The 285,389-nt window shown below is 53.9% G+C and overlaps 4 protein-coding genes across 4 annotated transcripts in view; 3 read left to right on the top strand and 1 right to left on the bottom strand.

Moving 5' to 3' along the window:
- LOC147086698 (uncharacterized) overlaps positions 1 to 4,517 on the top strand; it is a 24,277-nt gene extending 19,760 nt beyond the window's left edge. Inside the window, exon 6 of the mRNA XM_085978845.1 lies at positions 2,607 to 4,517. Within this exon, the coding sequence (XP_085834971.1) occupies positions 2,607 to 2,915 (309 nt within the window). The 3' untranslated portion in view covers positions 2,916 to 4,517. The remainder of the gene's footprint in view (positions 1 to 2,606) is intronic.
- A 5,835-nt stretch (positions 4,518 to 10,352) lies between these two features.
- Positions 10,353 to 18,895, bottom strand: tsr2 (TSR2 ribosome maturation factor). The gene is given in 6 exon segments (XM_085978303.1): positions 10,353 to 12,155; positions 13,240 to 13,482; positions 16,693 to 16,705; positions 16,747 to 16,836; positions 18,117 to 18,211; positions 18,726 to 18,895. Coding segments are annotated over 6 exon segments (732 nt in total). The 5' UTR covers positions 18,873 to 18,895; the 3' UTR covers positions 10,353 to 12,011.
- A 37,037-nt stretch (positions 18,896 to 55,932) lies between these two features.
- Positions 55,933 to 229,628, top strand: LOC147086696 (serine/threonine-protein kinase WNK3-like). The gene is given in 24 exon segments (XM_085978844.1): positions 55,933 to 57,315; positions 75,057 to 75,836; positions 145,440 to 145,612; positions 147,180 to 147,400; positions 149,713 to 149,870; positions 153,132 to 153,220; positions 158,709 to 158,928; positions 159,756 to 160,050; positions 161,079 to 161,278; positions 164,602 to 165,948; positions 165,951 to 166,625; positions 172,506 to 172,570; positions 173,463 to 173,613; positions 178,873 to 178,989; positions 179,691 to 179,867; positions 184,649 to 184,700; positions 185,418 to 185,543; positions 190,458 to 191,239; positions 192,915 to 193,167; positions 216,789 to 216,907; positions 221,756 to 222,315; positions 225,410 to 225,609; positions 226,777 to 226,976; positions 228,013 to 229,628. Coding segments are annotated over 23 exon segments (7,029 nt in total). The 5' UTR covers positions 55,933 to 57,315; positions 75,057 to 75,317; the 3' UTR covers positions 228,343 to 229,628.
- Positions 229,629 to 245,386: 15,758 nt separating this feature from the next.
- The window catches only part of LOC147086695 (constitutive coactivator of PPAR-gamma-like protein 2), a 44,117-nt gene continuing 4,114 nt past the window's right edge, over positions 245,387 to 285,389 (top strand). Inside the window, exons 1-11 of the mRNA XM_085978302.1 lie at positions 245,387 to 246,117; positions 259,628 to 259,874; positions 260,284 to 260,366; positions 262,056 to 262,184; positions 266,576 to 266,678; positions 269,820 to 269,896; positions 279,766 to 280,079; positions 281,649 to 281,745; positions 282,868 to 283,107; positions 284,395 to 284,566; positions 285,367 to 285,389. The exon at positions 285,367 to 285,389 is cut by the window's right edge and continues 227 nt beyond it. Of these exons, the coding sequence (XP_085834428.1) occupies positions 245,593 to 246,117; positions 259,628 to 259,874; positions 260,284 to 260,366; positions 262,056 to 262,184; positions 266,576 to 266,678; positions 269,820 to 269,896; positions 279,766 to 280,079; positions 281,649 to 281,745; positions 282,868 to 283,107; positions 284,395 to 284,566; positions 285,367 to 285,389 (2,010 nt within the window). The 5' untranslated portion in view covers positions 245,387 to 245,592. The remainder of the gene's footprint in view (positions 246,118 to 259,627; positions 259,875 to 260,283; positions 260,367 to 262,055; positions 262,185 to 266,575; positions 266,679 to 269,819; positions 269,897 to 279,765; positions 280,080 to 281,648; positions 281,746 to 282,867; positions 283,108 to 284,394; positions 284,567 to 285,366) is intronic.

Here is a 285,389-nt window from a genome sequence, read left to right as displayed (position 1 = left end):
ATGGGACAGTGTAGAGGGAGCTTTACTCTGTATCTAACCCGTGATGTACCTGCCCTGTGAGTGTTTGATGGGGACAGTGTAGAGGGAGCTTTACTCTGTATCTAACCCGTGCTGTACCTGCCCTGGGAGTGTTTGATGGGGACAGTGTAGAGGGAGCTTTACTCTGTATCTAACCCGTGCTGTACCTGCCCTGAGAGTGTTTGATGGGGACAGTGTAGAGAGAGCTTTACTCTGTATCTAACCCGTGCTGTACCTGCCCGGGGAGTGTTTGATGGGACAGTGTAGAGGGAGCTTTACTCTGTATCTAACTCGTGCTGTACCTGCCCTGGGAGTGTTTGATGGGACAGTGTAGGGGGAGCTTTAGGTCTGTCCCCGGGAGTGTGTCACTGTTTACAGGGGGATCCCCGGGGAGTGTGTCAGTATTTACAGGGGGTTCCCGGGGAGTGTGTCAGTATTTACAGGGGGTTCCCGGGGAGTGTGTCAGTATTTACAGGGGGTCCCCGGGAGTGTGTCAGTATTTACAGGAGGTCCCCGGAAGTGTGTCAGTATTTACAGGGGCCCCCGGGAGTGTCAGTATTTACAGGGGGTCCCCGGGAGTGTGTCAGTATTTACAGGGGGTCCCAGGAGTGTGTCAGTATTTACAGGAGGTCCCGGGGAGTGTGTCAGTATTTACAGGGGGTCCCCGGGAGTGTGTCAGTATTTACAGGGGATCCCGGCAGTGTGTCAGTATTTACAGGAGAGTGTGTCAGTATTTACAGGGATCCCCGGGAGCGTGTCTGTATTTACAGGGGGTCCCCGGGAGTGTGTCAGTACTTACAGGGGGTCCCTGGGAGTGTGTCAGTATTTACAGGGGGTCCCCGGGAGTGTGTCAGTATTTACAGGGGGTCCCGGGAGTGTGTCAGTATTTACAGGAGGTCCCCGGGAGTGTGTCAGTATTTACAGGAGGTCCCCGGGAGTGTGTCAGTATTTGCAGGGGGTCCCCGGGAGTGTGTCAGTATTTACAGGGGGTCCCCGGGGAGTGTGTCAGTATTTACAGGTGGGTCCCCGGGAGTGTGTCAGTATTTACAGGGGGTCCCCGGGGAGTGTGTCACTATTTACAGGGGGTCCCCGGGAGTGTGTCAGTATTTACAGGGGGTCCCCGGGAGTGTGTCAGTATTTACCGGGAGTCCCCGGGAGTGTGTCAGTATTTACAGGGGGTCCCCGGGAGTGTGTCAGTATTTACAGGGGATCCCCGGGGAGTGTGTCAGTATTTACAGGGGATCCCCGGGGAGTGTGTCAGTATTTACAGGGGAGTCCCAGGGAGTGTGTCAGTATTTACAGGGGAGTCCCAGGGAGTGTGTCATTATTTACAGGGGGTCCCCAGGAGTGTGTCAGTATTTACAGGGGGTCCCCGGGGAGTGTGTCATTATTTACAGGGGGTCCCCGGGAGTGTGTCAGTATTTACAGGGGGTCCCCGGGAGTGTGTCAGTATTTACAGGGGAGTCCCAGGGAATGTGTCAGTATTTACAGGAGGTCCCCAGGGAGTGTGTCAGTATTTACAGGGGGTCCCCGGGAGTGTGTCAGTATTTACAGGGGGTCCCCAGGGCGTGTGTCAGTATTTACAGGGGGTCCCGGGGTGTGTGTCAGTATTTACAGGGGATCCCCGGGGAGTGTGTCAGTATTTACAGGGGAGCCCCAGGGAGTGTGTCAGTGTTTACAGGGGAGCCCCAGGGAGTGTGTCAGTATTTACAGGGGGTCCCCAGGGAGTGTGTCAGTATTTACAGGGGAGCCCCGGGGAGTGTGTCAGTATTTACAGGGGAGTCCCAGGGAGTGTGTCAGTATTTACAGGGGAGTCCCAGGGAGTGTGTCAGTATTTACAGGGGGTCCCCAGGGAGTGTGTCAGTATTTACAGGGGGTCCCCAGGGAGTGTGTCAGTATTTACAGGGGGTCCCCAGGGAGTGTGTCAGTATTTACAGGGGAGTCCCAGGGAGTGTGTCAGTATTTACAGGAGGTCCCCGGGGAGTGTGTCACTATTTACAGGGGGTCCCCAGGAGTGTGTCAGTATTTACAGGGGAGTCCCAGGGAGTGTGTCAGTATTTACAGGGGGTCCCCGGGAGTGTGTCAGTATTTACAGGGGAGTCCCAGGGAGTGTGTCAGTATTTACAGGGGGTCCCCGGGAGTGTGTCAGTATTTACAGGGGGTCCCCAGGAGTGTGTCAGTATTTACAGGGGAGTCCCAGGGAGTGTGTCAGTATTTACAGGGGGTCCCCGGGAGTGTGTCAGTATTTACAGGGGGTCCCCGGGGAGTGTGCCAGTATTTACAGGGGATCCCCGGGAGTGTGTCAGTATTTACAGGGGATCCCGGGAGTGTGCCTGTATTTACAGGGGGTCCCCGGGAGTGTGTCAGTATTTACAAGGGGTCCCCGGGGAGTGTGTCAGTATTTACAGGGGATCCCGGGAGTGTGTCAGTATTTACAGGGGGTCCCCGAGGAGTGTGCCAGTATTTACAGGGGATCCCCGGGAGTGTGTCAGTATTTACAGGGGGTCCCGGGGAGTGTGTCAGTATGTATTATCATTTATTCACAACCCTTTTCTCACGCTCTCTATTTTCTGTTGGCCCTCACCCAGCGACAAGTCTGTTACGCTAAACTCCAGCTCCCCGCCTCCCGGGACCAGCGCGGCAGGAAGTTCACCAAGACGCAATACTCCGAGGTCCTCAACGCGCTGAAGAACAGCGGCGTGGAGGAGAAGGGCAACCCGGGGGCCCCAGAGACCCGAGAGGACGTCGCCCTGAGCCGGACCTCGCCCCAGTCCCTGGACGCCCAAAGCGTGGACCTGGAGCACTCTGAGCTCTATGCCTCGGTCCGTTTGGGGAGACGAGCGGACAAGCCGCAGAGCGAGGAGTACGCCAACAAGGAAAGCCTGAAGATCCAGTGAGGAAGGGCACCGCGCTGCATCGCGGGCCTGCACCGAGGCGATTTACTATCGCACGCACCATCTGTAGGACCTCGTTCTCCAAAATGCTAATTTTCTAATCAATGCTTCTTTACTGACGGATGATCAAGGGACAGCAAAACGAATCCGATGACTCGAGGACAAGGACCTGCTCGCAGGAGGTCCGAAGATGATTCTGGACGCTGGAGGACATTTCTGGAACGGGTCTAGACCGGAGATGACCCATAACCGCTCTGGACACAAGTCACTCCAGGACAACTCAGGGATCTGAACTCTAGTCAGGTGTTCCAGGACTGCCCTTCCCTCTAATTTAGAAGAATGAGAAGCGATCTCATTGAAACATATCAGATTCTGAGGGGGATTGACAGGGTAGATGCTGAGAGGCTGTTTCCCCCCTGGCTGGAGAGTCTAGAACCAGGGGTCACAGTCTCAGGATAAGGGGTCGGCCATTTCGGACTGAGATGAGGAGGAATTTCTTCACTCAGAGGGCGGTGAATCTTTGGAATTCTCTGCCCCAGAGGGCTGTGGAGGCTCAGTCGTTGAGTCTATTCAAGGCTGAGATCGAGAGATTGTTGGACTCGAGGGGAATCGAGGGATCGGGCGGGAAAGTGGAGTTGAGGTCGAAGATCAGCCCTGATCTTATTGAATGGCGGAGCAGGCTCGAGGGGCCGAATGGCCGACTCCTGCTCCTAATTCTTGTGTGGTGTCCTGCAGATTCTGCCTTTTACATCAGGTACTTGGGATTAAATCTACCTCCACCTGCAGGGATGCCCAGTGAAGTGATTGACTGAAGGAGCTTTACTCTGTCTCTAACCCTGTGCTGTACCTGCCCTGGGAGTGTTTGATGGGGACAGTGTAGAGGGAGCTTTACTCTGTCTCTAACCCCGTGCTGTACCTGCCCTGGGAGTGTTTGATGGGGACAGTGTAGAGGGAGCTTTACTCTGTCTCTAACCCCGTGCTGTACCTGACCTGGGAGTGTTTGATGGGACAGTGTAGAGGGAGCTTTACCCTGTATCTAACCCTGTGCTGTACCTGCCCTGGGAGTGTTTGATGGGACAGTGTAGAGTGAGCTTTACTCTGTATCTAACCCGTGCTGTCCCTGCCCTGGGAGTGTTTGATGGGACAGTGTAGAGGGAGCTTTACTCTGTACCTAACCCGTGCTGTACCTGCCCTGGGAGTGTTTGATGGGACAGTGTAGAGTGAGCTTTACTCTGTATCTAACCCGTGCTGTACCTGCCTTGGGAGTGTTTGATGGGGACAGTGTAGAGGGAGCTTTACTCTGTATCTAACCCGTGCTGTACCTGTCCTGGGAGTGTTTGATGGGACAGTGTAGAGGGAGCTTTACTCTGTATCTAACCCGTGCTGTCCCTGTCCTGGGAGTGTTTGATGGGACAGTGTAGAGGGAGCTTTACTCTGTATCTAACCCGTGCTGTACCTGCCCTGGGAGTGTTTGATGGGGACAGTGTAGAGGGAGCTTTACTCTGTATCTAACCCGTGCTGTACCTGCCCTGGGAGTGTTTGATGGGGACAGTGTAGAGGGAGCTTTACTCTGTATCTAACCCGTGCTGTACCTGCCTTGGGAGTGTTTGATGGGGACAGTGTAGAGGGAGCTTTACTCTGTATCTAACCCGTGCTGTACCTGCCTTGGGAGTGTTTGATGGGGACAGTGTAGAGGGAGCTTTACTCTGTATCTAACCCGTGCTGTACCTGTCCTGGGAGTGTTTGATGGGACAGTGTAGAGGGAGCTTTACTCTGTATCTAACCCGTGCTGTACCTGCCTTGGGAGTGTTTGATGGGGACAGTGTAGAGGGAGCTTTACTCTGTATCTAACCCGTGCTGTACCTGTCCTGGGAGTGTTTGATGGGACAGTGTAGGGGGAGCTTTACTCTGTATCTAACCCGTGCTGTACCTGCCCTGGGAGTGTTTGATGGGGACAGTGTAGAGGGAGCTTTACTCTGTATCTAACCCGTGCTGTACCTGCCCTGGGAGCGTTTGATGGGACAGTGTAGAGGGAGCTTTACTCTGTATCTAACCCGTGCTGTACCTGCCCTGGGAGTGTTTGATGGGGACAGTGTAGAGGGAGCTTTACTCTGTATCTAACCCGTGCTGTACCTGCCCTGGGAGCGTTTGATGGGACAGTGTAGAGGGAGCTTTACTCTGTATCTAACCCGTGCTGTACCTGCCCTGGGAGTGTTTGATGGGGACAGTGTAGAGGGAGCTTTACTCTGTATCTAACCCGTGCTGTACCTGTCCTGGGAGTGTTTGATGGGACAGTGTATAGGGAGCTTTACTCTGTATCTAACCCGTGCTGTACCTGCCCTGGGAGTGTTTGATGGGGACAGTGTAGAGGGAGCTTTACTCTGTATCTAACCCGTGCTGTACCTGCCCTGGGAGTGTTTGATGGGACAGTGTAGAGGGAGCTTTACTCTGTATCTAACCCGTGCTGTACCTGCCCTGGGAGTGTTTGATGGGGACAGTGTAGAGGGAGCTTTACTCTGTATCTAACCTGTGCTGTACCTGCCCTGGGAGTGTTTGATGGGGACAGTGTAGAGGGAGCTTTACTCTGTATCTAACCCGTGCTGTACCTGCCCTGGGAGTGTTTGATGGGGACAGTGTAGAGGGAGCTTTACTCTGTATCTAACCCGTGCTGTACCTGCCCTGGGAGTGTTTGATGGGACAGTGTAGAGGGAGCTTTACTCTGTATCTAACCCCGTGCTGTACCTGCCTTGGGAGTGTTTGATGGGGACAGTGTAGAGCGAGCTTTACTCTGTATCTAACCCATGCTGTACCTGCCCTGGGAGTGTTTGATGGGACAGTGTAGAGGGAGCTTTACTCTGTATCTAACCCTGAGCTGTACCTGCCCTGGGAGTGTTTGATGGGACAGTGTAGAGTGAGCTTTACTCTCTATCTAACCCGTGCTGTACCTGCCCTGGGAGTGTTTGACAGGACAGTGTAGAGGGAGCTTTACTCTGTATCTAACCCCATGCTGTACCTGCCCTGGGAGTGTTTGATGGGGCAGTGTAGAGGGAGCTTTACTCTGTATCTAACCCGTGCTGTACCTGCCCTGGGAGTGTTTGATGGGACAGTGTAGAGGGAGCTTTACTCAGTATCTAACCCGTGCTGTACCTGCCCTGGGAGTGTTTGATGGGACAGTGTAGAGGGAGCTTTACTCTGTATCTAACCCGTGCTGTACCTGCCCTGGGAGAGTTTGACGGGACAGTGTAGAGGGAGCTTTACTCTGTATCTAACCCTGTGCTGTACCTGACCTGGGAGAGTTTGACGGGACAGTGTAGAGGGAGCTTTACTCTGTATCTAACCCGTGCTGTACCTGCCCTGGGAGAGTTTGACGGGACAGTGTAGAGGGAGCTTTACTCTGTATCTAACCCTGTGCTGTACCTGACCTGGGAGAGTTTGACGGGACAGTGTAGAGGGAGCTTTATTCTGTATCTAACCTGTGCTGTACCTGACCTGGGAGAGTTTGACGGGACAGTGTAGAGGGAGCTTTACTCTGTATCTAACCCGTGCTGTACCTGCCCTGGGAGTGTTTGATGGGACAGTGTAGAGGGAGCTTTACTCTGTATCTAACCCGTGCTGTACCTGCCCTGGGAGTGTTTGATGGGACAGTGTAGAGGGAGCTTTACTCTGCATTTGACACTGTGTTAAGCATTGGGATTCCTCAACTGAATGTATTGAAATTTTTTACAAATGAATTGAAGTTAATCAAAGATTTAATTCGCAGTTTCAACTGTATATAGGTGTGCTTTTTACTTTGTATGGCCAGAATTTTCCCAGTGCATTGTGGCTTTGTGATGAGTTACATTTTCATATCAATGAATAAGATTTTAATTTTTAATAAAACGATTTAAAAAAATTAATTGTTGGCGTGTGAGCTTCGACCTTGCCGGCCGACTATTCGACTGCAGCGGCAACACAGGCAAGTGTGCTTCAGGCCTCAGCGGAGACTCACACCCGCACCCCCATCATCCGAGGTCACTGGACTGCGGCCAGGAGCGAGACCTCACCACCTGCCCGCCCAGCTGATTCGCTCAGCTATACGAGGAACGCTGCGGCCGATCGGAGCTCCGGGAATTTGGATTGTGCCAACGCCCTCCTGACCAGCCTCCGCTCGCTCTACCCTCCCTAAACTTGAGGTCGTCCTAACTCGCAGCAAGTCCCGTTCGCCCCATCACACCCGCCCCACCACCTATGCTCGCTGACCTACATTGGCTCCCGGCTTTCAAAATTCTCATCCTTGTTTTCAAATCCCTCCGCGGCCCTCCTCCCATAGAAGATAGGAGCAGGAGTAGGCCATTCGGCCCCTCGAGCCTGCTCCGCCATTCAATGCGATCATGGCTGATCATCCAAATTCAGTACCCTGTCCCTGCTTTCTCCCCATATCCCTTGATCCCCTTAGCCTTAAGAAATAGATCCAACTCCTTCTTATATCTCTCTCTCTCTCTCCCGCTCTCTGTAACCTCCTCCAGCCCCGACAACCCTCCGAGATCTCTGCCTTCCTCCGATTTTGGCCTCTTGCGCATCCCCCGATTTTCAGCCGCTGCTGCATTCACCAGGGGGAAGACTCTGCCCCTAACGACAAATGCGGGGTAGGACATTTAGGACAGAGATGAGGAGAAATTTCTTCACTCAGACTGGGGGGTGAACCTGTGGAATTCTCTACCACAGAAGTGCGGGGGGCGGATCCTGTCTGGGAAGGGTCCCCGAGCAGATTTGGAACCCCACGATCTCCGAGACTCTCTAATGAATCTCGTGGCTTCTACCTATGTCATTAATCTCTTTTACACTGTTGGGGCGGGCAGGGGTAATTATTGATAACACAGACATAGAAAAATAGGAGCAGGAGTCGGCCCTTCGAGCCTGCTCCGCCATTCAATATGATCAGGGCTGATCCTCTATCTCAATGCCATATTCCCGCTCTCTCCCCATACCCCTGGATGCCTTTTGTGTCTAGAAATCTATCTCCTTCTTAAATAAATTCAGTGACTTGGCCTCCACAGCCTTCTGTGGTAGAGAATTCCACAGGTTCACCACCCTCTGAGTGAAGAAATTTCTCCTCATCTCAGTCCTAAATGTCCTACCCCATATCCTGAGACTGTGACCCCCTCGTTCTAGACACCCCCAGCCAGGGGAAACATCCTCCCTGCATCCAGTCTGTCTAGCCCTGTCAGAATTTTATACCTTTCAATGAGATCCCCTCATTCTTCTAAACTCGAGTGAATACAGGCCTAGTCGACCCAATCTCTCCTCATACGACAGTCCTGCCATCCCAGGAATCAGTCTGGTGAACCTTCGCTGCACTCCCTCCATGGCAAGTATATCCTTTCTTAGGTAAGACCAAAACTGCACACCGTACTCCAGGTGTGGTCTCACCAAGGCCCTGTATAACTGTAGTAAGACATCCTTGCTCCTGTACTCAAATCCTCTTGCAATGAAGGCCAACATACCATTTGCCTTCCTAACTGCTTGCTGCACCTGCATGTTTGCTTTCAGTGACTGGTGTACAAGGACGCCCAGGTCCCTTTGTACATCAGCATTTCCCAATCTATCACCATTTAAATAATACTCTGCCTTTCTGTTTAATAATACTCTACCTCATAGGACAATCTCCCCGCCTCCAATGAATCGTTTGTGTTTAAAAACAAATATTGACACAGAAAGATAATTCAACGGCGACCAAGTTAATTGTGAGTGACCAACTTGATACTCAGAAGGGAGTCTGAAAATGAAGGCTCCCTCTTTAAGGGATCCCAATGGGAAGAACCTTGTCACTGAACGAGAATTCCGAAGGTGCGGCTCCCGCTTTGCAAGAGCTCACCGCCAGAGGGTTTTCCCCGGGAAAGGGAGTCCGGATGGAGACACTCCCTCAGCCCGAAGGTGGGACTTCCACTTTAAAAAGTCCTTTACTGCGAGACTGCTGTAATACAGGCAATCTGTGCACAGCAAGCTCCCACAAACAGCAATGGGATAATGACCGGATCAGGTGTTTTTAGTGATGTTGGTTGAGGGATAAAGATTGGCCCCGGGACACCGGGGAGAACTCGCCCCTGCTCTTCTTCCAATAGTGGCCGTGGGATCTTTTACATCCACCTGAGAGAGCAGACGGGGCCTCGGTTTAACGTCTCATCCAAATAACGGCCCCTCCGACAGTGCGGCGCTCCCTCAGCACCGCCCCTCCGACAGTGCGGCGCTCCCTCAGTACCGCCCCTCCGACAGTGCGGCGCTCCCTCAGTACCGCCCCTCCGACAGTGCGGCGCTCCCTCAGTACCGCCCCTCCGACAGTGCGGCGCTCCCTCAGTACTGCCCCTCCGACAGTGCGGCGCTCCCTCAGTACTGCTCCTCCGACAGTGCGGCGCTCCCTCAGTACCGCCCCTCCGACAGTGCGGCGCTCCCGCAGTACTGCTCCTCCGACAGTGCGGCGCTCCCTCAGTACCGCCCCTCCGACAGTGCGGCGCTCCCTCAGCACCGACCCTCCAACAGTGCGGCGCTCCCTCAGTACCGCCCCTCCGACAGTGCGGCACTCCCTCAGTACCGCCCCTCCGACAGCGCGGTGCTCCCTTGGTACCGCCCCTCCGACAGTGCGGCGCTCCCTCAGTACCGCCCCTCCGACAGTGCGGCACTCCCTCAGTATTGCTCCTCCGACAGTGCGGCGCTCCCTCAGTACTGCCCCTCCCACAGTGCGGCGCTCCCTCAGTACCGCACCTCCGACAGTGCGGCGCTCCCTCAGTACCGCCCCTCCAACAGTGCAGCGTTCCCTGGGTACCGTCCCCTCCGACAGTGCGGCGCTCCCTCAGTACCGCCCTTCCGACACTGCGGCGCTCCCTCAGTACTGCTCCTCCGACAGTGCGGCGCTCCCTCAGTACTGCCCCTCCCACAGTGCGGCGCTCCCTCAGTACCGCACCTCCGACAGTGCGGCGCTCCCTCAGTACCGCCCCTCCGACAGTGCGGCGCTCCCTCAGTACCGCCCTTCCGACACTGCGGCGCTCTCTCAGTACCGCCCCTCCGACAGTACTGCTCCTCCGACAGTGCGGCGCTCCCTCAGTACTGCCCCTCCCACAGTGCGGCGCTCCCTCAGTGCCGCCCCTCCGACAGTGCGGTGCTCCCTCAGTACTGCCCCTCCGACAGTGCGGCGCTCCCTCAGTACCGCCCCTCCGACAGTGCGGCGCTCCCTCAGCTCTGCACTGGAGTGTCAGACTGGATTTTTGTGCTCGAGTCTCTGGAGCGGGACTTGAACCAACAACCTTCTGACTCCGAGGCGAGTGCGAGACCCCCCATGAGCCCCAGCTGACACCTTGATGGAGAGGCAACTTCTGAAAATTGGTCCTCGTGGTGAGATCCCCGCAATAAACCGGATGCCGGCGGTGACTTACTTAAACAGATAAACGTGAAAGACAGAAACCTACGTCAGTTTTGATTTTTAATAGGCGTCTATATCAACTGAAATCCGATCAGGTTGCTGTGCTTGTTGTCCGACTCTCAGTCTATCAAAGAGCAGGTAGATTCACAGAGTCGCTTCTTGGAGAGGCGTGGAGATTACCCAGAGTGAGTCGCACTGGCTTGACCTGGACTGGCTTCTACCTGTTTACCAATCTTAAAAGTAATACCAGGTTTGTTCGGGAGCCAGCTGGGGTAGATACAGGTAAACAGACGGAATCTTTCCTCCAGCTCTCAGTCCATCTGTTATTCAACCTTTGTCCATCTGCTGTCCATTCAGCTTCTACTCGTTGCCACGGGTAGTTGATGAATATAATTTTTTTTTTAAATATACACAAAGGGTTTGGGAAACTTCAGAAACTCGCTCCACGCCGCCACCTACTGGCCAGAGCACGCAACTACACCGTTACTGGCAACTGTTTACATATTTTTATATTGTTATGGCTCGGGATTGCTCTGGCAAAGAGCTGGCGCGTTTGTGATGGGCTGAATGGCCTCCTCCCGTGCTGCTAGCTTCTCTGGTTCTGCCTCTGGTTGTCCGTCCGTCCGCCGGTGCTGCAAAATAAATGACTCGAGTGCTTGGGTGAGGTGATGGAGTGCGTCAGCTCCTGAACCACAGCAAGATACCAGAACTGAGAGGTTCAACCCATCAGGATAGATTGAACAGACTGGGGTGCTTTTTTGGGGGAAAAAGACTGAGGGGGTGACCTGATCGAGGTCTTTAATTGAAACGTATAAGATTCTGAGGGGGGATTGACAGGGTCGATGCTGAGAGGCTGTTTCCCTCCTGGCTGGAGAGTCTAGAACCAGGGGTCACAGTCTCAGGATAAGGGGTCGGCCATTTCGGACTGAGATGAGGAGGAATTTCTTCACTCAGAGGGCGGTGAATCTTTGGAATTCTCTGCCCCAGAGGGCTGTAGAGGCTCAGTCGTTGAGTCTATTCAAGGCTGAGATCGAGAGATTTTTGGACTCTAGGGGAATCAAGGGATCGGGCGGGTGAGTGGAGTTGAGGTCGAAGATCAGCCGTGATGTTACTGAATGGCGGAGCAGGCTCGAGGGGCCAAATGGCCGACTCCCGCTCCTCATTTTTAGGTTCTTATGTACCTGCACATAATTCCCCTCGCCATACACCAATTGAACTCTGACTGACCCTGGACCATCACTGCTTACAGCAATCACACTTTGCGGTCTTAAAAAGGGACAAGCCCGGTTCAAACGCAATTCCACAATAGCAGGAATGCACAGTACATTCTGCGGTTAACGGTGTAACACTCCCGTCAGTGTAAAACAGCGGGTTATCCGGATTATCTTAAGGCAGGTAACATGGGGAAGCGCACAGCAGCAGCATCGGTGCGTGACAGAGAAAAGTCAGTGCCGGTGTGCCGGGCTCAGAGGAAAGGCGCCCCACCCGAAATGTTAACCGGCCTCTTCTGCGCGAGAGGCCGCGTGTTGCCGACACTTTTTGCCATTGTATTGCAGAGTCCCGGCACACGTCGTTTGTCCTGTTGATCTCCGCGTCGGTGCATTTCTCCCTCCGCTAAGTTTCTCGGGGAGGCTGGGGCCCCCGCGCCAGGCGGAGGGGGGTACGGCGTACAGCGGCGGGACACGGCCACCCGCCGTCCGAAGCCGCTACTTCCTTTTCCGCCGTACGACCGTCCAACCGTCCTGCGGCTCCTCCGGCGCCTCGTGGGCGTCCGCGCCCGCGTCCGATTGCTGCCGGGGGCTCGGGTTACCACCGGGCGAGGCGGCAGCGTGGCCGTCGCAGTCCATGGCCTGATGAGGAGAGAGAAAGAGAAAAAGAGGTGTCGCCGAGTGGGAAGAGATGCCGCCTGTTTTGACCGATTTGCCTTCCTGGGAGGGCATTCCAGCGCGCGGGGGCGCCACAACCGCGCCCCGACCTGTCCGTGCACGACACCCTCGCGCGCACGTACATCGCTGGACAGGATTGGGACACCCCCCCCCCCCCACCGGCTGATTCAACCCACCCCCCCCGCCGTAGCAGCACACTTCCGCTATCCCCCGTAAGCCGCATTGCCTCCCCCAAAGCGCAGCCCGTTCAAATTTCTGCGCAGTCGCGGCATCTGCGGTGTAAAAGCCGGCGAGCGGCCGGCGCAGGGGAGCTCAGCGGGAACGTTGCACCCCCACCCCCCATCCCCACCCACCCAGCGTCCTCCGCCAACGTGAGCTCAGCTAACTCAGCACATCCCGGGAGACGGAGCCTGTGTGTGGGGGGGGGCTCGGTGCCACGCCGCGCGAGATCAGCGAACTCCGGCCGGGGACGGAGCCTGTGTGTGGGGGGGGCTCTGTGCCACGCCGCGCGAGATCAGCGAACTCCGGCCGGGGACGGAGCCTGTGTGTGGGGGGGGGCTCGGTGCCACGCCGCGCGAGATCAGCGAACTCCGGCCGGGGACGGAGCCTGGGTGTGGGGGGGCTCGGTGCCACGCCGCGCGAGATCAGCGAACTCCAGCCGGGGACGGAGCCTGTGTGTGCGGGGTTCAGTGCCACCCTGCGCGAGATCAGCGAACTCTGGCCGGGGACGGAGCCTGTGTGTGGGGGGGCTCGGTGCCACACTGCGCAAGATCAGCGAACTCCGGCCGGGGACGAAGCCTGTGTGTGGGGGGGCTCGGTGCCACACTGTGCGAGATCAGCGAACTCCGGTCGGGGACAGAGCCTGGGCTCAGACTCTCGCGGCCTGCGTGACTCGCTGGGCCGGGCAGTTAGCCGCTGAGCTCCCCCCACCGCCCCCCCCAACCGCTCAATCCCCAATTAACATTTTCGATCGAGACTTCCGACACATGTTGAGCGGAACGGATGTCAAGCTAAAGGTTCTCTGATTTTAAAAGGACCTGGCACGTACTTCCGTTCCGTCCTCCTCCTCCTCCTCGTCGCTGTCCTCGTCCTCCTCGCTCTTCCCCTGCACCGCGTTCACCCTGACGCTGCTCTTCCTCTGGACCAGCTGCTGGATCTGATCCCTGACCTCCGACTCCTGGCCCCTCTTACACAGGCCGAAGAAAGTCCAGATCTGCCGTGCCACCTGAGGAGGAGAGGCGAGGGTTAGGGCACCGGGGCTGGCGAACGGGCCGGTGATGGAGCCTGGAATCTTTCAGGCCTCTCTTCAAATCATGGGGGGAACTGCAGAAGCTGGGATTGTTCTCTTTAGAGCAGAGAAGGTTAAGGGGAGATTGACCAGAATGGTACCAGGGATGAGGGACTTCAGTGATGCGGAGAGACTGGAGAAACTGGGGTTGTTCTCCTTAGAGCAGAGAAGGTTAAGGGGAGATTGACCAGAATGGTACCAGGGATGAGGGACTTCAGTGACGTGGAGAGACTGGAGAAGCTGGGGTTGTTCTCCTTAGAGCAGAGAAGGTTAAGGGGAGATTGACCAGAATGGTACCAGGGATGAGGGACTTCAGTGATGTGGAGAGACTGGAGAAGCTGGGGTTGTTCTCCTTAGAGCAGAGAAGGTTAAGGGGAGATTTAATAGAGGTGTTCAAAATCCTGAAGGGTTTTGATGGAGTAAATAAGGAGAAACTGTTTCCAGTGACAGGAGGGTCGGCAACCAGAGGACACAGATTGAAGATAATCGGTAAAAGAACCAGAGGGGAGATGAGGAGAATGTTTTTTACGCAGCGAGTTGTTGTGATCTAGAACATGCTGCCTGAAAGGGCGGTGGGAGCAGATTCAATAGTAACTTTCAAAAAGGAGAATTGGAGAAATACTGGAAGGGGAAAAATGTGCCGGGCTGTGGGGAAAGAGCAGGGGGGAGTGGGACTAATTGGAGAGCTCGTTCAAAGAGCCAGCACAGGCACGATGGGCCGAATGGCCTCCTCCTGTGCGAGCTGGAGCTGGAACAGGTCGGCCAAGATGGGAGGTTGGGACCAGGGCACTGGGATTCATTTAAGAATCAGCTGGGAGGAGAGAGAGGCGGAGAGGTTTAGGGAGGGAATTCCAGGGCTCGGGGCTCTGGCGCGGTCGCCAATGGTGGAGTGATGGAAATCGGGGGATGTGCAAGAGGCCAGAATTGGAGGAGCCGAGGAGGCCACGGAGGGATTTGAAGACGAGGATGAGAATTTTAAAATCGAGGCGTTGCCAGACCGGGAGCCAGTGTAGGTCAGTGAGCACAGTGGGTGATGGGTGAACGGGACTGGGTGTGAGTTAGGACACGGGGCAGTGAGCACAGTGGGTGATGGGTGAACGGGACTGGGTGTGAGTTAGGACACGGGGCAGTGAGCACAGGGGGTGATGGGTGAACGGGACTCGGTGCGAATTAGGACACGGGGCAGTGAGCACAGGGGGTGATGGGTGAACGGGACTGGGTGTGAGTTAGGACACGGGGTAGTGAGCACAGGGGGTGACGGGTGAACGGGACTCGGCGCGAGTTAGGACACGGGGCAGTGAGCACAGGGGATGATGGGTGAACGGGACTGGGTGTAAGTTAGGACACGGGGCAGTGAGCACAGGGGGTGATGGGTGAACGGGACTGGGTGTGAGTTAGGACACGGGGCAGTGAGCACAGGGGGTGATGGGTGAACGGGACTGGGTGTGAGTTAGGACACGGGGCAGTGAGCACAGGGGGTGATGGGCGAACGGGACTGGGTGTGAGTTAGGACACGGGGCAGTGAGCACAGGGGGTGATGGGTGAACGGGACTGGGTGTGAGTTAGGACACGGGGCAGTGAGCACATGGGTGATGGGTGAACGGGACTGGGTGCGAGTTAGGACACGGGGCAGTGAGCACAGGGGGTGATGGGTGAACGGGACTGGGTGTGAGTTAGGACACGGGGCAGTGAGCACAGGGGGTGATGGGTGAACGGGACTGGGTGTGAGTTAGGACACGGGGCAGTGAGCACAGGGGGTGATGGGTGAACGGGACTGGGTGTGAGTTAGGACACGGGGCAGCGAGCACAGGGGGTGATGGGTGAACGGGACTGGGTGCGAGTTAGGACACGGGGCAGTGAGCACAGGGGGTGATGGGTGAACGGGACTGGGTGTGAGTTAGGACACGGGGCAGTGGGCACAGGGGGTGATGGGTGAACGGGACTGGGTGTGAGTTAGGACACGGGGCAGCGAGCACAGTGGGTGATGGGTGAACGGGACTGGGTGTGAGTTAGGACACGGGGCAGTGAGCACAGGGGGTGATGGGTGAACGGGACTGGGTGTGAGTTAGGACACGGGGCAGTGAGCACAGGGGGTGATGGGCGAACGGGACTGGGTGTGAGTTAGGACACGGGGCAGTGAGCACAGGGGGTGATGGGTGAACGGGACTTGGTGTGAGTTAGGACACGGGGCAGTGAGCACAGGGGGTGATGGGTGAACGGGACTGGGTGTGAGTTAGGACACGGGGGCAGTGAGCACAGGGGGGGTGATGGGTGAACGGGACTGGGTGTGAGTTAGGACACGGGGCAGTGAGCACAGGGGGTGATGGGTGAACGGGACTGGGTGTGAGTTAGGACACGGGGCAGTGAGCACAGGGGGTGATGGGTGAACGGGACTGGGTGCGAGTTAGGACACGGGGCAGTGAGCACAGGGGTGGTGGGTGAACGGGACTGGGTGTGAGTTAGGACACGGGGCAGTGAGCACAGTGGGTGATGGGTGAACGGGACTGGGTGTGAGTTAGGACACGGGTCAGTGAGCACAGAGGGTGATGGGTGAACGGGACTGGGTGTGAGTTAGGACACGGGGCAGTGAGCACAGGGGGTGATGGGTGAACTGGACTGGGTGCGAGTTAGGACACGGGGCAGTGAGCACAGGGGGTGATGGGTGAACGGGACTGGGTGTGAGTTAGGACACAGGGCAGTGAGCACAGGTGGTGATGGGTGAACGGGACTGGGTGTGAGTTAGGACACGGGGCAGTGAGCACAGGGGGTGATGGGTGAACGGGACTGGGTGCGAGTTAGGACACGGGGCAGTGAGCACAGGGGGTGATGGGTGAACGGGACTGGGTGTGAGTTAGGACACGGGGCAGTGAGCAAAGGGGGTGATGGGTGAACGGGACTGGGTGTGAGTTAGGACACGGGGCAGTGAGCACAGGGGGTGATGGGTGAACGGGGACTGGGTGTGAGTTAGGACACGGGGCAGTGAGCACAGGTGGTGATGGGTGAACGGGACTGGGTGTGAGTTAGGACACGGGGCAGTGAGCACAGGGGGTGATGGGTGAACGGGACTGGGTGCGAGTTAGGGACACGGGGCAGTGAGCACAGGTGGTGATGGGTGAACGGGACTGGGTGTGAGTTAGGACACGGGGCAGCAGATGAGCTCAAGGCTAAGATGGGAATCACTGACACTCTCTTAAAAGGCTCGGATGCACCTACAACCTTCTTGGAGCTGAGAATCTACCGGGGTGAGCTGAGCCAACGTCTCTTTACCTCAGACAAGCTGCGTCTTCTACAACTGTGTCAAATTCATTGAACATGATGTCAGCCATGAGATCCTCCACCTCCTCGATCCCAGGTCAACTGTGGTGCAGGGAACACAAGCAACAACGATAAATACAATAAGTTAAGTAATCGCGAAGGTCCCGCGAAGGCCTCTCGCCAGCATTTACATTACAAAGGGACGTCACATGAAAAGAAACAGGGAGCGCCACACTGTCGGAGGGGCGGTCCTGAGGGAGCGCCGCACTGTCGGAGGGGCGGTACTGAGGGAGCGCCGCACTGTCGGAGGGGGCGGTACTGAGGGAGCGCCGCACTGTCGGAGGGGCAGTACTGAGGGAGCGCCGCACTGTCGGAGGGGCGGTACTGAGGGAGCGCCGCACTGTCGGAGGGGCGGTACTGAGGGAGCGCCGCACTGTCGGAGGGGCGGTACTGAGGGAGCGGTGCACTGTCGGAGGGGCGGTACTGAGGGAGCGCCACACTGTCGGAGGGGCGGTACTGAGGGAGCGCCGCACTGTCGGAGGGGCAGTACTGAGGGAGCGCCGCACTGTCGGAGGGGCAGTACTGAGGGAGCGCCGCACTGTCGGAGGGGCAGTACTGAGGGAGCGCCGCACTGTCGGAGGGGTGGTACTGAGGGAGCGCCGCACTGTCGGAGGGGCGGTACTGAGGGAGCGCCGCACTGTCGGAGGGGCGGTACTGAGGGAGCGCCACACTGTCGGAGGGGCGGTACTGAGGGAGCGCCGCACTGTCGGAGGGGCGGTACTGAGGGAGCGCCGCACTGTCGGAGGGGCGGTACTGAGGGAGCGCCGCACTGTCGGAGGGGCGGTACTGAGGGAGCGCCGCACTGTCGGAGGGGCGGTACTGAGGGAGCGCCGCACTGTCGGAGGGGCGGTACTGAGGGAGCGCCGCACTGTCGGAGGGGCGGTACTGAGGGAGCGCCGCACTGTCGGAGGGGCGGTACTGAGGGAGCGCCGCACTGTCGGAGGGGCGGTACTGAGGGAGCGCCGCACTGTCGGAGGGGTAGGGATCTTTTGGATGAGACGTTAATCCGAGGCCCCGTCTGCTCTCACAGGTGGATGTAAAAGATCCCACGGCCACTATTGGAAGAAGAGCAGGGGGGAGTTCTCCCCGGTGTCCTGGGGCCAATATTTATCCCTCAACCAACATCACTAAAACAGATGATCTGGTCATTATCACATTGCTGTTTGTGGGAGCTTGCTGTGCGCAAATTGGCTGCCGCGTTTCCCACATTACAACAGTGACCACACTTCAAAAAAAGTCCTTCATTGGCTGTGAAGCGCTTTGGGACGTCCTGAGGTGGTGAAAGGCGCTGGAGAAACACGAGCCTTTTCTTCCCCCTTTACTCACCATTGTCGTGTAAATACTGTGCCATGGCAGTAACCATCCAGTCTGCTTTCTGCTGGCTGTTAGCTCCGCCGAATCCGTTCTCCACTGCTACCTGCAATTCAGCAACAGTGAAACATGTCAGTCTCCAGCCAGGGAGTAGCTTCTCCCTGCCCCCTTCGCCCCATCTTTCCTGAAAGTGTCGACTCTCAGGGGGAACGTGGGTTCCAGTCTTTCTATGTCAGCTCAGGCAATGAAGCTGTTCGACCACAGGGGAATCACAGCTCAGCCTGATCCTGCCCTCAACTGTCAGTCAGACTTTCGAGTCGGGGTCAAGAACAGGAATGTTAACAAAAAAAATTTTCAAACATTTTTAATCAAAATTGAAAAAAAATGATAAAAAGTCTGTAATGGCCAATCGCAGACGTCACTTCCGTGTAAAAGCGGCGCGGTGACGTCACTGGCGAGCCGGCGTCATGCCGTCAGTTCCTGTCAGCGACCGAGCCCCCTGCCGCCATCTTGTCCGCCTCTGCCGTCATTGATCGTCCGCCGCCCGCGACTCTTTGTAATTCGGTCTCTCGCCGCCGCCGCTGTTGTTGTTGTCTTTTTATCTTTTTTTCGGATCTTACCTGCAAGGCGGGCCAGGCCTCCAGGGCGCTGCCGACGCTCTGGGCGAAGAGGAGCCGCCGGTCGGCCCGCTCCCGCTCCCTCAGCGCCGCCATGACCGGCTCCTCCACGCGAGGGTGGGCGGGGCCTGCGGCGGCCGGCTCGAGCATGCGCAGTGGCGTCGTTGACAGCCTCTGGCGGCGGGGAGGAGGAACTTCGGCTCGCCCACACCGCTCCCCTCTAGCGGAGAGGAGGAGGAACTGCGGTTCGCCCACACCGCTCCCCTCTAGCGGAGGGGAGGAGGAACTGCAGCTCGCCCACACCGCTCCCCTCTAGCGGCGGGGAGGAGGACCTGCAGGCGTTCCTCCCCCCAATTTTAACCTTTTTTCCCCCCCTCAAGGCCTGAAGCCCTTTTTCTTTCCCCCCCCCCCCAGGGGTCAGGGTTCACTGGGGCCAGGCCGCCCTCCGGTCAATCTTAGAACGGTTACGGCACAGAAGGAGGCAATTCGGCCCGCGGAGCCCGTGCCGGCTCTCTGCAAGAGCACGTCAGCCAGTCCCGCTCCCCCGCCCTTTCCCCGTAGCCCTGCATGTTTTTTTCCCCTCGGGTACTTCTCCAATTCCCTTTTGAAAGCCACAATTGAAAAGATTTTCCTTGTGTCGCCTTTGGATCTTCTGCCAATCACCTTAAATCTGTGTCCTCTGGTTCTCGACCCTTCCGCCAATGGGAACAGTTTCCCTCTATCTACTCTGTCCAGACCCCTCGTGATTTTGAACGCCTCTATCAAATCTCCTCTTAACCTTCTCTGCTCCAAGGAGAACAACCCCAGCTTCTCCAGTCTCTCTACATCACTGAAGTCCCTCATCCCTGGTCCCATTCTGGTCAATCTCCCCTTAACCTTCTCTGCTCCAAGGAGAACAATCCCAGCTTCTCCAGTCTCTCCACATCACTGAAGTCCCTCATCCCTGGTACCATTCTGGTCAATCTCCCCTTAACCTTCTCTGCTCTAAGGAGAACAACCCCAGCTTCTCCAGTCTCTCCACATCACTGAAGTCCCTCATCCCTGGTACCATTCTGGTCAATCTCCCTTCAACCTTCTTCCAGTCTCACCCCCTGTCGTGTTTTCACTATCCCCTCTGACCTTCCCCTCCCTGACCCCGAACGTTCAGTCCTCGACAAAGGCCTGAGCTTCATCCCCTTACGCCCCCACCTGAATGAATTTCGAGCTCGACACGATGCTGAGCTCTTCTTCCGTCGCCTTCGTCTCCGCGCCCACTTCTTTGGCCAGGAGTCTTCCCCCCGCACAGCTGATCGTTTCTCCCGCTTTCTAAATTCTCGTTCTCTTTGGACCCCTCCCCCTGGCCTTCTACCCTCTCTAGATCTTTTCATCGCTAACTGCCGACGTGACATCGGCCGTCTCCATTTCTCTGCTACCCTCACTCACTCCAACCTACCTCCCCCTGAACTTGCAGCACTCCATTCTCTTGGATCCAACTTTAACATTACCATTAAACCTGCTGATAAGGGTGGTGCTGTTGTTGTTTGGCGAACCGACCTCTACCGTGCGGAAGCTGAACGCCAACTCTCCGACACCTCCTCCTACCTCCGCCTGGACCATGACCCCACTACCGAACATCAAGCCATTGTTTCCAAGACTGTCACTGACCTCATCTCCTCTGGAGATCTTCCCCCCGCGGCCGCCAAACTCATAGTTCCCCAACCCCGCAAAGCCCGCTTCTACCTCCTTCCCAAGATCCACAAACAGGACTGCCCTGGTAGACCCATCGTTTCAGCCTGTTCTTGCCCCACAGAACTTATCTCTTCCTATCTCGACTCTATTTTTTCTCCCCTTGTCCAGTCTCTTCCCACCTACATTCACGACTCTTCGGACGCCCTCCGCCACTTTAACAGTTTCCAGTTTCCTGGCCCCAACCGTCTCCTTTTCACCATGGACGTCCAATCCCTCTACACCTCCATCCCCCACCAGGACGGCCTTCGGGCGCTCTGTTTCTTCCTTGAACAGAGGCCCAACCAGTCCCCATCCACCACCACCCTCCTCCGCCTGGCTGAACTTGTTCTCACATTGAACAACTTCTCCTTTGACTCCACTCACTTCCTCCAAATTAAAGGTGTTGCTATGGGAACCCGCATGGGCCCTAGCTATGCCTGCCTGTTCATGGGACATGTGGAACATTCTTTGTTCCAGTCCTACTCAGGTCCCCTCCCTCACCTCTTTTTCCAGTACATCGATGACTGTATTGGTGCCGTTTACTGCTCTCACCCCGGACTAGACAATTTCATTCACTTTACTTCCAATTTCCACCCTGCCCTCACCTTCACATGGTCCACCTCCGACTCTTCCCTTCCCTTCCTTGACTTCTCCGTCTCCATTTCTGGCGATCGGCTTTCAACAAACATCCACTACAAGCCCACCCACTGCCACAGCTACCTGGACTACACTTCCTCCCACCCCGCTTCCTGTAAGGACTCTATTCCATTCTCCCAGTTTCTCCGTCTCCGCCGCGTCTGCTCTGACGATGCCACCTTCCACACCAGTGCTTCAGGCACGTCTTCCTTTTTCCTCAACTGAGGATTCCCCTCCATCGTGGTTGACACGGCCCTTGACCGTGTCCGTTCCATTTCCCGCACTTCTGCTCTCACCCCTTCCCCTCCCTCCCAGAACCACGATAGGGTTCCCCTTGTCCTCACCTTTCACCCCACCAGCCTCCACATTCAACGGATCATCCTCGCATTTCCGCCACCTCCAGCGTGATCCCACCACCAAATGCATCTTCCCCTTGTGGTAAACCACTGTTTGTATTCCACTGTGTACATGCCTCGGCTGACTCCTCCCACGAATCCAGGTATAAAGGTGACTGCTCCACAGCCCCTTTGTATTCTGGACCGGTCGACCACTCGAGGCACACCTTCATTCTCTTGTTAATAAAAGCCTGTTAATTACTCGCTTAATCTCAGTCTTTTGAGTTATTGATAGCGCATCACCCCTCACCTCCCCTTTCAGCATTCCGAAGTGACCGCTCCCTCCGCGACACCCTGGTCCACTCCTCAATCACCCCCAACAGCCCTGCTCCTTCACCTGGCACCTTCCCGTGCAAGCGCAGGAGATGCAACACCTGCCCTTTTACCTCCTCCCTTCCCACTGTCCAGGGCCCCAAACACCCCTTCCAGGTGAAACAGCGATTTACTTGTACTTCTTGCAATCTAGTATACTGTATTCGCTGCTCACGATGCGGTCTCCTCTACATTGGGGGAGACCAAACGCAGATTGGGCGACCGCTTTGCGGAACACCTCCGTTCAGTCCGTACGGGTGACCCCGAGCTTCCGGTCGCCTGTCACTTTAATTCACCGCTTCACTCCCGCTCTGATCTCTCTGTCCTCGGGCTATTGCATTGTTCTGATAAAGCTCAACGTAAGCTCGAGGAACAGCACCTCATCTTTCGATTGGGCACTTTGCAGCCTGCCGGACTGAACATTGAGTTCAACAATTTCAGATAATTATCCCTGCCCCCAGTTTTCATGCAGTATGATTTTTGCCATTCCCATTTGCAACATTTTATCTTTCCTGCCTCTTACAAAAGTACAGGATGTTCTTTCTATTCCTTCCTCCCCTCCTAACCGCTCCCCCCCCTGTCTCTGCACCTGCTTAATATCTGTTACATCTCCAGCTTTTTCCAGTTCTGATGAAGGGTCCCAGACCTGAACCGTTAACTCTGTTTCTCTCTCCACGGATGCTGCCTGGCCTGCTGAGTGTTTCCAGCATTGTCTGTTGTTATTTCCCTTCAACCTTCTCTGCTCTAAGGAGAACAATCCCAGCTTCTCCAGTCTCTCCACATCACTGAAGTCCCTCATCCCCGGTACCATTCTGGTCAATCTCCCCTTAACCTTCTCTGCTCTAAGGAGAACAATCCCAGCTTCTCCAGTCTCTCCACATCACTGAAGTCCCTCATCCCTGGTACCATTCTGGTCAATCTCCCCTTAACCTTCTCTGCTCTAAGGAGAACAACCCCAGCTTCTCCAGTCTCTCCACATCACTGAAGTCCCTCATCCCTGGGACCATTCTGGTCAATCTCCCCTTAACCTTCTCTGCTCTAAGGAGAACAATCCCAGCTTCTCCAGTCTCTCCACATCACTGAAGTCCCTCATCCCAGGTACCATTCTGGTCAATCTCCCCTTAACCTTCTCTGCTCTAAGGAGAACAACCCCAGCTTCTCCAGTCTCTCCACGTCACTGAAGTCCCTCATCCCTGGTACCATTCTGGTCAATCTCCCCTTAACCTTCTGTGCTCTAAGGAGAACAACCCCAGCTTCTCCAGTCTCCCAACATCACTGAAGTCCCTCATCCCAGGTACCATTCTGGTCAATCTCCCCTTAACCTTCTCTGCTCTAAGGAGAACAACTCCAGCTTCTCCAGTCTCTCCACATCACTGAAGTCCCTCATCCCTGGTACCATTCTGGTCAATCTCCCCTTAACCTTCTCTGCTCTAAGGAGAACAACTCCAGCTTCTCCAGTCTCTCCACATCACTGAAGTCCCTCATCCCTGGGACCATTCTGGTCAATCTCCCCTTAACCTTCTCTGCTCTAAGGAGAACAACCCCAGCTTCTCCAGTCTCTCCACGTAACTGAAGCCCCTCATCCCTGGAACCATTCACCTAGATCTTTTCCGCACCCTTCACACGCGAGCCCTGACGATGAATCCTAGAATGATACGGTGCAGAAGGAGGCCATTCGGCCCGTCATGCCACTGCCGGCTCTTTGAAAGAGCTGCCCGATTAGTCCCACATTTCCCCCTGCTCTTTCCCCACAGCCAACGTCCCCATTAAGCCGCGCAGCTGACTGGAGATCCTGCGCATGCCGCTTGTCAGCGTCACACTGGAAGAACCGCGCGTGTGCGGAAATTGTAATCGGGCCGCTCGCCTAAAAAAGAAAATTAGAGGGAACATTGCCCATAGCCCAGTAATTTTTTGCCCTTCAGTGTTCAAATCCCTCCGTGGCCTCCTCGCCCCCCCCCCATCTCTGTAACCTCCTCCAGCCCCTACAACCCTCCCTATCTCTGTAACCTCCTCCAGCCCCCTACAACCCTCCCTATCACTGTAACCTCCTCCAGCCCCTACAACCCTCCCTATCTCTGTAACCTTCTCCAGCCCCTACAACCCTCCCTATCTCTGTAACCTCCTCCAGCCCCTACAACCCTCCCTCTCTCTGTAACCTCCTCCAGCCCCTACAACCCTCCCTATCTCTGTAACCTCCTCCAGCCCCTACAACCCTCCCTATCTCTGTAACCTCCTCCAGCCCCTACAACCCTCCCTATCTCTGTAACCTCCTCCAGCCCCTACAACCCTCCCTATCTCTGTAACCTCCTCCAGCCTCTACAACCCTCCCTATCTCTGTAACCTCCTCCAGCCCCTACAACCCTCCCTATCTCTGTAACCTCCTCCAGCCTCTACAACCCTCCCTATCTCTGTAACCTCCTCCAGCCCCTACAACCCTCCCTATCTCTGTAACCTCCTCCAGCCCCGACAACCCTCCCTATCTCTGTAACCTCCTCCAGCCCCTACAACCCTCCCTATCTCTGTAACCTCCTCCAGCCCCTACAACCCTCCCTATCTCTGTAACCTCCTCCAGCCTCTACAACCCTCCCTATCTCTGTAACCTCCTCCAGCCCCTACAACCCTCCCTATCTCTGTAACCTCCTCCAGCCTCTACAACCCTCCCTATCTCTGTAACCTCCTCCAGCCCCTACAACCCTCCCTATCTCTGTAACCTCCTCCAGTCCCTACAACCCTCCCTATCTCTGTAACCTCCTCCAGCCCCTACAACCCTCCCTATCGCTGTAACCTCCTCCAGCCCCTACAACCCTCCCTATCTCTGTAACCTCCTCCAGCCCTACAACCCTCCCTATCTCTGTAACCTCCTCCAGCCCCTACAACCATCACTATCTCTGTAACCTCCTCCAGCCCCTACAGCCCTCCCTATCTCTGTAACCTCCTCCAGCCCCCTACCACCCTCCCTATCTCTGTAACCTTCTCCAGCCCCCTACCACCCTCCCTATCTCTGTAACCTCCTCCAGCCCCTACAATCCTCCCTATCTCTGTAACCTCCTCCAGCCCCCTACAACCCTCCCTATCTCTGTAACCCCCTCCAGCCCCTACAACCCTCCCTATCTCTGTAACCTCCTCCAGCCCCCTACAACCCTCCCTATCTCTGTAACCTCCTCCAGCCTCTACAACCCTCCCTATCTCTGTAACCTCCTCCAGCCCCTACAACCCTCCCTATCTCTGTAACCTCCTCCAGCCCCAACACTGCTCCCTATCTCTGTAACCCCCTCCAGCCCCTACAACCCTCCCCATCTCTGTAACCTCCTCCAGCCCCGACAACCCTCCCTATCTCTGTAACCTCCTCCAGCCCCTACAACCCTCCCTATCTCTGTAACCTCCTCCAGCCCCTACAACCCTCCCTATCTCTGTAACCTCCTCCAGCCCCTACAACCATCACTATCTCTGTAACCTCCTCCAGCCCCTACAACCCTCCCTAACTCTGTAACCTCCTCCAGCCCCCACAACCCTCCCTATCTCTGTAACCTCCTCCAGACCCCTACAACCCTCCCTATCTCTGTAACCTCCTCCAGCCCCTACAACCCTCCCTATCTCTGTAACCTCCTCCAGCCCCGACAACCCTCCCTATCTCTGTAACCTCCTCCAGCCCCTACAACCCTCCCTATCTCTGTAACCTCCTCCAGCCCCCTACAACCCTCCCTATCTCTGTAACCTCCTCCAGCCCCTACAACCCTCCCTATCTCTGTAACCTCCTCCAGCCCCTACAACCCTCCCTATCTCTGTAACCTCCTCCAGCCCCACAACCCTCCGAGATCTCTGCGCTCCTCCAATTCTGACCTCTCGCGCATCCCCTGATTTCCATCGCTCCGCCATTGGCGGCCGTGCCTTCAGCCGCCTGGGCCCTGAGCTCTGGAATTCCCTCCCTAAACCTCTCCGCCTCTCTCTCTCCTCCTTTAAGACGCTCCTTAAAACTGACCTCTCTGACCGAGCTTTTGGTCGCCGGTCCCTGATACCTCCTTATGTGGCTCGGTGTCAAATTCGGTCTCATTAACGCACCTGTGAAGCGCCTTGGGACGTTTTAGGTTTCCCAACACCGAATAATGGAAATGGGGCCTTTTGTCTCTTATTTCAGGCCAGTTCCATCGGTTAGACATAAGACAGAGCAGCAGGAGTCGGTCTCGGCCCCTCGAGCCGGCTCCGCCATTCAGTAAGATCATGGCTGATCTGATCTTGGCCTCAGCTGCACTTCCCTGCCCGCTCCCCATAACCCTCGACTCCCTTATCGTTCAAACATCTGTCCATCTCCACCTTAAACATATTCAATGACCCAGCCTCCACAGCTCCCTGGGGAAGAGAATTCCAGAGTGGGTTGTGTTGTATCCAAAGGTGAGACCTCTTCTCCCTCACGCTTCATCCTTTACTTGAGAGATCCACTGAGGGTCGGTGCACAGCCCTTCACCCAGTGTGATTTGGACAGGTTGGGTGATTGGGCAGATGCAGTATAATGTGGATAAATGCGAGGTTGTCCACTTTGGTGACAAAAACAGGAAGGCAGATTATTATCTGAACGGCAATAGATTGGGAGAAGGGGGAGTGCAACGAGACCTGGGTGTCCTTGTGCACCAGTCGCTGAAGGTAAGCATTCAGGTGCAGCAGGCAGTTAAGAAGGCAAATGGTATGTTGGCCTTCGTAGCGAGAGGGTTCGAGTACAGGAACAAGGATGTCTTGCTGCAGTTGTACAGGGCTTTGGTGAGACCACACCTTGAGTATTGTGTGCAGTTTTGGTCGCCTTATCTGAGGAAGGATGTTCTTGCCATGGAGGGAGTGCAGCGAAGATTCACCAGACTGATACCTGGGGTGGCAGGAATGACGTATGAGGAGAGATTGGGTCGATTGGGCTTATACTCGCTGGAGTTCAGAAGAATGAGAGGGGATCTCATTGAAACTTATAAAATTCTAACAGGACTAGACAGACTAGATGCAGGAAGGATGTTCCCGATGGTCAGGGGAGTCCAGAACCAGGGGTCACAGTCTAAGGATAAGGGGTAAGCCATTTAGGACAGAGATGAGGAGGAATTTCTTCACCCAGAGAGTGGTGAACCTGTGGAATTCTCTACCACAGAAGGCAGTTGAGGTCAATTCATTAAATATATTCAAGAAGGAGTTGGATATATTTCTTAAGGCTAAAGGGATCAAGGGATATGGAGAGAAAGCAGGGACAGGGCACTGAATTTGGATGATCAGCCATGATCTCATTGAATGGCGGAGCAGGCTCGAGGGGCTGAACGGCCTCCTCCTGTTCCTAATGTAACAGGCTCGAGGGGATGAACGGCCTCCTCCTGTTCCTAATGTAACAGGCTCGAGGGGATGAACGGCCTCCTCCTGTTCCTAATGTAACAAGCTCGAGGGGCTGAACGGCCTCCTCCTGTTCCTAATGTAACAGGCTCGAGGGGGCTGAACGGCCTCCTCCTGTTCCTGTGTAACAGGCTCGAGGGGCTGAATGGCCTCCTCCTGTTCCTAATGTAACAGGCTCGAGAGGCTGAATGGCCTCCTCCTGTTCCTAATGTAACAGGCTCGAGGGGCTGAATGGCCTCCTCCAGTTCCTAATGTAACAGGCTCGAGGGGCTGAATGGCCTCCTCCTGTTCCTAATGTAACAGGCTCGAGGGGCTGAATGGCCTCCTCCTGTTCCTAATGTAACAGGCTCGAGGGGCTGAACGGCCTCCTCCTGTTCCTAATGTAACAGGCTCGAGGGGGCTGAACGGCCTCCTCCTGTTCCTAATGTAACAGGCTCGAGGGGCTGAACGGCCTCCTCCCATTCCGATGTTCCTGTCAATAATCTCTTGGATGAGATGTCAAATCTCATCCGATATTAAGGGAATCGAGGGATATGGGGATCGGGTGGGAGAGTGGAGTTGAGGTCGATGATCAGCCATGATCTTATTGAATGGCGGAGCAGGCTCGAGGGGCCGAATGGCCGACTCCTGCTCTTAATTCTCATGTTCTTTTCGAGGCCCCCCTCTGCCCTCTCGGGTGGATGTAAAAGATCCCACGGCCACTATTGGAGGAAGAGCAGGGGGGAGTTCTCCCCGGTGTCCTGGGGCCAATATTTATCCCTCAACCAACATCACTAAAAACAGATGATCTGGGTCATTATCACATTGCTGTTTGTGGGAGCTTGCTGTGCGCAAATTGGCTGCCGCGTTTCCTACATTACAACAGTGACAACACTTCAGAAAAGGTCCTTCATTGGCTGTGAAGGGCTTTGGGACGTCCTGAGGTGGGGAAAGACGCTCTATTCCCTTTTTCCCCTCACCTTATCTGGTTTCCCCTTCAATGCGTCTCTGCTATTCGCCTCAGTCACAGATAACGACCCACCATTTTTTGCTTGGGAGGCATCGCCCCCCCCCCCTGCACCACCCCCCCCCCCACCCCCACCACACCCCCCCCCCGCACCACCCCCCACCCCCCGCACCACCCCACCACCCCCGCACCACCCCCCCCCCCCACCCCCACCACCCCCCCCCCCCCCGCACCACCCCCCACCCCCCGCACCACCCCACCACCCCCGCACCACCCACCCCCCCCACCCCCACCACCCCCCCCCCCCCGCACCACCCCCCACCCCCCGCACCACCCCACCACCCCCGCACCACCCCCCCCCCCCCACCCCCACCACCCCCCCCCCCCCGCACCACCCCCCACCCCCCGCACCACCCCACCACCCCCGCACCCCCCCCCCGCACCACCCCACCACCCCCGCACCACCCCCCCCCCCCCCGCACCACCAATAAAACAAACATTTAGCGGCAGAATTTCAAAAACGAACCCCTTTCAAACCGGGTTCTGTTACGTCACAAATATATGACATCACGGCCACAGGCTCTTGTGTTTCATTGTATTGTACGCAAGATAACGGATACCCGGGAGTGAGTTACAGGCTGGAATCTAATCGAGGGGTTCGGGGGGTTTATATATAGAATAACAGATACCCGGGAGTGAGTTACAGGATGGAATCTAATCGAGGGGTTCGGGGGGTTTATATATAGAATAACGGATACCCGGGAGTGAGTTACAGGCTGGAATCTAATCGAGAGGTTCGGGGGGTTTATATATAGAATAACGGATACCCGGGAGTGAGTTACAGGCTGGAATCTAATCTAGGGGTTCGGGGGGTTTATATATAGAATAACAGATACCCGGGAGTGAGTTACAGGCTGGAATCTAATCGAGGGGTTCGGGGGGTTTATATATAGAATAACAGATACCCGGGAGTGAGTTACAGGCTGGAATCTAATCGAGAGGTTCGGGGGGTTTATATATAGAATAACGGATACCCGGGAGTGAGTTACAGGCTGGAATCTAATCTAGGGGTTCGGGGGGTTTATATATAGAATAACAGATACCCGGGAGTGAGTTACAGGCTGGAATCTAATCGAGGGGTTCGGGGGGTTTATATATAGAATAACAGATACCCGGGAGTGAGTTACAGGCTGGAATCTAATCGAGGGGTTCGGGGGGTTTATATATAGAGTAACAGATACCCGGGAGTGAGTTACAGGCTGGAATCTAATCGAGGGGTTCGGGGGGTTTATATATAGAATAACAGATACCCGGGAGTGAGTTACAGGCTGGAATCTAATCGAGGGGTTCGGGGGGTTTATATATAGAATAACAGATACCCGGGAGTGAGTTACAGGCTGGAATCTAATCGAGGGGTTCGGGGGGTTTATATATAGAATAACAGATACCCGGGAGTGAGTTACAGGCTGGAATCTAATCGAGGGGTTCGGGGGGTTTATATATAGAATAACAGATACCCGGGAGTGAGTTACAGGCTGGAATCTAATCGAGGGGTTCGGGGGGTTTATATATAGAATAACAGATACCCGGGAGTGAGTTACAGGCTGGAATCTAATCGAGGGGTCCGGGGGGTTTATATATAGAATAACAGATACCTGGGAGTGAGTTACAGGCTGGAATCGAATCGAGGGGTTCGGGGGGGTTTATATATAGAATAACAGATACCCGGGAGTGAGTTACAGGCTGGAATCTAATCGAGGGGTTCGGGGGGTTTATATATAGAATAACAGGTACCCGGGAGTGAGTTACAGGCTGGAATCTAATCGAGGGGTTCGGGGGGGTTATATATAGAATAACAGATACCCGGGAGTGAGTTACAGGCTGGAATCTAATCGAGGGGTTCGGGGGTTTATATATAGAATAACAGGTACCCGGGAGTGAGTTACAGGCTGGAATCTAATCGAGGGGTTCGGGGGGTTTATATACAGAATAACAGATACCCGGGAGTGAGTTACAGGCTGGAATCTAATCGAGGGGTTCAGGGGGTTTATATATAGAATAACAGATACCCGGGAGTGAGTTACAGGCTGGAATCTAATCGAGGGGTTCAGGGGGTTTATATATAGAATAACAGATACCCAGGAGTGAGTTACAGGCTGGAATCTAATCGAGGGGTTCCGGGGGGGTTTATATATAGAATAACAGATACCTGGGAGTGAGTTACAGGCTGGAATCTAATCGAGGGGTTCGGGGGGGTTTATATATAGAATAACAGATACCCGGGAGTGAGTTACAGGCTGGAATCTAATCGAGGGGTTCGGGGGGGTTTATATATAGAATAACAGATACCCGGGAGTGAGTTACAGGCTGGAATCTAATCGAGGGGTTCGGGGGGTTTATATATAGAATAACAGATACCCGGGAGTGAGTTACAGGCTGGAATCTAATCGAGGGGTTCGGGGGGTTTATATATAGAATAACAGGTACCCGGGAGTGAGTTACAGGCTGGAATCGAATCGAGGAGTTCGGGGGGGTTTATATATAGAATAACAGATACCCAGGAATGAGTTACAGGCTGGAATCTAATCGAGGGGTTCGGGGGGTTTATATATAGAATAACAGGTACCCGGGAGTGAGTTACAGGCTGGAATCGAATCGAGGAGTTCGGGGGGGTTTATATATAGAATAACAGATACCCGGGAGTGAGTTACAGGCTGGAATCTAATCGAGGGGTTCGGGGGGTTTATATATAGAATAACAGATACCCGGGAGTGAGTTACAGGCTGGAATCTAATTGAGGGGTTCGGGGGGGTTTATATATAGAATAACAGATACCCGGGAGTGAGTTACAGGCTGGAATCTAATCGAGGGGTTCGGGGGGTTTATATATAGAATACCAGATACCCGGGAGTGAGTTACAGGCTGGAATCTAATCGAGGGGTCCGGGGGGTTTATATATAGAATAACTGATACCTGGGAGTGAGTTACAGGCTGGAATCTAATCGAGGGGTTCGGGGGGTTTATATATAGAATAACAGATACCTGGGAGTGAGTTACAGGCTGGAATCTAATCGAGGGGTTCGGGGGGGTTTATATATAGAATAACAGATACCCGGGAGTGAGTTACAGGCTGGAATCGAATCGAGGGGTCCGGGGGGTTCATATATAGAATAACGGATACCCGGGAGTGAGTTACAGGCTGGAATCTAATCGAGGTGTTCGGGGGGTTTATATATAGAATAACAGATACCCGGGAGTGAGTTACAGGTTGGAATCTAATCGAGGGGTTCGGGGGGTTTATATATAGAATAACAGATACCCAGGAGTGAGTTACAGGCTGGAATCGAATCGAGGGGTCCGGGGGGTTCATATATAGAATAACGGATACCCGGGAGTGAGTTACAGGCTGGAATCGAATCGAGGGGTTCGGGGGGTTTATATATAGAATAACAGATACCCGGGAGTGAGTTACAGGCTGGAATCTAATCGAGGGGTTCAGGGGGGTTTATATATAGAATAACAGATACCCGGGAGTGAGTTACAGGTTGGAATCTAATCGAGGGGTTCAGGGGGGTTTATATATAGAATAACGGATACCCGGGAGTGAGTTACAGGCTGGAATCAAATCGAGGGGTTCGGGGGGTTTATATATAGAATAACAGATACCCGGGAGTGAGTTACAGGCTGGAATCTAATCGAGGGGTTCAGGGGGTTTATATATAGAATAACAGATACCCGGGAGTGAGTTACAGGCTGGAATCTAATCGAGGGGTTCGGGGGGGTTTATATATAGAATAACGGATACCCGGGAGTGAGTTACAGGCTGGAATCTAATCGAGGGGTTCAGCGGGGTTTATATATAGAATAACAGATACCCGGGAGTGAGTTACAGGCTGGAATCTAATCGAGGGGTTCAGCGGGGTTTATATATAGAATAACAGATACCCGGGAGTGAGTTACAGGCTGGAATCGAATCGAGGGGTTCGGGGGGTTTATATATAGAATAACAGATACCCGGGAGTGAGTTACAGGCTGGAATCTAATCGAGGGGTTCCGGGGGGGTTTATATATAGAATAACAGATACCCGGGAGTGAGTTACAGGCTGGAATCTAATCGAGGGGTTCGGGGGTGTTTATATATAGAATAACAGATACCCGGGAGTGAGTTACAGGCTGGAATCTAATCGAGGGGTTCGCGGGGGGGGGGTCATATATAGAATAACAGAAAGCCGGGAGTGAGTTACAGGCTGGAATCTAATCGAGGGGTTCGGGGGGTTTATATATAGAATAACAGATACCCGAGAGTGAGTTACAGGCTGGAATCTAATCGAGAAGTTCGGGGGGGGTTTATATATAGAATAACAGATACCCGGGAGTGAGTTACAGGCTGGAATCTAATCGAGGGGTTCAGGGGGTTTATATATAGAATAACAGATACCCGGGAGTGAGTTACAGGCTGGAATCTAATCGAGGGGTTCAGGGGGTTTATATATAGAATAACAGATACCCGGGAGTGAGTTACAGGCTGGAATCTAATCGAGGGGTTCGGGGGGTTTATATATAGAATAACAGATACCCGAGAGTGAGTTACAGGCTGGAATCTAATCGAGGAGTTCGGGGGGGTTTATATATAGAATAACGGATACCCGGGAGTGAGTTACAGGCTGGAATCGAATCGAGGGGTTCGGGGGGTTTATATATAGAATAACAGATACCCGGGAGTGAGTTACAGGCTGGAATCTAATCGAGGGGTTCAGGGGGGTTTATATATAGAATAACAGATACCCGGGAGTGAGTTACAGGTTGGAATCTAATCGAGGGGTTCGGGGGGTTTATATATAGAATAACGGATACCCGGGAGTGAGTTACAGGCTGGAATCGAATCGAGGGGTTCAGGTGGGTTTATATATAGAATAACAGATACCCGGGAGTGAGTTACAGGCTGGAATCAAATCGAGGGGTTCGGGGGGTTTATATATAGAATAACAGATACCTGGGAGTGAGTTACAGGCTGGAATCTAATCGAGGGGTTCGGGGGGTTTATATATAGAATAACAGATACCCGGGAGTGAGTTACAGGCTGGAATCAAATCGAGGGGTTCGGGGGGTTTATATATAGAATAACAGATACCTGGGAGTGAGTTACAGGCTGGAATCAAATCGAGGGGTTCGGGGGGTTTATATATAGAATAACAGATACCTGGGAGTGAGTTACAGGCTGGAATCGAATCGAGGGGTTCGGGGGGTTTATATATAGAATAACAGATACCCGGGAGTGAGTTACAGACTGTAATCTGATCAAGGTGATCGGGGGGTTTATATATAGAATAACAGATACCCGGGAGTGAGGTACAGGCTGGAATCTAATCGAGGAGTTCAGGGGGTTTATATATAGAATAACAGATACCCGGGAGTGAGTTACAGGCTGGAATCTAATCGAGGAGTTCAGGGGGTTTATATATAGAATAACAGATACCCGGGAGTGAGTTACAGACTGGAATCTGAACAAGGTGATCGGGGGGTTTATATATAGAATAACAGATACCCGGGAGTGAGGTACAGGCTGGAATCTAATCGAGGAGTTCAGGGGGTTTATATATAGAATAACAGATACCCGGGAGTGAGTTACAGGCTGGAATCTGAACAAGGTGATCGGGTGGTTTATATATAGAATAACAGATACCCGGGAGTGAGTTACAGGCTGGAATCTGAACAAGGTGATCGGGGGTTTTATATATAGAATAACAGATACCCGGGAGTGAGTTACAGGCTGGAATCTGAACAAGGTGATCGGGGGGTTTATATATAGAATAACAGATACCCGGGAGTGAGTTACAGGCTGGAATCTAATCGAGAGGTTCGGGGGGTTTATATATAGAATAACAGATACCCGGGAGTGAGTTACAGGCTGGAATCTGAACAAGGTGATCGGGGGGTTTATATATAGAATAACAGATACCCGGGAGTGAGTTACAGGCTGGAATCTAATCGAGGGGTTCGGGGGGTTTATATATAGAATAACAGATACCCGGGAGTGAGTTACAGGCTGGAATCTAATCGAGGGGTTCGGGGGGTTCATATATAGAATAACAGGTACCCGGGAGTGAGTTACAGGCTGGAATCTAATCGAGGGGTTCGGGGGGTTTATATATAGAATAACAGATACCCGGGAGTGAGTTACAGGCTGGAATCTGAACAAGGTGATCGGGTGGTTTATATATAGAATAACAGATACCCGGGAGTGAGTTACAGGCTGGAATCTGAACAAGGTGATCGGGGGGTTTATATATAGAATAACAGATACCCGGGAGTGAGTTACAGGCTGGAATCTGAACAAGGTGATCGGGGGGTTTATATATAGAATAACAGATACCCGGGAGTGAGTTACAGGCTGGAATCTAATCGAGAGGTTCGGGGGGTTTATATATAGAATAACAGATACCCGGGAGTGAGTTGCAGGCTGGAATCTGAACAAGGTGATCGGGGGGTTTATATGTAGAATAACAGATACCCGGGAGTGAGTTACAGGCTGGAATCTAATCGAGGGGTTTGGGGGGGTTTATATATAGAATAACAGATACCCAGGAGTGAGTCACAGGCTGGAATCTAATCGAGGGGTTCGGGGGGTTTATATATAGAATAACAGATACCCGGGAGTGAGTTACAGGCTGGAATCTGAACAAGGTGATCGGGGGGTTTATATATACAATAACAGATACCCGGGAGTGAGTTACAGGCTGGAATCTGAACAAGGTGATCGGGGGGTTTATATATAGAATAACAGATACCCGGGAGTGAGTTACAGGCTGGAATCTAATCGAGGGGTTCGGGGGGTTTATATATAGAATAACAGATACCCGGGAGTGAGTTACAGGCTGGAATCTAATCGAGGGGTTCGGGGGGTTTATATATAGAATAACAGATACCCGGGAGTGAGTTACAGGCTGGAATCTAATCGAGAGGTTCGGGGGGTTTATATGTAGAATAACAGATACCCGGGAGTGAGTTACAGGCTGGAACCTGAACAAGGTGATCGGGGGATTTATATATAGAATAACAGATACCCAGGAGTGAGTTACAGGCTGGAATCTAATCGAGGGGTTCGGGGGGTTTATATATAGAATAACAGATACCCGGGAGTGAGTTACAGGCTGGAACCTGAACAAGGTGATCGGGGGATTTATATATAGAATAACAGATACCCAGGAGTGAGTTACAGGCTGGAATCTAATCGAGGGGTTCGGGGGGTTTATATATAGAATAACAGATACCCGGGAGTGAGTTACAGGCTGGAATCTAATCGAGGGGTTCGGGGGGTTTATATATAGAATAACAGATAACCAGGAGTGAGTTACAGGCTGGAATCTAATCGAGGGGTTCGGGGGGTTCATATATAGAATAACAGGTACCCGGGAGTGAGTTACAGGCTGGAATCTAATCGAGGGGTTCGGGGGGTTTATATATAGAATAACAGATACCCGGGAGTGAGTTACAGGCTGGAATCTGAACAAGGTGATCGGGTGGTTTATATATAGAATAACAGATACCCGGGAGTGAGTTACAGGCTGGAATCTGAACAAGGTGATCGGGGGGTTTATATATAGAATAACAGATACCCGGGAGTGAGTTACAGGCTGGAATCTGAACAAGGTGATCGGGGGGTTTATATATAGAATAACAGATACCCGGGAGTGAGTTACAGGCTGGAATCTAATCGAGAGGTTCGGGGGGTTTATATATAGAATAACAGATACCCGGGAGTGAGTTGCAGGCTGGAATCTGAACAAGGTGATCGGGGGGTTTATATATAGAATAACAGATACCCGGGAGTGAGTTACAGGCTGGAATCTAATCGAGGGGTTTGGGGGGGTTTATATATAGAATAACAGATACCCAGGAGTGAGTCACAGGCTGGAATCTAATCGAGGGGTTCGGGGGGTTTATATATAGAATAACAGATACCTGGGAGTGAGTTACAGGCTGGAATCTGAACAAGGTCATCGGGGGGTTTATATATAGAATAACAGATACCCGGGAGTGAGTTACAGGCTGGAATCTAATCGAGGGGTTCGGGGGGTTTATATATAGAATAACAGATACCCGGGAGTGAGTTACAGGCTGGAATCTAATCGAGGGGTTCGGGGGGTTTATATATAGAATAACAGATACCCAGGAGTGAGTCACAGGCTGGAATCTAATCGAGGGGTTCGGGGGGTTTATATATAGAATAACAGATACCCGGGAGTGAGTTACAGGCTGGAATCTAATCGAGAGGTTCGGGGGATTTATATGTAGAATAACGGATACCCGGGAGTGAGTTACAGGCTGGAATCTAATCGAGGTGTTCGGGGGGTTTATATATAGAATAACAGATACCCGGGAGTGAGTTACAGGCTGGAATCTAATCGAGGGGTTCGGGGGGTTTATATATAGAATAACAGATACCCGGGAGTGAGTTACAGGCTGGAATCTAATCGAGGGGTTCGGGGGGTTTATATATAGAATAACAGATACCCGGGAGTGAGTTACAGGCTGGAATCTAATCGAGAGGTTCGGGGGGTTTATATGTAGAATAACGGATACCCAGGAGTGAGTTACAGGCTGGAATCTAATCGAGAGGTTCGGGGGGTTTATATGTAGAATAACGGATACCCGGGAGTGAGTTACAGGCTGGAACCTGAACAAGGTGATCGGGGGATTTATATATAGAATAACAGATACCCGGGAGTGAGTTACAGACTGGAGTCTAATCGAGGGGTTCGGGGGGTTTATATATAGAATAACGGATACCCGGGAGTGAGTTACAGGCTGGAATCTAATCGAGAGGTTCGGGGGATTTATATATAGAATAACAGATACCCGGGAGTGAGTTACAGACTGGAGTCTAATCGAGGGGTTCGGGGGGTTTATATATAGAATAACAGATACCCGGGAGTGAGTTACAGGCTGGAATCTAATCGAGGGGTTCAGGGGGTTTATATATAGAATAACAGATACCCGGGAGTGAGTTACAGGCTGGAATCTAATCGAGGGGTTCAGGGGGTTTATATTTAGAATAACAGATACCCGGGAGTGAGTTACAGACTGGAGTCTAATCTAGGGGTTCGGGGGGTTTATATATAGAATAACGGATACCCGGGAGTGAGTTACAGGGTGGAGTCTAATCGAGGGGTTCGGGGGGGTTTATATATAGAATAACAGATACCCGGGAGTGAGTTACAGGCTGGAATCTAATCGAGGGGTTCGGGGGGTTTATATATAGAATAACAGATACCCGGGAGTGAGTTACAGGCTGGAATCTAATCGAGAGGTTCGGGGGGTTTATATATAGAATAACAGATACCCGGGAGTGAGTTACAGGCTGGAATCTGAACAAGGTGATCGGGGTTTTTTTTCTAGGGAACAGCAATGTGATAATGACCAGATCATCTGTTATTTACTGATGTTGATTGAGGGGTATATATTGGCCCCGGGACACCGGTGAGAACTCCCCCCTGCACTTCTTCCAGTAGTGGCCGTGGGATTTTTTACATCCACCTGAGAGGGCAGACGGGGCCTCTGGTTTAACGCCTCATTCGAAAGACGGCACCTCTGTCTGGGGCAGTTCCCCTTATAGCAGAGAAGGTTAAGAGGAAATTGACCAGAATGGTCCCAGGGATGAGGGACTTCAGTGATGTGGAGAGACTGGAGAAGCTGGGATTGTTCTCCTTGGAGCAGAGAAGGTTAAGGGGAGATTGACCAGAATGGTACCAGGGATGAGGGACTTCAGTGATGCGGAGAGACTGGAGAAGCTGGGGTTGTTCTCCTTGGAGCAGAGAAGGTTAAGGGGAGATTGACCAGAATGGTACCAGGGATGAGGGACTTCAGTTACGTGGAGAGACTGGAGAAGCTGGGGTTGTTCTCCTTAGAGCAGAGAAGGTTAAGGGGAGATTGACCAGAATGGTCCCAGGGATGAGGGACTTCAGTGATGTGGAGAGACTGGAGAAGCTGGGATTGTTCTCCTTAGAGCAGAGAAGGTTAAGGGGAGATTGACCAGAATGGTACCAGGGATGAGGGACTTCAGTGATGTGGAGAGACTGGAGAAGCTGGGATTGTTCTCCTTGGAGCAGAGAAGGTTAAGGGGAGATTGACCAGAATGGTACCAGGGATGAGGGACTTCAGTGATGCGGAGAGACTGGAGAAGCTGGGATTGTTCTCCTTGGAGCAGAGAAGGTTAAGGGGAGATTGACCAGAATGGTACCAGGGATGAGGGACTTCAGTTACGTGGAGAGACTGGAGAAGCTGGGGTTGTTCTCCTTAGAGCAGAGAAGGTTAAGGGGAGATTGACCAGAATGGTACCAGGGATGAGGGACTTCAGTGATGTGGAGAGACTGGAGAAGCTGGGATTGTTCTCCTTAGAGCAGAGAAGGTTAAGGGGAGATTGACCAGAATGGTCCCAGGGATAAGGGACTTCAGTGACGTGCAGAGACTGGAGAAGCTGGGGTTGTTCTCCATGGAGCAGAGAAGGTTAAGGGGAGATTGACCAGAATGGTCCCAGGGATGAGGGACTTCAGTGATGTGGAGAGACTGGAGAAGCTGGGATTGTTCTCCTTAGAGCAGAGAAGGTTAAGGGGAGATTGACCAGAATGATCCCAGGGATAAGGGACTTCAGTTACATGGAGAGACTGGAGAAGCTGGGATTGTTCTCCTTGGAGCAGAGAAGGTTAAGGGGAGATTGACCAGAATGGTCCCAGGGATGAGGGACTTTAGTGATGTGGAGAGACTGGAGAAGCTGGGGTTGTTCTCCTTAGAGCAGAGAAGGTTAAGGGGAGATTGACCAGAATGGTACCAGGGATGAGGGACTTCAGTGATGTGGAGAGACTGGAGAAGCTGGGGTTGTTCTTGTAATGAAATCTGTTTGTCTTGATCCTGTATTCGTTTTGCACTCATGTATATTACCCTCCCCCACTGTGTATAGTTTCACTTCCTCTTTCCCGACTAACCTGGGAGGTTCCAGGTCTTGGCTCTTGGCTCCGCCCCTGACTTCTCTTACATAAAGATCCCAGGATCTGTATGACTCATTCCTGTGAACCAGTCGGCGTGTTGAGATGTTAGCTCTGATCTTAGTGATTAAAAGCCAACTTGTTTAAGTCTATAACTTCTAGTTTTGTGGTTATTGAAGGCCCATCAATTTTAATCACTAAAGAATACTAGGATGGATCGACTCCTAAAACCAGAGCGTCTGGACTTGGATCCACATTCTGCTGAAGCATCAAATCAATTTGGACACTGGCTCAAATGCTTCGAACTCTTCGCGGGGGCCTCATCCGCTAGCGAGGTAGATAAACTGAGTCTACTGACTACTCGCGTAAGTCATCGGATTTATTCGTTCATCCGGGACGCCACCTCTTACACGGAGGCCATCACTATCCTGAAGGCCCAATACCAGTGGCTGGTAAACGAAGTGTACGCCAGACATCTGCTGGCTACACGCAGGCAGCGACCAGAGGAATCAATGGACGATTTCTTACAGGGCCTAAAGGACCTGGTCCGGGACTGTAACTGCAAGGCCGTGACGGCCAACTCGTACTCTGACGAATTGGTCCGCGATTCCTTCATCACGGGTCTCAAATCGAATTATATCCGGCAGAGACTGCTGGAGAAGGAGGTCCTGGACTTAAAAAAGGCAGTGGCCACTGCGCGATCACTGGACGTGGCCCAGAAAAACTCTGACTCTTATTCTTCCGGCCATGCGGCCCTCACCGCCTCGTGCGCGCCGAGGGGGCCGCCATCTTGGAATCAGCCATCTTCCCCATCCAGGTCTCAGACCAGCTCTACGCCGCTGGAGTCCCCACACAGAAGTTCACCCAGGAGTCCTACTACAGCGGCAATGTCTCGAGGACCGAAATGCTACTTCTGTGGCCAGGCCAAGCACCCCAGACAACGATGCCCAGCGAAGGACGCTACATGCTTCAAATGTAAGAAAAAGGGGCATTTTAGCAAAGTCTGCAGGGGGAATCCGATTTCCAACTCCGTCACCGCCTCGTGCGTGCCGTGCGTGCCGCCATCTTGGGATCTGCCATCTTTTCCCGACTCAACGGCCGCCCAGGGCCCAACAGTGGCTTCGATCACGGTGGATCAATCCAGGTCACACCCATTGACAAAATCCATGATGGACATACAGGTAAACGGGAATTTAACAAAATGTTTAATTGACTGTGGGAGTACCGAGAGTTTTATCCACCCTAGCCTGGTACGGCGGCACTCATTAACGGTAACCCCTACACGGAGCAGAATTGCTATGGCTGCTAAGCCCCACACTTCGGACATTTTGGGCTGCTGTGTGGTAACACTGACTGTAAAAGGCACGGACTACAAGGATTTTAAACTCCTCGTGATGCCAGAACTCTGTGTTAATGTAATCTTGGGCCTGGACTTCCAGTGCCACCACGAAAGTGTCACGCTAGCATATGGCGGGTCCCAGCCGCCACTCAGTCTGTGGCCTATCAACCTTAAAAATCAGCCCGCCCTCTTTATTCGCTAATCTCGCTCCGAACTGTAGGCCCATAGCGACCAAAAGTAGACAGTACAGTCTGGAAGACAGACACTTTATCAAGGCGGAAGTGGACAGACTCCTGCGGGAAGGCATTATTGAATGCAGTGCCAGCCCGTGGCGTGCCCAAGTAGTCATAGTTAAAAATAGCGAAAAGAAACGGATGGTAATTGACTACAGCCAGACTGTTAATATTTATACCCAGCTGGACGCCTACCCTTTACCCCGCATATCAGAAATGGTCAACCAGATTGCGCAATACCGAGTCTTCTCGACTATCGACCTCAAATCCACATATCACCAGCTCCCCATTAGAACGGAGGACCGCTCATACACCGCCTTCGAGGCGAACGGGCGCCTCTACCATTTTCTCAGAGTGCCCTTCGGGGTAACAAATGGGGTCTCGGTCTTCCAACGTGAGATGGACCGCATGGTTGACGAGAATAAACTATCAGCTACCTACCCCTATCTGGACAATGTCACTATCTGCGGGCACAACCAGCAAGACCACGATCTAAATCTTGCGAGATTTTTAAAAACTGCCCTAAAGCTGAATCTAACCTACAACGAAGACAAATGTGTCTTCAACACAACCCGTCTCTGTATCCTCGGCTGTGTGGTGGAAGATGGGGTAATTGGACCGGACCCTGACCGATTACGCCCCCTAAAGGAACTGCCCCTGCCACACAATCCCAAAGCTTTAAAAAGGTGCCTGGGATTTTTTTCGTATTATGCCCAATGGGTGCCCAATTACTCTGATAAGGCCCGACCCCTCATTAAATCGACGTCCTTCCCACTATCAGCTGAAGCTCGGGAGGCTTTCACCAGTATTAAACAGGACATTGAAAGGGCTGCAGTGTGTGCAGTGGATGAAAGCATTCCCTTTCAAGTCGAAAGCGATGCGTCAGACTTTGCCTTAGCTGCGACCCTCAATCAGGCTGGGAGACCTGTGGCCTTCTTCTCCCGAACCCTTCAGGGACCTGAAATCAGGCACTCTTCTGTCGAGAAGGAGGCACAGGCTATAGTGGAGGCAGTGCGGCACTGGAGACACTACCTAGCCAGCAAACGTTTCACCCTGCTCACCGACCAGCGGTCGGTGGCTTTCATGTTTAATAACAAACAAAGGGGGAAAATCAAGAATGACAAAATACTCAGGTGGAGGATCGAACTATCCACGTTCGACTATGATATTATGTACAGGCCGGGAGCCCTTAATGAACCCCCAGACACCCTATCGCGGGGAATGTGTGCCAGCATTCATATGGACAAATTATAGGGTCTCCACAACGACCTCTGTCACCCAGGGGTCACCCGACTATACCATTTTATAAAGTCCCGCAATCTGCCCCACTCCATCGAGGAGGTCAGGGCAATGACCAGAGCCTGTCGCATCTGTGCGGAATGCAAGCCTCGTTTCTACAGGCCTGACCGTGCACACCTTATCAAAGCCACACGGCCATTCGAGCGCCTAAGTCTGGACTTCAAGGGACCCCTTCCCTCTGCCGACCGTAACGTATACTTCCTCAATATCATTGATGAATATTCCCGCTTCCCCTTCACCATTCCCTGCCCAGACATGACCAGTGCCACGGTCATCAAGTGTCTCTGTAATCTATTCTGCATGTTTGGCATGCCGAACTACATACACAGCGATAGGGGGACATCATTCATGAGTGACGAGCTGCGCCAGTTCTTGCTCTCGAAGGGGATAGCCACTAGCAGAACCACTAGCTACAACCCCCGGGGTAATGGGCAAGTGGAAAGGGAGAATGCTACTGTTTGGAAGGCTGTCACGTTAGCCTTCAAGTCAAAAGGCCTTCCGACCTCCCGCTGGCAGGAAGTCCTCCCAGACGTGCTCCACTCCATAAGGTCTCTGTTATGTACTGCCACTAACGCTACCCCTCACGAAAAGATGTTCGTTTTCCCCCGGAAATCCACCTCGGGCATATCTCTACCCGCGTGGCTGACGTCTCCGGGGACAGTACTATTGCGGAAGCACGTGAGAGGCCATAAAACGGACCCCCTTGTGGAAAAGGTACAGCTCCTCCATGCAAACCCTCAGTACGCCTATATCGAATACTCTGACGGGCGAGAGGACACTGTTTCCATAAAAGACCTCGCTCTCTCGGGGAGCGGAGAGAACAATGGGAGACTACCCGATGAAGACCTACACTACAAAGAGACAGGACGCCCAGAGGTATCAATACCCAACTTTAACCTGGAGGGCACTGCAGATAACCTGGAAGACACTGCGGAGGCCCGGACAGCGGAGGAACCAGAATCCACTCCCCTAGAGGCACCCCAACCGGCTTTGCGCCGATCACTGAGAACTGCAAAACCTCCTGACAGACTCACTTATACCAACTTTTAAGAAACATCACCCCGATGGACTAAATCTATAGAAGGGGTGAATGTAATGAAATCTGTTTGTCTTGATCCTGTATTCATTTTGCACTCATGTATATTACCCTCCCCCACTGTGTATAGTTTCACTTCCTCTTTCCCGACTAACCTGGGAGGTTCCAGGTCTTGGCTCTTGGCTCCGCCCCTGACTTCTCTTACATAAAGATCCCAGGATCTGTATGACTCATTCCTGTGAACCAGTCGGCGTGTTGAGATGTTAGCTCTGATCTTAGTGATTAAAAGCCAACTTGTTTAAGTCTATAACTTCTAGTTTTGTGGTTATTGAAGGCCCATCAGTTCTCCTTAGAGCAGAGAAGGTTAAGGGGAGATTGACCAGAATGGTACCAAGGATGAGGGATTTCAGTGACGTGGAGAGACTGGAGAAGCTGGGATTGTTCTTGTTGTGTCTGTGTGTTGATAGAGACACTGAAGACAGGAGTTGGTTTGATAGGTGTTTACTAAACAAAGTCTGGAGGGGAACTAACAGATACAACACAATACTCAGGCTTATATAGCCGAGTGGCCATTACCGGCATTACAGTACACATGGGGCTCTTAAAGGCACATACGCTACAGTTCTCCTTAGAGCAGAGAAGGTTAAGGGGAGATTGACCAGAATGGTACCAGGGATGAGGGACTTCAGTGATGTGGAGAGACTGGAGAAGCTGGGATTGTTCTCCTTGGAGCAGAGAAGGTTAAGGGGAGATTGACCAGAATGGTTCCAGGGATGAGGGACTTCAGTGATGTGGAGAGACTGGAGAAGCTGGGATTGTTCTCCTTAGAGCAGAGAAGGTTAAGGGGAGATTGACCAGAATGGTACCAGGGATGAGGGACTTCAGTGATGTGGAGAGACTGGAGAAGCTGGGGTTGTTCTCCTTAGAGCAGAGAAGGTTAAGGGGAGATTGACCAGAATGGTACCAGGGATGAGGGACTTCAGTGATGTGGAGAGACTGGAGAAGCTGGGGTTGTTCTCCTTGGAGCAGAGAAGGTTAAGGGGAGATTGACCAGAATGGTACCGGGGATGAGGGACTTCAGTGATGTGGAGAGACTGGAGATGCTGGGGTTGTTCTCCTTGGAGCAGAGAAGGTTAAGGGGAGATTGACCAGAATGGTACCAGGGATGAGGGACTTCAGTGACGTGGAGAGACTGGAGAAGCTGGGATTGTTCTCCTTAGAGCAGAGAAGGTTAAGGGGAGATTGACCAGAATGGTACCGGGGATGATGGACTTCAGTGATGTGGAGAGACTGGAGAAGCTGGGATTGTTCTCCTTAGAGCAGAGAAGGTTAAGGGGAGATTGACCAGAATGGTACCAGGGATGAGGGACTTCAGTGACGTGGAGAGACTGGAGAAGCTGGGATTGTTCTCCTCAGAGCAGAGAAGGTTAAGGGGAGATTGACCAGAATGGTACCAGGGATGAGGGACTTCAGTGACGTGGAGAGACTGGAGAAGCTGGGATTGTTCTCCTTGGAGCAGAGAAGGTTAAGGGGAGATTGACCAGAATGGTACCAGGGATGAGGGACTTCAGTGATGTGGAGAGACTGGAGAAGCTGGGGTTGTTCTCCTTGGAGCAGAGAAGGTTAAGGGGAGATTGACCAGAATGGTACCGGGGATGAGGGACTTCAGTGATGTGGAGAGACTGGAGATGCTGGGGTTGTTCTCCTTGGAGCAGAGAAGGTTAAGGGGAGATTGACCAGAATGGTACCAGGGATGAGGGACTTCAGTGACGTGGAGAGACTGGAGAAGCTGGGATTGTTCTCCTTAGAGCAGAGAAGGTTAAGGGGAGATTGACCAGAATGGTACCAGGGATGAGGGACTTCAGTGACGTGGAGAGACTGGAGAAGCTGGGATTGTTCTCCTCAGAGCAGAGAAGGTTAAGGGGAGATTGACCAGAATGGTACCAGGGATGAGGGACTTCAGTGACGTGGAGAGACTGGAGAAGCTGGGATTGTTCTCCTTAGAGCAGAGAAGGTTAAGGGGAGATTGACCAGAATGGTACCAGGGATGAGGGACTTCAGTGACGTGGAGAGACTGGAGAAGCTGGGATTGTTCTCCTCAGAGCAGAGAAGGTTAAGGGGAGATTGACCAGAATGGTACCAGGGATGAGGGACTTCAGTGACGTGGAGAGACTGGAGAAGCTGGGATTGTTCTCCTTGGAGCAGAGAAGGTTAAGGGGAGATTGACCAGAATGGTCCCAGGGATGAGGGACTTCAGAGATCTGGAGAAGCTGGGGTTGTTCTCCTTGAGCGGGTGGTGGAGGCAGACTCAATCATGTTTTTTTTTTAGAGGGATAGAATTGAAAAGTAGGGAATTTATACTAAACCTGTATCGAACCTTGGTTAGACCACACTTGGAGCACTGCGTGCAGTTCTGGTCTCCATATTATGAAAAGCATATAGAGGCACTGGAGAGGGTGCAGAGAAGATTTACAAGGATGATACCAGAAATGCGAGGGTATACATATCAGGAAAGGATGAACAGGCTGGGTCTCTTTTTCTCTTGAAAAGAGAAGGCTGAGGGGGGGACCTAATAGAGGTCTATTAAAATGATGAAAGGTTTTGATCGAGTGGATACAGAGAGAGTGTTTCCACTTGTGGGGAAGAGCATAACTAGGGGCCGTCAATATAAGATAGCCACCAATAAATCCAATCGGGAATTCAGGAGAAACTTCTTTCCCCAGAGAGTGGTGAGAATGTGGAACTCGCTACCACAGGGCGTGGTTGAGGCGAATAGTATCGATGCATTTAAGGGGAGGCTGGACAAGCATCTGAGGGAGAAGGGAATAGAGGGTTATTCTGATTGAGGTTTTTTTGATTCATTCCTGGGATGTGGGCGTCGCTGGCAAGGCCAATATTTATTGCCCGTCCCTAGTCGCCCTTGAGAAGGTGGTGGCGAGCCGCCTTCTTGAACCGCTGCAGTCCCGTGTGGTGAAGGTGCTCCCACAGCGCTGTTAGGGAGGGAGTTCCAGGATTTTGACCCAGCGATGATGAAGGATCGGCAATACACTTGGAGGGGAACTTGGAGGAGGTGGTGTCCCCATGCACCTGCTGCCCTTGTCCTTCTAGGTGGAAGAGGTCGCGGGTTTGGGAGGTGCTGCCGAAGAAGCCTTGGCGAGTTGCTGCAGTGCATCTTGTAGATGGTCCACACTGCAGCCACGGTGCGCCGGTGGTGGAGGGAGTGAATGTTTAAGGTGGTGGACGGGGTGCCGATCAAGCGGGGCTGCTTTGTCCTGGATGGTGTCGAGCTTCTCGAGTGTTGTTGGAGCTGCAACTCATCCAGGCAAGTGGAGAGTATTCCATCACAGTCCCGACTTGTGCCTTGTAGATGGTGGAAAGGCTTTGGGGAGTCAGGAGGTGAGACACTCGCCGCAGAATACCCAGCCTCTGACCTGCTCTTGTAGTCACAGTATTTATGTGGCTGGTCCAGTTAAGTTTCTGGTCAATGGTGACCCCCAGGATGTTGATGGTGGGGGATTCGGCGATGGTAATGTCGTCGAATGTCAAGGTGAGGTGGTTAGACTCTCTCATGTTGGAGATGGTCATTGCCTGGCACTTCTGTGGCGCGAATGTTAGACGGGGAAAGACGGGAGGAGGCTCGAGTGGAGCACAAACCCCGGGCATGGGCCTGTTTCTGTGCCGTGTATCCCGTGTGGCTTTCAAAAGGGGAGTTGGATAAGTAGCTGAAGGGGGAACATTTTTTGCAGGGCTACAGGGGTCGGGGGGGCGGTGGTGGGGGGAGAACGCTCTTGCAGAGAGCCAGCATGGGCTCGAGGGGCTGAACGGCCTCCCCTTCCTGGGCCGTAACCGTTCTAGAATTCCAGGAACATGGGTATAGTGACTAGTGGGGTACCGCAGGGATCGGTCCTAGGACCCCAGCTATTCACAATATATATTAATGATCTAGACGAGGGAACTAGATGTCATATCTCCAAGTTTGCAGACGACACAAAGCTGGGTGGGCGTGTGTGCTGTGAGGAGGATGCCCAGAAACTCCAGTATGATTTGGACAGGTTGGGTGATTGGGCAGAAGCATGGCAGATGCAGTGTAATGTGGATAAATGCGAGGTTATCCACTTTGGTGGCAAAAACAGGAAGGCAGATTATTATCTGAACGGCAATAGATTGGGAGAAGGGGAAGTGCAATGAGACCTGGGTGTCCTTGTGCACCAGTCGCTGAAGGTGTAGGAGTCTACGTACTCCTAGCAAAAAATACTGAACTCGGAGAGGTTCAACAGAAAAGGTTTAATTGTTGAGGCTGCATGCTGAACACAAAATGGAGTCTGAGACTACACCAAGTACAACTGTCTTTCATCAGTGCACAGCTTTGACTGCTCCTCCCCTGCTCTGGGCTTAACTATGTTGCAGATCGAGTTTCTTAAAGGTGTGATCCTTCTTAAAGGCATGACGCCTGATTTATAGTCTACGGACCGGAAAGCGGATTGTGTCCGTTCTGTGCTCAGTACGCCACACAGCTCACCCCAGAATCCGCTAGTAGGGAGTGTACGAACCGGCGTGGCGGCTTGATGGTACGGCCGGAACGGCTCTTGGCGGTTGGTGTCGGGAGCGGGGCGGTCGGACGCGTCGGGCTCTTAGGCGGTCTGCCCCGCGGTGGGGGTTGGCCCACTTGAACGGGTTCGTCGGGCTCTAGGTGCGCCAGCTTGAGCCGGTCGACCGACACCTTGTCAGTTCTGCCGCCCACTTCGAGGAGGAAGAACTTGTTCCCCGTCTGGAGTACCTTGTAGGGTCCGTCGTATGGGGGCCGTAGAGGTCCTCGGTGGGCGTCATGGTGCACGAAAACAAATTTGGCCATGTGCAGGCTAGGTGGTACGCGGGTTGCTGGTTCGCCGTGCCGGCCGGTGGGTACCGGAGCAAACTGTTGTGCTCGGTTGGCGGTGGGCAGGAACTCTCCGGGTACGCGCAGCGGCTGGCCGTACACGAGTTCCGCCGCCGAGGCTTGCAGGTCTTCCTTGACCGCGGAGCGTAGGCCGAGTAGCACCCACAGGAGGCGGTCAATCCAAGCCTCGTCCTCGAGGCTGGCGCGGAGGGACGCCTTCATGGACCTGTGGAAACGCTCGCACAGTCCGTTGGCTTGGGGGTGGTAAGCCGTGGTGCGGTGAACGGCCACCCCAAGGTTTCGGGCGATGGCGGCCCACAGATCAGAGGTGAACTGTGGGCCTCTATCTGACGTCATGTCGGAGGGGACGCCGAACCAAGCGACCCAGGGACCGATGAACGCCCTCGCGATGTCGGCGGTGGTGGTGGACGTCAGTGGAATGGCCTCGGGCCAGCGGGTGGTATGGTCCACGATTGTCAGCAGGTGCGTGTGACCTTGTGATGGCGGCAGGAGCCCGACGAGGTCGATGTGGACGTGGTCGAACCTTTTTTCTGGCACGGTGAACTCCTCGAGTGGGGCTTTGACGTGCTGGTGGATTTTGGCACACTGGCAAGCTATGCAGGATCTGGCCCAGACGCGCACATCTTTGCGCAGGCCGCGCCAGACAAATCGGTTGGCCACCAGTCTAATGGACGCGCAGGTGCCGGGGTGTGAGAGGCCGTGGACGATGTCGGACACCCGTTTTCGCCAGGACGCCGGGACTACGGGGCGGGGTTGCGCCAAGGAGGTGTCGCATTTGACTGTGATGGCGGACGGGCTGCAGGCGACGTCGGTTAGTTGCAGCCCTGGGAGGGTAGTGGGCACGGAGAGCAGATCGGGGTCGGTGCATTGCTCCGCTGCCAGTTGAGCATAGTCCACTGCCAGGTGGGCGCCGTGGATGGCGTGCACCTTGGCGGGCAGGGGAATGGCTCCGTCCTGCGTGATGTGGTGGCCGAGGAATTCGATCCTGCTGAGGCCGAATTGGCACTTGGCTGGGCTGATGATGAGCCCGTGCTCACTGAGCCACTGGAACAGGGTGCGGAGGTGCTCGATGTGTTCCTGCTTGGAGGAACTAGCTACCAGGATGTCATCCAGGTAGACAAAGAGGAACTTCAGGTCCCGGAGGACCGAGTCCATGAGCCGCTGGAAGGCCTGGGCCGTGTTTTTGAGGCCGAAGGGCATTCGGAGGAACTCGAATAGCCCAAAAGGGGTGATTATGGCCGTCTTGGGAACGTCCGTGGGGTGGACTGGCACCTGATGATAACCGCGCACCAGGTCGACTTTGGAGAAGACTGAGCGGCTGGCCAGTCTAGCCAAGAAGTCTTGAATGTGCGGTATGGGGTACTGATCCGGCGTGGTGGCGTTGTTTAGGCGCCGGTAGTCCCCGCAGGGGCGCCATCCCCCGTCGGGATTGGTGACGATGTGGAGTGGGGAGGCCCAGGGGCTGTTGGAGCGGCGGATGATGCCGAGCTGTTCCATTGTGGCGAACTCGGCCCGCGCGATCTGCAGCTTGGCCGGGTCCAGCCTGCGGGCGTGGGCATACACCGGTGGGCCTGTGGTGGGGATGAAGTGTTCTACCCCGTGCTTAGCAACCTTCGCGGAGAAGGTCGGGTTGGTGAGGGCTGGGAACTCAGCCAGGAGTGCTGAGTAGTCGTCCGTTGAGCGGGCGCGGCACTGCCACGCCATTTCGGCGGGTTGCGGGGGGGCCATGGCGCCCGGGACAGGTGACATGGTGTTCATGTCCACGAGGCGGCGCCGAGGCATGTCTACCAACAGGCCGTGGGCGCACAGGAAATCCGCACCGAGGAGCGGGGAGAGCACCTTGGCGGTGATAAACTCCCAGTGGTAGCGGCGGCCTGCGAGGTCGATGGTGACAGTGCAGGTGCCGTACATCAGGATGTCGGTGCCGTTGGCGGCAGCCAGCGCAGGGCCGCGGCCGCCTCGCTGGATCTCGAGGGTGGACGCGGGGATGATGCTGCGCTGCGCGCCCGTGTCGCATAGGAAACGGCGTCCGGAGGCGCTGTCCGTAACGTACAGCAGCGCGCCTGCTTGCCCCACGGCCATCGTGTAGGCCGGTGTGGGGGCGGTTGGAAACGTGCAGGGATGGCTGCAGCGGCGTGCCCGTGCGCCGAACCGGGTATGGAAGTAGCAGTAGCCCTGGGTCGGAGGGCTTGGGGGACGTGGGGGCCTCGTGGCCGAGCTGTGTGGCCGCGCGATAGAGGGTGGAGCACGCGCCGACGCTGCGGAGGCCAGGTCGGGGGTGACAGCGTGGTTGGAGCTGGCGGACAGGAGCTTATCGGCTTCGTCGGCCAGGGCCTCGAGGTCCGTGAGGCTGGACGCCACGATCGCCGGGCGGCTGCTGGGAGGTAGTTGGCGGATAAAGAGCGTGCAGAAGAGGGAGCCGGGCGGTTTCTCATCGGTCAGAGCAAGCATGTGTGAGAGCAAGTCTGACGGCGTGGAGTCACCGAGGCCCGGGAGGTCGAGGAGGTGGCAGTTGTGCACGAATTGGGAGGCTGTGAATTTTTTAATGAGCGCGGCCTTGAGATGTGCATACTTGCCTTCCTCCGGAGGGTTTTGTAGTGTTGTCCAGACTTTCGTGATTGTGTCAGCCATGGTTACGCTTAGGAGTCGTCCTGAGCATCGGGGTCACCAATGTAGGAATCTACGTACTCCTAGCAAAAAATACTGAACTCGGAGAGGTTCAACAGAAAAGGTTTAATTGTTGAGGCTGCATGCTGAACACAAAATGGAGTCAGAGACTACACCAAGTACAACTGCCTTTCATCAGTGCACAGCTTCGACTGCTCCTCCCCCGCTCTGGGCTTAACTATGTTGCAGATCGAGTTTCTTAAAGGTGTGATCCTTCTTAAAGGCATGACGACTGATTTATAGTCTACGGACCGGAAAGCGGATTGTGTCCGTTCTGTGCTCGGTACGCCACAAAGGTAAGCATGCAGGTGCAGCAGGCAGGTAAGAAGGCAAATGGTGTGTTGGCCTTCGTAGCGAGAGGGTTCGAGTACAGGAACAAGGATGTCTTGCTGCAGTTGTACAGGGCCTTGGTGAGACCACACCTTGAGTATTGTGTGCAGTTTTGGTCGCCTTATCTGAGGAACATAAGAACATAAGAAATAGGAGCAGGAGTAGGCCAATCGGCCCCTTGAGCCTGCTCCGCCATTCAATAAGATCATGGCTGATCTGATCCTAACCGCCAATCCACTATCACAGGGCTATCTCCTGAATCTAACAGAATTAGAGACACGAAACAGGAGCAGGATCAGGCTACACGGCCCCTGGGCCTGCTCCGCTACCCACAGGGCCATGACCGATCCGAACCTAGACTCATGTCCAAATTCCTGCCCGCTCCCCGTAACCCTTAATTCCCTTTTCTTCTAGGAAACTGTCTATTTCTGTTTTAAATGTATGTAATGATGTAGCTTCGACAGCTTTTTGGGGCAGCATATTCCATGGACCTACCACCCTCTGAGTGAAGTAGTTCCTCCTCATCTCAGTTTTGAAAGAGCAGCCCCTAGTTCTAGTTTCACCCATCATCGGGAACATCCTCCCCGCATCCACCCGATCCAACCCCTTCACAATCTTATATGTTTCAATAAGATCGCCTCTCATTCTTCTGAACTCCAATGAGTAGAGTCCCAATCTACTCAACCTCTCCTCATATGTCCATCCCCTCATCCCCGGGATTAACCGAGTGAACCACCTTTGTACTGACTCGAGAGCAAGTATGTCTTTTCTTAAATATGGACACCAAAACTGTATGCAGTATTCCAGGTGCGGTCTCACCAATACCTTGTACAACTGAAGCAATACCTCCCTATTTTTATATTCTATCCTCCTAGCAATGAAAGCCAACATTCCATTGGCCTTCTTAATCGGTTGCTGCACCTGCATACTAACCTTTTGAGTTTCGTGCACCAGGTCCCCCAGATCCCTTTGTACTTCAGTACTTTCCAGTTTCTTGCCATCAAGATAATAACTTGCTCTACGATTTTTCCTGCGAAAGTGCATAACCTCACACTTTCCAGTATTGTATTCCATCTGCCAAATCTCTGCCCACTTACTTAGCCTGTCGATGTCCCCTTGCAGGTTTTTTATGTCCTCCTCACTCACTACTTTCCCTCCCATCTTAGTATCATCTGCAAACTTTGATATGTTACACTCGGTCCCCTCCTCCAAATCGTTAATATAGATTGTAAAGAGTTGGGGACCCAGCACTGACCCCTGCGGAACGCCACTGGTTACTGATTGCCAGTCTGAGAATGAACCATTTATCCCAACTCTCTGCCTTCTGTTAGATAGCCAATCCTCTATCCATGCCAGAATATTACCCCCAATCCCGTGATTTTTTATCTTAAGCAATAATCTTTTGTGTGGCACCTTGTCAAATGCCTATTGGAAGTCTAAATACACTACGTCCACTGGTTCACCTTTATCCACCCTATATGTTACTTCCTCAAAGAACTCCAGCAAATTTGTCAAACATGACTTCCCCTTCATAAAACCATGCTGACTTTGTCTTATTAAATTATGATTATCCAAATGTCCTGTTACTGTCTCCTTAATAATGGACTCCAAAATTTTACCTACCACAGATGTTAGGCTAACCGGTCTATAGTTTCCAGCCTTCTGTCTACTGCCCTTTTTAAATAAGGGTGTTACATTAGCAGTTTTCCAGTCTGCCGGGACCTTTGCTGAGTCCAGGGAGTTTTGGAAGATTATTACCAATGCATCCACAATCCCTACCGCCACTTCCCTCAAGACCCTAGGATGTAAGCCATCAGGTCCAGGTGATTTATCCGCCTTGAGTCCCATTATTTTACCGAGTACCACTTCCTTAGTGATTTTGATCGTGTTTATCTCCTCCCCCCCTATAGCCCCCTGCTTGTCCAGTGTTGGGATATTCTTAGTGTCCTCTACTGTAAAGACTGATACAAAATATTCATTCAGTGTTTTTGCCATCACCATATTTCCCACCATTAATTTCCCGGTCTCATCCTCTAAGGGACCAACATTTACTTTAGCCACCCTTTTTCTTTTTATATAACTATAAAAACTCTTACTATCTGTTTTTATATTTTTTGCTAATTTACTTTCATAATCTATCTTCCCTTTCTTAATCAATCTTTTTGTTATTTTTTGCTGTCTTTTAAAGTTTTCCCAATCCTCTATCCTCCCACTAGATTTGGCTACCTTATATGCCCTTGTTTTTAGTCGAATACTATCCTTAATTTCTTTACTTAGCCACGGATGGCTGTCTTTTCTTTTACACCCTTTTCTTCTCAGTGGAATATATTTTTTTTGGAAGTTGTAAAATAACTCCTTAAATGTACACCACTGATCATGTATCGTCTTACTCTTTAATCTATTTTCCCAATCCACTTTACTCAATTCCGCTCTCATACCTTCATAGTCTCCTTTATTCAAGCTTAGCACGCTTGTTTGAGATCCAACCTCCTCACCCTCTAATTGAATATGGAATTCAACCATGTTATGGTCACTCATTCCAAGGGGATCCTTTACTGGGACATTTTCAATTAATCCTGTCTCGTTACACAGGACCAGATCTAAGGTTGCTTGCCCCCTGGTCGGTTCAGTTACATACTGCTCAAGAAACCCATCCCTAATACACTCAATGAACTCATCCTCAAGGCAGCCCTGCCCAATTTGATTTGTCCAATTAATATGATAGTTAAAATCCCCCATAATTATAGATGTTCCCTTATTACAAGCCTCAACTATTTCCTGATTGATACTCCGTCCAACCGAGTTGCAACTTTTCGGAGGCCTATAGACTACGCCCACTAGTGTTTTTTTCCCCTTATTATTCCTTACCTCCACCCAAACTGTTTCATTATCCTGATCTTTTGACCCAATATCATTTCTCTGTATTACAGTGATTCCTTCCTTTATTAACATAGCCACCCCACCTCCCCTTCCTTCCTGCCTGTCCTTCCTGATCGTTAAATAACCTGGTATGTTTAATTCCCAGGCATTGTCACCCTGCAGCCATGTTTCTGTAATGGCCACAAGATCATACCCATATGTAGCTATTTGTGCCATTAACTCATCTATTTTGTTACGAATGCTACGTGCATTCAGATAGAGAACTTTCAAATGTGTTTTGTGACACTTAGTTCCTGCTTTTGCCCTTTTTATTACTTTACCTTTTACTCCATACCTTCTGCGCCTTCCTGACACGCTCTGGTTTTTAATTTCCCCACTGCTACCTAAGTCTATGACCTTCTCTGTTGTCATTTTTATTATTTGCTCTCTAGGAACCTCCCCCCCACTAGGATGTTCTTGCCATGGAGGGAGTGCAGCGAAGATTCACCAGACTGATACCTGGGATGGCAGGAATGACGTATGAGGAGAGATTGGGTCGAATGGGCTTATACTCGCTGGAGTTTAGAAGAATGAGAGGGGATCTCAGTGAAACTTATAAAATTCTAACAGGACTAGACAGACTAGATGCAGGAAGGATGTTCCCGATGGCCGGGGAGTCCAGAACCAGGGGTCGCAGTCTAAGGATAAGGGGTAAGCCATTTAGGACTGAGATGAGGAATTTCTTCACCCAGAGAGTGGTGAACCTGTGGAATTCTCTACCACAGAGGGCGGTGGAGGCCAATTCATAAAATATATTCAAGAAGGAGTTAGATATATTTCTTAAGGCTAAAGGGATCAAGGGATATGGGGAGAAAGCAGGGACCGGGTACTGAATTTGGATGATCAGCCATGATCTCATTGAATGGCGGAACAGGCTCAAGGGGCCGAATGGCCGACTCCTGCTCCTATCTTCTATGTTTCTATGTATAATTGCAAGCTGTTGAAAATGAAAACGGTGTCGCCCCAAGCATGTGTTTTTTAATTAAATGTTTTTATATTTGCTCAAGTGTAGGAATTGCTGGCAAATGATGGACTTGGCCACAATGGCTTTGGCTTTGGGGCCTGGCTGCAGGATTCAGGCCTCTGTTGCTAGGCAGACGTGAGGGGGGCGGGGCCGTGGGCCTCGTTGCGCGGTGACGTCACCGCGTCGGCAGTGGGGGGGGCGGTGGCGTGGGGAACTCATTGCGCGGTGACGTCACCGCGTCGGCAGTGGGGGGGGCGGTGGCGTGGGGAACTCATTGCGCGGTGACGTCACCTCGTCGGCAGTTGGGTGCACAAGGCCGGAGCACGATGGGAAATGTAGTCTTTTACTGACAGAAAAAATATATAAAAAGGCAGAATTTTTGTACTGGTTTTTTTTTCATTGGCGTTTAAAAATGGGAGACGAAAATAAAATTAATAACCCGATTAAGGCGGAAAATGACGGTTGGGTTTAATTTTGTGTTTTTGAACCCTGGAGGTTTCTTCCGGGAGGTCGCGACCTCGCCCGATCACGTGATTATTTAAAAACATTGAAAAAAAATTCCCCTTTCAATTTTTAATTTCATTTCTATTCCCTGTCTAAAGAACCTTTCTACTGACAGCCTAAGTCAGGTCAAACCCCTTTAAAAACATTAAATAGAATTTTTTAAAAAGCTGACGGTTGGTTTTCAAAAGGAGAGTCAGGAACTGCAACTCCCAGCGGGCCCGGCGGCTGACTTCCGGCTGTACTTCCGGCAGTTTCCCCCCCCTCTTCAGAATTTTTAAAAAAATCGAGTTAATTATAATTTTCAAAGGGCATTTTTTTGGAATGATTTGTCGGAGGAAAACCTTCCCCTTTGAAGATTTCCAAAAAAAAAGAAATCGGAACGATAAAATTAAAGATGGGAGACTACGACTCCCAGCAGGCTTGGGGGCGACTGCCGGCCGGTCTGTGGGAATAAAAAATTTAAAGGTTGTAATTAAAAAATGGATCGAATTCTCAATTTGAAATTACTGGTTGGGTATGATCGGTGAGAGAAACTCGATTTAACGGAAGCCAATTCTAAAATAAAATCAAATAAGTTCGGGTTAAAAAAGAACTACAGCTCCCGGCAGGCTCGGCGCGAGGGACTTCCGGCCAGGGGTGAACTTCCGGCCGGAGACGGGCTGCGCGCGCACCCACCGCCGGCCCCGCTTTAGCGGGTTTTGAAAAAATTATCTTCCGCTGAGGGCGGGCGGCGCGGCCGAGGACGGTGGATCGATTTCCCCCCCCTTCTCCCACCGTCAATTCTCAAAGATTTCCCCCACCCCACACCCACTTTACCTCAGCTTTTCCCCCGCCCGACCCCCCTCCTGCAATCCTGGAAGGAAAGATTTGAAGAAAATAATTTTTTTTCGAAGAAAAATTCTTAAAATTACTCATTTCTTAACCCCCTCCCCAGTTTGCTGAGATAATTCCCTGGGGGATTTTTATTTTAATGGGAGGAGGTTGTGTGAGGGGTTAAAATGGGTTAGGTTTTTATTTTTGGGGAGTGGGGGGTTGAGGGGGGGGGCGGAAAGTGGTCTAAAATTTCTGTGTGTAAAAATCTGATCTAATAATTCATTATTTTTCTCTAGAGGGTGTGTGTTAATATAATTGGGAGTTTGGCTGATATTTTTGGGGTCTGCATGGACGTATTTGGGGTCTAAATAGACTTTTTTGTGATCAATATCTTAATTTTCCTCACTCAATATAATTTGGGTTTTAGCAGATATTTTTGGGTCTCAATAGACCTTTTTGTGATAAATATCTTAATTTTTTTTCTTTCTGTTAATATAATTGGGGTTGATCAGACATTTTTGTGGTCTAACTAGACCTTTTTTGTGGTCTAACTAGACTATTTTCTAATTTAAAAAAAAACTGATCTATAATTAATGTTTCCCTGTTAATATAATTTGGGGTTTAGCAGATTTTTTTGGTGGGGATCTAAACAGACTTGTGATTAAAAAATCTGATCTATAATTAATGTTTCCCTGTTAATATAATTTGGGGTTTAGCAGATTTTTGGGGGTCTAAATAGACTGAGGCTAAATAGATTCTTTTTTGAGTCTAAATAGGCTTGTCTGAGTCTAAATAGGCTTTTTTGAGTCAATCGGCTTTTTGGGGGTATATAATTATTATTCCCTCCAAAACAATATATTTTGGGGGAGAAGCTGTTGGAAGGGTTAAAATCTGCCTTTTATTTATTTTTTACTCCAAAGAAGACGGTAAAATGGTTGCAAAGCTCTGAGGGGTCTTAACGCAAAGTGGGGGTTAAACCCCGCAATAAGCAAGCTTCCTCCGCCCCGCCGTCTGTATTTCTCCCCTCCCCCGGGGTCCCTGCAGGGATGGAGTCTCGCCACTGCTCCTGGGTTGCTCCAGGACCGCCCCGCTGTAATCCTCCGCCCCTAACCCGCTCAAACCTTGCCCTTTTAAAGTCTCTCTCCCCTGGGGCTTAACCCCCCAAAAATTGTTGCGCGCGCTCTTGCGATCAGTCAGATGTTGGGATTCGATCATTTGGATGCGCGCCGGTATAATTTTAATAAATATATATGTGTGTAAGTATCATGTTTGTGCATATATATTGTGCATAAGTATTTTCTGTGTGATATATTAATACAGGTATATAATTGTGGCATATTAATATCTAATTGTGGTATATTCATATATAATTGATTATATATTTTTGAAAATATCTTGCATATATATTGTGCGCAAGTATTTTCTATGGTATATTAATATATAATTGTGGTATATTAATATATAATTCTGTATATATATTTATATTTTTGAAAATATCTTGCATATATATTGCGCGCAAGTATTTTCTATGGTATATTAATATATAATTGTATATTAATATATAATTGTGTATTTGTATATTTTTGAAAATATCTTGCATATATATTGTGCGCAAGTATTTTCTATGGTATATTAATATAATTGTGGTATATTAATATATAATTGTGTATATATATGTATATTTTTGAAAATATCTTGCATATATATTGTGCGCAAGTATTTTCTATGGTGGTATATTAATATAATTGCGTATATATATATATTTTTGAAAATATCTTGCATATATATTGTGCGCAAGTATTTTCTATGGTATATTAATATATAATTGTGGTATATTAATATATAATTGTGTATATATACGTATATTTTTGAAAATATCTTGCATATATATTGTGCGCAAGTATTTTCTATAGTATATATTAATATATAATTGTATATTAATATATAATTGTGGTATATTAATACATATAATATATAATTGTGTATATATGTATATTTTTGAAAATATCTTGCATATATATTGTGTGCAAGTATTTTCTATGTAGTATATATTAATATTTAATTGTGGTATATATTAATATATTGGTATATATAAATATATAATTGTATATACATATATTTTTGAATATATCTTGCATATATATTGTGCATAAGTATTTTCCATGGTATATTAGTATATAATTGTGGTATATTAATATATATTGTGTGTATATATAAGTATATTTCCAATTGTATATATAATAATATCTCCAAGTTTGCAGACGACACAAAGCTGGGTGGGCGTGTGTGCTGTGAGGAGGATGCCGAGAATCTCCAGGATGATTTGGACAGGTTGGGTGATTGGGCAGAAGCATGGCAGATGCAATATAATGTGGATAAATGCGAGGTTAACCACTTTGGTGGCAAAAACAGGAAGGCAGATTATTATCTGTACGGCAATAGATTGGGAGAAGGGGAAGTGCAACGGGACCTGGGTGTCCTTGTGCACCAGTCGCTGAAGGTAAGCATGCAGGTGCAGCAGGCGGTTAAGAAGGCAAATGGGATGTTGGCCTTCGTAGCGAGAGGATTCGAGTACAGGAGCAAGGGTGTCTTGCTGCAGTTGTACAGGGCCTTGGTGAGACCACACCTTGAGTATTGTGTGCAGTTTTGGTCACCTTATCTGAGGAAGGATGTTCTTGCCATGGAGGGAGTGCAGCGAAGATTCACCAGACTGATACCTGGGATGGCAGGAATGACGTATGAGGAGAGATTGGGTCGATTGGGCTTATACTCGCTGGAGTTTAGAAGAATGAGAGGGGATCTCATTGAAACTTACAAAATTCTAACAGGACTAGATGCAGGAAGGATGTTCCCGATGGCCGGGGAGTCCAGAACCAGGGGTCACAGTCTAAGGATAAGGGGTAAGCCATTTAGGACAGAGATGGGGAGGAATTTCTTCACCCAGAGAGTGGTGAACCTGTGGAATTCTCTACCACAGAAGGCAGTTGAGGCCAATTCATTAAATATATTCAAGAAGGAGTTGGATATATTTCTCAAGGCTAAAGGGATCAAGGGATATGGGGAGAAGGCAGGGACCGGGTACTGAATTTGGATGATCAGCCATGATCGCATTAAATGGCGGAGCAGGCTTGAGGGGCCGAATGGCCGACTCCTGCTCCTATCTTCTATGTTTCTAATGTATACTTTTGCACAATTTCTATGCGTTATATTAATTAATTGTATATAAATGTTTTTGAACAGATCGAATATTTTGTGCTTCAGTTTTTTCTAAGGTATAAATATAGTAATTGTGTGTATATATAACTATATTTGTGAATATATCTTGCATTTATATATGTTGTGCATCAGTATTTTCTCCTATGGGTACAGAGGAGATTTACGAGGATGTTGCCGGGACTGGGGAATTTTAGCGATGAGGGAAGATCGGAGAGGCCGGGGTTGTTTTCTCTGGAACAGAGGAGGCTGAGGGGAGATTTAATCGAGGTGTATAAAATGATGAGGGGGCCCTGGATAGAGTGGATAGGAAGGACCTATTTCCCTGAGCAGAGAGGTCAGTAACCAGGGGGGGGGGCAGAGATTTAAAGTCATTGGGAGAAGGATTAGAGGGGAGTTGAGGAGAACTTTCTTCACTCAGAGGGTGGTGGGGGGTCTGGAACTCACTGCCTGAAAGGGGGGTCGAGGCAGAAACTCTCATCACATTTAAAAAGTACTTGGATACGCACTCGAAGTGCCGTAACCTACAGGGCTACGGACCGAGAGCTGGACAGTGGGATTAGGCTGGAGAGCTCTTTGTCGGCCGGCACGGACACGAGGGGCCGAATGGCCTCCCTCCGTGCTGTAAATGTCTGTGATTCTGTGGTATATTTATATATCTTGCATTGTGTGTGTGTGTATATATACATAATAAATGTATGTATATAGCTCACATTTAACACATTGTGTATATATTTCTACATATTTATGGATGTCCTTGGTGGTGTTGTGTTTGCAACTGGTTTTAAGCGATGTATGCCTGTTACTTATAAACATTCCAGGCAGATAAACAAATCTCCCAGTTAAGCAACGCCTCGATTTTAAAATTCTCATCCTTGCTTTTAAATCCCTCCATGGCCCTCGCCCTCCCTCCCTATCTCTGTAACCTCCTCCAGCCCCTACAACCCTCCCTATCTCTGTAACCTCCTCCAGCCCCTACACCCCTCCCTATCTCTGTAACCTCCTCCAGCCCCCTACAACCCTCCCTATCTCTGTAACCTCCTCCAGCCCCCTACAACCCTCCCTATCTCTGTAACCTCCTCCAGCCCCTACACCCCTCCCTATCTCTGTAACCTCCTCCAGCCCCTACAACCCTCCCTATCTCTGTAACCTCCTCCAGCCCCTACAACCCTCCCTATCTCTGTTACCTCCTCCAGCCCCTACAACCCTCCATATCACTGCAACCTCCTCCAGCCCCTACACCCCTCCCTAGCTCTGTAACCTCCTCCAGCCCCTACATCCCTCCCTATCTCTGTAACCTCCTCCAGCCCCTACAACCCTCCCTATCTCTGTAACCTCCTCCAGCCCCTACAACCCTCCCTATCTCTGTAACCTCCTCAAGCCCCCTACACCCCTCCCTATTTCTGTAACCTCCTCCAGCCCTACACCCCTCCCCATCTCTAACCTCCTCCAGCTTAAATAAAGGAAACTACGATGGTCTGAGGAGCGAGTTGGGTAGGATTGATTGGGGAATGGCACTCAAAGGGTTGACGGTGGATAGGCAATGGCAAACATTCAAAGACCGAATGGATGAGCTACAGAAGTTGTTCATCCCAGTTTGGCATAAAAATAAAACAAAAAAGGTGACTCAACCGTGGCTAACAAGGGAAATTAGGGATAGCATAAGATCCAAGGAGAGGACATACAAATTGCCAGAAAAAGCAATAATCCTGAGGATTGGGAGCAGTTCAGGATTCAACAAAGTAGGACAAAGGGATTAATTAAGAAAGGGAAAATAGAATGAGAGTAAGCTATCAGGGAACATAAAAACTAACTGTAAAAGCTTTTATAGATATGTGAAGAGAAAAAGATTGGTGAAGTCAAGCGTAGGTCCCTTGCAGTCAGAATCGGGGGAATTTATAATGGGGAACAAAGAAATGGCAGACCAACTAAATACTTATTTTGGTTCTGTCTTCACAAAGGAGGACACAAATAACCTCCCAGAAATACCGGGGAACATAGGGTCTGATGAAAGGGTGGAACTGAAAGAAATCAGTATTTGTAGGGAAATGGTGTTAGGAAAATTGATGGGACTGAAGGCCGAAAAATCCCCAGGGCCTGATAATCTACATCCCAGGGTACTTAAGGAAGTGGCCCTAGAAATAGTAGATGCATTGCTGGTCATCTTCCAGCATTCGATAGACTCTGGAACAGTACCCATGGATTGGAGGGTAGCTAATGTTACCCCACTATTCAAAAAAGGTGGTAGAGAGAAAACGGGGAATTATAGACCGGTAAGCCTGACATCGGTAGTGGGGAAAATGCTAGAGTCTATTATAAAAGATGTAATAGCAGAGCACTTGGAAAACAGTGACAGGATCGGACAAAGTCAACATAGATTTACAAAAGGTAAATCGTGCTTGACTAATCTACTGGAATTTTTTGAGGATGTAACTGGTAAAATAGATAAGGGAGAACCAGTGGATGTGGTGTATTTGGACTTTCAGAAGGCTTTCGATAAGGTCCCGCATAAGAGATTAGCGTGCAAAATTAATGCACATGGGATTGGGGGCAAGGTATTGACTTGGATAGAGAACTGGTTGGCGGACAGAAAGCAAAGAGTTGAAATAAACGGGTCGTTTCCGAGTGGCAGGCAGTGACTAGTGGGGTACCACAAGGATCGGTCCTTGGACCCCAGCTGTTCACAATATATATTAATGATCTGGATGAGGGAATTGGATGTAGTATCTCCAAATTTGCAGACGACACAAAGCTGGGTGGGAGGGTATGGTGTGAGGAGGATGTCGTGAAACTCCAGTATGATTTGGACAGGTTAGGTGATTGGGCAGAAACATGGCAAATGCAGTATAATGTGGATAAATGTGAGGTTATCCACTTTGGAGGCAAAAACAGGAAGGCAGATTATTATTTGAATGGCAATAGATTGGGTGAAGGGGAAGTGCAAAGAAACCTGGGTGTTCTTGTGCACCAGTCGCTGAAGGTAAGCATGCAGGTGCAGCAGGCGGTTAAGAAGGCAAATGGTATGTTGGCCTTCGTAGCGAGAGGGTTCGAGTACAGGAACAATGATGTCTTGCTGCAGTTGTACAGGGCCTTGGTGAGGCCACACCTTGAGTATTGTGTGCAGTTTTGGTCGCCTTATCTGAGGAAGGATGTTCTTGCCATGGAGGGAGTGCAGCGAAGATTCACCAGACTGATACCTGGGATGGCAGGAATGACGTATGAGGAGAGATTGGGTCGATTAGGCTTATACTCGCTGGAGTTTAGAAGGAGAGGGGATCTCATTGAAACTTATAAAATTCTAACAGGACTAGACAGACTAGATGCAGCAAGGATGTTCCCGATGGCGGGGGAGTCCAGAACCAGGGGTCACAGTCTAAGGATAAGGGGTAAGCCATTTAGGACTGAAATGAGGAGGAATTTCTTCACCCAGAGAGTGGTGAACCTGTGGAATTCTCTGCCACAGAGGGCGGTGGAGGCCAGTTCATTAAATATATTCAAGAAAGAGTTGGATATATTTCTTAAGGCTAAAGGGATCAAGGGATATGGGGAAAAGGCAGGGACAGGGTACTGAATTTGGATGATCAGCCATGATCTCATTGAATGGCGGAGCAGGCTCGAGGGGCCGAATGGCCTACTCCTGCTCCTATCTTCTATGTTTCTAGCCCCTACAACCCTCCCTATCTCTGTAACCTCCTCCAGCCCCTACAACCCTCCCTATCTCTGTAACCTACTCCAGCCCCTACAACCCTCCCGATCTCTGTAACCTCCTCCAGCCCCCTACAACCCTCCCTATCTCTGTAACCTCCTCCAGCCCCTACAACCCTCCCTATCTCTGTAACCTCCTCCAGCCCCACAACCCTCCCTATCTCTGTAACCTCCTCCAGCCCCCTACAACCCTCCCTATCTCTGTAACCTCCTCCAGCCCCCGACAACCCTCCCTATCTCTGTAACCTCCTCCAGCCCCACAACCCTCCCTATCTCTGTAACCTCCTCCAGCCCCTACAACCCTCCCTATCTCTCTAACCTCCTCCAGCCCCTACAACCCTCCCTATCTCTGTAACCTCCTCCAGCCCCTACAACCCTCCCTATCTCTGTAACCTCCTCCAGCCCCTACAACCCTCCCTATCTCTGTAACCTCCTCCAGCCCCTACAACCTTCTGAGATCTCTGCGCTCCTCCTATTCTGGCCCATCCCGATTTCCATCGCTCCACCATTGGCGGCCGTGCCTTCAGCCGACTGGGCCCCAAGCTCTGGAATTCCCTCCCAAACCTCTCCGCCTCTCTCTCCCCTCCTTTAAGACGCTCCTTAAAACCTTCCTCCACCTGCCCCTAATTTCTCCTTCCACCTCCGTATCATCGCCCGTCTCCGCCCCTGCCTCAGCTCATCCGCTGCTGAAAACCTCATCCATGCCTTTGTTACCTCTAGACTTGACTATTCCAACGCACTCCTGGCCGGCCTCCCACATTCCACCCGACGTAAACTTGAGGTCATCCAAAACTCCTGCTGTCCCGTGTCCTAACTCGCACCGAGTCCCGTTCGCCCATCACCCCCTGTGCTCGCTGACCTACACTGGCTCCCAGTTAAGCAACGCCTTGATTTCAAAATTCTCATCCTTGTTTTCAGATCCCTCCGTGGCTTCCTCGTCCACCCTCCCTATCTCTGTAACCTCCTTCAGCCCCACAACCCCCCCGAGATATCTGCGCTCCTCCAATTCTGGCCTCTTGAGCATCCCTGATTATAATCGCTCCACCATTGGTGGCCGTGCCTTCTGTTGCCTGGGCCCTAAGCTCTGGAATTCCCTCCCTAAACCTCTCCGCCTCGCTACCTCTCTCTCCTCCTTTAAGCTATGAAGAGCGACTGGACAGGCTGGGGATGTTTTCCTTGGAGCAGCGAAGGCTGAGGGGGGACCTGATTGAGGTGTACAAAATTATGAGGGGCATAGATAGGGTGGATAGAAAGGAACTTTTCCCCTTAGTAGAGGGGTCAATAACCAGGGGGCATAGTTTCAAGGTAAGGGGCAGGAGGTTTAGAGGGGATTTGAGGAAAAACTTTTTCACCCAGAGGGTGGTTGGAATCTGGAACTCACTGCCTGAAAGGGTGGTAGAGGCAGGAACCCTCACAACATTCAAGAAGCATTTAGATGAGCACTTGAAACGCCACAGCATACAAGGCTACGGACCAAGCGCTGGAAAATGGGATTAGAATAGACAGGGCTTGATGGCCGGCGCGGACACGACGGGCCGAAGGGCCTCTTTCTGTGCTGTATAACTCTGACTTGATGAAAACGGGATTAGAATAGAAGGGGCTTGATGGCCGGCGCGGACATGATGGGCCGAAGGGCCTCTTTCTGTGCTGTATAACTCTGACTTGATGAAAACGGGATTAGAATAGAAGGGGCTTGATGGCCGGCGCGGACACGACGGGCCAAAGGGCCTCTTTCTGTGCTGTATCACTCTGTGACGCTTCTTAAAACCGACCTCTTTGACCAAGCTTTTGGTCACCTGCCCTAATATCTCCTCGGGGGGGGGGGGGGGCGGGGGTCACATTTTGTGTCTTCTAATGCTCCTGTGTAGCGCCTTGGGATGTTTTACTCCGTTAGAGTCGCTAGATAAATGCAGGTGGTTGTTGCTGCTGCTGCTGCCGCCCACGTCATTAAGGTGTATAAGATTTCTGCCTGTGCACACGACGTGCCTTTGAAAGGTGCTTCTCCACAGCCACTGGGTTTTCTCTTCGCAATATACGATTTGTAAACACGACCAGTTCCTTAAGAGCAATTCATGCAAGCGGATGTGGATTTTAATTTGCTGAATGAGTGAGTGCGTGTGGATGTAGCGTAGACGGACGTACAAGTTGCGGAGCAGGGCTGCTCTCCCTCCCCCCCCCCCCCTCCTCCCCTCCACCCCTGCACTTGGAGTTCCCATTCTTAAGAGAAATAGCGGTGTTCATTTGAAAGGGCTGCTTGGACCCGTAAGTAGGTGGCAAAGTGCCGAGGCCGGGCTGTCTCCTTTCCCTGCCGCTCTCTCTCGATCAAAAGCACTAGCTGTCACGTTGTGCTTGAGCCTGGCGCGCCTGTGAATGAATGAGCGAGTGAGTAAAGATCCTCGTACTTTGTACCTCTTGCGCTGGCTGCTATTTAATGACTGGCAGCCCCCTGTAACTTTGAGATATTGATGTAGCGAGGCTTGTTGAGGTAGTGACAGTGTCGGCACTCTTGAACCAGCAAAAATCTATCCCGTGTTGCCCCCTTCTAACATTATTAATTTACACTCTCTTTTTATTTGATGTAAGACCTATTACTGCCGGGCCCTTCCTGTTTTGCTTCCCCCGCACGTGTGAAAGGAAATTGCTTGTTTGACTGAACGGCTTTCTGCGCTGCTTTTTTCCCTTTTTTTTTTTCGGTCGACTCGTTCAGCTGCTCGCACAGTTTGAAATGGTGGTGCGCTGCTGCGGGAGCCTGAAGTGGGAGAGTAAAGCTTTGACCTGCACTGTTGTGCGTAATGCCCTTTGATGGGCCTTTCCATTTGTGACTTTTACAATGGGGGACGGAGGTGGGGGGGAGATGTTCATGGGCCTGCAGTTGGTGCCTCAAATCACGGCGGGGTGTTTATGCACGAGTTAGTAAGTAACTGAAACCAGATAACTAACCTCCAGCGAGTGCTGGAAGTCTGTTTGTCAGCTTGGCTCAGTTGGCAGAAAAACTGTAAGATGATCTCGGCTGAGATTCCCACTATATGGCTTTGGAGCACTGTGCCCAATTTTGGTCTCCTTATCTAAGGAAGGATATGCTTGCCTTAGAAGCGGTTGCAACGAAGGTTCACTAGATTGATTCCTGGGATGAGTGTGATTCCTGGGATGAGAGGGATTGTCCTATGAGGAGAGATTGAGTAGATTGGGCCGATACCCTCTGGAGTTTAGAAGAATGAGAGGTGATCGCATTGAAATATATCAGATTCTGAGGGGGGATTGACAGGGTAGATGCTGAGAGGCTGTTTCCCCCCTGGCTGGAGAGTCTCGAACCAGGGGTCACAGTCTCAGGATAAGGGGTCGGCCATTGAGGACTGAGATGAGGAGGAATTTCTTCACTCAGAGGGCGATGAATCTTTGGAATTCTCTGCCCCAGAGGGCTGTGGAGGCTCAGTCGTTGAGTCTATTCAAGGCCGAGATCGATAGATTTTTGGACTCGAGGGTTCTTGCCATGGAGGGAGTGCAGCGACGATTCACCAGACTGATACCTGGGATGGCAGGAATGACGTATGAGGAGAGATTGGGTCGATTGGGCTTATATTCGCTAGAGTTTAGAAGAATGAGAGGGGATCTCATTGAAACTTACAAAATTCTAACAGGACTAGATAGACTAGATGCAGGAAGGATGTTCCCGATTGTCGGGGAGTCCAGAACCAGGGGTCACAGTCTAAGGATGAGGGGTAAGCCATTTAGGACAGAGATGAGGAGGAATTTCTTCACCCAGAGAGTGGTGAACCTGTGGAATTCTCTGCCACACAAGGCAGTTGAGGCCAACTTATTCAAGAAGGAGTTGGATATATTTCTTAAGGCTAAAGGGATCAAGGGATATGGGGAGAAGGCAGGGACAGGGCACTGAATTTGGATGATCAGCCATGATCTCATTGAATGGCGGAGCGGGCTCGAGGGGCCGAATGGCCGACTCCTGCTCCTAACTCTGACGGATTGCTGAATTGTCTTTGTTAAACCGAGGCCTCGTCTGCTCGCTCCAGTGCCTGAGCTGGACATGAAAGATCCCCGCGCACTGTTTGATGAGAAGTGGGGAGTTGTCCTCGTGTCCTGGCCGACGGACTGCTTTTGGTGTTGGGTGAGGGAGAGATGTTAGCCAGAAATCCCCGCTCTTCATTAGGTAATCCTCTGGGACCTTTATACCATCCGCCTGAAGTGTTCTATTGTGTGCACAGAGTGCTTTGAAATGCACGCGATAGGTGTTGCCTAAAGAAAGCGTTTCTTTTATGCGGTGACACATTTATTATGCTGTGTTTTTTTTCTCGTCAGGTGGCCTCGTTCCCTCCTTTCCCCTGCTGTAGGCCATAACCCGCGCATGACAGGGTTCCTCGGGTACCCATTCTGTATGTCATGAACCTAGATACCGAGTGCCAGCAGGCTGTGTGACTGGCGGGGGCGTCATGGTCGACTCTGATCCAGCTCTCGCCCGATGTCCCTGCACGCCCCATTCATGCAGCTATCAGCCGGGATCAGTGGTGGGAGCCCTGGATGCCTCCCCCGCCCCTTGCCAGTCCAGGGCACACAGAACCATTAGGAAAGCAGGGACAGGGTACTGAGTTTGGATGATCAGCCATGATCTCATTGAATGGTGGAGCAGGCTCGAGGGGCTGAATAGCCGACTCCTGCTCCTATCTTCGATGTTTCTATCCCTGGTACCATTCTGGTCAATCTCCCCTTAACCTTCTCTGCTCTAAGGAGAACAATCCCAGCTTCTCCAGTCTCTCCACATCACTGAAGTCCCTCATCCCTGGTACCATTCTGGCCAATCTCCCCTTAACCTTCTCTGCTCCAAGGAGAACAACCCCAGCTTCTCCAGTCTCTCCACATCACTGAAGTCCCTCATCCCTGGTACCATTCTGGTCAATCTCCCCTTAACCTTCTCTGCTCTAAGGAGAACAATCCCAGCTTCTCCAGTCTCTCCACATCACTGAAGTCCCTCATCCCTGGTACCATTCTGGTCAATCTCCCCTTAACCTTCTCTGCTCTAAGGAGAACAACCCCAGCTTCTCCAGTCTCTCCACATCACTGAAGTCCCTCATCCCTGGTACCATTCTGGTCAATCTCTCCTTAACCTTCTCTGCTCCAAGGAGAACAATCCCAGCTTCTCCAGTCTCTCCACGTCACTGAAGTCCCTCATCCCTGGTACCATTCTGGTCAATCTCCCCTTAACCTTCTCTGCTCTAAGGAGAACAACCACAGCTTCTCCAGTCTCTCCACATCACTGAAGTCCCTCATCCCTGGCACCATTCTGGTCAATCTCCCCTTAACCTTCTCTGCTCCAAGGAGAACAAGCCCAGCTTCTCCAGTCTCTCCACATCACTGAAGTCCCTCATCCCTGGTACCATTCTGGTCAATCTCCCCTTAACCTTCTCTGCTCCAAGGAGAACAAGCCCAGCTTCTCCAGTCTCTCCACATCACTGAAGTCCCTCATCCCTGGTACCATTCTGGTCAATCTCCCCTTAACCTTCTCTGCTCCAAGGAGAACAAGCCCAGCTTCTCCAGTCTCTCCACATCACTGAAGTCCCTCATCCCTGGGACCATTCTGGTCAATCTCCCCTTAACCTTCTCTGCTCTAAGGAGAACAATCCCAGCTTCTCCAGTCTCTCCACATCACTGAAGTCCCTCATCCCTGGTACCATTCTGGTCAATCTCCCCTTAACCTTCTCTGCTCTAAGGAGAACAACCCCAGCTTCTCCAGTCTCTCCACATCACTGAAGTCCCTCATCCCCGGTACCATTCTGGTCAATCTCCCCTTAACCTTCTCTGCTCTAAGGAGAACAACCCCAGCTTCTCCAGTCTCTCCACATCACTGAAGTCCCTCATCCCTGGTACCATTCTGGTCAATCTCCTCTGCACCCTCTCCAAGACCTTGACATCCCTCCTGAAGTGTAGTGCCCAGAATTGAACACAATACTCCAGCTGAGGCCCATCCAGTGATTGGTAAAGGTTTACCATGACTTCCTTGTTTTTTGTATTCAGTGCCCCTACTTACAAAGCCAAGTATCCCATATCTTAACGGCCCTGCCACCTTCAGAGAGTTGTGACGACGCACCCCCAGGTCCCGCTGCTCTTTCAACCCTCTTCTCAGAATAGTACCGTTTAGATGATACTGCCTCTTGCTGTTGAATTGTGCCATGCTGTTTGGCGGTCTGTGAATACCAATGCTGGCACACTCTCTCACATCGGGGGAGGGTGTATGACTCAACTGTTTCTAACAACGAAAGACTCGCGTTTCTCCAGCGCCTTTCACCACCTCAGGACGTCCCGAAGCGCCTCACAGCCAGTGAAGGACTTTAGAAGCGCGGCCACTGTTGTAACGTGGGAAACGCGGCAGCCAATTTGCGCACAGCAAGCTCCCACAGACAGCAATGTGATCATGACCAGATAATCTGTTTTAGCAATATAAACTAAAGGGTACAATCCTAAAGGGGGTGCAGGAACAGAGGGTCCTGGGGGTATATGTGCACCAATCGTTGAAGGTGGCAGGGCAGGTTGAGAAAATGGTTAAAAAAAGCACACGGGATCCTGGGCTTCATAAATAGAGGCATAGAGCACAAAAACAAGGAATTTATGATGAACCTTTATAAAACACTGGTTCGGCCTCAACTGGAGTCTTGTGGCCAATTCTGGGCACCGCACTTTAGGAAGGATGTGAAGGCCTTAGAGAGGGTGCAGAAAAGATTTACAAGAATGGTTCCAGAGATGAGGGACTTCAGTGACGTGGAGAGACTGGAGAAGCTGGGATTGTTCTCCTTGGAGCAGAGAAGGTTAAGGGGAGATTGACCAGAATGGTACCAGGGATCAGGGACTTCAGTGATGTGGAGAGACTGGAGAAGCTGGGGTTGTTCTCCTTAGAGCAGAGAAGGTTGAGAGGAGATTTGATCGAGGCGTTCAAAATCATGAGGGGTGTGGACAGAGTAGATAGAGAGAAACTGTTCCCATTTGCGGAAGGGTCGACATCCAGAGGACACAGATTTAAGGTGATTGGCAGAAGAACCAAAGGCGACATGAGGAAACTCCCTCGGTACCGCCCCTCCGGCAGCGCGGCGCTCCCTCGGTACCGCCCCTCCGGCAGCGCGGCGCTCCTCGGTACCGCCCCTCCGGCAGCGCGGCGCTCCTCGGTACCGCCCCTCCGGCAGCGCGGCGCTCCCTCGGTACCGCCCCTCCGGCAGCGCGGCGCTCCCTCGGTGCCGCCCCTCCGGCAGCGCGGCGCTCCCTCGGTACCGCCCCTCCGGCAGCGCGGCGCTCCCTCGGTACCGCCCCTCCGGCAGCGCGGCGCTCCCTCGGTACCGCCCCTCCGGCAGCGCGGCGCTCCCTCGGTACCGCCCCTCCGGCAGCGCGGCGCTCCCTCGGTACCGCCCCTCCGGCAGCGCGGCGCTCCCTCGGTACCGCCCCTCCGGCAGCGCGGCGCTCCCTCGGTACCGCCCCTCCGGCAGCGCGGCGCTCCCTCGGTACCGCCCCTCCGGCAGCGCGGCGCTCCCTCGGTACCGCCCCTCCGGCAGCGCGGCGCTCCCTCGGTACTGCACTGGGAGTGTCAGCCTGGATTTTCGTGCTCAAGTTTATGGAGTGGGACTCGAACCCACAACATTCTGACTCTCGGAATGAGACCCACTGATCCTCGGCTGACTCATTCGAGGGGGGGGTCGAGACAGCCCGTACACTCTGACGATCTGCATAGAATCGTAGAAACTTGCAGCACAGAAAGGCCATTGGGCCCGCCCTGCCTACGCTGTCTCTTTGAAAGGTACATGAATTAGACTCTGTGGACGGGGCTGGTTGTTTCTCGACATTAAAGGCCCTGTATTGGTGCCAGTCATTGTTGGGTTTTCTGGCAGCTGGTCGCCCGTTACTTGTTTTGGTCGTGCCACAGCGATCGGCGGTGACTTGGAGCGCTTCCCCTGCCTTTGAGAGCGCAGAAAAGCTGTCGGCTCGGACAATTCAAGCCCTCCTCCCTGACTCCGCTCTACGGCCCTCCGTGTTTTAATGTCGGAGGCCCCCAGGTTCCACCGCGCTTTTTTGTTTTGTTTTCAGCCTACATAAATTGAAGAGCCTAAAGCACCGGATATGGTGCAAAATGACTGCTTGTTAAAAGGTTAAACACCTGTATAATTATTCCGCTGATTCATGCCTCCGCCTTAAGGAAATGCTCATCTGCTTAATCATTTAAAAAAAGAAATCGTTCAGCTCACCGCCGCCTTGGCTAATTGTCAGTCTGTGTGAGTCTGGCGCTGCCCAATTTGTTTTTGTCTGCCTGAAGGTGGGCCGATTATCTCCTGCTTACTGCGTGCAGGCAGGCGAAGGCGGTGGCGAGTTCAGGAGCAGGGTAAACTTCACGAGGCACAGGCTGGAGGCGCGGAAATGTTGGATTGGCTGTGCGCCGCTGAGCGGGAGTGTTGGCTGGGCCTCGTACGGAGCGTTCGAGAGACCTGGCTTCGAGGGTTGGCTGCTGGCTTTAGGTGGTGTCGTTCGGCCAATGGTGCGCCAGGGGTGTGTAGCTAAGTCAAAGGGACACCTTGCTGCAGGTGAGCCGTTGCTTATTGCGAGCCCCGGCAGCCTGTTGAGTGCAGGAAATGAGTCATGTGGGTACGAAGCAGTAATTCCTGTCTGGTCCGTCTCCTTGGGTATGTAACAGCAGCAGTGAATCTGCTCTCTCTCGTTCTTGCATAGGCTTGTCTGGCTCCCGCAACCTTTAAAAAATCCCTTTCCTCTCTTTCGCCCCCTCAGTTGTACCACTATGTTGGACATCCTGGAGAGGCCAGACTTTTTCGTACCGGCAGAGACCGCTGCACTCGGGACAGAGCAGGGAGACGCGAGCAGCGGGGGCAGGAGGAAAATGCGCTTGTTTTTAGACAGGAGCGGCGCTGTCGCCCACCCAAAGTGTCTTGGGTGCACTCGACCTGGCCGGAGCGGGGAGAGGGCGGGGGGTGGGGGTGACAGTTGGCGCTGTTCATCCTTGCAGAGAGAACCTGGAACCCTTCACCGCAAGTGGCTGTTGAAACAAGAGACTGTAACATCGTCTAACAAGGATTTACAAAGGGGCAGGGGAATGAGATGAGTGCAGCGACAGCGCTGGCACAGATTTGATGGGCCAAATGGACCTCCTTTGCTGTAACTCTACAATCGGGCTCTGTAAAACGGAAGTCGCTTCCTGTCACTGCAGTTTCCCTTTCGATGTAAAACTCTTCGAAATGGCAGACCTTAACTTGCCCGCTGGTTAAAAATCATTTATACTAAAAAAAGAGTCTCCCGATTGGAGTCAGTCCTTTAGAAATTACCTGTGTTGAGAATGTGTTAATTTAGTATTCAGCAACAAGGCTATTTGTGATTGGATTGTGCCTGTCTTGTCTGTCCACCCCTGAGCAGAGAGGTCAGTAACCGGGGGGGGGGGGGGGGGGGCAGAGATTTAAAGTCATTGGGAGAAGGATTAGAGGGGAGTTGAGGAGAACTTTCTTCACCCAGAGGGTGGTGGGGCTCTGGAACTCACTGCCTGAAAGGGTGGTCGAGGCAGAAACCCTCATCGCATTTAAAAAGTACTTGGATACGCACTCGAAGCGCCGTAGATATATTTCTCAAGGCTAAAGGGATCAAGGGATATGGGGAGAAGGCAGGGACAGGGTACTGAATTTGGATGATCAGCCATGATCGCATTAAATGGCGGAGCAGGCTCGAGGGGCCGAATGACCGACTCCTGCTCCTATCTTCTATGTTTCTATGTGACCCACAGGGCTACGGACCGAGCGCTGGACAGTGGGATTAGGCTGGAGAGCTCTTTGTCGGCCGGCACGGACACGAGGGGCCGAATGGCCCCCTTCTGTGCCGTAAACTTCTATGATTCTGTTCTGAGTCTGCCTGTGCCTGTCTCCCTGTCCCTGTTAAAATAGTCAGGATATCAGGCATGTGTTTCAAAGTATGATGTGAGGCATGAAATTGACAATTTATTTTACAATTGAGAGAGGAAAAGGATGCTGTAACTTGTACTGAAGCCACAGGATATAACTGAACAACCAGCTGAATGCTGCCGGTTATGGAAATCTGATACAAAAAAAAATAGAAGATGCTGGATGTGTTCAGCCGGGTCCGAGGCATCCCTTCTGGATAGAGCAGGGAGTTCAGAGTGCTTCGGGTACGTCCCTTTCATCAGAGAGCTCTCTCCACGAGGGCTGCCTGATCCACTGAGGCTTTGCAGCATCTAAAGCTGGTGTTTTAGCCAGCCCAGATTTCTTTCTAACCCAGACCCCTGGTTCAGTGCTGCATCCGGGAGTAAATTCATTACCAGTCCCTGCAGCTGGGGGCGTGTGGTGCAGTAAAGACCAAATGACAAAGCGGCAAACATTATTATGCCTCAGTTATTTTCTCATCGCAAACGAAAAGCACCTAATGCTGCGTTGATGAGTCGTAAGAGCCTGGAAGAGGTCCCAAGTTCAAACCCTGTACGTTGTCAGCTTGAGAGCTCTCGGCCAAAGCAGCGGGGGCAGTCACTCGGCTAATCAGCCGGGCTCCTGATTTCAGCCCAGCGACTGCTCCTTGGCAAGTTCAGCGCCCGTGAAAACTGGGTGAGTTCAGGACCAAGTGTGGCTGTGATGCTCTCCTCTCCCCAGTGTCAGCCGGGGCCTCGCTCTCACCCGAGTCGGGAGCTTGTGGGTTCAAGTCCCACTCCAGAGACTTGAGTACAAAAGTCTAGGCTGACACTCCCAGTGCAGTTCGGAGGGGCAGTACTGAGGGAGCGTCGCACTGTCGGAGGGGCGGTACTGAGGGAGCGCCGCACTGTCGGAGGGGCGGTACTGAGGGAGCGCCGCACTGTCGGAGGGGCAGTACTGAGGGAGGGCCGCACTGTCGGAGGGGCAGTACTGAGGGAGCGCCGCACTGTCGGAGGGGCGGTACTGAGGGAGCGCTGCACTGTCGGAGGGGGCGGTACTGAGGGAGTGCTGCACTGTCGGAGGGGCGGTACTGAGGGAGTGCTGCACTGTCGGAGGGGGCGGTACTGAGGGAGCGCCGCACTGTGGGAGGGGCAGTACTGAGGGAGCGCCGCACTGTCGGAGGGGCGGTACTGAGGGAGCGCCGCACTGTCGGAGGGGCGGTACTGAGGGAGCGCTGCACTGTCGGAGGGGGCGGTACTGAGGGAGTGCTGCACTGTCGGAGGGGGCGGTACTGAGGGAGCGCCGCACTGTGGGAGGGGCAGTACTGAGGGAGCGCCGCACTGTCGGAGGGGCGGTACTGAGGGAGCGCCGCACTGTCGGAGGGGCAGTACTGAGGGAGCGCCGCACTTTCGGAGGGGCGGTACTGAGGGAGCGCCGCTCTGTCGGAGGGGCGGTACTGAGGGAGCGCCGCTCTGTCGGAGGGGCCGTCTTTCGGATGAGACGTTAAACCGAGGCTCCGTCTGCCCTCTCAAGTGGATGTAAAAGATCCCACGGCCACTATTGGAAGAAGAGCGGGGGGGAGTTCTCCCCGGTGTCCTGGGGCCAATATTTATCCCTCAATCAACATAAGTAAAACAGCTGATCTGATCATTATCACATTGCTGCTTGTGGGAGCTTGCTGTGCGCAAATTGGCTGCCGCGTTTCCTACATTACAACAGTGACCACACTTCAAAGAAAGTCCTTCATTGCCTGTAAAGCGCTTTGGGACGTCCGGTGGTGGTGGTGAAAGGTGCTGGAGAGACGCGAGTCTGTCTTTCATTCCTCCTCCTTGCCCCGTGATAGATGCTGTCACACATCAAGAATGGCTGCTTGGGCGAGGGGATGGCGGGGGGCGACACACTGCCTGTGTAAGTGCAACTACCCCCCAGCATCAGTTACTGGCTTCAGGAAAGGAGGGGAGAGAGAGACGAGCTGGTAAACTTTAAGTAACTTGCTGGCTTCCCTGATTGAGAAGGCAAGCGTACAGAGGCGTGACTATGACGGGCCACTAAACTGGCTAGTTCTCTTTCAATGCACTGCGCTGCTGTCGTTTTTTATGCTTCATTTGTCTAAAGATTTGTTACGACCCATTTCCTTGTTTTCTCTTTCCCCTTAAAATGTATTTTTGTCTTTACAGAGAATTTGGTGTCCTGTGGCTGTCTGTCATATGAATATGATTAAGAACTGAAGAGGAAGGCTGTGCTTTTTTCCTTCTCTTCCCTTCCCCTCCCCAAGGGGCACTGTTTCTGCATGTTCAAAGAGATGCCTGCTTAAAGTGCAGCGGAACCATCCAGTCGCCATGTCCTAAGTTAAACGAGGTGCTTTAAAAGATTGGTTGGTCTGACGAGAGAGAGGGTTTCTCTCTCTTTGCTTTATAAAAATAAACTGCACTTGCAAGATGGCCACGGACCCAGGAGAGCCGACTGGCCCAGGGGACTCCAGCAAACCCGGCGGGGTAACCCCCAGCTCGAGCCAGAGCTCCACCAGCAACGACTCGAGCTCGATCGCGATGCCCGGCCAAGAGGAGACGGACGCCGGCGGGGGCGGCCCCTCGTCTCTCCCGCGGCCGGACACGGGCGCCGAGAACCACCGCTTCGTGCGGCGGAGCGTGGAGCCGGTCGACCGAGAAGCGGCCGCCCGCCACGCGCCCGCCGCCGAGAGCCAGGCCTGCGCCAGCGCGCCGGAGGGCAGGAGCGAGCAGGCGGCGCCCAAAGCCGCTCCGGAAGGACCTAAGGATTCGTCGAAGGAGCGGACCGAGAAAGAGAATGAAGAGGAGGCCGAAATGAAGGCAGTCGCCACCTCTCCGGGAGGCCGGTTCTTGAAGTTTGACATCGAGCTGGGGAGAGGAGCCTTCAAGACCGTGTATAAAGGGCTGGACACAGAGACCTGGGTGGAAGTGGCTTGGTGCGAACTGCAGGTCAGTGCACTGTTCCTCTTTAGTTTTTTGTATTCACGCGTGACCAACACATGCCAGGCACGGGCTGCCTTGCGGGGATAAGTGCAACAAGCTGCACACGGCCGGGGGGCGCGCAGAATAGGAGGATCCCGTATCTGATTTCCAGCCTCTGCTGATTCGGGACGCTGCAATTAACCTTTGCTTGATTGGGCGAGGAAATGCAACAAAAAAAATCAATCAGTCAGGGTTCCCGTTTCTGATTGGTATCCGGTGACCCCTGTGGTATGTGCCCGTGAGGTGGAGAGTGAGGTCATTCAAAACCGTGCTGCCCCGTGTCCGAACTCGCACCAAGTCCCGTTTACCCATCACCCCCTGTGCTCGCTGACCTACATTGGCTCCCGGTCCGGCAACCCCTCGATTTCAAAATTCTCCATCCTCATCTTCAAATCCCTCCGTGGCTCTCGCCCCTCCCTATCTCTGTAACCTCCTCCAGCCCCTACAACCCTCCCTATCTCTGTATCCTCCTCCAGCCCCTACAACCCTCCCTATCTCTGTAACCTCCTCCAGCCCCGACAACCCTCCCTATCTCTGTAACCTCCTCCAGCCCCTACAACCCTCTCTATCTCTGTAACCTCCTCCAGCCCCTACACCCCTCCCTATCTCTGTAACCTCCTCCAGCCCCTACAACCCTCCCTATCTCTGTAACCTCCTCCAGCCCCTACAACCCTCCCTATCTCTGTAACCTCCTCCAGCCCCAACAACCCTCTCTATCTCTGTAACCTCCTCCAGCCCCTACAACCCTCCCTATCTCTGTAACCTCCTCCAGCCCCTACAACCCTCCCTATCTCTGTAACCTCCTCCAGCCCCTACAACCCTCCCTATCTCTGTAACCTCCTCCAGCCCCTACAACCCTCCCTATCTCTGTAACCTCCTCCAGCCCCGACAACCCTCCCTATCTCTGTAACCTCCTCCAGCCCCTACAACCCTCCCGATCTCTGTATCCTCCTCCAGCCCCTACAACCCTCCCTATCTCTGTAACCTCCTCCAGCCCCTACAACCCTCCCTATCTCTGTAACCTCCTCCAGCCCCTACAACCCTCCCTATCTATGTAACCTCCTCCAGCCCCTACAACCCTCCCTATCTCTGTAACCCTCCCTATCTCTGTAACCTCCTCCAGCCCCTACAACCCTCCCTATCTCTGTAACCTACTCCAGCCCCTACAACCCTCCCTATCTCTGTAACCTCCTCCTGCCCCTACACCCCTCCCTATCTCTGCAACCTCCTCCAGCCCCAACAACCCTCCCTATCTCTGTAACCTCCTCCAGCCCCTACAGCCCTCCCTATCTCTGTAACCTCCTCCAGCCCCTACAACCCTCTCTATCTCTGTAACCTCCTCCAGCCCCCTACACCATTCCCTATCTCTGTAACCTCCTCCAGCCCCTACACCCTCCCTATCTCTGTAACCTCCTACAACCCTCCCTATCTCTGTAACCTCCTCCAGCCCCTACAACCCTCCCTGTCTCTGTAACCTCCTCCAGCCCCTCCAACCCTCCTAGGTCTCTCTAACCTCCTCCAGCCTCCACACCCCTCCCTATCTCTGTAACCTACTCCAGCCCCTACAACCCTCCCTATCTCTGTAACCTCCTCCTGCCCCTACACCCCTCCCTATCTCTGCAACCTCCTCCAGCCCCAACAACCCTCCCTATCTCTGTAACCTCCTCCAGCCCCTACAGCCCTCCCTATCTCTGTAACCTCCTCCAGCCCCTACAACCCTCTCTATCTCTGTAACCTCCTCCAGCCCCTACAACCCTCCCTATCTCTGTAACCTCCTCCAGCCCCTACAACCCTCCCTATCTCTGTAACCTCCTCCAGCCTCCCTATCTCTGTAACCTCCTCCAGCCCCTACAACCCTCCCTATATCTGTAACCTCCTGCAGCCCCTACAACCCTCCCTATCTCTGTAACCTCCTCCAGCCCCTACACCTCTCCCTATCTCTGTAACCTCCTCCAGCCCCTACAACCCTCCCTATCTCTGTAACCTCCTCCAGCCCCTACAACCCTCCCTATATCTGTAACCTCCTCCAGCCCCTACAACCCTCCCTATCTCTGTAACCTCCTCCAGCCCCTACAACCCTCCCTATCTCTGTAACCTCCTGCAGCCCCTACAACCCTCCCTATCTCTGTAACCTCCAGCCCCTTCAACCCTCCCTATCTTTGTAACCTCCTCCAGCCCCCACAATCTCTGCGCTCCTCCAATTCTGGCGCCTCGCCCATCCCCCTGATTTCCATCGCTCCACCATTGGCGGCCGTGCCTTCAGCCGCCTGGGCCCCGAGCTCTGGAATTCCCTCCCTAAACCTCTCCGCCTCTCTCTCTCCTCCTTTAAGATGCTCCTTAAAACCAGCCTCCCTGACCCAGCTTTTGGTCACCTGCCCCTAATATCTCCTTATGTGGCTCGGTGTCAAATTGTGTTTGATAATCGCTCATGTGACGCACCTTGGGACGTTTTGCTACGTTAAAGGGATCAATACAAGCTGTTGTTTTTGAGGAAGGAAGGAAGGAATATCTCCAGGCGGGAGTGGGGCCAATAATGTTCATGCCCCATGTGTTTACGCCCATGTGGAACGTTAAACGAGGCATCTCATTCTTTCAGCGCCCTGAATAAGTACAGGGGGAAAGGAGAGGCACAGAATAGAACGCTGCCCGTACACTGGACCAGACACGTTCCCACCAAGCCCATTCGGTGTGATTTCTCACCGGTTATCGGTAAAGGTAAAATCTCACAACTGATACCTCAGTTCAATCGCGACACTGACGTAGAATTTACAGCTCACAACCGACCCAGGCCCACGCCGGCGTTTCTGCTTCACACGAGCCTCCTCCTCCTCCCACCCCTCTTCATCTCACCCCGTCGCCATATCCTTCGATTCCTTCCCCCCCCTTCACGTGTTTACCCAGCTTCCCCTTGAATGCATCTGCGCTACGACCAATGTTCCCTTTCGCTTATTCTTTGGGGCGCGCGGCCCATTCAAAGTACCAGGCGTGCGCGCCGTTTCCCCAACTTGACAGTCGGTGGGAGCTGCCGAGTGCCTCATGGCCGCGTAGCTTGAAGGGAACGTTGACTGCGACTCCACGACGCGATTCTTACAGCCCCCCCTCCCCGCGTTGCCACCTCTCCGGTTGGTTGAGCGGGCTGTTGAGAGAGTTCTAAACATCGATGTGGGGGCTGGTATTTTTTTATTTCTGAAGAAAGAGATGAAAAGCCTCTGGCGGCGTTGGTTATGAAGGATTCAATAAGTTTTCCCCACCGTGCAGGGCAAGCCTCCAGAGCTGGCGCCACCTTGGCGTTGCCTTGGGGGGCGTGCCGAAAATTGCCAACCCCCCCGCCCCGTGTGTAAGATGCCGCACGGCCCTGCGGCGGTGAACTTGATCCTCGGCCTGTTCCTATAGTGACTGGGCATGGTCAGCAGGTGCACACACTCTGCCAGAGGAAGTGGAAAATACGGGATCCGCTTACACTCCCGGTGGGTGCGCGGTGTCGGGTCAACCATGGTGTCGAGCTCAGCTTTTTTTTTTCAGGAAACCTATACGCAAAGTAGATGAGACCTTTGTTAACACACCAGCTAATGATGTAAAACATCAGCCTTGGCATGCGGCAGGACCAGCTTCTGGGCTAATGATTCCGTGCAGCGCAGTGTCTTCAGGTGCTTGAAAGGGGATTGTGCTCCTGTCTTTCCCACTGCTGGGGCGGGGAGGGGAGGGCCAGGTGTTTTACATAGGAACATAGAAGATAGGAGCAGGAGTCGGCCATTCGGCCCCTCGAGCCCTCTCCGCCATTCAATGAGATCATGGCTGATCATCCAAATTCAGTACCCTGTCCCTGCCTTCTCCCCATATCCCTTGATCCCTTTAGCCTTAAGAAATATATCCAACTCTTTCTTGAATATATTTAATGAATTGGCCTCAACTGCCTTGTGTGGTAGAGAATTCCACAGGTTCACCACTCTCTGGGTGAAGAAATTCCTCCTCATCTCAGTCCTAAATGGCTTACCCCTTATCCTTAGACTGTGACCCCTGGTTCTGGACTCACCGGCCATCGGGAACATCCTTCCTGCATCTAGTCTGTCTCGTCCTGTTCGAATTTTATAAGTTTCAATGAGATCCCCCCTAATTCTTCTAAACTCCAGCGAGTACAAGCCTAATCGACCCAATCTCTCCTCATACGTCATTCCTGCCATCCCAGGTATCAGTCTGGTGAATCTTCGCTGCACTCCCTCCATGGCAAGAACATCCTTCCTCAGATAAGGCGACCAAAACTGCACACAATACTCAAGGTGTGGTCTCACCAAGGCCCTGTACAACTGCAGCAAGACATCCTTGCTCCTGTACTCAAACCCTCTCGCTATGAAGGCCAACATACCATTTGCCTTCTTAACCGCCTGCTGCACCTGCATGCTTACCTTCAGCGACTGGTGCACAAGGACACCCAGGTCCCGTTGCACTTCCCCTTCTCCCAATCTATTGCCGTTCAGATAATAATCTGCCTTCCTGTTTTTGCCACCAAAGTGGATAACCTCGCATTTATCCACATTGTACTGCATCTGCCCAATCGCCCAACCTGTCCAAATCATACTGGAGTTTCTCTGCATCCTCCTCACAGCACAGACGCCCACCCAGCTTTGTGTCGTCTGCAAACTGTTCAGTTGTAAGGTTTGGGGGCGTCTTCAGGGTGTGAAAGTTGCCACTTTTTTAGGTACAAGTTTGTTTGTTCTTTATTTTTTATGGGGAGGGGAGGGGGTTTCTTGTGGCGATGTGCTGTTTCTTTCTCGTTGCAAATCTGACACGACTGACCCCCGCGTCGATCAACTAAAAGGCAAAAGACGCTGGAAGTGCACGGGGGTCCTTCAGTGCTGGAAATTGGTCAACAACTTTGTCATAGCCGATGTTCCCTGTAAATTTTCATTTGGGTGCGCGGCCCTTTCAACTTTTTTGCGCAAGCGCGGTTATTTCCACTGTGAAGCTGGTGAGCGGCCTGCGCGGGACCTCCAGACCCATGCGCAGCCCCGCAGCTCAACAGAAACATTGGTCACAGCCCAGTTCCGATGCAGGGTTCCAACCAAAGTTGAAAGCTCTGGCACGCTCTGTCTCTGTCTCTGTCTTGCGCTCGCTCTCTCCCTCTCTCTCTGGTGCTCTCTCTCTCCCTCTCTGGCGCTCTCGCACGCTCCCTCCCTCTCTGGCGCGCGCTCTCCCTCTCTCTGTCTCTGGTGCGCGCTCTCGCTCTCCCTCTCCCTCTCCCTCTCCCTCTGCTGCGCTCTCTCTCTCTCTCTCTCTCTCTCTCTCTCTCTCTCTGGTGCGCGCTCTCTCTCGCTCGCGCTCTCTCTGGTGCGCGCTTTCTCCCTCCCCCTCTCTCTGGCGCTCTCTCTCCCTCCCTCACTCGCGCGCTCGCTCCCTTTCTCGCTCGCTCTCTGACGCTCGCTCTCTCTCTCTCTCTCTCTGGTGCGCGCGCGCTCTCTCTCTCGCTTGCTCTCTGGCGCTCGCTCTCTCTCTCTCTGGTGCGCGCGCGCTCTCTCTCTCTCTCACTCGCTCTCTGGCGCTCTCTCTCTCTCTCTCTCTCTCTCTCTCTCTGGTGTGCGCTCTCTCCCTCCCCCTCTCTCTGGCGCTCTCTCTCCCTCCCTTTCTCTCTGGCGCTCTCCCTCTCTCTCTCTGGCACGCGCTCGCTCTCTCGCTCTCTCTCTGGCGCGCGCTCGCTCTCTCTCGCTCTCTCTCTGGCGCGCGCTCGCTCTCTCTCTGGCTCGCTCTCTCTCTGGCGCGCGCTCTCTCTGGCACGCGTGCTCGCGCTCTCCCTCTCTCTCGCTCTCTGGCGCGCGCTCGCGCTCTCTCTGGCACGCGCTCGCTCTCTGGCGCGTGCTCGCTCTCTCTCTGGCGCGCGCTCGCTCTCTGGCGCGCGCTCGCTCTCTCTCTGGCGCTCGCTCGCTCTCTCTCTGGCGCTCGCTCGCTCTCTGGCGCGCGCTCGCTCTCTCTCTGGCGCGCGCTCGCTCTCTGGCGCGCGCTCGCTCTCTCTCTGGCGCGCGCTCGCTCTCTCTCTGGCGCGCGCTCGCTCTCTCTCTGGCGCGCGCTCGCTCTCTCTGGCGCGCGCTCGCTCTCTCTCTGGCGCGCGCTCGCTCTCTCTCTGGCGCGCGCTCGCTCTCTCTGGCGCGCGCTCGCTCTCTCTCTGGCGCGCGCATCGCTCTCTCTCTGGCGCGCGCCTCGCTCTCTCTCTGGCGCGCGCGTCGCTCTCTCTGGCGCGCGCGCTCGCTCTCTGGCGCGCGCTCGCTCTCTCTCTGGCGCGCGCTCGCTCTCTGGCGCGCGCTCGCTCTCTCTGGCGCGCGCTCGCTCTCTCTCTGGCGCGCGCTCGCTCTCTCTCTGGCGCGCGCTCGCTCTCTCTCTGGCGCGCGCTCGCTCTCTCTCTGGCGCGCGCTCGCTCTCTCTCTGGCGCGCGCTCGCTCTCTCTCTGGCGCGCGCTCGCTCTCTCTCTGGCGCGCGCTCGCTCTCTCTCTGGCGCTCGCTCTCTCTCTGGCGCGCGCTCGCTCTCTCTCTGGCGCGCGCTCGCTCTCTCTCTGGCGCGCGCTCGCTCTCTCTCTGGCGCGCGCTCGCTCTCTCTCTGGCGCGCGCTCGCTCTCTCTCTGGCGCGCGCTCGCTCTCTCTCTGGCGCGCGCTCGCTCTCTCTCTGGCGCGCGCTCGCTCTCTCTCTGGCGCGCGCTCGCTCTCTCTCTGGCGCGCGCTCGCTCTCTCTCTGGCGCGCGCTCGCTCTCTCTCTGGCGCGCGCTCGCTCTCTCTCTGGCGCGCGCTCGCTCTCTCTCTGGCGCGCGCTCGCTCTCTCTCTGGCGCGCGCTCGCTCTCTCTCTGGCGCGCGCTCGCTCTCTCTCTGGCGCGCGCTCGCTCTCTCTCTGGCGCGCGCTCGCTCTCTCTCTGGCGCGCGCTCGCTCTCTCTCTGGCGCGCGCTCGCTCTCTCTCTGGCGCGCGCTCGCTCTCTCTGGCGCGCGCTCGCTCTCTCTCTGGCGCGCGCTCGCTCTCTCTCTGGCGCGCGCTCGCTCTCTCTGGCGCGCGCTCGCTCTCTGGCGCGCGCTCGCTCTCTCTGGCGCGCGCTCGCTCTCTGGCGCGCGCTCGCTCTCTCTGGCGCGCGCTCGCTCTCTCTCTGGCGCGCGCTCGCTCTCTCTCTGGCGCGCGCTCGCTCTCTCTCTGGCGCGCGCTCGCTCTCTCTCTGGCGCGCGCTCGCTCTCTCTCTGGCGCGCGCTCGCTCTCTCTCTGGCGCGCGCTCGCTCTCTCTCTGGCGCGCGCTCGCTCTCTCTCTGGCGCGCGCTCGCTCTCTCTCTGGCGCGCGCTCGCTCTCTCTCTGGCGCGCGCTCGCTCTCTCTCTGGCGCGCGCTCGCTCTCTCTCTGGCGCGCGCTCGCTCTCTCTCTGGCGCGCGCTCGCTCTCTCTCTGGCGCGCGCTCGCTCTCTCTCTGGCGCGCGCTCGCTCGCTTGCTCTCTGGCGCGCGCTCGCGCTCTCTGGCGTGCTTCCTGTTGGATTTCAGATTGCCAACGTTTTGGGTTTTGGCTCCTCCCAAGTTGTCTGGAGTTAGCTTCTTGTCTGCACGAGTTTGAATTTATATGACCTTGTGAGGAGAATTGGAAATTCTGTCCACGATGCCCAGGCAATAAAAACCAGTGACCCGGAACAAAAATTAAGAAAAGATTCCATTTAAGGCTGGTGTTTTTCCCCCTTCTTGGGCAGGCTTCTGCCCATCCTGCTCGTCAGCTGGTTGCAAGGAAGTGTGGGAGAAGGGCCTCGGTAAAAAAGAAAGACTTAGATTTATATAGCGCCTTACACAACCTCCGAATGTCCCAAAACGCTTTAATGCCAATGAAGTACTTTCTAAAGTGTTGTGACATGGGAAACGCGGCAGCCAGTTTGCCCACAGCAGGTTCCCACAAACACATCTCTCTAGGTGTTTGTTGAGAGATAGATTTCAGCCATGACACCAGGGAGAACTCTCCTGCTCCTCTTCAAAATACCCAAGAGGGCAGGTTTAATGTCTCATTTTAAAGATGGCACCACCGACAGTGCGGCGCTCCCTCAGTACCGCCCCTCCGACAGTGCGGCGCTCCCTCAGTACCGCCCCTCCGACAGTGCGGCGCTCCCTCAGTACCGCCCCTCCGACAGTGCGGCGCTCCCTCAGTACCGCCCCTCCGACAGTGCGGCGCTCCCTCAGTACTGCCCCTCCGACAGTGCGGCGCTCCCTCAGTACTGCACAGCGATAGTGCGGCGCTCCCTCAGTACCGCCCCTCCGACAGTGCGGCGCTCCCTCAGTACTGCCCCTCCGACAGTGCGGAGCTCCCTCAGTACTGCCCCTCCGACAGTGCGGCGCTCCCTCAGTACTGCCCCTCCGACAGTGCGGCGCTCCCTCAGTACCGCCCCTCCGACAGTGCGGCGCTCCCTCAGTACTGCACAGCGATAGTGCTGAGAACAGCTCTTTCCAAACCTCCCAACTCACAAAATCCAAATGGGGCAAACCAGCCAATAGGACAAATGGAGGGGAGATGAGAATGTTTTTTATGCAGCGAGTTGTTGTGATCTGGAATGCGCTGCCTGAAAGGGCGGTGGGAGCAGATTCAATAGTAACTTTCGAAAAGAGAAATTGGAGAAATACATGAAGGGGAGAAATGTGCCGGGCTGTGGGGAAAGAGCATGGGGAGTGGGACTAATTGGAGAGCTCGTTCAAAGAGCCAGCACAGGCACGATGGGCCGAATGGCCGCCTTCTGTGCTGTATCTCTCAACCCTGCCTTTGTTACCTCCAGACTTGACTCTTCCAACGCACACCTGGCCGGCCTCCCAGATTGCACCCTCCGTACACTTGAGGTCATTCAAACCTTGGCTGCCCGTGTCCGAACTCGCACCAAGTCCCGGTCACTGCCTGTGATCGCTCACCGGTTGAGCAACGTCTCATTTTAAAAAAAGAATTCTCATCCTCATGGTCAAATCCCTCCGCGGCCTCCTCCGGCCCCCCTCCCTATCTCTGTAACCTCCTCCGGCCCCCCTCCCTATCTCTGTAACCTCCTCCGGCCCCCCTCCCTATCTCTGCAACCTCCTCCGGCCCCCTTCCCTATCTCTGTAACCTCCTCCGGCCCCCCTCCCTATCTCTGTAACCTCCTCCGGCCCCCTTCCCTATCTCTGTAACCTCCTCCGGCCCCCCTCCCTATCTCTGTAACATCCTCCGGCCCCCTTCCCTATCTCTGTAACCTCCTCCGGCCCCCCTCCCTATCTCTGTAACATCCTCCGGCCCCCTTCCCTATCTCTGTAACCTCCTCCGGCCCCCTCCCTATCTCTGTAACCTCCTCCGGCCCCCTTCCCTATCTCTGTAACCTCCTCCGGCCCCCCTCCCTATCTCTGTAACCTCCTCCGGCCCCCTTCCCTATCTCTGTAACCTCCTCCGGCCCCCCTCCCCATCTCTGTAACCTCCTCCGGCCCCCCTCCCTATCTCTGCAACCTCCTCCGGCCCCCTTCCCTATCTCTGCAACCTCCTCCGGCCCCCCTCCCTATCTCTGTAACATCCTCCGGCCCCCTTCCCTATCTCTGTAACCTCCTCCGGCCCCCTTCCCTATCTCTGCAACCTCCTCCGGCCCCCCTCCCTATCTCTGCAACTTCCTCCGGCCCCCCTCCCTATCTCTGTAACCTCCTCCGGCCCCCTTCCCTATCTCTGTAACCTCCTCCAGCCCCCTTCCCTATCTCTGTAACCTCCTCCGGCCCCCTTCCCTATCTCTGGAACCTCCTCCGGCCCCTACAACACTCCCTATCTCTGTAACCTCCTCCAGCCCCTACAACACTCCCTATCTCTGTAACCTCCTCCAGCCCCTACAACCCTCCCTATCTCTGTAACCTCCTCCAGCCCCTACAACCCTCCCTATCTCTGTAACCTCCTCCAGCCCCTACAACCCTCCCTATCTCTTTAACCTCCTCCAGCCCCTACATCCCTCCTATCTCTGTAACCTCCTCCAACCCCATTCCCTATCTCTGTAACCTCCTCCGGCCCCCTTCCCTATCTCTGTAACCTCCTCCAGCCCCTACACCCCTCCCTATCTCTGTAACCTCCTCCAGCCCCAACAACCCTCCCTATCTCTGTAACCTCCTCCAGCCCCGACAACCCTCCCTATCTCTGTAACCTCCTCCAGCCCCTACACCCCTCCCTATCTCTGTAACCTCCTCCGGCCCCCTCCCTATCTCTGTAACCTCCTCCAGCCCCTACAACCCTCCCTATCTCTGTAACCTCCTCCAGCCCCTACAACCCTCCCTATCTCTGTAACCTCCTCCAGCCCCTACACCCCTCCCTATCTCTGTAACCTCCTCCGGCCCCCTCCCTATCTCTGTAACCTCCTCCAGCCCCTACAACCCTCCCTATCTCTGTAACCTCCTCCAGCCCCAACAACCCTCCCTATCTCTGTAACCTCCTCCAGCCCCGACAACCCTCCCTATCTCTGTAACCTCCTCCAGCCCCTACAACCCTCCCTATCTCTGTAACCTCCTCCGGCCCCCTTCCCTATCTCTGTAACCTCCTCCAGCCCCTACACCCCCTCCCTATCTCTGTAACCTCCTCCAGCCCCCTACAACCCTCCCAATCTCTGTAACCTCCTCCAGCCCCTACAACCCTCCCTATCTCTGTAACCTCCTCCGGCCCCTACAACCCTCCCTATCTCTGTAAACTCCTCCAGCCCCTACACCCCTCCCTATCTCTGTAACCTCCTCCAGCCCCTACATCCCTCCCTATCTGTGTAACCTCCTCCAGCCCCTACACCCCTTCCTATCTCTGTAACCTCCTCCAGCCCCCTACAACCCTCCCTATCTCTGTAGCCTCCTCCAGCCCCTACAACCCTCCCTATCTCTGTAACCTCCTCCAGCCCCAACAACCTTCCCTATCTCTGTAACCTCCTCCAGCCCCTACAACCCTCCCTATCACTGTAACCTCCTCCAGCCCCTACAACCCTCCCTATCTCTGTAACCTCCTCCAGCCCCTACAACCCTCCCTATCTCTGTAACCTCCTCCAGCCCCGACAACCCTCCCTATCTCTGTAACATCCTCCAGTCCCTACACACCTCCCTATCTCTGTAACCTCCTCCAGCCCCGACAACCCTCCCTATCTCTGTAACCTCCTCCAGCCCCAACAACCCTCCCTATCTCTGTAACCTCCTCCAGCCCCTACAACACTCCCTATCTCTGTAACCTCCTCCAGCCCCCACAACCCTCCCTATCTCTGTAACCTCCTCCAGCCCCCTTCCCTATCTCTGTAACCTCCTCCGGCCCCCTTCCCTATCTCTGTAACCTCCTCCAGCCCCTACACCCCTCCCTATCTCTGTAACCTCCTCCAGCCCCTACAACCCTCCCTATCTCTGTAACCTCCTCCAGCCCCTACAACCCTCCCTATCTCTGCAACCTCCTCCAGCCCCTACACCCCTCCCTATCTCTGTAACCTCCTCCGGCCCCCTCCCTATCTCTGTAACCTCCTCCAGCCCCGACAACCCTCCCTATCTCTGTAACCTCCTCCAGCCCCTACAACCCTCCCTATCTCTGTAACCTCCTCCAGCCCACACAACCCTCCCTATCTCTGTAACCTCCTCCAGCCCCTACAACCTTCCCTATCTCTGTAACCTCCTCCAGCCCCTACAACCCTCCCTATCTCTGTAACCTCCTCCAGCCCCTACAACCCTCCCTATCTCTGTAACCTCCTCCAGGCCCTACAACCCTCCCTATCTCTGTAACCTCCTCCAGCCCCTACAACCCTCCCTATCTCTGTAACCTCCTCCAGCCCCTACAACCCTCCCTATCACTCTAACCTCCTCCAGCCCCGACAAGCCTCCCTATCTCTGTAACCTCCTCCAGCCCCGACAACCCTCCCTATCACTGTAAACTCCTCCAGCCCCTACAACCCTCCCTATCTCTGTAACCTCCTCCAGCCCCTACAACCCTCCCTTTCTCTGTAACCTCCTCCAGCCCCTACAACCCTCCCTATCTCTGTAACCTCCTCCAGCCCCTACAACCCTCCCTATCTCTGTAACATCCTCCAGTCCCTACACACCTCCCTATCTCTGTAACCTCCTCCAGCCCCAACAACCCTCCCTATCTCTGTAACCTCCTCCAGCCCCTACAACCCTCCCTATCTCTGTAACCTCCTCCAGCCCCTACAACCCTCCCTATCTCTGTAACCTCCAACAGCCCCTACAACCCTCCCTATCTCTGTAACCTCCTCCAGCCCCCTTCCCTATCTCTGTAACCTCCTCCAGCCCCCTTCCCTATCTCTGTAACCTCCTCCAGCCCCTACAACCTTCCCTATCTCTGTAACCTCCTCCAGCCCCCTTCCCTATCTCTGTAACCTCCTCCAGCCCCCTTCCCTATCTCTGTAACCTCCTCCAGCCCCTGCAACCCTCCCTATCTCTGTAACCTCCTCCAGCCCCTACAACCCTCCCTATCTCTGTAACCTCCTCCAGCCCCCTTCCCTATCTCTGTAACCTCCTCCAGCCCCCTTCCCTATCTCTGTAACCTCCTCCAGCCCCTACAACCTTCCCTATCTCTGTAACCTCATCCAGCCCCCATCCCTATCTCTGTAACCTACTCCGGCCCCCTTCCCTATCTCTGTAACCTCCTCCAGCCCCTACAACCCTCCCTATCTCTGTAACCTCCTCCAGCCCCTATACCCCTCCCTATCTCTGTAACCTCCTCCAGCCTCTACACCCCTCCCTATCTCTGTACCCTCCTCCAGCCCCTACAACCCTCCCTATCTCTGTAACCTCCTCCAGCCCCTACAACCCTCCCTATCTCTGTAACCTCCTCCGGCCCCCTCCCTATCTCTGTAACCTCCTCCAGCCCCTACAACCCTCCCTATCTCTGTAACCTCCTCCAGCCCCGACAACCCACCCTATCTCTGTAACCTCCTCCAGCCCCTACATCCCTCCTATCTCTGTAACCTCCTCCAGCCCCCTTCCCTATCTCTGTAACCTCCTCCGGCCCCCTTCCCTATCTCTGTAACCTCCTCCAGCCCCTACACCCCTCCCTATCTCTGTAACCTCCTCCAGCCCCTACAACCCTCCCTATCTCTGTAACCTCCTCCAGCCCCTACAACCCTCCCTATCTCTGTAACCTCCTCCAGCCCCTACACCCCTCCCTGTCTCTGTAACCTCCTCCGGCCCCCTCCCTATCTCTGTAACCTCCTCCAGCCCCTACAACCCTCCCTATCTCTGTAACCTCCTCCGGCCCCCCTCCCTATCTCTGTAACCTCCTCCGGCCCCCTTCCCTATCTCTGTAACCTCCTCCGGCCCCCCTCCCTATCTCTGTAACATCCTCCGGCCCCCTTCCCTATCTCTGTAACCTCCTCCGGCCCCCCTCCCTATCTCTGTAACATCCTCCGGCCCCCTTCCCTATCTCTGTAACCTCCTCCGGCCCCCTCCCTATCTCTGTAACCTCCTCCGGCCCCCTTCCCTATCTCTGTAACCTCCTCCGGCCCCCCTCCCTATCTCTGTAACCTCCTCCGGCCCCCTTCCCTATCTCTGTAACCTCCTCCGGCCCCCCTCCCCATCTCTGTAACCTCCTCCGGCCCCCCTCCCTATCTCTGCAACCTCCTCCGGCCCCCTTCCCTATCTCTGCAACCTCCTCCGGCCCCCCTCCCTATCTCTGTAACATCCTCCGGCCCCCTTCCCTATCTCTGTAACCTCCTCCGGCCCCCTTCCCTATCTCTGCAACCTCCTCCGGCCCCCCTCCCTATCTCTGCAACTTCCTCCGGCCCCCCTCCCTATCTCTGTAACCTCCTCCGGCCCCCTTCCCTATCTCTGTAACCTCCTCCAGCCCCCTTCCCTATCTCTGTAACCTCCTCCGGCCCCCTTCCCTATCTCTGGAACCTCCTCCGGCCCCTACAACACTCCCTATCTCTGTAACCTCCTCCAGCCCCTACAACACTCCCTATCTCTGTAACCTCCTCCAGCCCCTACAACCCTCCCTATCTCTGTAACCTCCTCCAGCCCCTACAACCCTCCCTATCTCTGTAACCTCCTCCAGCCCCTACAACCCTCCCTATCTCTTTAACCTCCTCCAGCCCCTACATCCCTCCTATCTCTGTAACCTCCTCCAACCCCATTCCCTATCTCTGTAACCTCCTCCGGCCCCCTTCCCTATCTCTGTAACCTCCTCCAGCCCCTACACCCCTCCCTATCTCTGTAACCTCCTCCAGCCCCAACAACCCTCCCTATCTCTGTAACCTCCTCCAGCCCCGACAACCCTCCCTATCTCTGTAACCTCCTCCAGCCCCTACACCCCTCCCTATCTCTGTAACCTCCTCCGGCCCCCTCCCTATCTCTGTAACCTCCTCCAGCCCCTACAACCCTCCCTATCTCTGTAACCTCCTCCAGCCCCTACAACCCTCCCTATCTCTGTAACCTCCTCCAGCCCCTACACCCCTCCCTATCTCTGTAACCTCCTCCGGCCCCCTCCCTATCTCTGTAACCTCCTCCAGCCCCTACAACCCTCCCTATCTCTGTAACCTCCTCCAGCCCCAACAACCCTCCCTATCTCTGTAACCTCCTCCAGCCCCGACAACCCTCCCTATCTCTGTAACCTCCTCCAGCCCCTACAACCCTCCCTATCTCTGTAACCTCCTCCGGCCCCCTTCCCTATCTCTGTAACCTCCTCCAGCCCCTACACCCCCTCCCTATCTCTGTAACCTCCTCCAGCCCCCTACAACCCTCCCTATCTCTGTAACCTCCTCCAGCCCCTACAACCCTCCCTATCTCTGTAACCTCCTCCGGCCCCTACAACCCTCCCTATCTCTGTAAACTCCTCCAGCCCCTACACCCCTCCCTATCTCTGTAACCTCCTCCAGCCCCTACATCCCTCCCTATCTGTGTAACCTCCTCCAGCCCCTACACCCCTTCCTATCTCTGTAACCTCCTCCAGCCCCCTACAACCCTCCCTATCTCTGTAGCCTCCTCCAGCCCCTACAACCCTCCCTATCTCTGTAACCTCCTCCAGCCCCAACAACCTTCCCTATCTCTGTAACCTCCTCCAGCCCCTACAACCCTCCCTATCACTGTAACCTCCTCCAGCCCCTACAACCCTCCCTATCTCTGTAACCTCCTCCAGCCCCTACAACCCTCCCTATCTCTGTAACCTCCTCCAGCCCCGACAACCCTCCCTATCTCTGTAACATCCTCCAGTCCCTACACACCTCCCTATCTCTGTAACCTCCTCCAGCCCCGACAACCCTCCCTATCTCTGTAACCTCCTCCAGCCCCAACAACCCTCCCTATCTCTGTAACCTCCTCCAGCCCCTACAACACTCCCTATCTCTGTAACCTCCTCCAGCCCCCACAACCCTCCCTATCTCTGTAACCTCCTCCAGCCCCTACAACCCTCCCTATCTCTGTAACCTCCTCCAGCCCCCTTCCCTATCTCTGTAACCTCCTCCGGCCCCCTTCCCTATCTCTGTAACCTCCTCCAGCCCCTACACCCCTCCCTATCTCTGTAACCTCCTCCAGCCCCTACAACCCTCCCTATCTCTGTAACCTCCTCCAGCCCCTACAACCCTCCCTATCTCTGCAACCTCCTCCAGCCCCTACACCCCTCCCTATCTCTGTAACCTCCTCCGGCCCCCTCCCTATCTCTGTAACCTCCTCCAGCCCCGACAACCCTCCCTATCTCTGTAACCTCCTCCAGCCCCTACAACCCTCCCTATCTCTGTAACCTCCTCCAGCCCACACAACCCTCCCTATCTCTGTAACCTCCTCCAGCCCCTACAACCTTCCCTATCTCTGTAACCTCCTCCAGCCCCTACAACCCTCCCTATCTCTGTAACCTCCTCCAGCCCCTACAACCCTCCCTATCTCTGTAACCTCCTCCAGGCCCTACAACCCTCCCTATCTCTGTAACCTCCTCCAGCCCCTACAACCCTCCCTATCTCTGTAACCTCCTCCAGCCCCTACAACCCTCCCTATCACTGTAACCTCCTCCAGCCCCGACAAGCCTCCCTATCTCTGTAACCTCCTCCAGCCCCGACAACCCTCCCTATCACTGTAAACTCCTCCAGCCCCTACAACCCTCCCTATCTCTGTAACCTCCTCCAGCCCCTACAACCCTCCCTTTCTCTGTAACCTCCTCCAGCCCCTACAACCCTCCCTATCTCTGTAACCTCCTCCAGCCCCTACAACCCTCCCTATCTCTGTAACATCCTCCAGTCCCTACACACCTCCCTATCTCTGTAACCTCCTCCAGCCCCAACAACCCTCCCTATCTCTGTAACCTCCTCCAGCCCCTACAACCCTCCCTATCTCTGTAACCTCCTCCAGCCCCTACAACCCTCCCTATCTCTGTAACCTCCTCCAGCCCCTACAACCCTCCCTATCTCTGTAACCTCCTCCAGCCCCCTTCCCTATCTCTGTAACCTCCTCCAGCCCCCTTCCCTATCTCTGTAACCTCCTCCAGCCCCTACAACCTTCCCTATCTCTGTAACCTCCTCCAGCCCCCTTCCCTATCTCTGTAACCTCCTCCAGCCCCCTTCCCTATCTCTGTAACCTCCTCCAGCCCCTGCAACCCTCCCTATCTCTGTAACCTCCTCCAGCCCCGACAACCCTCCCTATCTCTGTAACCTCCTCCAGCCCCCTTCCCTATCTCTGTAACCTCCTCCAGCCCCCTTCCCTATCTCTGTAACCTCCTCCAGCCCCTACAACCTTCCCTATCTCTGTAACCTCATCCAGCCCCCATCCCTATCTCTGTAACCTACTCCGGCCCCCTTCCCTATCTCTGTAACCTCCTCCAGCCCCTACAACCCTCCCTATCTCTGTAACCTCCTCCAGCCCCTATACCCCTCCCTATCTCTGTAACCTCCTCCAGCCTCTACACCCCTCCCTATCTCTGTACCCTCCTCCAGCCCCTACAACCCTCCCTATCTCTGTAACCTCCTCCAGCCCCTACAACCCTCCCTATCTCTGTAACCTCCTCCGGCCCCCTCCCTATCTCTGTAACCTCCTCCAGCCCCTACAACCCTCCCTATCTCTGTAACCTCCTCCAGCCCCGACAACCCACCCTATCTCTGTAACCTCCTCCAGCCCCTACATCCCTCCTATCTCTGTAACCTCCTCCAGCCCCCTTCCCTATCTCTGTAACCTCCTCCGGCCCCCTTCCCTATCTCTGTAACCTCCTCCAGCCCCTACACCCCTCCCTATCTCTGTAACCTCCTCCAGCCCCTACAACCCTCCCTATCTCTGTAACCTCCTCCAGCCCCTACAACCCTCCCTATCTCTGTAACCTCCTCCAGCCCCTACACCCCTCCCTGTCTCTGTAACCTCCTCCGGCCCCCTCCCTATCTCTGTAACCTCCTCCAGCCCCTACAACCCTCCCTATCTCTGTAACCTCCTCCAGCCCCTAGAACCCTCCCTTTCTCTGTAACCTCCTCCAGCCCCGACAACCCTCCCTATCTCTGTAACCTCCTCCAGCCCCCACAACCCTCCCTATCTCTGTAACCTCCTCCAGCCCCTACAACCCTCCCTATCTCTGTAACCTCCTCCAGCCCCTACAACCCTCCCTATCTCTGTAACCTCCTCCAGCCCCTACATCCCTCCTATCTCTGTAACCTCCTCCAGCCCCTTTCCCTATCTCTGTAACCTCCTCCGGCCCCCTTCCCTATCTCTGTAACCTCCTCCAGCCCCTACACCCCTCCCTATCTCTGTAACCTCCTCCAGCCCCCTACACCCCTCCCTATCTCTGTAACCTCCTCCAGCCCCCTTCCCTATCTCTGTAACCTCCTCCAGCCCCTACAACCTTCCCTATCTCTGTAACCTCCTCCAGCACCCTTCCCTATCTCTGTAACCTCCTCCAGCCCCCACAACCCTCCCTATCTCTGTAACCTCCTCCAGCCCCTACACCCCTCCCTATTTCTGTTACCTCCTCCAGCCCCTACACCCCTCCCTATCTCTGTAACCACCTCCGGCCCCCTTCCCTATCTCTGTAACCTCCTCCAGCCCCTTCACCCCCTCCCTATCTCTGTAACCTCCTCCAGCCCCCTACAACCCTCCCTATCTCTGTAACCTCCTCCAGCCCCTACAATCCTCCCTATCTCTGTAACCTCCTCCAGCCCCTACATCCCTCCCTATCTGTGTAACCTCCTCCAGCCCCTACACCCCTTCCTATCTCTGTAACCTCCTCCAGCCCCCTACAACCCTCCCTATCTCTGTAGCCTCCTCCAGCCCCTACAACCCTCCCTATCTCTGTAACCTCCTCCAGCCCCAACAACCTTCCCTATCTCTGTAACCTCCTCCAGCCCCTACAACCCTCCCTATCACTGTAACCTCCTCCAGCCCCTACAACCCTCCCTATCTCTGTAACCTCCTCCAGCCCCTACAACCCTCCCTATCTCTGTAACCTCCTCCAGCCCCGACAACCCTCCCTATCTCTGTAACATCCTCCAGTCCCTACACACCTCCCTATCTCTGTAACCTCCTCCAGCCCCGACAACCCTCCCTATCTCTGTAACCTCCTCCAGCCCCAACAACCCTCCCTATCTCTGTAACCTCCTCCAGCCCCTACAACACTCCCTATCTCTGTAACCTCCTCCAGCCCCCACAACCCTCCCTATCTCTGTAACCTCCTCCAGCCCCTACAACCCTCCCTATCTCTGTAACCTCCTCCAGCCCCCTTCCCTATCTCTGTAACCTCCTCCGGCCCCCTTCCCTATCTCTGTAACCTCCTCCAGCCCCTACACCCCTCCCTATCTCTGTAACCTCCTCCAGCCCCTACAACCCTCCCTATCTCTGTAACCTCCTCCAGCCCCTACAACCCTCCCTATCTCTGCAACCTCCTCCAGCCCCTACACCCCTCCCTATCTCTGTAACCTCCTCCGGCCCCCTCCCTATCTCTGTAACCTCCTCCAGCCCCGACAACCCTCCCTATCTCTGTAACCTCCTCCAGCCCCTACAACCCTCCCCATCTCTGTAACCTCCTCCAGCCCACACAACCCTCCCTATCTCTGTAACCTCCTCCAGCCCCTACAACCTTCCCTATCTCTGTAACCTCCTCCAGCCCCTACAACCCTCCCTATCTCTGTAACCTCCTCCAGCCCCTACAACCCTCCCTATCTCTGTAACCTCCTCCAGGCCCTACAACCCTCCCTATCTCTGTAACCTCCTCCAGCCCCTACAACCCTCCCTATCTCTGTAACCTCCTCCAGCCCCTACAACCCTCCCTATCACTGTAACCTCCTCCAGCCCCGACAAGCCTCCCTATCTCTGTAACCTCCTCCAGCCCCGACAACCCTCCCTATCACTGTAAACTCCTCCAGCCCCTACAACCCTCCCTATCTCTGTAACCTCCTCCAGCCCCTACAACCCTCCCTTTCTCTGTAACCTCCTCCAGCCCCTACAACCCTCCCTATCTCTGTAACCTCCTCCAGCCCCTACAACCCTCCCTATCTCTGTAACATCCTCCAGTCCCTACACACCTCCCTATCTCTGTAACCTCCTCCAGCCCCAACAACCCTCCCTATCTCTGTAACCTCCTCCAGCCCCTACAACCCTCCCTATCTCTGTAACCTCCTCCAGCCCCTACAACCCTCCCTATCTCTGTAACCTCCTCCAGCCCCTACAACCCTCCCTATCTCTGTAACCTCCTCCAGCCCCCTTCCCTATCTCTGTAACCTCCTCCAGCCCCCTTCCCTATCTCTGTAACCTCCTCCAGCCCCTACAACCTTCCCTATCTCTGTAACCTCCTCCAGCCCCCTTCCCTATCTCTGTAACCTCCTCCAGCCCCCTTCCCTATCTCTGTAACCTCCTCCAGCCCCTGCAACCCTCCCTATCTCTGTAACCTCCTCCAGCCCCTACAACCCTCCCTATCTCTGTAACCTCCTCCAGCCCCCTTCCCTATCTCTGTAACCTCCTCCAGCCCCCTTCCCTATCTCTGTAACCTCCTCCAGCCCCTACAACCTTCCCTATCTCTGTAACCTCATCCAGCCCCCATCCCTATCTCTGTAACCTACTCCGGCCCCCTTCCCTATCTCTGTAACCTCCTCCAGCCCCTACAACCCTCCCTATCTCTGTAACCTCCTCCAGCCCCTATACCCCTCCCTATCTCTGTAACCTCCTCCAGCCTCTACACCCCTCCCTATCTCTGTACCCTCCTCCAGCCCCTACAACCCTCCCTATCTCTGTAACCTCCTCCAGCCCCTACAACCCTCCCTATCTCTGTAACCTCCTCCGGCCCCCTCCCTATCTCTGTAACCTCCTCCAGCCCCTACAACCCTCCCTATCTCTGTAACCTCCTCCAGCCCCGACAACCCACCCTATCTCTGTAACCTCCTCCAGCCCCTACATCCCTCCTATCTCTGTAACCTCCTCCAGCCCCCTTCCCTATCTCTGTAACCTCCTCCGGCCCCCTTCCCTATCTCTGTAACCTCCTCCAGCCCCTACACCCCTCCCTATCTCTGTAACCTCCTCCAGCCCCTACAACCCTCCCTATCTCTGTAACCTCCTCCAGCCCCTACAACCCTCCCTATCTCTGTAACCTCCTCCAGCCCCTACACCCCTCCCTGTCTCTGTAACCTCCTCCGGCCCCCTCCCTATCTCTGTAACCTCCTCCAGCCCCTACAACCCTCCCTATCTCTGTAACCTCCTCCAGCCCCTAGAACCCTCCCTTTCTCTGTAAGCTCCTCCAGCCCCGACAACCCTCCCTATCTCTGTAACCTCCTCCAGCCCCCACAACCCTCCCTATCTCTGTAACCTCCTCCAGCCCCTACAACCCTCCCTATCTCTGTAACCTCCTCCAGCCCCTACAACCCTCCCTATCTCTGTAACCTCCTCCAGCCCCTACATCCCTCCTATCTCTGTAACCTCCTCCAGCCCCCTTCCCTATCTCTGTAACCTCCTCCGGCCCCCTTCCCTATCTCTGTAACCTCCTCCAGCCCCTACACCCCTCCCTATCTCTGTAACCTCCTCCAGCCCCCTACACCCCTCCCTATCTCTGTAACCTCCTCCAGCCCCCTTCCCTATCTCTGTAACCTCCTCCAGCCCCTACAACCTTCCCTATCTCTGTAACCTCCTCCAGCACCCTTCCCTATCTCTGTAACCTCCTCCAGCCCCCACAACCCTCCCTATCTCTGTAACCTCCTCCAGCCCCTACACCCCTCCCTATTTCTGTTACCTCCTCCAGCCCCTACACCCCTCCCTATCTCTGTAACCACCTCCGGCCCCCTTCCCTATCTCTGTAACCTCCTCCAGCCCCTTCACCCCCTCCCTATCTCTGTAACCTCCTCCAGCCCCCTACAACCCTCCCTATCTCTGTAACCTCCTCCAGCCCCTACAACCCTCCCTATCTCTGTAACCTCCTCCGGCCCCTACAACCCTCCCTATCTCTGTAACCTCCTCCAGCCCCTACACCCCTCCCTATCTCTGTAACCTCCTCCAGCCCCTACAACCCTCCCTATCTCTGTAACCTCCTCCAGCCCCTACACCCCTTCCTATCTCTGTAACCTCCTCCAGCCCCTACAACCCTCCCTATCTCTGTAACCTCCTCCAGCCCCGACAACCCTCCCTATCTCTGTAACATCCTCCAGTCCCTACACACCTCCCTATCTCTGTAACCTCCTCCAGCCCCTACAACCCTCCCTATCTCTGTAACCTCCTCCAGCCCCAACAACCCTCCCTATCTCTGTAACCTCCTCCAGCCCCCTTCCCTATCTCTGTAACCTCCTCCAGCCCCCTTCCCTATCTCTGTAACCTCCTCCAGCCCCTACAACCTTCCCTATCTCTGTAACCTCCTCCAGCCCCCTTCCCTATCTCTGTAACCTCCTCCGGCCCCCTTCCCTATCTCTGTAACCTCCTCCAGCCTCTACACCCCTCCCTATCTCTGTAACCTCCTCCAGCCCCTACACCCCTCCCTATCTCTGTAACCTCCTCCGGCCCCCTTCCCTATCTCTGTAACCTCCTCCAGCCCCTACACCCCCTCCCTATCTCTGTAACCTCCTCCAGCCCCTACACCCCTCCCTATCTCTGTAACCTCCTCCGGCCCCCTCCCTATCTCTGTAACCTCCTCCAGCCCCTACAACCCTCCCTATCTCTGTAACCGCCTCCAGCCCCAACACCCCTCCCTATCTCTGGAACCTCCTCCGGCCCCCTCCCTATCTCTGTAACCTCCTCCAGCCCCTACAACCCTCCCTATCTCTGTAACCTCCTCCAGCCCCGACAACCCTCCCTATCTCTGTAACCTCCTCCATCCCCCACAACCCTCCCTATCTCTGTAACCTCCTCCAGCCCCTACAACCCTCCCTATCTCTGTAACCTCCTCCAGCCCCTACATCCCTCCTATCTCTGTAACCTCCTCCAGCCCCCTTCCCTATCTATGTAACCTCCTCCGGCCCCCTTCCCTATCTCTGTAACCTCCTCCAGCCCCTACACCCCTCCCTATCTCTGTAACCTCCTCCGGCCCCTACAACCCTCCCTATCTCTGTAACCTCCTCCAGCCCCTACACCCCTCCCTATCTCTGTAACCTCCTCCAGCCCCTACATCCCTCCCTATCTCTGTAACCTCCTCCAGCCCCGACAACCCTCCCTATCTCTGTAACCTCCTCCAGCCCCCACAACCCTCCCTATCTCTGTAACCTCCTCCAGCCCCTACAACCCTCCCTATCTCTGTAACCTCCTCCAGCCCCTACAACCCTCCCTATCTCTGTAACCTCCTCCAGCCCCTACATCCCTCCTATCTCTGTAACCTCCTCCAGCCCCCTTCCCTATCTCTGTAACCTCCTCCGGCCCCCTTCCCTATCTCTGTAACCTCCTCCAGCCCCTACACCCCTCCCTATCTCTGTAACCTCCTCCAGCCCCCTACACCCCTCCCTATCTCTGTAACCTCCTCCAGCCCCCTTCCCTATCTCTGTAACCTCCTCCAGCCCCTACAACCTTCCCTATCTCTGTAACCTCCTCCAGCACCCTTCCCTATCTCTGTAACCTCCTCCAGCCCCCACAACCCTCCCTATCTCTGTAACCTCCTCCAGCCCCTACACCCCTCCCTATTTCTGTTACCTCCTCCAGCCCCTACACCCCTCCCTATCTCTGTAACCACCTCCGGCCCCCTTCCCTATCTCTGTAACCTCCTCCAGCCCCTTCACCCCCTCCCTATCTCTGTAACCTCCTCCAGCCCCCTACAACCCTCCCTATCTCTGTAACCTCCTCCAGCCCCTACAATCCTCCCTATCTCTGTAACCTCCTCCAGCCCCTACATCCCTCCCTATCTGTGTAACCTCCTCCAGCCCCTACACCCCTTCCTATCTCTGTAACCTCCTCCAGCCCCCTACAACCCTCCCTATCTCTGTAGCCTCCTCCAGCCCCTACAACCCTCCCTATCTCTGTAACCTCCTCCAGCCCCAACAACCTTCCCTATCTCTGTAACCTCCTCCAGCCCCTACAACCCTCCCTATCACTGTAACCTCCTCCAGCCCCTACAACCCTCCCTATCTCTGTAACCTCCTCCAGCCCCTACAACCCTCCCTATCTCTGTAACCTCCTCCAGCCCCGACAACCCTCCCTATCTCTGTAACATCCTCCAGTCCCTACACACCTCCCTATCTCTGTAACCTCCTCCAGCCCCGACAACCCTCCCTATCTCTGTAACCTCCTCCAGCCCCAACAACCCTCCCTATCTCTGTAACCTCCTCCAGCCCCTACAACACTCCCTATCTCTGTAACCTCCTCCAGCCCCCACAACCCTCCCTATCTCTGTAACCTCCTCCAGCCCCTACAACCCTCCCTATCTCTGTAACCTCCTCCAGCCCCCTTCCCTATCTCTGTAACCTCCTCCGGCCCCCTTCCCTATCTCTGTAACCTCCTCCAGCCCCTACACCCCTCCCTATCTCTGTAACCTCCTCCAGCCCCTACAACCCTCCCTATCTCTGTAACCTCCTCCAGCCCCTACAACCCTCCCTATCTCTGCAACCTCCTCCAGCCCCTACACCCCTCCCTATCTCTGTAACCTCCTCCGGCCCCCTCCCTATCTCTGTAACCTCCTCCAGCCCCGACAACCCTCCCTATCTCTGTAACCTCCTCCAGCCCCTACAACCCTCCCCATCTCTGTAACCTCCTCCAGCCCACACAACCCTCCCTATCTCTGTAACCTCCTCCAGCCCCTACAACCTTCCCTATCTCTGTAACCTCCTCCAGCCCCTACAACCCTCCCTATCTCTGTAACCTCCTCCAGCCCCTACAACCCTCCCTATCTCTGTAACCTCCTCCAGGCCCTACAACCCTCCCTATCTCTGTAACCTCCTCCAGCCCCTACAACCCTCCCTATCTCTGTAACCTCCTCCAGCCCCTACAACCCTCCCTATCACTGTAACCTCCTCCAGCCCCGACAAGCCTCCCTATCTCTGTAACCTCCTCCAGCCCCGACAACCCTCCCTATCACTGTAAACTCCTCCAGCCCCTACAACCCTCCCTATCTCTGTAACCTCCTCCAGCCCCTACAACCCTCCCTTTCTCTGTAACCTCCTCCAGCCCCTACAACCCTCCCTATCTCTGTAACCTCCTCCAGCCCCTACAACCCTCCCTATCTCTGTAACATCCTCCAGTCCCTACACACCTCCCTATCTCTGTAACCTCCTCCAGCCCCAACAACCCTCCCTATCTCTGTAACCTCCTCCAGCCCCTACAACCCTCCCTATCTCTGTAACCTCCTCCAGCCCCTACAACCCTCCCTATCTCTGTAACCTCCTCCAGCCCCTACAACCCTCCCTATCTCTGTAACCTCCTCCAGCCCCCTTCCCTATCTCTGTAACCTCCTCCAGCCCCCTTCCCTATCTCTGTAACCTCCTCCAGCCCCTACAACCTTCCCTATCTCTGTAACCTCCTCCAGCCCCCTTCCCTATCTCTGTAACCTCCTCCAGCCCCCTTCCCTATCTCTGTAACCTCCTCCAGCCCCTGCAACCCTCCCTATCTCTGTAACCTCCTCCAGCCCCTACAACCCTCCCTATCTCTGTAACCTCCTCCAGCCCCCTTCCCTATCTCTGTAACCTCCTCCAGCCCCCTTCCCTATCTCTGTAACCTCCTCCAGCCCCTACAACCTTCCCTATCTCTGTAACCTCATCCAGCCCCCATCCCTATCTCTGTAACCTACTCCGGCCCCCTTCCCTATCTCTGTAACCTCCTCCAGCCCCTACAACCCTCCCTATCTCTGTAACCTCCTCCAGCCCCTATACCCCTCCCTATCTCTGTAACCTCCTCCAGCCTCTACACCCCTCCCTATCTCTGTACCCTCCTCCAGCCCCTACAACCCTCCCTATCTCTGTAACCTCCTCCAGCCCCTACAACCCTCCCTATCTCTGTAACCTCCTCCGGCCCCCTCCCTATCTCTGTAACCTCCTCCAGCCCCTACAACCCTCCCTATCTCTGTAACCTCCTCCAGCCCCGACAACCCACCCTATCTCTGTAACCTCCTCCAGCCCCTACATCCCTCCTATCTCTGTAACCTCCTCCAGCCCCCTTCCCTATCTCTGTAACCTCCTCCGGCCCCCTTCCCTATCTCTGTAACCTCCTCCAGCCCCTACACCCCTCCCTATCTCTGTAACCTCCTCCAGCCCCTACAACCCTCCCTATCTCTGTAACCTCCTCCAGCCCCTACAACCCTCCCTATCTCTGTAACCTCCTCCAGCCCCTACACCCCTCCCTGTCTCTGTAACCTCCTCCGGCCCCCTCCCTATCTCTGTAACCTCCTCCAGCCCCTACAACCCTCCCTATCTCTGTAACCTCCTCCAGCCCCTAGAACCCTCCCTTTCTCTGTAAGCTCCTCCAGCCCCGACAACCCTCCCTATCTCTGTAACCTCCTCCAGCCCCCACAACCCTCCCTATCTCTGTAACCTCCTCCAGCCCCTACAACCCTCCCTATCTCTGTAACCTCCTCCAGCCCCTACAACCCTCCCTATCTCTGTAACCTCCTCCAGCCCCTACATCCCTCCTATCTCTGTAACCTCCTCCAGCCCCCTTCCCTATCTCTGTAACCTCCTCCGGCCCCCTTCCCTATCTCTGTAACCTCCTCCAGCCCCTACACCCCTCCCTATCTCTGTAACCTCCTCCAGCACCCTTCCCTATCTCTGTAACCTCCTCCAGCCCCCACAACCCTCCCTATCTCTGTAACCTCCTCCAGCCCCTACACCCCTCCCTATTTCTGTTACCTCCTCCAGCCCCTACACCCCTCCCTATCTCTGTAACCACCTCCGGCCCCCTTCCCTATCTCTGTAACCTCCTCCAGCCCCTTCACCCCCTCCCTATCTCTGTAACCTCCTCCAGCCCCCTACAACCCTCCCTATCTCTGTAACCTCCTCCAGCCCCTACAACCCTCCCTATCTCTGTAACCTCCTCCGGCCCCTACAACCCTCCCTATCTCTGTAACCTCCTCCAGCCCCTACACCCCTCCCTATCTCTGTAACCTCCTCCAGCCCCTACAACCCTCCCTATCTCTGTAACCTCCTCCAGCCCCTACACCCCTTCCTATCTCTGTAACCTCCTCCAGCCCCTACAACCCTCCCTATCTCTGTAACCTCCTCCAGCCCCGACAACCCTCCCTATCTCTGTAACATCCTCCAGTCCCTACACACCTCCCTATCTCTGTAACCTCCTCCAGCCCCTACAACCCTCCCTATCTCTGTAACCTCCTCCAGCCCCAACAACCCTCCCTATCTCTGTAACCTCCTCCAGCCCCCTTCCCTATCTCTGTAACCTCCTCCAGCCCCCTTCCCTATCTCTGTAACCTCCTCCAGCCCCTACAACCTTCCCTATCTCTGTAACCTCCTCCAGCCCCCTTCCCTATCTCTGTAACCTCCTCCGGCCCCCTTCCCTATCTCTGTAACCTCCTCCAGCCTCTACACCCCTCCCTATCTCTGTAACCTCCTCCAGCCCCTACACCCCTCCCTATCTCTGTAACCTCCTCCGGCCCCCTTCCCTATCTCTGTAACCTCCTCCAGCCCCTACACCCCCTCCCTATCTCTGTAACCTCCTCCAGCCCCTACACCCCTCCCTATCTCTGTAACCTCCTCCGGCCCCCTCCCTATCTCTGTAACCTCCTCCAGCCCCTACAACCCTCCCTATCTCTGTAACCGCCTCCAGCCCCAACACCCCTCCCTATCTCTGGAACCTCCTCCGGCCCCCTCCCTATCTCTGTAACCTCCTCCAGCCCCTACAACCCTCCCTATCTCTGTAACCTCCTCCAGCCCCGACAACCCTCCCTATCTCTGTAACCTCCTCCATCCCCCACAACCCTCCCTATCTCTGTAACCTCCTCCAGCCCCTACAACCCTCCCTATCTCTGTAACCTCCTCCAGCCCCTACATCCCTCCTATCTCTGTAACCTCCTCCAGCCCCCTTCCCTATCTATGTAACCTCCTCCGGCCCCCTTCCCTATCTCTGTAACCTCCTCCAGCCCCTACACCCCTCCCTATCTCTGTAACCTCCTCCGGCCCCTACAACCCTCCCTATCTCTGTAACCTCCTCCAGCCCCTACACCCCTCCCTATCTCTGTAACCTCCTCCAGCCCCTACATCCCTCCCTATCTCTGTAACCTCCTCCAGCCCCTACACCCCTTCCTATCTCTGTAACCTCCTCCAGCCCCCTGCAACCCTCCCTATCTCTGTAGCCTCCTCCAGCCCCTACAACCCTCCCTATCTCTGTAACCCCCTCCAGCCCCAACAACCCTCCCTATCTCTGTAACCTCCTCCAGCCCCTACAACCCTCCCTATCTCTGTAACCTCCTCCAGCCCCTACAACCCTCCCTATCTCTGTAACCTCCTCCAGCCCCTACAACCCTCCCTATCACTGTAACCTCCTCCAGCCCCTACAACCCTCCCTATCTCTGTAACCTCCTCCAGCCCCTACAACCCTCCGTGTCACTGTAACCTCCTCCAGCCCCTACAACCCTCCCTATCTCTGTAACCTCCTCCAGCCCCTACAACCCTCCCTATCTCTGTAACCACCTCCAGCCCTACAACCCTCCCTATCTCTGTAACCTCCTCCAGCCCCTACAACCCTCCCTATCTCTGTAACCTCCTCCAGCCCCTGCAAACCTCCCTGTCTCTGTAACCTCCTCCAGCCCCTACATCCCTCCTATGTCTGTAACCTCCTCCAGCCCCCACAACCCTCCCTATCTCTGTAACCTCCTCCAGCCCCTACAACCCTCCCTATCTCTGTAACCTCCTCCAGCCCCTACATCCCTCCTATCTCTGTAACCTCCTCCAGCCCCCTTCCCTATCTCTGTAACCTCCTCCGGCCCCCTTCCCTATCTCTGTAACCTCCTCCAGCCCCTACACCCCTCCCTATCTCTGTAACCTCCTCCAGCCCCCTACACCCCTCCCTATCTCTGTAACCTCCTCCAGCCCCCTTCCCTATCTCTGTAACCTCCTCCAGCCCCTACAACCTTCCCTCTCTCTGTAACCTCCTCCAGCACCCTTCCCTATCTCTGTAACCTCCTCCAGCCCCCACAACCCTCCCTATCTCTGTAACCTCCTCCAGCCCCTACACCCCTCCCTATTTCTGTAACCTCCTCCAGCCCCTACACCCCTCCCTATCTCTGTAACCTCCTCCGGCCCCCTTCCCTATCTCTGTAACCTCCTCCAGCCCCTTCACCCCCTCCCTATCTCTGTAACCTCCTCCAGCCCCCTACAACCCTCCCTATCTCTGTAACCTCCTCCAGCCCCTACAACCCTCCCTATCTCTGTAACCTCCTCCAGCCCCTACAACCCTCCCTATCTCTGTAACCTCCTCCAGCCCCCTACACCCCTCCCTATCTCTGTAACCTCCTCCAGCCCCTACAACCCTCCCTATCTCTGTAACCTCCTCCAGCCCCTACACCCCTCCCTATCTCTGTAACCTCCTCCAGCCCCTACATCCCTCCCTATCACTGTAACCTCCTCCAGCCCCTACACCCCTTCCTATCTCTGTAACCTCCTCCAGCCCCCTGCAACCCTCCCTATCTCTGTAGCCTCCTCCAGCCCCTACAACCCTCCCTATCTCTGTAACCCCCTCCAGCCCCAACAACCCTCCCTATCTCTGTAACCTCCTCCAGCCCCTACAACCCTCCCTATCTCTGTAACCTCCTCCAGCCCCTACAACCCTCCCTATCACTGTAACCTCCTCCAGCCCCTACAACCCTCCCTATCTCTGTAACCTCCTCCAGCCCCTACAACCCTCCGTGTCACTGTAACCTCCTCCAGCCCCTACAACCCTCCCTATCTCTGTAACCTCCTCCAGCCCCTACAACCCTCCCTATCTCTGGAACCACCTCCAGCCCTACAACCCTCCCTATCTCTGTAACCTCCTCCAGCCCCTACAACCCTCCCTATCTCTGTAACCTCCTCCAGCCCCTGCAACCCTCCCTGTCTCTGTAACCTCCTCCAGCCCCTACATCCCTCCTATGTCTGTAACCTCCTCCAGCCCCCACAACCCTCCCTATCTCTGTAACCTCCTCCAGCCCCTACAACCCTCCCTATCTCTGTAACCTCCTCCAGCCCCTACAACCCTCCCTATCTCTGTAACCTCCTCCAGCCCCTACATCCCTCCTATCTCTGTAACCTCCTCCAGCCCCCTTCCCTATCTCTGTAACCTCCTCCGGCCCCCTTCCCTATCTCTGTAACCTCCTCCAGCCCCTACACCCCTCCCTATCTCTGTAACCTCCTCCAGCCCCCTACACCCCTCCCTATCTCTGTAACCTCCTCCAGCCCCCTTCCCTATCTCTGTAACCTCCTCCAGCCCCTACAACCTTCCCTATCTCTGTAACCTCCTCCAGCACCCTTCCCTATCTCTGTAACCTCCTCCAGCCCCCACAACCCTCCCTATCTCTGTAACCTCCTCCAGCCCCTACACCCCTCCCTATTTCTGTAACCTCCTCCAGCCCCTACACCCCTCCCTATCTCTGTAACCTCCTCCGGCCCCCTTCCCTATCTCTGTAACCTCCTCCAGCCCCTTCACCCCCTCCCTATCTCTGTAACCTCCTCCAGCCCCCTACAACCCTCCCTATCTCTGTAACCTCCTCCAGCCCCTACAACCCTCCCTATCTCTGTAACCTCCTCCGGCCCCTACAACCCTCCCTATCTCTGTAACCTCCTCCAGCCCCTACACCCCTCCCTATCTCTGTAACCTCCTCCAGCCCCTACATCCCTCCCTATCTCTGTAACCTCCTCCAGCCCCTACACCCCTTCCTATCTCTGTAACCTCCTCCAGCCCCCTACAACCCTCCCTATCTCTGTAGCCTCCTCCAGCCCCTACAACCCTCCCTATCTCTGTAACCTCCTCCAGCCCCTACAACCCTCCCTATCACTGTAACCTCCTCCAGCCCCTACAACGCTCCCTATCTCTGTAACCTCCTCCAGCCCCTACAACCCTCCCTATCTCTGTAACCTCCTCCAGCCCCTACAACCCTCCCTATCTCTGTAACCTCCTCCAGCCCCGACAACCCTCCCTATCTCTGTAACATCCTCCAGTCCCTACACACCTCCCTATCTCTGTAACCTCATCCAGCCCCTACAACCCTCCCTATCTCTGTAACCTCCTCCAGCCCCAACAACCCTCCCTATCTCTGTAACCTCCTCCAGCCCCCTTCCCTATCTCTGTAACCTCCTCCAGCCCCCTTCCCTATCTCTGTAACCTCCTCCAGCCCCTACAACCTTCCCTATCTCTGTAACCTCCTCCAGCCCCCTTCCCTATCTCTGTAACCTCCTCCGGCCCCCTTCCCTATCTCTGTAACCTCCTCCAGCCTCTACACCCCTCCCTATCTCTGTAACCTCCTCCGGCCCCCTTCCCTATCTCTGTAACCTCCTCCAGCCCCTACACCCCCTCCCTATCTCTGTAACCTCCTCCAGCCCCTACACCCCCTCCCTATCTCTGTAACCTCCTCCAGCCCCTACACCCCTCCCTATCTCTGTAACCTCCTCCGGCCCCCTCCCTATCTCTGTAACCTCCTCCAGCCCCTACAACCCTCCCTATCTCTGTAACCTCCTCCAGCCCCAACACCCCTCCCTATCTCTGGAACCTCCTCCGGCCCCCTCCCTATCTCTGTAACCTCCTCCAGCCCCTACAACCCTCCCTATCTCTGTAACCTCCTCCAGCCCCGACAACCCTCCCTATCTCTGTAACCTCCTCCAGCCCCCACAACCCTCCCTATCTCTGTAACCTCCTCCAGCCCCTACACCCCTCCCTATCTCTGTAACCTCCTCCAGCCCCTACATCCCTCCCTATCTCTGTAACCTCCTCCAGCCCCTACACCCCTTCCTATCTCTGTAACCTCCTCCAGCCCCCTGCAACCCTCCCTATCTCTGTAGCCTCCTCCAGCCCCTACAACCCTCCCTATCTCTGTAACCCCCTCCAGCCCCAACAACCCTCCCTATCTCTGTAACCTCCTCCAGCCCCTACAACCCTCCCTATCTCTGTAACCTCCTCCAGCCCCTACAATCCTCCCTATCTCTGTAACCTCCTCCAGCCCCTACAACCCTCCCTATCACTGTAACCTCCTCCAGCCCCTACAACCCTCCCTATCTCTGTAACCTCCTCCAGCCCCTACAACCCTCCCTGTCACTGTAACCTCCTCCAGCCCCTACAACCCTCCCTATCTCTGTAACCTCCTCCAGCCCCTACAACCCTCCCTATCTCTGTAACCACCTCCAGCCCTACAACCCTCCCTATCTCTGTAACCTCCTCCAGCCCCTACAACCCTCCCTATCTCTGTAACCTCCTCCAGCCCCTGCAACCCTCCCTGTCTCTGTAACCTCCTCCAGCCCCTACATCCCTCCTATGTCTGTAACCCCCTCCAGCCCCCTTCCCTATCTCTGTAACCTCCTCCGGCCCCCTTCCCTATCTCTGTAACCTCCTCCAGCCCCTACACCCCTCCCTATCTCTGTAACCTCCTCCAGCCCCTGCAACCCTCCCTATCTCTGTAGCCTCCTCCAGCCCCTACAACCCTCCCTATCTCTGTAACCTCCTCCAGCCCCTACAACCCTCCCTATCTCTGTAACCTCCTCCAGCCCCCTACACCCCTCCCTATCTCTGTAACCTCCTCCAGCCCCTACAACCCTCCCTATCTCTGTAACCTCCTCTAGCCCCTACACCCCTCCCTATCTCTGTAACCTCCTCCAGCCCCTACACCCCTCCCTATCTCTGTAACCTCCTCCAGCCCCCTACACCCCTCCCTATCTCTGTAACCTCCTCCAGCCCCTGCAACCCTCCCTATCTCTGTAACCTCCTCCAGCCCCTACAACCCTCCCTATCTCTGTAACCTCCTCCAGCCCCTACAACCCTCCCTATCTCTGTAACCTCCTCCAGCCCCTACAACCCTCCCTATCTCTGTAACCTCCTCCAGCCCCCTTCCCTATCTCTGTAACCTCCTCCAGCCCCCTTCCCTGTCTCTGTAACCTCCTCCAGCCCCTACAACCTTCCCTATCTCTGTAACCTCCTCCAGCCCCCTTCCCTATCTCTGTAACCTCCTCCGGCCCCCTTCCCTATCTCTGTAACCTCCTCCAGCCCCTACAACCCTCCCTATCTCTGTAACCTCCTCCAGCCCCTGCACCCCTCCCTATCTCTGTAACCTCCTCCAGCCTCTACACCCCTCCCTATCTCTGTAACCTCCTCCAGCCCCTACACCCCTCCCTATCTCTGTAACCTCCTCCGGCCCCCTTCCCTATCTCTGTAACCTCCTCCAGCCCCTTCACCCCCTCCCTATCTCTGTAACCTCCTCCAGCCCCCTGCAACCCTCCCTATCTCTGTAACCTCCTCCAGCCCCTACAACCCTCCCTATCTCTGTAACCTCCTCCAGCCCCTACAACCCTCCCTATCTCTGTAACCTCCTCCAGCCCCCTACAACCCTCCCTATCTCTGTAACCTCCTCCAGCCCCTACAACCCTCCCTATCTCTGTAACCTCCTCCAGCCCCCTACAACCCTCCCTATCTCTGTAACCTCCTCCAGCCCCTACAACCCTCCCTATCTCTGTAACCTCCTCCAGCCCCTACAACCCTCCCTATCTCTGTAACCTCCTCCGGCCCCTACAACCCTCCCTATCTCTGTAACCTCCTCCAGCCCCTTCACCCCCTCCCTATCTCTGTAACCTCCTCCAGCCCCCTGCAACCCTCCCTATCTCTGTAACCTCCTCCAGCCCCTACAACCCTCCCTATCTCTGTAACCTCCTCCAGCCCCTACAACCCTCCCTATCTCTGTAACCTCCTCCAGCCCCCTACAACCCTCCCTATCTCTGTAACCTCCTCCAGCCCCTACACCCCTCCCTATCTCTGTAACCTCCTCCAGCCCCTACACCCCTTCCTATCTCTGTAACCTCCTCCAGCCCCCTACAACCCTCCCTATCTCTGTAACCTCTTCCAGCCCCTACAACCCTCCCTATCTCTGTAACCTCCTCCAGCCCCTACAACCCTCCCTATCTCTGTAACCTCCTCCAGCCCCTACACCCCTCCCTATCTCTGTAACCTCCTCCAGCCCCCTACAACCCTCCCTATCTCTGTAACCTCTTCCAGCCCCTACAACCCTCCCTATCTCTGTAACCTCCTCCAGCCCCTACAACCCTCCCTATCTCTGTAACCTCCTCCAGCCCCTACAACCCTCCCTATCTCTGTAACCTCCTCCAGCCCCTACAACCCTCCCTATCTCTGTAACCTCCTCCAGCCCCTACAACCCTCCCTATCTCTGTAACCTCCTCCAGCCCCTACACCCCTCCCTATCTCTGTAACCTCCTCCAGGTGAATGTCGGGAATGCGGTGGAGGTGTGCGGGGAATTCCACAGCGGAGTTGCAGAGGAGATGGGTCGATAACGTCAAGCCTTTCAAAGGTGGAATGTGAGAGAGAGAGAGAGGAATTGCTAAATAACAACAGAAAATGCTGGAAAAACTCAGCAGGCCAGGCAACATCCGTGGAGAGAGAAACAGAGACAACGTTTCAGGTCGAAACCTTTCGTCAGGACTGAAAAAACACAGCCAATGAAACATAGAAGATAGGAGCTGGAGTCGGCCATTCGGCCCCTCGAGCCTGCGCCGCCATTTAATGAGATCATGGCTGATCATCCAAATTCAGTACCCTGTCCCTGCCTTCTCCCCATATCCCTTGATCCCTTTAGCCTTAAGAAATAGATCCAACTCTTTCTTGAATATATTTAATGAATTGGCCTCAACTGCCTTCTGTGGTAGAGAATTCCACAGGTTCACCACTCTCTGGGTGAAGAAATTCCTCCTCATTTCTGTCCTAAAAGGCTTACCCCTTATCCTTAAGACTGTGACCCCTGGTTCTGGACTCTCCCGCCATCGGGAACATCCTTCCTGCATCTAGTCTGTCTAGTCCTGTTAGAATTTTATAAGTTTCAATGAGATCCCCTCTCATTCTTCTAAACTCCAGCGAGTATAAGCCCAATCGACCCAATCTCTCCTCATACGTCATTCCTGCCATCCCAGGTATCAGTCTGGTGAATCTTCGCTGCACTCCCTCCATGGCAAGAACATCCTTCCTCAGATAAGGCGACCAAAACTGCACACAATACTCCAGGTGTGGTCTCACCAAGGCCCTGTACAATGAAACCGATTAAAAGGCCAGTTTGGGGACTGGAAAATGGGGATGAAAGAACAAAAGAGTAGTGAAGAGACATTGAGGTATTCAAAACGAGACGAGATGGTGATGGGGCGAGTGGAGAGACAATAGACGGCTCAATGAAGTGTGAAATATGCTGGCAGAATGGGAGACAGCTGCCACGTGGGAGAGAGAAAAAGGGGGGAGGGCCAAAACAAAGGTGTGGATAAAAAATATGTAGAAATGTGATCGGGGCCGAGGTTATGATCTGGAATAGTTGAACTCGATATTGAGTCCAGAGGGCTGTAAAGTGCCTCATCGGAAGATGAGGTGCTGTTCCTCGAGCTTACGCCGAGCTTCTGTGGAACAACGCAAGAGGCCGAGGACGGTGAGGTCCGAGTGGGAATGGGGCGGTGAAGAATTGCCGATGGTTCTCCAGAGATCATCGACACCAAGCTGGCGCAGTCGTCAGGGGCTCCGTGCTCGATTCCACTGCTGGGTTTAGTGGCGCTGTTGTCCCTGGAGGGCCCCGGAACGCAGCCCGTCGTTTCCCAATGAAAGCAGCACCAACGTGAGATCTATATGTTGTACTTGTAGGCACTTGAATGAGGCCTGTCCTTTTATGCTGACACTAGCACACTGGAGTCAGGCCTATTCGATCATAGAATTAGAGAAATTTACAGCACGGAAGGAGGCCATTCGGCCCCTTGTGTCCGTGCCAGCCGACAAAGAGCTCTCCAGCCTAATCCCACTGTCCAGCTCTCGGTCCGTAGCCCTGTAGGTTACGGCGCTTCGAGTGTGTATCCAAGTACTTTTTAAATGTGATGAGGGTTTCTGCCTCGACCCCCCTTTCAGGCAGTGAGTTCCAGACCCCCACCACCCTCTGGGTGAAGAAAGTTCTCCTCAACTCCCCTCTAATCCTTGTCCCAGTGACTTTAAATCTCTGCCCCCTGGTTATTGACCTCTCTGCTCAGGGAAATAGGTCCTTCCTATCCACTCTATCCAGGGCCCCCTCATCATTTTATACACCTCGATTAAATCTCCCCTCAGCCTCCTCTGTTCCAAAGAAAACAACCCCAGCCTCTCCGATCCTTCCTCGTCGCTAAAATTCCCCAGTCCCGGCAACATCCTCGGAAATCTCCTCTGTACCCTCTCTAGTGAACAGGAGGAGGCCGTTCAGCCCCCTCGAGCCTGTTACATTAGGAACAGGAGGAGGCCGTTCAGCCCCTCTCCAGCCTGTTACATTAGGAACAGGAGGAGGCCGTTCAGCCCCTCGAGCCTGTTACATTAGGAACAGGAGGAGGCCGTTCAGCCCCTCGAGCCTGTTACATTAGGAACAGGAGGAGGCCATTCAGCCCCTCGAGCCTGTTACATTAGGAACAGGAGGAGGCCGTTCAGCCCCTCGAGCCTGTTACATTAGGAACAGGAGGAGGCCATTCAGCCCCTCGAGCCTGTTACATTAGGAACAGAAGGAGGTCGTTCAGCCCCCCTCGAGTCTGTTACATTAGGTACGGGAGGAGGCCGTTCAGCCCCCTTGAGCCTGTTACATAGGAACAGGAGGAGGCCATTCAGCCCCTTCGAGCCTGTTGCATTAGGAACAGGAGGAGGCCGCTCAGCCCCTCGAGCCTGTTACATAGGAACAGGAGGAGGCCATTCAGCCCCCTCGAGCCTGTTACATTAGGAACAGGAGGAGGCCCATTCAGCCCCCTTCGAGCCTGTTGCATTAGGAACAGGAGGAGGCCATTCGGCCCCTCGAGCCTGTTGCATTAGGAACAGGAGGAGGCCCATTCAGCCCGTCAAGCCTGTTAGATTAGGAACAGGAGGAGGCCGTTCAGCCCCTCGAGCCTGTTACATTAGGAACAGGAGGAGGCCGTTCAGCCCCCTCGAGCCTGTTACATTAGGAACAGGAGGAGGCCATTCAGCCCCCTCGAGCCTGTTACATTAGGAACAGGAGGAGGCCCATTCAGCCCCCTTCGAGCCTGTTGCATTAGGAACAGGAGGAGGCCCATTCAGCCCGTCAAGCCTGTTAGATTAGGAACAGGAGGAGGCCGTTCAGCCCCTCGAGCCTGTTACATTAGGAACAGGAGGAGGCCATTCGGCCCCTCGAGCCTGTTACATTAGGAACAGGAGGAGGCCATTTGGCCCCTCGAGCCTGTTACATTCGGAACAGGAGGAGGCCATTCGGCCCATCCAGCCTGCTCTGCCATTCAATCAGACCACAGCTGATCTGATCGTGGCCTCAGCTCCACTTTCCCGCCCCGCTCCCCGTAACCCGGCGAAGCCAGACGTTGAAGTGATTTACAATAGTTGACTTGGAATTGGTAGCCTGGACAAGCAGGAGGATGTCGGATTATCGCTGTGCGTCTGTGACTCAGCTGCCTCTGACCGGCGGCCCAAACTGACCACCTCCGATTATCCAGTCTGCCTGAGGCCGCGCCCGTTCGATTTGAATGGAAGGCTGCTGAAAATGGTGTTTTCAACAGTCGCAGGAATTTCGGGTCAGAAAAAGCTTTTTTTTGCTCTGGGGAAACACTTTTTGTTTTGGACGTGGCTTCTTTGTATCGCACAGAATGTTAATGCCGTCCGACCCATATTACATTGCATGCTGTAATCGGATAGGTTTTAAGCGGCCCTCGGGATTTTCAGGGAATATTCAGTGACCTGCAGCCAGGAGGAAAGGGGAACTACATTGCGGTTAGGTCGAGCTGGTAGGGGCTTTCAATGTGGAAGAGTAGGAAGGGTTATTCCAGCCCTTGGTAAATGTCAGAGTCACCGATAGCTACTCGTGGGCGTCTGTTGACTGTGTTAATGGCCCAGAAATTTGGGTCGGAGGCTTCTCGCGGGTGCCAGCTCCCGACCTGCGCTTACCTAGTGCGCCGGCCGTTGAGCTGTGGGGCCCGCGTGGGATGCCGATCCTGGGCCTCCTCCAGCTGCCGGCGCGCAGTGCTCGTGTATCCCAGGGGCGCAGTTAGTTCGAAGCGTCCCCTGGGATCACGTGGGCCATGGAGAGCCAATCGGAGCAGGGAATCTCTATTCATAGATTTGACAGTCAAACCGATGAATACAATTCAGCCCCAAAACATAACAAACTTCAAATACATTTTTAAAAAATCACATCTTTAAAATAACTATTTTAAACAATAATTTAAATTTTTGAAAAAAGTAATTACATTTTCTAACGGGGCTAAAAATGAACTTGCCTTTCTTTAAAGCATTTAAAAATAATAAACCTGTGGAAAAATGTTTTAATTTTAATTAATTCACCACTTACCTTGTTAAAAGCAGGCCTTGCGACTGCTTTTTACAAGCGTCGCTGCTGGAGACTTACCATCCTGGAGAAACCTGCAAAAAAACCGGAAGTTTCAGGCGTATGCGCAGCCTCTCCGGCGCACGCATTCGACCTGTGAACCCCTTCCTTTAAGGGAACGGATGTTCCGGTTTCCCGCGCATGCACGAAACCGGCCCTTCCGTTGGGCCTACGGGTGAGTACCCAGCGCGTACGCACCCCTGGGGACCCGAATTTCTGGGCCATAATGACTTTATTGCAGGTTATTGTGGGCTGGATGAAATGGCGGTGACCTATTCGAAGGTCCCGTGTGGTGTTTCACCGGCTCGTTTCCTTCCCGCGTTCTTCCTGAAGACATTCACTCATAAGGTTCCACCAGTGCTGGCCGTCCATCCGCTGACCGCTCATTGCAGCGGCCATCCTTCACATGTGAGTCGAGACTGGGTGTCCCAAGATGCAGCCTCCTGGGCCAAATGCTCTCCCTACCCAGTCTGCAAAGCCCCCCTAATAACAGCAGAAAACGCTGGGGACAAACTCAGCCGGCCAGGGCAACATCCGTGGAGAGAGAAACCGAGTCAACGTTTCGGGTCGAAACCCTTCGTCAGAACTGAGAAACACAGGAAATGAAACAGATTAAAAGGCCAGTTTGGGGGCTGGGAAATGGGGGAGGGGATGAAAGAAGAGATATTGAAGGCGAGACGAGATGGTAATAGGACAGGTAAAGAAACAAACAATGGCTCTAGATGAAGTGTGAAATGCGCTGGCAGAGTGAGAGACAGTTGCCATGTGGGAGAGAGAGGAAAATACACAAACCAAAAGTGTGGATAAAATATAATAGGGGCCGAGGTTATGATCTGAAGTTGTTAAACTCGATATTGAGTCCGGAAGGCTGTAAAGTGCCTAATCGGAAGATGAGGTACTGTTCCTCGAGCTTCCGTGGAACAATGCAAGAGGCCGAGGACAGTGAGGTCCGAGTGGGAGTGGAGCGATGAATTGAAATGACTGCAAAGCCCCCCTGTTTGTTCCTCCTTTGTGTAGCATCTTCTACCCTGTCCCCCAGCTCTACGTCTCAGCTTCCAACTTCACCCCCTGATGTGACGTTTCCGTTCCTGCCACCAAAACTTCACGCGCTCCCCCCCCACCCCCACCCCCTTTTCCTGGAGATTGACATCCAGTTGTGAGCAGTTTGGCGCGGCACAAAAGCCTAAAGGAAGTTGGGATGAGTCTGCCTCGGGACTCATTCCCACCTGGGACCCTTGAGGGCCCAGGAAACCTCTGTCCCCCCTCAGGCTGAGCAGGTCCCAGAAGCAAGAGGACAATGTGCACCAAAAAAAAAATCCTCAGAACTGAGCGGTTATACCCGTTACTGAGAGGTTACAACTCATCAGGAAAGCAGAACAGGCTTTTCTCTTTCGGTTGTGGAGTGACCTGATGGAGATCTTTAAGATTATGAAAGTGGTTCGATAGGGTCGACGTAGAGAAGATGTTTCCACTTGTGGGGGAGACCAGAACTAGGGGCTGCCGATATAAGAGAGTCACTAATAAATCCACCCTTATCTGAGGAAGGATGTTCTTGCCGTGGAGGGAGTGCAGCGAAGATTCACCAGGCTGATACCTGGGATGGCAGGAATGACGTATGGCGAGAGATTGGGTCGATTGGGCTTATACTCGCTGGAGTTTAGAAAAATGAGAGGGGATCTCATCGAAACTTATAAAATTCTGACAGGACTGGACAGACTAGATGCAGGAAGGATGTTCCCGATGGTGGGGGAGTCCAGAACCAGGGGTCACAGTCTAAGGATAAGGGGTAAGCCATTTAGGACAGAGATGAGGAGGAATTTCTTCACCCAGAGAGTGGTGAACCTGTGGAATTCTCTACCACACAAGGCAGTAGAGGCCAATTCATTAAATATATTCAAGAAGGAGTTGGATATATTTCTTAAGGCTAAAGGGATCAAGGGATATGGGGAGAAGGCAGGGACAGGGTACTGAATTTGGAGGATCAGCCATGATCTCATTGAATGGCGGAGCAGGCTCGAGGGGCCGAATGGCCGACTCCTGCTCCTATCTTCGATGTGAATTCAGGAGAAACCTCTTTCCCCAGAGAGTGGTGAGAATGTGGAACTCGCTACCACAGGGAGTGGTCGAGGTGAATAGCGTCGATGTATTTAAGGGGGAAGCTGGATAAACACATGCGGGAGAAAGGAATAGGAGGAGATGGTGACGGGGTGAGATGAAGAGGGGAGGGAGGAGGCTCGTGTGGAGCAGGAACACCGCACGGAGCAGTGGGGCCGAGCGGCCTGTTTCTGGGCTGGGCACTCGATGGAAATGCTGGCAATACACAGTAGACCGGTCGACGTCTGCAAAGGTACGACCACTGATGCACTGTGCCACGCTGTTCCTCGTCACGCACCTTTACCATTCAATTCAGGAAATCCGTCTGAGTCACCAGGCTTTCTTGTCTGAAGCAGACTCCAGCCAAGATAAAATAGAAGACCTGTTAACTAAGGAAGACATTGATCCTGACTCTTTTGGAAGTGTTTTAATTTATTTTTTAATTAGAAGTGCAGGGCAATTCCCTGATGTACTGTAAATGTAAATACATTGGACACTTTGCGGTTAATTGTAAAATTTCACCAATTCTGCCGCAGCCAGGTTCACACTAGTGAGATATTTCATGTTGAGGGAGCGCTGCACTGTCGGAGGGGCGGTACTGAGGGAGCGCCGCACTGTCGGAGGGGCGGTACCGAGGGAGCGCCGCACTGTCGGAGGGGCGGTACCGAGGGAGCGCCGCACTGTCGGAGGGGCGGTACTGAGGGAGCGCCGCACTGTCGGAGGGGCGGTACTGAGGGAGCGCCGCACTGTCGGAGGGGCGGTACTGAGGGAGCGCCGCACTGTCGGAGGGGCGGTACTGAGGGAGCGCCGCACTGTCGGAGGGGCGGTACTGAGGGAGCCGCACTGTCGGAGGGGCGGTACTGAGGGAGCCGCACTGTCGGAGGGGCGGTACTGAGGGGGCGCCGCACTGTCGGAGGGGCGGTACTGAGGGAGCCGCACTGTCGGAGGGGCGGTACTGAGGGAGCCGCGCTGTCGGAGGGGCGGTACTGAGGGAGCGCCGCACTGTCGGAGGGGCGGTACTGAGGGAGCCGCACTGTCGGAGGGGCGGTACTGAGGGAGCGCCGCACTGTCGGAGGGGCGGTACTGAGGGAGCGCCGCACTGTCGGAGGGATGAGACGGAGACACCATCTGCCCTCTGAGGTGGACATAAAAGCGCTTTGGGCCGCCCTGAGATTGCGGACGGCGCTGTAGAGATGCAAGTCATTTTTTCTGTCTTCAGTGAGAAATGTTTTGGTGAACGGGTTACCAGGGCTCTCGCTCCACTGGCCAGCTTTCTAACACTTCTGAAAGCTTTGCAATCTAACATCAGAAAACTTGGTCGCGAACAAGGTCTGCAAGCCAGGCGTTCAGTTCGGTGAAGTGGCTTATCACGTGGCAGATCAGCGCCGTTGTGAAGAACGCTATCTTGTAACATCAATGCTGGGTAACACTGCTGACCATGGTGGAATTAACCGTCGACAGTATTGTCCGCCTCCCCCCCCCCCCCCCCCCCCCCCCACCCGATTTAAAAAAAAAACCCAAGACAATTGACTGGTCTTGTTGAAGCAAAGCCCGATTGTGTTACGGCAAGAGCTCGTCAGATAATAGCAAAGTGAAGCTATTCAGCTGATCAAAAGGGGCCAAGTAGTTCAAATACACACACAAAAAGAGTCCGCTTGCTTTTGTTTCCAAAAAGATAAAAGCGTGTATAAATTAGGAACGATTGCCATGCCAACAAGCCGGCCCCGGGGGACGAGCACACAGCAACACAATAACCCTTGGCCGTTCTATTGCTGCGGTTGTGATATAATTGCACCAGCGGTGCGCGAGAATACTTGACCTGCCCGAGCGTCTGGCCGCGCTCGAAGCTTCCTCTCGATGTAAGTGCTGTTATTTTCGGCTCGATGTTTTGAAAAATGATTTTTATTTTTTAAAAAAGGGGAAAAAACTCTTGTCTCTCCACCACCTTTCACCTCCTCCGGGACGTCCTAAAGCGCGTCACAGCCCGTGACGTACTTTTTTTTTTGAAGTGTGGTCACTGTTGTAATGTGGGAAACGCAGCAGTCAATTTGCGCACAGCAAGCTCCCACAAACAGCAATGTGATAATGACCAGATCATCTGTTTGTGATGTTGATTGAGGGATAAATATTGGCCCCAGGACACTGGGGACAACTCCCCCCTGCTCTTCTTCCAATAGTGGCCGTGAGATCTCCCTCAGTACTGCCCCTCCGACAGTGCGTCGCTCCCTCAGTACCGCCCCTCCGACAGTGCGGCGCTCCCTCAGTACCGCCCGTCCGACAGTGCGGCGCTCCCTCAGTACCGCCCCTCCGACAGTGCGGCGCTCCCTCAGTACCGCCCCTCCGACAGTGCGGCGCTCCCTCAGTACCGCCCCTCCGACAGTGCGGCGCTCCCTCAGTACCGCCCCTCCGACAGTGCGGCGCTCCCTCAGTACCGCCCCTCCGACAGTGCGGCGCTCCCTCAGTACCGCCCCTCCGACAGTGCGGCGCTCCCTCAGTACCGCCCCTCCGACAGTGCGGCGCTCCCTCAGTACCGCCCCTCCGACAGTGCGGCGCTCCCTCAGTACCGCCCCTCCGACAGTGCGGCGCTCCCTCAGTACCGCCCCTCCGACAGTGCGGCGCTCCCTCAGTACCGCCCCTCCGACAGTGCGGCGCTCCCTCAGTACCGCCCCTCCGACAGTGCGGCGCTCCCTCAGTACCGCCCCTCCGACAGTGCGGCGCTCCCTCAGTACCGCCCCTCCGACAGTGCGGCGCTCCCTCAGTACCGCCCCTCCGACAGTGCGGCGCTCCCTCAGTACCGCCCCTCCGACAGTGCGGCGCTCCCTCAGTACCGCCCCTCCGACAGTGCGGCGCTCCCTCAGTACCGCCCCTCCGACAGTGCGGCGCTCCCTCAGTACCGCCCCTCCGACAGTGCGGCGCTCCCTCAGTACCGCCCCTCCGACAGTGCGGCGCTCCCTCAGTACCGCCCCTCCGACAGTGCGGCGCTCCCTCAGTACCGCCCCTCCGACAGTGCGGCGCTCCCTCAGTACCGCCCCTCCGACAGTGCGGCGCTCCCTCAGTACCGCCCCTCCGACAGTGCGGCGCTCCCTCAGTACCGCCCCTCCGACAGTGCGGCGCTCCCTCAGTACCGCCCCTCCGACAGTGCGGCGCTCCCTCAGTACCGCCCCTCCGACAGTGCGGCGCTCCCTCAGTACCGCCCCTCCGACAGTGCGGCGCTCCCTCAGTACCGCCCCTCCGACAGTGCGGCGCTCCCTCAGTACCGCCCCTCCGACAGTGCGGCGCTCCCTCAGTACCGCCCCTCCGACAGTGCGGCGCTCCCTCAGTACCGCCCCTCCGACAGTGCGGCGCTCCCTCAGTACCGCCCCTCCGACAGTGCGGCGCTCCCTCAGTACCGCCCCTCCGACAGTGCGGCGCTCCCTCAGTACCGCCCCTCCGACAGTGCGGCGCTCCCTCAGTACCGCCCCTCCGACAGTGCGGCGCTCCCTCAGTACCGCCCCTCCGACAGTGCGGCGCTCCCTCAGTACCGCCCCTCCGACAGTGCGGCGCTCCCTCAGTACCGCCCCTCCGACAGTGCGGCGCTCGCTCAGTACTGCAATGGAGTGTATATATGGGTCTGTCTCTAGCTCCTTCCCCCTCTCTGTTAAAATGCTGCATCACACTTATGTGTTTCAGAACAGTGGCAGACTTTGAAATGTGCTTCTTATGTGTTGTGCTTTTAAAATGAGGCCAGGCGACAACGATGCGTATAGCGCAAACTAAATACACTCTTGCTCTGTATGTACAGAGAGCAGAGTCGCTGTGCCTTACGCTTTCATTTCCTGTTTCCATTTACGGTTTCACACTTGCCCATACTAGGCATTAATCTTTTGCGTGCTGCACCGCATGACCTGGAGCTGAGCAGTTCTTCCCCCATTTTCCCGGTGCTTTTGTGCACATTAAACAAAAGGCTCGTGCAATGAACTATTTTTTAAAATCTGTTTCGCTGGGAAGAGGGCGGACTGGCGCCTGGGTGCCAGTGGGCTAAGGGATATCGCCATACTGCGGAGCTGGGTGGGTGGTTAGCTCAGGAGAATGGGCGAGGAGACAAAATACAGCAAAATGGGGATAAACCCTGCCTGTAAATGGACATTAGATTGATTCCTGGGATGAGAGGGTTGCCCTGATGAGAAGAGATTGTGTAGACTGGGCCCAAACTCTCTGGAGTTTAGAAGAATGAGAGGTGATCTCATTGAAACCTATAAGATTCTGAGGGGGATTGACAGGGTAGATGCTGAGAGGCTGTTTCCTCCCTGGCTGGAGAGTCTCAAAGCAGTGGGTCACAGATGAGGAGGAATTTTTTCACTCGGAAAGAAAGACTTGCGTTGCTATAGGACCTTTCACGACCACCGGACGTCTCGAAGCGCTTTATAGCCAATGAAGTATTTTCTGAAGTGCAGTCACGGTCGTAACGTAGGAAGCGCGGCAGCCAATTTGCGCACAGCAAGCTCCCACAAACAGCAATGTGATCAGGACCAGATCACCTGTTTGTGATGTGGGTTGAGGGATAAGTATTGGCCAGGATGCTGGGGAGAACTCCCCACCTGTTCATCTTCGAAATAGTGCCGTGGGTTTTTTTACGTCCACCTGAGAGAGCAGACGGGGCCTCGGTTTAACGTCCCATCCGAAAGATGGCACCTCCGACAGTGCGGCGCTCCCTCAGTACCGCCCCTCCGACAGTGCGGCGCTCCCTCAGTACCGCCCCTCCGACAGTGCGGCGCTCCCTCAGTACCGCCCCTCCGACAGTGCGGCGCTCCCTCAGTACCGCCCCTCCGACAGTGCGGCGCTCCCTCAGTACCGCCCCTCCGACAGTGCGGCGCTCCCTCAGTACCGCCCCTCCGACAGTGCGGCTCTCCCTCAGTACCGCCCCTCCGACAGTGCGGCCCTCCCTCAGTACCGCCCCTCCGACAGTGCGGCGCTCCCTCAGTACCGCCCCTCCGACAGTGCGGCGCTCCCTCAGTACCGCCCCTCCGACAGTGCGGCGCTCCCTCAGTACCGCCCCTCCGACAGTGCGGCGCTCCCTCAGTACCGCCCCTCCGACAGTGCGGCGCTCCCTCAGTACCGCCCCTCCGACAGTGCGGCGCTCCCTCAGTACCGCCCCTCCGACAGTGCGGCGCTCCCTCAGTACCGCCCCTCCGACAGTGCGGCGCTCGCTCAGTACTGCAATGGAGTGTATATATGGGTCTGTCTCTAGCTCCTTTCCCCTCTCTGTTAAAATGCTGCATCACACTTATGTGTTTCAGAACAGTGGCAGACTTTGAAATGTGCTTCTTATGTGTTGTGGTTTTAAAATGAGGCCAGGCGACAACGATGCGTATAGCGCAAACTAAATACACTCTTGCTCTGTATGTACAGAGAGCAGAGTCGCTGTGCCTTACGCTTTCATTTCCTGTTTCCATTTACGGTTTCACACTTGCCCATACTAGGCATTAACCTTTTGCGTGCTGCACCGCATGACCTGGAGCTGAGCAGTTCTTCCCCCATTTTCCCGGTGCTTTTGTGCACGTTAAACAAAAGGCTCGTGCAATGAACTATTTTTTAAAATCTATTTCGCTGGGGAGAGGGCGGACTGGCGCCTGGGTGCCAGTGGGCTAAGGGATATCGCCATACTGCGGAGCTGGGTGGGTGGTTAGCTCAGGAGAATGGGCGAGGAGACAAAATACAGCAAAATGGGGATAAACCCTGCCTGTAAATGGACATTAGATTGATTCCTGGGATGAGAGGGTTGCCCTGATGAGAAGAGATTGTGTAGACTGGGCCCAAACTCTCTGGAGTTTAGAAGAATGAGAGGTGATCTCATTGAAACCTATAAGATTCTGAGGGGGATTGACAGGGTAGATGCTGAGAGGCTGTTTCCTCCCTGGCTGGAGAGTCTCAAAGCAGTGGGTCACAGATGAGGAGGAATTTTTTCACTCGGAAAGAAAGACTTGCGTTGCTATAGGACCTTTCACGACCACCGGACGTCTCGAAGCGCTTTATAGCCAATGAAGTATTTTCTGAAGTGCAGTCACTGTCGTAACGTAGGAAGCGCGGCAGCCAATTTGCGCACAGCAAGCTCCCACAAACAGCAATGTGATCAGGACCAGATCACCTGTTTGTGATGTGGGTTGAGGGATAAGTATTGGCCAGGATGCTGGGGAGAACTCCCCACCTGTTCATCTTCGAAATAGTGCCGTGGGTTTTTTTACGTCCACCTGAGAGAGCAGACGGGGCCTCGGTTTAACGTCCCATCCGAAAGATGGCACCTCCGACAGTGCGGCGCTCCCTCAGTACCGCCCCTCCGACAGTGCGGCGCTCCCTCAGTACCGCCCCTCCGACAGTGCGGCGCTCCCTCAGTACCGCCCCTCCGACAGTGCGGCGCTCCCTCAGTACCGCCCCTCCGACAGTGCGGCGCTCCCTCAGTACCGCCCCTCCGACAGTGCGGCGCTCCCTCAGTACCGCCCCTCCGACAGTGCGGCTCTCCCTCAGTACCGCCCCTCCGACAGTGCGGCGCTCCCTCAGTACCGCCCCTCCGACAGTGCGGCGCTCCCTCAGTGCCGCCCCTCCGACAGTGCGGCTCTCCCTCAGTACCGCCCCTCCGACAGTGCGGCGCTCCCTCAGTACCGCCCCTCCGACAGTGCGGCTCTCCCTCAGTACCGCCCCTCCGACAGTGCGGCGCTCCCTCAGTACTGCCCCTCCGACAGTGCGGTTCTCCCTCAGTACCACCCCTCCGACAGTGTGGCTCTCCCTCAGTACCGCCCCTCCGACAGTGCGGCGCTCCCTCAGTACCGCCCCTCCGACAGTGCGGCGCTCCCTCAGTACTGCCCCTCCGACAGTGCGGTTCTCCCTCAGTACCACCCCTCCGACAGTGCGGCGCTCCCTCAGTACTGCCCCTCCGACAGTGCGGTTCTCCCTCAGTACCACCCCTCCGACAGTGCGGCGCTCCCTCAGTACTGCACTGGGAGTTGTCGGCCTAGATTTTTGTGCTCAAGTCCCTGGAGTGGGGACTTGAACCCACAACCTTCAGACTCCAAGGCGAGCGCACTGCCCGCAGAGCCACAGCTGACACAGAGGGCGGTGAATCTTTGGAATTCTCTACCCCAGAGGGCTGTGGAGGCTCAGTCGTTGAGTATATTCAAGGCTGAGATCAATAGATTTTTGGACTCTTGGGGAATCGAGGGATATGGGAATCGGGCGGGAAAGTAGAGTTGAGGTCGATGATCAGCCGTGATCTCATTGAATGGCGGAGCAGGCTCGAGGGGCCGAATGGCCGACTCCTGCTCCTAATTCTTGTGTTCTTATGACATTTTTGTTTCCTTTTGTAAGTTAGTTCTTGCTACACCACATCGAAAATGAATACTCGCTCAGAATTTTCCCACTCCTTCCAAACGCTGTATTTGAGGAAATCTCCTCTTCCTCTTTGTTATAAACAGTTTGCGACGAGGAGAAATCTTCCGGGACGTCATCTTTGTCAAGCTTCGAAGTTTTTACGCCTGAAGACATTGGCGTAAACTTTTATAAAAAAAAACCTTTAAATCCTCTTGTTTATTGAAGAGCGTGGCTTGCCGGAGTAGCCAGTCATTATAGCAACAGAAACCGCTGGGAAAGCTCAGCAGGCCAGAGAGCAGCATCCGTGGCGAGCGAAACCGAGTCAACGTTTCAGGTCGATGACCTTTCGTCAGAACTGGAAAAAAAAAAGCAGGAAATGGAGCAGATTTCAAAGCAAGTTTAGGGGCTGGGAAAAGGGGGAGGGGATGAAAGAACCAAAGGGAAGGTCAGTGATGGGATAGAAGGCAGGAGACATTGAGATCATGGCCCAGAACTTGGTGTCGGGGGCTTGCCGTGCGTGCAAGCCCCCCCGACGTGCACTTACCCGGCGCGCCGATATCTGAAACCTGGCCCGCAGTGGATTTCCTGTCAGTGGCCCGGTTCAGATGTCGGCGCGCTGTGCTAACCTGACCCAGCGGCGTAGTTAGTGCGATGTGCCGGCTGGGATCAGGTGAGCACTGTTCAGCCAGTCAGGGGAAGGGAAACTTCATTCATAAGTTTGAGAGTAAGAACTGCCAAACTCATGAGAAGTACGGCACCCCAAAACACTACTTAAACTTTAAATAAAATTTAAAAAAACATCCCAATCATTAAATTAACTATGAATAACTTTAAAAAACTATTTTAAACAATTAATAAAATTTTTGAAAGAAATAATTTTTTAATAAATCGGGTCTAAAACTACACTTACCTTACTGTAAAGTCCTTAAAAACAATAAAGCTGTGGAAAAAATGTAATAATTTTAAGTTAAAGACCACTTACCTTCAAGAATGAAGTCCTTGCGTCTCCTTTTTACATTCGTAAAAAGGAGAGGCCCTTGCACACGCGCAAACCTGTCAAAAAACAGGAATTCCATTGCGCACGCGCTGCCTGTCAATCCGTACACGTTCCGCCTCCTAACCCCTTGGGTCAGAGGACAGGAAATGCCGGTTTTCAGCACATGCGCTGTGCATGCTGAAAACCGGCAATTCCTCCGGGCACACGCGTGAGTACCCCGTCCGTACTCGCGCGTTGTGCCCGGAATTACTGGGCCATTGAGAGACATGAAGAGATATTCAAGGCGAGAGGAGGCGGTAATGGGACAGGTTAAGGAACAGAGGATGGCTCGAGATGAAGTGTGAATTGCGCTGGCAGAGTGAAGGACAGCTGCCACGTGGGATGTCTGTCGGGGCGACCCTCAGCCAGCGAAGGGACGACTGTGCTGCTCTTCTGCCTGGCCGCAGAACTAGTCTTGAGCCTCCTCGCCGAGTTCTCTTGGTGCGTGACACTTCCAACGATTACAAGCGCCAAAATCCTGTGAGATGGAGTAAATAAAGAGGAGCTGATCCCCGTGGCTGAAGGGTCGGTAACCTGAGGGCACGGATTCGAGGCGATTGGCAGACGAACTGGAGGCGACGCGAGGAGAAACTTTTTTTTTTACGCAGCAAGTGATGTAAGAAAACTACTAGGCACTTGGTCTAAGCGTTAAACAAAGCTTTAATCAACTGTTTTACAACATGGAGGTCTAGTTGTGTCCTTCACTAGTTCCTGTTAATGTCCTGCGCAAGCTGGGCCCGTGCCCGAGTATTTATACTCACCCTGGACAGCGCCGCCCGCAGGCCGCTCAGTATTATTTCATAAGTCTTTCTTTCATGAATGACATTCATGTCAGCGAGTGGTTAGGATTTGGAATGCGCTGCCTGGTGGGGTGGTGGAGGCAGATTCAATAGTAGCCTTCAAAAGGGAATTGGATAGAGACTCGAAGGAGAAAAAACTGTAGGGCGATGGAGAAGGAGCGGGGGGTGGAGCAGGACTGACTGGATTGCTCTTCGACAGAGCCGGCGCAGACCTGATGGGCCGAATGGCCTCCTGTGCTGTGCAAATGGTATGTTGGCCTTCATAGCGAGAGGGTTCGAGTACAGGAGCAAGGATGTCTTGCTGCAGTTGTACAGGGCCTTGGTGAGACCACACCTTGAGTATTGTGTGCAGTTTTGGTCGCCTTACCTGAGTAAGGATGTTCTTGCCATGGAGGGAGTGCAGCGAAGATTCACCAGACTGATACCTGAGATGGCAGGAATGACGTCTGAGGAGAGATTGGGTCGATTGGGCTTATACTCGCTGGAGTTTAGAAGAATGAGAGGGGATCTCATTGAAACTTATAAAATTCTAACAGGACTGGACAGACTGGATGCAGGAAGGATGTTCCCGATGGCGGGGGAGTCCAGAACCAGGGGTCACAGTCTATGGATAAGGGGTAGGCCATTTAGGACAGAGATGAGGAGGAATTTCTTCACCCAGAGAGTGGTGAACCTGTGGAATTCTCTACCACAGAAGGCAGTTGAGGCCAATTCATTAAATATATTCAAGAAGGAGTTGGATATATTTCTTAAGGCTAAAGGGATCAAGGGATATGGGGAGAAGGCAGGGACAAGGTACTGAATTTGGATGATCAGCCATGATCTCATTGAATGGCGGAGCAGGCTCGAGGGGCCGAATGGATTCCTCCCGTGCTGTCCTATTGGCTGATTCTGTGACGGTGGGGGAACCCCCCGCACTGTGCACCAAGCAGGCTGTTCTGAGCTGTTGAGCCAGGGCCACGTATGCGGTGGCTCTGTTGTGTGGGCGGTGTACTTTTTGCTTCGCTCGGTGGTGTCGTGGCTTGCAATTAGACCGGTGACGGTGAAGGCAGATTCTCTTCCTCAGTGGAATTTTCATTCTCGGCGTGGCGGGTGGGGGAGTTTGTGTGTTTTGCTCGTCGGTGAGAGGAATGGAAACCCATCGATATTTCCCTGCCCTGAAATTAGGGGCCACCGGCTTGATGACTCAGAAGTTGAAAATGACAACGCCGGTTTTGGCAGTATTAGTCTGAACTCATAAAAATGTACTCTCTGTGGCATGTACATTTGAATATGTGTTTGCTGAGAGTGAGCTCACCTGTGGGGCGGAGGGAAACTAGACCTTGGGGGCAGTTGCATTCTGTGTTGGAAGAGATTTGAATTCTCCCTGATCGGCTCCCTTTACCAGCTCATTCTTCCCCCCCCCCCCCCCGACCCCCCCCTCCACATGACACCTTAGCTGCAAGAAAGACAGACTCTCATCTCTCCAGCACCTTTCGCCATCTTCCAGACGTCCCAAAGCACTTCACAGCCAATGAAGTACTTAAGTGTGGTCATTGTTGTAATGTAGGAAAGGCGGCAGCCAATTAGCGCACAGCAAGCTCCCACAAACAGCAATAACTAGATCATCTATTTTTAGTGATGTTGATTGAGGGATAACTATTGGCCCCAGGACACCGGGGAGAACCCCATCCCTCCTCTTCGATCAGCACCATGGGATCTTTTACGTCCACCTGAGGGAAGACAGGGCCTTGGTTTAGTGTCGCCTCCAACAGTGCGACGCTCCCTCAGTACTGCCTCTCCGACAGTGCGGCGTCCCTCAGTACCCGCCCCTCCGACATTACGGCGCTCCCTCAGTACCGCCCCTCCGGCAGTGCGGCGCTCCCTCAGTACCGCCCTTCCGACAGTGCGGCGCACCCTCAGTACCGCCCCTCCGACAGTGCGGCGCTCCCTCAGTACCGCCCCTCCGGCAGTGCGGCGCTCCCTCAGTACCGCCCTTCCGACAGTGCGGCGCACCCTCAGTACCGCCCCTCCGACAGTGCGGCGCTCCCTCAGTACCGCCCCTCCGACAGTGCGGCGCTCCCTCAGTACCGGCCCTCCGACAGTGCGGCGCTCCCTCAGTACCGCCCCTCCGACAGTGCGGCGCTCCCTCAGTACCGCCCCTCCGACAGTGCGGCGCTCCCTCAGTACCGCCCCTCCGACAGTGCGGCGCTCCCTCAGTGCCGCCCCTCCGACAGTGCGGCGCTCCCTCAGTGCCGCCCCTCCGACATTGCGGCGCTCCCTCAGTGCCGCCCCTCCGACAGTGCGGCGCTCCCACAGTGCCGCCCCTCCGACAGTGCGGCGCTCCCTCAGTACCGCACTGGGAGTGTCGGCCTGGATTTTTGTGCTCGAGTCTCTGGAGTGGGGACTTGAACCCACAACCTTCTGACTGACGGGCGAGTGTGAGACCCACTGAGCCCCGGCCGACACTGGATTTAGGTTTTCTTGAATTGTTCGGGACTCTCCCATTGGCCTGCACTCCCTGCCCCCTACGTTCACCTGCTTCACCCAGCTGAAAGTCTGCTAATTGCGGTGGGGCTGGAGCTACCAACCCGACCTCTTTGTCCGAGCTGTAAACGTAACGCTCCGGCACTGGAGACGGCCAAGGGCCAAATAAAGAGGGGTGTTCCTGCTGGCACCACCGGAGGCTGGAGTGGCGGAAGCCCGGCCTCTCGGTGGCACGATGCCATCTTTGCCGGTCACAGTTCCCCTATTGCTAGATTGTTCCAGTTTTTTTGTTTGTTTGTTTTCAGTAAAAGGGGAAGATTGCGCCGTCGGAAAACGGTCCTGCGTAGCTCGCAGAGTTTCATAGCCCTCCCATGACACGGAATCCAGCCCGTAATAGAGCTGGGCCGATTTGCACAGCGCCGGGGGAGGGTGTGTGAGAGCATAGTGACTTCTGCAAACTCCGTTAACAGCTATCCACAACGGTCTTAACTGCACACAGCACCTCAGCGCAGCACAGATAAGAGCTTTAACAGTTTTGCTTCCTGTTGCTTGTAAAAATAGATATTTTTTGGAACGGAAGTCCTGAATGCCCGCTGTAGTTCTTGCTCACCGCAGTTTTGGCCATATGATGTAAGTGTGGCAGCCTTTTTTTTTTACATTGCTTGCCATTTTCAGATATTTTTGCAGCAATGAATCCCAAATCTACCAAATATTGCCCTATTAGGATCTTCTAAAATGGCGGAGTCAATACCTGAGGAAGGATGTTCTTGCCATGGAGGGAGTGCAGCGAAGATTCACCAGACTGATACCTGGGATGGCAGGAATGACATATGAGGAGAGATTGGGTCGATTGGGCTTATACTCGCTGGAGTTTAGAAGAATGAGAGGGGATCTCATTGAAACTTATAAAATTCTAACAGGACTAGACAGACTAGATGCAGGAAGGATGTTCCCGATGGCGGGGGAGTCCAGAACCAGGGGTCACAGTCTAAGGATAAGGGGTAAGCCATTTAGAACTGAGATGAGGAGGAATTTCTTCACTCAGAGGGCGGTGAATCTTTGGAATTCTCTGCCCCAGAGGGCTGTGGAGGCTCAGTCGTTGAGTCTATTCAAGGCTGAGATCGAGAGATTTTTGGCCTCTCGGGGAATCGAGGGATCGGGCGGGAAAGTGGAGTTGAGGTCGAAGATCAGCCGTGATCTTATTGAACGGCGGAGCAGGCTCGAGGGGCCGAATGGCCGACTCCTGCTCCTAATTCTTCGGCTCCAGAAGAGATATCTGAGGGGAGAAGCACATTATTCCACAAGCTGTGGAAACAGAAATAGTAATTATAGAAAGCAATGGCAATTTCCAATTAATTACGTGGCTCACAGGACACGAAATGAAACCAAACTCTCTAAATGTAGAATATTCATTAAACCAATCCAAACTAGTAACAAATTAAACAATTCCCACACTGCACAGACAACATTCTTTGAAGGCAAGGGTGGAACATATTTCGGGCAGTCAGCACCAGTCACTCACTCTACAACTCCCAGGGCAGGTACAGCACGGGTTAGATACAGAGTAAAGCTCCCTCTACACTGTCCCATCAAACACTCCCAGGGCAGGTACAGCATGGGTTAGATACAGAGTAAAGCTCCCTCTACACTGCCCCATCAAACACTCCCAGGGCAGGTACAGCACGGGTTAGATACAGAGTAAAGCTCCCTCTACACTGTCCCATCAAACACTCCCAGGGCAGGTACAGCACGGGTTAGATACAGAGTAAAGCTCCCTCTACACTGTCCCCATCAAACACTCCCAGGGCAGGTACAGCACGGGTTAGATACAGAGTAAAGCTCCCTCTACACTGTCCCATCAAACACTCCCAGGGCAGGTACAGCACGGGTTAGATACAGAGTAAAGCTCCCTCTACACTGTCCCCATCAAACACTCCCAGGGCAGGTACAGCACGGGTTAGATACAGAGTAAAGCTCCCTCTACACTGTCCCATCAAACACTCCCAGGGCAGGTACAGCACGGGTTAGATACAGAGTAAAGCTCCCTCTACACTGTCCCCATCAAACACTCCCAGGGCAGGTACAGCACGGGGTTAGATACGTCGCTTTTAACCGGGTCCATACCCAGACTCCAAGAGGACCCCCCCCCGACCACCAGAGATCAGCGGGGTACATATCAGGAACACTACAAAGACCACCACCACACCAACCGAGACCGGAGAGGATCCCCATGCAAAACAACATTATCAGACCTGCACCACTCCTGTCCCACAGGGGAATAGGACCGCTACCAGCCAGACAGAGGGAGAGATGCACAGGACGTACGCAATACCTCAGACAGAAACAATCCATTAAGAGACAATAAGCAGATGTGCAGCAGCATCTACTTCCGCCTTATGGATCAAGGACTAATTAATAGAAAGAACTGTAACCAAATTGTATTAACTTTTGTAGACAACTGGGGTGATCTTTTTTTTTCCCCACACTTAGACACGACAAACACGTACCACTCTTTAACCTATCATAGAAAAAGATAAAACTTAACATGAAATCCTTATATATTTCGACCTGGAATATCCAAGGTCTACGCTCTTCACTGCGAGAAGTGAAGAGTAGGACCCCAGAGTTCATAGAGGAAACTAAAGATCTAGATATTATCATTTTACAGGAAACTTGGTATAAAGGAAAAGGACACACCGGCTGTCCCCAAGGGTACACTGAGCTAGTGGTCCCCTCCAATAAATTACCAAGTGTAACCCAAGGCAGAGACTCCGGAGGCATACTGATCTGGTTTAAAACAGAACTTAAGAATTACATCAAATTTATAAAAAAGGGCGAAAACCATATGTGGCTCAAACTTGAGAGGGAGATTATCTCAAACACCCAAGATGTTTACATTTGCGCACTTTATATCCCTCCAATTGATTCCCCGTACTACAAAGAGGACACCTTCTCCAACATGGAGGGGGAAATTATCCAATACCAGGCCCAGGGGAACGTGTTGATCTGTGGGGACCTCAATTCAAGAACGGGCGAAGAACCAGACTTCACCAATAATCAGGGAAACAATTACGTATTCGGGAATAACCACTTTGACATCCCTTCCCTTCCATACAGGCATAACTGCGACAAGCAGTCAAATACCAACGGTAAACAGCTACTACAGCTCTGTCGAAACCTGGGTCTGTACATTGTCAATGGTAGGTTCATAGGAGACCTCCTAGGAAGATCGACCTACTGCTCACCTCTTGGCTGCAGCACAGTAGACTATATGATTACAGACTTGGACCCATCCTCTTTCAGAGCATTCACAGTCAAACCACAAACAACACTGTCAGATCACAGTCAAATTACTATGTTTCTCAAAAAGACAGAAACAAACAACATAGAAACACAACCCAGTAAACTGTACAACACCAAAAAATCGTACAGATGGGCCAAAAACGACACGGAAAAATACCAGAAAACAATTAGCAATGCATCAACTCAAGCTCTCTTAGACACCTTTCTGGATAACATATACACTCACAATAAAGAAGGCGTAAACCGGGCAGTTAGTAAACTAAACAATATTTTTGATAATTTGGCAACAAATGCAAACTTGAAAGCTCGCAAGAACAAACCCAAAACAAAAAACTATGAAAAATGGTTTGACCATGATTGCCATAACATGAGGAAAAAACTTAGAAAACTATCAAACCAAAAACACAGACATCCAGAAAACGAGGAATTACGCCTTACTTATTGTCAGACGCTAACACAATACAGAAACACACTCAGGACCAAAAAAGAGCAATTTATTAAGAATACACTCAGCTCCATGGAGGAATCCATTGAGTCGAATTGTTTCTGGGACAACTTGAAAACACTACACAAAAAACAACACGACGATTTGTCCATTCAAAATGGGGACACATGGGTAAACCACTTTGAAAAATTATACCAGAAAAACACACTAGGACCAGAGCAACACCAAATACGCAAAAAACTTGAAAAGCTTGAAATGGCCATAAAAGATAACCAAAACCCGCTAGACGCCATAATAACAGAAAAAGAACTTCTTGAAAAACTCAAGGACCTGCGACCAGGAAAAGCTTGCGGGACAGACGGCATACTAAACGAGATGATTAAACACGCAGACGACAAACTGAAACTGGCTATCCTAAAACTCTTCAACTTGGTTCTGAGTGTCGGTTATTTCCCTGACATCTGGAACAAAGGACTCATAACACCCATATACAAAAGTGGGGACAAAATCGACCCAAACAACTATCGAGGCATCTGTGTAAACAGTAACCTGGGGAAGGTATTCTGTAGCATCATAAACAAAAGACTTATAAACTTCCTTGAAGAGCACAATGTCTTGAGTAAAAGCCAAATTGGATTCCTGCCAAACTATAGAACATCCGATCATATCTTCACCCTACAGACCCTAATTGACAAACACGTTCACCATAACAAAAGCAAAATCTACGCATGCTTTGTAGATTTCCAGAAGGCTTTCGACTCCATCTGGCATGACGGTTTATTCCTGAAACTTATCGAAAGCGGGGTAGGAGGGAAAACATATGATGTAATTAAATCAATGTATACAAACAATAAATGTGCAGTTAAAATTGGAGACAAACAAACAAAATACTTCCCACAGGGGCGGGGGGTGACGCAGGGCTCGCCAATCTCACCGACACTCTTTAATATTTACATTAATGGATTGGCAAAACTACTTGAACAATCTACAGCACCCGGCCTCACCCTATATGAATCCAAGGTTAAATTCCTCCTCTATGCCGACGACCTGGTTCTGCTGTCACCAACTAAGGAGGGTCTACAGCAGAACCTGGACCTGCTGGAGTCGTACTGCCAGACTTGGGCCCTGACAATAAATCCCCAAAAAACCAAAGTCCTTGTGTTCCAGCAAAGATCCAAACAACATGGACCCACAATAAATTTCACAGTAGGAACAACCAAAATTGAACAAACCACTCACTACACATACTTGGGCTTAAAAATCAGTTCTACGGGAAACTTCAAACTGGCTGTGAATGAACTGAAAGAGAAAGCAAGAAGGGCTTTCTATGCCATCAAAAAATCAATCCAAATAGAAATCCCAATTAGCATTTGGCTCAAAATTTTCAAATCAGTAATTGAACCAATTGCACTCTATGGCAGTGAGGTCTGGGGACCACTAACACAACAAGATTTTGCAAAATGGGACAAACACCCAATTGAGATCCTACATGCGGAATTCTGTAAAAGTATCCTCCGGACTCAAAGGAAAACAGTAAACAACGCATGCAGGGCGGAACTAGGCCAATACCCATTAATAATCACGATCCAAAAAAGAGCCACCAAATTTTGGAATCACCTACAAATGAGCAACCCCCAATGCTATCACTACGACGCCCTGAAATGCCAAGAGCTGACCATAAAGAAGAATACCCTCAAGTCAACTAGTCCTGGGACTCAATAAAGTAACTAATAACAATACTAACAATAACCAGCCCCAGGACAGTGACAGGGTAACACAAAGAATTCGACCCAACACAATCGTCGCGAAGCAAAAGGAAAAATATCTGTCATATTGGGCAGAAACAACAAAAACCCAAAGCAAACTCAATTGCTACTTGGCCCTAAACAGACAATACAACATAGCTGATTACCTGACCATGGTAAAGGATAACAAACTGAGAAGAACCTTGACAAGGTACAGACTTAGCGAACATAGCCTAGCGATCGAAAAAGGCAGACACAGGCAGACCAGGCTGCCAAGAGAAGACAGGATATGCTCTCACTGCAGTCAGGGAGTAGTTGAGACAGAGATGCACTTCCTCACAGCCTGTGGAAAATATCAGGGCATCAGAGAGAATTTCTATCAAAAATTCTCACAAATATGCCCTGAATTCAGAAATCTGACTGACAACCAAAAACTCCCATTCCTACTGGGGGAGGAGAGAAGCTGTGTAACACTGGCGGCACACTATGTTACAGCTTGCCATGAACAGAGGGACAACCAGTAAACTAAGACGAGTATATATAAACAAGGCGAAAATATATTTATAAACTCAGGGATATACCTGTTTATACACTGTATGAATGGAACCGCGTTTATGTGTTCAACCATAAATGTATTTTGATGCTTTGGCAACATAAGATGTACCTTATCATGCCAATAAAGCGATTTGTATTGTATTGTAAAGCTCCCTCTACACTGTCCCATCAAACACTCCCAGGGCAGGTACAGCATGGGTTAGATACAGAGTAAAGCTCCCTCTACACTGTCCCATCAAACACCCCCAGGGCAGGGACAGCATAGGTTAGATACAGAGTAAAGCTCCCTCTACACTGTCCCATCAAACACTCCCAGGGCAGGTACAGCACGGGGTTGGATACAGAGTAAAGCTCCCTCTACACTGTCCCATCAAACACTCCCAGGGCAGGTACAGCACGGGTTAGATACAGAGTAAAGCTCCCTCTACGCTGTCCCATCAAACACTCCCAGGGCAGGTACAGCACGGGGTTAGATACAGTGTAAAGCTCCCTCTACGCTGTCCCATCAAGCACTCCCAGGGCAGGGACAGCATGGGTTAGATACAGAGTAAAGCTCCCTCTACACTATCCCATCAAACACTCCCAGGGCAGGTACAGCACGGGGTTGGATACAGAGTAAAGCTCCCTCTACACTATCCCATCAAACACTCCCAGGGCAGGTACAGCACGGGTTAGATACAGAGTAAAGCTCCCTCTACACTGTCCCATCAAACACTCCCAGGGCAGGTACAGCACGGGTTAGATACAGAGTAAAGCTCCCTCTACACTGTCCCATCAAACACCCCCAGGGCAGGGACAGCATGGGTTAGATACAGAGTAAAGCTCCCTCTACACTGTCCCATCAAACACTCCCAGGGCCGGTACAGCATGGGTTAGATACAGAGTAAAGCTCCCTCTACACTATCCCATCAAACACTCCCAGGGCAGGTACAGCACGGGGTTGGATACAGAGTAAAGCTCCCTCTACACTGTCCCAAACACGCCCCAAGTCAGGGACAGCATAGGTTAGCAGATTAAAAGTTGCTCCACTTTACTCTTAACAATTCGAATCATAGAATCCTTGGTTCCGTATCCCTTAATATCCCATACCCAACAAAAATCTATCAATCTCAGTTTTCAAAGCTCCAATTGACCCCCAGCCTCGACAGCTCTTTGTGGGGGAGAGTTCCAGATTTCACAGGAAATCACAGGAACCCCACAGTGCAGATCGAGGCCATTTTGGTCCATCGAGCCTGCACCGACACATATCCCACCCTATCCCCGTAACCCCACGTATTTAATCCCCCTAACACTAAGGGTCAATTTATCATAGCCAATCAACCTAACCCGCACATCTTTGGACTGTGGGTGGAAACCGGAGCACCCGGAGGAAACCCACGCAAACACGGGGAGAATGTGCAAACTCCACACAGACAGTCGCCCGAGGCCGGATTCGAACCCGGGTCCCTGGCGCTGTGAGGCAACAGTGCTAACCACTATGCCACCCTTTGTGTGAAGAAGTGCTTCCTGACATCACCCCTGAACGGCCTGGCTCTAATTTGAAGGTTCTGCCCCCTTGTTCTGGACCCCCCCCCCCACCAGAGGAAATAGTTTCTCTCTCGATCGATCCCATCGAATCCTTTAAATCATCTTAAACACCTCGATCAGATCGCCCCTTAATCTTCTACACTCCAGGGAACCCACGCCCAGTCTGTGCAACCTGTCCTCGGAATTTAACCCTTTTAGCCCCGGTATCAGTCTGGTGAATCTGCGCTGCCCCCCCCTGCCGAGACCAATATATCCTTTCTGAAGTCCAGTGGCCAGACCTGAACGCAGTGCTCTAAAAGGGGTCTGACCAGAGCTTTCTATAACTCAGTGCGTTGATTCAGAGCTCCCTTCATCTCCTGAAAAGGTTTTCTGCTGTGAGCGTGCCAATATTTGCAGTGGATATCCGGGTCTCCCACACGGACACGCTGCTGCAGTAGGGACTGACTAATGAGCTTGTCCACCCTTCCCTCCCCTCCTGCTCCAGGAAAGTATTTCCTAAAACCCAGATAATGGATCACAGCGTCCCCTCAGCTCTATGAAGGAGTGCCTCTTTTTCTTTTTGCTGTCTCCCATCAGTCAATCGTCCGAGGCCGTGTGTTTTGGCAGGAATGTCAGTTATGCAGCACAAGCAGATGTCACGAGGGTTGTGGAATGGCAACCATGCAGCAAAGGCGGGTCTCGATCTCATTACCCGACGGCAGAGGGCAAATTTGACTCTGCTAAAAAGGAAGGCTGGATTACATACAAGATTCTGAGGGGGGGGGATTGACAGGGTAGATGCTGAGATGCTGTTTTCCCCCCTGGCTGGAGAGTCTAGAACCAGGGGTCACAGTCTCAGGATAAGGGATCGGCCATTTAGGACTGAGATGAGGAGGAATTTCTTCACTCAGAGGGCGGTGAATCTTTGGAATTCTCTGCCCCAGAGGGCTGTGGAGGCTCAGTCGTTGAGTCTATTCAAGGCCGAGATTGAGAGATTTTTAGACTCGAGGGGAATTGAGGGATATGGAGATCGGGCGGGAAAGTGGAGTTGAGGTCGAAGATCAGCCCTGATCTTATTGAATGGCGGAGTAGGCTCGAGGGGCCGAATGGCCTCCTCTTGTTCCTATTTCTTGTGTTTTGTCTGAGAATGGGCCATCAACACCAGGGGAATTATCGCAAGCTCTTGCCGCTGGCTCGGTTGTCCGTCTGAGTCGTATTGATCGGAGGAATCACTGCATCTCGGCCAAAGCTACAGCTGACCTTGGGGTTCCACGGGTCCAAGGGAAAGAATAACCAGCTCGGTTATTCCTGCTCCTCCTCACCAAGGATTCCTCCAAGCACGTGGATCCTTGGTGTGGACAGGATCGGCCTGAGCTGTAGCATCTTTCATCATTGACCAGCCTGCCTCAACACTCGCGTCTCGGCACAGGCGCGAGTGGGTGTAAGGTACCAGAGACTATCTAATTCACCATGCCCCTCTGCAAGACAACAATTCCTCTCCAATCTGTCCAGCCCGGTTCTTCGCCAGCTTCCGCACCGCCCAGTGCCAGTAAGGCCAGGAGCAGGTCTGTCTGCGGCCGGCAGGGGAGGTGCACCATTCCCAGGAAGGCCAGGAGCGGGTCTGTCTGCGGCCGGCAGGGCAGGTACACCACTACCAGGAAGGCCAGGAGCAGGTCTGTCTGCGGCCAGCAGGTGAGGTACACCATTACCAGGAAGGCCGGGAGCAGGTCTGTCTGCGGCCGGCAGGGGAGGTACACCATTACCAGGAAGGCCAGCCGCAGGTCTATCTGCGGCCGGTAGGGCAGGTACACCATTACCAGGAAGGCCAGGAGCAGGTCTGTCTGCGGCCAGCAGGTGAGGTACACCATTACCAGGAAGGCCAGCCGCGGGTCTGTCTGCGGCCGGCAGGGGAGGTACACCACTACCAGGAAGGCCAGCTGCGGGTCTGTCTGCGGCCGGCAGGGGAGGTACACCATTACCAGGAAGGCCGGGAGCAGGTCTGTCTGCGGCCGGCAGGGGAGGTACACCATTACCAGGAAGGCCAGCCGCGGGTCTGTCTGCGGCCGGCAGGGGAGGTACACCACTACCAGGAAGGCCAGCCGCAGGTCTATCTGCGGCCGGCAGGGGAGGTACACCACTACCAGGAAGGCCAGGAGCGGGTCTGTCTGCGGCCGGCAGGGCAGGTACACCACTACCAGGAAGGCCAGGAGCAGGTCTATCTGCGGCCGGCAGGTGAGGTACACCATTACCAGGAAGGCCGGGAGCAGGTCTGTCTGCGGCCAGCAGGTGAGGTACACCATTACCAGGAAGGCCGGGAGCAGGTCTGTCTGCGGCCGGCAGGGGAGGTACACCACTACCAGGAAGGCCAGGAGCAGGTCTATCTGCGGCCGAGGAAGGCCAGCCGCAGGTCTGTCTGCGGCCGGCAGGGGAGGTACACCACTACCAGGAAGGCCAGCCGCGGGTCTGTCTGCGGCCGGCAGGGGAGGTACACCATTACCAGTAAGGCCAGGAGCAGGTCTGTCTGCGGCCGGCAGGGGAGGTACACCACTACCAGGAAGGCCAGCCGCAGGTCTATCTGCGGCCGAGGAAGGCCAGCCGCAGGTCTGTCTGCGGCCGGCAGGGGAGGTACACCATTACCAGTAAGGCCAGGAGCAGGTCTGTCTGCGGCCGGCAGGGGAGGTACACCACTACCAGGAAGGCCAGCCGCAGGTCTATCTGCGGCCGAGGAAGGCCAGCCGCAGGTCTGTCTGCGGCCGGCAGGGGAGGTACACCATTACCAGTAAGGCCAGGAGCAGGTCTGTCTGCGGCCGGCAGGGGAGGTACACCACTACCAGGAAGGCCAGCCGCGGGTCTGTCTGCGGCCGGCAGGGGAGGTACACCACTACCAGGAAGGCCAGCCGCGGGTCTGTCTGCGGCCGGCAGGGGAGGTACACCACTACCAGGAAGGCCAGGAGCAGGTCTGTCTGCGGCCGGCAGGGGAGGTACACCATTACCAGGAAGGCCAGGAGCAGGTCTGTCTGCGGCCGGCAGGGGAGGTACACCACTACCAGGAAGGCCAGGAGCAGGTCTGTCTGCGGCCGGCAGGGGAGGTACACCATTACCAGGAAGGCCAGGAGCAGGTCTATCTGCGGCCGGCAGGGGAGGTACACCATTACCAGGAAGGCCAGGAGCAGGTCTGTCTGCGGCCGGCAGGGGAGGTACACCATTACCAGTAAGGCCAGGAGCAGGTCTGTCTGCGGCCGGCAGGGGAGGTACACCACTACCAGGAAGGCCAGGAGCAGGTCTGTCTGCGGCCGGCAGGGGAGGTACACCATTACCAGGAAGGCCAGGAGCAGGTCTATCTGCGGTCGGCAGGGGAGGTACACCATTACCAGTAAGGCCAGGAGCAGGTCTGTCTGCGGCCGGCAGGGGAGGTACACCACTACCAGGAAGGCCAGGAGCAGGTCTGTCTGCGGCCGGCAGGGGAGATACACCACTACCAGGAAGGCCAGGAGCAGGTCTGTCTGCGGCCGGCAGGTGAGGTACACCATTACCAGGAAGGCCAGGAGCAGGTACACCGCTGCCAGCTCTTGCCTTTCTGTGGTAAAGCTCTTCTGTTTACGGGCGCACACTCACGTGCCTGCACACTTGGGCAGAAACCCACCTGCAGCCAAGCAAGCGTGGCTCCAGCTCTTGGCGTGAGCCGAGACGGGCAGCGATCGAGGGGCTGCACTGAGCCAGCTATGGCCTGGGAGCTGGGGAAACGCTATTGTGAAAAGGTTTTAGCGCAGGACTGGGCACTTTCTTGTGGAAAGTTGCAGAAAGCCAAGAGTGCCCTGGCATCAGGCTAGATTTTACTCAGCATGTAAAATTGTACCTGGTTTCCTACTCCTTCTGAAACAGGAAACCGATTTCAACCGTAAATTCGACGCCTTTGGTAAGAACATAGGAAGCAGGAGTAGGCCGTGCGAAATTTCCCCTCTCAGTCCTCAATGGCCGACCCCTTATCCTGTGACTGTGACCCCTGGTTCTAGACTCCCCAGCCAGGGGGGAAACAGCCTCTCAGCATCGACCCTGTCAATCCCCCTCAGAATCTTATACGTTTCAACAAGATCACCTCTCATTCTTCTAAACTCCAGAGAGTATCGGCCCAGTCTACTCAATCTCTCCTCATAGGACAATCCCCCCATCCCAGGAATCAATCTAGTGAACCTTCCGACCTCTCAAAGCAATTTCTCAAAGCGGTTCTGGTAAGGGTACCTCTTTGTGGTACTTACTTTAATTAATTTTGTAGTTTGGGAAGAGATTGGAATCTAATTGTGCCTGCCAGATCTTCACAGGGAGAAGTGTTCAAATTTCAGAGGTTAACGAAAGTAATTGAGACCTCACACCCTTGGTAAATAAAAGTACACGTCTGTCACTAAATCGGATCGATTGTTCCACGCGCCCTTTCTCCCTTCTGAAGGGCACGCCCCCCCCCCCCCCCCCAATACTGCACCCAGGTGCGTGAAGTGTCAGCCGTGGCTCAGTGGACCGCGCACTCGCCTCGGAGTCAGAAGGCTACGGGTTCAAGTCACACTCCAGAGACTCGAGCACAAAAATCCAGGCTGGACCCACCAGGACATCACCCCAGTATCATAGTGACAGACCTGTACCCCCCAGTCAAGGACAGAGGCGAGTCTGCATTTCCAGGTGAATTGTCGCCTCATAAGTATGCAGGTGCAGCAGGCGGTTAAGAAGGCAAATGGTATGTTGGCCTTCGTAGCGAGAGGATTCGAGTACAGGAACAAGGATGTCTTGCTGCAGTTGTACAGGGCCTTGGTGAGACCACACCTTGAGTATTGTGTGCAGTTTTGGTCGCCTTATCTGAGGAAGGATGTTCTTGCCATGGAGGGAGTGCAGCGAAGATTCACCAGGCTGATACCTGGGATGGCAGGAATGACGTATGAGGAGAGATTGGGTCGATTGGGCTTATACTCGCTGGAGTTTAGAAGAATGAGAGGGGATCTCATTGAAACTTATAAAATTCTAACAGGACTGGACAGACTAGATGCAGGAAGGATGTTCCCGATGGCGGGGGAGTCCAGAACCAGGGGTCACAGTCTAAGGATAAGGGGTAAGCCATTTAGGGCAGAGATGGGGAGGAATTTCTTCACCCAGAGAGTGGTGAACCTGTGGAATTCTCTACCACACAAGGCAGTAGAGGCCAATTCATTAAATATATTCAAGAAGGAGTTGGATATATTTCTTAAGGCTAAAGGGATCAAGGGATATGGGGAGAAAGCAGGGACAGGGTACTGAATTTGGATGATCAGCCATGATCTCATTGAATGGCGGAGCAGGCTCGAGGGGCCGAATGGCCGACTCCTGCTCCTATCTTCTATGTTTCTATGTTAACTTTTTAATGGCCTTTTTTTTATCAGCGCAATTAATATTGTGCTTAATTATGTGTACATTGGATGCTTGTGTATGATTACAGTTGATTATTATTTTATTCCGCTGTTAACTACACAAACCCCTCCGCTCATAAAACCTGGCAGCAGTCCAAAGCTCTCGCTGCCAGCCAGTCGCATCTGTGAAGCAGCTCTCCATTTACAGAATCGGCATTTTGTGTGCATGCACAGATCAATGACTGTACATCACGCCCTGTGCTCGCTGACCTACATTGGCTGCCGGTCCAGCAACGCCTCGATTTTAAAATTCTCGTCCCCGTTTTCACATCCCTCCGTGGCCTCCTCCCCCTTCCTATCTCTGTAAACCCCCCCCCCCCCCCCCCAAGATCTCTGCCCTCCTCCAATTCTGGCCTCTTGCCCATCCCTAATTTCCATCACTCCACCATTGGCGACCGCGCCAGGACCCCGAGCTCTGGAATTCCCTCCCTAAACCTCTCCGCCTCTCTCTCTCCTCCTTTAAGACGCTCCTTAAAACCGACCTCTTTGGCCCAGCGTTTGGTCACCTGCCCCTAATATCTCCTCGTGTGGCTCGCGGTCTGATTTACGCTCCCGGGAAGCGCCTTGGGATGTTTTACTATGTCAGAGCTGCGTAAATGCAAGTTTGCGTGCTGTGCAGTTAATGGAATAATGAAGCAAACTCTAGCCCCCCTGAACCAAGAGAGGAGAGACACCGGTCGATAGTAGATGAAGGTACTGCCCAGTGTGGACCAGTTGTAGACCAGATGGTCCAGGTTCAGTCCCCCCTGGTCTGAGTGAGCTGATCTCAGCGGAGCAGGCTCGAGGGGCCAATTGGCCTAGTCCTGCTCCTGTTTCTTAAGTTGGGTGGGATCCCTAATTTGGGCGCTATTGGTCTCTGCAGCCTTGGCTTGGACGGGGAGAAATCTCAGGCATGGTTCCCAGTTCCGATCACTTTCCAGTTACTGCTGCTGCACAGGGTGAACGCTTTGTGGCTGCCTTCTCTGGCCAAATAGCCGGCTGTCACTGGGGGCGGAGTGCTAGATGGCGCCTGTGGAGCTGTAACCCCAGATGAGGCGATGCCCGTCAGAGGAAAGTGAAGAAAATGGTGTGTGTTGGGGGGTGGGGGTGAGGGAAGGAGAGATAGAGAAGGAAGTAAGGTGATGGGGAACTGCAGTGCGTGGCGTCCTATCCAATGCAGCCAGCTGTTTGGAAATGCTTCCTCACAGTGATCGGGATCGCAGTATGGGCAGTGCTGTAGGTTAACACAGCGTGTGTGTAGAGAAACACACAAAGTTAGCCTGCAGGTACAGCAAGTAATGAAAAAGGCAAATGGAATGTTGGCCTTTATTTCGAGGGGGTTGGAGTATAAAAGCAGGGAAGTCCTGCTACAACTGTACAGGGTGTTGGTGAGACCACACCTGGAGTACTGCGTACAGTTTTGGTCTCCTTATTTAAGGAAGGATATACTTGCATTGGAGGCAGTTCAGAGATGGTTCACTAGGTTAATTCCAGAGATGAGGGGGTTGACTTATGAGGAAAGGTTGTGCAGGCTGGGCCTATACTCATTGGAGTTTAGAAGAATGAGAGGGGATCTTATTGAAACATAAGATACTGAGAGGGCTCGACAGGGTAGATGCAGAGAGGATGTTTCCCCTCGTGGGGGAATCTAGAACTCGGAGGCACAGTCTCAGAATAAAGGGTCGCCCTTTTAGAACTGAGATGAGGAGGAATTTCTTCTCTGAGAGGGTCGTAAATCTGTGGAATTCTCTGCCCCAGAGAGCCGTGGAGGCTGGGTCATTAAATACATTTAAGGTGGAGATAGACAGATTTTTGCAAGATAAGGGAGTGAAGGGTTCTGGGGAGCAGGCGGGGAAGTGGCTTTGAGCCCGAGATCAGCCATGATCTTATTGAATGGCGGAGCAGGCTCGAGGGGCCAAGTGGCCTATTCCTGCTCCTATTTCTTACGTTCTTATGGCGTTCACGGTCCTCCCCAACACCAATCTGCATGAGCCACAATAGCCGGACATTCCCAGCAGACCAGCGTCTGCGCTCGAAGCCGTGGCTTCCTTGTGTTTTAGACCCTCCTAACCCTGGGTACAGCAGCTTTGATCACACTGTGTTTGTGCTCGAAGGCATTTTCTTGTTCAAACATATAAGATTCTGAGGGGGGGATTGACAGGGTAGATGCTGAGAGGCAGTTTCCCCTCTGGCGGGGGAGTCTAGAACCAGGGGTCACAGTCTAAGGATAAGGGGTAAGCCATTTAGGACAGAGATGAGGAGGAATTTCTTCACCCAGAGAGTGGTGAACCTGTGGAATTCTCTACCACACAAGGCAGTTGAGGCCAATTCATTAAATATATTCAAGAAGGAGTTGGATATATTTCTTGAGGCTCAAGGGGTATGGGGAGAAGGCAGGGACAGGGTACTGAATTTGGATGATCAGCCATGATCTCATTAAATGGCGGAGCAGGGTCGAGGGGCCGAATGGCCGACTCCTGCTCCTATCTTCTATGTTTCTATGAATTTCTTCACCCAGAGGGCGGTGAATCTTTGGAATTCTCTGCCCCAGAGGGCTGTGGAGGCTCAGTCGTTGAGTAGATTCAAGGCTGAGATCGAGAGATTTTTGGACTCTAGGGGAATCGAGGGATCGGGACGGGAAAGTGGAGTTGAGGTCGATGATCAGCCCTGATCTCATTGAATGGCGGAGCAGGCTCGAGGGGCCGAATGGCCTCCTCCTGCTCCTAATTCTGATGGTCTTATGTACAGCATTGCCCCCTAGTGTCAGCCAGCAATACCGACCCTGACATTTGCAGTTTATTCATACAAGTGGAATGTCCTCTGGTTTTAAAACCATTCTATTATTAAAATGGTGCGTGGCTTTCAATGATTATGAGAGATCAGAACTTACAGCACAGAAACAGGCCATTCGGCCCAACAGGTCCATGTTGGTATTTCTGCTCCGCACCAGTAACATTCGTTATTCACTCATCTGATTCAAAGTTCAGAAACTGCGGGCTGGCATAAAATGGGGCATAGTACTCGTATCTGGCCCTCGCAGTAAAACCGGCCATTCCGAGTTTCCCCTGTTAGTTCATTTCTGTTTTTAATTTCTACATTTTCTGTCTCTGCCTGTCTGTTCAGCCGCCGCTCCTACCATGAACAAAATGGCCCTATTTTCTTGGGGGATGGACAGCAGCGAGAGTCTGTGTGTGTGCGCGCGCACGCTCTCGTGCATAATAGCGATTTTGGGCTCATGCCTCATTCTTGCAGAGGCTGCCTTTGGTGTCCAGTATATAAAATTGGATCCAGAGTGACCAGAAGAAAGACAGACGTGCCTCTCTCCAACGCCTTTCTCCAACGCCTTTCACCACCTCAGGACGTCCCAAAGCGCTTTACAACCAATTTAAGTACTTTTGAAGTGTGGTCACTGTTGTAATGTAGGAAACTCGGCAGCCAATTTGCACACAGCAAGCTCCCACAGACAGCAGTGTGATAATGACCAGATCATCTGTTTTAATGATGTTGATTGTGGGATAAATATTGGCCCCAGGACACCGGGGAGAACTCCCCGCCCCCCGCTCTTCTTCCAGTAGTGCCCGTAGGATCTTTTACGTCCACCTGACAGGGCAGACGGGGCCTCTGTTTAACGTCCCATCCAAAAGATCCCTACCCCTCCGACAGTGCGGCGCTCCCTCAGTACCGCCCCTCCGACAGCGCGGCGCTCCCTCAGTACCACCCCTCCGACAGTGCGGTGCTCCCTCAGTACCGCCCCTCCCACAGTGCGGCGCTCCCTCAGTACCGCCCCTCCCACAGTGCGACGCTCCCTCAGTACCGCCCCTCCGACAGTGCGGCGCTCCCTCAGTACCGCCCCTCCCACAGTGCGGCGCTCCCTCAGTACCGCCCCTCCCACAGTGCGGCGCTCCCTCAGTACCGCCCCTCCCACAGTGCGGCGCTCCCTCAGTACCGCCCCTCCCACAGTGCGGCGCTCCCTCAGTACCGCCCCTCCCACAGTGCGGCGCTCCCTCATTACCGCCCCTCCGACAGTGCGGCGCTCCCTCAGTACCGCCCCTCCGACAGTGCGGCTCTCCCTCAGTACCTCCCCTCCGACAGTGCGGCGCTCCCTCAGTACCGCCCCTCCGACAGTGCGGCGCTCCCTCAGTACCGCCCCTCCGACAGTGCGGCGCTCCCTCAGTACCGCCCCTCCGACAGTGCGGCGCTCCCTCAGTACCGCCCCTCCGACAGTGCGGCGCTCCCTCAGTACCGCCCCTCCGACAGTGCGGCTCTCCCTCAGTACCGCCCCTCCGACAGTGCGGCGCTCCCTCAGTACCGCCCCTCCGACAGTGCGGCGCTCCCTCAGTACCGCCCCTCCGACAGTGCGGCGCTCCCTCAGTACCGCCCCTCCGACAGTGCGGCGCTCCCTCAGTACCGCCCCTCCGACAGTGCGGCGCTCCCTCAGTACCGCCCCTCCGACAGTGCGGCGCTCCCTCAGTACCGCCCCTCCCACAGTGTGGCGCTCCCTCAGTACCGCCCCTCCGACAGTGCGGCGCTCCCTCAGTACTTGAACCCACAACCTTCTGACTCGGAGGCTGGAGAGCTGCCCACTGAGCCACGGCTGACTCTACAGTATTCTAGAGGCGCGTTCAATGATCTATACTGAAGGGGAAGCAGACGAACAAAAGAGTCTGAACACAAATTAATTTCCATAATTTAGCCTTGTTTACACACAACTACTGAGGGTGGATCTTGTAGACCCCAAACTGTTATCTTGGCTGAACATAGGAACAGGAGGAGGCCATTCAGCCCCTCGAGCCTGTTCCGCCATTCAGTTCAATCATGGCTGGTCTGCACCTTAACTCCATTTACCCGCCGTGGTTCCGTAACCCTCGATACCCCTGCCTAAGAAATAGATGTGAGCAGCACAGACCAGAGGTTGCACTGCTTAGTGAATTAACCCCCTGAGGCCCCAGGGGGGATCTGTAACTCACCCGCCCTTGTCGCACCGGTCTATATTTCTGGGCCCCCTGTTCTCCCGCCCTCGCTAAACCGATCTCTTTCCCCCCTTCGCCTTGCAGGACAGGAAGCTGACCAAAGCTGAGCAACAGAGGTTCAAAGAGGAGGCCGAAATGCTGAAGGGGCTGCAGCATCCGAACATCGTGCGCTTCTACGACTCCTGGGAGTCGGCGCTGAAGGGCAAGAAATGCATTGTGCTGGTGACCGAGCTGATGACGTCGGGGACCCTGAAGACGTGAGTGATTACCCCGCCGGTCGGCCTCTGGATCGGCCTCCCCCCCCCCCCCCCCCACCCCCGCGAGCGCTTGGCGACTCCGGAGCCAGCCCGCCTGCTCTGCGCCCCTTCCCGCCTACAGATTTTACCGTGACAGCCGTCCCTACTCTGTTTTCTCTTTACCCAGCCCCCAGCTCCCGACGCGTGCTGGTTTTCCAGCAGATGGGTACAAATAAAACGAACCCGAGGTCTGGCTCCCAATCCTCTCGTGCTGCCATCGGTTAGACATTAGAAACATAGAAGATAGGAGCAGGAGTTGGCCATTCGGCTCCTCGAGCCTGCTCCGCCATTCAATGAGATCATGGCTGATCATCCAAATTCAGTACCCTGTCCCTGCTTTCTCCCCATATCTCTTGATCCCTTTAGCATTAAGAAATATATCCAACTCTTTCTTTAATATATTTAATGAATTGGCCTCTACTGCCTTGTGTGGTAGAGAATTCCACAGGTTCACCACTCTCTGGGTGAAGAAATTCCTCCTCATCTCTGTCCTAAATGGCTTACCCCTTATCCTTAGACTGTGACCCCTGGTTCTGGACTCCCCCGCCATCGGGAACATCCTTCCTGCATCTAGTCTGTCTAGTCCTGTTAGAATTTTATAAGTTTCAATGAGATCCCCTCTCATTCTTCTAAACTCCAGCGAGTATAAGCCCAGTCGACCCAATCTCTCTTCATACGTCATTCCTGCCATCCCAGGTATCAGTCTGGTGAATCTTCGCTGCACTCCCTCCATGGCAAGAACATCCTTCCTCAGATAAGGCGACCAAAACTGCACACAATACTCCAGGTGTGGTCTCACCAAGGCCCTGTACAACTACAGCAAGACATCCTTGCTCCTGTACTCGAATCCTCTCGCTATGAAGGCCAACATACCATTTGCCTTCTTAACCGCCTGCTGCACCTGCATGCTTACCTTCAGCGACTGGTGCACAAGGACGCCCTAAGTGCACGACTTAGTGCGCAACAACTACCTGGAGTGACTCGCCCACTTAAATCCTCCCCTTGGCGGGTGGGGGATGCGTGTGCCTGCCCTCTGAAGGCCGCGAGCTTGCCATGTGGGAGAAAGGCCGTTGCTCCAGCTGTGGAATTTCTACTTGACCGTTAACGCCTGCAGCGAGAGGTTGCCGATGGAAGGCCATGAACGGGCAGAACCCGTAACTTTCTCCCTGCCTGCGAGGCAGAGTTTGAGGATAAGGCTGGAGGTATTTAGTCAAGTCGCTGGCCAGCAGTTGAACAGAAAGCAGGGAGGAGTGTGGGACTAATTGGAGAGAGCGCTCTCAAAGAGCCGGCACAGGCACGATGGGCCGAATGGCCTCGTGCGCTGCATCATTCTACCGCTCTATCTTCGATTCTGATGTACGCTGGCTATCCGGGTTTGCTGTATTTTTAACGTTTGACCTTCCCGTAGCACTACTGTGGACACAGGAGAGGCAAATCTTGGCGTATGTTGAGGGATGGATTGCAAGGGGCCGCTGTGCATGTTTTAACCGGTGTGAACTGTTTCCTCCCCCCGCCTCCCCCCGTTCAGGTACCTGAAGCGGTTCAAAGTGATGAAGCCAAAGGTTTTGCGGAGCTGGTGCAGGCAGATCCTGAAGGGCTTGCAGTTCCTCCACACTCGTACCCCGCCGATTGTGCACCGGGATCTGAAATGTGACAATATCTTCATCACAGGACCCACTGGATCGGTCAAAATTGGGGACTTAGGCCTTGCTACCTTAATGCGCACGTCTTTTGCTAAAAGTGTTATAGGTAATTCTTTTTTTAGTTGTAATTGTTCCCCCAGTTATTAAAGAAAGGACTCACATTTCTCCAGCACCTTTCACCACCTCGGGAGGTCCCAAAGCGCTTCACAGCCAATGAAGTACTGTTGTAATGTAGCAAACACGGCAGCCAATTTGCGCACAGCAAGCTCCCACAAACAGCAATGTGATAAATGACCAGATCATCTGTTTTTAGTGATGTTGGTTGAGGGATAAACATTGGCCCCAGGACACCGGGGAGAACTCCCCCCTGCTCTTCTTCCAATAGTGGCCGTGGGATCTTTTACATTCGCCCGAGAGGGCAGACGGGGCCTTAGTTTAACGTCTCATCCGAAAGATGGCGCCTCCGACAGTGCGGCGCTCCCTCAGTACCGACCCTCCGACAGTGCGGCGCTCCCTCAGTACTGCCCCTCCGACAGTGCGGCACTCCCTCAGTACTGCCCCCCCGACAGTGCGGCGCTCCCTCAGTACCGCCCCTCCGACAGTGCGGCGCTCCCTCAGCACCGCCCCTCCGACAGTGCGGCACTCCCTCAGTACTGCCCCTCCGACAGTGCGGCGCTCCCTCAGTACCGCCCCTCCGACAGTGCGGTGCTCCCTCAGTACCGCCCCTCCGACCGTGCGGCGCTCCCTCAGTACCGCCCCTCCGACAGTGCGGTGCTCCCTCAGTACCGCCCCTCCGACCGTGCGGCGCGCTCCCTCTACTACACTGAAGTGTTGGCCTAGATTTTTGTGCCTGGAGTGGGGCTTGAACCCATGACCTCCGACTGAGGCGAATGTGAGACCCACTGAGGCCTAAATATGACAAGGTAGTCGGGGTACGTCAGCCTGGCTTAGCTGTGAGCCTGTGGGGTCGAAGGTTGTGGGTCTGAACTCGCAATCTAAGCTGACGCTACCAGGACGGTAGAGGCAGTGCTGCATTGTCGGAGACGCTGTTCACTGTGCGAGGCTGACCTGTGTCCTAACTCCATTTACCCGCCGTGGCTCCATATCCCTTAACAACCTTGGTCGTCCCTGAGAAGCTGGCCTGAGCTTTCTCGTTCAGCTGCTGACTTACTCGCTGTGCACGGTCAGATTTTCTGTTGTTTTTTTTATCTTGTTGGGCCTCTGTGAATTCATCAGCCGGACGAAGCAGGAGGGAGAGTCGCACTCCTTGCCTTAGCAGGCAGCTGGCAAGAGAGGCTTTGGTGGGAGCGTTGGTCTTCAGTTAGCCCGCCACTCAGCTAGGGCAGGTTTTTAAAAAAATATTTGTTAATTCACGGGATGTGGGCGTCGCTGGCAAGGCCAGCATTTATTGCCCATATCCCCTAATTGTTCCTAACTGAGTGGCTCGCTGGGCCATTTCACTTAAGAATCAACCACACTGGGTCTGGAGTCACATACCGGCCAGACCGGGTCAGGGCGGCAGATTGCCTTCCCTAAAGGACATTAGTGAGCCTGATCCGGTAAACATAGAAACATAGAAGATAGGAGCAGGAGTCGGCCATTCGGCCCCTCGAGCCGCCTCCGCCATTCAATGAGATCATGGCTGATCATCCAAATTCAGTACCCTGTCCCTGCCTTCTCCCCATATCCCTTGATCCCTTTAGCCTTAAGAAATATATCCAACTCCTTCTTGAATATATTTAATGAATTGGCCTCAACTGCCTTGTGTGGTAGAGAATTCCACAGGTTCACTGCTCTCTGGGTGAAGAAATTCCTCCTCATCTCAGTCCTAAATGGCTTACCCCTTATCCTTAGACTATGACCCCTGGTTCTGGACTCCCCCGCCATCGGGAACGCATCTAGTCCTGTTCGAATGTTATAAGTTTCAATGAGATCCCCTCTCATTCTTCTAAACTCCAACGACTATAAGCCCAATCGACCCAATCTCTCCTCATACGTCATTCCTGCCATCCCAGGTATCAGTCTGGTGAATCTTCGCTGCACTCCCTCCATGGCAAGAACGTCCTTCCTCAGATAAGGCGACCAAAACTGCACACAATACTCAAGGTGCGGTCTCACCAAGGCCCCTGTACAACTGCAGCAAGGCATCCTTGTTTCATGGCCACCATTACTGACATTAGCTTTTGATTCCAGATTTATTTAATGAACTGAATTTGAATTCGCCTGCTGCCGTGGTGGGATTTGAGCTCGCGTCTGTCCAGTAACATAACCACTGTGCTACCGTGCCACCACATGTACATGTTGCAGGGACACTACAGGAGGGGAGGAGGAATGGGGCGTTTTATATTTTTTATTGCAAAGTGTTAAACTTGCCTGTTTTTTTGGTTCATTTCTCCTTCCTCCCCCCACCCCACGCAGGCACTCCAGAGTTCATGGCTCCAGAAATGTACGAAGAGCATTATGACGAGTCAGTCGATGTTTACGCCTTTGGGATGTGCATGCTGGAGATGGCTACCTCAGAATACCCTTACTCGGAGTGCCAGAACGCTGCCCAGATCTATCGCAAAGTAACCAGTGTAAGTGTGAAAGACAGAGGGGGCTCGCACTTCTCCAGCGCCTTTCGCGACCGCTGGACGTCCCAAAGCGCTTCACGGCCAATGAAGTACTTTTCGGGGTGTCGTCACTGTTGTAACGTTTCTTTAAAAAAAAAGTGCTGTACTTTATTTAGGAACAAAAACTTCAAACACCAGGAGAGAACCTCTGCTGGGTCCGCTTCCTAATAACGGTAAATTGTTGGTGGATCTTCCGTGGCATCGCTCACAGTGACGCACCGTTTTGTAAGGAAACAAGTGTTGACCCAGCTAATGCACCCGGTAGTACTCTGCCGGTAAGGTGAATCTCCGTCCCTTTTGAGCGGTTCTGGGCACCTCACCTCAGGAAGGACATGTTGGCCTTGGAGGGAGTGCAGCGCAGGTTCAGCAGAATGATACCCGGACTCCAAGGGGTTAAATTACAAGGAGAGGTTACACAAACTAGGGTCGTACTCCCTGGAATTTAGCCGGTTAAGGGGGTGATCTGATCGAAGTTTTCAAGATATTGAGGGGAACAGATAGGGCAGAGAGAGAGAGAAACTATTTCCGCTGGTTGGGGATTCTAGGACTAGGGGACATTAGAGCCAGACCTTTCAGGAGTGAAGTTAGGAAACACTTCTACACACACAGGGAGGTAGAAGTTTGGAATTCTCTTCCGCAAACAGCAATTGATGCCGGGGGTCAGTTGTTAATTTTAAATCTGAGATGGATAGATTTTTGTTAACCAAAGGTATTGAGGGATACGGGGCAAAGGCGGGTAGATGGAGTTAGGACACAGATCAGCCGTGATCTCACTGAATGGCGGAACAGACTCGAGGGGCTGAATGGCCTCCTGCTGTTCCTGTGTTAAGGCCCAGCGCCCTAATTATTGTCGAGTAAACGCAGTCTGACGTGTCAGTCATTCATGAAAGAAAGACTTATGAAACAATATTGAGCGGCCTGCGGGCGGCGCTGTCCAGGGAGAGTATAAGTACTCGGGCACGGGCCCAGCTTGCGCAGGGCATTCTTAACAGGAACTAGTGAAGGACACAACTAGACCTCCATGTTGTAAAACAGTTGATTAAAGCTTTGTTTAACGCTTAGACCAAGTGCCTAGTAGTTTTCTTACGTCACGGTCTCTGGTCAGTCAGAGTTTAATTGCTGTACGGTTTGGGGTCTTTTTAGATGGGAACGTGCTTTGTCACTTTCAGGGCTGCAGGTCAGAGAGGCACAGCGTTGTGACTGCTTTCTGTCTGGAGTGTGAAATCTGTGGGTGTGAGACTCCTAGATGGCAGCATTAGTTAATGAGCAGATGAGTCGGTTTTCTTTTCCTGCGCAATATACATACCTGTTCCCCTAGAGGGCCGCTGAATCCTAATGTTAATTTGTAGGTGGGTGTGGGAAAGCGCTCCCACTGCGCCCGACCACGCTTGCTGCATGGAAATGCACTCTTATCTCCCCGTGGCAATGTGCAGTTTATTGGCACCCCATCCACCACCTTAAACATTCACTCCCTCCACCACCGGCGCACCGTGGCTGCAGTGTGGACCATCTACAAGATGCACTGCAGCAACTCGCCAAGGCTTCTTCGGCAGCACCTCCCAAACCCGCCAGCTCTTCCACCTAGAAGGACAAGGGCAGCAGGCGCACGGGAACACCACCACCTCCAAGTTCCCCTCCGAGTCACACACACCATCCTGACTTGGAAATATATCGGCCGTTCCTTCATCGTCACTGGGTCAAAATCCTGGAACTCCCTCCCTGACAGCACTGTAGGAGCACCTTCACCACACGGACTGCAGGGGTTCAAGAAGGCGGCTCACCACCACCTTCTCCAGGGCGATTAGGGATGGGCAATAAATGCCGGCCTTCCCAGCGACGCCCACATCCCGTGAAGGCATTTTGAAAATGTTTGCCTGCTGGTATTCTCTCCTTCCTTCCCGTTCCCCCCCCCTCAAGCACGACCCATACTTGGGTAGAGTTTCACCGACGCTGTCCAGCGCTCGTTCTTCCCGTGCGAGCGGGCCGTTAACATGCGCGTCGCTGTTCATAGCCAGGCCAAATCTGGTCCTAGCCCACCATCAATGCGTGCGCTTTCCCGCCAGGCTGTCGCTGCACAGTGATCAGGCTGGGGAGCCTTGGTTGATTTCTCCCTCCCTCCCGAACCCTGGGATGCTGAGGCCAGTCGTGCCCCTCGCACTGCCCACGCTGAGCTCAGCCTGTCTCAACACAGACCTGGAAACCGGGGACCTCAACCCCTCCCTTCGCTGCATGGGCCAGCGATTCAGTGCGAGGGGAGCCACGTCGCTCGTCTAATGAGCTGGGCTGTTTCCCGGCGAGGAAATTGCACTTTTCAATCGTTTTTTGTTGGGTTTCTTTTTGCAAACAGCGCCAGCCGAATTCTCAAGTTCACCGGCAGCTGGGATTTTATTGAGCGATCTCACAGCGATGATCTTGCCTGTGGTGGACAGTGTTGCCCGTCGAGCACATGTGTACATTGCCCACAGTAGACACTGTCCACAAATTGTGACTAAGGAATTGACATTCAGCCGGTGTGGCTCACTAGATTGATTCCTGGGATGAGAGGATTGTCCTATGAGGAGAGATTGAGTAGACTGGGCCGATACTCTCTGGAGTTTAGAAGAATGAGAGGCGATCTCATTGAAACGTATAAGATTCTGAGGGGGATTGACAGGGTAGATGCTGAGAGGCTGTTTCCCCCTGGCTGGAGAGTCTAGAACCAGGGGTCACAGTCTCAGGATAAGGGGTCGGCCATTGAGGACTGAGATGAGGAGGAATTTCTTCACTCAGAGGGCGGTGAATCTTTGGAATTCTCTGCCCCAGAGGGCTGTGGAGGCTCAGTCGTTGAGTCTATTCAAGGCTGAGATCCGTAGATTTTTGGACTTGAGGGGAATCGAGGGATCGGGCGGGAAAGTGGAGATGAGGAAGATGATCAGCCCTGATCTTATTGAATGGCGGAGCAGGCTCGAGGGGCCGAATGGCCGACTCCTGCTCCTCATTCTTGTGTGGTGTCCTGCAGGATTCTGCCTTTTACATCAGGTACTTGGGATTAAATCTACCTCCACCTGCAGGGATGCCCAGTGAAGTGATTGAGCGATGGTCACCGGCGTGCTCCCGGGTTGTGGTTTAAGGCGCAGCGTTGGAACCTGTGTACGGCGATGCTGGGTGCAGAGGAAGCCTTGGTGGGTGGCGCTTGCTAGATGCTGAGGTTGCTCTTTGTAAACCCGGCCTTGTGTCCTATCCTAGGGCATCAAACCAGCGAGCTTCAACAAGGTGAGCGATCCAGAAATCAAAGAAATTATCGAGGGATGCATTCGCCAAAACAAAACGGAAAGGTGGGTGGCTGTCTCCTCTGTTTTCCTTGTTTGGATCCCCAAGCCACATTTGTGTAAATAGAAACCTTTGAATGACTAATTCTCTGTCTCTCTCTCTCTCTGTCTCTCTCTCTCTCTGTCTCTCTCTCTCTGTCTCTCTCTCTCTCTCTCTGTCTCTGTCTCTCTCTCTGTGTCTCTGTCTCTCTCTCTCTCTCTGTGTCTCTCTCTCTCTGTCTCTCTCTGTCTCTCTCTCTGTCTCTCTCCCTGTCTCTCTCCCTGTCTCTCTCTCCGTCTCTCTCCCTCTCTCTCTCCCGCTCTCTGTCCCTCTCTCTGTCGCTCTCTCTCTGTCTCGCTCTCTCTCTGTCTCGCTCTCTCTGTCTCGCTCTCTCTCTGTCTCGCTCTCTCTCTGTCTCGCTCTCTCTCTGTCTCGCTCGCTCTCTGTCTCGCTCGCTCTCTGTCTCGCTCTCTCTCTGTCTCGCTCTCTCTGTCTCGCTCGCTCTCTGTCTCGCTCGCTCTCTGTCTCGCTCGCTCTCTGTCTCGCTCGCTCTCTGTCTCGCTCGCTCTCTGTCTCGCTCGCTCTCTGTCTCGCTCTCTCTCTGTCTCGCTCGCTCTCTGTCTCGCTCTCTCTGTCTCGCTCTCTCTCTGTCTCGCTCTCTCTCTGTCTCACTCGCTCTCTGTCTCGCTCGCTCTCTGTCTCGCTCTCTCTGTCTCGCTCTCTGTCTCGCTCTCTCTCTGTCTCGCTCGCTCTCTGTCTCGCTCGCTCTCTGTCTCGCTCGCTCTCTGTCTCGCTCTCTCTCTGTCTCGCTCGCTCTCTGTCTCGCTCTCTCTGTCTCGCTCGCTCTCTGTCTCGCTCGCTCTCTGTCTCGCTCGCTCTCTGTCTCGCTCTCTCTCTGTCTCGCTCTCTCTCTGTCTCGCTCGCTCTCTGTCTCGCTCTCTCTCTGTCTCGCTCGCTCTCTGTCTCGCTCGCTCTCTGTCTCGCTCTCTCTCTGTCTCGCTCGCTCTCTGTCTCGCTCGCTCTCTGTCTCGCTCTCTCTCTGTCTCGCTCGCTCTCTGTCTCGCTCTCTCTCTGTCTCGCTCGCTCTCTGTCTCGCTCGCTCTCTGTCTCGCTGATTCCTCCGGGGTGTCTCAGTGGCTGCAGAGTTCCAGATTCTGGATCCTCTTACCAAATAGTCCATTTTTTTTTAACACACCTGTCTGGAAATAACAAGCCAGTGTAACTGAGTCTCTCTGCGCCGCCCGCCGCCCTCTGCCCTGAAAGGGCTAACGGAATTTTTAGTGTGGTTTTTACAGTGACCAGTTCAGGACAAGGTGCGTCAGCTAAGAAACGAAAGCAATTTTTTTGTTTAGCCCTAAGATTTCAGCACCTTCGCCAGCTCCAATCTAGGTCACGGGCTGCAGCTGATGCTGCACTGCAGAATATGAGCCACTGAACGAGGGGGGGAGGGGGGGGGGGGTGGAGATGACCGAGACGGTTCGGAGCTCACTTTACACAGAGGCTGATGGCACACATGCAGAAAACGTGCCCCCCCCCTCCCCCTGCCCTCGAAGCGCTCGCAGCAAAGCACGGCCGGGACAGCGCGCCGTGGAGCGAAGGATAGTCGGCTTCCCCCTGCAAACGCCCGAGTGGTCGGTGACGGCCTCACCTTTTGTTTTTGTGCCTCATGCACACACACACACACTGAAGTCTTTGTGCTTCACGTCCCGGGGAGACTGCGAGAAAGCAGAGCGACTCACCGCAGAGCTCTGACCTTCCGATTAGGCACTTTACAGCCTTCCGGACTCGATATCCAGTTCAACAATTTCAGATCATAACCTCGGCCCCTATTACATTTTTATATATTTTTTATCCACACTTTTGGTTTGTGCCTTTTCCTTATTTCCTCTCTCTCCCACATGGCAGCTGTCCCTCACTCTGCCAGCGCATTTCACACTTCATCTAGAGCCATTGTTTGTTTCTTTACCGGTCCTATTACCATCTCGTCTCGCCTTGATTATCTCTTAATGTCTCTTCACCTCTCGCTGACCTTCCCTTTTGTTCTTTCATCCCCTCCCCCATTTCCCAGAATTGAAGCAGTGCTGTTATCGATACCGTTTCAACACCTTTCAACTACGACTTTACTTGACCTAAAGTGTGTGTTTTTTTAAAAAAAAAAACGAGTTCACGTGCAAAGTGGAGCTGTTGGATTTACAGCATCCCTCGCCATTTTCCACCTCCCTCGAGCTCGGCTCGTCAGCTGTGACTCGGATACCGACCGCGCCCGGACCTCCGCGCACGCGAGCTCGGCGCCCCTCACAGACCCCGCCGCTTCCCCAGCGAATGCAGAATTGGTGGGGGGGTGGCCACACGCGCTCGCTTCAGCAGGCGTGCCTGTGCACGACACTGCGACCATTCTAGTCATTGCACGTGTGTGTACGTGCACCCGCTCCACCTCCCCTTTGTAATCTTTCCCCGTCGCCTTTCATTGTCGGTTTACATAGAAGATAGGAGCAGGAGTAGGCCATTCGGCCCCTCGAGCCCGCTCCACCATTCAATGAGATCATGGCTGATCATCCAAATTCAGTACCTTGTCCCTGCTTTCTCTCCATACCCCTTGATCCCTTTAGCCTTAAGAAATATATCCAATTCCTTCCTGAATATATTTAATGAATTGGCCTCAACTGCCTTGTGTGGTAGAGAATTCCACAGGGGCTGCTCTTTCAAAACTGAGATGAGGAGGAACTACTTCACTCAGAGGGTGGTAGGTCCATGGAATATGCTGCCCCAAAAAGCTGTAGAAGCTACATCATTACATAAATTTAAAACAGAAATAGACAGTTTCCTAGAAGTAAAGGGAATTAAGGGTTACGGGGAGCGGGCAGGAATTTGGACATGAGTCTAGGTTCGGATCGGACATGGCCCTGTGGGTAGCGGAGCGGGCCCAGGGGCCGTGTAACCTGATCCTGCTCCTATTTCGTGTGTCTAATTCTGTTAGATTCAGGAGATGGTTCTGTGATAGTGGATTGGCGGTTAGGATCAGATCAGCCATGATCTTATTGAATGGCGGAGCAGGCTCGAGGGGCCGATTGGCCTACTCCTGCTCCTATTTCTTATGTTCTTATGTTCTCTGGGTGAAGAAATTCCTCCTCATCTCTGTCCTTAATGGCTTACCCCTTATCCTTAGACTGTGACCCCTGGTTCTGGACTCCCCCGCCATCGGGAACATCCTTCCTGCATCTAGTCTGTCTAGTCCTGTTAGAATTTTATGTTTCAATGAGATCCCCTCTCATTCTTCTAAACTCCAGCAAGTATAAGCCCAATCGACCCAATCTCTCCTCATACGTCATTCCTGCCATCCCAGGTATCAGCCTGGTGAATCTTCGCTGCACTCCCTCCATGGCAAGAACATTCCTCCTCAGATAAGGCGACCAAAACTGCACACAATACTCAAGGTGTGGTCTCACCAAGGCCCTGTACAACTGCAGCAAGACATCCTTGCTCCTGTACTCGAACCCTCTCGCTACGAAGGCCAACATACCATTTGCCTTCTTAACCGCCTGCTGCACCTGCATGCTTATCTTCAGCGACTGGTGCACAAGGACACCCAGGTCTCGTTGCACTTCCCCTTCTCCCAATCTATTGCCATTCAAATAATAATCTGCCTTCCTGTTTTTTGCCACCAAAGTGGATAACCTCACATTTATCCACATTATACTTCATTGCCATGTGGTCTCCTGACAGAGGCACACCATCAGCTGCCTTATCCACAATATACTGCACCTGCCATGCATATACTGCCATGCATAGACTGTTTCTGCCCTTCCGCCCCTACTTCTCGTCCAGTGAGCTGCAGCTTTTTTCTGCTGTTTCAGAGGATGTGCCGCAGGAAACCGACGCGCTCGCCCCATCCTCGGCGGCAGCCGATCGTCGGCAGAACCACGGCGACAGCGGAGGGAAGGAACGCCTCTGAGCCTGACCTCCTTTCCTCTCGACCCTGGGGGGGGCCATCTTTGCAAGTTGCCCAGGTTTCAGCCATTCGCACCTCCCCCCCAACCCCCCCCCCAAAGGCCCAAAGGGCACCAGCAGCACAGGACCATGCTGCCTGCCCCCTTACTCTGACACCGCCCCTCCCCCCCCCCCCCCCCCAGCCTCTTTACAAAAGTCAGAGCAGCTGCTTAATGAGCTTGCCAAAATTCCGCCGGCAAATTAATCGTTGTGGCATTGCCCATGAGTATAGGCATCGGGTGAAATGGGGTTCGAGAGCAGGGCGGGGATAATCGGACCAGGGCACGCACAGACAGAATTCCCTCCCCATTTTACATAGAATGCACAGCACAGAAACAGGCTGTCTGGCCCGACAGCTCCGTGCCAGTGTTTCTGCTCCACTCGAGCCTCCTCCCGCCCCCTCTTCATCTCACCCCATCGCCATATCCCTCTATTCCTTTCTCCCTCGTGTGTTTATCCAGCTTCCCCTTAAATGCATCGATACTATTCGCCTCGACCACTCCCTGTGGTAGCAAGTTCCACATTCTCCCCACTCTCTGGGTAAAGAAATTTCTCCTGAATTCCCGATTGGATTTATTAGTGACTCTCTTATATTGATGGCCCCTAGTTCTGGTCCCCTCCCCACAAGTGGAAACATCGTCTCTAGGTCTACCCTATCGAACCCCCTTTCATAATTCTGTCTCTGTCCTGTGCTATTCGCCTCGACCACCCCCTGTGGCAGCCAGTTCCACATTCTCGCCACTTCGCGGACATGCACCCTGACATGAATCAGTCATTCATGAAAGAAAGACTTATGAAATAATACTGAGCGGCCTGCGGGTGGCGCTGTCCAGGGAGAGTATAAATACTCGGGCACGGGCCCAGCTTGCGCAGGACATTCTTAACAGGAACTAGTGAAGGACACAACTAGACCTCCGTGTTGTAAAACAGTTGATTAAAGCCTTGTTTAACGCTTAGACCCAAGTGCCCAGTAGCTTTCTTACGTCCGGGACATTGGGCAGCACCCATTCTAAACGTTGCGGACATTGTCATTTAGAATCGGAACTAGTTGGTGGGAATTGCGCGCGGATGTGAGATTTTTAATACAGAGATGGGCGGTCGCGTGCCAATTGGAAATTAAGTTGCACTTGTCAAGGCAAAGGAGGCGGAGCGTGAGCCAATTTGTGCAGCACCTCAATAAAAGAGAAAACCGAAGCAGGCAAAACCCACCAAATATTGGCGCTCGCCCGCACTGCGGATTTGTGCAAGCCTACCTCGGCTTAATCCCCGTACCCGTCTGCACACGCACTGACATGAATCAGTCATTCATGAAAGACTTATGAAACAATACTGGGCGGCCTGTGGGTGGTGCTGTCCAGGGAGAGTATAAATACTCGGGCACGGGCCCAGCTTGCGCAGGACATTCTTTACAGGAACTAGTGAAGGACACAACTAGACCTCCATGTTGTAAAACAGTTGATTAAAGCTTTGTTTAACGCTTAGACCAAGTGCCTAGTAGTTTTCTTACGTCTCACACACACTCTACAGGCTTGCAATAAAGGACCTGCTGAGCTACGCGTTCTTCGCAGAGGACACCGGCCTGCGGATTGAGCTGGCCAAGGAGGACAGCGGGCAGAACGCCTCGCTGGCTCTGCGCATCTGGGTGGAAGACCCCAAGAAGCTGAAAGGCAAGCACAAGGACAACGAGGCCATCGAGTTCAGCTTCGACCTGGAGCACGACACCCCCGAAGAAGTGGCGCAGGAAATGGCAAGTGTTTGAATTGCCCCTCCCACACCCCCCACCCCCAGTGCGTATCCGCAGATGTCGGAGCCCGTTAGTCAGCAGGCCGTGGGTTTGTGTGCCGCACTCCAGGGCTTTGGGCTTGTAATCTGGGCTGACACTCCCCTCGTCGCTGCATTATCAGATGACGACTGTGCAGAAGTTAAACCTCTGGCCCTATTGGTTCAGGTTGATAAGGACGGGGAGTGCCCCAGGCCAGTGTTCCTTCCTCTGCCGCAGCCGCCAGAAGCAGATCAATTGGTTGTCCCTCTCCTGACTGTTGGTGTGCGCGGAACAGGCTCATTAATAAGTCACTCCAAAGTAACACAGCGCTCGAGACAGCCAGTCGCTCCTTCCTTTCGGGGCGAGTTGTTCAGCTGGCTCAGTGGGGAAATGCAACGTGGAGCAGAGCGGGACTGAACGCTCCTGCAACAGTGTTAGCTGGAATAGGGAGGGTGGGGGCAAGAATTGGCCACGGCATCCCCAGGCCATTGACGGCTGTCGAGCACCCACTGCTTGGAAGTGGGTGGGGCGCGGTCATTGGGCGGGGACAGCTTTGGTCTCATCTGCAACGCCCCCCCCCCCCCCCCCGCGGTCGACCACCCGGCTCGGCTCCCACAGGAAGGATGGTCACAGAGGGAGAGAGGTACCAGTCCCGAAACAACTGTACCCCCAGCAAAAGTAAGGAGGGGATGGAGGGAGAGGCAGGGGCTGGGAAGAGACCGAACTGTTGGGGGGTGGGGGCGGGGGTTGTAAAATATGCCGTCCAATTCGTCCTTGTCATTTTAATTTTAAAATCTTGCGCGCGGCTCCAGGTTAAATCTGGATTTTTCCATGAGAACGACTCCAAGCTGGTGTCCAAGTCCATCCGCGACCGGGTGTCCTTCATCAAGAGGAAGAGGCAGCGGACCCAGCAGATGCGCGAGATGGAGGAGCGCCGCGAGCAGGAGGAGCAGGAGAAGCTCCGCTCCCAGATGGAGCAGATGCAGCCCCAGACCGCCGTGGCGTCTCTGCCCACCACGGGCTGGCAGCAGACCCTAGCGGAGTGCGAGGATCCGGAGGTCGACCAGCATGTCCTGCAGAATAAGTTCCTCATGAGCGCCGTTTCATGTAGGTTTTTTTCAACTCTCATCTTCCTCCCCCTCCCCTCCCATTCGATACGATCCTCACGCCTCCGATTCATTCCCCTCTTATTCGATCCCCTCCCCTCGATTCATTTCCTTCCCCTCCGATTCATTCCCCCTCCCATTCGACCCCCTCCTGTCCGAATCATTCCCCTCGCATTCGATACGATCCCCTCCCCTCCCCTCGATAAATTCATCCCCCTCTAACTCACTGACCGCTGGGAAAGTTTTGCCCAATTTACCTTCTCAAAACGGCTCATGGTTTTAACGCTGACTCCTGCTCCTATTTCTCATGTTAGAATCGTAGAAATTCACGGCACAGAAGGAGGCCATTCGGCCCCTCGTGTCCGTGCCGGCCGACAAAGAGCTCTCCAGCCTAATCCCACTGTCCAGCTCTCGGTCCGTAGCCCTGTGGGTTACGGCGCTTCGAGTGCGTATCCAAGTACTTTTTAAATGTGATGAGGGTTTCTGCCTCGACCACCCTTTCAGGCAGTGAGTTCCAGACCCCCACCACCCTCTGGGTGAAGAAAGTTCTCCTCAACTCCCCTCTAATCCTTCTCCCAATGACTTTAAATCTCTGCCCCCCCCTGGTTACTGACCTCTCTGCTCAGGGAAATAGGTCCTTCCTATCCACTCTATCCAGGACCCCCTCATCATTTTATACACCTCGATTAAATCTCCCCTCAGCCTCCTCTGTTCCAGAGAAAACAACCCCAGCCTCTCCGATCTTTCCTCATCGCTAAAATTCTCCAGTCCTGGCAACATCCTCATAAATCTCCTCTCCAGTGCGATCACATACTTCCCGTAATGTGGTGACCAGAATATGTTCCTGCTCTGCAGGAAAGGGCCCCAGCTTCTCTCGATAAACAAAATCCTTTCACCCCCGCTGTCGACCCGGACGGATGTTCGCACAAGTGTTGCCGCTAATTTTCAGCCGACTCCTGTGGGCGAATTGTGGCAGCGAGGCTGCAAAGTACTTGCTAACGGCTGCTCTCTCTCCCTCTTCCCCCCCAGTCGACAGCGTCTCTGACAACAGCCTGGGTTCTGTCGTCTGTTCCGACTCCCAGGGCGGCGTGGGTTACACCGTCCTCTCCGAGCAGACCGTGGGCATGCAGCACGTCTCGTCGGGCTCCAGTGTGGAGTCTCACCACCTGTCCGTGGGTCTTCAGCAGCAGCAGCAGCAGGGTGTGGGCGGCTATCCACAGTCCGTCGGGGTAAGGCTGCACCAACGTTAGCCGCGTGTTGGAAAGAAAGACTCGCGTTTCTCCGGCGCCGTTCGCCACCGCAGGACGTCTCAAAACTCTCTGCAGCCAATGAAGTGCTTTTTGAAGTGTAGTCACTTGTAATGTAGGAAACGCGGCAGCCAATTTGCACACAGCAAGCTCTCACAAACAGCAGTGTGATAATGATCAGATCGTCTGTTTTAGTGATGTTGGTGGAAGGATAAATATTGGCCCCAGGACACTGGGGAGAACTCCCCTGCTCTTCTACAAAATAGTGCTATGGGATCTTTTATGTCCCTCTGAGAGGGCAGACGGGGCCTTGGTTTAACGTCTCATCCAAAAGACGGCACCTCCGACAGTGCGGCGCTCCCTCAGCACCGCCTCTCCGACAGTGCGGCGCTCCCTCAGCACCGCCCCTCCGACAGTGCGGCGCTCCCTCAGTACCGCCCCTCCGACAGTGCGGCGCTCCCTCAGTACCGCCCCTCCGACAGTGCGGCGCTCCCTCAGTACCGCCCCTCCGACAGTGCGGCTCTCCCTCAGTACCGCCCCTCCGACAGTGCGGCTCTCCCTCAGTACCGCCCCTCCGACAGTGCGGCTCGCCCTCAGTACTGCCCCTCCGACAGTGCGGCTCGCCCTCAGTACTGCCCCTCCGACAGAGCGACGCTCCCTCAGTACCGCCCCTCCGACAGTTCGGCGCTCCCTCAGTACCGCCCCTCCGACAGTGCGGCGCTCCCTCAGTACCGCCCCTCCGACAGTGCGGCGCTCCCTCAGTACCGCCCCTCCGACAGTGCGGCGCTCCCTCAGTACCGCCCCTCCGACAGTGCGGCGCTCCCTCAGTACCGCCCCTCCGACAGTGCGGCGCTCCCTCAGTACCGCCCCTCCGACAGTGCGGCGCTCCCTCAGTACCGCCCCTCCGACAGTGCGGCGCTCCCTCAGTACCGCCCCTCCGACAGTGCGGCCCTCCCTCAGTACCGCCCCTCCGACAGTGCGGCGCTCCCTCAGTACCGCCCCTCCGACAGTGCGGCGCTCCCTCAGTACCGCCCCTCCGACAGTGCGGCCCTCCCTCAGTACCGCCCCTCCGACAGTGCGGCGCTCCCTCAGTACCGCCCCTCCGACAGTGCGGCGCTCCCTCAGTACCCGCCCCTCCGACAGTGCGGCTCGCCCTCAGTACCGCCCCTCCGACAGTGCGGCGCTCCCTAAGTACTGCACTGGAGTGTCGACCTAGATTTTGTGCTCGTGTCTCTGGAGTGGGACTTGAACCCACAACCTCCTGACTGAGGTGAGAGTGAGACCCACTGAGCCACAGCTGACGCTGTTTTAAAATGTTTAAGTTCAGTATGAGACTGGGGAAGAGAAGGGAAAATACAAACCAAGCACATTCTGGACTGATGCTCTTTAATGTACCATGACCTCCTTCCAGCTCACCGTTTTCTTTCTTGACTCCCAATGATATGATTTAAGAGCAGCATATTGTACTTGGACCCAAGATGATTAAAAAGAAGTGCTGGGGTAGATGGAGAGAAGCTTATTCTCCCTGGTGGGAGGGGCGGGGGGTGGGGGTGAAAAAGAGTCCAGAACCTTAAAATTAGAACTAGGGTGATGTCAGGAAGCACTTCTTCACACTAAGGCTAGTGGAAATCTGGAACTCTCTCCCCCAAAGAGCTGTCGAGGCCGGGGGTCAATTGAAAATTTCAAGACTGAGATTGATAGATTTTTGTTGGGCGAGAGTATCAAGGGTTACGGAACTAAGGCGGGTGGATGGAGTTAAGATGCGGATCAGCAATTGAATGGCGGAGCAGGCTCGAGGGGCTGAACGGCCTCCTCCTGTTCCTAATGTAACAGGCCCGAGGGGGCTGAATGGCCTCCTCCTGTTCCTAATGTAACAGGCTCGAGGGGGCTGAACGGCCTCCTCCTGTTCCTAATGTAACAGGCTCGAGGGGGCTGAATGGCCTCCTCCTGTTCCTAATGTAACAGGCTCGAGGGGCTGAACGGCCTCCTCCTGTTCCTAATGTAACAGGCTCGAGGGGGCTTAACGGCCTCCTCCTGTTCCTAATGTAACAGGCCCGAGGGGGCTGAACGGCCTCCTCCTGTTCCTAATGTAACAGGCTCGAGGGGGCTGAACGGCCTCCTCCTGTTCCTAATGTAACAGGCTCGAGAGGGGCTTAACGGCCCCCTCCTGTTCCTAATGTAACAGGCTCGAGGGGGCTGAATGGCCTCCTCCTGTTCCTAATGTAACAGGCTCGAGGGGCTGAATGGCCTCCTCCTGTTCCTAATGTAACAGGCTCGAGGGGGCTGAATGGCCTCCTCCTGTTCCTAATGTAACAGGCTCGAGGGGGCTGAACGGCCTCTTCCTGTTCCTAATGTAACAGGCTCGAGGGGGCTGAATGGCCTCCTCCTGTTCCTAATGTAACAGGCTCGAGGGGGCTGAACGGCCTCTTCCTGTTCCTAATGTAACAGGCTCGAGGGGGCTGAATGGCCTCCTCCTGTTCCTAATGTAACAGGCTCGAGGGGGCTGAATGGCCTCCTCCTGTTCCTAATGTAACAGGCTCGAGGGGGCTGAACGGCCTCTTCCTGTTCCTAATGTAACAGGCTCGAGGGGGCTGAATGGCCTCCTCCTGTTCCTAATGTAACAGGCTCGAGGGGGCTGAATGGCCTCCTCCTGTTCCTAATGTAACAGGCTCGAGGGGGCTGAACGGCCTCCTCCTGTTCCTAATGTAACAGGCTCGAGAGGGGCTTAACGGCCTCCTCCTGTTCCTAATGTAACAGGCTCGAGGGGCTGAATGGCCTCCCCCTGTTCCTAATGTAACAGGCTCGAGGGGCTGAATGGCCTCCTCCTGTTCCTAATGTAACAGGCTCGAGGGGGCTGAATGGCCTCCTCCTGTTCCTAATGTAACAGGCTCGAGGGGGCTGAACGGCCTCTTCCTGTTCCTAATGTAACAGGCTCGAGGGGGCTGAATGGCCTCCTCCTGTTCCTAATGTAACAGGCTCGAGGGGGCTGAACGGCCTCTTCCTGTTCCTAATGTAACAGGCTCGAGGGGGCTGAATGGCCTCCTCCTGTTCCTAATGTAACAGGCTCGAGGGGCTGAACGGCCTCCTCCTGTTCCTAATGTAACGGGCTCGACAGGGGCTGAATGGCCTCCTCCTGTTCCTAATGTAACAGGCTCGAGGGGCTGAATGGCCTCCTGTTCCTATGTTGGATTTGTGGCAGTGCAGGTAGACTTGTCGCCCGATAGGAGTCGGTGTTGAGTGTGCAAATTAATTTCAGTTGCTGTGAGTTAAAATGATAAGCTGCCTTTTTTCCCTTATTTTAATAGAGCTCCAATGGACAACCGTCCGGCCTCCATCATCACGGCAGCGACGTGCATCTTCCCGTGCAGTCCTCTCAGACCCTCCCTGTCATCTCCCAGTACAATCCCACCGGATTAGGGGCTTCCCCCTCTGCCTCTGTAATGGCCCTGCCGTCGCAGTCGTTGCCGGCCGTCTCGCCGCAGGCTCGGGTGTCCGCGATCCCGCCCGCAAACGTAGCGACGGACCCCGGCCCGCAGTCGGCGAATCTCTCCTCCGCCGGCGTCCAACTCCACCATCAGATGCCCGCACTGCAGCAGCAGCAGCAGACTTCTCTGCAGGACGCGGTGCAGCAGCTGCACTCGCAAGTGGCCGCCCCTGCTCCGACGCAACTGCCGGTGCAGCAGCAGCCGGCGGCTCCCGTGCATCAGGCGCCGCAGCAACCGATGCACGTCCAGACTTCTGCGGAGCAGCCGGAGCAACAGCCGTGCCCAGGACAACAGCTGCTCTTCCAGGTGCCGCTCCACCCACCGATGTACGTGCAGACCCCAGTGCAGCAGCTCGCCGAGACCCTGATCCCGCCGCATCAGCTGGCTTTCCAGAACGTGGCCCCGCAGGAACAACAGCCGCAAGCGGCGCCTCCAACCCCGGCACAAATTCAACAGCCCCCGCAGTATCAGCAGGCGGCCCAGGCCCAGCCCCCGCTCTATCCGCAGACCCAGGCCCAGGCCCCGCAGTATCAGCAGCCCTCGCAGGCCCAGCAGTACTTCCAGCCCCCTCCGGCCCAGGCCCATCTTCAGGCCTATCCGCCCCCTCCGCAAGCCCAGAGGTTTCAGCATCCTGCTCAGGCCCAGTATCAGCAGGCACCTCAGGCCCTGCCGTACCAGCAGTATCAGCAGGCGCCTCCGTACCAGCAGGCCCAGCAGTATCAGCAGGTGGCCCAGGCCCAGTATCAGCAGGCGCCTCAGTACCAGCAGGCCCAGCAGCCAGCCCAGACCCAGCAGTATCAGCAGGCCCAGCCTCAGGCCCAGGCCCAGCAGTTTCAGCAGCAGCCGGCCCAGCCCCAGGCCCAGCAGTTTCAGCAGCCGGCCCAGGCCCAGCAGTTTCAGCAGCCGGCCCAGCCCCAGGCCCAGGCCCAGCAGTTTCAGCAGCCGGCCCAGGGCCAGCCCCAGGCCCAGCAGTTTCAGCAGCCGGCCCAGCCCCAGGCCCAGCAGTTTCAGCAGCCAGCCCAGCCCCAGGCCCAGCAGTTTCAGCAGCCGGCCCAGCCCCAGGCCCAGCAGTTTCAGCAGCCGGCCCAGGCCCAGGCCCAGCCGTTTCAGCAGCCGGCCCAGGCCCAGCAGTTTCAGCAGCCGGCCCAGCCCAGGCCCAGCAGTTTCAGCAGCCGGCCCAGGCCCAGCCGTTTCAGCAGCCGGCCCAACCCCAGGCCCAGCAGTTTCAGCAGCCGGCCCAGGCCCAGCAGTTTCAGCAGCACCAGGCCCAGGCCCTGCAGTACCAGCAGGCCCAGGTCCAGCAATATCAGCAGCCGGCCCAGGCTCCGGCTCAGGTCCAGGCCCAAGACCAGCAACTGCCTCTGCCTCATGCGCCGTATCAGCAGCCCCCGCAGGGTCACGGCCCCGGTCAGCACCTGCAGCAGGCCCAATATCAACAGGCCCAGGCGCCGCCTCCACAATATCAGCCGCTCCTTCAGCTCCAGAGCCAGGCTCCGCCAGACCAGTACCAGCTGGCCCCTCAGGCCCACGTGCAACCACAGCAGCAGCAGCAACCGGCGCAGCCCCCGGCGGCGAATCACCCGCAGGGCCAGCTTCTGCAACTAGCGCCGTTTCCCACTGCGCAGCTGGCTCCTGCACAGCAGCTCCACGCTCCACAGCAGGGACAGTTCCACCCGCCCGTGCAGCACCAGCAGCATCCCGCGTGCTCCCAGACTCACCTGCAGGTGCCGGCCACGGCGCAGCCGCCTCCAGCTCTTCAGATGCCGGTGCCGACGACGCAGTTCCCTGCGGTGCAGCAGGACAGCCCTGCCAAGCAGCAGGCGCAAGCGGACATTGAGACACAGGTATGCAGTGGCGATGGAATCGAGGTCAAATCTGGGAACCCCCCCCCCCCCACCACGGTGCAAAGAGTGACACAATGATCCAAAATTCTATAGACTCTGGAACAGTTCCCATGGATTGCAGGGTAGCTATGTTACCCCACTATTCAAAAAAGGTGGTAGAGAGAAAACGGGGAATTACACACCGGTTAGCCTGACATCGGTAGTGGGGAAAATGCTAGAGTCCATTGTAAAAGATGTAATAGCAGAGCACTTGGAAAACAGTGACAGGATCGGACATAGAAACATAGAAGATAGGAGCAGGAGTAGGCCATTCGGCCCCTCGAGCCTGCTCCGCCATTCAATGTGATCATGGCTGATCATCCAATTTCAGTACCCTGTCCCTGCTTTCTTCCCATATCCCTTGATCCCTTTAGCCTTAAGAAATATATCCAACTCCTTCTTGAATATATTTAATGAATTGGCCTCTACTGCCTTCTGCGGTAGAGAATTCCACAGGTTCACCACTCTCTGGGTGAAGAAATTCCTCCTCATCTCTGTCCTAAATGGCTTACCCCTTATCCTTAGACTGTGACCCCTCGTTCTGGACTCCCCGACCATCGGGAACATCCTTCCTGCATCTAGTTTGTCTAGTCCTGTTAGAATTTTATAAGTCAACATGGATTTACAAAAGATAATTTGTGCTTGACTAATCTACTGGAGTTTTTTGAGGATGTAACTGGTAGGATAGATAAGGGAGAACCAGTGGATGTGGTGTATTTGGACTTTTAGAAGGCTTTCGATAAGGTCCCGCATAAGAGATTAGCGTGTAAAGTTAAGGCACATGGGATTGGGGGCAAGGTACTGACTTGGATAGAGAACTGGTTGGCAGACAGGAAGCAAAGAGTTGGAATAAACGGGTCTTTTTCCGAGTGGCAGGCAGTGACTAGTGGGGTACCGCATGGATTGGTGCTAGGACCCCAGCTATTCACAATATATATAAATGATCTAGCCGAGGGAACTAGATGTAATATCTCCAAGTTTGCAGATGACACAAAGCTGGGTGGGCGTGTGTGCTGTGCGGAGGATGCCGAAAAACTCCAGTGTGATTTGGACAGGTTGGGTGATTGGGCAGATGCATGGCAGATGCAGTATAATGTGGATAAATGCGAGGTTATCCACTTTGGTGGCAAAAACAGGAAGGCAGATTATTATCTGAACGGCAATAGATTGGGAGAAGGGGAAGTGCAACGAGACCTGGGTGTCCTTGTGCACCAGTCGCTGAAGGTAAGCATGCAGGTGCAGCAGGTGGTTAAGAAGGCAAATGGTATGTTGGCCTTCGTAGCGAGAGGATTCGAGTACAGGAACAAGGATGTCTTGCTGCACTTGTACAGGGCCTTGGTGAGACCACACCTTGAGTATTGTGCGCAGTTTTGGTCGCCTTATCTGAGGAAGGATGTTCTTGCCATGGAGGGAGTGCAGCGAAGATTCACCAGACTGATACCTGGGATGGCAGGAATGACGTATAAGGAGAGATTGGGTCGATTAGGCTTATACTCGCTGGAGTTTGGAAGAATGAGAGGGGATCTCATTGAAACTTATAAAATTCTAACAGGACTAGACAGACTAGATGCAGGAAGGATGTTCCCGATGGTCGGGGAGTCCAGAACCAGGGGTCACAGTCTAAGGATAAGGGGTAAGCCATTGAGGACAGAGATGAGGAGGAATTTCTTCACCCAGAGAGTGGTGAACCTGTGGAATTCTCTACCACAGAAGGCAGTTGAGGCCAATTCATTAAATATATTCAAGAAGGAGTTGGATATATTTCTTAAGGCTAAAGGGATCAAGGGATATGGGGAGAAGGCAGGGACAGGGTACTGAATTTGGATGATCAGCCATGATCTCATTAAATGGCGGAGCAGGCTCGAGGGGCCGAATGGCCGACTCCTGCTCCTATCTTCGATGTTTCTATGAGAGAGGTAACGAGGCAGAGGGTGTTTGGGAGGGAGAGAGTACCAGAGACTCGCTCCGTTTTAGGGATCACACCCGGGACCATCCGGGTCAGTACGACTCCACCACAGCACCGGGGGACGGACGAGAGCGAGCACTTAATTAGGGTTCCCTCGGCTTTCTCGCGTGTCGTCGTAAATGCCACTCCTTCCACCTCTTCCCCTCCCCAAAGGAGAACCTTTAAGGTTCCAGCGGTTGTGGACAGGGTCGGTGAAAACCCGCAGAGTGTTTGGTTGAATTCTGCAGTGTCTCAGGGTGAGGACTGGGACAGTTTTCTGATGCTCACTTGGTATCCGTGATGGGATCTCTTGTGATCTCCAGATTTCTGTATTTTTCCGTATAAGTTGCCTTACTAACGCTGCATGAAAGAAAACCGTACTGTTATTTTAGAAAGGGGGTCCCCGGGTGGGTGTCGCTGTTTGCAGGGGGTCCCCGGGTGGGTGTCACTGATTGCAGGGGGTCCCCGGGTGGGTGTCACTGATTGCAGGGGGTCCCCGGGTGGGTGTCACTGATTGCAGGGGGTCCCCGGGTGGGTGTCGCTGATTGCAGGAGGTCCCCGGGTGGGTGTCGCTGTTTGCAGGGGGTCCCCGGGTGGGTGTCGCTGTTTGCAGGGGGCCCCCGGGTGGGTGTCGCTGTTTGCAGGGGGTCCCCAGGTGGGTGTCGCTGTTTGCAGGGGGTCCCTGGGTGGGTGTCGCTGTTTGCAGGGGGTCCCCAGGTGGGTGTCGCTGTTTGCAGGGGGTCCCCGGGTGGGTGTCGCTGATTGCAGGGGGTCCCCGGGTGGGTGTCGCTGTTTGCAGGGGGTCCCCGGGTGGGTGTCACTGATTGCAGGGGGTCCCCGGGTGGGTGTCACTGATTGCAGGGGGTCCCCGGGTGGGTGTCGCTGTTTGCAAGGGGTCCCCGGGTGGGTGTCACTGATTGCAGGGGGTCCCCGGGTGGGTGTCGCTGTTTGCAGGGGGTCCCCGGGTGGGTGTCACTGATTGCAGGGGGTCCCCAGGTGGGTGTCGCTGTTTGCAGGGGGTCCCCAGGTGGGTGTCGCTGTTTGCAGGGGGTCCCCGGATGGGTGTCGCTGATTGCAGGGGGTCCCCGGGTGGGTGTCACTGATTGCAGGGGGTCCCCGGGTGGGTGTCACTGATTGCAGGGGGTCCCCGGGTGGGTGTCGCTGTTTGCAAGGGGTCCCCGGGTGGGTGTCACTGATTGCAGGGGGTCCCCGGGTGGGTGTCGCTGTTTGCAGGGGGTCCCCGGGTGGGTGTCGCTGATTGCAGGGGGTCCCCGGGTGGGTGTCACTGATTGCAGGGGGTCCCCGGGTGGGTGTCACTGATTGCAGGGGGTCCCCGGGTGGGTGTCACTGATTGCAGGGGGTCCCCGGGTGGGTGTCGCTGATTGCAGGGGGTCCCCGGGTGGGTGTCGCTGTTTGCAGGGGGTCCCCGGGTGGGTGTCGCTGTTTGCAGGGGGTCCCCGGGTGGGTGTCGCTGTTTGCAGGGGGTCCCCAGGTGGGTGTCGCTGTTTGCAGGGGGTCCCTGGGTGGGTGTCGCTGTTTGCAGGGGGTCCCCGGGTGGGTGTCGCTGTTTGCAGGGGGTCCCCGGGTGGGTGTCGCTGATTGCAGGGGGTCCCCGGGTGGGTGTCACTGTTTGCAGGGAGTCCCCGGGTGGGTGTCACTGATTGCAGGGGGTCCCCGGGTGGGTGTCGCTGTTTGCAAGGGGTCCCCGGGTGGGTGTCACTGATTGCAGGGGGTCCCCGGGTGGGTGTCACTGATTGCAGGGGGTCCCCGGGTGGGTGTCACTGATTGCAGGGGGTCCCCGGGTGGGTGTCGCTGTTTGCAGGGGGTCCCCGGGTGGTTGTCGCTGATTGCAGGGGGTCCCCGGGTGGGTGTCACTGATTGCAGGGGGTCCCCAGGTGGGTGTCGCTGTTTGCAGGGGGTCCCCAGGTGGGTGTCGCTGTTTGCAGGGGGTCCCCGGGTGGGTGTCGCTGATTGCAGGGGGTCCCCGGGTGGGTGTCGCTGTTTGCAGGGGGTCCCCGGGTGGGTGTCACTGATTGCAGGGGGTCCCCGGGTGGGTGTCACTGATTGCAGGGGGTCCCCGGGTGGGTGTCGCTGTTTGCAAGGGGGTCCCCGGGTGGGTGTCACTGATTGCAGGGGGTCCCCGGGTGGGTGGCGCTGATTGCAGGGGGTCCCCGGGTGGGTGTCGCTGATTGCAGGGGGTCCCCGGGTGGGTGTCACTGATTGCAAGGGGTCCCCGGGTGGGTGTCACTGATTGCAGGGGGTCCCCAGGTGGGTGTCACTGATTGCAAGGGGTCCCCGGGTGGGTGTCACTGATTGCAGGGGGTCCCCAGGTGGGTGTCACTGATTGCAAGGGGTCCCCGGGTGGGTGTCACTGATTGCAGGGGGTCCCCGGGTGGGTGTCACTGATTGCAAGGGGTCCCCGGGTGGGTGTCACTGATTGCAGGGGGTCCCCGGGTGGGTGTCGCTGTTTGCAGGGGGTCCCCGGGTGGGTGCCGCTGATTGCAGGGGGTCCCCGGGTGGGTGTCACTGATTGCAAGGGGTCCCCGGGTGGGTGTCGCTGTTTGCAGGGGGTCCCCGGGTGGGTGTCGCTGATTGCAGGGGGTCCCCGGGTGGGTGTCGCTGTTTGCAGGGGGTCCCCGGGTGGGTGTCACTGATTGCAGGGGGTCCCCGGGTGGGTGTCACTGATTGCAGGGGGTCCCCGGGTGGGTGTCGCTGATTGCAGGGGGTCCCCGGGTGGGTGTCGCTGATTGCAGGGGGTCCCCGGGTGGGTGTCACTGATTGCAAGGGGTCCCCGGGTGGGTGTCACTGATTGCAGGGGGTCCCCAGGTGGGTGTCACTGATTGCAAGGGGTCCCCGGGTGGGTGTCACTGATTGCAAGGGGTCCCCGGGTGGGTGTCACTGATTGCAGGGGGTCCCCAGGTGGGTGTCACTGATTGCAAGGGGTCCCCGGGTGGGTGTCACTGATTGCAGGGGGTCCCCGGGTGGGTGTCACTGATTGCAAGGGGTCCCCGGGTGGGTGTCACTGATTGCAGGGGGTCCCCGGGTGGGTGTCGCTGTTTGCAGGGGGTCCCCGGGTGGGTGCCGCTGATTGCAGGGGGTCCCCGGGTGGGTGTCACTGATTGCAAGGGGTCCCCGGGTGGGTGTCGCTGTTTGCAGGGGGTCCCCGGGTGGGTGTCGCTGATTGCAGGGGGTCCCCGGGTGGGTGTCACTGATTGCAGGGGGTCCCCGGGTGGGTGTCACTGATTGCAGGGGGTCCCCGGGTGGGTGTCGCTGTTTGCAGGGGGTCCCCGGGTGGGTGCCGCTGATTGCAGGGGGTCCCCGGGTGGGTGTCACTGATTGCAAGGGGTCCCCGGGTGGGTGTCGCTGTTTGCAGGGGGTCCCCGGGTGGGTGTCGCTGATTGCAGGGGGTCCCCGGGTGGGTGTCACTGAATGCAAGGGGTCCCCGGGTGGGTGTCACTGATTGCAGGAGGTCCCCGGGTGGGTGTCGCTGTTTGCAGGGTGTTCCTGAACACACGTTGGAAAAACCTCCGACATAGACATTAATATCTAACAACTGGGGTTCGGATTTCCTTTTCTTGGATGTGTTTGCACACTTTCAAACAAACCTGTGTTCAACTTTTCGCACTTTGATCCATCTCCCTGCGCGCAGGGGGAGAGAGAGAGAGAGCGAGAGCGAGAATTACCTGACCCACCAGGGATAGATTGCAACATGCTGAAATAACGCCTCTCGTCACCTACCAATCCAGTGCCGCCCCAGATGAATTTCTAGGCCCGTGCTTTGTCTTCTCGCACTTATTGCTGTTACATTTCCAGCTTATTTCTTTCACTGAGGTTTAACTCTTCACTGTGCAACGTACGAATAATTCGTCTCTCTTATCTTTCCTGACCGTTTGCAGGCTACGTCCCACCATGCGACTCCTGAATCCCAGCGACCAACGAGCCAGATGCAAGATCCTCTTGGGTAGGAATGCTTTTAAAAACCAGTGGCGATGCAGCCCCCCCCGGGACCCCCTGTATGTTTCAGTGCGATTGTTCCTTCGTATCCAGGCTGTTGTGAAAATTAGAATTGGTGACAGAAGAACACAAGAATTAGGAGCAGGAGTCGGCCATTCGGCCCCTCGAGCCTGCTCCACCATTCAATAAGCTCAGGGCTGATCATCGACCTCAACTCCACTCTCCCGCCCGATCCCCATATCCCTCGATTCCCTTACTTCCCAAAAATCTCTCGATACTCAACGACTGAGCCTCCACAGCCCTCTGGGGCAGAGAATTCCAAAGATTCACCGCCCTCTGAGTGAAGAAATTCCTCCTCATCTCAGTCCTAAATGGCCGACCCCTTATCCTGAGACTGTGACCCCTGGTTCAAGACTCTCCAGCCAGGGGGGAAACAGCCTCTCAGCATCTACCCTGTCAAGCCTAAGAATTTTATACGTTTCAGTGAGAGATTCTTCTAAACTCTAGTGACCTGCTCTGGCAAACGGTTCTGAGACGTATTTAATCCCTCCCTCTGCCAACCATAGCAGCAGGCAAACTCTCATCGTGCTGCGCCGGTGCGGTTTTTATTAACCACCACAATCTCTAGTTAACCAGAAGATACACTCTTGTTAACTATTTAACTTAAATAAAACCTAACAACTTTAAAAAAAAAAAAAAAATTCATGCGACCAAATCCTCCATTATTTAGTCAGCTGAATTTAAATTGCCCAGCTGCCGAGGTGGGACTTGAACCCGCGTCTCTGGATCGCGAGTCCCGTAATGTAACCGCTATGCCACCGTTTCCCGCTGCTTGTTTTAGAGACTCGCGCTTAGACCAGTTTTTGTTGTTTTTCCCCCCCCCCCTCTCATTTCTTCAGCGCGGCTCCTGACGTGACGAAAGAGGCGGCCAACGGCAGCGACGTTGGGAACGGAAAGCCTGACAAGCCCCAGAAGTCCCAACCGAGGAGGTCGTCGTGCGCACGGGACCGGCCGGATAAGTCGACCAAGTTCCAGCTGACTGTCCTGCAGGTAATAATCGCGGGTTGCCTCATCCTGGTTACAAGCAAAGCAGGGATTTATTGCCGTTCGTACCCAGTCACAAAGAAAGACAGACTTGCATTTCTGCAGCACCTTTCACGGCCGATGAAGTCATTTTTTTGAAGTGCGGTCGCTGTTGCAAGGTAGGAAACGCAACAGCCTATTTGCGCACAGCAAGCTCCCACAAACAGCAATGTGATAATGACCAGATCTGATGATGATTGAGGGACAAATATTGGCCCCAGGACACCGGACACAACTCCCCTGCTCCTCTTCGAAATCTTTTATGTCCACCTGAGAGAGCAGACGGGGCCTCGGTTTAATGTCTCATCAGACAGGCGCGCTCTGAGTACTGCCCCTCCGACAGTGCGGCGCTCCCTCAGTACCACCCCTCTGACAGTGCGGCGCTCCCTCAGTACCGCCCCTCCGACAGTGCGGCGCTCCCTCAGTACCGCCCCTCCGACAGTGCGGCGCTCCCTCAGTACCGCCCCTCCGACAGTGCGGCGCTCCCTCAGTACCGCCCCTCCGACAGTGCGGCGCTCCCTCAGTACCGCCCCTCCGACAGTGCGGCGCTCCCTCAGTACCGCCCCTCCGACAGTGCGGCGCTCCCTCAGTACCGCCCCTCCGACAGTGCGGCGCTCCCTCAGTACCGCCCCTCCGACAGTGCGGCGCTCCCTCAGTACCGCCCCTCCGACAGTGCGGCGCTCCCTCAGTACCGCCCCTCCGACAGTGCGGCGCTCCCTCAGTACCGCCCCTCCGACAGTGCGGCGCTCCCTCAGTACCGCCCCTCCGACAGTGCGGCGCTCCCTCAGTACCGCCCCTCCGACAGTGCGGCGCTCCCTCAGTACCGCCCCTCCGACAGTGCGGCGCTCCCTCAGTACCGCACCTCCGACAGTGCGGCGCTCCCTCAGTACCGCCCCTCCGACAGTGCGGCGCTCCCTCAGTACCGCCCCTCCGACAGTGCGGCGCTCCCTCAGTACCGCCCCTCCGACAGTGCGGCGCTCCCTCAGTACCGCCCCTCCGACAGTGCGGCGCTCCCTCAGTACCGCCCCTCCGACAGTGCGGCGCTCCCTCAGTACCGCCCCTCCGACAGTGCGGCGCTCCCTCAGTACCGCCCCTCCGACAGTGCGGCGCTCCCTCAGTACCGCCCCTCCGACAGTGCGGCGCTCCCTCAGTACCGCCCCTCCGACAGTGCGGCGCTCCCTCAGTACCGCCCCTCCGACAGTGCGGCGCTCCCTCAGTACCGCCCCTCCGACAGTGCGGCGCTCCCTCAGTACCGCCCCTCCGACAGTGCGGCGCTCCCTCAGTACCGCCCCTCCGACAGTGCGGCGCTCCCTCAGTACCGCCCCTCCGACAGTGCGGCGCTCCCTCAGTACCGCCCCTCCTACAGTGCGGCGCTCCCTCAGTACCGCCCCTCCGACAGTGCGGCGCTCCCTCAGTACCGCCCCTCCGACAGTGCGGCGCTCCCTCAGTACCGCCCCTCCGACAGTGCGGCGCTCCCTCAGTACTGCACTGTTGGTGTCAGCCTAGATTTTTGTGCTCGAGTCTCTTGAGCGGGACTTGAACCCACAACCTTCTGACTCGGAGGCGAGGTTGCTACCCACTGAGCCACATCTGACACACAGGAACAGGAGGAGCCCCTCCAGCCTGCTACGCCATTCACCGAGATCACGGCTTCATTCCGTATCCTTTTATACTCTTGACCGGCAAAAAATCTTATCGATCTCCGTTTAAAAATGATTAATTGAGCTCGTATCCACTGAGATTTCCACTCTACTACCGCACTCCGCGTGAAGAAATGTTTCCCAACTTCTCTCTTGAAACGGCCTGGCTCTGATTTTAAGGTTCTGACCCCTTGTCCTTGACTTCCCCCAGCAGAGGAAATACTTTCTCTCCAGCTACCCCATCAATTCTTTTCAAAATCCAAAAAGCCTCAAACAAGTTATCCCTTAACCGTGGATATTCCAGGGACTGCAAGCCTAGTTTATGGGATAAATCCGGGGAGAAGTGCTGGCCATCGCTCGGCTCCTCCCCATCATAACAATTGGGCCTTTGACCGTGCAGGGAGTATCTCCGCCAGTCTTGGCCTGTTGGATTGCCAGAGCATTAGGTTGTCCAGCTCCACCCCGCCCAACCCCAGCCCTTTCGGTTCGCCCATCACCCCCTGTGCTCACTGACCAACATTGGCTCCCTGTCCAGCAAGGCCTCGATCTTAAAATTCTCCATCCTCGTCTTCAAATCCTGCAATGGCCTCGTCGCCCCCCCTCCCTATCTCTGTAACCTCCTCCAGCCCCGACAACCCTCCGAGATCTCTGTAACCTCCTCCAGCCCCTACAACCCTCCCTATCTCTGTAACCTCCTCCAGCCCTTACAACCCTCCCTATCTCTGTAACCTCCTCCAGCCCCTACAACCCTCCCTATCTCTGTAACCCCCTCCAGCCCTTACAACCCTCCCTATCTCTGTAACCTCCTCCAGCCCCTACAACCCTCCCTATCTCTGTAACCTCCTCCAGCCCCTACAACCCTCCCTATCTCTGTAACTTCCTCCAGCCCCTACACCCCTCCCTATCTCTGTAACCTCCTCCAGCCCCTACACCCCTCCCTATCTCTGTACCCTCCTCCAGCCCCTACAACCCTCCCTATCTCTGTAACCTCCTCCAGCCCCTACAACCCTCCCTATCTCTGTAACCTCCTCCAGCCCCTACACCCCTCTCTATCTCTGTAACCTCCTCCAGCCCCTACAACCCTCCCTATCTCTGTAACCTCCTCCAGCCCCTACAACCCTCCCTATCTCTGTAACCACCTCCAGCCCTACAACCCTCCCTATCTCTGTAACCTCCTCCAGCCCCTACAACCCTCCCTATCTCTGTAACCACCTCCAGCCCCTACAACCCTCCCTATCTCTGTAACCTCCTCCAGCCCCTACAACCCTCCCTATCTCTGTAACCTCCTCCAGCCCCTACACCCCTCTCTATCTCTGTAACCTCCTCCAGCCCCTACAACCCTCCCTATCTCTGTAACCTCCTCCAGCCCCTACAACCCTCCCTATCTCTGTAACCACCTCCAGCCCTACAACCCTCCCTATCTCTGTAACCTCCTCCAGCCCCTACAACCCTCCCTATCTCTGTAACCACCTCCAGCCCTACAACCCTCCCTATCTCTGTAACCTCCTCCAGCCCCCTACAACCCTCCGAGATCTCTGTAACCTCCTCCAGCCCCTACAACCCTCCGAGATCTCCGCACTCCTCCAATTCCAGCCTCTTGAGCATCCCCCCGATTTCCATCACTCCACCATTGGCGACCGCGCCAGGGCCCTAAGCTCTGGAATTCCCTCCCTAAACCTCTCCGCCTCTCTCTCCCCCTTTAAGACGCTCCTTAAAACTGACCTCTTTGACCCAAGCTTTTGGTCGCCTGTCCCTGATATCTCCTTATGTGGCTCGGTGTCTCAATGTTGTCTGATTTACGCTCCTGTGAAGCGCCTTGGGATGTTTTCCTACGTTAAAGGTGCTGGATAAATGCAAGTTGTTGTTGTTGAGGGGAATATAGACGGCGCCCACTGCTGACGTCGATACTTGAGCTGACCCGCTACAGGGGTGCGAGAGAGAACAGCCCCGCGTGGCAACCCCTGCTCGACCTGCCCTCGCTCCGGGAACGAGATCTCTGGCTTCTGCATTTTCCTGAGAGTCTCCAGAAGGACCTGGGGGGGGTGGGGATCCTGGGTTACACCCGGCGCTGTCCATCAAACCTCCGGAGAGCACTGGTCCGATGCCCTGTTTTGGAATCAGCAGGAGGTTTGCCTTGGCTGCAGTGTCGGGACCTGGCTCGGGTGATCCCTGTGCAACTTTGGATGAGGGAACTGACGTAAGAAAACTACTAGGCACTCGGTCTAAGCGTTAAACAAAGCTTTAATCAACTGTTTTACAACATGGAGGTCTAGTTGTGTCCTTCACTAGTTCCTGTTAATGAATGTTCTGCGCAAGCTGGGCCCGTGCCCGAGTATTTATACTCTCCCTGGACAGTGCCACCCGTAGGCCGCTCAGTATTGTTTCATAAGTCTTTCTTTCATGAATGACTGATTCATGTCAGGAACCAAATTTTAATATTTCCAAGTTTGCCGACGACACGAAACTGGGTGGGATTGTGAGTTGTGAGGAGGATGCAAAGAGGCTTCAAGGCGATTTAGACAAGTTGAGTGAGTGGGCAAATACGTGGCAGATGCAGTATAACGTGGATAAATGTGAAGTTATCCACTTCGGTAGGAAAAACAGAAAGGCAGAGTATTATTTAAATGGTGATAGATTGGGAAATGTTGATGTACAGAGGGACCTGGGTGTCCTTGTACACCAGTCACTGAAAGCAAACATGCAGGTGCAGCAAGCAGTTAGGAAGGCAAATGGTATGTTGGCCTTCATTGCAAGAGGATTTGAGTACAGGAGCAAGGATGTCTTACTACAGTTGTGCAGGGCCTTGGTGAGACCACACCTGGAGTACTGTGTGCAGTTTTGTTCTCCTTACCTAAGAAAGGATATACTTGCCATAGAGGGAGTGCAGCGAAGGATCACCAGACTGATTCCTGGGATGGCAGGACTGTCGTATGAGGAGAGACTGCGTCGACTAGGCCTGTATTCACTAGCGTTTAGAAGAATGAGAGGGGATCTCATTGAAACATATAAAATTCTGACAGGGCTAGACAGACTGGATGCAGGGAGGATGTTTCCCCTGGCTGGGGGGGTCTAGAACGAGGGGCCAGTCTCAGGACACGGGGTAGGACATTTAGGACTGAGATGAGGAGAAATTTCCTCACTCAGGGTGGTGAACCTGTGGAATTCTCTACCACAGAAGGCTGTGGAGGCTCAGTCGCTGAATATATTTAAGAAGGAGATAGATAGATTTCTAGACACAAAAGGCATCAAGGGGTATGGGGAGAGAGCGGGAATATGGTATTGAGATAGAGGATCAGCCATGATCATACTGAATGGCAGAGCAGGCTCGAAGGGCCAAATGGCCGACTCCTGCTCCTATTTTTCTATGTAACGTGCAGGGCACACGGTCGACCCCATTCCCTACAATGCCCCAAAATCTAGGGCTTGCTGTGTGAAGTAATGGGGGAGGGGGGGGGGCAGTGGTGGGGGTCAGACCAGTGCAAAATTAGTACAGGTGGAGGCTTTGAAGCCGTATCTCACACACACATGTGCGCGTGCGCACGTACGCCTGCAGTGTGTAACGACGACTTGCTGCCCCCTCTGACAGGTGTCGAATGTGGGCGACAACATGGTGGAGTGCCAGCTGGAGACACACAACAACAAAATGGTGACCTTCAAATTTGATGTGGATGGAGATGACCCAGAAGATATCGCTGTCTACATGGTGAGTACGTGCAGCGTCTGAACGTCCGATCGAAACCGAAAACGCTGCAGCTCCACAGCGGGTCGGCCACGGCCGGCAAGGTAGATCGGTGCTTCATTGGTGACTTTTTCTCCTTTCCCCTCTCTCCCTGTCTTTCTCTCTGTCTCTGTCTCTTTCTCTCCCTCTCTGTCTCTCTCTCTCTCTCTGTGTCTCTCTCTCTGTCTCTCTCTGTCTCTCTCTCTCTCTCTCTCTGTCCCTCTCTCTCTGTCTCTCTCTGTCTCTCTCTGTCTCTCTCTCTCTGTCTCTCTCTCTCTCTCTGTCTCTCTCTCTGTCTCTCTCTCTGTCTCTCTCTCTCTCTCTGTCTCTCTCTCTCTCTCTGTGTCTCTCTCTCTGTCTCTCTCTCTGTCTCTCTCTCTCTCTGTCCCTCTCTCTCTGTCTCTCTCTGTCTCTCTCTGTCTCTCTCTCTCTGTCTCTCTCTCTCTCTGTCTCTCTGTCTCTGTCTCTCTCTCTCTCTCTGTCTCTCTCTCTCTCTCTCTCTCTCTCTCTCTCTCTCTGTCTCTCTCTCTCTCTGCCTCTCTCTCTCCCTCTCTCCCTCTCCTCAGTGTGGGGGGATCTCGGACGCCGAGGGGCTTGCTGCCACTCCATGCGGCAGTCCGAGGCTCCTCCTGCCCGTTTTGTGCCGGGGGCTAACTCGTTCCGTATTTTTATTCCCCTCGCGGCAGGTGGAAAACAATTTCATGTTGGAGATTCAGAAGCTGAAATTTATTGAAGAAATGAGGGCCATTATTGCAAATTCCCAAGAGATTCTGCGAAACCTGTCGGAGGGCGAGCGAGGGACGGACGTTGCTGCCCATCACCCCCCAGCGGACCCAGGCCAGTCCGACACCAGCGGCAGTGTGGTAAGTCCCAAATGGGTTGTCGTTTCACCTCCTGACTTAAACCGCCTCTTCCCGGGTTGCCAAAAGGGGCCCATCTCGAAATCCGATGGATTCTCTTTGTACTTGTAACAAACCGGGTTCATGCCTCTTGAGAAAGTGAGAGAAAGACACACAGGAGGCGGAGAGAGAGACACACACACACACACACACACACACACACACACACACACACATCTGTATAATTGTGAAGTGAGACATCCTGAGAATAAAGAACCTGCCTTTATGTCGCACCTTATCACTCCCCCAAACTGTGTTGCAGCCAATGAATTCCTTTTTGAAGGGCGGCCACTGTTATGTCGCTAAACCCAGCAGCCAATTTTTCGCACGGCAAGATCCCATAAATGGCGCCGTTAATCTGTTGTACCCGGTGTTGGTGGAAGGAGGCGCGTTGGCCAGGGAACTGGACGAGCTCCGTGCACTGCGAACGGAGCCACGGGAGCTTTTAAACCTGCAGGCGGAGAGGGCCTGGGTTTTGTGTTTCCTCTGAGAGAAGTGCCGAGATAACGCGGTGCAGTCCCGAGAGTAGGATTTGAACACTCAATAAAGTCATAGAGTTATACAGCACAGAAAGAGGCCCTTTGGCCCATCGTGTCCGCGCCGGCCATCAAGCCCCGTCTATTCTAATCCCATTTTCCAGCACTTGGTCCGTAGCCTTGTATGCTATGGCGTTTCAAGTGCTCATCTAAATGCTTCTTGAATGTTGTGAGGGTTCCTGCCTCTACCACCCTTTCAGGCAGTGAGTTCCAGATTCCAACCACCCTCTGGGTGAAAAAGTTCTTCCTCAAATCCCCTCTAAACCTCCTGCCCCTTACCTTGAAACTATGCCCCCTGGTTATTGACCCCTCTACAAAGGGGAAAGGTTCCTTTCTATCTACCCTATCTATGCCCCTCATAATTTTGTATACCTCAATCAGGTTCCCCCCCTCAGCCTTCTCTGCTCCAAGGAAAACAACCCCAGCCTGTCCAGTCTCTCCTCATAGCTGAAGCGCTCCAGCCCAGGTAACATCCTGGTGAATCTCCTCTGCACCCTCTCCAATGCAATCACATCCTTCCTATAGTGTGGCGACCAGAACTGCACACAGTATTCCAGCTGTGGCCTAACTAGTGTTTTGTACAGCTCCATCATAACCTCCCTGCTCTTGTATTCTATGCCTCGGCTAATGAAGGCAAGTATCCCATATGCCTTTTTAACCACCTTATCTACCTGTCCTGCTGCCTTCAGGGATCTATGTACATGCACACCAAGGTCCCTCTGATCCTCTGTCCTTCCTAGGGTCCTACCATTCATTGTGTATTCCCTTGCCTTGTTAGTCCTCCCAAAACGCATCACCTCACACTTTTCAGGGTTAAATTCCATTTGCCACTTGTATTTATCCGGCTCCTTTAACATAGGCTCCCCAACCATGGCGTTTCAAGTGCTCAAATATTTATGATTTGACTGGGAGTGCGACCAGCTGATCCCAGGCGACATAAGAATTAGGAGCAGGAGTCCGCCATTCGGCCCCTCGAGCCTGCTCCGCCATTCAATAAGATCACGGCTGATCTTCGACCTCAACTCCACTTTTCCGCCCGATCCCCATATCCCTCGATTCCCCGAGAGTCCAAAAATCTCTCGATCTCAGCCTTGAATATACTCGACGACTGAGCCTCCACAGCCCTCTGGGGCAGAGAATTCCAAAGATTCACCGCCCTCTGAGTGAAGAAATTCCTCCTCATCTCAGTCCGAAATGGCCGACCCCTTACCCTGAGACTGTGACCCCTGGTTCTAGACTCTCCAGCCAGGGGGAAACAACCTCTCAGCATAGAAACATAGAAGATAGGAGCAGGAGTTGGCCATTCGGCCCTTCGAGCCTGCTCCGCCATTCAATGAGATCATGGCTGATCATCCAAATTCAGTACCTTGTCCCTGCCTTCTCCCCATATCCCTTGATCCCTTTAGCCTTAAGAAATATATCCAACTCTTTTTTGAATATATTTAATGAACTGGCCTCCACCGCCCTCTGTGGCAGAGAATTCCACAGGTTCACCACTCTCTGGGTGAAGAAATTTCTCCTCATTTCAGTCCTAAATGGCTTACCCCTTATCCTTAGACTGTGACCCCTGGTTCTGGACTCCCCTGCCATCGGGAACATCCTTCCTGCATCTAGTCTGTCCAGGCCTGACAGAATTTTATAAGTTTCGATGAGATCCCCTCTCAATCTTCTAAACTCCAGTGAGTATAAGCCCAATCGACCCAATCTCTCCTCATACGTCATTCCTGCCATCCCAGGTATCAGTCTGGTGAATCTTCGCTGCACTCCTTCCATGGCAAGAACGTCCTTCCTCAGGTAAGGCGACCAAAACTGCACACAATACTCAAGGTGCGGTCTCACCAAGGCCCTGTACAACTGTAGCAACACATCCTTGTTCCTGTACTCAAACCCTCTTGCTACGAAGCATCTACCCTGTCAATCCCCCCTCAGAATCTTATAGGTTTCAATGAGATCACCTCTCATTCTTCTAAACTCCAGAGAGTATCGGCCCAATCTACTCAATCTCTCATCATAGGACAACCCTCTATGTGACACCTGTGCAGGTCCCTCAGGAAGCGAGCCTCGGGCAGTCTATCATCCCTGCGGCATTGTCCCGAGCACAAAAACGAGCCCAGCTCGCCAGCGGAAATAGAAAGGTTGCTAATGGTGCTTTTCTGAGCTTGGAGCTGAGGCAAAATGTTGGTGTAGTGTAGAGAGAGCTCTACTCTATCTAACCCGTGCCGTACCTGCCCTGGGAGTGTTTGATGGGACAGTGTAGAGGGAGCTTTACTTTGTATCTAACCCGTGCTGTACCTGCCCTGGGAGTGTTTGATGGGACAGTGTAGAGGGAGCTTTACTCTGCATCTAACCCGTGCAGTGCCTGCCCTGTGGGTGTTTCATGGGGACAGTGTAGAGGGAGCTTTACTCTGCATCTAACCCGTGCTGTACCTGCCCTGGGAGTGTTTCATGGGACCGTGTAGAGGGAGCTTTACTCTGTATCTAACCCGTGCTGTACCTGCCCTGGGAGTGTTTGATGCGACAGTGTAGAGGGAGCTTTACTCTGTATCTAACCCGTGCTGTACCTGCCCTGGGAGTGTTTGATGGGGACAGTGTAGAGGGAGCTTTACTCCAACTAACCCGTGCTGTACCTGCCCTGGGAGTGTTTGATGGGGACAGTGTTGAGGGAGCTTTACTGTGTATCTAACCCGTCCTGCACCTGCCCTGGGAGTGCTTGATGGGACAGTGCAGAGGGAGCTTTACTCTGTATCTAACCCATGCTGTACCTGCCCTGGGAGTGTTTGATGGGGACAGTACAGAGGGAGCTTTACTCTGTATCTAACCCCGTGCTGTACCAGACCTGGGAGTGTTTGATGGGACAGTGCAGAGGGAGCTTTACTCTGTATCTAACCCCATGCTGTACCTGCCCTGGGAGTGTTTGATGGGACAGTGTAGAGGGAGCTTTACTCTGTATCTAACCCGTGCTGTACCTGCCCTGGGAGTGTTTGATGGGACAGTGTCGAGGGAGCTTTACTCTGTATCTAACCCGTGCTGTACCTGCCCTGGGAGTGTTTGATGGGGACAGTGTAGAGGGAGCTTTACTCTGTATCTAACCCGTGCTGTACCTGCCCTGGGAGTGTTTGATGGGACAGTGTAGAGGGAGCTTTACTCTGTATCTAACCTGTGCTGTACCTGCCCTGGGAGTGTTTGATGGGACAGTGTCGAGGGAGCTTTACTCTGTATCTAACCCGTGCTGTACCTGCCCTGGGAGTGTTTGATGGGGACAGTGTAGAGGGAGCTTTACTCTGTATCTAACCCGTGCTGTACCTGCCCTGGGAGCGTTTGATGGGGACAGTGTAGAGGGAGTTTTACTCTGTATCTAACCCGTGCTGTACCTGCCCTGGGAGTGTTTGATGGGACAGTGTAGAGGGAGTTTTACTCTGTATCTAACCCGTGCTGTACCTGCCCTGGGAGTGTTTGATGGGACAGTGTAGAGGGAGCTTTACTCTGTATCTAACCCGTGCTGTACCTGCCCTGGGAGTGTTTGATGGGACAGTGTAGAGGGAGCTTTACTCTGTATCTAACCCGTGCTGTACCTGTTTCATTGCTTTTTATTTTCCTTTCCATTCTATTTTTAAAATTTTATTGCTAATTTCCTGCCCCTCCCGCCGCCTCCTCTCCTAGAGGTTCTTGCTCTTGACGTGTGACAGGTCGCCTTCTGGTATCTCTTTGTTGCGTGGCCCTTTCCAGTCAGTGTTAGTGGGATCTTTGACTGCGGCAGTTGCTGGATCCGGGTGTGTTTTGAGTAAACTGGTATCACCTGGAGTGGTGGCAGGCAACGACACCTTTGCACCCCCTGTGCTAAAGGTGGGAAAGTTTCAGCCCAGGGTCTGGCTCCCGATCGCCGTGCGAGCGAGCGTCTGCTCTCCATGTTCGAGCCGCATTAATCTTGGCTGCAGACGCTCTCTTCTCTTTTTCCCTCCTCCCCTCGCGCCCGCAAAATAAGTGCCAAATACCCTCCTGTGACAGCTGAAGAATGGCGGGTGCGTGGCGTGGCAGCTCCCGGGGGCTGTTGGCGCTTCGCAAGAGGAGAGGAGAGGAGGCAGTCTGGGAGGGGGGTGGGGGATTCCGCCTTTCTCCCCCGCCCACCCTAGGTGGGCCGTCTTTTAGGAAAAGCGAGCTTGATTTCGGCTGCTGGCTTGGATGTTAATCTTTGTTTTTCTGTGGGTTTAGCACGTAGGTGCAGAGCAGTTACAGATGAGCCAAGCACTCTCTCAGACGAGCGGTGAGTACTGTCGAATCAAACCTTCGAAGTGTCGGACACCGGCTCAGTCCCCAACCCCCCGCCCCCCCATCCCCCACCGTCGCGGGTTAGAGTGTCACGACGGCGACCATTGTGATTATAAGTAAGGGCAGTTCTCTCATTTTACTCATATACACACACACACACACACCTATATAAGACGGTTGACATCTTTCTGTCTGGTTTGTCCCTGTGGTTCAAGGCATCGCTCGGGGTGGGGGTTGCACGGAGCTCCCTGGACCGGGTTTCAGGTTCTCCCCACCCCGCCATCCACCCCCCGGCCTTGGCCTGTGCGGAGTTCACCAAGCCCGACGGCGGGGGCTGCTTGAATTGCCGGGCCGCGGAGTTGCGTGAGGAAACGCGCGGGTGCGGACGCTGGGCGGGGATCAGGGTTCAGACTTGGCTGCTGTGCTGCCCCGCCGCCCCCCCCTTCGAACAGCCCGCCGATACTCTGGAACACGACGGCCACTCTTCGGAAGAGGAGGGAAGGAAAGCAGGCGGAAGGGGGCTTCTGTCCGCCATGCGACCGAGCGGGCGCTCGCTGTTGACCCGCGATGAGCCCCAGCCTTTGTGGGGGGGATTGGAGGTAGGGCGGTAGAGAGGGGAGAAGATGAAGTGACTCTGTGCTGATCGTGTGTGCGTGTGTGTGTGTCTCTCTCTCGCTGGCTTCACTCGGCAATCCCCCTTGTGTGTTTTCAGGTGAAGTCGCCCCGCACTCCTCCTCCGTCGGCCGCTGGAGATTTTTCATCAACCAGAAGATAAAGAGCCGCGAGGTGGACGGACAGGCGGACCCGCCGCCGGGTCCGCAGCCCCAGCCCGAGGCCGGTAAGGAGCGCGCAAAAACCCCCACCCCCGGGTCAGCCCAGTTGAACGGCGCTTCGAATCCCCCACTCTGCCCGGGGTGGCTTGTTGTGTTTAGTTGGTGAAGCGCTCCCATTTATACAGCATCGGGAAACGTTCCAGGGCACCTCGCAGTCTGACACCAAGCCACAGAAGGAGATAGTAGGGACATAGAAACATAGAAGGTAGGGGCAGGAGTAGGCCATTCGGCCCCTCGAGCCTGCTCCGCCATTCAATGAGATCATGGCTGATCATCCAAATTCAGTGCCCTGTCCCTGCCTTCTCCCCATATCCCTTGATCCCTTTAGCCTTAAGAAATATATCTAACTCCTTCTTGAATATATTTAATGAATTGGCCTCAACTGCCTTGTGTGGTAGAGGATTCCACAGGTTCACCACTCTCTGGGTGAAGAAATTCCTCCTCATCTCTGTCCTAAATGGCTTACCCCTTATCCTTAGACTGTGACCCCTGGTCCTGGACTCCCCCGCCATCGGGAACATCCTTCCTGCATCCAGTCTGTCTAGTCCTGTTAGAATTTTATAAGTTTCAATGAGATCCCCTCTCATTCTTCTAAACTCCAGCAAGTATAAGCCCAATCGACCCAATCTCTCTTCATACGTCATTCCTGCCATCCCAGGTATCAGTCTGGTGAATCTTCGCTGCACTTCCTCCATTTGGACCGGTGACCAAACGCTTGGTCTAAGAGGGAAGTTTTAAGGAGTGGCTTAAAGGAGGAGAGAGAGGCGGAGAGGTTTAGGGAGGGAATTCCAGAGCTCGGGGCCCTGGCGGCTGAAGGCACGGCCGCCAATGGTGGAGCGATGGAAATCGGGGGATGTTGAAGAGGCTGGAATTGGAGGAGTGCGGAGATCTCGGAGGGTTGTAGGGGCTGGAGGAGGTTACAGAGGTGGGGAGGGGTTGTCGGGGCTGGAGGAGGTTACAGAGATAGGGAGGGTTGTAGGGGCTGGAGGAGGTTACAGAGATAGGGAGGGTTGTAGGGGCTGGAGGAGGTTACAGAGATCGGGAGGGTTGTAGGGGCTGGAGGAGGTTACAGAGATGGGGAGGGGTTGTAGGGGCTGGAGGAGGTTACAGAGATGGGGAGGGGTTGTAGGGGCTGGAGGAGGTTACAGAGATAGGGAGGGTTGTAGGGGCTGGAGGAGGTTACAGAGATAGGGAGGGTTGTAGGGGCTGGAGGAGGTTACAGAGATAGGGAGGGTTGTAGGGAGCTGGAGGAGGTTACAGAGATAGGGAGGGTTGTAGGGGCTGGAGGAGGTTACAGAGATAGGGAGGGTTGTAGGGGCTGGAGGAGGCTACAGAGATAGGGAGAGTTGTAGGGGCTGGAGCAGGTTACAGAGATAGGGAGGGTTGTAGGGGCTGGAGGAGGTTACAGAGATAGGGAGGGTTGTAGGGGCTGGAGGAGGCTACAGAGATAGGGAGAGTTGTAGGGGCTGGAGGAGGTTACAGAGATAGGGAGGGTTGTAGGGGGCTGGAGGAAGTTACAGAGATAGGGAGGGTTGTAGGGGCTGGAGGAGGTTACAGAGATAGGGAGGGTTGTAGGGGCTGGAGGAGGTTACAGAGATAGGGAGGGTTGTAGGGGCTGGAGGAGGTTACAGAGGTGGGGGCGGGGACGAGGAGGGATTTGAACACGAGGATGAGAATTTTTAAATCGAGGCGTTGATTAACTCGGAGCCAGTGTATGTCAGCAAGCACAGGAGGGGTGATGGGTGAACGGGACTCGGTGCGAGTTAGAACACGGGGCAGCCGAGTTCCGGATGAGCTCAAGTGTATTAATTTCAGACTGATGGAGGGGCTGCGGATTTCGCTCGGTTTCGGGGTGCGGGGGGGAACTGTAGGTCAGTTGGTAGCTAGAGGTCACAAATTTACGGTTGGCACTGAAAGCAGGAAGAGAGAGGTCAGCAGAGATGTTTTTATACTTAGAGGGCTGTCGGGAAATGGAATGCCCTACCTTGAACAGACGCAGAATCCGTGATGGCTTGTAAAAAGGAAGTGGATGAATATTTGAAACGGGACTAAGTGGATAACTCTATCACCGAGCCGACTTCTGCCCAATGGGCCCAAAGGGGAGAGGGCAAAAGTAATGGGGCGAAGTGGATAACTCTTGCAGTGAGCTGGTACCGGGATTGTTGGGCCCCCTCTTCTAAGTTTGTGTGTGTGTGTGATGGGGTGACATGGCTGCGTGTGACATTGGCGGGTAACTTTTGGTTTACCTTGTGCTCTCTTTCCCCTCCCTGCCCCACCACCTGCGGCAGAGTGCTCATGTCCTTGTGCGCTGAGATTCTCTTCCTAAACCTTTCTGCCGCACGAGTGCTCTGTCCACTCCTTTTGAAAAGCGCTCAAAACTTCTTTCAGGTATCCTTTGCTCACCTCTTCCAACTTCTGCCCCACTTCCTATTGTCCACCACTCCGCCTGAAAAGATAGAGTAAAGCTCCCTCTACACTGTCCCATCAAACATTCCTAGGGCAGGTACAGCACGGTGTTAGATACAGAGTAAAGCTCCCTCTACACTGTCCCCATCAAACACTCCCAGGGCAGGTACAGCATGGGTTAGATACAGATTAAAGCTCCCTCTTCACTGTCCCATCAAACACTCCCAGGGCAGGTACAGCACGGGTTAGAAACAGAGCAATGCTCCCTCTACACTGTCCCCATCAAACACTCCCAGAGCAGGTACAGCACGGGTTAGATACAGAGTCAAGCTCCCTCTACACTGTCCCATCAAACACTCCCAGGGCAGGTACAGCACGGGTTAGATACAGAGTAAAGCTCCCTCTACACTGTCCCCATCAAACACTCCCAGGGCAGGTACAGCACGGGTTAGATACAGAGTAAAGCTCCCTCTACACTGTCCCATCAAACACTCCCAGGGCAGGTACAGCACGGGGTTAGATACAGGGTAAAGCTGCATCTACACTGTCCCATCAAACATTCCCAGGGCAGGTACAGCACGGTGTTAGATACAGAGTAAAGCTCCCTCTACACTGTCCCCATCAAACACTCCCAGGGCAGGTACAGCACGGGTTAGATACAGAGTAAAGCTCCCTCTACACTGTCCCATCAAACACTCCCAGGACAGGTACAGCACGGGTTAGATACAGAGTAAAGCTCCCTCTACACTGTCCCATCAAACACTCCCAGGGCAGGTACAGTGCGGGGTTAGATACAGAGTAAAGCTTCCTCTACACTGTCCCATCAAACACTCCCAGGGCAGGTATAGTGCGGGGTTAGATACAGAGTAAAGCTCCCTCTACACTGTCCCCATCAAACACCCCCAAGGCAGGTACAGCATGGAGTTAGAAACTGAGTAAAGCTCCCTCTACACTGTCCCACCAAACAGTCCCAGGGTAGGTACAGCATGGGTTAGATACAGAGTAAAGCTACCTCTACACTGTCGCATCAAACACTCCCAGGGCAGGTACAGCACGGGTTAGATACAGAGTAAAGCTCCCTCTACACTGTCCCCATCAAACACTCCCAGGGCAGGTACAGCACGGGATAGATACAGAGTAAAGCTCCCTCTACACTGTCCCATCAAACACTCCCAGGGCAGGTACAGCACGGGGTTGGATACAGAGTAAAGCTCCCTCTACACTGTCCCATCAAACACTTCCAGGGCAGGTACAGCACGGGTTAGATACAGAGTAAAGCTCCCTCTACACTGCCCCCATCAAACACTCCCAGGGCAGGTACAGCACGGGTTAGATACAGAGTAAAGCTCCCTCTACACTGTCCCATCAAGCACTCCCAGGGTAGGTACAGCACGGGTTAGATACAGAGTAAAGGTCCCTCTACACTGTCCCATCAAACACTCCCAGGGCAGGTACAGCACGGGTTAGATACAGAGTAAAGCTCCCTCTACACTGCCCCCATCAAACACTCCCAGGGCAGGTACAGCATGGGGTGAGATACAGAGTAAAGCTCCCTCTACACTGTCCCATCAAACACTCCCAGGGCAGGTACAGCACGGGTTAGATACAGAGTAAAGCTCCCTCTACACTGCCCCCATCAAACACTCCCAGGGTAGGTACAGCACGGGTTAGATACAGAGTAAAGCTCCCTCTACACTGTCCCATCAAACACTCCCAGGGCAGGTACAGCACGGGTTAGATACAGAGTAAAGCTCCCTCTACACTGTCCCCATCAAACACTCCCAGGGCAGGTACAGCACGGGTTAGATACAGAGTAAAGCTCCCTCTACACTGTCCCATCAAACACTCCCAGGGCAGGCACAGCACGGGTTAGATACAGAGTAAAGCTCCCTCTACACTGTCCCATCAAACACTCCCAGGGCAGGTACAGCACGGGTTAGATACAGAGTAAAGCTCCCTCTACACTGTCCCATCAAACACTCCCAGGGCAGGCACAGCACGGGTTAGATACAGAGTAAAGCTCCCTCTACACTGTCCCCATCAAACACTCCCAGGGCAGGTACAGCACGGGTTAGATACAGAGGAAAGCTCCCTCTACACTGTCCCCATCAAACACTCCCAGGGCAGGTACAGCACGGGTTAGATACAGAGTAAAGCTCCCTCTACACTGTCCCATCAAACACTCCCAGGGCAGGTACAGCAATTTGCCTCAACTCCAGCCTCAGGCGGGTAGCCCTTGATGCACCAGTGTAAAGATTTTCCAATTCTCGCACCAGCCAGTCTGTGGCCAAAAGATGCTGAATTAGTGGCAGCTTTTTGGCTGCGGGCTGATACCCATCTGGACGTAGATTTAGACAGACCCCAGTCTCATTTCACACAAGACCTTGCCAGCTGAAGAGAATTCCTGCCCCTACATCTGGGCTGGATTTGAATGCAGGTTCCTGAGTTGAATGGATGGAATCTGACCCCAGTTGTCCTGAATTTAATTCTGCTTTCTCTGGTGATCTTCACAGATGCAGAACACCAAAGCCAAGAAATGATCCATTTGACAACCTCAAACTCTTTGGAAGACGTCAATCAAATCCCACTCGACTGTTCAATTACTGCCCCGGCTCAGCCTGACCAGCCCGCGACACCCTCCTGCAGCTTGACGTTCTGCAGCTCCTCGACCACGTCCTCCTGCTGCGACGAATGCGCCGCAACCGACCCAAGCGGGTTATCCCGTCCGCCAGCAACCCTGGCCTCCCAGCCCGGCTCTGCGCCCCTCGACCTCCGACAGGCTGCCAAACCCCCGCCACCGCCCGAGGCAGCTCCTGAACCCTCGCCGTCGTCCTGCGCCCTCCCGCTGGAGGGTCACGGCCCCCCCGCCAGCCTCCAGGCGCAGTCGCCCCAGCAGAGCGCTGCGCAGCCGTCCTCCGTGCCCGAGTCGGACAGCGAGGGGCCCCCCAAGGTGGACTTCGCCGACAACCGCATCAAGACCCTGGACGAGAAGCTCCGCACGCTGCTGTACCAGGAGCACGGGGGGCAGCCCGAGGGCCCGCGCGAGCCCGTCCCGCCGGGCGCCGACTCGCCCCGCTCGGCGTCCTCCAGTGAAACGCCGGCGGCGGAGGAGACCCCCGAGGCCGCCACGCCAGACCCGGAGACACCCCCGCCCCATCGGGAACCCTCGGAATCGGAGGAGCAGACCCTTCACTGCCCGCCGCACGAGCTGGCGTCGACCCCGCCCGCGGGCGCGGCCGTCAAGGACCCGGGTGCCGCGTTCGTCACGTGTTCGTCCACTGCTCTGGTGGAGAAGGTGAGTGGAGCGGCCGCTGAATCGTTCTCGAGTCGATCTTCGTCTGTATCCTGTCCTGTACCGACTCTCGCTGGAGTGAGGCTCCGTCCGCCCTCTGCGACCTTGCCTCTCTTCCGTTCTTTTTTTTAAAAATTCATTCACGGGATGTGGGCGTTGCTGGGAAGGCCAGCATTTATTGCCTATCCCTAATTGCCCTTGAGAAGGTGGTGGTGTGCCGCCTTCTTGAGCCGCTGCAGTCCCTGAGGTGTGTCGTAGCAGTTTGGTGCAACTGAGTGGCTCGCTCGGCCATTTCAGAGGGCAATTAAGAGTCAACCACACATTGCTGTGGGTCTGGAGTCACATACCGGCCAGACCGGGTCAGGACGGTAGATTTCCTTCCCTAAAGGGCATTAGTGAACCAGATGGGTTTTTACGACAATCCGGTAGTTTCATGGTCACCCATTACTGATTTTTTAATTCCAGATTTATTGAATGAACGTGAATGTAAATTCCCCAGCTGCCGTGGTGGGATTTGAACTTGCGCCTCGGGATCATTAGTCCAGGCCTCTGGATTACTAGTCCGGTAACAGAACCACTGTACTACCATACCCCCTGACATGAATCTTGTCATTCATGTGAAAATGACTTATTAAATAATAGTGGGCCTGCTGGTGGCGCTGTCCAGGGAGAGTATAAATACTCGGGCACGGGCCCAGCTTGCGCAGGACATTCCTTAACAGGAACTAGTGAAGGACACAACTAGACCGCCATGTTGTAAAACAGTTGATTAAAGCCTTGTTTAATACTCCGACCAAGTGCCTAGTAGTTTTCTTACGTCAATCCCTCTTGACGTGTGAACCCAAACCCTGATCGGGGGCGGGCTCTTCGGCCGTGGGGTGCATCGTGGCCTCTTCTCGCCTGATCCCGCCACCTTTCCAGCAGGTGGTCGCTGGATAGCGATCAGGCGCAGGAGCCCACTGGCTGATTCTTTTACCTCGCTCTAGCCCAAGGCGCCGAATGGAGCCAGTTGTCGCGCCGCTGCCGCTGCCCCGGCTTAACACGGCGCAGACCGGGGATGGAACCAGGGTGGGGGGCCTTCCCTGGCCAAGCGCGGCTCGCTTTGGCCTTTCATTTCCCGCAGCGCTTTTGGGTTTGGCGTAGAGGGGAAATAATTGAGTTTTCCTTCCTGTGACTTTCTCCAAAGCTGCTGGCCTAACTGTGCCGTGACCAGAGTTGAACGAGACGTTTCTGGGGTGACCTTCCCTCTTCATCCCGAATTTGTTTTCCCCCCAGATATCGGCTGTCCTCCCCTTGCGGATGTTAACTCATAGAAACATAGAAGATAGGAGCAGGAGTCGGCCATTCGGCCCCTCGAGCCTGCTCCGCCATTTAATGAGATCATGGCTGATCATCCACACTCAGTACCCTGTCCCTGCCTTCTCTCCATATCCCTTGATCCCTTTAGCCTTAAGAAATATATCCAACTCCTTCTTGAATATATTTAATGAATTGGCCTCCACTGCCTTCTGTGGTAGAGAATTCCACAGGTTCACCACTCTCTGGGTGAAGAAATTCCTCCTCATCTCTGTCCTAAATGGCTTACCCCTTATCCTTAGAACTTGGCGACCGCGGCAGGGCGCCCATGGTTCAAGGTCCGCGGCCGTTTTCTAACCACCCTTTGCTCTTGCCTCCTCAGCAACCTTTACAGCAGCTGGAGAAGAGCATCTCCGAGCCTTCAGACCCCGGGACCCAGGCGTGTCAGCCGCAAGCGGGAGTAACTCCGCACCAGACTGGAGGTGGATATCATGGCCTATCTTATTCTAGTCATAATGCAAGCTCAAATGTCAAAAGTGCTATGGGTAGGAAGTCCTGGACAATCAAACTTAAAAGATGGGCGGAAAAGTTACTGCACCCGGCCGCCTTATTCGAAAGATCGTCACCCCGTAAAGGTAGTGTATACACAGCAGGCAGGGGAAGGAGGTGGCTAGCCGCCGATGAACAGAGGCCTGTAGACCTCGTGCTGGTCCGCCAGGGTTCAGAACTGTTGCACTGGTTGACCAACAGGAGATTTCCTGGTCCTCCTTCAATTTTTATTATTTTTTTGCCTATTTATATCCAGGGACTTGAGCACACAAAGCTAGGCTGACACTCCCAGTGCTGAGGGAGCGCCGCACTGTCGGAGGGGCGGCACTGAGGGAGCGCCGCACTGTCGAAGGGGCAGTACTGAGGGAGCGCCGCACTGTCGGAGGGGTGGTACTGAGGGTGCTCCGCACTGTCGGAGGGGCGGTACTGAGGGAGCGCCGCACTGTCAGAGGGGCGGTACTGAGGGAGCGCCGCACTGTCGGAGGGACGGTACTGAGGGAGTGCCGCACTGTCGGAGGGGCGGCACTGAGGGAGCGCCGCACTGTCGAAGGGGCAGTACTGAGGGAGCGCCGCACTGTCGGAGGGGTGGTACTGAGGGTGCTCCGCACTGTCGGAGGGGCGGTACTGAGGGAGCGCCGCACTGTCAGAGGGGCGGTACTGAGGGAGCGCCGCACTGTCGGAGGGGCAGTACTGAGGGAGCGCCGCACTGTCGGAGGGGCAGTACTGAGGGAGTGCCGCACTGTCGGAGGGGCGGTACTGAGGGAGCGCCGCACTGTCGGAGGGGCAGTGCTGAGGGTGCTCCGCACTGTCAGGGGCGGTACTGAGGGAGCGCCGCACTGTCGGAGGGGCAGTACTGAGGGAGCGCCGCACTGTCGGCGGGGCGGTACTAAGGGAGCGCCGCACTGTCGGAGGGGCGGTACTGAGGGAGCGCCGCACTGTCAGGGGCGGTACTGAGGGCGCGCCGCACTGTCGGAGGGGCAGTACTGAGGGTGCTCCGCACTGTCAGGGACGGTACTAAGGGAGCGCTGCACTGTCGGAGCTGCCGTCTTTCGGGATGAGACGTTAAACCGAGGCCCCCGTCTGTCCTCTCTTGGGTGGACGTAAAAGATCCCATGGCACTCTTTCGAAGAAGAGCAGGGGGGAGTTCTCCCCGGTGTCCTGGGGCCAATATTTATCCCTCAACCAACATCACTAAAACAGATGATCTGGTCATTTATCACATTGCTGTTTGTGGGAGCTTGCTGTGCGCAAATTGACTGCCACGTTTCCCACATTACAACAGTGACCACACTTCGAAAAAAGTCCTTCATTGGCTGTGAAGGGCTTTGGGACGTCCGGTGGTCGTGAAAGGCACTGGAGAGACGCGAGTCTGTCTTTCTATTTAAAATCACAGCGTGCGTCACACTCTAGTGTGCAAGTTACACACTTTAATTGGTGTGTGTAACGTGGTACAGTTTTGCAGCCTTTTCTTTGTTGTTTTAGATTTGAAATAAATTTCCAAGTACTTTTTCAGGTTTAATTTATGACCTTATAAAAATGAAGGTGTGGGGGGAGGTGGGCGCGGTAGAGGAAGAATTTGGAGGCAGTTTGCAGAAGTAAAGTCTATCTGGAACAGGAAACTCAAATCTCTGCGGTCTCTCTACCGACGGCTGGATCAGTGTGCTCCGAAACGCTCAACAAGGACAGGCGGAGGCCGTTCGGCCCCTCGAGCCATGTTCCACCATTCAATTCGATCAGGACTGAAATATAAACAGAAAGTGCCAGGAATACTCCGCCGGTCAGGCAGCATCTGTGGAGAGAGAGAAACAAGAGTTAACGTTTCAGCTCGATGACCCTTCCTCAGAACTGTGAAATGTTCGAGATGTAACGGGTTTTAGGCAAATACAGCGGCAGGGAAAGGGAGGGGGGAGGAAAAGATCAAAAGGGAAAGGTCTGTGATCGGGTGGAAGGGAAGAGTGATTAAATGGTGAGACCACACCTAGAGTATTGTGTGCAGTTTTGGTCGCCTTATCTGAGGAAGGATGTTCTTGCCATGGAGAGAGTGCAGCGAAGATTCACCAGACTGATACCTGGGATGGCAGGAATGACGTATGAGGAGAGATTGGGTTGATTGGGCTTATACTCGCTGGAGTTTAGAAGAATGAGAGGGGATCTCATTGAAACTTATAAAATTCTAACAGGACTAGACAGACTAGATGCAGGAAGGATGTTCCCGATGGCGGGGGAGTCCAGAACCAGGGGTCACAGTCTAAGGATAAGGGGTAAGCCATTTAGGACAGAGATGAGGAGGAATTTCTTCACCCAGAGAGTGGTGAACCTGTGGAATTCTCTACCACACAAGGCAGTTGAGGCCAATTCATTAAATATATTCAAGAAGGAGTTGGATATATTTCTTAGGGCTAAAGGGATCAAGGGATATGGGGAGAAGGCAGGGACAGGGGACTGAATTTGGATGATCAGCCCTGATCTCATTAAATGGCGGAGCAGGCTCGATGGGCTGAATGGCCGATTCCTGCTCCTAATTCTGATGTTCTTATCTAGCCGATTGAATCCTTTAATCGTCTTAAACGCCTCAATTAGTGCACCCTATGTTCTATACTTGAGGGAATACAAGCCCAGTCTATGCAACCTGTCCTCATCATTTAACCCTTTTAGCCCCGTTATAATAGTCTGTTTACAGGAGTAGATTGAACACAGCACCGGTAGATCAATACCCAGTTACCCATCAGGTGTTGAATAGACCACTGTTGTGGGTTTGGCAGAGCGATGCTGTCTTCCACTAGAGCGTGGCGGGACTCAGGGTTCGCACCTGCAATCCTTGTTCTCCCGTTATTTTCCCCCTTCCCTGCCCACCAAAAACAAGCATCAGGCAAAGGGTTTTCAGGGTTCTGTTTTTCAGTCTGCTATACTATTAATCGCCGACGCACAGTTGGCATGAAGCGGTCTGGGTAAAATAGCCACAAGGATTGCTGTTGTAGGGGATAAATTGTTCTGTTACTGTTGGAACGCAGGGGACCTCTGAGATTAAGTGCAGAGGGAGCTTTACTCTGTATCTAACCCGTGCTGCACCTGCCCTGGGAGTGTTTGATGGGGACAGTGTAGAGGGAGCGTTACTCTGTATCTAACCCGTGCTGTACCTGCCCTGGGAGTGTTTGATGGGACAGTGTAGAGGGAGCTTTACTCTGTATCTAACCCGTGCTGTACCTGCCCTGGGAGTGTTTGATGGGGACAGTGTAGAGGGAGCGTTACTCTGTATCTAACCCGTGCTGTACCTGCCCCGGAAGTGTTTGATGGGACAGTGTAGAGGGAGCGTTACTCTGTATCTAACCCCGTGCTGTACCTGCCCTGGGAGTGTTTGATGGGACAGTGTAGATAGAGCTTTACTCTGTATCTAACCCATGCTGTACCTGCCCCGGGAGTGTTTGATGGGACAGTGTAGAGGGAGCTTTACTCTGTATCTAACCCCGTGCTGTACCTGCCCTGGGAGTGCTTGATGGGATAGTGGAGAGGGAGCTTTACTCTGTATCTAACCCGTGCTGTACCTGCCCTGGGAGTGTTTGATGGGGACAGTGTAGAGGGAGCTTTACTCTGTCTCTAACCCATGCTGTACCAGCCCTGGGAGTGTTTGATGGGACAGTGTAGAGGGAGCTTTACTCTGTATCTAACCCGTGCTGTACCTGCCCTGGGAGTGCTTGATGGGACAGTGTAGAGGGAGCTTTACTCTGTATCTAACCCGTGCTGTAGCTACCCTGGGAGTGTTTGATGGGACAGTGTAGAGGGAGCTTTACTCTGTATCTAACCCCGTGCTGAACCTGCCCCGGGAGTGTTTGATGGGACAGTGTAGAGGGAGCTTTACTCTGTATCTAACCCGTGCTGTACCTGCCCCGGGAGTGTTTGATGGGACAGTGTAGAGGGAGCTTTACTCTGTATCTAACCCCGTGCTGTACCTGCCCTGGGAGTGTTTGACGGGACAGTGTAGAGGCAGCTTTACTCTGTATCTAACCTGTGCTGAACCTGCCCTGGGAGTGTTTGATGGGACAGTGTAGAGGGAGCTTTACTCTGTATCTAACCCCGTGCTGTACCTGCCCTGGAGTGTTTGATGGGGATAGTGTAGAGGGAGCTTTACTCTGTATCTAACCCCGTGCTGTACATGTCCTGGGAGCGTTTGATCGGACAGTGTAGAGGGAGCTTTACTCTGTATCTAACCGGTGCTGTACCTGCCCTGGGAGTGTTTGATGGGACAGTGTAGAGGGAGCTTTACTCTGTATCTAACCCGTGCTGTACCTGCCCTGGGAGTGTTTGATGGGACAGTGTAGAGGGAGCTTTACTCTGTATCTAACCCTGTGCTGTACCTGCCCTGGGAGTGTTTGATGGGGACAGTGTCGAGGGAGCTTTACTCTGTATCTAACCCGTGCTGTACCTGCCCTGGGAGTGTTTGATGGGACAGTGTAGAGGGAGCTTTACTCTGTATCTAACCCCGTGCTGTACCTGTCCTGGGAGTGTTTGATGGGACAGTGTAGAGGGAGCTTTACTCTGTATCTAACCCTGTGCTGTACCTGCCCTGGGAGTGTTTGATGGGGACAGTGTAGAGGGAGCTTTACTCTGCATCTAACCCGTGCTGTACCTGCCCTGGGAGTATTTGATGGGGACAGTGTAGAGGGAGCTTTACTCTATATCTAACCCATGCTGTACCTGCCCTGGGAGTGTTTGATGGGGACAGTGTAGAGGGAGCTTTACTCTGTATCTAACGCGTGCTGTACCTGCCCTGGGAGTGTTTGATGGGGACAGTGTAGAGGGAGCTTTACTCTGTATCTAACCCTGTGCTGTACCTGCCCTGGGAGTGTTTGATGGGACAGTGTAGAGGGAGCTTTACTCTGTATCTAACCCGTGCTGTACCTGCCCTGGGAGTGTTTGATGGGACAGTGTAGAGGGAGCTTTACTCTGTATCTAACCCTGTGCTGTACCTGCCCTGGGAGTGCTTGATGGGACAGTGTAGAGGGAGCTTTACTCTGTATCCAACCCGTGCTGTACCTGCCCTGGGAGTGTTTGATGGGACAGTGTCGAGGGAGCTTTACTCTGTATCTAACCCCGTGCTGTACCTGCCCTGGGAGTGTTTGATGGGGACAGTGTAGAGGGAGCTTTACTCTGTATCTAACCCGTGCTGTACCTGTCCTGGGAGTGTTTGATGGGACAGTGTAGAGGGAGCTTTACTCTGTATCTAACCCGTGCTGTACCTGCCCTGGGAGTGTTTGATGGGACAGTGTAGAGGGAGCTTTACTCTGTATCTAACCCGTGCTGTACCTGCCCTGGGAGTGTTTGATGGGACAGTGTCGAGGGAGCTTTACTCTGTATCTAACCCCGTGCTGTACCTGCCCTGGGAGTGTTTGATGGGACAGTGTAGAGGGAGCTTTACTCTGTATCTAACCCCGTGCTGTACCTGCCCTGGGAGTGTTTGATGGGACAGTGTAGAGGGAGCTTTACTCTGTATCTAACCCGTGCTGTACCTGCCCTGGGAGTGTTTGATGGGGACAGTGTAGAGGGAGCTTTACTCTGTATCTAACCCGTGCTGTACCTGCCCTGGGAGTGTTTGATGGGGACAGTGTAGAGGGAGCATTACTCTGTATCTAACCCGTGCTGTACCTGCCCTGGGAGTGTTTGATGGGACAGTGTAGAGGGAGCTTTACTCTGTATCTAACCCGTGCTGTACCTGTCCTGGGAGTGTTTGATGGGACAGTGTAGAGAGAGCTTTACTCTGTATCTAACCTGTGCTGTACCTGCCCTGGGAGTGTTTGATGGGGACAGTGTAGAGGGAGCTTTACTCTGTATCTAACGTGCTGTACCTGCCCTGGGAGTGTTTGATGGGACAGTGTAGAGGGAGCTTTACTCTGTATCTAACCTGTGCTGTACCTGCCCTGGGAGTGTTTGATGGGGACAGTGTAGAGGGAGCTTTACTCTGTATCTAACCCCGTGCTGTGCATGTCCTGGGAGCGTTTGATCGGACAGTGTAGAGGGAGCTTTACTCTGTATCTAAGCCGTGCTGTACCTGCCCTGGGAGCGTTTGATGGGGACAGTGTAGAGAGAGCTTTACTCTGTATCTAACCCGTGCTGTACCTGCCCTGGGAGTGTTTGATGGGACAGTGTAGAGGGAGCTTTACTCTGTATCTAACCCCGTGCTGTACCTGCCCTGGGAGTGTTTGATGGGGATAGTGTAGAGGGAGCTTTACTCTGTATCTAACCCCGTGCTGTGCATGTCCTGGGAGCGTTTGATCGGACAGTGTAGAGGGAGCTTTACTCTGTATCTAACCCGTGCTGTACCTGCCCTGGGAGCGTTTGATGGGACAGTGTAGAGGGAGCTTTACTCTGTATCTAACCCATGCTGTACCTGCCCTGGGAGTGTTTGATGGGGACAGTGTAGAGGGAGCTTTACTCTGTATCTAACCCGTGCTGTACCTGCCCTGGGAGTGTTTGATGGGACAGTGTAGAGGGAGCTTTACTCGGTATCTAACCCCGTGCTGTACCTGTCCTGGGAGTGTTTGATGGGACAGTGTAGAGGGAGCTTTACTCTGTATCTAACCCGTGCTGTACCTGCCCCGGGAGTGTTTGATGGGACAGTGTAGAGGGAGCTTTACTCTGTATCTAACCCCGTGCTGTACCTGCCCTGGGAGTGTTTGATGGGGACAGTGTAGAGGGAGCTTTACTCTGTATCCAACCCGTGCTGTACCTGCCCTGGGAGTGTTTGATGGGGACAGTGTAGAGGGAGCTTTACTCTGTATCTAACCCGTGCTGTACCTGCCCTGGGAGTGTTTGATGGGACAGTGTAGAGGGAGCTTTACTCTGTATCTAACCCCGTGCTGTACCTGCCCTGGGAGTGTTTGACGGGACAGTGTAGAGGCAGCTTTACTCTGTATCTAACCTGTGCTGTACCTGCCCTGGGAGTGTTTGATGGGGACAGTGTAGAGGGAGCTTTACTCTGTATCTAACCCGTGCTGTACCTGTCCTGGGAGTGTTTGATGGGACAGTGTAGAGGGAGCTTTACTCTGTATCTAACCCGTGCTGTACCTGCCCCGGGAGTGTTTGATGGGACAGTGTAGAGGGAGCTTTACTCTGTATCTAACCCCGTGCTGTACCTGCCCTGGGAGTGTTTGATGGGGACAGTGTAGAGGGAGCTTTACTCTGTATCCAACCCGTGCTGTACCTGCCCTGGGAGTGTTTGATGGGGACAGTGTAGAGGGAGCTTTACTCTGTATCTAACCCGTGCTGTACCTGCCCTGGGAGTGTTTGATGGGACAGTGTAGAGGGAGCTTAACTCTGTATCTAACCCCGTGCTGTACCTGCCCTGGGAGTGTTTGACGGGACAGTGTAGAGGCAGCTTTACTCTGTATCTAACCTGCGCTGTACCTGCCCTGGGAGTGTTTGATGGGACAGTGTAGAGGGAGCTTTACTCTGTATCTAACCCCGTGCTGTACCTGCCCTGGGAGTGTTTGACGGGACAGTGTCGAGGCAGCTTTACTCTGTATCTAACCTGTGCTGTACCTGCCCTGGGAGTGTTTGATGGGGACAGTGTAGAGGGAGCTTTACTCTGTATCCAACCCGTGCTGTACTTGCCCTGGGAGTGTTTGATGGGGACAGTGCAGAGGGAGCTTTACTCTGTATCTAACCCGTGCTGTACCTGCCCTGGGAGTGTTTGATGGGACAGTGTAGAGGGAGCTTTACTCTGTATCTAACCCCGCGCTGTTCCTGCCCTGGGAGTGTTTGACGGGACAGTGTGGAGGCAGCTTTACTCTGTATCTAACTTGTGCTGTACCTGCCCTGGGAGTGTTTGATGGGGACTGTGTAGAGGGAGCTTTACTCTGTATCTAACCCGTGCTGTACCTGCCCTGGGAGCGTTTGATGGGGACACTGTAGAGGGAGCTTTACTCTGTATCTAACCCGTGCTGTACCTGCCCTGGGAGTGTTTGATGGGACAGTGTGGAGGGAGCTTTACTCTGTATCTAACCCCGTGCTGTACCTGCCCTGGGAGTGTTTGATGGGCATAGTGTAGAGGGAGCTTTACTCTGTATCTAACCCCGTGCTGTACATGTCCTGGGAGCGTTTGATCGGACAGTGTAGAGGCAGCTTTACTCTGTATCTAACCCGTGCTGTACCTGCTCTGGGAGCGTTTGATGGGGACAGTGTAGAGGGAGCTTTACTCTGTATCTAACCCTGTGCTGTACCTGCCCTGGGAGTGTTTGATGGGGACAGTGTAGAGGGAGCTTTACTCTGTATCTAACCCGTGCTGTACCTGCCCTGGGAGCGTTTGATGGGGACAGTGTAGAGAGAGCTTTACTCTGTATCTAACCCGTGCTGTACCTGCCCTGGGAGTGTTTGATGGGACAGTGTAGAGGGAGCTTTACTCTGTATCTAACCCCGTGCTGTACCTGCCCTGGGAGTGTTTGATGGGGATAGTGTAGAGGGAGCTTTACTCTGTATCTAACCCCGTGCTGTGCATGTCCTGGGAGCGTTTGATCGGACAGTGTAGAGGGAGCTTTACTCTGTATCTAACCCGTGCTGTACCTGCCCTGGGAGCGTTTGATGGGACAGTGTAGAGGGAGCTTTACTCTGTATCTAACCCATGCTGTACCTGCCCTGGGAGTGTTTGATGGGGACAGTGTAGAGGGAGCTTTACTCTGTATCTAAACCGTGCTGTACCTGCCCTGGGAGTGTTTGATGGGGACAGTGTCGAGGGAGCTTTACTCTGTATCTAACCCGTGCTGTACCTGCCCTGGGAGTGTTTGATGGGACAGTGTAGAGGGAGCTTTACTCTGTATCTAACCCCGTGCTGTACCTGTCCTGGGACTGTTTGATGGGACAGTGTAGAGGGAGCTTTACTCTGTATCTAACCCGTGCTGTACCTGCCCTGGGAGTGTTTGATGGGACAGTGTAGAGGGAGCTTTACTCTATCTAACCCGTGCTGTACCTGCCCTGGGAGTGTTTGATGGGACAGTGTAGAGGGAGCTTTACTCTGTATCTAACCCCGTGCTGAACCTGCCCTGGGAGTGTTTGATGGGACAGTGTAGAGGGAGCTTTACTCTGTATCTAACCCGTGCTGCACCTGCCCTGGGAGTGTTTGATGGGGACAGTGCAGAGGGAGCTTTACTCTGTATCTAACCCGTGCTGTACCTGCCCTGGGAGTGTTTGATGGGACAGTGTAGAGGGAGCTTTACTCTGTATCTAACCCGTGCTGTACCTGCCCTGGGAGTGTTTGATGGGACAGTGTCGAGGAAGCTTTACTCTGTATCTAACCCCGTGCTGTACCTGCCCTGGGAGTGTTTGATGGGGACAGTGTAGAGGGAGCTTTACTCTGTATCTAACCCGTGCTGTACCTGTCCTGGGAGTGTTTGATGGGACAGTGTAGAGGGAGCTTTACTCTGTATCTAACCCGTGCTGTACCTGCCCTGGGAGTGTTTAATGGGACAGTGTAGAGGGAGCTTGACTCTGTATCTAACCCGTGCTGTACCTGCCCTGGGAGTGTTTGATGGGACAGTGTCGAGGGAGCTTTACTCTGTATCTAACCCCGTGCTGTACCTGCCCTGGGAGTGTTTGATGGGACAGTGTAGAGGGAGCTTTACTCTGTATCTAACCCCGTGCTGTACCTGCCCTGGGAGTGTTTGATGGGACAGTGTAGAGGGAGCTTTACTCTGTATCTAACCCCGTGCTGTACCTGCCCTGGGAGTGTTTGATGGGACAGTGTAGAGGGAGCTTTACTCTGTATCTAACCCCGTGCTGTACCTGCCCTGGGAGTGTTTGATGGGACAGTGTAGAGGGAGCTTTACTCTGTATCTAACCCGTGCTGTACCTGCCCTGGGAGTGTTTGATGGGGACAGTGTAGAGGGAGCTTTACTCTGTATCTAACTTGTGCTGTACCTGCCCTGGGAGTGTTTGATGGGACAGTGTAGAGGGAGCTTTTCTCTGTCTCTAACCCGTGCTGTACCTGTCCTGGGAGTATTTGATGGGGCAGTGTCGAGGGAGCTTTACTCTGTATCTAACCTGTGCTGTACCTGCCCTGGGAGTGTCTGATGGGGACAGTGTAGAGGGAGCTTTACTCTGTATCTAACCCATGCTGTACCTGCCCTGGGACTGTTTGATGGGACAGTGTAGAGGGAGCTTTACTCTGTATCTAACCCGTGCTGTGCCTGCCCTGGGAGTGTTTGATGGGACAGTGTAGAGGGAGCTTTACTCTGTATCTAACCCGTGCTGTACCTGTCCTGGGAGTGTTTGATGGGACAGTGTAGAGGGAGCTTTACTCTGTATCTAACCCGTGCTGTACCTGCCCTGGGTGTGTTTGATGGGACAGTGTAGAGGGAGCTTTACTCTGTATCTAACCCCGTGCTGTACCTGCCATGGGAGTGTTTGATGGGACAGTGTAGAGAGAGCTTTACTCTGTATCTAACCCTGTGCTGTACCTGCCATGGGAGTGTTTGATGGGACAGTGTAGAGAGAGCTTTACTCTGTATCTAACCCTGTGCTGTACCTGCCCTGGGAGTGTTTGATGGGACAGTGTAGAGGGAGCTTTACTCTGTATCTAACCCCGTGCTGCACCTGCCCTGGGAGTGTTTGATGGGACAGTGTAGAGGGAGCTTTACTCTGTATCTAACCCGTGCTGTACCTGCCCTGGGAGTGTTTGATGGGACAGTGTAGAGGGAGCTTTACTCTGTATCTAACCCCGTGCTGTACCTGCCCTGGGAGTGTTTGATGGGACAGTGTAGAGGGAGCTTTACTCTGTATCTAACCCCGTGCTGTACCTGCCCTGGGAGTGTTTGATGGGACAGTGTAGAGGGAGCTTTACTCTGTATCTAACCCGTGCTGTACCTGCCCTGGGAGTGTTTGATGGGGACAGTGTAGAGGGAGCTTTACTCTGTATCTAACCCGTGCTGTACCTGCCCTGGGAGTGTTTGATGGGGACAGTGTAGAGGGAGCTTTACTCTGTATCTAACCCGTGCTGTACCTGCCCTGGGAGTGTTTGATGGGACAGTGTAGAGGGAGCTTTACTCTGTATCTAACCCGTGCTGTACCTGTCCTGGGAGTGTTTGATGGGACAGTGTAGAGAGAGCTTTACTCTGTATCTAACCTGTGCTGTACCTGCCCTGGGAGTGTTTGATGGGGACAGTGTAGAGGGAGCTTTACTCTGTATCTAACGTGCTGTACCTGCCCTGGGAGTGTTTGATGGGACAGTGTAGAGGGAGCTTTACTCTGTATCTAACCTGTGCTGTACCTGCCCTGGGAGTGTTTGATGGGGACAGTGTAGAGGGAGCTTTACTCTGTATCTAACGTGCTGTACCTGCCCTGGGAGTGTTTGATGGGACAGTGTAGAGGGAGCTTTACTCTGTATCTAACCCGTGCTGTACCTGCCCTGGGAGTGTTTGATGGGACAGTGTAGAGGGAGCTTTACTCTGTATCTAACCCGTGCTGTACCTGCCCTGGGAGTGTTTGATGGGGACAGTGTAGAGGGAGCTTTACTCTGTATCTAACCCGTGCTGTACCTGTCCTGGGAGTGTTTGATGGGACAGTGTAGAGGGAGCTTTACTCTGTATCTAACCCGTGCTGTACCTGCCCCGGGAGTGTTTGATGGGATAGTGTAGAGGGAGCTTTACTCTGTATCTAACCCCGTGCTGTACCTGCCCTGGGAGTGTTTGATGGGGACAGTGTAGAGGGAGCTTTACTCTGTATCCAACCCGTGCTGTACCTGCCCTGGGAGTGTTTGATGGGGACAGTGTAGAGGGAGCTTTACTCTGTATCTAACCCGTGCTGTACCTGCCCTGGGAGTGTTTGATGGGACAGTGTAGAGGGAGCTTTACTCTGTATCTAACCCCGTGCTGTACCTGCCCTGGGAGTGTTTGACGGGACAGTGTAGAGGCAGCTTTACTCTGTATCTAACCTGTGCTGTACCTGCCCTGGGAGTGTTTGATGGGGACAGTGTAGAGGGAGCTTTACTCTGTATCTAACCCGTGCTGTACCTGTCCTGGGAGTGTTTGATGGGACAGTGTAGAGGGAGCTTTACTCTGTATCTAACCCGTGCTGTACCTGCCCCGGGAGTGTTTGATGGGACAGTGTAGAGGGAGCTTTACTCTGTATCTAACCCCGTGCTGTACCTGCCCTGGGAGTGTTTGATGGGGACAGTGTCGAGGGAGCTTTACTCTGTATCCAACCCGTGCTGTACCTGCCCTGGGAGTGTTTGATGGGGACAGTGTAGAGGGAGCTTTACTCTGTATCTAACCCGTGCTGTACCTGCCCTGGGAGTGTTTGATGGGACAGTGTAGAGGGAGCTTTACTCTGTATCTAACCCCGTGCTGTACCTGCCCTGGGAGTGTTTGACGGGACAGTGTAGAGGCAGCTTTACTCTGTATCTAACCTGTGCTGTACCTGCCCTGGGAGTGTTTGATGGGAAAGTGTAGAGGGAGCTTTACTCTGTATCTAACCCCGTGCTGTACCTGCCCTGGGAGTGTTTGACGGGACAGTGTCGAGGCAGCTTTACTCTGTATCTAACCTGTGCTGTACCTGCCCTGGGAGTGTTTGATGGGGACAGTGTAGAGGGAGCTTTACTCTGTATCCAACCCGTGCTGTACTTGCCCTGGGAGTGTTTGATGGGGACAGTGTAGAGGGAGCTTTACTCTGTATCTAACCCGTGCTGTACCTGCCCTGGAAGTGTTTGATGGGACAGTGTAGAGGGAGCTTTACTCTGTATCTAACCCCGTGCTGTACCTGCCCTGGGAGTGTTTGATGGGACAGTGTAGAGGGAGCTTTACTCTGTATCTAACCCCGTGCTGTACCTGCCCTGGGAGTGTTTGATGGGACAGTGTAGAGGGAGCTTTACTCTGTATCTAACCCCGTGCTGTACCTGCCCTGGGAGTGTTTGATGGGACAGTGTAGAGGGAGCTTTACTCTGTATCTAACCCGTGCTGTACCTGCCCTGGGAGTGTTTGATGGGGACAGTGTAGAGGGAGCTTTACTCTGTATCTAACCCGTGCTGTACCTGCCCTGGGAGTGTTTGATGGGACAGTGTAGAGGGAGCTTTTCTCTGTCTCTAACCCGTGCTGTACCTGTCCTGGGAGTATTTGATGGGGCAGTGTCGAGGGAGCTTTACTCTGTATCTAACCTGTGCTGTACCTGCCCTGGGAGTGTCTGATGGGGACAGTGTAGAGGGAGCTTTACTCTGTATCTAACCCATGCTGTACCTGCCCTGGGACTGTTTGATGGGACAGTGTAGAGGGAGCTTTACTCTGTATCTAACCCGTGCTGTGCCTGCCCTGGGAGTGTTTGATGGGACAGTGTAGAGGGAGCTTTACTCTGTATCTAACCCGTGCTGTACCTGTCCTGGGAGTGTTTGATGGGACAGTGTAGAGGGAGCTTTACTCTGTATCTAACCCGTGCTGTACCTGCCCTGGGTGTGTTTGATGGGACAGTGTAGAGGGAGCTTTACTCTGTATCTAACCCCGTGCTGTACCTGCCATGGGAGTGTTTGATGGGACAGTGTAGAGAGAGCTTTACTCTGTATCTAACCCTGTGCTGTACCTGCCATGGGAGTGTTTGATGGGACAGTGTAGAGAGAGCTTTACTCTGTATCTAACCCTGTGCTGTACCTGCCCTGGGAGTGTTTGATGGGACAGTGTAGAGGGAGCTTTACTCTGTATCTAACCCCGTGCTGCACCTGCCCTGGGAGTGTTTGATGGGACAGTGTAGAGGGAGCTTTACTCTGTATCTAACCCGTGCTGTACCTGCCCTGGGAGTGTTTGATGGGACAGTGTAGAGGGAGCTTTACTCTGTATCTAACCCCGTGCTGTACCTGCCCTGGGAGTGTTTGATGGGACAGTGTAGAGGGAGCTTTACTCTGTATCTAACCCCGTGCTGTACCTGCCCTGGGAGTGTTTGATGGGACAGTGTAGAGGGAGCTTTACTCTGTATCTAACCCGTGCTGTACCTGCCCTGGGAGTGTTTGATGGGGACAGTGTAGAGGGAGCTTTACTCTGTATCTAACCCGTGCTGTACCTGCCCTGGGAGTGTTTGATGGGGACAGTGTAGAGGGAGCTTTACTCTGTATCTAACCCGTGCTGTACCTGCCCTGGGAGTGTTTGATGGGACAGTGTAGAGGGAGCTTTACTCTGTATCTAACCCGTGCTGTACCTGTCCTGGGAGTGTTTGATGGGACAGTGTAGAGAGAGCTTTACTCTGTATCTAACCTGTGCTGTACCTGCCCTGGGAGTGTTTGATGGGGACAGTGTAGAGGGAGCTTTACTCTGTATCTAACGTGCTGTACCTGCCCTGGGAGTGTTTGATGGGACAGTGTAGAGGGAGCTTTACTCTGTATCTAACCTGTGCTGTACCTGCCCTGGGAGTGTTTGATGGGGACAGTGTAGAGGGAGCTTTACTCTGTATCTAACGTGCTGTACCTGCCCTGGGAGTGTTTGATGGGACAGTGTAGAGGGAGCTTTACTCTGTATCTAACCCGTGCTGTACCTGCCCTGGGAGTGTTTGATGGGACAGTGTAGAGGGAGCTTTACTCTGTATCTAACCCGTGCTGTACCTGCCCTGGGAGTGTTTGATGGGGACAGTGTAGAGGGAGCTTTACTCTGTATCTAACCCGTGCTGTACCTGTCCTGGGAGTGTTTGATGGGACAGTGTAGAGGGAGCTTTACTCTGTATCTAACCCGTGCTGTACCTGCCCCGGGAGTGTTTGATGGGATAGTGTAGAGGGAGCTTTACTCTGTATCTAACCCCGTGCTGTACCTGCCCTGGGAGTGTTTGATGGGGACAGTGTAGAGGGAGCTTTACTCTGTATCCAACCCGTGCTGTACCTGCCCTGGGAGTGTTTGATGGGGACAGTGTAGAGGGAGCTTTACTCTGTATCTAACCCGTGCTGTACCTGCCCTGGGAGTGTTTGATGGGACAGTGTAGAGGGAGCTTTACTCTGTATCTAACCCCGTGCTGTACCTGCCCTGGGAGTGTTTGACGGGACAGTGTAGAGGCAGCTTTACTCTGTATCTAACCTGTGCTGTACCTGCCCTGGGAGTGTTTGATGGGGACAGTGTAGAGGGAGCTTTACTCTGTATCTAACCCGTGCTGTACCTGTCCTGGGAGTGTTTGATGGGACAGTGTAGAGGGAGCTTTACTCTGTATCTAACCCGTGCTGTACCTGCCCCGGGAGTGTTTGATGGGACAGTGTAGAGGGAGCTTTACTCTGTATCTAACCCCGTGCTGTACCTGCCCTGGGAGTGTTTGATGGGGACAGTGTCGAGGGAGCTTTACTCTGTATCCAACCCGTGCTGTACCTGCCCTGGGAGTGTTTGATGGGGACAGTGTAGAGGGAGCTTTACTCTGTATCTAACCCGTGCTGTACCTGCCCTGGGAGTGTTTGATGGGACAGTGTAGAGGGAGCTTTACTCTGTATCTAACCCCGTGCTGTACCTGCCCTGGGAGTGTTTGACGGGACAGTGTAGAGGCAGCTTTACTCTGTATCTAACCTGTGCTGTACCTGCCCTGGGAGTGTTTGATGGGAAAGTGTAGAGGGAGCTTTACTCTGTATCTAACCCCGTGCTGTACCTGCCCTGGGAGTGTTTGACGGGACAGTGTCGAGGCAGCTTTACTCTGTATCTAACCTGTGCTGTACCTGCCCTGGGAGTGTTTGATGGGGACAGTGTAGAGGGAGCTTTACTCTGTATCCAACCCGTGCTGTACTTGCCCTGGGAGTGTTTGATGGGGACAGTGTAGAGGGAGCTTTACTCTGTATCTAACCCGTGCTGTACCTGCCCTGGGAGTGTTTGATGGGACAGTGTAGAGGGAGCTTTACTCTGTATCTAACCCCGTGCTGTACCTGCCCTGGGAGTGTTTGACGGGACAGTGTAGAGGCAGCTTTACTCTGTATCTAACTTGTGCTGTACCTGCCCTGGGAGTGTTTGATGGGGACTGTGTAGAGGGAGCTTTACTCTGTATCTAACCCGTGCTGTACCTGCCCTGGGAGCGTTTGATGGGGACAGTGTAGAGAGAGCTTTACTCTGTATCTAACCCGTGCTGTACCTGCCCTGGGAGTGTTTGATGGTACAGTGTGGAGGGAGCTTTACTCTGTATCTAACCCCGTGCTGTACCTGCCCTGGGAGTGTTTGATGGGCATAGTGTAGAGGGAGCTTTACTCTGTATCTAACCCCGTGCTGTTCATGTCCTGGGAGCGTTTGATCGGACAGTGTAGAGGCAGCTTTACTCTGTATCTAACCCGTGCTGTACCTGCTCTGGGAGCGTTTGATTGGGACAGTGTAGAGGGAGCTTTACTCTGTATCTAACCCTGTGCTGTACCTGCCCTGGGAGTGTTTGATGGGGACAGTGCAGAGGGAGCTTTACTCTGTATCTAACCCGTGCTGTACCTGCCCTGGGAGCGTTTGATGGGGACAGTGTAGAGAGAGCTTTACTCTGTATCTAACCCGTGCTGTACCTGCCCTGGGAGTGTTTGATGGGACAGTGTAGAGGGAGCTTTACTCTGTATCTAACCCCGTGCTGTACCTGCCCTGGGAGTGTTTGATGGGGATAGTGTAGAGGGAGCTTTACTCTGTATCTAACCCCGTGCTGTGCATGTCCTGGGAGCGTTTGATCGGACAGTGTAGAGGGAGCTTTACTCTGTATCTAACCCGTGCTGTACCTGCCCTGGGAGCGTTTGATGGGACAGTGTAGAGGGAGCTTTACTCTGTATCTAACCCATGCTGTACCTGCCCTGGGAGTGTTTGATGGGGACAGTGTAGAGGGAGCTTTACTCTGTATCTAAACCGTGCTGTACCTGCCCTGGGAGTGTTTGATGGGGACAGTGTCGAGGGAGCTTTACTCTGTATCTAACCCGTGCTGTACCTGCCCTGGGAGTGTTTGATGGGACAGTGTAGAGGGAGCTTTACTCGGTATCTAACCCCGTGCTGTACCTGTCCTGGGAGTGTTTGATGGGACAGTGTAGAGGGAGCTTTACTCTGTATCTAACCCGTGCTGTACCTGCCCCGGGAGTGTTTGATGGGACAGTGTAGAGGGAGCTTTACTCTGTATCTAACCCCGTGCTGTACCTGCCCTGGGAGTGTTTGATGGGGACAGTGTAGAGGGAGCTTTACTCTGTATCCAACCCGTGCTGTACCTGCCCTGGGAGTGTTTGATGGGGACAGTGTAGAGGGAGCTTTACTCTGTATCTAACCCGTGCTGTACCTGCCCTGGGAGTGTTTGATGGGACAGTGTAGAGGGAGCTTTACTCTGTATCTAACCCCGTGCTGTACCTGCCCTGGGAGTGTTTGACGGGACAGTGTAGAGGCAGCTTTACTCTGTATCTAACCTGTGCTGTACCTGCCCTGGGAGTGTTTGATGGGGACAGTGTAGAGGGAGCTTTACTCTGTATCTAACCCGTGCTGTACCTGTCCTGGGAGTGTTTGATGGGACAGTGTAGAGGGAGCTTTACTCTGTATCTAACCCGTGCTGTACCTGCCCCGGGAGTGTTTGATGGGACAGTGTAGAGGGAGCTTTACTCTGTATCTAACCCCGTGCTGTACCTGCCCTGGGAGTGTTTGATGGGGACAGTGTAGAGGGAGCTTTACTCTGTATCCAACCCGTGCTGTACCTGCCCTGGGAGTGTTTGATGGGGACAGTGTAGAGGGAGCTTTACTCTGTATCTAACCCGTGCTGTACCTGCCCTGGGAGTGTTTGATGGGACAGTGTAGAGGGAGCTTTACTCTGTATCTAACCCCGTGCTGTACCTGCCCTGGGAGTGTTTGACGGGACAGTGTAGAGGCAGCTTTACTCTGTATCTAACCTGTGCTGTACCTGCCCTGGGAGTGTTTGATGGGACAGTGTAGAGGGAGCTTTACTCTGTATCTAACCCCGTGCTGTACCTGCCCTGGGAGTGTTTGACGGGACAGTGTCGAGGCAGCTTTACTCTGTATCTAACCTGTGCTGTACCTGCCCTGGGAGTGTTTGATGGGGACAGTGTAGAGGGAGCTTTACTCTGTATCCAACCCGTGCTGTACTTGCCCTGGGAGTGTTTGATGGGGACAGTGTAGAGGGAGCTTTACTCTGTATCTAACCCGTGCTGTACCTGCCCTGGGAGTGTTTGATGGGACAGTGTAGAGGGAGCTTTACTCTGTATCTAACCCCGTGCTGTTCCTGCCCTGGGAGTGTTTGACGGGACAGTGTAGAGGCAGCTTTACTCTGTATCTAACTTGTGCTGTACCTGCCCTGGGAGTGTTTGATGGGGACTGTGTAGAGGGAGCTTTACTCTGTATCTAACCCGTGCTGTACCTGCCCTGGGAGCGTTTGATGGGGACAGTGTAGAGAGAGCTTTACTCTGTATCTAACCCGTGCTGTACCTGCCCTGGGAGTGTTTGATGGGACAGTGTGGAGGGAGCTTTACTCTGTATCTAACCCCGTGCTGTACCTGCCCTGGGAGTGTTTGATGGGCATAGTGTAGAGGGAGCTTTACTCTGTATCTAACCCCGTGCTGTACATGTCCTGGGAGCGTTTGATCGGACAGTGTAGAGGCAGCTTTACTCTGTATCTAACCCGTGCTGTACCTGCTCTGGGAGCGTTTGATGGGGACAGTGTAGAGGGAGCTTTACTCTGTATCTTACCCTGTGCTGTACCTGCCCTGGGAGTGTTTGATGGGGACAGTGTAGAGGGAGCTTTACTCTGTATCTAACCCGTGCTGTACCTGCCCTGGGAGCGTTTGATGGGGACAGTGTAGAGAGAGCTTTACTCTGTATCTAACCCGTGCTGTACCTGCCCTGGGAGTGTTTGATGGGACAGTGTAGAGGGAGCTTTACTCTGTATCTAACCCCGTGCTGTACCTGCCCTGGGAGTGTTTGATGGGGATAGTGTAGAGGGAGCTTTACTCTGTATCTAACCCCGTGCTGTGCATGTCCTGGGAGCGTTTGATCGGACAGTGTAGAGGGAGCTTTACTCTGTATCTAACCCGTGCTGTACCTGCCCTGGGAGCGTTTGATGGGACAGTGTAGAGGGAGCTTTACTCTGTATCTAACCCATGCTGTACCTGCCCTGGGAGTGTTTGATGGGGACAGTGCAGAGGGAGCTTTACTCTGTATCTAAACCGTGCTGTACCTGCCCTGGGAGTGTTTGATGGGGACAGTGTCGAGGGAGCTTTACTCTGTATCTAACCCGTGCTGTACCTGCCCTGGGAGTGTTTGATGGGACAGTGTAGAGGGAGCTTTACTCTGTATCTAACCCCGTGCTGTACCTGTCCTGGGACTGTTTGATGGGACAGTGTAGAGGGAGCTTTACTCTGTATCTAACCCGTGCTGTACCTGCCCTGGGAGTGTTTGATGGGACAGTGTAGAGGGAGCTTTACTCTTATCTAACCCGTGCTGTACCTGCCCTGGGAGTGTTTGATGGGACAGTGTAGAGGGAGCTTTACTCTGTATCTAACCCCGTGCTGAACCTGCCCTGGGAGTGTTTGATGGGACAGTGTAGAGGGAGCTTTACTCTGTATCTAACCCGTGCTGCACCTGCCCTGGGAGTGTTTGATGGGGACAGTGCAGAGGGAGCTTTACTCTGTATCTAACCCGTGCTGTACCTGCCCTGGGAGTGTTTGATGGGACAGTGTAGAGGGAGCTTTACTCTGTATCTAACCCGTGCTGTACCTGCCCTGGGAGTGTTTAATGGGACAGTGTAGAGGGAGCTTGACTCTGTATCTAACCCGTGCTGTACCTGCCCTGGGAGTGTTTGATGGGACAGTGTCGAGGGAGCTTTACTCTGTATCTAACCCCGTGCTGTACCTGACCTGGGAGTGTTTGATGGGACAGTGTAGAGGGAGCTTTACTCTGTATCTAACCCCGTGCTGTACCTGCCCTGGGAGTGTTTGATGGGACAGTGTAGAGGGAGCTTTACTCTGTATCTAACCCCGTGCTGTACCTGCCCTGGGAGTGTTTGATGGGACAGTGTAGAGGGAGCTTTACTCTGTATCTAACCCGTGCTGTACCTGCCCTGGGAGTGTTTGATGGGGACAGTGTAGAGGGAGCTTTACTCTGTATCTAACCCGTGCTGTACCTGCCCTGGGAGTGTTTGATGGGACAGTGTAGAGGGAGCTTTTCTCTGTATCTAACCCGTGCTGTACCTGTCCTGGGAGTATTTGATGGGGCAGTGTCGAGGGAGCTTTACTCTGTATCTAACCTGTGCTGTACCTGCCCTGGGAGTGTCTGATGGGGACAGTGTAGAGGGAGCTTTACTCTGTATCTAACCCATGCTGTACCTGCCCTGGGACTGTTTGATGGGACAGTGTAGAGGGAGCTTTACTCTGTATCTAACCCGTGCTGTGCCTGCCCTGGGAGTGTTTGATGGGACAGTGTAGAGGGAGCTTTACTCTGTATCTAACCCGTGCTGTACCTGCCCTGGGTGTGTTTGATGGGACAGTGTAGAGGGAGCTTTACTCTGTATCTAACCCGTGCTGTACCTGCCCTGGGAGTGTTTGATGGGGACAGTGTAGAGGGAGCTTTACTCTGTATCTAACCCGTGCTGTACCTGTCCTGGGAGTGTTTGATGGGACAGTGTAGAGGGAGCTTTACTCTGTATCTAACCCGTGCTGTACCTGCCCTGGGTGTGTTTGATGGGACAGTGTAGAGGGAGCTTTACTCTGTATCTAACCCCGTGCTGTACCTGCCATGGGAGTGTTTGATGGGACAGTGTGGAGAGAGCTTTACTCTGTATCTAACCCTGTGCTGTACCTGCCATGGGAGTGTTTGATGGGACAGTGTAGAGAGAGCTTTACTCTGTATCTAACCCTGTGCTGTACCTGCCCTGGGAGTGTTTGATGGGACAGTGTAGAGGGAGCTTTACTCTGTATCTAACCCCGTGCTGCACCTGCCCTGGGAGTGTTTGATGGGACAGTGTAGAGGGAGCTTTACTCTGTATCTAACCCGTGCTGTACCTGCCCTGGGAGTGTTTGATGGGACAGTGTAGAGGGAGCTTTACTCTGTATCTAACCCTGTGCTGTACCTGCCATGGGAGTGTTTGATGGGACAGTGTAGAGAGAGCTTTACTCTGTATCTAACCCTGTGCTGTACCTACCCTGGGAGTGTTTGATGGGACAGTGTAGAGGGAGCTTTACTCTGTATCTAACCCGTGCTGTACCTGCCCTGGGAGTGTTTGATGGGACAGTGTAGAGGGAGCTTTACTCTGTATCTAACCCGTGCTGTACCTGCCCTGGGAGTGTTTGATGGGGACAGTGTAGAGGGAGCTTTACTCTGTATCTAACCCGTGCTGTACCTGCCCTGGGAGTGTTTGATGGGACAGTGTAGAGGGAGCTTTACTCTATATCTCACCCGTGCTGTACCTGCCCTGGGAGTGTTTGATGGGACAGTGTAGAGGGAGCTTTACTCTGTATCTAACCCGTGCTGTACCTGCCCTGGGAGTGTTTGATGGGACAGTGTAGAGGGAGCTTTACTCTGTATCTAACCCCGTGCTGTACCTGCCCTGGGAGTGTTTGATGGGACAGTGTAGAGGGAGCTTTACTCTGTGTCTAACCCGTGCTGTACCTGCCCTGGGAGTGTTTGATGGGGACAGTGTGGAGGGAGCTTTACTCTGTATCTAACCCGTGCTGTACCTGCCCTGGGAGTGTTTGATGGGACAGTGTAGAGGGAGCTTTACTCTGTATCTAACCTGTGCTGTACCTGCCCTGGGAGTGTTTGATGGGGACAGTGTAGAGGGAGCTTTACTCTGTATCTAACCCCGTGCTGTACCTGCCCTGGGAGTGTTTGATGGGACAGTGTAGAGGGAGCTTTACTCTGTATCTAACCCGTGCTGTACCAGCCCTGGGAGTGTTTGGTGCTGAAACAGTACAGAATGTAGAGAAAGTATTCTGTTTCCAGATTGTGGTCATTTTCTTGCAGCTGCCTAACCCTTCCAGGCTCTACTTCCTGATGCTCTTCCTGTGGACCCCTTGGGTTATTCACTGACGCGCGTGGTTGACAGCACCACAGCTGCTTCCCTTCCTGCAGTCTTCTGCTATAAACACTAACTCTGTCAAGAATTCACCGCCCCATTCCCACTCGGACCTCACCGTCCTCGGCCTCTTGCATTGTTCCACGGAAACCCAGCGTAAGCTCGAGGAACAGCACCTCATCTTCCAATTAGGCACTTTACAGTCTTCCGGACTCAATATCGAGTTCAACAATTTCAGATCATAACCTCGGCCCCTATTACATTTCTACATATTTTTTATCCACACCATTGTTTAGGTCCCCCCCCCCCCTTTTTCTCCCTCCCACATGGCATCTGTCCCTCATTCTGCCAGCGCATTTCACACTTCATCTAAAGCCGTCTTTTGTCTCCACTAGTCCTATCTGATGCGCCATCAATTACTCAAAAGACTGAGGTTGAGCGAGTAACAATCAGGCTTTTATTAACTAAAGAATGAAGGTCTTGTCTCGAGTGGTCGACCCGTCGAGAATACTAAGGGACTGGGAGGTAGTCACTTATATACCTGGAATAGTGGGAGGAGTCAGCCGAGGCATGTCCAGACCTGTACCTAGTGGAATACACATACAGACACGGACAGGTATAACAGTGGTTTACCACACTATCACCAACTCGTCTGGTTTTGAATACCTCTTAATGTCTCTTCACTTCTCTTTTGTTCGCTCATCCCCATTTCCCAGCCCCCAAACTGGCCTTTTAATCTGTTTCATTTCCTGTGTTTCTCAGTTCTGACGAAGGGTTTCGACCCGAAACGTTTTCTCTGTTTCTCTCTCCACGGATGTTGCCCTGGCCTGCTGAGGTTTTCCAGCATTTTATGTTGTTATTTCGGATTTGCAGCATCCGCAGTATTTTGCTATCGAACTGTGTCAGGAAGGAGTGGGATCAGAAGCGGCAGCAGAATTTGAAGTTCCGAGCCTGACCCTTACTCTGTACGTGGGTTATTTCGTGTGGCAACAAGACAAGGCCGGTCAGCCTGGACCTTACTGTGACAGACAGCCTGATGCACAATGCGGGGCAAACTGTTACCAGGTCTTTTCAAGACTGCACAGAAATATAAAACTGCAAAGCAGTATTGGAAAAAAGCGAGCCAGTTATTTCCTGCTCGATTACCTGACCTTTGCAGCAATTTACAAGTAGCTGCCAATCTATGGAGAAAGCGGCAAATCTCTCATTGACCCCAAAGGTTTGCCCGAGAGGAATCGGCCGGGAATCGGACGTGCTTGCTTGCGGCAGTTCTGGCCTTTAAGGGATAGGCCAGCCGATGCATAGCTTCCCCCGGCCGGCCGCCCCCACTCCGGCTAATGCATTGAGATGGGCCGGGTGGCCTTCTCCTGCGCGGCAAAATGCTGTGATTCTTTGCTTCGCGGGTGACGTGAATCGATCATTCATGAAAGAAAGACTTGCGAAGTGATGCTGAGCGGCCTGCGAGTGGCGCTGTCCAGGGAGAGTATAAATACTCGGGCACGGGCCCAGCTTGCTCGGGGACATTCTTAACAGGAACTAGTGAAGGACACAACTAGACCTCCGTGTTGTAAAACAGTTGATTAAAGCTTTGTTTAACGCTCAGACCGAGTGCCCCGTAGTTTTCTTACGTCAGCGGGTGTAATGTTTGTGTCGCTATGCCCTGTTGCCGTCCGTCCCCGGGACATCCACTGGCGAGTTTCTCGCTCGGCCCGCACTCCGGCTGCCGGCGGCCGTTAATCGCCCCCTTTTATTCTCTTTCTGCTCCCTGCAGCCGGAGACAGCCTGACCAGCAGGGGCGGGAAAGATCCATCCCAGGTGGAGCAAAGCGGCTCGCTCGGCCTCTTCAGCGACGACCCGCCCCCCGTGCAGCTACAAGTTGGGCGATTTCAGGTGCGTGTGCATTGGAAATGTTTCCATTTCTTCAGAGCAGCAACAACAACATTGTGCATTTCTCCGGCGCCTTTAGCACAGTAAAACGCCCCAAGGCATGTCACAGGAGCGTAAATCAGACAAAATTTTAACACCCGAGCGCATGAGATGTTAGGACAGGCCGATCTAAAGCTTGGTCAAAGAGGTTGGTTTTAAGGAGATATTTATACGTCAACCAGCATCCCTAAAACAGATTATCTGCTCATTGTCACTGACATGAATCAGTCATTCATGAAAGAAAGACTTATGAAATAATACTGGGCAGCCTGCGGGTGGTGCTGTTCAGGGAGAGTATAAATACTCGGGCACGGCCCAGCTTGCTCAGGACATTCTTAACAGGAACTAGTGAAGGACACAACTAGACCTCCATGTTGTAAAACAGTTGATTAAAGCTTTGTTTAACGCTTAGACCAAGTGCCTAGTAGTTTTCTTACGTCAATCACACTGCTGTTTGTGGGAGCTTGCTGTCGTGAAATGCAAAAAATTCTTCTTTATGTTAAAGATGCTATTTAAGTGCAATTTGTTGTGATGGGGGTGCCAGGTGTGTGTGCTGTAATCTGGGGAGGAGGAATGCCGGAGGTGTGTGTGCTGTAATCTGGGGGAGGAGGAATGCTGGAGGTGTGTGTGTGCTGTAATCTGGGGAGGAGGAATGCCGGAGGGGTGTGTGCTGTAATCTGGGGAGGAGGAATGCCGGAGGGGTGTGTGCGCTGTAATCTGGGGAGGAGGAATGCCGGAGGGGTGTGTGTGCTGTAATCTGGAGAGGAGGAATGCCGGAGGGGTGTGTGCTGTAATCTGGGGAGGAGGAATGCCGGAGGGGTGTGTGCGCTGTAATCTGGGGAGGAGGAATGCCGGAGGGGTGTGTGCTGTAATCTGGGGAGGAGGAATGCCGGAGGGGTGTGTGCGCTGTAATCTGGGGAGGAGGAATGCCGGAGGTGTGCGTGTGCTGTAATCTGGGGAGGAGGAATGCCGGAGGTGTGTGTGTGCTGTAATCTGGGGGGGAGGAATGCCGGAGGTGTGTGTGTGTGCTGTAATCTGGGGAGGAGGAATGCCGGAGGGGTGTGTGTGCTGTAATCTGGGGAGGAGGAATGCCGGAGGGGTGTGTGTGCTGTAATCTGGGGAGGAGGAATGCCGGAGGTGTGTGTGTGCTGTAATCTGGGGAGGAGGAATGCCGGAGGTGTGTGTGTGCTGTAATCTGGGGAGGAGGAATGCCGGAGGGGTGTGTGTGCTGTAATCTGGGGAGGAGGAATGCCGGAGGGGTGTGCGCTGTAATCTGGGGAGGAGGAATGCCGGAGGGGTGTGTGCGCTGTAATCTGGAGAGGAGGAATGCCGGAGGGGTGTGTGCGCTGTAATCTGGGGAGGAGGAATGCCGGAGGGGTGTGTGCGCTGTAATCTGGGGAGGAGGAATGCCGGAGGTGTGTGTGCTATAATCTGGGGAGGAGGAATGCCGGAGGGGTGTGTGTGCTGTAATCTGGGGAGGAGGAATGCCGGAGGGGTGTGTGCGCTGTAATCTGGGGAGGAGGAATGCCGGAGGTGTGTGTGCGCTGTAATCTGGAGAGGAGGAATGCCGGAGGGGTGTGTGTGCTGTAATCTGGGGAGGAGGAATGCCGGAGGGGTGTGTGTGCTGTAATCTGGGGAGGAGGAATGCCGGAGGGGTGTGTGTGCTGTAATCTGGGGAGGAGGAATGCCGGAGGTGTGTGTGTGCTGTAATCTGGGGAGGAGGAATGCCGGAGGGGTGTGTGCGCTGTAATCTGGGGAGGAGGAATGCCGGAGGGGTGTGTGTGCTGTAATCTGGAGAGGAGGAATGCCGGAGGGATGTGCGCTGTAATCTGGGGAGGAGGAATGCCGGAGGGGTGTGTGCGCTGTAATCTGGAGAGGAGGAATGCCGGAGGGGTGTGCGCTGTAATCTGGGGAGGAGGAATGCCGGAGGGGTGTGTGTGCTGTAATCTGGGGAGGAGGAATGCCGGAGGTGTGTGTGTGCTGTAATCTGGGGAGGAGGAATGCCGGAGGGGTGTGTGCGCTGTAATCTGGAGAGGAGGAATGCCGGAGTGGTGTGTGTGCTGTAATCTGGGGAGGAGGAATGCCGGAGGGGTGTGTGTGCTGTAATCTGGGGAGGAGGAATGCCGGAGGGGTGTGTGTGCTGTAATCTGGGGAGGAGGAATGCCGGAGGGGTGTGTGTGCTGTAATCTGGAGAGGAGGAATGCCGGAGGGGTGTGTGTGCTGTAATCTGGGGAGGAGGAATGCCGGAGGTGTGTGTGTGCTGTAATCTGGGGAGGAGGAATGCCGGAGGGGTGTGTGCGCTGTAATCTGGGGAGGAGGAATGCCGGAGGGGTGTGTGCGCTGTAATCTGGGGAGGAGGAATGCCGGAGGGGTGTGTGTGCTGTAATCTGGAGAGGAGGAATGCCGGAGGGGTGTGTGTGCTGTAATCTGGGGAGGAGGAATGCCGGAGGTGTGTGTGTGCTGTAATCTGGGGAGGAGGAATGCCGGAGGGGTGTGTGCGCTGTAATCTGGGGAGGAGGAATGCCGGAGGGGTGTGTGCGCTGTAATCTGGGGAGGAGGAATGCCGGAGGGGTGTGCGCTGTAATCTGGGGAGGAGGAATGCCGGAGGGGTGTGTGTGCTGTAATCTGGGGAGGAGGAATGCCGGAGGGGTGTGTGTGCTGTAATCTGGGGAGGAGGAATGCCGGAGGTGTGTGTGTGCTGTAATCTGGGGAGGAGGAATGCCGGAGGGGTGTGTGCGCTGTAATCTGGGGAGGAGGAATGCCGGAGGGGTGTGTGCGCTGTAATCTGGGGAGGAGGAATGCCGGAGGTGTGTGTGTGCTGTAATCTGGGGAGGAGGAATGCCGGAGGGGTGTGTGTGCTGTAATCTGGGGAGGAGGAATGCCGGAGGGGGGTGTGCGCTGTAATCTGGGGAGGAGGAATGCCGGAGGGGTGTGTGTGCTGTAATCTGGGGAGGAGGAATGCCGGAGGTGTGTGTGTGCTGTAATCTGGAGAGGAGGAATGCCGGAGGTGTGTGTGTGCTGTAATCTGGGGAGGAGGAATGCCGGAGGTGTGTGTGTGCTGTAATCTGGGGAGGAGGAATGCCGGAGGGGTGTGTGTGCTGTAATCTGGGGAGGAGGAATGCTGGAGGGGTGTGTGTGCTGTAATCTGGGGAGGAGGAATGCCGGAGGGGTGTGTGTGCTGTAATCTGGGGAGGAGGAATGCCGGAGGTGTGTGCGCTGTAATCTGGGGAGGAGGAATGCCGGAGGTGTGTGTGCGCTGTAATCTGGGGAGGAGGAATGCCGGAGGTGTGTGTGTGCTGTAATCTGGGGAGGAGGAATGCTGGAGGTGTGTGTGTGCTGTAATCTGGGGAGGAGGAATGCCGGAGGGGTGTGTGTGCTGTAATCTGGGGAGGAGGAATGCCGGAGGTGTGTGTGTGCTGTAATCTGGGGAGGAGGAATGCTGGAGGTGTGTGTGCGCTGTAATCTGGGGAGGAGGAATGCCGGAGGGGTGTGTGTGCTGTAATCTGGGGAGGAGGAATGCCGGAGGGGTGTGTGTGCTGTAATCTGGGGAGGAGGAATGCCGGAGGTGTGTGTGCGCTGTAATCTGGGGAGGAGGAATGCCGGAGGTGTGTGTGCTGTAATCTGGGAGGAGGAATGCCGGAGGTGTGTGTGTGCTGTAATCTGGGGAGGAGGAATGCCGGAGGGGTGTGTGTGCTGTAATCTGGAGAGGAGGAATGCTGGAGGGGTGTGTGCGCTGTAATCTGGGGAGGAGGAATGCCGGAGGGGTGTGTGTGCTGTAATCTGGGGAGGAGGAATGCCGGCGGTGTGTGTGCTGTAATCTGGGGAGGAGGAATCCCGGAGGTGTGTGTGCGCTGTAATCTGGGGAGGAGGAATGCCGGAGGGGTGTGTGTGCTGTAATCTGGGGAGGAGGAATGCCGGAGGTGTGTGTGCGCTGTAATCTGGGGAGGAGGAATGCCGGAGGTGTGTGTGCTGTAATCTGGGGAGGAGGAATGCCGGAGGTGTGTGTGTGCTGTAATCTGGGGAGGAGGAATGCCGGAGGTGTGTGTGCTGTAATCTGGGGAGGAGGAATGCCGGAGGCGTGTGTGTGCTGTAATCTGGGGAGGAGGAATGCCGGAGGGGGGTGTGTGCTGTAATCTGGGGAGGAGGAATGCCGGAGGTGTGTGTGTGCTGTAATCTGGGGAGGAGGAATGCCGGAGGGGTGTGTGCTGTAATCTGGGGAGGAGGAATGCCGGAGGGGTGTGTGTGCTGTAATCTGGGGAGGAGGAATGCCGGAGGGGTGTGTGTGCTGTAATCTGGGGAGGAGGAATGCCGGAGGGGTGTGTGTGCTGTAATCTGGGGAGGAGGAATGCCGGAGGGGTGTGTGCGCTGTAATCTGGGGAGGAGGAATGCCGGAGGGGTGTGTGTGCTGTAATCTGGGGAGGAGGAATGCCGGAGGTGTGTGTGCGCTGTAATCTGGGGAGGAGGAATGCCGGAGGGGTGTGTGTGCTGTAATCTGGGGAGGAGGAATGCCGGAGGGGTGTGTGTGCTGTAATCTGGGGAGGAGGAATGCCGGAGGGGTGTGTGTGCTGTAATCTGGGGAGGAGGAATGCCGGAGGTGTGTGTGCGCTGTAATCTGGGGAGGAGGAATGCCGGAGGTGTGTGTGTGCTGTAATCTGGGGAGGAGGAATGCCGGAGGGGTGTGTGTGCTGTAATCTGGGGAGGAGGAATGCCGGAGGTGTGTGCGCTGTAATCTGTCTTTGTCGTGATTATGTTACTCTAGCTCTCGCTCTTATGCTCCCTCCCTCTCTCTTTTTCTCTCTCTGCCGCCTGCAGGTTTCTGCGTCTGCTCTGCACCCTGAAGGAGCCGTTCCACCAGGTGAGCCGGAGGCCTCCGGGATTGATGCGAGGGCGACCGACCCAAAGGGAGAGCTGGATTCCACGGGGGCCAACGTCCAGCCCGAAACCGCGGCCGACCCCCAAGCATCGACGCAGAGGGAGCGCTGTCTCACGGACAACGGGTCCGACGCGACGGACGGCCCCCTCGCTTTGCCGCCGGGCTGGTGCGAGCAGGAAGACGGCCAGTCGGCCAGCAGCGGGCAGTCCGCCAGCAGCCAGTGGCTGAAGGACATCAGGCGGGGCGGCGGCAGCGGCGCCGCCCCCTTCTGCAAGCAGCCCAGCACCGAGAGCGAGCTGTCCGCCCCGGCCAGCTGCGCAGATGAGACGGGGGAGTGGATGTGCCCGGCCGCGCGGCTGCCGCCGCCGGAGGAGGGCCGGTGGGCGCACCAGCGCCGCGCGGCGCTCTGCAACTCGCCCACCTCCCCCATGAGCAGCGACGACGAGTCGGAGGTGGAGGACGAGGATCTGAAGCGGGAGCTGCAGAGGCTCAGGAAGAAGTAAGTAAGGCGAATCAGGTGGACCACTTAGTATATTGCAATCTCGTATCACTGTATTCGCTGCTCACGATGTGGTCTCTACATTGGGGAGACCAAACACAGATTGGGTGACCGCTTTTGCAGAACACCTCCATTCAGTCCGCAAGGGGCACCCCGAGCTCCCGGTCGCCTGTCACTTTAATTCTCTGCTCCACTCCCACTCGGACCTCACCGTCCGCGGCCTCTTGCACTGTTCCACGGAAGCTCAGCGTAAGCTCGAGGAACAGCACCTCATCTTTCGATTAGGCACTTTACAGCCTTCCGGACTCAACATAGAGTTCAACAATTTCAGATCATATCACATAGAAACATAGAAGATAGGAGCAGGAGTAGGCCATTCGGCCCCTCGAGCCTGCTCCGCCATTTAATGAGATCATGGCTGATCATCCACACTCAGTACCCTGTCCCTGCCTTCTCCCCATATCCCTTGATCCCTTTAGCCTTAAATATATCAAACTCCTTCTTGAATATATTTAATGAATTGGCCTCAACTGCCTTCTGTGGTAGAGAATTCCACAGGTTCACCACTCTCTGGGTGAAGAAATTCCTCCTCATCTCTGTCCTAAATGATTTATATATATATTTTCTCTTTTTTTGAATCCACACTTTTGTCGGGGCTTTTTTCTATTCCCTCCCACACAACAGCTGTCCTTCACTCTGCCAGGACCATTCACACTTCATCTAGAGCCATCCTTCGTTCCTTGAATATCTCTCAATGTCTCTTGATCTCTGCAGCTTTCTATCCTCTCACTGACCTTCCCTTTTGTTCTTTCATCCCCTCCCCCTTTTCCCAGCCCCCTGACTTGCCTTAAAATCTGTCCCTTTTCCTGCTTTTTTTTCCAGTTCTGACGAAAGGTCCTCGACCTGAACCGTTGACTCTGTTTCTCTCTCCACGGATGCTGAGTTTTTTTCCCAGCGTTTCCTGTTGTTACATAGGTGGACCACTGACTTCGCCCCACAGTCATGTTGTCGTTCCCGGTGACGCACCGACACTCTCCGTCTGACCCATCGGGGGGAGGAGCTGGACAGCCGGTCCCGTGCAAGTCACAACCGGAATTGCTCGCTGCTCCCCATCCAGACTAAACACGAACCATTTTAATTTTCGACTGCAAGAAGGACAAGGGACGTTCTCCCCGTGTTTTTTTTAATTTATTCGTTCACATGCTCGCTCGGCATTTCAGGGGGAACCGTTAAGAGTCAATCACGTGGCTGTGGGTCTGGAGTCACATATCGGCCAGACCGGGTCAGGGCGGTAGATTTCCCTCCCTAAAGGACATCAGTGAACCAGATGGGTTTTTACGACAAGCCAATCGTTTCACGGTCACCATTACTGACCCTAGCTTTTTAATTCCAGATTTATTTAATGAACTAGAATTTAAATTCCCCAGCTGCCGTGGTGGGATTTAAACTCACGCCTGCGGAATCATTATTCCAGGCCTCTGTACATGCACACCAAGGTCCCTCTGATCCTCTGTCCTTCCTAGGGTCCGACCATTCACTGTGTATTCCCTTGCCTTGTTAGTCCTCCCAAAATGCATCACCTCACACTTTTCAGGGTTAAATTCCATTTGCCACTTGTATTTATCCGGCACTTTCAACGCAGCGAAATGTCCCAAGGCGCTTCACAGGAGCGATTATCAACCATAATTTGACGCCGAGCCACATCAGGAGATGTTAGAAATAAAAACAGAAAATGCTGGAAATACTCAACAGGTCAGGCAGCACCTGTGAAGAGAGAAACAGAGTTAACGTTTCAGGTCGATGACCCTTTGTCTGTTTCATAAGAACATAAGAAATAGGAGCAGGAGTAGGCCAATCGGCCCCTCGAGCCTACTCCGCCATTCAATAAGATCATGGCTGATCTGATCCCAACCGCCAATCCACTATCACAGAACCATCTCCTGAATCTAACAGAATTAGACACACGAAATAGGAGCAGGATCAGGCTACACGGCCCCTGGGCCCGCACCGCTACCCACAGGGCCATGGCCGATCCGAACCTAGACTCATGTCCAAATTCCTGCCCGCTCCCCGTAACCCTTAATTCCCTTTACTTCTAGGAAACTGTCTATTTCTGTTTTAAATTTATGTAATGATGTAGCTTCTACAGCTTTTTGGGGCAGCATATTCCATGGACCTACCACCCTCTGAGTGAAGTAGTTCCTCCTCATCTCAGTTTTGAAAGAGCAGCCCCTTATTCTAAGACTATGCCCCCTAGTTCTAGTTTCTCTCTCTCCACAGATGCTGCCTGACCTGCTGAGTTCAGATTTCCAGCATCCGCACTATTTTGCTTTTGTATCAGGAGATATTAGGGACTGGTGACCCAAAAGCTGGGTCAAAGAGGTCGGTTTTAAGGAGCGTCTTAAAGGAGGAGAGAGAGAGGCGGAGAGATTGAGGGAGGGAATTCCAGAGCTCGGGGCCCTGGCGGCTGAAGGCACGGCCGCCAATGGTGGAGCGATGGAAATCGGGGGATGTGCAAGAAGCCAGAATTGGAGAAGCGCAGAGATCTCGGAGGGTGGTAGAGGCTGGAGGAGATTACAGAGATAGGGAGGGGTTGATGCCATGGAGGGATTTGAACACGAGGATGAGAATTTATTAAAAATCGAGGTGTTGCCAGACCGGGATCCAAAAGAGGCCAGCGAGCACGGGGGGTGATGGGCAAGTTAGGACACGGGCAGTGACATGAATCAACTGGGCGGCCTACGGGTGGCGCTGTCCAGGGAGAGTATAAATACTCGGGCACGGGCCCAGCTTGCGCAGGACATTCTTAACAGGAACTGGTGAAGGACACAACTAGACCCCCATGTTGTAAAACAGTTGTTTAAAGCTTTGTTTAACGCTTAGACCAAGTGCCTAGTAGTTTTCTTCTGTCAGGCAGCAGAGCTTTTGGATGCGCTCAAGTTTGCAGAGGGTTCCAGGAGAGCATTGGAATAGCGGAGGTAACATAGGCACGGATGGATCCTAGTCAGTGGGTGGAGTGGAGCGGGGCGGGGGGTTAATCTTTGAAAGTGTCTTGTACTGACTCGCACTCTTTCTTTCTCTTCCCGTGTAACAGGCACATTAAGGAAGTGGTGCACCTTCAAGCTCAGCAGAACCAGGAGCTCCAGGACCTGTACGAGCGCCTGCGCCTGCCCGAGGGGTCGTCGTCGGAGTCCCTGCAGGCCTACTCCCCGCCGGGCCGGCGGCAGAGGTCAGCCAGAAACAAACTCCGCAACTCCAAGTCGCACTCTCTGAGCAGCACTCCCACTAGCACAGGTGAGCAGAAGGCGCGGTGTCGGTTAGCCTGGGGCAAAGGCTTCGCGGGTCGAGGATGCTCTGTCGCTGAAGGAGATGGCTTCCTTCGATGCTGTGTGACTCTGATTCTAGAGAGAGAGAGACTGCTTTTGGTCCTTTCACAGATCATCAGTGCTGTTCCAGTCTGAGTCAGCATGTCGTGGGTTCAAGTCTCACTCCAGGAACTTGATCATTAAAATCCAGGCTGACACTTCCCCCGGTGCCAGTACTGAGGGAGCGCCGCACTGTCGGAGGGGCGGTACTGAGGGAGCGCCGCACTGTCGGAGGGGCGGTACTGAGGGAGCGCCGCACTGTCGGAGGGGCGGTACTGAGGGAGCGCCGCACTGTCGGAGGGGCAGTACTGGGGGAGTGCCGCACTGTCGGGGGGGCAGTACTGAGGGAGTGCCACACTGTCAGAGGGGCAGTACTGAGGGAGCACCGCACTGTCGGAGGGGCGGTACTGAGGGTGCGCCGCACTGTCGGAGGGGCGGTACTGAGGGAGCGTCGCACTGTCGGAGGGGCAGTACTGAGAGAGCGCCGCACTGTCGGAGGGGCAGTACTGAGGGAGAGCCGCACTGTCGGAGGGGCAGTACTGAGGGAGCGCCACACTGTCGGAGGGGCGGTACTGATGGAGCGCCGCACTGTCGGAAGGGCGGTACTGAGGGAGCGCCGCACTGTCGGAGGGGCAGTACTGAGGGAGCGCCGCACTGTGGGAGGGGCGGTACTGAGGGAGTGCCACACTGTCGGAGGTACTGTCTTTTGGATGAGACGTTAAACCGAGGCCCCGTCTGCCCTCTCAGGTGGATGTAAAAGATCCCACGGCCACTATTGGAAGAAGAGCAGGGGGGAGTTCTCCCCGGTGTCCTGGGGCCAATATTTATCCCTCAACCAACATCACTAAAAACAGATGATCCGGTCATTATCACATTGCTGTTTGTGGGAGCTTGCTGTGCGCAGATTGGATGCCGTGTTTCCTACATTACAACAGTGACCACACTTCAAAAAAAAAAGTCCTTCATTGGCTGTGAAGCGCTTTGGGACGTCCTGAGGTGGTGAAAGGTGCTGGAGAGATGATAAGTCTTTCTTTCTTGTCGGTATATTCCATGTCGGAGCGGTCCGGTAACGTTTGTTGTTCTCTCCTCGCTCCAGGGTCGTTTTGCGGTGCGGATTCCTACAGTTCCCAGCAGGCCGCCGGATCCAGGAAGGGGACGTTCACGGACGACCTGCACAAGCTGGTGGACGACTGGGCGAAGGAGAGGATCGGAGCCGCCAGCCTGAAGCCCAGCCTGAACGAGATCAAGCAGATTCAGTGCCGGCAGGACCTGGAGAGCTGGCAGCAGCTCTGTGACGTAAGTAGCAGAAAGTAGGAGAGAGAGATATAAAGCCCGCAGATTTTTTCCGAGACGAGATGTTAAACCGAGGCCCCACCTGCCCTCACTGGTGGACCTAAAAGATCCCGCGGCCACTATTGGAAGAAGAGCAGGGGGGCGTTTTCCCCGGTGTCCTGGGGCCAATATTTATCCCTCACCCAACATCACTAAAAACAGATATTAAGGACATAAGAATAGGAGCAGGAGTCGGCCATTTGGCCCCTCGAGCCTGCTCCGGCATTCAATGAGATCACGGCTGATCTTCGACCTCAACTCCACTCTCCCGCCTGATCCCCATATCCCTCGATTCCCCTCGAGTCCAAAAACCTCTCGATCTCAACCTTGAATATTCTCAACGACTGAGCCTCCACAGCCCTCTGGGGCAGAGAATTCCAAAGATTCACCGCCCTCTGAGTGAGGAAACGCTTCAAGGCCACCATCAAAGCCTCCTTGAAAAAGTGTAACATCCCCCACCGACACCTGGGAATCCCTGGCCCCAAGACCGCGCAAAGTGGAGGAGAAGCATCCGGGAAGGCGCCAAACACCTCGAGTCTCTTCGCCGGGAGCAAGCGGAAGCCAAGCGCAAACAGCGGAAGGAGCGCACGTCAACCCAAGCACCCCACCCACCCGCCCCTTCAACCACCGTCTGCCCCACCTGTGACAGAGACTGTAGGTCCCGCATTGGACTCAGTCACCTGAGAACTCATTGTTAGTGTGGAAGCAAGTCATCCTCGGTTCCGAGGGACTGCCTAAGAAGAAGTAGTATTGAAAACACACTCCCAACCATAAGCATGGACCTGGGGCCATGGCTCTTCACTCGGAGGGCTGTGGAGGCTGAGTCATTGAGTATATTCAAGGCTGAGATCGATCGATCAATCTTTGGACTCGAGAGATACGGGGGTTGGGTGTGAAAGTGGAGCTGAGGGCGAAGATCAGCCGTGATCTTACTGAATGGCCGACTCCCGCACCTATCTCTTATGTTACGTGACTAACCCTCTCTTTCTTTCTTCCTCAGGGAGTTTCCCAATCCTGCAACGTCGGTTGGATTTCGTCCGGATCGCAAGGCCAGGGGTCGCAAGGGATCCCACCGTCGAGCTCCTTCCCGGGTGCCGCGGCCTCCTGCGTCCTCCCGAACTTGTGCCAGTACAGCGGGATTCCCGGAGTGGCGTACCCGACGCAGCGGGCAGGGGGGGCAGGCTGCGCCCAGCCTGCCGGGACACCCCCCCCCTCGCAGGGGCTGGCGCCGTATCCTGCCGGCGGAGGTGGCGGAGGCGGAGCGCCGCAGACGTTCCCGGCGCCCTCGGTGCAGGGCTCCCCCGCCGCCGCACCTCCACGGTCGAAGTGAGACCGCGCGGACTGCACCTACCCAAGCCCGAGCTCGGTGGCACTTCCTGCCCTTGGTCGCCGGGCGGACACCTCGAGGGGGACGGGAGTCCCGTGCGACGTTTCAGAAAACCGCGCCTTTTCCCCTCCGCCACACCCTCCCCCTCCCCCATGCTTGCCCCGATGGAACTTGTTCGTGGCCGCCCGGAGCAGAAGGAGGAACTGCCCCTTTGACGCCCCTCTCGCTTCCGCTCGGAGGAAGTTAAAAGTCATGATTCTGCAGCACGGGCCGGTGGAAGTTGAGCGAGGGAGGGGAAATTGGGTGATTGGGGGTAGTTGTTTTTCAAGTTTCTCCCCAAGAAATGGGGGCCAAGCGAGGAGAGAGAACTGCGATTTTTTTTGTTTTGTTGTTGTCAACACGAGGACGAACTGAGAACTGCAAGAAGCCCAGAACGCTCGCTCTTGGGGGGGTTGTGTACACTATCCCGAGCCCAGCCTCAGCAATTCGTGAATTAAAGCAACTATCTCTCCGCCCGAACCGTGGCAGTCAAGTGTCTGGCTTTATTCTCCTCCCCACCCCACCCAGGGGGGGGCGTGGGGGTGTTTGTGAAAAGTTGGATGTGCTGAGATTCCTCGATGTGTTTAAGCGCCTGTCCCCATCCGTCCCGCCCCCAAGCTCGACTTCAGTCTGCGCTCCCAGCTCGACGTGCGTTACGCCGAACTGCGGCCCGCTCCGTCCGTGTCATCGAGTGGGAGAGTGACTGTGGGGGTGGGGGGGGGGGGGGGCGGTGTTGGACCTCACCTGCCCCCGAACCCCATAGGATTGAGGAACAGGGCAAGAAGACCGGGAGGAAGACGAATCTCTTTCTTGCGTCATTGTTGGACATTGGAATGGCTTGCCGCTTGCTGAAGAGGACGAGTCTGGCGGCTAACTCTTGCCCCAAGGCCAACGCACGCCTGGCGTCAATCTGCAGACGAGGGGAATGGATGGACGGGGTGTGGGGGTGTGGAAGACAATCTGCTCATTTAAGGGGCTGGGTGGGGTGGGGCGACACCGAGCCAGCAATGATGTGAATTCCAACTTAACACAGACACTTTACCTTCTCTCCGCTCCCTTCCCTTCCCTCGTGTGCAACCTGTTAACCTTAAGCCGCAGCAGTGTATTGTGAATAACTTACTTGAAAAGGGATATTGTGCAGAGACGTGCGCACCCGAGAGTGGCTACATGTGTTTTTTGTTTTTGCTTTCTTTGTCGGTCTCTGGTTGCATCGCACGTTTTACCTTAATTTTAAAAAATTTTTTAAATACCAGCTTTTTCACAAAGGTCCATTCTGGGGGCGGGTGGGAGGGAGGGAGGGTCGATTTACCGTCTGGAGTTTGTTACGAAATTGGCAATTTGCGCGGGTGTTTTTTTGTTTTTTAAAAATGATTTACCGATGGTGCTGCTGTCGCCGTAGCCGACTCGACTGTGGTACGAGCTGCGGCGGTGTGGTTGCCGGGGTTTGTAACCGACACTTGAATTCTTCCCCCCCGCCCCCCACCCCACCAAAAGGGGGGTTTCAAAATATAAGCTAAATGGGTGTTGCGGAGTAACCGGGGGAAGAGGGGGCAAGGCTGCTGAAACCCTCCCTGCCTGGTTCAGCATCCCCTTCCTCATCCACCGTTACAACAGGTAATGCCTGCTGCCAGGCGGCCTTCAGGAGTGTCTGAGCTGCAAGAGTCGAGGGCTGAAGGTTTCCTTGCTCTTTATTTTAATCTTTCTCTTGTTTCCATCTCTCCTTTCTCTGTTTTTATCTTTCTCTTTCTCTCTGTTCTCTCTTTCTCTCCGTTCTCTCTCTCTTCTCTGCGTTCTCTTTCTCCTCTCCATTCTCTCTCCTCTGCGTTCTCTTTCTCCTCTCCGTTCTCTCTCTCTCCTCTGCGTTCTCTTTCTCCTCTCCGTTCTCTCTCTCTTCTCTCCATTCTCTATTTTTCTCTCTCTGTTTTTCTCTCTCTCTCTCTCGCTCTTGTATCAGAAATTGCCATTGCACCGTCTCTCCCCCAGCCTCGTGTAACGCACAAATGACTGAAACTTGACATTTGAGTTTGGGCTGCCTGAAGTGAGTCGAGTGGCCGTAACGGTGCGCACAGGTACCCGAGGGCAGGCCGCCTGCTCTCGCAGTGGGCTGACTTTCCAATCCGATGACTTCGGGGCAAAAGACGCGCTGCGTTAAAATGGAATTCATTTGGATTTCTTCCCCACTCCTCTCCTCTCGCCGTTTGGATGTCTGCACTCCAGAGACCCGTGGCAGAAAACATTCCCTCTGAAATTCAGCGTCTGGTCTCAAAGCAACGGTGCTCGGGGAATGACTGTGCTGAACTCCAGTCCTGTTTTATCTCTTTCCCCCCCTCCCTCCACGCCCCCCTTTTGCATGTTGAGAAAGCTTCATCTCGTCACCGTCACCACAGTCATTTAAAAAAACACACCAGGAAGATCAGATCAGCTTTTCAGACGCGAGCAGTTTCATTGGCACCAAGAAATGTTCACCCAAGATTTACAATAAAACACTGTTGCTCCCCGTCACAGACTCCCGGGTGAGCATCCCCCCCACACCCCCCTCCTCACCGCTTTCTGACCCAGCATCCACAGGGATCACACGCTGCACAAAGAACGTCCAAACTGAAATTTCCCCAAGTTTGGCCCTGTCTCCCAGTTGGTCCGGTTTAGTCTGAGGTCGTGGTGTGGCTTTCTCCTGTCTCGACTGTGCACCATCTGTGTGGTCCCCATCTCAGCCCCCTCCCACCCCCTCAACACCGAAGACCCCACGTTTGCCCAATCTTACATATCGCGCTCTCTGACACACACACTGTTTCTGTGCCTGTCCTCTCTCACCTCTCCCCTTCGCTCTCCCCCTCTCTCCTTCGCTCTCCCTCTCTCCTCTCCCCTTCTCTCCCTCTCTCTCCTCTCCCCTTCTCTCCCTCTCTCCTCTCCCCTTCACTCTCTCTCTCTCCCCTTCGCTCTCTCTCTCTCTCTCCCCTTCTCTCTCTCTCCTCTCCCTCTCTGTCTCTCTCTCCTCTCCCCTTCTCTCCCTCCCTCCCTCTCTCCTCTCCCCTCTCTGTCCCCTTCGCTCGCTCTCTCTCTCCCCCGAGGTGGTGACTGGGTCTGCTAATGCAGTTCCAGCACCTCTTCCTGCCGTGGCTCCTCTCTGTAAGGCCAGGTTAGTTGCCTTAACCCAACTAACATGCACACCTGTTTGTAGTCTGGTTTCTGTGACAATTCTGATTTTTTTTTAAACTGTGAACAATTATAAACGGGTTGTGAAAACGTTCCGAAGTCGTGGTTTGGGAATTCTAGTTACAATGTTACGTGTTTTTTTTTAATATTGTATAGTTTTGATTGTAATCTGTGTTTATTTCTCTCCCAATTTTTTGTTTACGTGATCACAGTTACCAGGAGAGGGAGGGTGGGTGAGAGGTGATATTATCATGGTTTAAGCTGCAAGTAGACATACACTCTATTGTCGCTTCACTGACCCAAAATGGAAACCTCTTGTCACCGAGATTTTAAATTCCATTGGGTGTGTGTGTGGGACATTTTCATATCGTGCCCTCTTGAACTGTGAAAGATACCCAGCCGTATAATTCTACATTCTGTCTTTGTAAACTTGTGTTCTACCTAAAACGAGCACTTTGAGCTGTATAACACTGGGGTACAGTACTGGTGGGTACAGGTCTGTCACTGTATAACACTGGTACAGTACTGGTGGGTACAGGTCTGTCACTGTATAACACTGGGGTACAGTACTAGTGGGTACAGGTCTGTCACTGTATAACACTGGGGTACAGTACTGGTGGGTACAGGTCTGTCACTGTATAACACTGGGGTACAGTACTGGTGGGTACAGGTCTGTCACTGTAACACTGGGGTACAGTACTGGTGGGTACAGGTCTGTCACTGTATAACACTGGGGTACAGTACTGGTGGGTACAAGTCTGTCGCTGTATAACACTGGGGTACAGTACTGGTGGGTACAGGTCTGTCACTCACACTGGGGTACAGTACTGGTGGGTACAGGTCTGTCACTGTATAACACTGGGGTACAGTACTGGTGGGTACAGGTCTGTCATTGTATAACACTGGGGTACAGTACTGGTGGGTACAGGTCTGTCACTGTATAACACTGGGGTACAGTACTGGTGGGTACAGGTCTGTCACTATAACACGGGTACAGTACTGGTGGGTGCAGGTCTGTCACTGTATAACACGGGTACAGTACTGGTGGGTACAGGTCTGTCACTATAACACTGGGGTACAGTACTGGTGGGTACAGGTCTGTCACTGTATAACACTGGGGTACAGTACTGGTGGGTACAGGTCTGTCACTGTATAACACTGGGGTACAGTACTGGTGGGTACAGGTCTGTCACTGTATAACACTGGGGTACAGTACTGGTGGGTACAGGTCTTTCACTGTATAACACTGGGGTACAGTACTGGTGGGTACAGGCCTGTCACTGTATAACACTGGGGTACAGTACTGGTGGGTACAAGTCTGTCACTGTATAACACTGGGGTACAGTACTGGTGGGTACAGGCCTGCCACTGTAACACTGGGGTACAGTACTGGTGGGTACAGGTCTGTCACTATAACACTGGGGTACAGTACTGGTGGGTACAGGTCTGTCACTGTATAACACTGGTACAGTACTGGTGGGCACAGGTCTGTCACTGTATAACACTGGTACAGTACTGGTGGGTACAGGTCTGTCACTGTATAACACTGGTACAGTACTGGTGGGCACAGGTCTGTCACTGTATAACACTGGGGTACAGTACTGGTGGGTACAGGTCTGTCGCTGTATAACACTGGGGTACAGTACTGGTGGGTACAGGTCTGTTACTGTATAACACGGGTACAGTACTGGTGGGTAAAGGTCTGTCACTACAACACTGGGGTACAGTGCTGGTGGGTACAGGTCTGTCACTATAACACGGGTACAGTACTGGTGGGTACAGGTCTGTCACTGTATAACACGGGTACAGTACTGGTGGGTACAGGTCTGTCACTGTATAACACGGGTACAGTACTGGTGGGTACAGGTCTGTCACTGTATAACACGGGTACAGTACTGGTGGGTACAGGTCTGTCACTGTATAACTGGGGTACAGTACTGGTGGGTACAGGTCTGTCACTGTATAACACTGGGGTACAGTACTGGTGGGTACTGGTCTGTCATTGTATAACGGGTACAGAACTGGTGGGTACAGGTCTGTCACTAACACTGGGGTACAGTACTGGTGGGTACAGTTCCGTCACTGAAGGGTGGTACGAATTAAGAATCTTAATGCATAAAGAGCATTTTGCACAAATGTGAAGTGTGCTGTAAATGTGTGTATTGGTGCCAATGTACTTGATGAGCTTTGGTTAAAGCCAATCGTGTACTCTTATAAATGGACCTTTGTGAGAGAGCTGGAGTTTGCTGCCCTCTTGGCGGTGGCTTGCTGTATTCTGAATTCACAAAATGGCATTGCAGCCCCAGTGTGTGCGCAATGGAGCGCGTGTGCCCTCATACTTACACACAGGCACATGCGCTCACACACACACACGCGCCTCACGTTGCAGCCATTTGTGCACAGTCCTTAAACGTGTTTTTATTTTTTACCCTGCAGACTTGCAGTGCCTTGATATAAAAGCTTTTCAGACTTTTTTTTTGTTACTGGGAAGAAGCTTTCTTGACGTTCTGAAGCTGTTCTGTTGCGTGTACTGAGTGCCGCTACCATTTTCGATAACCGCAGTATGTGTTGGGAGGTGGACAAAGGGGTCTCCGACTGTCCTGAGTGAGTGGGAGGGTGGGCCAGGCTTTGGGTAGACAGAACGGTGCAACATTGACGGCACTGCCCTTGAAGGTGTCTGCTAGCAGTCTCACAATTGTTTTCAGAGAAGATGGGAGAAGGAGGAGGCCTTTCGGCCCCTCGAGCCTGCTCCGCCATTCAATGAGATCATGGCTGATCATCCAAATTCAGTACCCTGTCCCTGCCTTCTCCCCATATCCCTTGATCCCTTTAGCCTTAAGAAATATATCTAACTCCTTCTTGAATAGATTTAATGAATTGGCCTCAACTGCCTTGTGTGGTAGAGAATTCCACAGATTCACCACTCTCTGGGTGAAGAAATTCCTCCTCATCTCTGTCCTAAATGGCTTACCCCTTATCCTTAGACTGTGACCCCTGGTTCTGGACTCCCCAACCATCGGGAACATCCTTCCTGCATCTAGTCTGTCCAGTCCTGTTAGAATTTTATAAGTTTCAATGAGATCCCCTCTCATTCTTCTAAACTCCAGTGAGTATAAGCCCAATCGACCCAATCTCTCCTCATACGTCATTCCTGCCATCCCAGGTATCAGTCTGGTGAATCTTCGCTGCACTCCCTCCATGGCAAGAACATCCTTCCTCAGATAAGGCGACCAAAACTGCACACAATACTCAAGGTGTGGTCTCACCGAGGCCCTGTACAACTGCAGCAAGACATCCTTGTTCCTGTACTCGAACCCTCTCGCTACGAAGGCCGGCATACCATTTGCCTTCTTGCTGTGCAATTTCAAGGAAGCTGGTCATTTAAAACTCGCCAGCAGTAATATGTGAGAATCTCTCGCTTAACTTTTTTTTTTAATGAAAGATTTTGCCTCTGTCTAACCATGTGGTGGCAGGGTTAGGGAAATTCCCGCCGCCTTGTCTTGTGCGAATCTGAACCCAGACCCGTGGTGTGGATGGAAACTGGAGGTCAGTTCCGAACTGACCTCACCGGGTGTGAGGTGCTTGCAAAGGGAGGGGCGGAGGTGGGGTGGGTTAGGCGATGCTGCACCCATCCTCGTAGCAAAAACACGTTCCTACTGCTGGACAGAATGTTGCACTGCCTTGGCCCCCGAGTGCGTGAGGGGCAACAGACTGAGGACCGTCGGAGACTCCTGTCCATTCTCTGGTGTTTAGTGACTGGTGTTTGTGAGGAGATTTGACAAAACAGTATTACTGGTAAATTCAAACTGTGACGATTTTTGTTTTATTTTGTGTTGCGTCTGAGCGTTTTTATTTTGACATGGAATCTGTTTCTTTTTTTATATATATATACTGTGAAGTAAGCAGTTTATAAGCCAATGCCTGTGTTCTCTCTCCTGAAGGGAGAGGAGTTTGTGTTAAACATTGTCCTGAAGTCGAAACATTCCTCAAAAGTTCAGCTGCATGTGCAAGATGACTTTTTTTTGTATCTTTCTAAAATTAGATGGGAAGAGAAAAAAAAAAACCGCAGACCAAAGCTCTCGATGGTGCTTTATTTCTGTGTCCTTGTTCAGCGTGGACAGGGCCGGAGTCCAGTGGACATTTTTCTCCAGGTGCAGTCCAGTGCGCCTCTCTCTCCCTCCTGACATTGCAAGCCACGCCTTCAGCTGCAGCTTTCTCTCTCGCGCGCTCTCTGGAATTTCCCTCCGCCCGTCCAACCAACATCATTAAAAAAAAAACAAGATGATCTGGTCATTATCACGTTGCTGTTTGTGGGAGCTTGCTGTGCGCAAATTGGCTGCCGCGTTTCCCCACATTACAACAGTGACCACACTCCAAAAGTACTTCATTGGCTGTAAAGCGCTATTGAGACGTCCGGTGGTCGTGAAGGGCACTATATAAATTTCTCTCCCACATGGCAGCTGTCTCATTCTGCCAGCACATTTCACACTTCATCTAGAGCCATCCTTTGTCTCTTTACCTGTCCTATTACCATCTCGTCTCGCCTTGATTATCTCTCAATGTCTCTTCACCTCTCACAAAAGGGCAGACACGGTGGCATAGTGGTTAGCACTGTTGCCTCACAGCACCAGGGACCCGGGTTCGAATCCGGCCTCGGGCGACTGTGTGGAGTTTGCACATTCTCCCTGTGTCTGCGTGGGTTTTCTCCGGGTGCTCCGGTTTCCTCCCACAGTCCAAAGATGTGCGGGTTAGGTTGATTGGCTATGATAAATTGACCCTTAGTGTTAGGGGGATTAAATACGTGGGGTTACGGGGATCGGGTGGGATATGTGTTGGTGTAGGGGTTACGGGGATCGGGTGGGATATGTGTCGGTGCAGGCTCGATGGGCCGAAATGGCCTCTATCTGCACTGTGGGGTTTCTGTGAAAACCTTCCCTTTTGTTCTTTCATCCCCTCCCCCATTTCCCAGCCCCCAACTTTTTAATCTGTTTCATTTCCTGCCTTTTTTCTCGGTTCTGACGAAGGGTTTCGACCCGAAACGTTGACTCTGTTTCTCTCTCCACTGATGTTGCCCGGGCCTGCTGAGTTTTTCCAGCTTTTTCTGTTATATAAATGCAAGCCTTTTTTCTTCCTTTTTAAGCTTTTGGTCACCCAGTGCCCGGTTCTGTGCCAGAGTAGATTATTGCCCCCGCTCCCCCTCCCCACCCGGGCTTTTTCTCACCACGTACCATTGTTCATCCAAATGGCAGGTTTTCACCAGCTTGTGGCAGTGAGTGTGCTGGAGGACACGCGGTGGGGGGGTGGTGCCTTGTGCCCCCCCATCCTCTGAAAGCACCAGACAGGCTAAACACCTTAGTCAGATTTATTTACAGGTAGGATAATACACAGCAAGGTCATAAAGAACAAGAACCAAACTTGAACCCCACATTCACACCATTTCAAAAATAAAAATCATTGCCATTCCTTTCAGCAAGCTGTTGAACGCAGTCTCCAGAAATAGGTTACTGGGGGATAGTTCCTCAGGAATATTCAGCATAGATGGGGACGAGTGGATTGGTTGGTTGACAACCTCTGGAATGTCTTTTGCCCTATAAAAGGCATCGTTCCTTCAAAGAACTTTTAAGGGGACAGGCGATGAGAACATTCACTCCTTTTAATACTAAGTTTGACCAGGTGTGAACGGAGGCTTCCCAGGAATGTGGAGTTAGTCCCCAAGTCCTTCAAAAGAATTTATCACCCATTTAACTAACGGCTACAGTAGCTTTTGCCCAGACACTCATCCGCAGCAGTCAATCCGGGAAGAGTCTGGACACCCATTTAAACCCAACATTTAAATAAGATGCCTCTGTAACAAAATGGACACCTCTCCTGGAATAAAAGTGTTCATTGTCAGCTGTGGCTCAGTGGGCAGCACCCTCGCCTCAGAGTCAGAAGGTTGTGGGTTCAAATCCCACCCGAGACTTGAGCACAAAAATCTAGGCTTGACACTCACACTGCAGTACTAAGGGAGCGCTGCACTGTCGGAGGGGTGGTACTGAGGGAGCGCCGCACTGTCGGAGGGGCGGTACTGAGGGAGCTCCGCAGTGTCGGAGGGGCGGTACTGATGGAGCGCCGCACTGTCGGAGGGGCGGTACTGAGGGAGCTCCGCAGTGTCGGCGGTGCAGTACTGAGGGAGCGCCACGCTGTCGGCGGTGCAGTACTGAGGGAGCGCCGCACTGTCGGAGGGGCGGTACTGAGGGAGCGCCGCACTGTCGGAGGGGCGGTACTGAGGGAGCGCCGCACTGTCGGAGGGGCGGTACTGAGGGAGCGCCGCACTGTCGGAGGGGCGGTACTGAGGGAGCGCCACACTGTCGGAGGGGCGGTACTGAGGGAGCGCCGCACTGTCGGAGGGGCGGTACTGAGAGCGCCGCACTGTAGGAGGGGCGGTGCTGAGGGAGCGCCGCACTGTCGGAGGGGCGGTGCTGAGGGAGCGCTGCACTGTCGGAGGGGCGGTACTGAGGGAGCGCCGCACTGTCGGACGGGCGGTACTGAGGGAGCGCCGCACTGTTGGAGGGGCAGTACTGAGGGAGCGCCGCACTGTCGGCAATGCCATCTTTCGGATGAGACATGAATCCGAGGCCCCATCTGCCCTCTCGGGTGGATGTTAAAGATCCCATGGCACTATTTCAAAGAAGAGCAGAGGGGGGCGTTCTCCCTGGTGTCCTGGGCGCAATATTTATCCCTCAACCAACATCACTAAAAAAATTGATGATCCGGTCATTATCACATTGCTGTTTGTGGGAGCTTGCTGTGCACAAATTGGCTGCCGCGTTTCCTACATTACAACAGTGACCACATTTCAAAAAGTCCTTCATTGGCTGTAAAGCGCTTTGGGACGTCCTGTGGTCATGAAAGGCGCTACAGAAATCCAAGCCTTTCTTTCTTTCCCATAAACCTAACTTAGTAAGATTTCAAAATTAAAATATAAACATCTGTGCAGAGGAAAGGACAGTTTGCAAGCCCTTCCCCCAGACCTGGGGTGTCAGATGGGAGGGTCTTGTATCCAAAACGTTGACCAGTCTTGTTACCAGATCCTTATTGAGATCCATGTGACCATCCAGAGAGGTCCTTATTGAGATCCATGTGACCATCCAGAGGTGTCCTTATTGAGATGCTTGTGACCATCCAAAGAGGTCCTTATTGAGATACTTGTGACCATCCAGAGAGGTCCTTATTGAGATGCTTGTGACCATCCAGAGGGGTCCTTATTGAGATGCTTGTGACCATCCAAAGAGGTCCTTATTGAGATCCATGTGACCATCCAGAGAGGCCCTTATTGAGATCCATGTGACCATCCAGCGAGGTCCTTATTGAGATGCTTGTGACCATCCAGAGAGGTCCTTATTGAGATCCATGTGACCATCCAGAGAGGTCCTTATTGAGATCCATGTGACCATCCAGAGAGGTCCTTATTGTGATCCATGTGACCATCCAGAGAGGTCCTTATTGTGATCCATGTGACCATCCAGAGAGGTCCTTATTGAGATGCTTGTGACCATCCAGAGGGATCCTTATTGAGATGCTCCTTCAGTGCCAGATGTGTGCTACTGGATGGCGCTCTTGTGCATTGCATGTTCGCCGCAGAGTGCCCTCGAGATGGGACATGGCCACTCAGTCCCTCGCCAGCCCCACCCACGGGTCCAGTCTGACCTCTCCCCAAGCTCTGCAACCCTGGGAGCATAACTGGATAATCTGTGCAAAAACACTACTGGGCGGGCATCGCACCCTTTCAAGGGTTTTTCATTTGGCATTTGCTAGCTGCACCAGACCTTTTGATGAACGTGAAGCCTTAGTAACCCTTAGCCCTGCTGTATGCCTCAGAGACATGGACCATGTACAGCAGGCACCTCAAAGCACTAGAGAGGTACCACCAACGCTGTCTCCGCAAGATCCTGCAAATCCATTGGCAGGATAGGCGCACCAACATCAGTGTTCTTCCTCAGGCCAACATCCTCAGCATCGAAGCTTTGACCACGCTCGATCAGCTCCGATGGACGAGTCACATTGTCCTCATGCCCGATATGAGACTCCCGAAACAAGCGCTCCACTCGGAGCTCCGACATGGCAAGAGAGCCCCAGGTGGGCAGAGGAAACGCTTCAATGACACCCTCAAAGCCGCCTTGAAAAAATGCAACATCCCCAACGACACCTGGGAATCCCTGGCCCAAGACCGCACAAAGTGGAGGAGAAGCATCCGGGAAGGCGCCGAACACCTCGAGTCTCTTCGCCAGGAGCAAGCGGAAGCCAAGTGCAGGCAGAGCAAGGAGCGCACATCAACCCAAGCACCCCACACCCACCCGCCCCTTCAACCACTGTCTGTCCCACCTGTGACAGAGACTGTAGGCCCCGCATTGGACTCATCAGTCACCTGAGAACTCATTGTTAATGTGGAAGCAAGTCATCCTCGGTTCCAAGGGACTGCCTAAGAGAAGCAGAGAGGTCAATGACCGTGGGGGGGGGGGGGGCGCATAGATTTTAAAGTAATTGGTTGAAGGATTAGAGGGGAGTTGAGAAAAGTGCTGTATAAATGTGAGTCTTTCTCCCTCACCCGGTGGTGATGTGGCCTCTAATCCGGTTTCCTCCCACAGTCCAAAGATGTGCGGGTTAGGTTGATTGGCTATGATAAATTGACCCTTAGTGTTAGGGGGATTAAATACGTGGGGTTACAGGGATAGGGTGGGATATGTGTTGGTGTAGGGGTTACGGGGATCGGGTGGGATATGTGTCGGGCAGGCTCGATGGGCCGAAATGGCCTCTATCTGCACTGTGGGGTTTCTGTGATAATCAGCTGCTATTGCAAATGAATGCAAGCTTCAAGAGCATTTAAAACTGACCCTGTTTGAAGTCTGCCCTTGCAAAAGAGGCTGCAGCCAGGGGACATATGTTGTTAAATGTGGCATTCTAGTACAGCAATTGTATTACAAGTGGCAGTGTTTTAGGATGCAGTGCATTTAATATTTATCATAGAATCACAGAAATTTACAGCACAGAAGGAGGCCATTCGGCCCCTCATGTCCGTGTGGGCCGACAAAGAGCTCTCCAGCCTAATCCCACTGTCCAGCTCTCGGTCCGTAGCCCTGTGGGTTACGGCGCTTCGAGTGCGTATCCAAGTACTTTTTAAATGTGATGAGGGTTTCTGCCTCGACCCCCCTTTCAGGCAGTGAGTTCCAGACCCCCACCACCCTCTGGGTGAAGAAAGTTCTCCTCAACTCCCCTCTAATCCTTCTCCCAGTGACTTTAAATCTCTGCCCCCCTGCTCGGGGAAATAGGTCCTTCCTATCCACTCTATCCAGGGCCCCCTCATCATTTTATCTCTTAGACAGTCCCTCGGAACCGAGGATGACTTGCTTCCACATTAACAATGAGTTCTCAGGTGACTGAGTCCAATGCGGGACCTACAGTCTCTGTCACAGGTGGGGCAGACGGTGGTTGAAGGGGCGGGTGGGTGGGGTGCTTGGGTTGACGTGCGCTCCTTGCGCTGCCTGTGCTTGGCTTCCGCTTGCTCCCGGCGAAGAGACTCGAGGTGTTCTGCGCCTTCCCGGATGCTTCTCCTCCACTTTGTGCAGTCTTGAGCCAGGGATTCCCAGGTGTCGGTGGGGATGTTACACTTTTTCAAGGAGGGTTTGAGGGTGTCCTTGAAACGTTTCCTCTGCCCACCTGGGGCTCTCTTGCCGTGCCGGAGCTCCGAGTAGAGCGCTTGTTTTGGGAGTCTCGTATCGGGCATGCGGACAATGTGACCCGTCCATCGGAGCTGATCGAGCGTGGTCAGAGCTTCGATGCTGGGGATGTTGGCCTGAGCGAGAACACTGACGTTGGTGCGCCTATCCTGCCAATGGATTTGCAGGATCTTGCGGAGGCAGCGTTGGTGGTACCTCTCCAGTGCTTTGAGGTGCCTGCTGTACATGGTCCATGTCTCTGAGGCATACAGCTGGGTGGGTATCACTGCTGCTCTGTAGACCATGAGTTTAGTGCTGGGCTTGAGGTCCTGGTCTTCAAACACTCTCTTCCTCAGGCGACCGAAGGCTGCACTGGCACACTGAAGGCGGTGTTGGACTTCGTTGTCGACATCTGCCCTTGTTGACAGGTATGGAAAGTGATCCACGTTGTCCAAGGCCTTGTTGTGGATTTTGATAATCGGGGGGCAGTACCGTGTGGCGGGGGCAGGTTGAGAGGACCTTTGTCTTACGGATGTTTAGTGTAAGGCCCATGCTCTCGTACGTTTCGGTGAAGGTGTTGATGATGGTTTGGAGTTCGACCTCCGAGTGAGTGCCGACGCAAGCATCGTCTACATACTGTAATTCGACAACAGAGGATGGGACGACCTTGGATCTGGACTGGAGGCGACGGAGGTTGAACAGTTTCCCGTTTGTTCTGTAAATTAGCTCCACTCCAGCGGGGAGCTTACTGTGGGTGAGATGGAGCATTGCCGCAAAGAAGATCGAGAAGAGCGTTGGTGCGATGACACAGCCTTGCTTGACCCCGGTCCGTACGTGAATTGGGTCTGTGGTGGAACCGTTGGTCAGGATCACGGTTTGCATGTCGTCATGAAGCAGGCGGAGGATGGTGACAAACTTTTGAGGGCAGCCGAACTTGAGGAGGACATTCCATAATCCCTCACGGTTGACAGTGTCGAAGGCCTTTGTGAGATCAAAGAAGGCCATGTACAGTGGTTGGTGCTGTTCCCTGCATTTCTCTTGTAATTGGCGTGCAGTGAAGATCATGTCCATTGCGCCCCTTAGTGAGCGGAATCCGCATTGCGACTCTTATACACCTCAATTAAATCTCCCCTCAGCCTCCTCTGTTCCAAAGAAAATAACCCCAGCCCATCCAATCTTTCCTCATAGTTAAAATTCCCCAGTCCAGGCAACATCCTTGGAAATCTCCTCTGTACCCTCTCCAGTGCAATCACATCTTTCCTGTAATGTGGTGACCAGAACTGCACGAAGTACTCTAGCTGTGGCCTAACTAGTGTTTTGTACAGTTCAAGCATAACCTCCCTGCTCTTATATGCTATGTCTCGGCTAATAACCACCTTATCTGCCTGTCCTGCTACCTTCAGGGATCTGTGGACCTGCAGTCCAAGGTCCTTCTGCACTTCTCAGTATCCTACCATTTATCGTGTATTCCCTTGCCTTGTTAGCCCTCCCCAAATGCATTACCTCACACTTCTCCAGATTGGCAGAGGAAACGCTTCAAGGACACCCTCAAAGCCTCCTTGAAAAAGTGTAACATCCCCACCGACACCTGGGAATCCCTGGCCCAAGACCGTACAAAGTGGAGGAAAAGCATCCGGGAAGGCGCCGAACACCTCGAGTCTCTTCGCCGGGAGCAAGCGGAAGCCAAGCGCAAGGAGCGCACGTCAACCCAAGCACCCCACCCACCCGCCCCTTCAACCACCGTCTGCCCCACCTGTGACAGAGACTGTAGGTCCCGCATTGGACTCAGTCACCTGAGAACTCATTGTTAGTGTGGAAGCAAGTCATCCTCGGTTCCGAGGGACTGCCTAAGAAGAAGAAGACGACCTCACACTTCTCCGGATTGCATTCCATTTGCCACTGTTCTGCGCACCTGGCCAGTCCATTGCTACCTTCCTGCAGTCTGCAGCTTTCCTCTTCATTATCAACCACACGGCCAAATTCTGTATCCTCTGCAAACTTATTAATCATACCCCTGTAGCGGTACCACCGAGTGTCCCTTACTTACCGTACATAATTCCCTTTAACGTGGCGATGTATACGCGCGGTTTGCCGTGCGGGGCCTTCCCCCTTTGGGAGCGCGGGCGAATGCGATGACGTCGCGCATCGCGTGACCGCCCCAAACGCGATGGCGTCACGTCGCACATCACGTGACCGCCCCGAGCGCGGGAAAACGCGATGACGTCATGATGCAGTCCCCGGGACTGCCTAGTCAGTCCTCGTGGCGTCTCCGTCTGGTTAAGACTTACTTAATGGCTCTCCTGTACCGCTCTCAGCCAGCTGTTGGAATTCGATTATTCTTGCATTAAAGAACTATTTGATTGTTCTCCTGGAGTCGACCTCGATTATTTGATAGGAATTCGTCCAACACCTACAATTGGTGAACCCGAATACCTACACCCCCTACATTCAAGTCCAAATCATTGATATATCCCACAAAAAGTAAAGGACCCAGTACTGAGCCCTGCGGAACCGCACTGGAAACAGCCTTCCACCGTAGTTTAGAATGCAGTGCATTTAAAAAAAAATGTATATGTGAAAGGTTGCACATAAAACTCTTTGCAAAGTGAAGTTTAATCCCTCCTCTCCAGCCTCAGCAGTGAGCCACACCTTCAAGGTGAACCTATTCTCTCTCTTCCCACCCCCCCCCCCCCCGTGCCCGCTGGGAGTTGTAGTTTCCCTGCCCATGCGCGCCCATTGTCATGGCCGGGCGGCGAACTACAGCTCCCAGAGTGCAGCAGCGGCGACGGGAGGCTGCCGGAAGTTGTAGTTCCCTCGCCCGGTCGCCTCCATTGACTAAAAGGGGGAAGGGGTTAAGCGGCGAACTACACGTCATGCATTGGGACGGGGCGGGGGAGAGATCGGGCGCCATCTTGGTAGGGGAGGAGAGGCTGACGGGAGTTGTAGTTCCCTAACCCGACCGCCTCCATTGACTAAAAGGGGGAGCGGGGAGGCGAGGAACTACAAACCCCCCTCAGCAACCTCTGTAGAGGGATAGAGCGCGGGTGGGGCGGGAGAAATCGTTCCTTCATCTGCGCCCCTGGGCCAGGGGGATGGAGGAGGGTCGTTCCCCAACGCCCCCCGCCTCCATTGACTAAAAGGTAATACAGCTTCCATCAATGCAGGGAGGCGACGGGGCGAAGACGACAGGGAATCTTGCCGCCATCTTGAACCGGGTAGAGGAGGAGGTTGACGGGAATTGTAGTTTTCTCACCCGAGCACTGCCGTTGAGTAGAAGGGGGAGTGAGGGCGGCGAGGAACTACAAACCTCTCAAGGGAGCGGGATCGAGCCGCCATCTTGAACCGACCGTGCGGAGGAGGAGGCTGACGGGAATTGTAGTTTTCTAACCCGAGCATTGCCATTGAGTAGAAGGGGGAGTGAGGGCGGCGAAGAACTACAAACCACTCAAGGGAGCTTGATGGAGCCGCCATCTTGAACCGGCCGGAGGAGGAGGCTGACGGGAATTGTAGTCTCCTAACCCGAGCACTGCCGTTGACTAGAAGGGGAGCGGGGGCGGAGAGGAACTACAAACCACTTAAAGTGAGCGGGGTGGAGCCACCATCTTGAACCGACCGGGAGGCTGAGGCTGACGGGAATTGTAGTTTTCTCACCCGAGCACCGCCATTGACTAAACGGGGAGTGAGGGCGACGAGGAACTACAAACCTCTCAAGGGGAGCGGGACGCTGACGGAACTTGTAGTTTTCTAACACGCGCACTGCCATTGACTAGAAGGGGAGCGGGGGCGGAGAGGAACTACAAACCACTTAAAGTGAGCGGGATAGAGCCGCCATCTTGAACCGACCGGGAGGCTGACGGGAATTGTAGTTTTCTCACCCGAGCACCGCCATTGACTAAACGGGGAGCGGGGGCGGAGAGGAACTACAAACCACTTAAAAGTGAGCGTGGATGGAGCCGCCATCTTGAACCGACAGGGAGGTTGACGGGACTTGTAGTTTTCGAACACGATCACTGCCATTGACTAAACAGGGAGCGGGGGCGACGAGGAACTACAAACCCCAGCCACATAGCGAGCGGGAGGAGGAGGAGGGAGCAATGGCGCCGACGACGACGAAGCTTCCTCTCAGAAGAGGCGGGCCTTAAAAAAAAACACAACGTAAAAAAAATAATAAATTCCTCCTCCTAAGAGGGAAAAGAAGGAAGGGAAAGGAGGGAGGGAAAGAGAGCGAGCGAGAGAGAGATGGCGACGGTTCGGGGGGGGAGGGAAAAAGGCCCCAAAATTTAAAATTTAACATTTAACGGTCTCAACCGTCTTTTTTTTTCCCTGAGGTAAAATTTTATTTCTAATTTTATTTTTTGTCCAAATCATGGGAGTGCAAGGGTTTCAGGAGTTTATCGAGAAGCACTGCCCGGCGGCCGTGGTGCCGGTGGAGCTGCAGAAGTTGGCCCGGGCCGCCCGCCAGCGGGCCTCGGGTTACAGGCTGGGGGGTTACCCGGGCCCGGGGCTGCCTCCTCCGGCGGCGCCTCCCTCGGCTCCGGCCCCGGCCCTGCGGCTGCTGCTCGACGCCGAGACGGCGCTGCCGCGGCTGTACGGCGGGCCGTTCACCGACTGGGTGGGCGGCGGCCAGTGGAACCAGATGCTGGGCTCGGTGGCGGCGCTGGCCCGCGGCTGCGCGGCCGCCGGCCTGGAGCTGGTGGTGGCCTTCGACGGCGCGCTGGCCAAGGGCCGCCTGCCCGACTGGCACCGCCGCCAGCGGGAGCGCCGCCACCGCGCCCAGCTGGCCCTGGAGCACGTGCGGCGTCGCGGCACCCCGCCGCCCCGCGTCTGGTTCGTGCCGCCGCCCGGCCTGGCTCACTGCGTGCGGCTGGCCCTGCTCCGCTTCCGCGTCCAGGTAAGGCCGCTTCCTCAACTCACAACACACACACACAACATATTAACAGCGGCGGTGGGTGGGGGTGTGATGGTCAGGGTGCAATGGTGAGTGGGGGGTGATGGTCAGTGTGCAATGGTGAGTGGGGGGTGCAATGCAATGGTGAGTACATTGCAATGGTGGGTGTGCATTGCAATGGTGAGTGCAATGCAATGGTCGGTGTGCTATGGTGAGTGCATTACAATGGTCGGTGTGCTATGGTGAGTGCAATGCCATGGTCGGTGTGCTATGGTGAGTGCAGTGCTATGGTGAGTGCAATGCAATGGTCGGTGTGCTATGGTGAGTGCAATGCAATGGTCGGTGTGCTATGGTGAGTGCAATGCAATGGTCGGTGTGCTATGGTGAGTGCATTACAATGGTCGGTGTGCTATGGTGAGTGCAATGCAATGGTCGGTGTGCTATGGTGAGTGCAATGCCATGGTCGGTGTGCTATGGTGAGTGCAGTGCTATGGTGAGTGCAATGCAATGGTCGGTGTGCTATGGTGAGTGCAATGCAATGGTCGGTGTGCTATGGTGAGTGCAATGCAATGGTCGGTGTGCTATGGTGAGTGCAATGCAATGGTCGGTGTGCTATGGTGAGTGCAATGCAATGGTCGGTGTGCTATGGTGAGTGCAATGCAATGGTCGGTGTGCTATGGTGAGTGCAATGCAATGGTCGGTGTGCTATGGTGAGTGCAATGCAATGGTCGGTGTGCTATGGTGAGTGCAATGCAATGGTCGGTGTGCTATGGTGAGTGCAATGCAATGGTCGGTGTGCTATGGTGAGTGCAATGCAATGGTCGGTGTGCTATGGTGAGTGCAATGCAATGGTCGGTGTGCTATGGTGAGTGCATTGCAATGGTCGGTGTGCTATGGTGAGTGCAATGCAATGGTCGGTGTGCTATGGTGAGTGCATTGCAATGGTCGGTGTGCTATGGTGAGTGCAATGCAATGGTCGGTGTGCTATGGTCTGCAATGCAATGGTCGGTGTGCTATGGTCTGCAATGCAATGGTCGGTGTGCTATGGTCTGCAATGCAATGGTCGGTGTGCTATGGTCTGCAATGCAATGGTCGGTGTGCTATGGTCTGCAATGCAATGGTCGGTGTGCTATGGTGAGTGCAATGCAATGGTCGGTGTGCTATGGTGAGTGCAATGCAATGGTCGGTGTGCTATGGTGAGTGCAATGCAATGGTGAGTGTGTAATGCAATGGTGCGTGTGTAATGGTGAGTGTAACGCAATCGTGCGTGTGCCAATGGTCAGTGTGCATTGCAATGGTAAGTGCAATAATCAGTGTGCAATGGTGGGTATGCATAGTGGTGGGTGTGCAATAAGTGTAATGGGTGGTGTGCAATACAATGGGTGAGCGTGCGGTGGTGAGTGCAAGCTGCAGCAGCTGTGAGAATGACAAGCTCATGTGCAGATAACAAGCTGAGCGTGCAAAATTGTGTAATCTGTTAAAATAGTGTGCAATAATTGCAAACAACTGAAGCTGTGACAATAAGTGTGCCAATACCAGAAGCTGTGACAGTAATCAATGGGGCTGTAATCAATGGCCTTCAACCACCAGTCGTGCAAAATTAATGGTGTAATATCTGCTATAGTGTGCAATGGTGAAACAGTGGTGCCTGCAGTATCTAATCGCAATAGTGTCAAGTAACTCGTGTAAAAATAATAATGGTGTCAGCACAATGAGTAAAAGTCGTGGTGTGAACGTAATCTAGTGAAACAGCAGCGTGACTCAACAATTAACCCGATGGTGTAAAATTAATAATATCCTGAGAGAATAGCTACAAGTGAGGTCATTTGTAAATAATTTACACAGTCGTTTAGTGAAATTAATGTGTCTATTCGCACGTGTAAAATCAGCAAAGTAATGGTGTTAACACAACTAATGTATGTGTCCATAATGTAAAACATATAACCAGAAATAACTAGTGTGTAAAAATAGTCCAAATAATTGTGACAAATATCTGATCGGACGGTTTAAAATAAAGTATTCTGGTTACTCTATTATAATGATGTGCTACATATAAGTAAATATACTAAATAATGTAGCGAATAGTGTGTATATAAGACCATCAGGAGCAGGAGTCGGCCATTCGGCCCCTCGAGCCTGCTCCGCCATTCAATAAGATCACGGCTGATCATCGACCTCAACTCCACTTTCCCGCCCCGATCCCTCGATTCCCCTCGAGTCCAAAAATCTCTCGATCTCAGCCTTGAATAGACTCAACGACTGAGCCTCCACAGCCCTCTGGGGCAGATAATTCCAAAGATTCACCGCCCTCTGAGTGAAGAAATTCCTCCTCATCTCAGTCCTCAATGGCCGACCCCTTATCCTGAGACTGTGACCCCTGGTTCGAGACTCTCCAGCCAGGGGGGAAACAGCCTCTCGGCATCGACCCTGTCAATCCCCCTCAGAATCTTGTATGTTTCAATGAGATCGCCTCTCATTCTTCTGAACTCCAGAGAGTATCGGCCCAATCTACTCAATCTGTCCTCATAGGACAATCCCTCTCATCCCAGGAATCAATCTAGTGAACCTTCGGTGCACCGCCTCCAAGACAAGTATATCCTTCCTCAGATAAGGAGACCAGAACTGTGCCCAGTACTCCAGGTGTCTCGCCAAGGCCCTGTACAATTGCAGCAAGACTTCCTCACTCTTATACTCCAATCCCCCTTGCACTAAAGGCCAACAGGCCATTTGCCTTCCTAATGGTCTCATAATGACAGCTGCAAAAATAAAGTATAATGGTGTTAAAATAATGTAAGAACACACAACCATTATGCATGGAAGAAATGTGTAATGGTCGGGAAAATGTGCACTAGCTGGAAATATTGTATCTAATAGTCTTTGTGTGTGTGTGTACATGTGGCAATGTTCCCCCCAATGTTTTTGGGGGGTCGCGCAGCCCATTCAACATTTCGCGCACAGAATTTCACATTCGAAAAGCTGGTCCCGGGCCACGCAGCTCAGAGGGGACGCTGATGTGTGTCACACCGCTATCATTTTTTCACAATATACATGACGGAAGGCAATGTGACATCCTGCTAAAAATGCTGCCAATAAGCCCTGCCAATCAATGAAGACGTGTGATGTCAAATATCCTAGCGACGACAGCACGGTGCTGTCAATTGGAGATAAAATAGGTGCGATGTGTAAACTGTGACACTGTCGGCGATGCAAAGTCACGCTATCGCAGTCCAGGCCACTGATGGCGCGGGGGAAAATGGTCTGGATTGCAGATTCGGACCCCAAAAGACTGGCGAATGTACAGGCAGAATCAAAATTGAGATTTAGTTCAGTGCAAAGCGAACGGGCCCTGGCCAGACAATTGGTATGACGAGCAATGTAAAATCCAGCGAGAGTGAAGGGGCCTTTCAGATCATTAATCCTGCTCCATCCAGAGTCCAGGTCACATTCCCGCATGCTGGACTTCACTCCCACCTCACCTGTTTGAGGGAACGCTGGTTTCCTTCCTGACTCTTTTTAACAATTTTTTAAAAAAATGCATGTTTTACATGTCTCTAATCCTCAGCCCTGCGCCCCGGTAGATATTGATCCGGTTATAAAGTCGTACGCTCGTAAATCATCTCGGTGCAGTGAATCAAACCAACGTGGTCGCATTCAATCCTGCCAAGTCAGAGTGCTGTATGATTGAATCAGAGTGCTATTATGGTCACCAAATGTTCAAATCATGTGAGCATTATCACTGCATAATCGGCCCAGATCGTGTATGTGTCTACAGGTGCAAATATGTGTGCGTATAGAGATCTATCTATTGTAGATACATCGGGCTAAAATTGGGATCCTGTTATAGTAGATGTCAGCTGTGGCTCTGTGGGACTCGCTCGCGCCTCTGAGTCAGAATGTTGTGGGTTCGCGTTCCACTCCAGAGACATGTGCACAAAAATCTAGGCTGACGCTCCCAGTGCAGTGCTGAGGGAGCGCCGCACGGTCGGAGGGGCAGTGCTGAGGGAGAGCCGCACGGTCGGAGGGGCAGTACTGAGGGAGCACCGCACTGTCGGAGGGGCAATCCTGAGGGAGCGCCGCACTGTCGGAGGGGCGGTACTGAGGGAGCGCCGCACTGTCGGAGGGGCGGTACTGAGGGAGCGCCGCGCTGTCGGAGGGGCGGTACTGAGGGAGCGCCGCGCTGTCGGAGGGGCGGTGCTGAGGGAGCGCCGCACTGTCGGAGGGGCGGTGCTGAGGGAGCGCCGCACTGTCGGAGGGGCGGTACTGAGGGAGCGCCGCACTGTCGGAGGGGCGGTACTGAGGGAGCGCCGCAGTTGAGACATTAAACAGAGGCCCCGTCTGCTCTCTCGGGTGGATGTAAAAGATCCCACGGCCACTATTGGAAGAAGAGCCGGGGGGAGTTCTCCCCGGGGTCCTGGGGCCAATATTTATCCCTCAACCAACATCACTAAAACAGATGATCTGGTCATTTATCACATTGCTGTTTGTGGGAGCTTGCTGTGTGCAAACTGTCTGCTGCGTTTCCTACATTACAACAGTGACCACACTTCAAAAAAAGTCCTTCGTTGGCTGTGAAGCGCTTTGGGACGTCCTGAGGTGGTGAAAGGCGCTGGAGAAATGGGAGTCTTTTTCTCATAATTTGGGCCAACGATTTAGTGTCTGCATAAATGAAATGTGATTGTTTAATGGGGGTACCGGGAGTTCTGTAACAGAATTCTGCCCAGTTTTCCCATGAGAGAGAGTGACCTGGTGGCAATGGTACAAATTCACAATATCCTTGATAAATCAGAGTAACAATAAAGGACACTTGGCAACCGTAGCCTCGAATCATAAGACCATCAGAATTAGGAGCAGGAGTCGCCCATTCGGCCCCTCGAGCCTACTCCGCCATTCAATGAGATCACGGCTGATCATCGACCTTCTTGCTCTGTCCCTATATGCCTTGATTCGCTTAATATCCAAAAATCTCTCGATCTCAGCCTTGAATCTACTCAACGACTGAGCCTCCACAGCCCTCTGGGGCAGAGAATTCCAAAGATTCACCGCCCTCTGAGTGAAGAAATTCCTCCTCATCTCCGTCCTCAATGGCCGACCCCTTATCCTGAGACTGTGACCCCTGGTTCTAGACTCTCCAGCCAGGGGGGAAACGGCCTCTCAGCATCTACCCTGTCAATCCCCCTCAGAATCTTGTATGTTTCAATGAGATCACCTCTCATTCTTCTAAACTCCAGAGAGTATCGGCCCAATCTACTCCATCTCTCCTCATAGGACAATCCCCCCATCCCAGGGGTCCGTCTAGTGAGCCGCTGCATAATACCGAAGATGCTAAAAGTCCCGTATATACTGTGCAGTTCTTGTAACTCTTTCCCCGCTCGCTCGCTTGCTGTTGAATTTGACTCATTCGGTCATTGTAAACCAGTAGCACATCCTGTGGGCGAAGACCTGTCGCTTTATGCAGCAGCGGGTCTATCCCCCAACTCTGGTGAGCAATGCCGTGGGAGGTCTGCCAGTCAGGCCTCCTGGACGGAGTAATGCAAGATGCGTGTTAATCAACCCATAATCTCTCTACATAATTAACATAAAGCCATCCCGCCCTTGTGTTCGTCAAACTGAGTCACAGTTTAATCAATAATTGCAATCCGCTCTCTGCCGTCAGTAAGAGGAATATGTGATCTTGTCTAAGTTGTGACTGCCTGAATTGTTTGTGCAGCTGCAAGTCCTTGAGCATATTCCATTCGACCTTTCTCTCTCGCTCTCAATGGTGTTCAAATTTTTTTTAAAAGAAAGACTCTCATTTCTCCAGCGCCTTTCACCAGCTCAGGACGTCCCAAAGCGCCTCACAGCAGATGAAGTACTTTTGAAGTGCAGGAAACGCGGCAGCCAATTTGCGCTCAGCAAGCTCCCACAAACAACAATGTGATGATGACCAAATCATCTGTCTGTGATGTGGGTTGAGGGAGGGCCGCACTGTCAGAGGGGCATTGCTGAGGGAGCGCCGCACTGTCGGAGGGGCGGTGCTGAGGGAGGGCCGCACTGTCGGAGGGGCGGTACTGAGGGAGGGGCATTGCTGAGGGAGCGCCGCACTGTCGGAGGGGCGGTGCTGGGGGAAGGCCGCACTGTCGGAGGGGCGGTACTGAGGGAGCGCCGCACTGTCGGAGGGGCGGTACTGAGGGAGGGCCGCACTGTCGGAGGGGCGGTACTGAGGGAGCGCCGCACTGTCAGAGGGGCGGTACTGAGGGAGGGCCGCACTGCCGGAGGGGCGGCACTGAGGGAGGGCCGCACTGTCGGAGGGGCGGTACTGAGGGAGGGCCGCACTGTCGGAGGGGCGGTACTGAGGGAGCGCCGCACTGTCGGAGGGGCGGTACTGAGGGAGCGCCGCGCTGTCGGAGGGGCGGTACTGAGGGAGGGCCGCACTGTCGGAGGGGCGGTACTGAGGGAGCGCCGCACTGTCGGAGGGGCGGTACTGAGGGAGGGCCGCACTGCCGGAGGGGCGGCACTGAGGGAGGGCCGCACTGTCGGAGGGGCGGTACTGAGGGAGGGCCGCACTGTCGGAGGGGCGGTACTGAGGGAGGGCCGCACTGTCGGAGGGGCGGTACTGAGGGAGCGCCGCACTGTCGGCGGGGCGGTACTGAGGGAGGGCCGCACTGTCGGAGGGGCGGTACTGAGGGAGGGCCGCACTGTCGGAGGGGCGGTGCTGAGGGAGCGCCGCACTGTCGGAGGGGCGGTGCTGAGGGAGCGCCGCACTGTCGGAGGGGCGGTACTGAGGGAGCGCCGCACTGTCGGAGGGGCGGTGCTGAGGGAGCGCCGCACTGTCGGAGGGGCGGTACTGAGGGAGGGCCGCACTGTCGGAGGGGCGGTGCTGAGGGAGCGCCGCACTGTCGGAGGGGCGGTGCTGAGGGAGCGCCGCACTGTCGGAGGGGCGGAGCTGAGGGAGCGCCGCACTGTCGGAGGGGCGGTACTGAGGGAGCGCCGCACTGTCGGAGGGGCGGTGCTGAGGGAGCGCCGCACTGTCGGAGGGGCGGTGCTGAGGGAGTGCCGCACTGTCGGAGGGGCGGTACTGAGGGAGCGCCGCACTGTCGGAGGGGCGGTGCTGAGGGAGCGCCGCACTGTCGGAGGGGCGGTGCTGAGGGAGCGCCACACTGTCGGAGGGGCGGTGCTGAGGGAGTGCCGCACTGTCGGAGGGGCGGTGCTGAGGGAGCGCCGCACTGTCGGAGGGGCGGTGCTGAGGGAGCGCCACACTGTCGGAGGGGCGGTGCTGAGGGAGTGCCGCACTGTCGGAGGGGCGGTGCTGAGGGAGCGCCGCACTCAGAGGTGCTGTCTTTCAGCTGTGACGTTAAACAGGCCCTGTCTGCCTGTGCAGGCGGATGCTACAGATTCCCACGACACTATCGGAAGAAGAGCAGGGGAGCGTTCATCCCGCAACCAACACGACCGAATTAACTGGTCATTTATCGCACTGCTGTTTGTGGGACCTTGCTGTGCGCTAATTGGTTGTCTACCTAAGTGAGCTGGGAGCGAAAGTTCTTGCGGTCGTATGAACAGAATATGGGAGGAGCCCTTGGATGCGATATATCCCGTGTCTGCCACGAGGGTTTTGGCACGGTTTAAACGGTGGTTGTGCAATATATTCGTACTGTGTCGGCAGTCCAGCCCGAGATCTTGTGTCTCCAAACTGGGGAAGGCTGGAGAGAACGTTACTGATCCCAGATTGTCGAAGGCGCATTTAGCGTTGCAGAGAGCCCCCGAGACGTTTCACAGACCCAAGAAATGGTTGGGCTCTGAGGTCGGGGAAGTGACCAAAGAGCTTTGTGGGGCAGCGTGGTCGGGTTCACCAAGCGGTTTAGGCCTGCTAACTGTGCTGGGACCGTGTTTTAAGCTATGAGGATTGCACATTGTTCAAATGTACTGGTGTAAGTGCAGTCCTCAGTCTCCCCAAATAGCGCTTCGCCCCTCGGGTACGTCGTGTAGCAGTGACGGGGCTGACCGAGTAACCCGGAGGTCGGAGTTTCAAATCCCAATAAATCCGGTCATTAGTGGGGCCGGCTCCAGAGAAAACAAGACGGTGCAAGCTGCCGGATTGTCATGGGACCTGCTAACACCCTATCTGGCCTGCCCGTGACTCCGGTCCCACACTACTTAGCTGGCTTTTCACGTAGCAACTCGCTCGCTCGAAAAATCAATCGCCACTCGAGCGGAAAGCTCCAGCACCTCAGGACAGCTAGGGATGGAAAACAAATACGGTCTTGCATCGCTCGCGTATTGAGAACAAAATGGAAAATACACTGCACAGATCTTTCCACCCCCACTGACATTTTTTCTTAGTTGTATTCTCGGGATGTGGCGTCGCTGGCAAGGCCAGCATTTATTGCCCATCCCTAATCGCCCCTTGAGAAGGTGGTGGCGAGCCGCCTTGAACCGCTGCAGTCCGTGTGGTGAAGGTACTCCCACAGCGCTGTTAGGGAGGGAGTTCCAGGATTTTGACCCAGCGACGATGACGGAACGGCCGATATATTTCCAAGTCTGGATGGTGTGTGACTTGGGGGGGAACTTGGAGGTGGTGGTGTTCCCGTGCGCCTGCTGCCCTCGTCCTTCTAGGTGGAAGAGGTCGGGGGATTGGGAGGTGCTGCCGAAGAAGCCTTGGCGAGTTGCTGCAGTGCATCTTGTAGATGGTCCACACTGCAGCCACGGTGCGCCGGTGGTGGAGGGAGGGAATGTTTAAGGTGGTGGACGGGGTGCCGATCGAGCGGGCTGCTTTGTCCTGGATGGTGTCGAGCTTCTCGAGTGTTGTTGGAGCTGCACTCATCCAGGCAAGTGGAGAGTATTCCATCACACTCCTGACTTGTGCCTTGTAGATGGTGGAAAGGCTTTGGGGAGTCAGGAGGTGAGACACTCGCCGCAGAATACCCAGCCTCTGACCTGCTCTTGTAGCCACAGTATTTATGTGGCTGGTCCAGTTAAGTTTCTGGTCAATGGTGACCCCCCAGGATGTTGATGAGGGATTCGGCGATGGTAATGCCGTTGAATGTCATGGGGCGGTGGTTAGACTCTTGTTTGAGGTGGTCATTGTGTGGCGCGAATGTTACCTGCCGCCTATCAGCCCAAGCCTGAATGTCGTCCCGGTCTTGTTGCACGCGGGCATGGACTGCTTCATTATCTGAGGAGTTGCAAATGGAACTGAACACTCTGCAATCATCAGCAAACATCCTCACTTCTGACCTTGTGACGGAGAGAAGGTCATTGATGAAGCAGCTGAAGATGGTTGGGCCTCGGGCACTACCCTGTGGAAATCCTGCAGCGATGTCATGGAGCTGAGATGTTTTGGCTCCAACCACCACAACCATTTTCCTTTTGTGCTAGGTGTGACCCCAGCCAGTGGAGCGTGTTCACCCCCCCCCCCCCCCCCCCGATTCCCATTGACTTCAGTTTTACTAGGGCTCCTTGATGCCACACTTGGTGGAATGTTGCCTTGATGTCGAGGGCAGTCACTCTCGCCTCACGTCTGGAATTCAGCTCTTTTGTCCATGTTTGGACCAAGGCTGTAATTTGGTCGAGAGCCTCGTGGAGAAACCCAAAGTGAGACACTTGATAGCACTGTTGGTGACGACTTTAAGCACTTTGCCGATTGGGAGTAGGCTGGGGGCGGTAATTAGCCGGATTGGATTTGTTCTTTTAGTGGACCGGGCACACCTGGGCAATTTTCCACATTCGTGTTGTAGCTGTACTGGAACAGCTTGGCTAAGGGCACTGCTAGTTGTGGAGTACAAGCCTTGCTATCACCTGGAATGAATCGAGTTGGCTGAAGACTGGTGTGGCCCTCGGGAGGAGGCCAAGACGGATCCATCCACTCGGCACTTCTGGCTGAAGATGGTTGCAAACGCTTCAGCCTTGTCTTTTGCACTCGGCGTGCTGGGCTCCGCCATCTTTGAGGATGGGGATGTTAACGGCGCCGCCGCCGCCTCCCGCTTAGTTGTTTAACTGCCCATCACCAGACACGACTGGATGTGGCAGGACTGCAGAGCTTTGATCTGATCCGTTGGGATCGCTTGGATGCAGGAAGGTTGTTCCCGATGGTCGGGGAGTCCAGAACCAGGGGTCACAGTCTAAAGATAAGGGGTAAGCCATTTAGGACTGAAAGGAGGAGGAATTTCTTCACCCAGAGAGTGGTGAACCTGTGGAATTCTCTGCCACAGAGGGCGGTGGAGGCCAGTTCATTAAATATATTCAAGAAGGAGTTGGATATATTTCTTGAGGCTAAAGGGATATGGGGAAAAGGCAGGGACAGGGTAGTGAATTTGGATGATCAGCCATGATCTCATTGAATGGCGGAGCAGGCTCGAGGGGCCGAATGGCCTACTCCTCCTATCTTCTATGTTTCTATGGATCTATCTACAGCTTGCTGCTTTCACTGATTGGCATGCCCGTAGTCTCGTGCACAGTAGGCTGTCCCTGGAGCACAGTGTCGGCAGTGGTGATAGTTGGAGAAATTGCAAGTAGTCAGCGGACTCATTTGACGCTGTTGTTTGTGCTTCTGCCTCAGTTGCCTGCTCAACTGAGCGGCCCCGTGGGACGCAGTGCGCAGCGACGTCTAACCTGTGACTTGTTTTTGCTCGATGCGAAGGTATTTGTGATCGTGGATTGTACAGTACACCTGTTGCTTCGTGAGACATGAAACTCGGGGTGATCATGTTTGCTTTTTCCAAGAAGGCGAAATTAATTCAAACGCAGACCATTCTGCCCATAAATAAGGCTGTCCGGCTCACTCCCGGGTATCCGTTACTCTATATATATGAACCCCCCCCCCCACCCCCAAACCCCTCGATTAGATTCCAGCCTGTAACTCACTCCCGGGTATCTGTTCTATATATGAACCCCCGAACCCCTCGATTAGATTCCAGCCTGTAATTCACTCCCGGGTATCTGTTATTCTATATATGAACCCCTCGATTAGATTCCAGCTGTTGAGGAATCTAATGTTTTACAGTGACAGACCTGTACCCACCAATACTGTACCCGTGTTATAGTGACAGACCTGTACCCACCAGTACTGTACCCCAGTGTTATACAGTGACAGACCTGTACCCCAGTGTTATACAGCGACAGACTTGTACCCACCGGTACTGTACCCCAGTGTTATACAGTGACAGACCTGTACCCCAGTGTTATACAGCGACAGACTTGTACCCACCAGTACTGTACCCCAGTGTTATAGTGACAGACCTGTACCCACCAGTACTGTACCCCAGTGTTATAGTGACAGACCTGTACCCACCAGTACTGTACCCCAGTGTTATACAGTGACAGACCTGTACCCCAGTGTTATACAGCGACAGACTTGTACCCACCGGTACTGTACCCCAGTGTTATACAGTGACAGACCTGTACCCCAGTGTTATACAGCGACAGACTTGTACCCACCAGTACTGTACCCCAGTGTTATAGTGACAGACCTGTACCCACCGGTACTGTACCCCAGTGTTATACAGTGACAGACCTGTACCCCAGTGTTATACAGCGACAGACTTGTACCCACCAGTACTGTACCCCAGTGTTATAGTGACAGACCTGTACCCACCAGTACTGTACCCCAGTGTTATACAGTGACAGACCTGTACCCCAGTGTTATACAGCGACAGACTTGTACCCACCAGTACTGTACCCCAGTGTTAGTGACAGACCTGTACCCACCAGTACTGTACCCCAGTGTTATACAGTGACAGACCTGTACCCACCAGTACTGTACCCCAGTGTTATACAGTGACAGACCTGTACCCACCAGTACTATACTCCAGTGTTATACAGTGACAGACCTGTACCCACCAGTACTATACCCCAGTGTTAATGGTACTCCTGGGGTCAGGTACAGCACGCAGGGAGCGCTGAGTAAATCTCGCTTGTTTTTGTTGTTCTGTTACTGACTGAAGCGACTGAGCTATCAGGGGAGCTGCAGCTTATTTTTAACACTTTCAGCAGGTTGGCACCACCCACGGTGTGGGCTGGGCTCGGATCGGGGCGTGTCTTGCCTCGGGTGTTTACTTCGCAGCACCTCGCGTTCTACGTACATCTCTCTGACGAGCGCAGGATGTCTTGTGCTTCGTGGAAACACCTGGCCACCTCAGCCGGGCCCGAGGAGATGCCCCTCTGTCCCGCTTGGGTCTAAACGCCTCTTTGGCGGGTGGGGTCAAAGGGGAGGTGATATGCATCAGTCATTCATGAAAGAAAGACTTATGAAATAATACTGAGCGGCCTACGGGTGGCGCTGTCCAGGGAGAGTATAAATACTCGGGCACGGGCCCAGCTTGCGCAGGGACATTCTTAACAGGAACTAGTGAAGGACACAACTAGACCTCCATGTTGTAAAACAGTTGATTAAAGCTTTGTTTAATGCTTAGGCCAAGTGCCTAGTAGTTTTCTTGCGTCAGAAGGTGCGCTCGGTGACACGTCCTCGGTCTAATTCCAGGGACCTTTGTTGAGGTGGTGGCAGGGCGTCGCACTCTCCCCTCTGGGTCGGAAGCTCGTGGGTTCGAGTGCCCCACTCCACAGACTTGAGCCCCACACTCCCCAGTGCCAGTGAGGGAGCGCTGCCCTGGCGTCGGTGCCGTGCCTCGGACCAGACGCCAATCCCAGGCCCCGTCTGCCCCCCCAAGTGGATTGAAAAGAATGAAGAAGAGCAGAGGGAGGAGTTTTCTCAGGATCGTAGACATTTACAGCACGGAGGCAGGCCATTGGGCCCCTTGTGTCCGTGCCGGCCGACAAAGAGCTCTCCAGCCTAATCCCACTGTCCAGCTCTCGGTCCGTAGCCCTGTGGGTTACGGCGCTTCGAGTGCGTATCCAAGTACTTTTTAAATGTGATGAGGGTTTCTGCCTCGACCACCCTTTCAGGCAGTGAGTTCCAGACCCCCACCACCCTCTGGGTGAAGAAAGTTCTCCTCAACTCCCCTCTAATCCTTCTCCCAATGACTTTAAATCTCTGCCCCCCCTGGTTACTGACCTCTCTGCTCAGGGAAATAGGTCCTTCCTATCCACTCTATCCAGGACCCCTCATCATTTTATACACCTCGATTAAATCTCCCCTCAGCCTCCTCTGTTCCAGAGAAAACAACCCCAGCCTCTCCGATCTTCCCTCATCGCTAAAATTCCCCAGTCCTGGCAACATCCTCGTAAATCTCCTGTGTCCTGGGCCAATACTCGACCAACCTCTCTCGAAAGCGATTATCTGGTTATTTGCAAGTTGGCTGCCATGTATTCCCTGCATTACAGCAGTGACTACATGTCACCCGAGGCTGTGAAAGGCGCTAGATCGATGCAACTGTCTTTTGTTCAGAGAGCAGGGGTATTGTAAAAACTCTCTTCGCCCTCATCGGCGCTTGGCGGTCCAGCAAGAGTCACTGGACCGTGATCAGGAGCTGAGGAGGACCCCTGGCTGAGTTTTCAATTTGCTTCCTCCCCCCCCCCCCCCCGCCCCCTCGCTCCCACTCCGCTGAACGAGACCAATGCCGCGTCCACTCTTGTGTTGCAGGTTGTTCAGAGCATCGAGGACCACCATCAGGAGGTGATCTCCTTCTACCGGGAGAACGGCTTCCACGGCCTGATTGCCTACGATTCCGAGTACGCCCTGTGCAACGTTCAGTGCTACCTCAGCGCCCACGCCCTCAAGCTGAGCTGGAACGGCAAGAGCCTCACCACCAACCAGTACCTGATGCAGGACGTGGCCAAGCAGCTGAACGTCAACCCCGCCCACTTCAGCATCTTCGCCGCGCTGCTGGGTAAGTGGCGGCAGCGGCCCATCGCGCGCAGGCAGGCAGGCACGTACACGGGGGCTCGGGGTTAGCTCCAAGCCGAGGCGCGGTACGTATCGGCAAGAGACCAGTGAAGGCTGTGGCAGGAGGGGAACAGTCGGGCTCGCACGCTCTCTCGGCACCTCTGGTATCGACACTTGGAGCAAGCTCTCTCTCCCTCTCGCGCACTCTCCCTCACTCACTCACTCTAGATCTGGACTCTGGCTCCTCGCCTCGCCCGCTCTCTGTCTCTTCTCTGCCCTCGCCCACATGTTTATTAAAACTTTAGAATTCTAAAGCTGGAGCGAGTATTAGGAAGCAGGACCGGGTGGTGCTGGTAGGGAGCGTCTCCCATGTGGTGTCAGCTCTCTTTCTCATTCTGCTGCTTGTCTTTCAGGTAACCACATTCTCCCAGATGAAGACTTGGCTGCCTTCCATTGGAGCTTGCTGGGCCCAGACCATCCCCTGGCCTCACTGAAGGTAAGCAGGCCAGGCGAACCTTGCTCAGCGTAGTATTCGGCCCGTATGTTACACAACTCTAGTATAGGATCAGAGATAACGGCACGATATTATACATTGGGAGCTGTCGCTGTATAACACGGGTACAGTACTGGTGGGAACAGGTCTGTCGCTGTATAACACTGGGGTACAGTACTGGTGGGTACAGGTCTGTCACTATAACACTGGGGTACAGTACTGGTGGGTACAGGTCTGTCACTGTATAACACTGGGGTACAGTACTGGTGGGTACAGGTCTGTCACTACCACTAGGGTACAGTACTGGTGGGTACAGGTCTGTCACTATATAACTGGTACAGTACTGGTGGGTACAGGTCTGTCACTAACACTGGGGTACAGTACTGGTGGGTACAGGTCTGTCACTGTATAACACGGGTACAGTACTGGTGGGTACAGGTCTGTCACTGTATAACACGGGTACAGTACTGGTGGGTACAGGTCTGTCACTGTATAACACGGGTACAGTACTGGTGGGTACAGGTCTGTCACTGTATAACACGGGTACAGTACTGGTGGGTACAGGTCTGTCACTAACACTGGGGTACAGTACTGGTGGGTACAGGTCTGTCACTGTATAACACTGGGGTACAGTACTGGTGGGTACAGGTCTGTCACTGTATAACACGGGTACAGTACTGGTGGGTACAGGTCTGTCACTATAACACTGGGGTACAGTACTGGTGGGTACAGGTCTGTCACTGTATAACACTGGGGTACAGTACTGGTGGGTACAGGTCTGACACTATAACACTGGGGTACAGTACTGGTGGGTACAGGTCTGTCACTGTATAACACTGGGGTACAGTACTGGTGGGTACAGGTCTGTCACTAACACTGGGGTACAGTACTGGTGGGTACAGGTCTGTCACTGTATAACACGGGTACAGTACTGGTGGGTACAGGTCTGTCACTGTATAACACTGGGGTACAGTACTGGTGGGTACAGGTCTGTCACTGTATAACACGGGTACAGTACTGGTGGGTACAGGTCTGTCACTGTATAACACTGGGGTACAGTACTGGTGGGTACAGGTCTGTCACTGTATAACACTGGGGTACAGTACCGGTGGGTACAGGTCTGTCACTGTATAACACTGGGGTACAGTACCGGTGGGTACAGGTCTGTCACTGTATAACACTGGGGTACAGTACCGGTGGGTACAGGTCTGTCACTGTATAACACTGGGGTACAGTACCGGTGGGTACAGGTCTGTCACTGTATAACACTGGGGTACAGTACTGGTGGGTACAGGTCTGTCACTGTATAACACGGGTACAGTACTGGTGGGTACAGGTCTGTCACTGTATAACGGGTACAGTACTGGTGGGTACAGGTCTGTCACTGTAACACTGGGGTACAGTACTGGTGGGTACTGGTCTGTGACTGTATAACACGGGTACAGTACTGGTGGGTACAGGTCTGTCACTGTATAACACTGGGGTACAGTACTGGTGGGTACAGGTCTGTCACTATAACACTGGGGTACAGTACTGGTGGGTACAGGTCTGTGACTAGCACTGGGGTACAGTACTGGCGTGGGTGCGTGTACACTCTCTTGCACAGACTAGAGCAAGACGATGCCCTCCGCTGTGTCGGTGCCCCAATAACATTTGTAAATCTCTCCTTGTTTCTTCCTCCCCGTGGTGCAGGTGAGAGCCCACCAGCTGGTGCTGCCGCCGTGTGACGTGGTGATCAAAGCCGTCGCCCTGTACGTCAGCAACGTTCCCGACATGCGGGACCTCGACGCAGTGGCCAGGGACGTCTTCAAACACTCGCGGGTTAGTATCAGCGCGACGGCCTCGACACCGCGGCTCGTGTGAGTGAGAGGAATTCTCCTCTTCCCAACGCGCTCTCTTCCCCGGGGCTCGCGGCGCAGGGCACCACCGAGGGTGGGGGAAGTGCAGCAAAAGAAGACTGGGTAGATCAGGAGGTGGGGTTCAGGTGACGCCAAGCTTGTCGACCCAGAAAAAAAATTGGTGGGGGGGAGCTGGGGCTGTTTCGGTTGGGTCGGAGGAGATTATGGGGTGGTTTGATCAGAGGTGTTTAAAGTTCTGAAGGAATAGGACAGTGGAGAGCAAAGTGACTGTTCCTGGTGCTTGAGGTCTTTTGAAAAAAGGGGCCTTGGATACAACAACAACTTGTATTTACACAGCGCCTTTAATGTAGTAAAACGTCCCAAGGTGCTTCACAAGAGTGTTATAGAAACATAGAAGATAGGAGCAGGAGTCGGCCATTCGGCCCCTCGAGCCTGCTCCGCCATTCAATGAGATCATGGCTGATCATCCAAATTCAGTACCCTGTCCCTGCCTTCTCCCCATATCCCTTGATCCCTTTAGCCTTAAGAAATATATCCAACTCCTTCTTGAATATATTTAATGAATTGGCCTCCACCGCCCTCTGTGGTAGAGAATTCCACAGGTTCACCACTCTCTGGGTGAAGAAATTCCTCCTCATCTCAGTCCTAAATGGCTTACCCCTTATCCTTAGACTGTGACCCCTGGTTCTGGACTCCCCCGCCATCGGGAACATCCTTCCTGCATCTAGTCTGTCTAGTCCTGTTAAGAATTTTATAAGTTTCAATGAGATCCCCTCTCATTCTTCTAAACTCCAGCGAGTATAAGCCCAATCGACCCAATCTCTCCTCATACGTCATTCCTGCCATCCCAGGTATCAGTCTGGTGAATCTTCGCTGCTCTCCCTCCACGGCAAGAACATCCTTCCTCAGATAAAGACAAGAATTTTGACACCGAGCCACATAAGGAGAAACGAGGTCAAATGACCAAAAGCTGGGTCAAAGAGGCAGGTTTTAAGGAGCGTCTTAAAGGAGGAAAGAGAGGCGGAGAGGTTTAGGCAGGGATTTCCAGAGCTCGGGGCCCAGGCAACAGAAGGAACGGCAGCCAATGGTTGCGTGATTATAATCAGGGATGCTCAAGAGGGCAGCATTGGTGGAGCGGTGAGATAGGGAGGGGCGAGGCCAGGGAGGGATTTGAAAACAAGGACGAGAATTTTGAAATCGAGGCGTTGCTTAACCGGGAGCCACTGTAGGTCAGCGAGCACAGGGGTGATGTGTGAACGGGACTTGGTGCGAGTCAGGACAAGATTAAAAGCTAGGACAGAGAGCAGGGCACCTCTTCTTGAACACCGAGGTTTCTGAGCACAGGAGGGGGCCGTTTGGCCCATCGTGCCTGTGCCGGCTCTTTGAACGAGCTCTCCAATTAGTCCCACTCCCCCCTGCTCTTTCCCCACAGCCCGGCACATTTTCCCCTTCAAGTATTTCTCCAATTCTCCTTTTTGAAAGTTACTATTGAATCTGCTCCCACCGCCCTTTCAGGCAGCGCGTTCCAGATCACAACAACTCGCTGCGTAAAAAACATTCTCCTCCTCTCCCCCTCTGGTTCTTTTACTGATTATCTTCAATCTGTGTCCTCTGGTTACCGACCCTCCTGACACTGGAAACAGTTTCTCCTTATTTACTCCATCAAAACCCTTCATGATTCTGAACACCTCGATTAAATCTCCCCTTAACCTTCTCTGCTCTAAGGAGAACAACCCCAGCTTCTCCAGTCTCTCCACATCACTGAAGTCCCTCATCCCTGGTACCATTCTGGTCAATCTCCCCTTAGCCTTCTCTGCTCTAAGGAGAACAATCCCAGCTTCTCCAGTCTCTCTGGAACTGAAGCCCTGGGAGAGAATCTGACCATGTTAGGAGTTTTGATTTGAACGTGCTGAGGTTGTAGGGAGGGTGGGGGAGAGAGAGGCTAATAGGGCGGGATTCGGAGCTGAGGGCGGCCAAGAGAGGAAAGTTTGGAGGACTAATCGATAAAATAGAAACAGGTTACAAGGAGACGGGATTGGTTACTAGGACATGGTGTTTGCATTACATCTGGGCCAGGCAGGGATGACCAAGCAGAGACCAGATTGTCCAGGTTCTTTGCTGTGTATAAAATGCCCTGTAATTACTGATCTCTTCCTGTCATGGTAACCCCACTATAATCGTGCAATGGGGAGTAGGAGAGTGCCCCAGCCGGATCCCTGGCACATCTCCGTGCCATAACCAAGACCGCCTCTTTCCACCTCCCCTAACATCGCCCGCCTGCGCCGCTGCCTCAGCTCATCCACTGCTGAAACCCTCGTCCATGCCTTTGTTGCCTCCAGGCTATTCCAGCGCTCCCCTGGTCGGCCTCCCGCGTTCTACCCTGCGTAAACTTCAGCTCATCCCAATCTCTGCTGCCCCCGTGTCCTAACTCTCATCAAGTCCCATTCACCCATCACCCCCTATTGCTCGCTGCCCCGTGTCCCAACTCTCACCAAGTCCCGTTCACCCATCACCCCCTGTGCTCACTGCCCCGTGTCCTAACTCACACCCCAGTCCCGTTCACCCATCACCCCCTGTGCTCACTGCCCCGTGTCCTAACTCACACCCAGTCCCGTTCACCCATCACCCCCTGTGCTCACTGCCCCCGTGTCCTAACTCGCACCAAGTCCCGTTCACCCATCACCCCCTGTGCTCACTGCCCTGTGTCCTAACTCACACCCAGTCCCGTTCACCCATCACCCCCTGTGCTCACTGCCCCGTGTCCTAACTCTCACCAAGTCCCGTTCACCCATCACCCCCTGTGCTCACTGCCCCGTGTCCTAACTCACACCCAGTCCCGTTCACCCATCACCCCCTGTGCTCACTGCCCCGTGTCCTAACTCACACCCAGTCCCATTCACCCATCACCCCCTATTGCTCGCTGCCCCGTGTCCCAACTCTCACCAAGTCCCGTTCACCCATCACCCCCTGTGCTCACTGCCCCGTGTCCTAACTCACACCCAGTCCCGTTCACCCATCACCCCCTGTGCTCACTGCCCCCGTGTCCTAACTCGCACCAAGTCCCGTTCACCCATCACCCCCTGTGCTCACTGCCCTGTGTCCTAACTCACACCCAGTCCCGTTCACCCATCACCCCCTGTGCTCACTGCCCCGTGTCCTAACTCTCACCAAGTCCCGTTCACCCATCACCCCCTGTGCTCACTGCCCCGTGTCCTAACTCACACCCAGTCCCGTTCACCCATCACCCCCTGTGCTCACTGCCCCCGTGTCCTAACTCGCACCCAGTCCCGTTCACCCATCACCCCCTGTGCTCACTGCCCCGTGTCCTAACTCACACCCAGTCCCGTTCACCCATCACCCCCCTGTGCTCACTGCCCCGTGTCCTAACTCACACCCAGTCCCGTTCACCCATCACCCCCTGTGCTCACTGCCCCGTGTCCTAACTCACACACCCAGTCCCGTTCACCCATCACCCCCTGTGCTCACTGCCCCGTGTCCTAACTCACACCCAGTCCCGTTCACCCATCACCCCCTGTGCTCACTGCCCCGTGTCCTAACTCACACACCCAGTCCCGTTCACCCATCACCCCCTGTGCTCACTGCCCCGTGTCCTAACTCGCACCGAGTCCCGTTCACCCATTACCCCCTGTGCTCACTGCCCCGTGTCCTAACTCACACCCAGTCCCGTTCACCCATCACCCCCTGTGCTCACTGCCCCGTGTCCTAACTCACACCCAGTCCCGTTCACCCATCGCCCCCTGTGCTCACTGCCCCGTGTCCTAACTCACACCCAGTCCCGTTCACCCATCGCCCCCTGTGCTCGCTGCCCTACATTGGTTCCCGGTCCAGCAACGCCTCGATTTAAAAAAAATTCTCCATCCTCCTGTTCAAATCCCTCCATGGTTTCCTCGCCCCTCCCTATCTCTGTAAGCTCCTCCAGCCTCTGAGATCTCTGTGCTCCTCCAATTCTGGCCTCTTGTGCGTCCCCCGATTTCCATCGCTCCACCATTGGCGGCCGAGCCTTCAGCCGCCTGGGATCCTAAGCTCTGGAATTCCCTCCCTAAACCTCTCCGCCTCTCTTCCCCTCCTTTTAAGACGCTGTCTCTTTGACCCAGCTTTTGCTCGCCTGTCCTGAATATCTCCTGGTGTGGTTCAGTGTCTGATTTACTCTCCTGTGCAGTGCCCTGGGACGTTCTGCTATGTTAAAGGCGCTGTGTAACTGCAAAGCTGTTGGTGTTGAAGATCCTCCGCCCTCTGGTGCCTGCGCTCGGTTGCGCTGTACTTTTGAAAACCCTCCCGCAGCAGATTGATCCGACAGGTTTATAACGTTTTTGAAAACTGATTTAACTCCAGTCCAGGACGGAAGACAAAATCGAACGCTTCAAGAAAGCTGTCGAGTATTACGCAACTGCCAGCAAGCCGAGGCCTCTTCCTCTTGGTCCTTCTCCATTCCTGGGTGAGTGTCCGTTCGGGGTGGGCGGCGTCCCACTGGAATCGTGCTCGTGTCCCCCGTACAGTACTTTTTTTTGCTATTCGTTCGCGGGATGTGGGCGTCGCCGGCGAGGCCAGCATTTATCGCCCATCCTTAATTGCCCCTTGAGAAGGTGGTGGTGAGGCTGATTCCGGAGATGAGGGGTGACGTAAGAAAACTACGAGGCACTTGGTCGGAGTATTAAACAAGGCTTTAATCAACTGTTTCACAACATGGAGGTCTAGTTGTCCTTCACTAGTTCCTGTTTACAAAATGTCCTGAGCAAGCTGGGCCCGTGCCCGAGTATTTATACTCTCCTTGGACAGTGCCACCAGCAGGCCGCTCAGTATTAGATAGATACAGAATCTTATAGCACAGGAGGTCGTCATTCGGCCCATCGTGCCTGTGCCGGCTCTTTGAACGAACTCTCCAATTAGTCTCACTCCCCCCTGCTCTTTCCCCACAGCCCGGCACATTTTTCCCCGTCAAGTATTTCTCCAATTCCCCCTTTTGAAAGTTACTATTGAATCTGCTCCCACCGCCCTTTCAGGCAGCGCATTCCAGATCACAACAACTCGCTGCGTAAAAAACATTCTCCTCATCTCCCCTCTGGTTCTTTTACCGATTATCTTCAATCTGTGTCCTCTGGTTACCGACCCTCCTGCCACTGGAAACAGTTTCTCCTTATTTACTCTATCCAAACACTTCATGATTTTGAACACCTCTATTAAATCTCCCCTTAACCTTCTCTGCTCGAAGGAGAACAACCCCAGCTTCTCCAGTCTCTCCACATCACTGAAGTCCCTCATCCCTGGTACCATTCTGGTCAATCTCCCCTTAACCTTCTCTGCTCTAAGGAGAACAATCCCAGCTTCTCCAGTCTCTCCACATCACTGAAGTCCCTCATCCCTGGTACCATTCTGGTCAATCTCCCCTTAACCTTCTCTGCTCTAAGGAGAACAATCCCAGCTTCTCCAGCCTCTCCACATCACTGAAGTCTCTCATCCCTGGTACCATTCTGGTCAATCTCCCCTTAGCCTTCTCTGCTCTAAGGAGAACAACCCCAGCTTCTCCAGTCTCTCCACATCACTGAAGTCCCTCATCCCTGGTACCATTCTGGTCAATCTCCCCTTAACCTTCTCTGCTCCAAGGAGAACAACCTCAGCTTCTCCAGTCTCTCCACATCACTGAAGTCCCTCATCCCTGGGACCATTCTGGTCAATCTCCCCTTAACCTTCTCTGCTCGGAGGAGAACAACCCCAGTTTCTCCAGGTGTGCAATCTCTTTGCGTATACGCCCTCGCTCTTTCCAAGATCGGCGCTGGCACTTACCATCGTCAGGACCTGATAGATGTAAGGGTACATGAGCCCCTTTCTGTGCCTGTGGTCCGCCACACGCGGGACCTCCGGAGCGACCAGGGGCAGCGGCGGGGTGGTGATGTCCATGTGGTTTCTGGTTTGCATTGAGAGCAGTGACGGGATGTGTGCGGTGGGGTTGACGGGGGCGGGGCCCGCATCCTGTGCCGCAGGAGCTGAAGACCGCACGCTCCCGGCCTTGGCTTCGGATTCCATAAGTCAAGGCAAGATTCATGTCAAAGGGGTTGTCTTATGAAGAAAGGTTGAGCAGGTTGGGCCTATACTCATTGGAGTTTGGAAGAATGAGGGGATCTTATCGAAACATATAAGATTCTGAAGGGACTCGACGGGGTAGATGCAGAGAGGATGTTTCCCCTCGTGGGGGAATCTAGAACTAGGAGACATCATTTCAGAATAAGGGGGCACCCATTTAAATTGGAAATGAGGAGGAATTTCTTCTGAGGGTGGTGAATCTGTGGAATTCTCTTCCCCAGAGAGCTGTGGAGGCTGAGTCATTGAATATATTTAAGGTGGAGATAGCCAGATTTTTGAACGATAAGGGAGTCGAGGGTTATGGGGAGCGGGCGGGGAAGTGGAGTTGAGGCCAAGATCAGATCAGCCATGATCTTATTGAATGGCGGAGCAGGCTCGAGGGGCCAAATGACCGACTCCTGCTCCTACGTCTTATGTGAGCCACCACCTTGAACCGCTGCAGTCCCGTGTGGTGAAGGTGCTCCCACAGCGCTGTTAGGGAGGGAGTTCCAGGATTCTGACCCAGCGACGATGAAGGAGCGGCCGATATATTTCCAAGTAGGGAGGAACAAGGATGTCTTGCTGCAGTTGTACAGGGCCTTGGTGAGACCGCACCTTGAGTATTGTGTGCAGTTTTGGTCGTCTTATCTGAGGAAGGATGTTCTTGCCATGGAGGGAGTGCAGCGAAGATTCACCAGACTGATACCTGGGATGGCAGGAATGACGTACGAGGAGAGATTGGGTCGATTGGGCTTATACTCGCTGGAGTTTAGAAGAATGAGAGGGGATCTCATTGAAACTTATAAAATTCTAACAGGACTAGACAGACTAGATGCAGGAAGGATGTTCCCGATGGCTGGGGAGTCCAGAACCAGGGGTCTAAGGATAAGGGGTAAGCCATTTAGGACAGAGATGCGGAGGGATTTCTTCACCCAGAGTGGTGAACCTGTGGAATTCTCTACCACAGAAGGCAGTTGAGGCCAATTCATTAAATATATTCAAGAAGGAGTTAGATATATTTCTTAAGGCTAAAGGGATCAAGGGATATGGGGAGAAGGCAGGGACAGGGTACTGAATTTGGTTGATCAGCCATGATCTCATTGAATGGCGGAGCAGGCTCGAGGGGCCGAATGGCCGACTCCTGCTCCTATCTTCTATGTTTCTTCCTACTTGGCTCCAGGTAAAACCCTTGCATGCCAGAGTCCAATTAGGGACGGTCCCCTAGCTGGGCATACAGCAGAAAGCCCGTCAGTCCCCTGCGCTGGCACATTGAACCTTCACGGGGGTGGTGGGAAGGTTGCCTGGTATGATCTACAACCAGCCGAGTTTCAGCTCCACGCCCAGCCCAGTCACCTGTGCCCCTCCAGGTCTCGGAGCAGGGGCTTACACACGACACCCTGTCGGGCATCGATCCTGCATGTGCCATTGCTGCCTCGTTTAGTTCCATTATGGTTGTTTCAGGGGTCAGCGGGCGACGGTAAAGGAAGGCTGCCGGTCTAACTTTGATGTCTTGTTGCAGGTTTTGGGCCCAATCAGTTTGGAATGCCCTCGTTTGCACCCGCTCATATGCAAGGAATTCCTCAGCCCAAACCAATGGTAGGTGATTCATTATAACTCGACAAATCCTTGGCGGTCCAAAGATGTGCGGGTTAGGTTGATTGGCTATGATAAATTGACCCTTAGTGTTAGGGGGATTAAATACGTGGGGTTACGGGGATAGGGTGGGATATCTGTTGGTGTAGGGGTTACGGGGATCGGGTGGGATATGTGTCGGTGCAGGCTCGATGGGCCGAAATGGCCTCTATCTGCACTGTGGGGTTTCTGTGATACTGGGGGAGGTAAACAGCAACGGAATTGGAGGGGGGTGGAGTCACTGGAAATGAAGAGAGCGGGTCACTGGAAATGAAGAGAGCGGGTCACTGGAATTGGGGAGAGAGAGAGAGGTCACTGGAATTGGGGAGAGAGAGAGAGAGGTCACTGGAATTGGGGAGAGAGAGAGAGGCCACTGGAATTGGAGAGAGAGAGAGAGAGAGGTCACTGGAATTGGAGAGAGAGAGGTCACTGGAATTGGAGAGAGAGAGAGAGGTCACTGGAATTGGGGAGAGAGAGAGGTCACTGGAATTGGAGAGAGAGAGGTCACTGGAATTGGAGAGAGAGAGAGGTCACTGGAATTAGAGAGAGAGAGGTCACTGGAATTGGGGAGAGAGAGAGAGGTCACTGGAATTGAGAGAGAGGTCACTGGAATTGGGGAGAGAGAGAGAGAGGTCACTGGAATTGGAGAGAGAGAGAGGTCACTGGAATTGGGGAGAGAGAGGTCACTGGAATTGGGGAGAGAGAGAGAGGTCACTGGAATTGGAGAGGTCACTGGAATTGGAGAGGTCACTGGAATTGGAGAGGTCACTGGAATTGGAGAGAGGTCACTGGAATTGGAGAGAGAGAGGTCACTGGAATTGGGGGGAGAGAGGTCACGAATTGGGGAGAGGGGTCACTGGAATTGGGGGCGAGAGAGGTCACTGGAATTGGAGAGAGAGAGGTCACTGGAATTGGAGAGAGAGGTCACTGGAATTGGGGGGGGAGAGAGGTCACTGGAATTGGGGAGAGAGAAAGGTCACGAATTGGAGAGAGAGAGAGGTCACTGGAATTGGGGAGAGAGGTCACTGGAATTGGGGAGAGAGAGAGGTCACTGGAATTGGAGAGAGAGAGAGGTCACTGGAATTGGAGAGAGAGAGGTCACTGGAATTGGAGAGAGAGAGGTCACTGGAATTGGAGAGAGAGAGGTCACTGGAATTGGAGAGAGAGGTCACTGGAATTGGGGGGAGAGAGGTCACTGGAATTGGGGGGAGAGAGGTCACGAATTGGGGAGAGAGAGGGGTCACTGGAATTGGGGGCGAGAGAGGTCACTGGAATTGGAGAGAGGTCACTGGAATTGGAGAGAGGTCACTGGAATTGGAGAGAGGTCACTGGAATTGGAGAGAGGTCACTGGAATTGGAGAGAGGTCACTGGAATTGGAGAGAGGTCACTGGAATTGGGGAGAGAGAGGTCACTGGAATTGGGGAGAGAGAGGTCACTGGAATTGGAGAGAGAGAGAGGTCACTGGAATTGGGGGGAGAGAGAGAGGTCACTGGAATTAGAGAGAGAGAGAGAGGTCACTGGAATTGGGGGGGGGGAGAGAGAGAGGTCACTGGAATTGGGGAGAGAGAGAGGTCACTGGAATTGGAGAGAGAGGTAGGTCACTGGAATTGGCGAGAGAGGTCACTGGAATTGGAGAGAGAGAGAGAGAGGTCACGAATTGGAGAGAGAGAGAGGTCACTGGAATTGGGGAGAGAGGTCACTGGAATTGGAGAGAGAGAGAGGTCACTGGAATTGGGGAGAGAGGTCACTGGAATTGGAGAGAGAGAGAGAGAGAGAGGTCACTGGAATTGGAGAGAGAGGTCACTGGAATTGGGGAGAGAGAAAGGTCACTGGAATTGGAGAGAGAGAGAGGTCACTGGAATTGGGGAGAGAGAGAGGTCACTGGAATTGGGGAGAGAGAGGTAGGTCACTGGAATTGGCGAGAGAGAGAGGTCACGAATTGGAGAGAGAGAGAGGTCACTGGAATTGGAGAGAGAGGTCACTGGAATTGGAGAGAGAGAGGTCACTGGAATTGGAGAGAGAGAGAGGTCACTGGAATTGGAGGGAGAGAGGTCACTGGAATTGGGGAGAGAGAGGTCACTGGAATTGGGGAGAGAGGTCACTGGAATTGGGGGGAGAGAGAGAGAGGTCACGAATTGGAGAGAGAGAGAGGTCACTGGAATTGGAGAGAGAGAGAGGTCACTGGAATTGGGGGGAGAGAGAGGTCACTGGAATTGGAGAGAGAGAGAGGTCACTGGAATTGGAGAGAGAGAGGTCACTGGAATTGGAGAGAGAGAGGTCACTGGAATTGGAGAGAGAGGTCACTGGAATTGGAGAGAGAGGTCACTGGAATTGGAGAGAGAGAGGTCACTGGAATTGGGGGGAGAGAGAGGTCACTGGAATTGGGGGGAGAGAGAGGTCACTGGAATTGGGGGCGAGAGAGGTCACTGGAATTGGGGGGAGAGAGAGAGAGGTCACTGGAATGAGAGAGAGAGGTCGGTCACTGGAATTGGGGAGAGAAAGGTCACGAATTGGGGAGAGAGAGAGGTCACTGGAATTGGGGAGAGAGAGGTCACTGGAATTGGAGAGAGAGAGAGGTCACTGGAATTGGAGAGAGAGAGAGAGAGGTCACTGGAATTGGAGAGAGAGAGAGAGAGGTCACTGGAATTGGGGAGAGAGAGAGGTCACTGGAATTGGGGAGAGAGAGAGGTCACTGGAATTGGAGAGAGAGAGGTCACTGGAATTGGGGAGAGAGAGAGAGAGAGAGGTCACTGGAATTGGAGAGAGAGAGAGGTCACTGGAATTGGAGAGAGAGAGAGAGAGAGGTCACTGGAATTGGAGAGAGAGGTCACTGGAATTGGGGAGAGAAAGGTCACTGGAATTGGAGAGAGGTCACTGGAATTGGAGAGAGAGAGGTCACTGGAATTGGGGAGAGAGAGGTCACTGGAATTGGAGAGAGAGAGGTAGGTCACTGGAATTGGCGAGAGAGAGAGGTCACTGGAATTGGAGGGAGAGAGAGGTCACTGGAATTGGAGAGAGCGAGAGGTCACTGGAATTGGGGAGAGAGAGGTCACTGGAATTGGGGAGAGAGAGAGGTCACTGGAATTGGGGAGCGAGAGAGGTCACTGGAATTGGGGGGAGAGCGAGAGGTCACTGGAATTGGGGAGAGAGAGAGAGGTCACTGGAATTGGGGAGAGAGGGGTCACTGGAATTGGAGAGAGAGAGGTCACTGGAATTGGAGAGAGAGAGGTCACTGGAATTGGGGGGAGAGAGGTCACGAATTGGGGAGAGGGGTCACTGGAATTGGGGGCGAGAGAGGTCACTGGAATTGGAGAGAGAGAGAGGTCACTGGAATTGGGGGGGGAGAGAGGTCACTGGAATTGGGGAGAGAGAAAGGTCACTGGAATTGGAGAGAGAGAGAGGTCACTGGAATTGGGGAGAGGTCACTGGAATTGTGGAGAGAGAGAGGTCACTGGAATTGGAGAGAGAGAGGTCACTGGAATTGGGGAGCGAGAGAGGTCACTGGAATTGGGGGGAGAGCGAGAGGTCACTGGAATTGGGGAGAGAGAGAGGTCACTGGAATTGGGGAGAGAGAGGGGTCACTGGAATTGGAGAGAGAGAGGTCACTGGAATTGGAGAGAGAGAGGTCACTGGAATTGGGGGCGAGAGAGGTCACTGGAATTGGGGGCGAGAGAGGTCACTGGAATTGGAGAGAGAGAGAGGTCACTGGAATTGGGGGGGGAGAGAGGTCACTGGAATGAGAGAGAGAGGTCACTGGAATTGGGGAGAGAGAAAGGTCACTGGAATTGGAGAGAGAGAGAGGTCACTGGAATTGGGGAGAGGTCACTGGAATTGGGGAGAGAGAGGGGTCACTGGAATTGGAGAGAGAGAGGTCACTGGAATTGGGGGGGGAGAGGTCACTGGAATTGGAGAGAGAGAGGTCACTGGAATTGGAGAGAGAGAGGTCACTGGAATTGGGGGGAGAGAGGTCACTGGAATTGGGGGGAGAGAGGTCACGAATTGGGGAGAGAGGGGTCACTGGAATTGGGGGCGAGAGAGGTCACTGGAATTGGAGAGAGAGGTCACTGGAATTGGGGGGAGAGGTCACTGGAATGAGAGAGAGAGAGGTCACTGGAATTGGGGAGAGAGAGGTCACTGGAATTGGGGAGAGAGAGGTCACTGGAATTGGAGAGAGAGGTCACTGGAATTGGGGGGCGAGAGAGAGAGGTCACTGGAATGAGAGAGAGAGAGGTCACTGGAATTGGGGAGAGAGAGGTCACTGGAATTGGGGAGAGAGGTCACTGGAATTGGAGAGAGAGGTCACTGGAATTGGGGGGGGAGAGAGAGAGAGGTCACTGGAATTAGAGAGAGAGAGAGAGAGGTCACTGGAATTGGGGGGAGAGAGAGAGGTCACTGGAATTGGGGAGAGAGAGAGGTCACTGGAATTGGAGAGAGAGGTAGGTCACTGGAATTGGCGAGAGGTCACTGGAATTGGAGAGAGAGAGAGAGAGGTCACGAATTGGAGAGAGAGAGAGGTCACTGGAATTGGAGAGAGAGAGAGGTCACTGGAATTGGAGAGAGAGAGAGAGGTCACTGGAATTGGGGAGAGAGGTCACTGGAATTGGAGAGAGAGAGAGGTCACTGGAATTGGAGAGAGAGCGAGGTCACTGGAATTGGAGAGAGAGCGAGGTCACTGGAATTGGGGAGAGAGGTCACTGGAATTGGAGAGAGAGAGAGAGAGAGGTCACTGGAATTGGAGAGAGAGGTCACTGGAATTGGAGAGAGAGGTCACTGGAATTGGGGAGAGAGAAAGGTCACTGGAATTGGAGAGAGAGAGAGGTCACTGGAATTGGGGAGAGAGAGAGGTCACTGGAATTGGGGAGAGAGAGGTAGGTCACTGGAATTGGCGAGAGAGAGCGGTCACGAATTGGAGAGAGAGAGGTCACTGGAATTGGAGAGAGAGGTCACTGGAATTGGAGAGAGAGAGGTCACTGGAATTGGAGGGAGAGAGGTCACTGGAATTGGGGAGAGAGGTCACTGGAATTGGGGGGAGAGAGAGAGAGGTCACGAATTGGAGAGAGAGAGAGGTCACTGGAATTGGAGAGAGAGAGAGAGGTCACTGGAATTGGAGAGAGAGGTCACTGGAATTGGAGAGAGAGAGGTCACTGGAATTGGGGGCGAGAGAGGTCACTGGAATTGGAGAGAGAGGTCACTGGAATTGGAGAGAGAGGTCACTGGAATTGGGGGGAGAGAGAGAGAGGTCACTGGAATGAGAGAGAGAGAGGTCACTGGAATTGGGGAGAGAAAGGTCACGAATTGGGGAGAGAAAGGTCACTGGAATTGGGGAGAGGTCACTGGAATTGGCGAGAGAGAGAGGTCACTGGAATTGGAGGGAGAGAGAGGTCACTGGAATTGGAGAGAGCGAGAGGTCACTGGAATTGGGGAGAGAGAGGTCACTGGAATTGGGGAGAGAGAGAGGTCACTGGAATTGGGGAGCGAGAGAGGTCACTGGAATTGGGGGGAGAGCGAGAGGTCACTGGAATTGGGGAGAGAGAGAGAGGTCACTGGAATTGGGGAGAGAGAGGGGTCACTGGAATTGGAGAGAGAGAGGTCACTGGAATTGGAGAGAGAGAGGTCACTGGAATTGGGGGGAGAGAGGTCACGAATTGGGGAGAGGGGTCACTGGAATTGGGGGCGAGAGAGGTCACTGGAATTGGAGAGAGAGAGAGGTCACTGGAATTGGGGGGGGAGAGAGGTCACTGGAATGAGAGAGAGAGGTCACTGGAATTGGGGAGAGAGAAAGGTCACTGGAATTGGAGAGAGAGAGAGGTCACTGGAATTGGGGAGAGGTCACTGGAATTGGAGAGAGAGAGGTCACTGGAATTGGGGAGCGAGAGAGGTCACTGGAATTGGGGGGAGAGCGAGAGGTCACTGGAATTGGGGAGAGAGAGAGAGGTCACTGGAATTGGGGAGAGAGAGGGGTCACTGGAATTGGAGAGAGGGAGGTCACTGGAATTGGAGAGAGAGAGGTCACTGGAATTGGGGGGAGAGAGGTCACTGGAATTGGGGGCGAGAGAGGTCACTGGAATTGGAGAGAGAGAGAGGTCACTGGAATTGGGGGGGGAGAGAGGTCACTGGAATGAGAGAGAGGTCACTGGAATTGGGGAGAGAGAAAGGTCACTGGAATTGGAGAGAGAGAGAGGTCACTGGAATTGGGGAGAGGTCACTGGAATTGGGGAGAGAGGGGTCACTGGAATTGGAGAGAGAGAGGTCACTGGAATTGGGGGGGGAGAGGTCACTGAAATTGGAGAGAGAGAGGTCACTGGAATTGGAGAGAGAGAGGTCACTGGAATTGGAGAGAGAGAGGTCACTGGAATTGGGGGGAGAGAGGTCACTGGAATTGGGGGGAGAGAGGTCACGAATTGGGGAGAGAGGGGTCACTGGAATTGGGGGCGAGAGAGGTCACTGGAATTGGAGAGAGAGGTCACTGGAATTGGGGGGAGAGAGGTCACTGGAATGAGAGAGAGAGAGGTCACTGGAATTGGGGAGAGAGGTCACTGGAATTGGGGAGAGAGAGGTCACTGGAATTGGGGAGAGAGAGGTCACTGGAATTGGAGAGAGAGGTCACTGGAATTGGGGGGAGAGAGAGAGAGGTCACTGGAATGAGAGAGAGAGAGGTCACTGGAATTGGGGAGAGAGAGGTCACTGGAATTGGGGAGAGAGAGGTCACTGGAATTGGAGAGAGAGGTCACTGGAATTGGGGGGAGAGAGAGAGAGGTCACTGGAATGAGAGAGAGAGAGGTCACTGGAATTGGGGAGAGAGAGGTCACTGGAATTGGGGAGAGAGAGGTCACTGGAATTGGAGAGAGAGGTCACTGGAATTGGGGGGGGAGAGAGAGAGAGGTCACTGGAATTAGAGAGAGAGAGAGAGAGGTCACTGGAATTGGGGGGAGAGAGAGGTCACTGGAATTGGAGAGAGAGGTAGGTCACTGGAATTGGCGAGAGGTCACTGGAATTGGAGAGAGAGAGAGGTCACGAATTGGAGAGAGAGAGAGGTCACTGGAATTGGAGAGAGAGAGAGGTCACTGGAATTGGAGAGAGAGAGAGAGGTCACTGGAATTGGGGAGAGAGGTCACTGGAATTGGAGAGAGAGAGAGAGGTCACTGGAATTGGAGAGAGAGCGAGGTCACTGGAATTGGAGAGAGAGCGAGGTCACTGGAATTGGGGAGAGAGGTCACTGGAATTGGAGAGAGAGAGAGGTCACTGGAATTGGAGAGAGAGGTCACTGGAATTGGGGAGAGAGAAAGGTCACTGGAATTGGAGAGAGAGAGAGGTCACTGGAATTGGGGAGAGAGAGAGGTCACTGGAATTGGGGAGAGAGAGGTAGGTCACTGGAATTGGCGAGAGAGAGCGGTCACGAATTGGAGAGAGAGAGGTCACTGGAATTGGAGAGAGAGGTCACTGGAATTGGAGAGAGAGAGGTCACTGGAATTGGAGGGAGAGAGAGGTCACTGGAATTGGGGAGAGAGGTCACTGGAATTGGGGGGAGAGAGAGAGAGGTCACGAATTGGAGAGAGAGGTCACTGGAATTGGAGAGAGAGAGAGAGGTCACTGGAATTGGAGAGAGAGAGGTCACTGGAATTGGAGAGAGAGGTCACTGGAATTGGAGAGAGAGAGGTCACTGGAATTGGGGGGAGAGAGAGAGGTCACTGGAATTGGGGGCGAGAGAGGTCACTGGAATTGGAGAGAGAGGTCACTGGAATTGGAGAGAGAGGTCACTGGAATTGGGGGGAGAGAGAGAGAGAGGTCACTGGAATGAGAGAGAGAGAGGTCACTGGAATTGGGGAGAGAAAGGTCACGAATTGGGGAGAGAGAAAGGTCACTGGAATTGGGGAGAGAGGTCACTGGAATTGGAGAGAGAGAGAGAGGTCACTGGAATTGGAGAGAGAGAGGTCACTGGAATTGGGGAGAGAGAGAGGTCACTGGAATTGGGGAGAGAGGTCACTGGAATTGGAGAGAGAGAGAGAGAGGTCACTGGAATTGGAGAGAGAGAGGTCACTGGAATTGGGGAGAGAGAGGTCACTGGAATTGGGGGGAGAGAGAGAGAGGTCACTGGAATTGGAGAGAGAGAGGTCACTGGAATTGGGGAGAGAGAGAGAGAGAGGTCACTGGAATTGGAGAGAGAGAGAGAGAGGTCACTGGAATTGGAGAGAGAGGTCACTGGAATTGGAGAGAGAGGTCACTGGAATTGGGGAGAGAGAAAGGTCACTGGAATTGGAGAGAGAGAGGTCACTGGAATTGGAGAGAGAGGTCACTGGAATTGGGGAGAGAGAGGTCACTGGAATTGGAGAGAGAGAGAGGTCACTGGAATTGGAGGGAGAGAGAGGTCACTGGAATTGGAGGGAGAGAGAGGTCACTGGAATTGGAGAGAGCGAGAGGTCACTGGAATTGGGGAGAGAGAGGTCACTGGAATTGGGGAGAGAGAGGTCACTGGAATTGGGGGGAGAGCGAGAGGTCACTGGAATTGGGGAGAGAGAGAGGTCACTGGAATTGGGGAGAGAGAGAGGTCACTGGAATTGGGGAGCGAGAGAGGTCACTGGAATTGGGGGGAGAGAGAGAGGTCACTGGAATTGGAGAGAGAGAGAGAGAGGTCACTGGAATTGGGGGGAGAGAGAGAGAGAGAGGTCACTGGAATTGGGGAGAGAGGTCACTGGAATTGGGGAGAGAGAGGTCACTGGAATTGGAGAGAGAGAGGTCACTGGAATTGGGGAGAGAGAGAGGTCACTGGAATTGGAGAGAGAGAGAGGTCACTGGAATTGGAGAGAGAGAGAGAGAGAGGTCACTGGAATTGGAGAGAGAGGTCACTGGAATTGGGGAGAGAGGTCACTGGAATTGGAGAGAGAGGTCACTGGAATTGGAGAGAGAGAGGTCACTGGAATTGGGGAGAGAGAGAGGTCACTGGAATTGGAGAGAGAGAGAGGTCACTGGAATTGGAGAGAGAGAGAGAGAGAGGTCACTGGAATTGGAGAGAGAGGTCACTGGAATTGGGGAGAGGTCACTGGAATTGGAGAGAGAGGTCACTGGAATTGGAGAGAGAGAGGTCACTGGAATTGGAGAGAGAGAGGTCACTGGAATTGGGGAGAGAGAGGTCACTGGAATTGGAGAGAGAGAGGTAGGTCACTGGAATTGGCGAGAGAGAGAGGTCACTGGAATTGGAGAGAGAGAGAGGTCACTGGAATTGGAGGGAGAGAGAGGTCACTGGAATTGGAGGGAGAGAGAGGTCACTGGAATTGGAGAGAGCGAGAGGTCACTGGAATTGGGGAGAGAGAGAGGTCACTGGAATTGGGGAGAGAGAGAGGTCACTGGAATTGGGGGGAGAGCGAGAGGTCACTGGAATTGGGGAGAGAGAGAGAGGTCACTGGAATTGGGGAGAGAGAGGTCACTGGAATTGGGGAGCGAGAGAGGTCACTGGAATTGGGGGGAGAGAGAGAGGTCACTGGAATTGGGGAGAGAGAGAGAGAGAGGTCACTGGAATTGGAGAGAGAGAGAGAGAGGTCACTGGAATTGGAGAGAGAGAGAGAGAGGTCACTGGAATTGGAGAGAGAGGTCACTGGAATTGGGGATAGAGAGAGAGAGAGGTCACTGGAATTGGAGAGAGAGAGAGGTCACTGGAATTGGGGAGAGAGAGAGAGAGAGGTCACTGGAATTGGAGAGAGAGCCACACTGAGACTTGCCACGGCCAATCGACTGGTTTATTTGCTGTAATTGAGGCCTGGGTGTAAGCTGCGTGTTGGCACCATGACGCGAGAGAGTTCTTGTTCTAACTCCAGTCTCCCTTTCATCTCTTGCCAAGTTCCCGCCGCCGATGATGCAGAAGCTGCCGTTCCAGCCCTTCCCGCCGGGCCCGGGCCCCACCGTCGCCTACCCGCCCTCCCAGGGCCCACTGATACACGGGCCCCCCTTCGACCCCGGTGCAGCCAAGCCCGACGGCCCCCTCCCACGGCCCGGCAAGCCGTTCGGCGACTGGTCCGGCCCCTACGGCCCGCCGGCCCCGGCCAGGGTCTCCAACCACGCACCCCCCGCCAAAGAATCGCCGTCGCCTCTCCCCAACTCTTCGCCCTCCTCTTCCTCGGACGGCGATGACCAGAGCGGCAGCAACACGGCCAAGTAAGTCTTCGCTGCATTCACCGCACGCGCGTTAGAGTTCGACCCGTCGGCCGAGATTATACTGGAATAAAATGGCTCCTGTCCCCTGATGATTGATTTAATTTTAATAGGGGGCCTGGCCAACTCCCGACACCGCAGAAGGTGCACAAAAGATTGATGGCAGAACTGAGAGGTTCTCGCTCCTCAGGGCAGACTGACCTCTGCCTCTTTCCTCTAAAAGTAGCGACGCAGGTTAATACGGCCGATTATAAAATAAACAAGCACTGGGGTTTATTTCTGGAGGGATTGAATTGAAAAGCAGAGAGGTTATGTTAAACCTGTATCGAACGCTGGTTAGACCGCACTTGGAGCACCGTGCACAGTTCTGGTCTCCATATACCTTGGTTAGACCACACTTGGTGCACCGTGCACAGTTCTGGTCTCCATATACCTTGGTTAGACTGCACTTGGAGCACTGTGCACAGTTCTGGTCTCCACATACCTTGGTTAGACCACACTTGGAGCACTGTGCACAGTCCTGGTCTCCGTATACCTTGGTTAGACCACACTTGGAGCACCGTGCACAGTTCAGGTCTCCATATTATAAAAATTAGAGAGTCGCTGGAGAAGATGCAAAAAAAAATTCACAAGCATGAGACCAGAACTGCGAGGTTCTAAGTATCAGGAAAGGCTCAACAGGCTGGGGTCCTTTTCTCTAGAAAAGAGAAGGCCGAGGGGTGACCTGATAGAGGTCTTTAAATTTATGAAAGAGTTCGATAGGGTAGACGTAGAGAAAATGTTTCCACTTGTGGGGGAGACCAGAACTAGGGGCCATCAATATAAGACAGTCACTAATAAACCCCATCAGAAATTCAGGAGGAACTTCTTTACCCAGAAAATGGAGAGAATGTGGAACTCGCTACCACAGGGATACAGAGTAAAGCTCCCTCTACACTGTCCCCATCAAACACTCCCAGGGCAGGTACAGCACGGGTTAGATACAGAGTAAAGCTCCCTCTACACTGTCCCCATCAAACACTCCCAGGGCAGGTACAGCATGGGTTAGATACAGAGTAAAGCTCCCTCTACACTGTCCCATCAAACACTCCCAGGGCAGGTACAGCACGGGTTAGATACAGAGTAAAGCTCCCTCTACACTGTCCCATCAAACACTCCCAGGGCAGGTACAGCACGGGTTAGATACAGAGTAAAGCTCACTCTATACTGTCCCATCAAACACTCCCAGGGCAGGTACAGCACGGGGTTAGATACAGAGTAAAGCTCCCTCTACACTGTCCCCATCAAACACTCCCAGGGCAGGTACAGCGCGGGTTAGATAGAGTATTTGGGGCAATGTGAAGGGAGCTTCAGTCTGTATCTAACTTGGGTCGGTGGAGGGGTAAGTTAATTCAATGCCCTAGCGTTCAGATTTTCAATAAGCACAGAATTCACGATGAAATGTAGTGCCGATAGGGAGACTAACCGACATTCCAGTGCAACGCTCCTGCTCCCAGCGGGAGTTCTGTCTATGCGCGTGTAATTGGACTCTGCCTGTGTGGATTAATCGGTGGACTCTCTCGTTTTTTTCAGCCACCTCACCGAACAATCTTCTCAACACAAAGCCAAGTGGGAAGCTGGAGGCGCCGCTCTGGGCCCGAGCAAGATCCCTGAGAAAAGCGGCCCCGAGGTAACCCAGCCCGTCCTTCATTGCCACGGGATTGTTGTAGCGGGTGTTGGCCGGACCTCCCGCTGGGCTGGGCAGGGAGGGGGGCTGTGCGCGGTTCGGAGCGCTTAATCACGACGAGGTGAACGCTGTTTTCGAGAGAGAGGGAGGTGCTGTATAAATTTTCATTGGATTGCTCCGTATGTTCTTTATTGTTTTTTACGCAGTGAGTTGTTGTGATCTGGAACGCGCTGCCTGAAAAGGCGGTGGGAGCAGATTCAATAGTAACTTTCAAAAGGGAATTGGATAAATACTTGACGGGGAAAAATGTGCCGGGCTGTGGGGAAAGAGCGGGGGGGAGTGGGACTAATTGGAGAGCTTGCAGGTGCAGCAGGCGGTTAAGAAGGTAAATGGTATGTTGGCCTTCGTAGCGAGAGGATTCGAGTACAGGAACAAGGATATCTTACTGCAGTTGTACAGGGCCTTGGTGAGACCACACCTTGAGTATTGTGTGCAGTTTTGGTCGCCTTATCTGAGGAAGGATGTCCTTGCCAAGGAGGGAGTTCAGCGAAGATTCACCAGGCTGATACCTGGGATGGCAGGAATGACGTATGAAGAGAGATTGGGTTGATTGGGCTTATACTCGCTGGAGTTTAGAAGAATGAGAGGGGATCTCATTGAAACTTATAAAATTCTAACAGGACTAGACAGACTAGATGCAGGAAGGATGTTCCCGATGGTCGGGGAGTCCAGAACCAGGGGTCACAGTCTAAGGATAAGGGGTAAGCCATTTAGGACTGATGAGAAGGAATTTCTTCACCCAGAGAGTGGTGAACCTGTGGAATTCTCTACCACACAAGGCAGTGGAGGCCAATTTATTAAATCTATTCAAGAAGGAGTTGGATATATTTCTTAAGGCTAAAGGGATCAAGGGATATGGGGAGAAGGCAGGGACAGGGTACTGAATTTGGATGATCAGCCATGATCTCATTCAATGGCGGAGCAGGCTTGAGGGGCCGAATGGCTTACTCCTGCTCCTATCTTCTATGTTTCTATGAGAGCTCGTTCAAAGAGCCGGCACAGGCATGATGGGCCGAATGGCCCCCTCCTGCGCTGTCTGATTGTATGATTCTTTGTTTGGTGCAGGGAGTCCCCGAAGCCAAGGCCGGGAGCGTGCGGTCTTCAGCTCCTGCGGCACAGGATGCGGGCCCCGCCCCCGTCAACCCCACCGCACACATCCCGTCACTGCTCTCCATGCAAACCAGAAACCACATGGACATCACCACCCCGCCACTGCCCCTGGTCGCTCCGGAGGTCCTGCGTGTGGCAGACCACAGGCACAGGAAGGGGCTCATGTACCCTTACATCTATCAGATCCTGACGATGGTAAGTGCCAGCGGCGATCTTGGAAAGAGCGAGGGCGTATACGCAAAGAGATTGCACGCCTGGAGAAACTGGGGTTGTTCTCCTTAGAGCAGAGAAGGTTAAGGGGAGATTGACCAGAATGGAACCGGGGATGAGGGACTTCAGTGATCTGGAGAAGCTGGGGTTGTTCTCCTTGGAGCAGAGAAGGTTAAGGGGAGATTGACCAGAATGGTACCAGGGATGAGGGACTTCAGTGATGTGGAGAGACTGGAGAAGCTGGGATTGTTCTCCTTGGAGCAGAGAAGGTTAAGGGGAGATTTAATAGAGGTGTTCAAAATCATGAAGGGTTTTGATGGAGTAAATAAGGAGAAACTGTTTCCAGTGGCAGGAGGGTCGGTAACCAGAGGACACAGATTGAAGATAATCGGTAAAAGAACCAGAGGGGAGATGAGGAGAATGTTTTTTACGCAGCGAGTTGTTGTGATCTGGAATGCGCTGCCTGAAAGGGCGGTGGGAGCGGATTCAATAGTAACTTTCAAAAGGGGGAATTGGAGAAATACTTGACGGGGAAAAATGTGCCGGGCTGTGGGGAAAGAGCAGGGGGGTAGTGGGACTAATTGGAGAGCTCGTTCAAAGAGCCGGCACAGGTACGATGGGCCGAATGGCCGCCTCCTGCGCTGTAAGTTTCTGCATCTATGTTCATCTCTTAAAGGCGGCTCAACTTATACTAACTGATCTCCTGTGGCGGTGCCCAGGGTAAGTCAGATGCTGCACTGTCTTATAGTCTTATGTTGGAGACCCTCGGGTCGTTTACATGTCAATTATCCTATGGGCAGGGAATATTCAGGTACTTGTCAATTCTTAACTGTGGGTCAGAAGAAAACAGCGTGAAGTGGCTGGCGTTATTTCTATTTTTGACAGTTAAGTGTGAGGGACCCGTACTTTTGTACACGGAGTGGCGACTCGGATAGTTAATGCATGTAGTAAACCAGAGGGTGCAGGAGTTCAGAAGGGCAGGAGACTTGTACCGTGTAATCCACAATGTATTCTTCTGTTCAAATGTATGTGTGCATGTATTTAAAGATGCAAGATCCCTCGGCACCGCCCCTCCGACAGTGCGGCGCTCCCTCAGTACCGCCCCTCCGACAGTGCGACGCTCCCTCGGTACCGCCCCTCCGACGGTGCTGCCCCTTTTCGTTCAATATTGGAAAAAGTAAGCAGGCTCGGGGGGTGTGGATTGAGCTTGTTGATGTGAATGCCGAGTTTTCCTTCATGGATTAATTTGTGCGTTTTTCCCCCCTCTCCCAGGGCGAGGTGAAGCTCCCTGTCTGCATCGAGGACGAGGCCAATAATGACTTGCCCCCTGCCACCCTGCTGTACAGGTCAGCCCGACAGTATGTCTACGGCGTGCTCTTCAGCCTGTCCGAGACCCAGAGGCGGGCAGAGCGGCTGGCCATGAGGAGGAGGCTTCCCGTGGAAGGTACTATTAATGTTTAGCGGTTGACGGTCGCGAGGCGTTTGACGTTAGACCGAGGCCCCGTCTGCCCCCTCAGTTGGACGTAAAAGATCCCACGGCCACTATTGGAAGAAGAGCAGGGGGAGTTCTCCCCGGTGTCCTGGGGCCAATATTTATCCCTCAACCAACATCACTAAACACAGATGATCTGGTCATTATCACATTGTTGTTTGTGGGAGCTTGCTGTGCACAAATTGACTGCTGCGATTCCAACGGTGACCGCACTTCAAAAAAAGTCCTTCATTGGCTGTGAAGCGTTTGGGACGTCCCGAGGTGGGGAAAGGCGCTGGAGAGATGGGAGTCTTTCTCCCCCCCCCCCCCCCCCCCCCCCCCTCAAATCCAACTGGCTGTGAGATGCACGCTCGCTGACGTCCTCACCCGGTATCCGGGCACTGCGCCTCACAGTTGAGATACAGATCAGCTGTGATCTAATTAAATGGTGGAACAGGCTCCAGGGACCTGAATGGCCTCCTCCTGTTCCTAATGTAACAGGCTCGAGGGGCTGAATGGCCTCCTCCTGTTCCTAATGTAACAGGCTCGAGGGGCTGAACGGCCTTCTCCTGTGTTAACTTTAAATAAGGGGCTGATTCAAATACTGTACGTTAAAATCATCATCACTGTCAGCGCTTTGAGTAACTTTTAACAGCAGAAGATGGTACAGCCTGCGACGGTATTGCCATCTAACGCTTCTCGCCGGTGAATTGGGTTAACAGCAATACACTGTGTGGACTGTATTTAAATCTCTCTATTTCTTCCCCCTGCAGTGCCCCCGGTCATTATCAAGGAG

Source organism: Somniosus microcephalus, unplaced genomic scaffold (assembly GCF_052327205.1).
Source record: "Somniosus microcephalus isolate GS21.2 unplaced genomic scaffold, FLI_Smic_1.0 unresolved_chr7, whole genome shotgun sequence".
Classification (NCBI taxonomy): domain Eukaryota; kingdom Metazoa; phylum Chordata; class Chondrichthyes; order Squaliformes; family Somniosidae; genus Somniosus; species Somniosus microcephalus.
The sequence above is the reverse complement of the archived record's forward strand: the minus strand, read 5'-3'. Positions and strand labels throughout refer to the sequence as shown.